General features: G+C 44.3%; 1 protein-coding gene and 1 pseudogene across 2 annotated transcripts; both read right to left on the bottom strand.

The window, feature by feature from the left end:
* Positions 1–4,060: 4,060 nt before the first annotated feature.
* On the bottom strand, positions 4,061–158,690 carry samtor (S-adenosylmethionine sensor upstream of mTORC1). 2 transcript variants are annotated; one of them, XM_072485287.1, is made up of 5 exons: positions 158,488–158,690; positions 123,720–123,861; positions 88,844–89,023; positions 30,168–30,282; positions 4,061–9,425 (listed from the first exon to the last, which is right to left on the bottom strand). In XM_072485287.1, the coding sequence occupies exons 1-5, from the start codon at positions 158,642–158,644 to the stop codon at positions 8,793–8,795; spliced, it is 1,227 nt and encodes a 408-aa protein (XP_072341388.1). In that variant the 5' UTR covers positions 158,645–158,690; the 3' UTR covers positions 4,061–8,792. The 2 variants fall into 2 exon arrangements, with proteins under 2 accessions (XP_072341388.1, XP_072341389.1); XM_072485288.1 differs by lacking the exon at positions 158,488–158,690 and adding an exon at positions 112,966–113,197.
* Positions 158,691–204,449: 45,759 nt separating this feature from the next.
* LOC140396548 (probable G protein-coupled receptor 85) lies at positions 204,450–205,655 on the bottom strand (annotated as a pseudogene).
* Positions 205,656–209,744: the final 4,089 nt, after the last annotated feature.

Genomic DNA, 209,744 nt, shown 5'->3' with positions numbered 1-209,744 from the left:
ACAGTGGAGAACCTTCCAAGCGATTTTTCAGTGCTCAGCAAAGGTTCATACCAACAAAAAGGACGGTAGAAAGAGGGAAAATCGACCGTGGATATCTAAGGAAATAAGGGAGAGTATCAAATTGAAGGAAAAAGCTCCTTCCCGAAGGCTCCTCCTATCTACCCCTCCAACCCTTCCCCAATTCTTCCCTCCTTGGTCTGTGCAAATGGCTCCCCGTGGACCCCCCCCCCCCCTGCACAGAGACAGATCTAAATCCACAGGTCGCCCTCTCCAAAAAGAAAAGCACCACAAACGGCAGGGGGCCGTTACAAACTTTTTGCCCCTTCGCGAACAATCACAATGGCAAAATCACCCCACCTCCAGCTACCACAACATCTGAATCTTCCGGTCTCTATTGTTCCAGCTCCTTCGCCTCCAATCAGCATTCAGTTCTCCCCCAGTTTATGGTCTCTAATGAAGTCATTGGCCTCCTCAAAAAGTACTCCAGGTCATCAAACGTCACCCAGTTTTGCTGGGTACAGTACCCCAAACCGGGTCTGCCTTTGATCTGGGGCTGGTTTAGCACACTGGGCTAAATCGCTGGCTTTTAAAGCAGACCAAGGCAGGCCAGCAGCACGGTTCGATTCCCGTACCAGCCTCCCCGAACAGGCGCCGGAATGTGGCGACTAGGGGCTTTTCACAGTAACTTCATTGAAGCCTACTCGTGACAATAAGCAATTTTCATTTCATTTCAGTATGGAACCACTTTGGCCTTGTTGAACGCGGCATGCCTTCTCGCCAGCTTCGCTCGAATATCCCGATAGGTTCAGGCCCTGTACCCCTCCCATTCGCAGTTCCGTTTCTCCCTGGCCCGCCGCAGGATCTTCTCTACAGACTTATGGAGCCTCACAATCACCACCCATGGCGGTTCCGCCGCTCCCGGCTTCTGCCTGAGGGACCAATGCGCCCTATCAGCTCCGGGGCATTGTCCAGCACCCCTTCCGCCACCAACCCCGCTAGGGACGTATCTCGTGGCACCCGTGCCATCCACACCCTCTGCTAAGGCAACAATATGCAGATTGTGCCTTCTGGGTCTGTTCTACTGCTCCCCCAACCTTTGACCCTAGTGACTCGCAAACGTCCCCCAGGAGCCCCACCTCCGCCTCCAACGCCACCGCCCGATTGCTGTGATTGAACATCACCTTCTCCATCGCCCGGATCTGAGACCCCTGTGCCTCCAGGCACTTCTCGGCACTGGCTTGGTGGGCCGAAGGGATATTCCTGTGCTGTACCTTTCTTTGTTCTTAAGAAGTTCAGGGACCTTAGGTATATTTTGGAACAATGGGTATGTTCTACATAAACAGTGTGTTTAGTGATTCATAGACTTAATTGTAGTCCTTTTCGTGTGAAGTTGTCTTTTCTTTAATTTAATCGTCTTTGACAATTGTTATACGATGTCTGGCTGATTATTCTTATTGGGGTTTCACGTGATTCCACACACCATTCCAAAAAAAACCCCCATAACTATACATCCCTACAAATCGGTGTTTCAAGTTGATATACCCTCGCAGACAAGGCTTTGGATATAGACGGGTTGGTTAGATGGGCAGAAGAGAGGCAAATGGAATTTAATCATGCAAAGTGTGAGGTAATACATTGTGGGAGGATTAACAAGGCACGGGAATGTACAATGAATGGTCGGACCCTTGCAGGATCAGAGACCTTGGAATGCAGCTTCACAGATCTCGGAGTACAGCAGGACAGGCAGATAAGGTGGTTAAGAAGGCTTATGAGATTCATTGCCTTTATTAACAGAGGCATCGAATATTAGAGCAGGGAGGTTATATTGGAGCTGTATATAATGCTGGTTAGGCCACAGATGGAATACTGTGTGCAGTTCCAGTCACCACAGGTAGGAAGTGATTACGCTGGAGAGGGTGCTGAGGATATCCACCAGGATGCTGCCTGGGCTGGAGCATTTCCGCTATCAAGCTGGATAGGCTGAGGTTATTTTACCCGGAGCCGAGGGGGGAACTGATTGAGGTGTATAAAATTCTGATAAAAGATAGGATGGATAGGAAGGTAGTTTCCCCTTTAGTGGGGGTGAGGGTGAATGGGCATGAGGCTCAGAGGAGATGTGAGGGGAAACCTTTTCACCCAGAGAGTGGTTGGAATTGGATCTCACCACCTGAAAGGGTGGTAGAGGTGGGAACCCTCACAACTTTTAAGAAGTATTTAGATCAGCACATTTAGAAATACCACAGTATACAAGGCGGTGGGCCAAGTGCTGGAAAATGGGATTAGAATAGTTCGGTTCTTGATGGCCGGCGCGGACGCGATGAAGGGCCTCTTTCCATGCTGTAATACTCTACAGCCATCAGTGTGGTTTGTGACAGAAGCTGCGTCAAGTGACTAGATAACGGCACTACGTTTACAAGTGAATTCATGCAAAAGAACGGTATATGCCATGTGCGCACTGCACTATTTCATCTGGGTTTAAATGATTCGTCAGGGAGAGCTGTTCAAACAAAGTTTTCAAGGTTTTCACTCCAGTGTCGTATCATGCCACAATCCACTACAGGGCTGGCTCCTGCTGAATTATTGTGAGGTAGGAGGCCAAAGTCTCACCTGGATCTGCTTCGTCCAGATCTCAGAGTGAAAGTGAGCAGGAGACAAGAGAAGTAGAAGGAGGGGCTCGACTTCCATTTCAAACCGAATGGTCAGGCCTACAACAGAAACTTTGGGCGTAATCAGAGGTGGCTAATGGGAATAATTTTAAATCCAAGTGGTCCACTGTCTTGGGTTGTGAGACGGGAGGAGCTGTTCACAGGTGCCAAGGGCCACGTTCGCTTGCGGTGTGGCCCCCGAATCAGGAAATATTTCAAAGTCAGCAACCATTACTACTGATATCATGGCAAAAGGTGATGCTGTTGTGGGCATTCAGCAGGAAGTGGTTCATGCCTTTCCAGGTTTGCTCTGCTGGGGGAGTGGAAGAGGAACGTTCATGTTCGGATTCGCAATATACCTCTTCACCTACAATTTCAGATCCACTGCTACAAGATTCGCCAGTAGTATTGAATAGGTTATAATGCAACCACAAAGCTCCGGAAAGGCTTTCATATAGTTAAGACCTTACTTATGTTGTATTTCCGACCTGGTGGGGGATTGGAATTTAAGGGGGAGCTAAAGAGTGTTCTTGTAAGCCTTCCTCCCTTCTGAGCATGTGTGGGTTCTGGAGGTGGGGCTTGTGTCCTGCAAGTCTAGACCATTGTTACTACTGTTTTGTTAAGCATTGTTATTTATTTATATAAAGAAAATCCTTCTTTTAACAACGCATCTCACTACCTTATTTGTGGACTCAAGTTACCATTGTAACAACCCCACTAATCCCATCAGGTCAGACCAATACACATCCAGCCCTATGAGACAAAATCATTTAATTGTAAAGCATCTTGCAGCATCCTGATTTTGTGAAAGGCACTACATAAATGCAATTCAGGAATGTAGAAACATTTTAGGGAAATGTATTCAATACGAAAATGACAGCATGGGAAAATGTTTTGAGGCAAGAGGTGATGGAATGTTTTCAGGACTGCCACTTCAATCATAATCTAAGGGAGAATTTTCAATAATAATGATATTTATTAGTGTCACAAGAGGTTTACATTAACACTGCAATGAAGTTACTGTGAAAAATTCCCTAGTCGCCACACTCCGGCGCCTGTTCGGGTACACAGAGGGAGAATTCAGAATGTCCAATTCAACTAACAAGCACGTCTTTCTAATTGAATAGCGATATCCATTAACTTCAAATTTAAACCAATCCTCTCAAACTATGATCGGCACATTATAAATTATTTTTGACACAAACTTATCGCATCCACTCAAAGCATGACTGAATTTTCATATTTCACTTCTGTTCCGAGTTACAACAGCTGTCACGAAAGACGGCATGTTTTGACAGACAGAAACGTCAAGTGATCAGACTACCTTAGCTCTCAGAATAGTTTGTGTATCTAGCTTGCAATATTAAACAGGAGTTCTGCATTTCAGTCAGAAAAGTGCAATCATCACAATAATGTACCTTGAAAATTTCAGTTTATTGCCTTAGCAACTACACAGCTGACACAGACAATTGTGGATATGTCACAATGCAGTTTACCATTTTTAAGTGACCAATGCCAACAAGTATAATTTCTAATTTTAAGCACTTCCAGTATGAAAATTGAAGTTTACATACAGTAGAAAAAGTCATATTCATTTTAGTAAGAGCTGATACCGATGCAATAACTAAAAAAAGGTACCGTGAGGCAACAGTTAAATTTACCATTACGCTGACCAACCTGTACAGATCCTGTAAGCAGAAATATGCAAAATCTTTAATGAAAAACTCAGGAAACAAGTTTGAATATTTGTAACATTTCAGTATCAACCGTAGCATTCAGCAAATCAATACTCGAGCATTAATTAATGCTAAGACAGGAGGGTTTCCATGGTTAGTGTTAAATTGCAAGTTATGTAGTCTGTAATTGTCTTATTAAATAGTATGCATTAGCCAATATTAGGTAGCTTGAGTTGACCTTACATTTGATCATTCAACATCAAATTCAGTTTGATCATTGGTGCAATTTTAACTTGCTAACTTTTTGGAAATCACAGCTTCATCATTGTTAGTCGTATTTTAAGCACTATTATAAGGAGGAAAACTGAAAATGCTATTACTGGTAAACAATTCAGTTGAAGATTATTACAACCTCTTATTAACCAGCCTAGCAGTAGTTCTCAGTCAACATATAAAATTCAACAGATTCCAACTGTTGCTGCTAGGCAACATCCAAGAACAATGAACATTTACAGGGCTTATTATGGTCACCCACCATTGCTTTCTAATAATGTGGCTTTCTCTTGAAACAAAAGACTTTCAGATTATTGTTTTCAAAATAAACAAAGATGCATTTGGTCTGTGCAGGCCGGAAAGGTGTTAATGGAATGTTGATACTTTTCGAATAGACGAGTTCCGAGCTAACCATACTATAATGGAACCCCAAGCAAAAAGCCATTTCAGTCCTTGAATATTCACAGCATGAACAGTTTTAACAATAAAGTAGAACAACGATATAAATCAAAATTGCAAAAACACAAACGTCTGTCGAATTCTTCACATGAATGCAAAATTTCAATTCTAGCGTATCAGAAAGTTACCAGAACAAAAACAAATTTAAACAATCAAAGACTAACTCAGAGCAGATGGGAGTATAGATGAGAGAGTATCAGCTGAAATTCAGTTCAAAACAAAATAGTTATAACCAAGGTCACAAGGTTCAAGTGCAAAACCTCATTATGAGGTAAACTTTTCACAAAATGCAACATTGAAACACAATTCCACACAGTGGCATTTTTCCAAAATGCCACTTTACCTGCTAACCTTTGGCTGGTGAACAGAATAACTTGCCATAAAAATACCGAGCAAGTAACATCCTTTTACATTTCAACAACATATTCATCTCTGCTGCACATCTATACTACAAAAATTGTTACGTAGAATTGTACTGTGGACAAATTGGAATTAAAAAGCCTGTTTCCGTTTACAATCTAAGAACATCAAATCTTCACCCAAACACTTTCCTTTGTTAACTATTTGTTTAGTGCTTTTTTAAAACCTAAAATTATATGTTTACAAGAAACGTGTACTTTTAAAAATAAGATCGATCCTTGTATTTCAGTAGAATCAAAAATAAAGCTTTGATCTGCCACCACATTTTACCCATGTACCTGCAATTATCAAAACTCCATCTGAATGCACGTGTCCATTTAAATCTGGGCTATGCGGAGTCATTGCATACTTCTGTGTCTATAACTTTGTCACTGAAACAACTGTCTGAAAAACTAAACTCAATCCTGTTCAATTTGTTCTCAACTGCCATTAATGAATTAAAATAGGAATTGAAACTGAGCATGATCTATTAAAACATATTTCAGTATCAATTAGTCATTGAATTATCTATACATTATTTGTGAACTACAGTATTTTAATTTCTTTTTATACCAGTGCATTGGTAAAAGCTGAAAGGAATGGGTTTTTGGGACTTGTTTGGCTGGCTGCACAGGCAGTAAATATCTTACTCTTGTGGGGGGGAAAAAAACAGCAAATGAAAATGCAAAAGTGTACAATGATCAGTGTTATTAAAATGGTTCACAATTGTCGAGATCAGTATATTGACACTATGCACATTCCTCAAAGTGGAAGCGTTCTGTACGACTCAATGACTATACTCGTCACAAAATACTCAGGACCAATATTTTTCAGAAAATTGCTGCTGGTGCTAAGTAAATGCTAGGGTGGATTTACGTTGTAAGTGAAGTATTGAGGGGAAAGTGGTTTTAGCTGAGCATCAATATTAAGGTTTATGTAGGACAAATTGGGACTAAGCCCCAAACCTACTCGAAGGCAAAGCAGAGTGAGATTCCGTTCTCGGGGCTGTATCACTTTGCTTAGTTTTCACGTCAGTTTAAACCACAACTTCAGGCTGAGCCCGAATTCGAGTTCTTACCGCAGTAGCGGATAACCAATGCTACAGTTGAAGCTCAAGATGCATTTTCTAAATGCTCGAGCCAGTCAAGATTTAAGAGCCAATTTAAGAGCTAGGAATTCACAAAAGTAGCTGTTTAATAATTCCACATAAAAAATATGGTGAACTGTATTCTTTATTCCCACCAGCACTGCGCTGTCGAATGCTACTCCGTTTTATATGTCATAGATAGGTGACTAAAATTTAAAATTCCAGGGATCCATAGTCCTTTTGGACAATTATCATAAGAGTCTAACCTATTTCAAAAAGTACTAGCAGTTTACTGCACCAATTACATGACCTTGGAATATCCACTGAATGAAGAGCATGATCATCAGTACTGAGCAGGTGAAATCTCTACTTGTTGGTAGGACTGAAATGCAACTGGAGAAGGACTAGAATATTGCGAAGGGAAGACTTGTCAAAAATTATTACCAAGGGAACACAACTTGGATTGCCGCAAGACTGAAGAGCATGGAATGTTTTACCATAAATGGCAAGTTTTACAAACTATACCACCGTTTAAAGCAAACTGGTCAAGTCTGTGAAAATAAAGACTACAGAAGGATTATAGAGAAAGGACTGGGGAATGAGTTTAGAACACATTACTCTGGTTGTACAAGTAGCATCCAAACAGATTCCATTTGTCATATGGCTTCCTTCTATATTGCTATGTATATAAAATAGATAAATACTGTTCTGAAGTAGGTAACCCACCATTTGGGAAGGTGTATCCACTGGGCCACGATAGATGGTATAGACAATAAACAGAAGATTACTTGCGTTTGCAGCTAAAAACATCAATGAGAATAGAAGTTTTCATGTGTCATAATTTTCCAGAAGTGGCAATGCTCGCCTTATGAACGAAGTAGGTTTAGTGAAAAAGATGAGTATCATGTCAATGAGTCTGTTAATCTGAATGTAATCTATTTTAGCAAAAATGTAATTTTGATTAAAAACAAGCCTTGCGTTCTATGCCTTTACGGGCAACTGTTAACTGAAATGTTCGATAATCCAGTCGGGGGTGGGGTTGAACAAAATCCTTTTTGCTTAATTTCTTTGACTGCATAGATGCAGATTTTGTTCAGACAAGTACCATCTGTTAATAACTGGGTAATATGCATGCATTTGACCATTCTCTTCAACGTGCTAGAAAAGGATACGAACAAGAAAAATCTACCGACTACTCACAGATGCATACAATACAATAGACACATTTTCAGCAACTGTCCTCTTTTGTGGCACGTCATTTTGCAAAGAAGCCCCCGTTTTGTTCCTCAATTTACTTCCCACAGCTCTACTACAGATGCTGACCACACACCTGGATACTGCGATTTCCTTTCCTCACAAGGTCATCAGCCAAAGATCGCAAGGGCAAGATGGCATACGCTTTTCGACAAGGCCAACGCCAGTTTGTTCAAAAACTGAACGGAGCAAATTGCTTGTCAAGAAAATTTTATGTTGAATTTTGTGAGACTAACTGCACAGTTACACACCAAAGCCGTGACAATTCTTGCCTAACTATAGGCAGCCAGCAGAAGTTTAACTTCTTAAAATAGGTTTTTCTTGCTTTTCTCCTTCCGAATTTGCCAAAGCAACAAAATTAAGGGTAAAAAACACTTGTTCCAGAATTGAGACCCCCGTATAAGTGATGTTCCTGGCAGCAAATAAGTTGGTAATGTATGGGAGTGCAACATCGTAATCGTTCAAGTAAAATTTAGAATCATCGAATGATAAAGCACAAAAAGTGCCCATCAGGATTGAAATTGTAAGTATCATAAATACATTTTTGCTTTGACAGTTTTTTCTCCTGGCTTTAGATTCTATCACCTTCATTGTTAAAGTCATAATTTTGTTGTTTCTCCTGCAGTATAATATACTGGCATTGCCACTCGTAAAACATCGGAGTTCATCAAGGTTAATAGGGTGACTTTCAATTGACAAGGCTGACAAAAGATATACTGCAGTATCAGGCATTTACTTTGCCATATCATTTAAGAAGTCAGCTTCTTTGATCGACTTACATCGATGTTGTTGCTTCCATAAGAACATTACCAGGTGTTTGTTCTGTTTCTATTACCCCTTGAACACTTTAATTTTTCTAAGAGATACAGAAAAAGGGTACTCCACTTGTAAACCGTTCAAATTTTCTATGTGCAAACTGTACTGCATGTAGTTATATAATGCAGCAGAATTATTTTGGCAACATAGCAGCTCTGGTAGCAAATAACTACAAGTCCTAGGTTAGCTTAAAAGCAAAACCGGATCGTCCATCTCATGGAATGGAATAGAGCTGGATTGGCTCTCTCCAGAGTCCGAGTCATATGGGGCGTCGGGTAACTCCAGGAAACTGTAAGCTATTTGGTCATCTTCCATTTCTGATCTATCTTGGCAACTGGTGTTCCCCGAGTATTCTTCTTCATCCACGGTATTGAAATCCTGTGGGATAAATAGCATCTCTGGGTAATTTCGGCTGACCAGGTCACTTGTCGTCTGCAGAGAGATCTTCCGAAAAGCTAAGAGATGCATATGGGAGAACTTCACATATTTGTACCTTTTGAATCCCAAAGATTCAATGGCAATTTTCCAGCTCTTAATCATATAGGCGTGACGGTTTTGGTGAGAGGAATCTGGTGTGATTATGAGGAGCAAACCATGGAGGGCAAGAAGTTCATGGGCTTTCTTACAGCAGATCCAGCGTTGGTAAGGGGCAGGAAAGTAAGACAGCAGAAGAGAAAAAACAACAACGTGAAACAGCTCTCCTGGAAGGGAGTCAATGGGATTTTTTAGCTGCTTGAGAAAGGCATCTATTGCATCTTGAGCAAGCTGGAGGGGTTGCTGCAACTGAAGGTTGAGGAAATCGCATTTGTATACACTCTGCAAAATAAAAAAGACATTCTCAAGATTATTTCATTGTGGTTTAAAAATTGTTTGTCAAATCGTGCTATGTAACAATTATGCAATGAAGCACAGTATGCCTAGAACCTCACAATGTACATTGTAAAATTATTATTCTCCAGCATGCCTTAATCAAAAATGCTGACTACCTAAGAGTTCAGTTAGCAACCAATCCTGGGTGATCTTGTGGTATACAAGACCGCAGAAAATCCATCCTTGTCGGCAGAGCAGGGAAATGGCTCTTGGCTGCTGTTGACATTGGAGCGTCTGAAACTCCAGGAGACGTACAAGATATGAACAGGACCGTCAACATTTCTGTGGAGATATTAGATTAAACCTCTCACTGTATCCGTAGGTTGATTAAACTTGTGACTCGGACGGCTGACGTTCACAGATCTGCCAACTCCCAGGAATTGATCACGAGAGAGACGTGTTCTCAGTCAAACCCAATCTCACTCGCGAGAAGGCTGTGAAATCTTGTGATTTGTCTGATCAGGTAGCTGAAATGGGACTGCTAGCACTGCCTTTCTCTCGCAGTCCAGGCATTACAGATGCCCTAGAGAATTTACTTAAATCTTCAGCCCAATTTTCAAATTCCTTCATGCTGGTTTTTAACTTCCTCCTTTATCCTGGTCTCTTTTGCCATGAATTTGCTCAAGTGTATAGGGATTGATTTTTTAAAAACCAAGAGCACTTCCATGTGCCGTATCCCTCTATACCCATCCTATCCATGTATTTGTCAACATACCTTTTGAATGTAGTTAATGTATCTGCTTCCACAACCTCCCCTGGCAGCGTGTTCCAGGCACTCACCACTCTCTGTGTAAAAAAAAAAACCTGCCTCGCACATCTCCTCTAAACTTTTCCCCAAGGACCTTAAACCTATGCTCCCTGATGACTGACCCCTCCACCCTGGGAAAGAGTACTGCCCATCTACTCTAATCATGCCTCCCATAATCTTGTAGACCTATCAGGCCACCCCTTAACTTCCGTTTTCTAATGAAAACAGTTTGAGTCTATTCATACTCTTTGCATAGCTAGCACCCTCCATACCAGGCAACATCCTGGTAAACCTCCTCTGCACCCTCTCCAAAGCCTCCATATCCTTCTGGTAGTGTGGCGACCAGAATTGTGCGCAATATTCCAAGTGCGGCCTTCCCAAGGTTCTATACAACTGCAGCATGACTTGCCAGTTACTAACATTTCAGCACAGTAATACTAAAAGGAGGAACATGGCTTCTAATAATGTATTAAAAAGTGCCAAGAAATATTAATTTGAATATATACCATTTGTAAAAGTAAGCTTATATTTCATGTGTTTTAATGAACAGCGAACATTGAAGAATCTGTCTCCTCACTGAAATGTCTTCACGGTTTTGGAGTTCTATTCTAGACCATTTAATATTTCGGCAGCCTCTGTTTAAACTGTCAGGGGTCAGCGCGTCTGAAGAAAAAAGGTCTGAAATTCTTTTGTGACAAGGAATCACATAATTGTACCACTTTTTATGATTGTTAGTGAAATGCAAATGCTTCGAGTCCATTTCTAATGGGTGGATGTATTAGACTTGCTGCGGATAGAAACATTAGTTTTCTCTTTGTTCACCTTCTGTTGCCGTCAAGAGTGTGGATAAATGATTGCAGCATTCAATGCAGTTAGTGCATGCAATACAGGATAAAGTCAGTGCATTCCCGCACAAGAACAGAACCAGGCTATATATAAACATGCGAAATGAAGCAGAGGACAATGGCAGTGCTTTGCAAACTATTTTCCAATGGCATCCAAGTTTAACTCACCACCTTCTCAAGATCAATTAGGAACGAGCAACAAAGGCTGGTCGAGCAATGATGCTCACATCCCATGTAAGTAGATATATATTTTATATAAATAAGCAACACTTGAAAATTAACATAAGCCTAGACACAACATTTTGTATGCTATTAAAGTTCACGCAGGCCAACATATAATACGTCATAAAAATGTGTTATTAATTAATTTGTAAAAATATGACTCTATGTACTCATGGGAGGTTTCAACCGTACTCTCCATATTCCATGATGACAGAAGACTCAGGGCGGAATTCTTCCATTTTGAGACCAAGACCTGTGGCACTGGTGGGAACGTGGAGTGTTTCCCCCCGCCGAGGTCGGCGGTGGGAAAACATGTCAAGTCTCCCGGCCGCGACCTCATTAATTATGTACCTGGGGGTTTCACGGCATGTTCGATGGAGGGACAGACCTGGATGATACGTAGTCCGCCATCGTGTCCAGGCGCCATATCGAGTAGACGCCCAACATCACTAACCCACCATTGAAGGTGGACCACCTGAAAATGAAGACAGACCTCTGGGAACATTCAGACTGGAAGATGGACGTCCTGAGAATGAAGATGGATCTCCAGGAACATTGAGGTTGGAAGATGGACCCTGTCGAAGACTCCAAACCTGGAAGGTCAGCTCCCCAGACCCACTGCTATGGTATTCCAGTGTTGCAGGCAGCCTCTACCCTGAATTCCAGAGGCAGCCCATTGTTCGGATGAGTCCCGCTATTTACATGCCATGTTGTACGAATGTGTTTTACACTGACGTCTTTTCTCACCGTCATCACGGAGAATCCGGAGTGGGCGGGGGGGGGCCTTCATCTGCATCCAATTACCGGAATGCAAATGAGGTTCATACCATCCTCTGGCGAGCACCAGTGGAAGAACATAAGAACTAGAAGCAGGAGTAGGTCATCTGGCCCCTCGAGCCTGCTCCACCATTCAATGAGATCATGGCTGATCTTTTGTGGACTCAGCTCCACTTTCCAGCCCGAACACCATAACCCTTAATCCCTTTATTCTTCAAAAAACTATCTATCTTTATCTTAAAAACATTTAATGAAGGAGCCTCTACTGCTTCACTGGGCAAGGAATTCCATAGATTCACAACCCTTTGGGTGAAGAAGTTCCTCCTAAACTCAGTCCTAAATCTACTTCCCCTTATTTTGAGGCTATGCCCCCTAGTTCTGCTTTCACCCGCCAGTGGAAACAACCTGCCCGCATCTATCCTATCTATTCCCTTCATAATTTTATATGTTTCTAGAAGATCCCCCCTCATCCTGCTAAATTCCAACGAGTACAGTCCGAGTCTACTCAACCTCTCCTCGTAATCCAACCCCTTCAGCTCTGGGATTAACTTAGTGAATCTCCTCTGCACACCCTCCAGTGCCAGTACGTCCTTTCTCATTAAGGAGACCAAAACTGAACACAATACTCCAGGTGTGGCCTCATTAACACCTTATACAATTGCAGCATAACCGCCCTAGTCTTAAACTCCATCCCTCTAGCAATGAAGGACAAAATTCCATTTGCCTTCTTAATCACCTGTTGCACCTGTAAACCAACTTTTTTGCGACTCATGCACTAGCACACCCAGGTCTCTTTTCACAGCAGCATGTTTTAATATTTTATCATTTAAATAATAATCCCTTTTGCGTTATTCCTACCAAAATGGATTACCTCACATTTGTCAACATTGTATTCCATCTGCCAGACCCTAGCCCATTCACTTAGCCTATCCAAATCCCTCTGCAGACTTCCAGTATCCTCTGCACTTTTTGCTTTACCACTTATCTTAGTGTCGTCTGCAAACTTGGACACATTGCCCTTGGTCCCCAACTCCAAATCACCTATGTAAATTGTGAACAGTTGTGGGCCCAACACTGATCCCTGAGGGACACCACTAGTTACTGATTGCCAACCAGAGAAATACCCATTAATCCCCACTCTTTGTTTTCTATTAATTAACCAATCCTCTATCCATGCTACTACTTTCCCCTTAATGCCATGCATCATTATCTTGTCCAGCAACCTTTTGTATGGCACCTTGTCAAAGGCTTTCTGGAAATCCAGATATACCACATCCATTGGCTCCCCCGTTATCTACCGCACTGGTAATGTCCTCAAAAAATTCCACTAAATTAGTTAGGCACGACCTGCCCTTTATGAACCCATGCTGCGTCTGCCCAATGGGATAATTTCCATCCAGATGCCTCGCTATTTCTTCCTAATTCCAGCATCTTCCCTACTACCAAAGTTAAGCTCACTGGCCTATAATTACCCACTTTCTGCCTACCTCCTTTTTTAAACAGTGGTGTCATGTTTGCTAATTTCAAGGTCCCGCTGTAAATTCAGAAAGGAATTTCTGGCCCCCCCCCACCATATTCTTCCAACGTTCCTGTCATCCAAAACACCGGCAGGGGCTTGGGAGAACTCTGTCCTCAGTGAATCCCCTCTCTCCTCCAGCCACATACACACATTGCAACCAGGTCCTCTCTCCACCATGTCACACAACTCTCTTTCCAACCCATCTCCCCGGCGCACTCATTTATGCCCTTCCACCCATCCTATTCAGCCCCCCATCCACGAATACCCTCCTCCCCACTTACTTGGTCTTTCCTACTTTCCCTACTCACCCCACTCACTCGTCCCCTCTTCTGCTCCCTGCTCCTCTCACTTGGATTCTCCACCTTGCTCGGATGTGGGGGAAGCTAAATCTTTATAACAAATTCACTGATATGGGAGAGAAGCTTCTGTCAAAACCTAGTCCCCAGATCCCAGGCCCTCAACCCATGCCCCTGATTCCGCCGGCGTCCTACCCCCATTGATCTGCAGCCACTCCAACATCGCTTCCTCACCCTCAAAAAACAGTTCCTCCAGCCACCACTCGGCCTCCTCCTCCCCTCCAAGCGTCAGTGGGAGGCCGCGTCTCCTGCTCAGCAGGTGCCACTTGGAACCACACTTCCAGGATAGGCTCTCGGGCCCTGGAGCCTCCGAACCAAGCAGACCAGGAAGCGCAGCCTATTGAATCACTGGGTGACTGGGTAGAGCTGGAGTCCTGAGCAGGTCGAGTTGGGGGCAGTACAAAGTGACTTCTACTGCCGAGGGTGGGGTGTGGTTGGCACCACGTCCTCTGGAATCTCCCGCCCTCCCGAGGCCAGAGCTTGAAGCTGAGCAATAGAATGCGGCTGGGTTAGGGCCGTGTCGCTCAGTTGGGTAATGGGGCCTTAGGTTGGAGGAGATGATCCAGCCATCCTGTGCCAGCAGCAGCGACCCCTGCAGTGGAGGGGGCACCAGGAAGAAAGTCCAGCTGAGGAAGGCAATCTACAGGCTGCTCGTGGACCAGCAGCAACCAGGGAGTGCTCCACCTCTGCATCTCCCAATCACAAAAAGCGCATCAAATTGCCAGCAGAAAGAGGAGCTGAGGAACAGCTTTCCCGGGCCAGACATGGTCAGGAGAAAAAACTAAAAAGGCGAAGACCCATGACCCACAAGTCAGAATTCCGTCAAACAGTAGAAATCTCAACCCTGCGTCGTGTAACACCGAGAAAGTTAACTTAAAAACAGAATCTTAAATGTAAGGCCATAGATTTTAAACTTAACAATCCTGTCATGTACAGCTTTATGATGGATTTGCATATATGTAAATGTAGGAATAAAATAAATCTTTGAAATTAACTACTTGTGTCATGGGAATGTCACTTGAAGAAATGTCTGCTCAAGTGGCTGCAGTGATGTCAAGAGTGTGGGTGGAGCTGAGCTCGGGCTCTGCTTTTTAGTTTCGCTTTGAGGAAAAGCTTGGGTGTGTCTGTGTTTTTTTTAGTTTTGTTTCAGTGCTGGAGCTGCAGCCAGCCAAAGGTGGCTGCCATCTCTCTGCCATCTAAAGACCATCTCCAGATCATTTGGTGAATTCAGAGTTATAAGTGCTCTCAGCAGTTTGAACCTGATGTGCTTCAGTAAAAAGGGTTTTTGTCTTATGGATGTTAAAAGGAAAGTTTAAGGATTACTTAGAGTGTTGTATTATTTGGGGGTTGTATTTGAATTGATGGTTGCTAAGATGTTCACTGTTATAAAAAGATTAACTGAGTTCATAGAATAAACATTGTTCTGCTTTAAAAAATACTTTTAGATTTCTGTTACACCACACCTGTAGAGTGGGCCGTGGGCTCCCCATACCACAATCTAGTAAAAGTCGTGGATCAGGTGATCTCCACAATATACTTTTGAGTTCCCTAAACCCTGGTCCATAACACTTGTCATATCACTAATTAAGTTTCTGAATAATTTCATTTTACTTAGGTTAGTAAGGGGAGGGAAAACATCTTGGGCGGGATTCTGCGGTAAATCGGCGGGGCGGGCAACTCCGGCGCGAAGGAGCGGCGTGAACCACTCAGACGTTGGGCCGCCCCGAAAGTGTGGAATCCTCTGCGCCTTCAGGGGCTAGGCCGACGCCGGAGTGGTTTGGGCTGCGCCGGCAGGCGCAGAAGGGGCGTGGCACCACGCCAACCGGCGCCGAAGGGCCTCTGCTGGCCAGCGCCAGCATGGGCTGGCGCCATCCCAGCGAATGCGCAGGGGGTGTTCATCTCCGCGTCGGCCATCGCAGAGGTCCACAGCAGCAGACGCGCAGGAATAGGACAGGCACAGGACCGCCCGCAGATCGGTGGGCCCCGATCGCGGGCCAGGCCACCGTGGGGGTACCTCCCGGGGCCATTTACCCCCGCGCGCCCCCCCCCCCCACCCGAGGACCCCGGAGGCCGCCCCCGCGCAGCCAGGTCCCGCCAGTAAGGACCTGTTGTAATTTACGGCAGCGGGACCGGCCTAAAACGGGCGGCTGCTTGGCCCATCGCGGGATGGAGATCGCCGGGGGGGGGGGGGGGGGCGCTGTCAGCGGCCGCTGACCGGCACGGCGCGATTCCCGCCCCCGCTAAATCCCCGGCGCCGGAGAATTCGGCAGGTTTCATGCCGTCCCTCCGGCGATTCTCTGAACCGGCGGGGAGTCTGAGAACCCCGCACCTTATTTCAGAACATTAAACAGAATAGATATCAATTCCAAGCCTAGAATCTGACCTCTGAAATGCATTACCATCCAGGAACACTATTGTACTCATTTCAAACAAAGACCTCAGAGTTCGTCACAAGGTATGGACTGTGAATCAATACTGACCAGGACGACGCTTCATTCTCCAAAATCTTCATTCAGCATTCTAAAACTATATATCTGTTGAAATTTCATCAATTTTTGAGCATTAAGACGACGTAAGCCTCTGCCGCATTCTCCGAATTCATAGCAGAACCATTCCATTAAGCCAGCTCAGCAAGCACTCGGGCTAAACTCCTACAAAACCAACTTTGACAGGCTGGGCACTGTGTCCGGATGGCCGAAAACCCACTCGCCCACCAGGTCATGTTCTCTCTACTCTCAAGTAGCCAACGTTGCAGAGGAGGACAAAAGAAAACACTTCAAAGACACTTTAAAGCTCTCCTTGAAGCGTGGAAGCATTGATATCAAAGGTTCAGAATGATGACCACTGCCCCATCATGCTTTGACTCACAACATCTTTATGAAAAAATGAAAATCGCTTATTGTCACAAGTAGGCTTCAATGAAGTTACTGTGAAAAGCCCCTAGTCGCCACATTCCGGCGCCTGTTCGGGGAGGCTGGTACGGGAATTGAACCGTGCTGCTGGCTTGCCTTGGTATGCTTTTAAAGCCAGCTCTTCAGCCCTGTGCTAAACAGCCCCTAATGACAGAGGCAGAGATGGACAGACAAGGAAGCAAATCCGACACTCTGGATCCCACTACCTGGTGGGATGCCCTGCCCCATGTGCCCAAGAAATTTTGAGTTGAGAATTGGCTTATTCAGTCACATGAAGGACCATGGCAGAAACCCAGGACCCGGAATAGACATCATCCTTGAATTGAGGTGCAGCCAATAATGACAATTAAGACTTGATGACAAATGGTAGTATATGTAAATTTTAACATATTGCAAATATTTTTCCACATGTATAACTCTTATATCATACATCAGCCAACCAGATTGAGTGTATTCTAAAATAGCTATAAAATAGATGTGTTAGTTTAAATAAGGCCAATTAATTTATTACATACAAGCATTGAACTTTTATTAATTTTGTAATGTGCTGCAAAGTTCTATCTAATCTTTTTCTGATGATCCTTGTAGCACTGGGCTAATTTAACTTTTCAAATATCCAGGGCTGTGTATGATGCTCTCACTGCTGTAGTTGCTCTAACTACTGCAGTTCCAAATTTTAGTTACTGGATGGTGCTGCAGAGCAATTCCCACGCTGACCTTCCCAATTGTAAAACCGCACTCTGTCAGCCACTTTGCTTTCCCCACTCCCAACAAAGTGCTTTTATCGACAAATCGGCAAAATGTATTACTCTTTTTAAAGTTTTAGCTTTCCTTCATTTTCCCCATTTTGGATTATCGGCCATGTAGCTCTAAATGGTTGCCAGGGGACGGGGGCTCACCTGGATGGACCGGTACAAGTCCAGGTTGTTTCGCCAATGAGGTTCATCTCCCACCACTTATTGCTTGTGTGGCCCTCTCTCTATATGCTTCCCAAAGCCCTTACTGCTTCATGGTCAGTTGTTCTCGAAACCATCACTGTGCCTCAAGTGCTCCACTCCTGCAACTCTTAATAACTCTACCTCTCTCCTTCTTTTCCTTGGATGGTTCCCACTGATGCCTCTTTATCCCCATTTTGAGCCTCTTATTGCCTCAATTCTTCCCAGCTTCCATTCTTCTGATGACCGTGGAAAAGGCTCATTTGCTAGTAGCAAGTAAGCTTTATGATGAGAAACAATACCAATCTGAAGCTATGACATTCTACTCACAATAAAATATATCCTCATGACACCACTTGCCAAGTTACATGGTACAACAATGATATTTTAAGCAATCAAACTGTACAGTCGCACAGTGGGTAGCACTGTTGCTTCACAGCACCAGGGTCCCAAGTTCGATTCTCGGCTTCGGTCACTGTCTGTACGGAGCCTGCACGTTCTCCCCTGTGTCTGCGTGGGTTTCCTCCGGGTGCTCCGGTTTCCTCCCACAAGTCCCGAAAGACATGCTGTTAGATAATTTGGACATTCTGAATTCTCCCTCAGTGTACCCAAACAGGCGCCGGAATGTGACGACTAGGGGCTTTTGACAGTAACTTCCTTGCAGCGTTAATGTAAGCCTACTTGTGATAATAAAGATTTTTTTAAATAGCAACAATTGCCAATTCATATTCTTCAATTGGGTTACACTTGTGTTGTATTCGAATCACCCCCCCAACAAACCTGGAGAAATCTCAAGAATTTCTTCATATTACCTAATGCAGACAAACATATCTCAACAGGACAACACATTTCAGTGCTGATATTACATTAACACACTTGTGCTTTTCTTGAACAAGTCAAAATGTCCCAAAAACAAGATATAACTTGACAGGTTATTTTATTGAAGTAGTTTTCAAATAGTGTGCAATTGTGATTTAAAAAATATGTTTCAGTGCTTTGCAACGCAATATGTTTTGATGTGGCTTTTGCCTTTGATAAGGTGCAAGTTCAGCCTGACATATACCAATAAGTTAGCATCACTTGAAAGATTTGCGCCCAGCCCCACTTAACTGGTGTTTACCATTCTGGCCTTATTGGCCCTGATGATAGGTCTGGAGATCCCCAGGTGGTACATCAGGGGTGGAGGAGGTCTGCTGTGAATCCCGCCCTATGACATGTCCTCTGGACTGACCGGGCAGTTGCTCGGGTGTCCCAAGTGGCGTGGTGCCACCCTGTTCTGCCTGCTGCGTGAACACTTAGTCTCTGAAATGGAGAATCCCGTCCCAATATGTTTGAACTTAACAGGAGTAAAGATCCTGTGCTTCCCTGCAATCAGCAATAAATCGGACAACACTTTGATCTGGCAGCACTTGGCAGTAATCCAGTTCAGATTGTGTGTCTTTTATTAAATTCCAAACTACAAAATAATTTCTCTGCACAAAACAGCATGAATAACAGTTACCAGATTCCATTTATATCTGATATCCAGTCCAAAGCCAATCTCAGAAACACCAAAACACCTTCAACTGACTAAAAGAAAATCGCCCTATTTATTATTTTAATGGTCAGTTTTCAGTTTTCTTGTATGTGGTATTTTGAGAAAAAACAGCAACTCGATTGTTGATTAAAACTTGCAACTGGCAGTAATCTCAACGCTCCTGATGCCTCAAGCATTGAAGCTAGAGGAGGTCAAGGCTGTCAGTCCTGTGCAGAACTCTCTTATTGTAACATTATGTACAGCTTTTCTGAAAATGCTCCTGTCATCATTGCAATGCAGCTTTCAGGGAGAATCCTGAACAAAATGTCTGCTATCCCAGCTGCCACAAGTAGCTGTTCTAGAGCAGGCTTGTCCTAAGTATGGCCCGCGAAGCCCCCTATGTGGCCCCCGGCACCAGTTTTCAAAATCCCAACGAAAGAGGCGAGTTTCACTGGAATATTCTTGGTGCTGCTCCTTCAATTGGAGGCAGTTTCTCTTCTGATTCTGCTTCTGATCGGCTCGTTAGTCAGCCCATCAGCAGCAAATTAGGGAGCGAAAATTTCTTACTAGAGGAGCCACAACACTGGTATTGTTGAGTGTGCGGAGGGCTGCTGGCGAGGGGTGCAAAGCAACAGCAAGATGGCACCGGGGAGGGCGAGGTGGCATCGGGCACCGGGGAGGGCGAGGTTTCAGTCTGGCTAATGCACTGTGGTTTGACTTGGGGAAGTCCCTGTGGAGTTAATGCGCCTTTCAGTCCCTGGAAAGTTGATTTGTTTTCCAGCTTGGGGAGATGAGATCGTTGCTGGGTGGAGTTCAGAGATTCAGAGAGATTTTTTTGAGGAAGCTTTTCAAGAGGTCTGATCTGGCTACCACAAAGTCGACAAGTAAAAGTCAGTTTTCTTTCAAAGTAAGATTGTTAAAAAAAAATGACAACATTTAAATTGTCTTGTCTGAAGACAAGGAAGAGGTTGAAACAACCCAGTTGAAGCAGCTATTTGAAGATATTCAGCCAGAGTCTGAAGAGGTTGTAACCAGGGCCAAAAATCTGATCTATACTTTATACCATGCTGGCTTTAAGCTGTGATGTGGAGATGCCGGCGTTGGACAGGGGTGAGCACAGTAAGAAGTCTTACACCACCAGGTTAAAGTCCAACAGGTTTGTTTCGAATCATTAGCTTTCGGAGCGCTGCTCCTTCCTCAAGTGAATGAACAGGTATGTTCCAGAAACATGTATATAGACAAATTCAAAGATGCCAGACAATGCTTGGAATGCGAGCATTAGCAGGTGATTAAATCTTCACATATCCAGAGATGGGGTAACCCCAGGTTAAAGAGGTGTGAATTGTGTCAAGCCAGGACAGTTGGTAGGATTTCACAGGCCAGATGGTGGGGGATGAATGTAATGCGACATGAATCCCAGGTCCCGGTTGAGGCCCTGCTCATGTGTGTGGAACTTGGCTACAAGTTTCTGCTCGGCGATTCTGCGTTGTTGCGGGTCCTGAAGGCCGCCTTGGAGAACGCTTACCCGGGGATCAGAGGCTGAATGCCTTTGACTGCTGAAGTGTTCCCCGACTGGAAGGGAACATTCCTGCCTGGTGATTGTCGCGCGATGTCCGTTCATTCGTTGTCGTAGCGTCTGCATGGTCTCGCCAATGTACCACGCTTCGGGACATCCTTTCCTGCAGGTTTTAAGCTGGATTGAGAGCTATGTTTATTTTCTTGTTGTTTAATGGGGAATTGAGTAATAATTTTAAGGGGTAATTGTAAGCTGTTCTTTTCGGTGTGAAGTTAAAGAGTTTAATATTGTATTCATAATAAAGGTTTGTTTTAAAATACCAAATCCCTATTTCTTCACAAAATCAGTCCTGGAGCGAAATATTCTTTCTGCAGTCTTACAAAATAAACTAAAATATTGGGGTTTCGGTCTAATATCCTAGCCACTGTTGGGATCTGTTCTGGGATCATAATAGTGGGTGGGAGTGAGTGCAGGAGTGTGTATGGGGATGGGTCTATGTGTGTATGCATGAAACTGAGTGGGTGTGTGGAGGTGAGTGTGTGCAAGAGACTGAGTTTTTTTGGAACGGGGCAGGCAAGGATTGAGTGAGTTTATGGGGACGATGTGTGTCGGCCTTCCGCCCAGTCTCAGGATTCCCACTTTCTCACCATACACACGCACCCACTCACACTCATCTATTCACCCACATACACTGACCCTTTCACACTGGTTATTTTTATTACATACATGCTTAACTTAACCATTTATTGCTATGACGTACCTCAAATTTTGCTCAACAATTGTTTCTTTCCTTAAAACCTCAACATTTTTTTGAACTTCAGCTCATTGTTGGACCAACCCTTTTCTTTCCAAAGTTCTCTCATCAGGACCTTGAGTGGGAATAAAATGCAAATGTGCCCCCCCCCCCCCCCACCACCACAAAGGTTGGATAAGCCTGTCCTTGAACATGAAGCACAATGCAGGAGAAATATTGCACAGAAAACTCCTTTTGTAGCATTTTAAAGAAAAAGGCAAGCATACAAATGAGCATACATATGGGCAGCACGGTAGCAACAGTGGGTAGCACTGTTGCTTCACAGCACCAGGATCCCAGGTTCGATTCCCGGCTTGGGTCACTGGGCCACACTCCAGCGCCTGTTCGGGTACACTGAGGGAGAATTCAGAATGTCCAAATTACCTAACAGCGCGTCTTTTGGGACTTGAGAGAGGAAACCGGAGCACCCGGAGGAAACCCACGCAGACACGGGGTGAATGGGCAGACTCCACACAGGCAGTGACCCAAGCCGGGCATCGAACCCGGGACCCTGGCGTTGTCAAGCCACAGTGCTAACCACTGTGCTACCGTGCCACACTATTGGAACATAAGCATGGAAGCCCCACTTCCCTACCCGAACCCACCCCACCCACTCATCCAGCAGCCCAACTTCCCAACATCCCTCCCTCAATTCACTCATGCAGGTGCCCCTCTTCGAAAAATCCCTCCCCCCACTAACACCTTTGTGAGGCACCTCCACCGAGGAGATGGCTCCGGCAGGCTGTGTCCACCCGACAGTCCGCTGTCTTGTGGGTCAAGCAGCCACCTCTCCCACTTGGACATTGTTTCGGCCAGGGGAGGTAGTGGCGTAGTGGTATTGTCACTGAACCAGTCATCCACAGACACAGAGTCAAGCTCTGGGAACCCGGGTTCGAATTCTGCCATGGATTTAAATTCAATAAAAATCTGGAAATAGAAGTCTAATGGTGACCATGAAACCATTGGCGAATGTCGTAAAAACCCATCTGGTTCACGAATGTCCTTACCTGTCCTGGCCTACAGGTGACTCCAGACCCACAGCAATGTGGTTGACACTTAAATGCTCTCAGAGATGGGCAATAAATATTGGCCCAGCCAGCGATGCTCACATGCCATGAAGGTATAAAAAAAACCCACAGGTGCTCTTGCATCATTGCTGTGCCAGTGCTCAGGTGATGTCACTCACCTTCAATCACAGGCTATTTATCTCCCATGCTTGCTGCTAATAGACACAACTGCATCTCATTACTGTGCCTATTAGCAACAAATGCAGAAGAGAATCGAGCTGCGATTGGAGGGTCAAAGAACAATACAGCACAAGAACAGGCCCTTCGGCCCTCCAAGCTGGCGCCGATCATGTGTCCTATCTAGACCAACCGCCGTACCCTTCTATACCTCGTTTGTTCATGTGCCTATCCAGATAAGTCTTAAAGGTCGCTAACGTATCTGCCTCAACCACCTCACTTGGCAGTGCATTCCAGGCCACCACCACCCTGTGTTAAAAAAAAAACTTCCCCCCGCACATCTCCACTGAACCTTTCCCCCCTCATATTGAACGGGCACCCTCTTGCAATTGTCATTTCCGCCTTGGGAAAAGGCCTCCAACTGTTCACCCTATCTATACCCCTCATAATTTTGTAAACTTCTATCAGGTCGCCTCTCAGCCTCCATCTCTCTAGGGAGAACAATCCCAGTTTATTCAATCGCTCCTCACAGCTAATACCCTCCATACCAGGCAACATCCTGGTAAACCTTTTCTGTACTCTGTCCAAAGTCTCCACGTTCTATTAGCAACACATGCCGAGGAGCAGTGGGAAGGTGAGTGGTGGTGGTGCATTGTATGAGCCACAGCACCAGAGAGACTTGTGTTTGGACACCCCTGGACTATGGAAAGGGGAGTCGGAGGTCAGAAACGTATTCTCATCCCTCACAATGCACAATTGAGAGAAAAGTATCCCCTAGAAACCTCTGCTGCACCCCCTCGGGTACCCATACCGCACTTTTAGACCCACTATTTTATACCATCCAACCCCATATGTCATCACAGGTGTATGTGGCACTTTCTGGGCATGAGGGCTCAGATCACTAATTCAGACTCTCGTGTCCCCTTCTTCTCCGCCCCTTTTCAAAATAAAAGCTGCAAAAAATATAAAATTATTCCGTTGAATCAGAAAATTAAAACAGATCAATTTGCTGTTCCCACAGTCAGCCCTTACTTTATCCTGAAAATGTAATCATGCCAGTTTCACTTCTGCTTCAACGCCGCAATCATTCGGCCTTTTTAGCTCCTCAGTTCCAGACAAGAATTCTGATCTTGCAGAGAATTAAAGTGGTTCTGCTATTTAAAATTCTAGACGACCAAGCATCAAATCGTTCTGCATTTGTCAGCTGAGATGGAGATTTTACATTTGCCTGTTTTCTCGGTGCCAGTTATTTGCAATCACACATGTGCAAATATTTAATGAAGCCTCTTGTAGTTCTCTTGTCTTACAAGATCAAAACTATCGCCAGGAAACAAAAGCAAATCTCATTAACATTTTGCCATTAAATGATTTCCATTTAGGATCAATTACGCGTTTGTGGTTAAAATGTATCGTCTTCAACTGAGAAAAAGTATAAAACAGTGTCATACTTTAATCCACAAAACAACTTTTTCACCAAGTGATTGCTTAATAATGGTCCTAACTTTCAATGCATATGTTCGAAGCACAAAAAATTGCTTAGAATTAATGTATTTAATAAAAACTCACTCTGCAACTACTATGATTAAGCTTTCAATTTAGGGTCACCCGGGTCTAAGTTGCAAACTCCAATTCAAGCAAATTATTCTCATCAGGCTGGGTGGGAAATGGGCCCAGAGGTTTCATTTCAATATTGGAATGTGGTCTGTGCTAATTTTTTCCACAATGCATCACAGGCAAAGCACGTCATGGTACTGTACCCCTAACCTGTGGGATGAACTTTTAGTCAATCCTTAGGATTTACTGCACATCTCTGGTTGCCCTTGAGAAGGTAGTGGTGTGCCTTGTTGAACTGTTGCAGCCTTGGAACGCTAATGGTTGGAGAGGGAAGGGGGGAGGGGGGGGATGTTTAAGCTTCTGCCAGAGGATGTGTGCTGATCAAGTTGATCTGGTTTTCCCAGGATACCGTTTAGCTTGTGTATTGGGACAACTGCGCCCAGCCAAGGAAATTGAGATTATTCATTAGATTCCTGCCTTGCACCTTCTCGGTAGTCACTCGCAGCAGAATATCGAACTTCTGACCTGATCTTAACCGTGGACTTTATGCGGCTGGTCCAGTTGAGTCATTGGTGAATAGCGACCCCATGGATGTTGATGGTATGGAATGAGACAACAAGAGCTACACAATAAGATTTGTCATGGAAAAATACTGGCCCTAGCCTAACCTAGGAGGAACACTGTACAAAAATATCTTGCGTTGTTCTGTTTTTAGGGTGCATTCGCTGACTACGTCTATCCAATTCCAGTTAAAAAGAAAGCAGAAATGTGGTTCCGAGATGGAGTATTTATACACAATACGGATGCGTCTCCTAATATTGTAAAATTTTATATGTGCGATGAAATTAATTTAGTCTTCAAAAATTAAATAATCCCTCATGACGAAGCCATGGCTTTATCCTTTAAACTGGAGCTCCGCCCTTCCCCACACCCCAAAAATCATCACTATGCTCTGAAGTAAGACCATGTTTCCACACCTCTGCATAGTTTTTCGTTCAGCAATGGACCTTAGCAATTTGTACCTCCACACAGCTTTCCCCATACCCCCACAACCACACCCAAAATACGGTAAATAGCAGGGTACGAGCCAAGGCTAAGAAACAAAATATCATGGGCATGATCGTCCAGCCACACTGCTCCGGAAAAGCAGCTCACCGCGGCGTGACCGGTGAAAGCCGGGTGAACCCGCTCCCGGGATCCACCCGGCTCGCAACTCCACGCAAGATTCAACGCAGTCTTGGGTGGCGTTGCACAGGGAATCCCGCCCACAATGGGCAGGATCAGTTTTTGGCAAATCTGCATATTAGAGAGAGGCAGTTAGCCTTACTCTAATGTACAGATTCCTGAGGTACTGAAGGCTTTGGGATTCAATCCCTTCGCCTGTGGGACCTCGGGCGAGCACCGTTTGGTACTGATGCCCACAAACGGGGACCAGACGGAATGCCACTCGTGGGGTCTCCAAGGGATCGGAGACCTCCATGTGCATGCCCTTTTGGCAGGTGGTGCCCTGGCACTGCTGGTTCCCCTGGCAGCGCAAGCCTGGAAACCTAGCAGTGCCACCTGGGTGCCAGCCTGGTGGTGCCCAGGTGGCACTGCCAGCTGTCAGGGGCACATCATGGGTCCCATTTTTTAAAACCCACGTGATTGAGTCAGGTTTGCCCATCGTGGTGTTGAGGGGTGCGGGGGACCCTCCCATGTTGTGTTCGGGCTGGGGAAGACCTCGGAGACCCGGTCTCTCGCTACAAGGGGAGTCAAACGGAGTTCCCCGTTGTAAAAAAACTGGACGGCGTGCGGCCTAGGCCGCGCGCTCCCAGTTTAGGCCCCTTATTCAATGTGAGTCCCGATGAATAGCCATGCGTTTCTTGGCACTGCGAGTGCTGGGAAACACGCGGCTAAGCGCGCTCGCTCGGGGACTTGGTTCCCTTTTTGGAAAACATGGTTTGGATAAACGGTGCCAATGGCAGAGAGGCCATCACAGTGAGATAAAACAGAAAATCAATTCATCTAAAAATATAAAACACACTGTAAAAATGGGGGGTTCTTCAGAAATTACTGATAATTCGCAGAGAAATAAAAATCTTGTGCCTTGGAACAACGGGGTTTTTTTCTCATGAAATTTACAGCTGCGAATCTTCATGTCCAATAATAAGATTATAATGTTCTGACAGAACTTGTTCTGTAACAAATATACAAGCGAGATGAGTGAGGAAGTGGAATATATTCAGTATTGGCTGCAACAGGATTAATAATGAAATAGTTTTATTGTGTAGAAACAGCAATGCTGGATCTAGGAATGTTCTGAATACATCAGGAGTCTAAGACTTCACTTTATATTTTCATATCTATTATATAAAATGATTTTTAAAATTGGATGAAGGCTTCAAACTGACTGAAGCCATGATAGGCTGTGACTCACATTAAAGGAAGTTTTGCTGTTCAAAACAGGAGTAACCTCGCTATCTATAAAAAGGCATGAAAGCCCCTGTGACTACAGAGATCAAATCCGCAGGACTTGTACCAAGGTCCTTTACATTTCCCAGATCATGCCCCTGACCAACGCAGACGATCACGTGCAAGGATAAAAGGACTCGTAAACTGCTTTTGAATGTACTGCCACATGACACCCCCTCAAGCTGCTGGAACCTGTAATATTGCTTTGCGGATCTGAAGAAAGGCGGACTGTCATTTTCAATCTAGTAGGCAGCAGAAAAAGGGCACAGTCGAGGTATTTTATTGATACTTGTGTCCCCACCTACACTGTTTTCTACTGGAATAACTGAACTTCCGTACCAGCACCTACAAGACTAATTCATCTCTACGTGCCTCCCCCAAGCTGTTCACCATTGGACTTTTGATTCTGGACACATGTGGAATAATAATTTATATTTTATCTGTGGTCTTTGCCCTGTACATCCTTCTTTCCTTTATGTGTCTTTTAGTGTATGAATGTATTGGGGGCTATGTAGCAACACCAATCCTCCTCAGTGTTTTGTGTGTGTGTAAAAATAAACTAACCCTTTTAGTTCACCCTTCCTCAAGTTTGCTGTGGGGTTATTAATAGAGAATCGGATCACGTCAAAACTGAGGGGTTGGGGAAAAATAGACCACTTATAAAAGGGAGAAATCAAAAAACAAAAAAATACCTTTCTGCTACTTGCAAACAGGTGGCAAGAGGAGAAATCAGGGCTGTTTCAATTAAAACCTAATCCTGTCCGTAACACGCAACACTATTGTCCAATTTTCCCCAATCATACATACTAAATTTATCCAGTAGATGGGGATGACCCAAACTTAGAACACCCAAACTATGGCCATTTTGTTTACAAATTCATTGTTGCCTGGATGAGCTGTGTATGTTGGAAATGCTTAACTAGCAATTCCATTCCAACCACCAGAAGTGTTTAAATTCACTGTTTTGGCTTTGCATCAGCACAGGGATTCTGGTCCGCAAGTTCCCACCCACCTGCACCTGCCGATTTTTGCCAAGTGTGCAATAATAAATACCACCATGTTGATATGCGTATTGGATTCTAATGACCTTGGTTCCACCAAATTGAAGGCATGCTACTGCAAACTATATATACTAATAACTTGTACCTTGAAGTTCTGTATAATGAAGGATTAGTAGGGATCTTGTGGTTAAGGATCCTCTCGGGGGTAATGACCACAATATGTGCAGCACGGTAGCACAAGTGGATAGCACTGTGGCTTCACAGCGCCAGGGTCCCAGATTCGATTCCCCGCTGGGTCACATGCGGAGTCTGCACGTACTCTCTGCACGAGAGTAGATAGAGGGGAACCTATAGATATAGTATATTTAGATTTCCAAAAGTCATTTGACAAGGTGTCACGTAGGAGGCTGGTGCATAAAGTAAAAGCCCATGGATTTGGAGGAAGTGTGTTAGCATGGATTGAAAACTGACTGTCACATGGAAAACAGAGAGTTGGATTAAATGGGTCCTTTTCAGAGTCGAAAGATATAACTAGTGGAGTACCGCAGGGATCAGTTCTTGGCCCACACGTGTTCACTATTTACATTAATAACCTGGAGGGACGAACAGAATGTCAGGTTTCCAAATTTGCTGCTGATATGAAAATAGGTGGAAGGGCATGTTGTGATGCGGATATTGTGATTCTGCAAGGGATATCGATAGATTGGGTGACTGGGCGCAAACCTGGCAAATGGAGGTTAATATGGGGAAGTGTGAGGTCATGCACGTCAGTTGGAGGAATCAAAAGGCAGATTATTAACTAAATGGAGAGACTGCAGGTGAGTGAAGTACAGAAGGATCTAGGTGTTCTATTGCATGAATTACAAAGAGCTAACAGATCCAACAAGTAGTTAAAAAGACAAATGGCATTTAATACAAAGGAGTTGGAGTTTAAAAATAGAGAGGTTTTGTTGCAATTATACTGGGTGTTCGCAAGGCCTCACCTGGAATACTGCGTACAGTTTTGGTCCCCTCACCTAAAAAAGGATATAGTAACATTGGAGGCAGTCCAAAGGAGCTCAGCAGGCTAATTGCTGCATTGAGAGGGTTGTCCTACCAAGAGAGACTAAATAGTCTGGGTCTATGTTCCTTGGAGTTTAGAAGAGTGATAGGTGACCTTATTCAAACATCTCAGATCCTGAGGGGGCTTGACAGGGTAGATGGAGAGATATTTTCACTAGTGGGAGAATCTCGAACAAGGGGACATAGCTAAAGATAAAGTGCCTTTAAAACTGAGGTGTGGTGAATCTCTGGAATTATCTGCCCCGGCAGGTGGCGGCTGGGGCGTAAGTATTTAAAGTGGAAGTGAATAAATATTTGATAGATCGAGGAATAGAGAGCTACGGGGAAATGGCACAGAAAAGGAGTTGAGGCCGGCATGGATCAGCCATGATCGCATTGAATAGCGGGGCAGGCTTGAGGGACCTGATGGCCAATCCTGCTTCTATTTCTTTGATTAAAAATGCTTATTTATAGATTGCGATAATCCCATTTTCAATTGCATTAATAAAATTGTACCAGGTTACCACTCAAACATTTCAAGGAATATTTCTAATACAAAAATGATGTTATAAAATGCTGCCCAATTCAGCTAGTTCCTGGAAGATCTTGGGTTTAGCGCTCTGCAAATGAGCTCGAGTGGAAACTTGGGCAAAAACAAAATCGCTTCAGAAAACTAGTGCAACATTTTGCACAATTTGGTTGCAATAAGCAACCTAGGCACACAGCAGAAACTCAACCAAGATAATTCTTTGAGGTACATACTTACTTTTACATCTGTTGAATTCTACTCAAATCCACTGCTTACCGACCTGTCACCTGGATTATTACACTTTAAGTACCATAACTTGCCACTGCACCCAATTTGGTCTCATCAACTAATTTAAACATCTTGCATAGTGTTATATCCTCCAAGTAATTCCTAAAATTTATAAATAACAATAACTCAATGCTAATCTCCGTGGAACTCTATTGTCAGCAGGTTTTCATGTTGAAAGTTATCCACACACCATCACGTCTATACTTTCCAACCATCCACCTAGTTTAATGCTTTACTATTATCTTCGGCACTCATGTTGTGAATTAGCTGATTAGCTAGTTATTTGGGGGCAAGGTCAAAAATCTACCTGAAATCCAGCTAATTAACATCCACTGTCTTACCCCCATCAATCAGATCTGTAGACACTTCAGAAAAATCCAGCCAGTGGTTAAACACGATTGTCTCCCTTCTGAATGTATGCTAGCGCTCTCCAATCAGGTCCTGTTCTTCCAAATGGTTGTTCCAAAACACTATGTAAATGTATAATGATACACAACATACCTCCACTGCGGGCACAATGTCAATGCCAACTGCTAGAAATTCATCAAACTTCAAAAATGGATTAAAGCAGCTTCCAACATCCAGTAGTCGGATTTTTCCTGAAAAACATATTAACCTGGAAAAGAAAGCAGAGAAGGTCAAATGATGAAAGACATTAGGTTTCCAGATCATAATTTTGTAGCATGCATCAAGTCAGACAAAAGAACAGATCAATGGGCCATCACATAGTTTAGACGTAAAATCTGTTCATAGAAATGTTCGGCCTCAGCTCTACAAGCTTCAGAAGGTCTTGGGTTTCGACAGAGGAGGTTTGGCTGTTTGTCTGCGAAGCTAGACATTGCCAACTGGCTAACTAAAATAAAACAAAAAATGCTGCGAATACTCAGAAGGTCAGGCAGAATCTGTGGAGAGTTTCAATTCCGTGACCTTCCATCAGGACTCAGGTCATTAAAAAAAAAAAAATTTAGAGTACCCAATTCATTTTTCCCAATTAAGGGGCAGTGTAGCGTGGCCAATCCACCTACCCTGCACATCTTTAGGTTGTGGGGACGGAACCCACGCCAACACGGGGAGAATGTGCAAACTCCACACGGACAGTGACCCAAAGCCGGGATCGAACCTGGGACCTCAACGCTGTGAGGCAGGAGTGCTAACCCACTGCGCCACCGTGCTGCCCCGGACTTGGGACATTGACCTGAAATGCTCACTTTGCTTCTAACTCTGCAGATGCTGCCTGAATTGCTGATTATTCCCAGCAGTTTTGGTTTTCACTTCTGATTTCCAGCATCCATCGTATTTTGCTTTTATACAATTGGTTAATTTTCTGACTGCATCACGTTGTACAAAACGGGATGTCTGGTGAGGACAATCTCAAGCAAGGGACACTGGTTATCAACCCGATATGGAACCCTAGTTTAATTTTAGCCCTTTCAAGCTAATAGGATGATAACGAAACACAGCACTTCCATCGTCACTTCAACTAACAATTTGAATTTAATTTGATTTGTCACGTGTACCGAGGTACAGTGAAAAGTTTCGCTTTGCATGCAGTCCAGACAGATCACTCCATACATGAAAAAAACATAGGACTTTCATAAATACACAATGTAAATACATAGACTCGGGCATCGGGTGAAGCATGCGGAGTGTAGTGCTACTCAGTAGAGAAGATGTGTGAAGCGATCAGTTCGGTCCTTAAGAGGATTATTCAGGAGTCTGGTAACAGCAGGGAAGAAGTGATTTTTGAACCCATTAGTGTGTGTTCTCAGGTTTTTGTATCTCCTTCCCGAAGTTGGAAGAATAAATAATCCGGGTGGGAGGGGTCTTTGATTATGCTGCCCGCTTTCCCAAGGCAGCGGGAGATGTAGACAGAATCAGTGGATGGGAAGAGGTTTTGGGTGATGGACTGGGCTGTTTCACAACTTTCTGCATTTTCTTACAGTCATAGGCCGAACAGTTGCCATACCAGGCTGTGATGCAACCAGGTAGGATGTTTCTATGGTGCATTTGTAAAAGTTGGTAAGAGTCAATGTGTACATGCCAAATTTCCCTAGTTTCCTGAGGAAGTATAGGCGCTGTTGTGCTTTCTTGGTCGTAGCGTCAACATGAATGGACCAGGACTGATTGCTGGTGACGTGCACACAGATGAATTTGAAGCTGTTAACCATCTCTCCACCTCGGCACCATTGATGCAGACAGGGGTGCCCATGATGCTTCACTTCCTGAAGTCAATGACCAGCTCCTTAGCTTTGCTGATGTTGAGGGAGAGATTGTTGTTGTTACATCACTCCACTAGGTTCTCTGTCTCCCTCCTGTATTTTGACTCATCGCTGTCGAGATCCGACCCTCTACGGTCGTGTCATCAGAAAACCTGGAGCCAAATTTTGCCACACAGTCGTGTGTATATAGGGAGTATAGTAGGGGACTACGTATGCAGCCTTTAACACAGCATAAGGCGGGGATTGACTTGGTCTGTGTAGCTCAGCATAAACATTTACAGAGTGACTGGGACAGGCAAAGATACACATAACAAAAGCTTTGCTGAAAAGCCCCCACTAGAATTTAACCAACTATTCCCTTGCATGCAACACAGAGGGGAAAATTGAATGGCATCCACCATATCAAGACCCTTCAGAATATTAAATGTTCCCTCGTCCCAGCAGTCAGTCCTGCGAATCCTTGTTGCACTCCTCGGGCAGTCGTGTCCATTCGGCAGACTGCACACTCCAGGACCTATGCAACTTCAGGTCTCCCAACAGATTTGTCAAACATTCTTTTTCCTTGATAAATCCAAGTCGACACTGCTCAATTATATTATGATTCTCTGTGTTACCACATCCCTCGTAATAGATTCCAGAATTTTCCCTACGATTGATTTCAACCTAATTGGCCTATAATACCGTTTTTTTCTCCTTTCTTCAATCGTGTTATATTTACTACCTTCCAATGCGAACTGTCCTAGAACCTAGGGAATTCTAGAAGACGAAAATCAATGCATCCACTATCTCCGTAGCTACCCCTTTTAAACCACTGGGACGTTGGCCAACAGATCTAGGGAATCCATAGAATCCCTACAGTGCAGTAGGAGGCCATTCGGCCCATCAAGTTTGCACCGACCCTCCAAAAGAGCATCCTGCCTAGGTCCACTCCCTCACCCGATCCCCATCATCTCAGCACATCTTTGGACTATGGGAGATTTGACCTGCTATTCTATTTCTTCAAAAATAATATCCTCAAGTGTTCATTTTCACTAAAGCCTTATTTCAAGTATGTTTCTGTGTCGTCCACCAGCAAGACAGGTACATTGTTTAATGGCTTGCCGTTTCTTCATTTCCCCCTATTTTTCATCTCAACCTCTAAGGGATATAAGTTTACTATCGCTAATCGCTCTCGTTTTATGCACACGTAGAAGGTTTACAACCTGTTTTTATAGCTACTGATGACATTTAAAATAAATCTTTGAAATGAGAACTGGTGTTGAAAGGAGGCTGAATTCAAGTCAACTGGAACCTATCTGTCTAAAATATGTGTTGGCAAAGTAGACAAAGAAAATAATGAAACAAAAATTTTGTGGAAAAGCTGAAGCCATCAAACCTTTGAAATGTGTTGGAAAACACCGAAAATAGAGGCAGCACGGTGGCACAGTGGCTAACACTGCTGCCTCACGGTGCCGAGGTCCCAGGTTCAATCCCGGCTCTGGGTCACTGTCCGTGTGGCGTTTGTACATTTTCCCTGTGTTTGCATGGGTTTCGCCCCCACAACCCAAAGATGTGCAGGTTAGGTGGACTGGCGACGCTAAATTGCCCCTTAATTGGAAATAATTAATTGGGCACTCTAAATTTTAAAAAACACTGAAAATTATTTTACAGCAAAAAGTAGGGATTTTTCTTTTCCTGTTTCCAAAGCCAAATTTGTTGTCATTGTCACCAGTGGGAAAAACATTAAACCACTGGTCCTAGCAGCTTTTTAATGAAAGCAAAACCCCCTTACAGAGCTCTATTTATGATTAATTATTGTAGTGAATGTAAAAATCATTCCAACCTGATCCCAAGATGTGCAAGTGCCAGTACAGTTAGAACTACCAATACTAATTATGTAAGCTCCGTCTTATTTGACAAAAAGCAATGAAATAAAGATGGTATAAATTAATTAATGTCAGTATTCAAGATTGTGAATATTAAAACCATTTTCTGAGCAACATGTAAAATAAAGTAGTAACGTCAATCTATTATGGAATTGATTAGAACGGTTTTGGCAAGTTCCACGGCGAAAATGATTGACAAAACAATTATGCTGTTTAAAGATTTTGGATAACTGGTTAAACTCTTGCTTCGAATCCAGTAAATCAAATGTTGATGCACAATCGGTGTGCTTTGGTCTTGTGCTACTTTATCCATGCAGAAGAACCTCAGGTGCATTTGTTTTCTGCAGATGAAAAACTGAAATGCTTTATTGCAGTACTTTGTGTCAAAATGGCAAGCCACCCTGTTAGTTTATGGAGTCAATTGATACTATATGTATTGTGCAGGGGGAGGAACCTTTTTCTAATCATGGGCCACTCACACAGACAAAATCAGTCGCAGCCACACGCACATAAAAAAACCAAAGTAATAAAAGAGAGAATACAGAAATGTTCAACTCACCCTCTGCTTTAATGCAATGGCTGAGTTTGTGTTGAGTAGCACAGCCTCTGTGTCTCAATCACAACACTCCTGAATTCAGCTCAACATTTTGCTTGCTTTCCTTTCCCATTTTCTCTCTCTCGCTTCCGAAACCAGCCCAGAATTAGTGACTCAACAATCCAAGGCTCTGGCCAACTCCCAGTCAGAGGTTTCACCTGGGCCTGGAGCCTAGGCCTCTTCCTCAGTTTGCAGGACTGAGCCCCTGTCCTGGGGCACCAATGGAACTTGGGGGTGATGGAGCCGGGTATACAGGTATCCTGCTCCCTTGCTCCGGGTTACCCGCTCTGCACCACCCAATTGGCAGTTAGAATCTTCCCGTCGCTGCCCTGTGCTCCGGCTTTTGGGTCTCAGGCCTCACTCTCTCCCACAGCCTGGGCCTCTGGTGACTGCAGCTGAGGCATCACGACATGCGCAGTGGCTGGCCCTGAGTGCAGCATGTGGGGGGGAGGGGGGGGGGGGGGGGAGAGGGGGACCAGATTTTAAAATCTCCCTGCAGATCAAAAAATAAAGCGCAATGGGTGGACTAGGGGTTCCCCACCCCCGAGTTGGAGTATACAAATATTACATCCGCATTCTCCTCATCGTTCATTCCATGATAAATTCTTAGATCCAATCTATAACAGAAGTGCCCTTCATCAGCTTCTTATGCTTTAACTAGGCTCTGTGCAATATCACCACCTCATTAGGATGTAATTACATTACGGGAACTTTACATTGACAGTTTCAATTAGAAATATAAAAGTAGGAATTTATTACAGGAATATAAAAAGGGTAGATTGTATGGTGCTAAAACAGAGAGCAAACTGTATTTGTGCACTTTAGTCCAATTATTCCAAGCCTTCGAACCCCGTTTCAACTGACGATGATAGATTTGTAGAATGGTTACAGCGCAGGGGGTGGCCCATCACATGTGTGCGCAAGAGCAACTGACCCAGTCCCACTCCCCTACCGCTCCACCATAGCCCTGCAAAGGTCTACTCTTCAGAAAACAATCCAATTCTCCTTGAATCTCCAGAATTGAATCCGCCTCCACCACAATCCCAGGCAGCACATTTCAAATTTGTGTCCTGTCCTTCCTGATCCTCCCACCCATATGAACGGATTCCACCCGTCCATCTAGATTATCTCTGTTAAATCTCCTTTCAACGTTCTCTTGGAGGAGGAGCCTTGGCTTGTCAAATCTATTTGCATAAATGAAATTTCCCAACCCTGGTACAATTATTTTCGATTTTTTTTCTGCACCCTTGCTAATGTCTACTCCCATCCTCAGTTAGCTACAATAACAACCAATGTAACAATCAGTCAAGCTCGGAACATAGCTCATTTATGCTTGCTAGAAGTGCCATGCATTCGTGTGCAGGGCTCGTTCTACCTTACATACAAACATACGAATTAGGATGATGATTAGGCCATTCAGCCCCTCAAACTTGCTCTGCCATTCAATAGAGGCTTTCCACAGTAACTTCATTGAAGCCTACTCAGGTCATGGCTTATCTAGCTGTCTTCAACTCCACTTATTGCCTACCCCCGGTAGTTTCTGGACTAACAAGGGAGTCAAAGGTTATCTACCTCTGACTCTGTGGGAGAGAGTTCCAAACATTACCGACCTTCAGGAGAAAACATTTCGTCTCATCCCCATCTTAAAGGTATTTTTAAACTGCGACCCCTGGTTCTATTCTCTCTCTCATCCTTTCTGCTTCCACCCTGATAAGTCCCCTCAGAATCTTATAGATTTTCAATTAGATATTAATTCTCAACATTCTAAACTCCAGCCTGCCCAACTTTTCCCTGTAAGACCAACAGCCCCCACCCACCACCATCCCAGATATCAAGGGAACTTTCTCTGAATGGTTTATTTCTTAAATAAGAAGACAAACACTGGATGCAGTATTCCATGCCTTATACAACTATAGCAAAACATCTAATTGAATGGTGGGACCACCTCCAGGGGCTGACTGCCCTACTTCATTTCCCATATTCCTCATTGTAAAAAATTGGCAAGTTCTTCTTTTACAAAAAAGTGGAAAACTGGTAAAATGTAGGTGGTATAGTAGTTTGGTGACTAAAAGAGCCAATTTATTAAAGGGCAGAAGAGCTTTAAATTAGATCTATTAACATGGAATCATTAGGAATAGCATTTACAATCAGCAGGAAAGACTCAGATTGCAAGCTCAATGAGACATATGGTTGTTAATTTTTAAAAATAAAATTGGTGTACTTTTGTAAATCAAAATTAATGACCCCTGAGAGAGACTAAGATCTCGCCCTGTATATTTTCATAAAATATATATTATCATGGCTAATTTTGAAAATTAAAAAAATGGCTGCAGCGATGTCTATGGCCTTGAACAAAAAAAGCCATCTGACAGTTTTGCAGAAATGTATGCCTCGGTTTCTCTGAAGAGACACTATCGACCCCCTGTGGGTTGCAGAGGCCAAATTCAAAGATAACTATACAAAGGCCATCGGCATTTCACAAGCCAGGCATGGCCAACTAGAGCCCACTCATCTGCTAGGACCCCACAATGTTCCTTTCAAGAATTTGTGGTTGGAACATTGAACAATCTCCTGGACCCAGACAAAAGGATGCACACCCTTTGTTGGAACACTGAACAATCTCCTGAGGGATGCACACCCTTTGTTGGAACACTGAACAATCTCCTGAGGGATGCACACCCTTTGTCAAAGCGAAAGTGGGGAGGTGGGAGTCATATGGTATAAATCTCTATCTGGTGGAACCAGTAACAATGACTTGCCGTATTACGGAGCTCATTCTGCCATTATAACATCTACACGTAGGAGCACAGGAAAGAGGTGCTGCTCAGATTGAATACACGGCCCTGTCTAAATTGTTTCCTCTGGAACCTCTGTGTCATCACCTACAAGACGATTCATCTCTGCTTGCCCATTTCCTCCTGTGATTCACTGGAAAATAGGGAGCACGGTAGCATAGTAGTTAGCACAATTGCTTCACAGCTGCAGGGTCCCAGGTTCGATTCCCGGCTTGGATCACTGTCTGTGCGGAGTCTGCACGTTCTCCCCGTGTGTGCGTGGGTTTCCTCCGGGTGCTCCTGTTTCCTCCCACAGTCCAAAGATGTGCGGGTTAGATGGATTGGCCATGTTAAATTGCCCAGTGTCCAAAATTGCCTTTAGTGTTGGGTGGGGTTACTGGGTTATGGGGATACGGTGGAGGTGTGGGCTTGGCAGTGCGCTCTTTCCAAGAGCCGGTGCAGACTTGATGGGCCGAATGGCCTCCCTTCTGCACTGTAAATTCTATGATATATCATCGGTTTTTAGACTGCTGGGCTCAGTGTAGGAATACTTCTTTGGTTTTTGAACCTGGACTTTGGACACAGGTGAAACAGTAATTCTTTTCTCGGTGGCCCTCGTCCTTTCAATCTTTCTTTCTCTTTTACTGTATGAGTGAAAAGGAGGCAACTTTGCTACCCTATTGAGTGTGTACAAATAAAGTAACCTTTTGATTTCATTCTATCTTGAGCTTGCTATGAGCTTATTACGAGAAACTGGATCGCACCAAAGCAGAGGAGTTGGGCAATGTGCCACTGTTTATAAAGGGGGGAGTAAATCAAAACACCTTTTTATTTACGGACTGGTGGTGAGAGAGGAAATCAGTGCAGTATAAGATAATCCCTCTCCTGTCCGTAACACCACTAATTCTATTGAGACACCAATAAACCGAATTAGGAGACTTGGTGGGTGTGTTAATTACCGTTAATTGCTGATCAAATACCACCAGAAAAACAGGTGAAAAACAGATGGGCAGCACGGTAGCATTGTGGATAGCACAATTGCTTCACAGCTCCATGGTCCCAGGTTTGATTCTGGCGTGGGTCTCTGTCTGTGCGGAGTCTGTACATCCTCCCCGTGTGTGCGTGGGTTTCCTCCGGGTGCTCCGGTTTCCTCCCAGTCCAAAGATGTGGTTAGGTGGATTGGCCATGATAAATTGCCCTTAGTGTCCAAAATTGCCCTTAGTGTTGGGTGGGGTTACTGGGTTGTGGGGATAGGGTGGAGGTGTTGGCCTTGGGTAGAGTGCTCTTTCCTAGAGCCGGTGCAGACTCGATGGGCCGAATGGCCTCCTTCTGCACTGTAAATTCTATGAAATAACTACTTTACTTTAAAATTGCTGAAAAAGAGAGACATGCTGTTGAAGTTTTGTCTTGCACTCATCAGAGCTGAAGCATGAATGCCAAATTCTACAAGTTGCAAGTCGGCTCTGATTGGTCAGGGCATTGCCACAGAGAATGCGTTCCCTGATGTATTTGCCACGGCAACATCTTGACCAGAGTCAGCTTGTCTACCACACTTTTCTCATTCAGTATAAATTTTCGCACTCCTTGAAATTTGGCATTCTTGCATCTGCCCTGATGAGTTTAAGATGAAAAGCTTTGACAACATGTCTCTTTTCTCAAGAATACTTAACCACCAACTGATTACCTTAAAATTTGGTATTACAGTACAATGAAGCTTATTGTATCTTAATTACTTAATTAAAGATATCAGATCCTAAGTGGACTTGATAGGGTGGATGCCAAGAGGATGTTTACTTTTGTGGGAAAGACTAGAACCAGGACGGAGAAGAGAAAAAATAATTTCACTCAGAAGCATTTAGTCTGTGACAATCTCTTCCCCACAAAGCAGTCGAAGGTGGGTCATTTAATTTATTCAAGGTGGAGTTAATGGATTTTTGACAGACAAGGGAGCCAGGCGTTATGAGGGGCAGACAGGAAAGTGAAGTTGAGACCACAGCCAGATCAATCTTTTTAAATGGCAAAATAGGCTTGAAGGACCAAATGGTCTGACCTGACATCTTTTCATCGTACCATAGAATTACTACAGTGCAGGAGGAGGCTATTCGGCCCATCGAGTCTACCCCCTAGAGTATTCTTCCCGGGGTCTACTTCCTCCACCCCCAACCCCCATTCCCATAAACCCAACCTAACCTGCACATCCCTTGAATTCAAGGGGTAATTTAGCATGGCCAATCCCCCAAATCCTTCACATCTTCTGACTGGGAGAAACCGGTGCACCTGATGGAAATCAACGCCGACACGGGGGGAAAATGCAAACTCCACACAGTCACCCAAGGTCGGAATCGAACCCGGGTCACTTGTGTTGTGAGGCAGCAGTGTTAACCACTGTGCCGTTCTCCCCGTGTCTGAGTGGGTTTCCTCTGGGTGCTCCGGTTTCCTCCCACAGTCCAGACGTGCAGGTTAGGTGGATTGGCCATGATAAATTGCCCTTAGTGACCAAAAAGGTTAGGAGTGGTTATTGGGTTACGAGGATAAGGTGGAAGTGAGTGCTTCAGTGGGTCGGTGCAGACTCGATGGGCTGAATGGCCTCCTTCTGCACTATATGTTCTATGTCCCTATGTTCCGAATCCTTTCCTTTGCACAGACATGAATTTTCCAATAGCACATATTCTTTGTTTACAATAATTCCATGTAGCTACGATTCTTTGCCACAGCTACATGCCATTCTGGGTGAAAGTACTATGCTGCTCCTGCTGTAGTTTCATTCCTTCTCTAAATGAAGTATGCATTTCTGATGCACAATGTTTAAAGCGTTTTGGAAGATAACTATGTATCAAGTTGCAAAGCTTTGAATCTTGCTTTCTTAAAGTAATAACAATCTGCTTCTAAACCAAGCAATTACATTATGGAGACGAATAAAAATTGCAGTGAAGTTAAGTCCAGTTTTATAAATTCTGAACAAACTAGTACATTTCCAAGTTGACAGCAAGAATGCACTGCGCAGTGAATGGATGGAAAATCAGCGTCAACTTTAAGCTACTCGCAACATCAATGAGCCTGAAAAACAAGATAATTACCTTCCTGCGAAATATGTTCGCAAGGGAACAAGCCGATACAAAAAAAATTGGATAATTATAGCCAGCTACAAACTACAGTATGTGACAAAGTTGTGGAAACAGCCATCACTGAAGAGCAACACTACTTATTAGTCCTTTATTTGACATGCTAGATTAATTGAATAGTACATTTCAATCTCTCATATTTCATCAGTAATTATAGCAAACAGGTGCATGTAAATTTTAATATATCACACGTGTACCACACAGCGCAACAAGCGAGAAAATTGTGTTTCAGACTAATTAACAGAATAAACGGAAGAAAGACGAGCCTCAAGGAGCAAAATTAACCTATTGCTCTCACTAGATTAATTATATTTTCCAATGACGATCTGTTTTAGTAAAGTAAATATCCCTTTGTCGGCCCAGAATCAAGCTAGTAAAGCAGTACTCCCTCTGAAGGTAATGACAGAATTGTCAACATTTTAAAAGTGCCCGAATTTTTGACAATGCTATTATTCAGATGGATATTTCAGAATGTTTTCAATTGAAACAAGCATGTAGTTTTTTTTTTGTTCTACCTCCTTTAGCAACTACAACATTTTCATTAATCATGCAATGCTGTTATTGAACACAAATGAAACACCACAGCTTAATTTTTTTTTTTTTGTGAATGTGTGCTTGGCCACTGAGCCTTTCAAGGCTATACTAAGTAACTAATATTTGTATTAACCTCGGTGAGTTGTCACAGTGCATTTTGTAGATGGTACACACAACTGCCAGTGTGTCAGTGGTGGAGAAACAAATGTTGAAAGTGGTGGATGGATGCCAATAAAGCAGGTTGCTTTGTTCTGGATAGTGCTGACTTTTGATGTATTGCTGCAACTGCATTCAGCCAGGCAAGGAGAGAGCATGCCACTTGTATTCGTGAAATGTCAAATTTCTCAGTTATGATATTTTAAAAATCCAGATTTATAATATATATTAAGTTTGCTCGTGATATTGCAGTCTCTACCTCAATTCCATTTATGTGTTCCCTTACTTGTAATCTCTAAAATTGTGAAGGACAATCAACTGGTTTTAGGTTTATTTCAAAGATTGTTGGCAATACTGTTTCAGGATGTCAGCTATCCCGTATAGCTGACATAGGAATGAAATCATCAGGAAAGATAAAATCCAAGAGGTCTTTGTGGGCGCTTCCTTCAAGATTAGTGGTTTGCACTATTACTTTGCACTGAACCACAAAATCTGGATCAATAAATAGTCTCACAGTGGTGCTTAGCTTGACATGACTTATCATTGTTAGTTTTATATACACAAACAAATGATCTTGCATGGATACAAATTTATCGTCCCAAAGCATTTCCCAGCAAATTGTCATGTTTCTGAAACGAAGTCGCACTTGTTACAGCGGCAAGTTTGACAGTGAACTTGTGCCAAGTCCCACAAACAGAAATACAGTTTAGTACAACAAAAAATATTTACATTATGCCTGTAATGGATCATTACCAAACAGAAAATGGTGCTGCACCTCATTTACCAGTCCATGCTGACCTTTTCAACGCACCTACTGCCTGATCTCATCCCCGGCAGTCCATATGGTGCAACCACACTGAGAAAGATATATACCAGCCGACATCCTTTGGATCAAGGAGTGGGAAACATGGGAAGTCATGTCGAATGGCAGGCTTTGAATTTCCACGTCGATAGTGGTCCTTGCTGAACAGGTTCCGCAGTGTCCAAGGCCCAACCTCCACCACTGGGGCCTCAGTACAAACCCTTCATGCACTTGCGGACCAACACAAACACTGCACAATACCAAGCAGTGTCCCCATTACATCTAAGCTAGCAAACGAGGAGGCCAAAGCTTGGTTCGGGGGATTAATATCACTAATACATTTTTAAAAATCAAACTAAATTCGGCCACTAGCCACATGAGGTTATAATGCGACAGGTGACCAAAAACTTGGTTAAACCGTAACTTTTAAGGTGCATCTTAAAAGGACAAAAGAGAGGTAGGGAGGTTTAGGGAGGGAATTCCAAAGCTGAGGGGATAGACACCCGAGAGCATGCCAGCCAATGGTGGAGAAAAGAACACAATTGCAGGAGCACTAAAGTCTCAGGGGACTGACTAGGTTATCTTGAACAGGTTTGTTTCGAATCACTAGCTTTCGGAGCACTGCTCCTTCCTCAGGTGAATGAAGAGGTGGGTTCCAGAAACATATATATATATATATATATATATATATATTATATATAGCGACCAAGTCAAAGATGCAAGACGATACTTTGAATGAGAGTCTTTGCAGGTAATTAAGTCTACAGGTCCAGGCGGAGCAACTGGTTCACTCCGCTCTCCAGTTGCTCCGTCTGGACCTGTAGACTTAATTACCCGCAAAGACTCGCATTCAAAGTATCGTCTTGCATCTTTGACTTTGTCTATATATACGTTTCGGGAACCCACCTCTTCATTCACCGGAGGAATGGGCAGTGCTCCGAAAGCTAGTGATTCGAAACAAACCTGTTGGACTTTAATTTGGTGTTGTAAGACTTCTTACTGTGCTCACCCCAGTCCAATGCCGGCATCTCCACATCATAGGTTATGGTGCCAAGGAGTGCGAGGAGGAACTACTTCTAAAATATGCAATTTGAATGCAATCATGTCTCACTTCTTTCCGGTGGATATTTAGTGGAGGGAAATGGAATTACTTAAAGTAATTATTCTGTCCGGGCGCCATCCAGAGTGAAATAGTTACAAACGGTCTGGCTACATTTCTTCGAAGACACAAAAATACCTCAATTGCTCTCTGCCAGGCTTGCCACAGAACTGTACTTGCTGAGTGTGCTGTTGGTGCATATTTCCAACTATCTGCTTCATGTGTGAAATGAATGAAAATCGCTTATTGTCACGAGTAGGCTTCAATGAAGTTACTGTGAAAAGCCCCTAGTCGCCACATTCCGGCTCCTGTTCGGGGAGGCTGGTACGGGAATTGAACCGTGCTGCTGGCCTGCCTTGGTCTGCTTTCAAAGCCAGCGATTTAGCCCAGTGCTGAACCAGCCCCAGTGTTCAGATTCATCGGAAAATATCAACATAAGAAAACTGGAATAGAGATCACTGAGCCCATCAGGCTTAGAGGCACAGTAGTCCTATTTCAGGTCTGCACGTTCAACTGGTTCCGGAGGCAAATATTTAAATATATCCCTGTGGGAATCCATGCAACTGTCATGCTTGGGTCATTTAGAATTCAGTAATTTCTTTCTAAATTCAAAGCACCAGGTCAATCACCAACTTTCTTTATAAACAAACAAAATTATCTGTCACAAAATATCCGTATGGAGTTTGTACATTATCCCCGTGTCTGCGTGGGTCTCAACCCCACAACCCAAAAGATGCACAGGACAGGTGGATTGGCCTCGTTAAATTGCCCCTTAATTGAAAAAAAAAAAACCAGAATAACATTTTGAGATGTGTACATTTAGTGTTTAACAGATGAAAAATTTAACAGATATTTGGTGGCGAATTGAAAAACATCTGGGGGGGGTGATTCTCCGAGCCCCACACCGGGCCGGAAAATCTCCACAACCGCGCCCCGACACCGGCGCTCAATTCTCTGAGGTGCAGAGAATCGGCGCCATTTGCGCCGGCAGGTTTGGCGCGGCGCCAGCATCGGTGGGGCCGCCGATTCTCCGGCCCGGATGGGCCGAGCAGTCGTGCCGATACGACAGGGTTCCGCCGGCGCCGCTCACCCCTGGTCGCTGCCGGCAGGAACTCTGCGCGAACGGTCGGGGAACGGTCTTGGGAGGGGGGGCTCCTTCACCGGGGGGGGGGGGGCCCTCCGATGGGGTCTGGCCCGTGATCGGGGCCCACCGATCGGCGGGCCGGCCTCTTCCCCCCCCACGGGCCTACTTTCTGCCGCAGCCGGCCCCTGAACACCTCCATGTTGAGCCGGGGCCGGCGCGCTAAAGAAGTCCACCACGCATGCGCAAATTGGCACGGCCCAACAACGCATGCGCGGGTTGGCGAGGCGGAAAGAAGGCTGGAGTGGCGTGAACCGCTCCAGCGCCGTGCTGGCCCCCTGTGGGGGGTCGTACCTGGGCCCGGTTCGCGCCGTCGTGAAACGCGATGCCGTTCACGACGGCGCGAACACTTGGACTCCATATTGGAGAATCGCCCCCCTAATATGCAATAGATCAGTGCCACTAATTTATTATGGTTGAATAGGTCAAATTGTGTTTTCATTACAGGGCATTATAAGAATGCTAGTGATCCTTTCAGTCTGATGTCGAGAACTTTGTGCATTATTTACACAGAATGTGTAAATAGTGCTATTAATGGTATTAAAGTTAGCTGAACTATGTATGTAATTTTGTCTCTTTCTTTCCTTTTGAGAAATGCAGAGTACAGAGGGAGACAGCAGGAGAAAATCAGCTGGGGGAATTACCAGTGTGCAGACATCCCCGAGCAGGACGCTGCCAGATGTGAAAAGGGGTTGTGATATTTGGAATAGGGTACCAGACTCTGATACAAGTCCCTAAGATTGAAATAACTCAACTGTGGCATTTTTGTTCTCGTTAAGGTGAGGGAGGTCAGCATGGGAATGTAGAACAGTTTTACCTTTTGCATCATTTATTTAACATCCCTACATCAGAACTCAAGTGTTCCATACCTACGCCAATCTGGCTACTTTATGACATTTGGTTTTAAAAATGGGCAAAGTTCTGACATGCCTGATTAGCCATGACTCTCATACCAGAGGAATTTCTAGCCTTCAGAAAGGCAGCAGGACCACATTATCTTTAAAGAGGTGCGAGTGCCCACTGCGACTGCCGAAAATCAAATTCCAATTAAATGCACCAACTCCCTTCACGCTTCTAAGGCAGAGCTCTGGCCAACGGATAAGCTATGTCTGTAAAGGGCAAAAGGATCGAGACTCCTCTTTTAAACCTCTTAAGGTTCTGGACCTGGAAAAAATACATCCTTTGTCCAAAGCCCAGGAGGTGGTGGGAAGCAGGTCATATGACTCCCTTCCCCCCACGCTACTGGTACCTGTGTGTGAATCTATGGAATTCGTTGCTCAGTGAAGCAGTAGAGGCTCCTGCATTAAGATGTTTTTAAGATAAAGATAGAGTTTTTTTGAAGAATAAAGGGATTAAGGGTTATGGTGTTCGGGCCAGAAAGTGGAGCTGAGTCCACAAAAGATCAGCCATGATCTCATTGAATGGTGGATAAGGCTCGAGGGGCCAGATGGCCTACTCCTGCTCCTAGTTCTTATGTAACTGAACCCAGGTCATCGACTATTTTACCACCCGATAGGTAAAAGCAGAAAGAACTCTGTCCAGATAAATGGTCTGGCCCTCATCTGCATGATGGAACATCGGAATTTCTGTATCAGTGCCTATCAGGCTAATTAATATCTACATGCCTTCTTCCACCATGGACGCCCTTGCTGCTGGGAAGATGGATCACCCTGTGACCGGTTCAGCCCGTTAACCTCAGGAGGAATACACCGTTCAACTTTTGATTCTGAACTCTTGACTCAAGTGAAACCATAACTCTTACCTTTATTGTTATCTTGCCCTGTACCCCTTTCTTTCCTTTTTCCCTTTGATTATATGAGTGCAAAAGGGCAGATGTGTTGATACCACTTCCTGCTTTTTGTGAGTGTAAAATGAACCAATCTTATTTTACCCAATCTATTTTTAAATTAAGGGGCAATTTAGCATGGCCCATCGACCTACTCTGCATATCTTTGGGTTGTGGGGGTGAGACCCACGCAGCCATGAGGAGAATGTGCAAACTCTACACGGACAGTGGCCCGGAGCCGGGATCCAACCCGGGTATGTGCAGGTGAGGGGAGGCATGGGAGAGACGAGTAAAGGCAGAAGAATCAATGGAGGGGTGGCTGGGGAAGGTTGGTGCGATTTGAGTAAGTCATGTTGGCTGGGTTTGTGTCCGGGGGGGGGGGGGGGGGCTTTGTTGGTTATATTGTTGTGTTTTTTGTTGAACTCTGATGTTGAAAATTGTTAAAATTATAAATGCCTCAATAAAATATTTTCTAAAAAAAAAATCATTATTATTTACCGAGAGGTAGAATTAAACTTGGAAATGACAGCTCACCTTAAATCAAAAGCAATAATAAACAATAATTGCATCCATCACAGTTAAAGTTTCACATGCACCACAGATAACTGAAGCAATGCCAGATGCCTGTACAAAAAAATAGATGTGTCAGTAACTCTCACATTGCTGGAAAGCTGATGCATTACATGTAGTGATTGCTTGGCACTGTCAACAAGTTTAAATAATACATTTCCTAATATAAGTCAGAGGGGAAGATATCAACATCATTTGAACATACTGAACAGGCTGAGTTGCATTCACAGAGCTCAAAACAACATACCGACTCAACAATGTATGCTTTATTTTTCTCACCTAACCGTAGCTTTTTCTCTCTCTCGCTCTCCCTCTCCTTACTTCACAGTACATTTAATTTAAAAATACATATCAGTCATAATTTATTTTGGCAATTCAGATCAAAAGCAATGAACCTAGACTTGCACACAGCCGTCAGTACAGTACACAGACCAACTTTACACCAACAGTACACGCCTCGTCCTTCAGAGCTGCACTGAATTGACTAGCTCTGGAAACCACTAATAAAATGCGAGCTGGCTACTGCAGGCTGTCCTTGCACTAATAATAATCAATTTCAGATTGGAGATTGCACTACATTGACAGTTTTTATATTTCCAGTGCACACCTTCCCAGTTAAACAACTCAGTGAATGAACATTTATAAACCAAACATCCTAAAAAAGATGATTCCACAAAGCAGCTCAATTTTATTAGCTGCGAGGCGTGCCAATGATGTAAAATGCTGGTGCTTTGTTCTCACATATAAAAGAAACAAGAAATTGCCAACATTTATTTTAGCCACTAAATTATAAAAACTATAATTTTACCACCTTGACCAAGACATCCAGAGACAAGTATCAATAGTTTTTATTAGCAACAATGAAGCTTATTTAAAGCATTTAAATATGTTTTTTTAAATTCATTTTTTGTTCTTACAGGATGTGGGCCATGCTGGTTAGGTCAGCATTTATTGCACATCCCTAGTTGCCCTTCAGAAGGTAGTGGTAAGTTGCCTTCTTGAACTGCTGCAGTCTGAGGCGTAGGTACACCTACTGTGCTGTTAGAGAGGGAGTTCCAGGATTTTGACCCAGGTGAAGGGATGGCGATATATTTCCAAGTCAGGGTGGTGGGTGACTTAGTGGGGACTTCCAGCTGGTGGGTTTCCCAGGTACATGCTGCTCTTGTCCTTGCAGGTTTGGAAAGTGCTGTCTAAGGAATCATGGCAAGTTCCACCAGTGTACGTTGTAGATGGTACTCACGGTTGCCACTGTTTGTCAGTGGTGGAGGGATTGAATATGTGTGGAAGGAGGAGCAATCAAGCGGGCTACTTTGTCCTGAATGGTGTTGAGGTTTTGGAGTGTTGTAGGAGATGCACTCATCCAGGCAAGGTGGAGTATTCCTTTACACTCCTGACTTGTGCCTTGCAGGCTTTTTTTTTGGGGGGGGGGGGGGGGGGAGAGAAAAAGAGGGTCAGGAGGAGAGTTATTTACTGTGGGGTTCCTAGCTTTTGACCCGCTCTGGTAGCCACGGTATTAATATGGCTAGTCCAGTTCAGTTTCTGATCAACGGTAATCCCCAGGATGTTGACTGTTGGGGATTCAGCAATGGTAATGCCGTTGAATGTCAAGGTGTGATGGTTAGATCCTCTCTGGTAGGAGATGGTCATTGCCTGGCACTTGTGTGGCACAAATGCCACTTATCAGCCCAAACCTGGAGATTCCAGGCCTTGCTGCATTTGGACATGAACTGATTCATTATCTGAGGAGTCGCAAATGGTGCTGAACACTGTGCAGTCATCTGTCAACATCCCTACTTCTGGCCTTTTGAACTTGACAATTGCATTCTTGGTCCAACATCAATGCCACTTTCAATGAAGCAGGAGCTTTTCTTTTCTTCAGAAAAGGCTACGAAAGCTGCATCAAAATAGTTTGCAATTCCGGGCAAGTAGTTTCACTGCAACGGCACTTTTGTATCAATAGTGCAACAGGCGATAAAATAAAAAAATTATAATCTCACAGGGATTCAAAGATTTTTGAACTGGAACATTGTCATCACTTCTAAATTTGTCTAGGCAATATAATGTGAAATTATGATAACATCCTTCATTTCTAGGTATATGGTTTGATTCCAAGGCCACAGAGGCAGTGACTGGTGACAAGGCAATGCTGTCAGGGAGTTATTAATGCTAGTCAGCTTTTCCAATCAACACATCATTATTAATAAGTCACACATTACATAAAAGACAAGGTTATTCCTCCATATTTTATTAAACTAGTTTACTGAGCATTCCATGAGCACTTAAGCGCATTGATAGTGTTTGCCTTTGAGTGCTACAGCAAACAGTGAATGGATCTGAAACAGGTTTTGATAATGCTAGTCCAGAGCTTAAAATCTGCCAATTGGTTTTTAACCTGCAACACGTTACAGAAATATTGCACCATTTCAGCTGAATATTAAAGATTTTCTTCTCCAATAATTTTGATGAAAATTTAGACCTCATTTCCACGTTGGTTGAATCAGACTATCTACGCTTCGCACTGAACTGAAAATTAAAATCTCTTTAACATGTGAGGGAAATGATGGGAAAATCAAGGTTTATTTGCCAGTGCCTCTTTTGTTAATCCGGTTCATTTGCAGCTGCAGAGTCAAATCAAAAAAAGTGAATATTCTATTGAAAGTCAGACCTGCTATACTGAATTTAAATGGCATAAATATCAAATTATATGAATAAATAGTACAATGGAAGGTTTATTTTGTCAGAAAGTACTACCGTGACAGTTATTAGTGACTGTTGTTGTGGAAGATGAGCATTGGACCGCTTCCACCTCAGGAGTGAATCGAACTGCGGGATGGCACGATGAAGGTCTGTAAGGAAATTCTCGCACCCATCTGCAGATTCAAAGATCGCAGATGTAGCATCTACCCTTCAGAAATATGCACAGGATAGGAGGTTAGGGTTCATTTGATCAAAAAACCTTTTCTCATGGCTACTAATGAAAATGCGAGTGTGACTGGATCTAGAGGGGATCTCATGGCGACATCATCTATTTGGGAATACATGGTGTCATTAAATTTAGCAGTCTAATGTGCTCCCTTTCTTCATCTAGTTGATATATACGCTAATGGGGTAGCACGGTGGCACAGTGGTTAGCACTGCTGTCTCGCGGCGCCAAGGTCCCAGGTTCTATCCCGACTCTGGGTCACTGTCCGTGTGGAGTTTGCACATTCTCCCCGTGTATGTGTGGGTTTCGCCCTCACAACCCAAAGATGTGCAGGGTAGGTGGATTGGCCACTAAATTGCCCCTTAATTGTAAAAGATGAATTGGGTACTCTAAATTTATTTTAAAAAAGAAGAAAAAAAGATATATCCGCTAATGGCTTCTCCGCTTCTATTAACCCAGACAATACACATGTTGGGATCCACGGGCTATTAGATTGACCTCATCAGCAATCTTGTAAGTGGAGCCTAGCCATTTGCTCACATTGCAAGCATGATACAGAAATAGAGCACATCAACGCAGGGCAGTGGTTATCCTGATCAGATCGTTGCTTGTTGTGCATCCTGCCAACTCACAAAGGGGGCAAAGGTCACCACTTTCAGACACGAGACGTGCCCAGTCTATCTCAAATTACTCTGGAAAAGGCAAAGTATCCCATAAAATCTGAACAGGTTAAACAAACCACTTCATGTTGCGACACAAATGGTGTATCCCACTAATAGGATGCTGTTGTCAGTCCAAAAATAAGTTATGCCTACCACACAATTGAGCAACATCATGTATGTATTTCAGTGCCAGTGCAAAGTCAGAGATGTAGGGCTTACATCTCAATGATTGGATGATTAAATCAAATATGTTCCTCCACCTGTTTTGTAATGGGTAGAGAGTACAGACCATACTCAACCAGCCCAGGCTTGTAAAACCCAAGTAAAATGTCTTGTTAAATGTGATTCCTCAAATCGGACAGCACTTGCTGAACAATCCTGGCAGCACAGTGGCTAGCACTGTTGCTTCACAGCACCAGGGACCTGGGTTCAATTCCCAGCTTGGGTCACTGTCTGTGTGGAGTCTGCACGTTCTCCCCGTGGGTTCCCTCCGGATGCTCCGGTTTCCTACCACAAGTCCCGAAAGACGCGCGGTTAGGTGAATTGGACATCCTGAATTCTCCCTCTGTGTACCCAACAGGCGCCGGAGTGTGGCGGCGAGGGGATTTTCACAGTAACTTAAGCCTACTTGTGACACTAATAAAGTTCATTATGTATTAATAGCTACACTAATGACCGATTTAAGATTATCAGTCCAGCTTGCAACATGGTTCATTTACAGTTGCGAAAAGATATGTATTCACATGCAGGGACCTGCTCTCTGTAAATAAAAGGAATATTTTAAAGCCATGCACAGTTTCAAATTACCTGGAAGAATGGGGATCCTACAGTTCTCCATTGCTTTCTCCATGGCAAAACCTTGACCAGAATTGACTTACCAACCAGTCAGCATCTCTTTTCTCCTAAATATAAATTGTGATCGTTTGAAATTTGGCATTCATAGAAACAAATAAAATAGAAACATGAGGTCGTCATTTGGCCCTTCGAGCCTGCTCTGCCATTCATTCTGATCAAGTTCAATACTCTGATCCCGCCGTCTCCCCATATCCCTTGAGCCCCAACTAATTCCTTCTTGTAATAACACATGTCGTTCCCCAACTACTGTGGTAGCGAATTCTTTAAACACACGCCTCACACACACACACACCTCACACACACACACACTCGCCTCACACACACACACGCGCCTCACACACACACACGCGCCTCACACACACACACGCGCCTCACACACACACACACGCGCCTCACACACACACACACGCGCCTCACACACACACACGCGCCTCACACACACACGCGCCTCACACACACACACACGCGCCTCACACACACACGCGCCTCACACACACACGCGCCTCACACACGCGCCTCACACACACACGCCTCACACACACACACGCGCCTCACACACACACACGCGCCTCACACACACGCCTCACACACACACACGCCTCACACACACACACGCCTCACACACACACACACGCCTCACACACACACACACGCCTCACACACACACACACGCCTCACACACACACGCCTCACACACACACACACCTCACACACGCCTCACACACACACACGCCTCACACACACACGCCTCACACACACACACGCCTCACACACACACACGCCTCACACACACACACGCCTCACACACACACACCTCACACACGCCTCACCCACGCCTCACACACACACGCCTCACACACACACACGCCTCACACACACACACGCCTCACACACACACACGCCTCACACACACACACGCCTCACACACACACGCCTCACACACACACGCCTCACACACACACGCCTCACACACACACGCCTCACACACACACGCCTCACACACACACGCCTCACACACACAGCTAGAGGACGACTTGAAAGGGAACAAAATACACCACATCAATTCACCAACGAATGCATTGCCCGAACGTTTTATGCAATCATTAAAGCATTTTATCAGATCATCGATAAGGACCAGGGGACATTATAAATAAGAGTAAACAAATTTCTAATATCTTATCTGAACACCGTGCATGCTATGTACAGTTTGATTTGTTAACGCCATCTAATACTTCAGAGATTGTCAAACGACAACAACAAACGCAAGTTGCGAGGAGGTAGAAAATCTCTAAAGAGCGGGAATCCAATCAGGGAGACAGAGTGCTAGCTAGGAGTTACACCACCAATGAGAACTTGGTACCAGACTATGATCCTAGTCAGGATGGATCCCATATGAAATCAAATTGAATAAACCACGTCATATGTAGGTTACTATCGGGACGGATGGGGGGGGGGGGGGGGGGGGGTGATTATTATGGAAGCTGCTGGATTGTTGTAAAAACCCATCTGGTTCATTGATATTCTCCAAGTCTAACTTGTATACGTCTCCAGCCCTACATTACGTGATCGATTATTGCTGTTTTCAGAGCAACTAAAGACGTGCAATAGGAACTGCCTGGTCAGTGTCACCTACATCCCACGAACAAGGTTTTTGAAAAATATTCAGTGGCAGATCTTTACTCAAAGTAGGAATCAAATCACAGGGACTTTGAACTTATTTTATTCAAGTATCATAGCTGCTGCAATTGCTATACCACACAATACTCCACAGCCACAGTGCAGTGAATTATTTTGAATTGAATGAACTCGGCTAACAATAGGTCAGGATTTTATTAAAAAGGGAAAAAAAAAAAATTGCCTCCACAGGGAGAAAAGCACTTATTTTGCTCCAAGACTGTTTAAATTAACATTTGAATTCTTGCTGAGCAGCATACACAATTGGATACCTGGTCATGTACTATCTTAAATTCCAACCCTGCTAACCCTTTTCATTAACTGTTATTATCGTCTTGGGAAAACAGTTATCCCCGGGCAAGGCAACTCAATTTTATATCTCACAGACAGGAAGATACTGAATACTGAACAGAACTGAACGCACATAATCGCTGTGCAACAACGGAGGAATTCTCTAGAATCATTAGTCTCTCATTTTTCCTCACTTGATTGTGATTTTTTTGGGGGGGGGGGGGGGGGGCAGTTATTTGTGACTGAATAGCTACTTTCACTCTAGGGAACCAGATGGTCCGGGCTGCAGACTTCTCTCAAACTGTTGTTAGTATTTCAACTAGCTTGGCTGGTGGAGACACACTGGCAGTAGTCACATCAGACGTTTCATCACAGTACTCATTTATATAACAAGCCCACCTGCAAACAACTGAACTCTCGTAATGGGCTGTAAATTGAAGCATTCATCATAATCCTGTCAAGCTACTGTGAACAGAAATTGACCATCTTAAAACACTGCCATTGCGTGACCTCCGAATCTTCCTGTTGCTTCTTGTCCGCTGCCATTTTCTCCGTCGGTGGTTAGGAAATAAATTCCTTTTTCTTATGCCATATTACATTATTATTTTTTTAAAATTTATTTATTAACCAGATCTTGGTTGGAAGTTAGAGGGATGGCAGGGAAGGGAGTGCAATGTTCCTCCTGCAGGATGTTTGAGGTGAGGGATGCCGTTAGTGTCCCTGCTGATTTTACCTGCAGGAAGTGCAGCCATCTCCAGCTCCTCCAAGACCGAGTTAGGGAACTGGAGCTGGAGTTGGATGAACTTCGGATCATTCGGGAGGCAGAGGGGGTCATAGATAGCAGCTTCAGGGAAATAGTTACACCAAAGATTAGATAGATGGGTAACTGTAAGAGGGACTGGGAAGAAGCAGTCAGTGCAGGGACCCCCTGCAGTTGTTCCCCTGAGTAACAAGTATACCGCTTTGGATACTTGTAGGGGGGGGGGGGGGGGGGACTTACCAGGGGTAAGCCATGGGGTACGGGCCTCTGGCACGGAGTCTGTCCCTGTTGCTCAGAAGGGAAGGGGGGAGAGGAGCAGAGCATTAGTAATTGGGGACTCGATAGTCAGGGGCGCAGATAGGAGATTTTTGTGGGAGCGAGAGAGACTCACGTTTGGTATGTTGCCTCCCAGGTGCAAGGGTACGTGATGTCTCGGATCGTGTTTTCCGGGTCCTTAAGGGGGAGGGGGAGCAGCTCCAAGTCGTGGTCCACATTGGCACTAACGACATAGGTAGGAAAGGGGACAAGGATGTCAGGCAGGCTTTCAGGGAGCTAGGATGGAAGCTCAGAACGAGAACAAACAGAGTTGTTATCTCTGGGTTGTTGCCCGTGCCACGTGATAATGAGATGAGGAATAGGGAGAGAGAGCAATTAAACATGAGGCTACAGGGATGGTGCAGGCGGGAGGGATTCAGATTTCTGGATAACTGGGGCTCTTTCTGGGGAAGGTGGGACCTCTACAGACAGGATGGTCTACATCTGAACCTGAGGGGCACAAATATCCTGGGGGGGATATTTGTTAGTGCTCTTTGGGGGGGGGGGGGGGGGGTTAAACTAATGCAGCAGGGGCATGGGAACCTGGATTGTAGTTTTAGGGTACGGGAGATTGAGAGTATAGAGGTCAGGAGCACAGATTTGACTTCGCAGGAGGGGGCCAGTGTTCAGGTAGGTGGTTTGATGTGTGTTTACTTCAATGCCAGGAGTATACAAAATAAGGTAGGGGAACTGGCAGCATGGGTTGGTACCTGGGACTTCGATGTTGTGGCCATTTCGGAGACATGGATAGAGCAGGGACAGGAATGGTTGTTGCAGGTTCCGGGGTTTAGGTGTTTTAGTAAGCTCAGAGAAGGAGGCAAAAGAGGGGGAGGTGTGGCGCTGCTAGTCAAGAACAGTATTACGGTGGCGGAGAGGATGCTAGAGGGGGACTCTTCTTCCGAGGTAGTATGGGCTGAGGTTAGAAACAGGAAAGGAGAGGTCACCCTGTTGGGAGTTTTCTATAGGCCTCCAAATAGTTCTAGGGATGTAGAGGAAAGGATGGCGAAGATGATTCTGGATAAGAGCGAAAGTAACAGGGTAGTTATTATGGGAGACTTTAACTTTCCAAATATTGACTGGAAAAGATATAGTTTGAGTACATTAGATGGGTTGTTTTTTGTACAATGTGTGCAAGAGGCGAGGCTACATTGGATTTGGTTTTGGGTAATGAACCAGGCCAGGTGTTAGATTTGGAGGTAGGTGAGCACTTTGGGGACAAGTGACCACAATTCGGTGACGTTTACGTTAGTGATGGAAAGGGATAAGTATACCCCGCAGGGCAAGAGTTATAGCTGGGGGAAGGGCAATTATGATACCATTAGACATGACTTGGGAGGGGTAGGTTGGAGAAGTAGGCTGCAAGTGTTGGGCACACTGGATATGTGGAGCTTGTTCAAGGAACAGCTACTGCGTGTTCTTGATAAGTACGTACCGGTCAGGCAGGGAGGAAGGCGTCGAGCGAGGGAACCGTGGTTTACCAAAGAAGTGGAATCTCTTGTTAAGAGGAAGAAGGAGGCCTATGTGAAGATGAGGTGTGAAGTTTCAGTTGGGGCGCTTTATACTTACAAGGTAGCGAGGAAGGATCTAAAGAGAGAGCTAAGACGAGCAAGGAGGGAACATGAGAAGTATTTGGCAGGTAGGATCAAGGAAAACCCAAAAGCTTTCTATAGGTATGTCAGGAATAAAAGAATGACTAGGGTAAGAGTAGGGCCAGTTAAGGACAGGGATGGGAAGTTGTGTGTGGAGTCTAAAGAGATAGGCGAGATACTAAATGAATATTTTTCGTCAGTATTCACTCAGGAAAAAGATAATGTCGTGGAGGAGAATGCTGAGACCCAGGCTATTAGAATAGATGGCATTGAGGTACGTAGGGAAGAGGTGTTGGCAATTCTGGACAGGCTGAAAATAGCTAAGTCCCCGGGGCCTGATGGGATTTATGCTAGGATTCTCTGGGAAGCCAGGGAAGAGATTGCTGAGCTTTTGGCTTTGATTTTTATGTCATCATTGGCTACAGGAATAGTGCCAGAGGACTGGAGGATAGCAAATGTAGTTTCTTTGTTCAAGAAGGGGAGTAGAGACAACCCCGGCAACTATAGACCGGTGAGCCTCACGTCTGTTGTGGGTAAAGTCTTGGAGGGGATTATAAGAGACACAATTTATAATCACCTAGATAGGAATAATATGATTAGGGATAGTCAGCATGGTTTTGTGAAGGGTAGGTCATGCCTCACAAACCTTATCGAGTTCTTTGAGAAGGTGACTGAACAGGTAGGCGAGGGTAGAGCAGTTGATGTGGTGTATATGGATTTCAGTAAAGCGTTTGATAAGGTTCCCCACGGTAGGCTATTGCAGAAAATACGGAGGCTGGGGATTGAGGGTGATTTAGAGATGTGGATCAGAAATTGGCTAGCTGAAAGAAGACAGAGGGTGGTGGTTGATGGGAAATGTTCAGAATGGAGTTCAGTTACAAGTGGCGTACCACAAGGATCTGTTCTGGGGCCGTTGCTGTTTGTCATTTTTATAAATGACCTAGAGGAGGGCGCAGAAGGGTGGGTGAGTAAATTTGCAGACAACACTCCAAGTCGGTGGTGTTGTCGACAGTGCGGAAGGATGTTGCAGGTTACAGAGGGACATAGATAAGTTGCAGAGCTGGGCTGAGAGGTGGCAAGTGGAGTTTAATGTAGAGAAGTGTGAGGTGATTTACTTTGGAAGGAATAACAGGAATGCGGAATATTTGGCTAATGGTAAAATTCTTGGAAGTGTGGATGAGCAGAGGGATCTCGGTGTCCATGTACATAGATCCCTGAAAGTTGCCACCCAGGTTGATAGGGTTGTGAAGAAGGCCTATGGAGTGTTGGCCTTTATTGGTAGAGGGATTGAGTTCCGGAGTCATGAGGTCATGTTGCAGCTGTACAAAACTCTGGTACGGCCGCATTTGGAGTATTGCGTACAGTTCTGGTCACCTCATTATAGGAAGGACGTGGAAGCTTTGGAACGGGTGCAGAGGAGATTTACCAGGATGTTGCCTGGTATGGAGGGAAAATCTTATGAGGAAAGGCTGATGGACTTGAGGTTGTTTTCGTTAGAGAGAAGAATGTTAAGAGGAGACTTAATAGAGGCATACAAAATGATCAGGGGGTTCGATAGGGTGGACAGTGAGAGCCTTCTCCCGCGGATGGAAATGGCTAGCACGAGCCTTAACATAGACTTAAACTGGAGAGGTAATAGATATAGGACAGAGGTCAGAGGTAGGTTCTTTACGCAAAGGGTGGTGAGGCCGTGGAATGCCCTACCTGCAACAGTAGTGAACTCGCCAACATTGAGGGCATTTAAAAGTTTATTGGATAAGCATATGGATGATAATGGCATAGTGTAGGTTAGATGGCTTTTGTTTTTTGACTTCCCATGTCGGTGCAACATCGTGGGCCGAAGGGCCTGTACTGCACTGTATCGTTCTATGTTCTATGTTCTAAAGGAAATACTCTACTCCGGCTGCAGTTATTGAATTGTGACGTGACACTTACAAGATGATATACAAATGTTGTCAGTTACCAGGTTACCAATGGTGGGTACAATGCTTCAAAAGCGTCAGGAATGGAGTGGTGAGGATATTTAATAGCACCGGGCTCAGTTTTCATTCATAAAATGAGTACTTTAGCACCAATATGGCAGGCAGAACATTACATTCTGGACATCGTACTCCCATATTTGGTAAAGATGTAAAAAGCATCCGCATTCTCCCCGCGTTTGCGTGGGTTTAGCCCCCACAACCCAAAGATGTGCAGTGTAGGTGGATTGGCCACGCTAAGTAGCCCGTTAATTGGAAAAAAATAATTGGGTACTCTTTAAATTTATTTTTTAAAAAGAAGCATCCGAAGCAAGTTCCTCAAACAGGCATTCTCTTCCTTTGCATTTGCAAATAAGAGGCCCAACGCACACTTGAGGCTCCCTTTGCAAACTGTGGCAGGTGCTAATACAGGATACAGGGTTTTTTTTTTAATCCATCTTGCTTTCTAAAACTATGAATTAGTATTTGATGTAGATAGTATCATTGCACTCATGCAAAACTGAAGTTATATTAAAATTATTTAATCTCTGTATAAAAGTTAAGCCTGGTAGAGTTATTTCATTTCTATTTACTTTGTTGACCTGGTAATTGGTATGGCAAGAAGGGGTATAAATCATATTAAGCAGCCTATACCCAAGGCAGAATATATAAACTCGCAGCATGAGAACCTGGCAGCCTCAGAGAAGAAAACACAATCGATCACTCAATGACAGAAGTTGGAGGGCAAGTGACCGGCATCCCAATGAGAAATCCACCCGATGGGCAGACCCAGTTTGATACCGAGGACCTGGCAAACATGACAGTATCAATTCTTGATCATAAAAACCATTTCATCATTAGAAACAACGATCGGCACTGAACAATACAGGTCTGATTCTGTTACAAATAATAGCAAGGCCAAGAATGTCTTTGGAGTCTACTTTTAAATAGAAATTACAATGATGCTAACAGCATTCACGGTTATTTATGTGTAAATTGGACAGCAACGTCTGGAAAACTAAACCAATAATGCACATGCACGCATGCACAGTGAAACATGAAAACCCAGACGTTGCCGTCTCTGCTCTTCCAAAACCCGCGATAATGGCAACATCTCACCATCTGATGCATCATTGAATGGTGCGAAGTTGCTGAATTTACCTGATATATATGGAGTAAACGCGGCAAACAAAGTTACTGCTTGCACATTCCAGTGTGAGCACTCTTTCAATTGCATGTAAAGTCTGAATTATGAGTCCTTATGTGAGAAGGAAGCGGGACGGTTAGCTCAGTTGGCTAGAGGGCTAGCATGTGGTTCAGAACAACACAGATGGGTTCAATTCCTTTTCTACCTGAGGTAAAGTCAGAATCTGCCACCTTACGTCAGCAAATGGCAAACCACCCAGTGACAAAACCTGCTAAAAGAAAAAGCTCGGGATGAAGCATCAACAAGCAATGGACACATGTACTTGCTTTCGGGCAGAGCACAAATCCTTGAGTCACTTTTTGTTTGAAAATACCATGGGATGTTTCACTACTGAAAGTGCTATATAAATGCAAGTTATCATTACTGTCATACATTCTCTCTGGCATCAAAAATAAAATTTTACAAGCAGTCTTATTGCTTCAGATCTTAATTGTTATGTTTAATTTTGTGTTTCTGTGCAAGGGTTGAAACTTTAGTTAGCTTCATGTTAAAAAAAGCACCTGCATGTTTTGTGAGTTTGGGTTTAATTTTTAATTTCAATGCAGGCACAGTTTAAGGATTTACGGCGTGAAAATAAACAAGGTTTAAAGAAAGACTAGGATGTTGCTTAGCAACCAGGGCCCCCACACTGAAAAGCATAACCACTTGCTGTTTGATTGGAACCAGGTATCCAAGAAGAAAGCAGGTCTCATAGAAACTGCCAGCAGAGAGGCAGGGTAATGGAGTAAGGGGCAGAAAGCAAGTAGCAGAAACTAAAGAACAGATAGCTCTGTGAATGAAAGGAAAGTCCGAGGGGGACTGAAGTCAAAAGGACTGGAATCTGAAGGGGCCAAGAGTGAGGCTCCCAGTTAATGACAGGGTTGAAGGTGCAGACCTGCAGAAGTGGACTAGAGAGAAGCCAGACATCTGAAGGAATCCTAAGGTTGGTGACACCTTAACACAGCCTGTGAAGCAGTCGGCTTGGCTGGGTACCCAAGAGATTGCATGGAAGCTTGAATGCACGAGGCAATCCAAGACAGAGGAATACTGAGAAATCCTGGGAGTAGATCGTTGATGAAGGCACGCGAGGGAAAGTGTTGTTTGGGAGAAGATTCCGAGGCGTGTTTTTTCAGCGAGCGGACTTTGGAAGCACTCAGGTCGGGAATTTCCCAAATTGGTGAATAAACGAAAAGTGAATAAATCTTTACAGCAGAAGGTGCCGAGGAAAGGGCGGCAGGACTAGTTTTGGATTGCAATTAGTTTGAGCTAGCGCAGACCCAATTGGGCAAATGGCTTTTTTATTTTGTACTGCAAGCGGTCCATGATTCTATATTGGTAGCTGAAACGCGCTGGCAGTGGTGTACGCCATTTGACAATCTGTAGATGCCCACATTGCAGTGCAACTCATCAGAAACAATCTTTTCCCAGAACATGAGCTAATTAAAACCAGGGAAACTGCCAATGAAAAGGGGCAATTCACCATGACCTTTCTCGGGAGAGGGAACCAGTGCAAAACTATCACAAACGTATAGCCGGAGGTCAACACCATTAAACTTTATTTGCAATATTGTGTTAAATAACAGGCAATGCCGGAAGCACAGTCTGTTAAGAACTAGATAAAATAGATGCCAGGAAAGGTTTAGATATAAAGATACTGAGATAATTAGCTAAATTCACATGCACTACATTTTCTTTGATGGCGACAGACCCCATCAGGAAAATGGAGGGTTGATTATCAGACTGCAGGCTCAGCCGTTGTGACGGCAAATTCCATTATCACTGGGCCGACTTGGGTAGTTAACATGAAATACAAATGCGAGTGAGAAAGCGCCATCAAGAATGTTGATCAATGGAAAATTTGTCAATGTCTTTCCTGCTGGGGCATTTCATTCATTCATCATATAAAATCACAACTGGCCTCAAAGTGGCAATGTGACCGAGTGCAATTCAACAGTAAGTGATGGGTGCTCACGGTGAAAGAAAATGTTCAGCAGACAGCTTCCACTTGGGACAGAAATCATACCGCAGAGCCCCTTTTGTTTTATTTTCTCCACAGTAGTCAGAGGATGTATAATGTAAGATAGACAGGCAATTATCTGATATTACGGAGAGACGGTGAAGAACAATTTGAATTAATTGTTGAACAGGCCTCTGGCAATGTGCCAAGAGAAAACGTATTTGTTCGAGCTCCCGCGTGAATTTCCACTCTGCTTTGTGACAAACGGAGATGGACTTATGAATGCACATTGTATTGATAGAGAGATTGCTCTCATTTTAATTGGGCTGGTGCAGACTCGATGGGCCATCGGCCTCCTTCTGCACTGTATGCTCTATGTATTTTCCTTCACCCCTTATTACCATTTAAAAAAAAAAAAGACCCGTGGGCCAACACATTAGAACAGCATTTTTCAAACTGCAGGTCGCGACCAGTGGGTGGGCCACGGGAGGGTGTCGGGAGGTCGTGGAACTGTTGCTGTGTTCCCCCAGCGATCCGATCACAGGAGAAGCGCCCAACGGCCACTACCGACATTTAAAATGAGGATGCCGGCCATTTTTGACTTTTAAAATGAGAACGGAGTGTGCAGTCTTCCAGCCATAAGAAGCAACAGTGAGCAGGTCTCGCGTCCTGCACATACCCTTGACTCTAAGGACACATGGAAAAGAACAAAGAACAAAGAAAATTACAGCACAGGAACAGGCCCTTCGGCCCTCCCATCCTGCGCCGATCGAGATCCTTTATCTAAACCTGTCATCTATTTTCCAAGGATCTACTTCCCTCTGTTCCCCACCCGTTCATATATCTGTCTCGATGCATCTTAAATGATGCTATCTACCAACTCCGCTGGCAAAGCGTTCCAGGCACCCACCACCCTCTGCGTAAAAAACTTTCCACGCACATCTCCCTTAAACTTTCCCCCTCTCACCTTGAAATCGTGACCCCTTGTAATTGACACCCCCACTCTTGGTAAAAACTTGTTGCTATCCACCCTGTCCATACCTCTCAATTTTGTAGACCTCAATCAGGTCCCCCCTCAACCTCCATCTTGCCAACGAAAACAATCCTAATCTACTCAACCTTTCTTCATAGCTAGCACCCTCCATACCAGGCAACATCCTGGTGAACCTCCTCTGCACCCTCTCTAAAGCATCCACACCCTTCTGGTAATGTGGCGACCAGAACTGCATGCAGTATTCCAAATGTGGCCTAACCAAAGTCCTATACAACTGTAACAACATGACCGTCCGACTTTTGTACTCAATACCCCGTCCGATGAAGGCAAGCATGCTGTATGGCTTCTTGACCACTCTATTGACCTGTGTTGCCACCTTCAGGGTACAATGGACCTGAACTCCCAGATCTCTCTGTACATCAATTTTCCCCAGGACTCTTCCATTGACCGTCTAGTCCGCTCTTGAATTAGATCTTCCAAAATGCATCACCTCGCATTTGCCTGGATTGAACTCCATCTGCCATTTCTCTGCCAAACTTTCCAATCTATTTATATTTTGCTGTATTCTCTGACAGTCCTCCTCGCTATCTGCAACTCCACCAATCTTAGTATCATCTGCAAACTTGCTAATCAGACCACCTATAGCTTAGTCCAGATCAATTATGTATATCACAAACAACAGTGGTCCGAGCATGGATCCCTGTGGAACACCACTCGTCACCTTTCTCCATTTTGAGACATTCCCTTCCACCACTACTCTCTGTCTCCTGTTGCCCAGCCAGTTCTTTATCCATCTAGCTAGCACACCCTGAACCCCATACGACTTCACTTTTTTCCATCAACCTGCCATGGGAAACTTTATCAAATGCCTTACTGAAGTCCATGTATATGACATCTACAGCCCTTCCCTCATCAATTAACGGTCACTTCCTTAAAGAATTCTATTAGGTTTGTAAGACATGAACTTCCCTGCACAAAACCATGCTGCCGATCACTGATGTCTATTTTCTTCCAAATGTGAATAGATCCTATCCCTCAGTATCTTCTCCAACAGTTTTCCTACCACTGACGCCAAGCTCACAGGTCTAGAATTCCCTGGATTATCCCTGCTAACCTTCTTAAACAAAGGGACAACATTAGCAATTCTCCAGTCCTCCGGGACCTCAAACGTGCTCACGGATGCTGCAAAGATATCTGTTCAGGCCCCAGCTATTTCTTCCCTCGCTTCCCCTCAATAACCTGGGATAGATCCCACCCGGACCTGGGGACTTGTCCACCTTAATGCATTTTGGAATACCCAAAACTTCCCCTTCCTTATGCCGACTTGACCTAGAGTATTTAAACATCCATCCTTAGCCTCAACATCCGTCATGTCCCTCTCCTTGGTGAATACCGATGCAAAGTACTCATTAAGAATCTCACCCATTTCCTCGGACTCTTTTGTCTTTGAGTGGGCCAATCCTTTCTCTAGCTACCCTCATGCTCCTTATATACGAATAAAAGGCTTTGGGATTTTCCTTAACCCTGTTAGCCAAAGATATTTCATGACCCCTTTTAGCCCTCTTTACTGCGCGTTTGAGATTTGTCCTACTTTCCTGATATTCGTCCAAAGCTTCATCAGATTTAAGTCGCCTAGATCTTATGTGTGCTTCCTTTTTCATCTTAGCTAGTCTCACAATTCCACCCGTCATCCATGGTTCCCTAATCTTGCCATTTCTATCCCTCATTTTCACAGGGACATGTCTGTCCTGCACTCTAATAAACCTTTCCTTAAAAGACTCCCACATTTCAAATGTGGATTTACCCTTAAAGAGCTGCTCCCAATCCACATTCCCTAGCTCCTGACGAATTTTGTTATACTTGGCCTTTCCCCAATTTAGCACTCTTTCTTTAGGACCACTCTCGTCTTTGTCCAAGAGTATTCTAAAACTTACTGAATTGTGATCGCTATTCCCAAAGTAATCACCGACTGAAACTTTAACCACCTGGCCGGGATCATTCCCCAATACCTGGTCCAGTATGGCCCCTTCCCGAGTTGGACTATTTACATACTGCTCTAAAAAACTCTCCTGAATGCTCCTTACAAATTCTGCTCCATCTACGCCTCCAACAATACACGAGTCCCATTCAATGTTGGGGAACTTAAAATCTCCCATCACGACCACCCTATTGCTCCTACATTTTTCTATAATCGGTCTACATATTTATACCTCTACTTCACGCTGTACACAGAACAATACTTTTCACTATACCTTGGTATACGTGACAATAAAACTAAATAAGGATGCAACACCCATGTGTTATATGCAAAGTAGGAGAAGTTTCAGATTTTTAAAGAGTTGGGGTGGGTGAAAAGTTTCTTCCGAGGTTGAGACCCGAGAGTCCGTTATTAACTTACAGCTGACTCCAAATGAAAACACTGAGCTGCTGAACCCGACCTGTGACAGCACATTGAAAACTCTCCCAGGAGTATCTCCTGCTGAGTAAAACAAGAATTTTGTTGCTATTGGCCTTCATTACGACCTACATGCGCGAGGTTGGATTTTTCATTCTCACAAAGATGAAGATGGCACAAGGAACTGGCTGAGCTCTGCTCCTGATATGCACAATGCCCTCTCCCCATGTGAACCTGATAGGAGCAAGTCTTGAGGACCAAGCAGGCCCCCCCTTTCGCATTAAAGGTAAGCAAACATGGCGCGGGTCGCAAAGGTCGGTCGACTTGGGTTGTGAGAAAAAAAAGTTGGATTTAAGCCCATGGGTCTTTTCAGTGCTCACAGTCCCAAAGTAATCTGGCAAGGCTAGAACAGACAAAAGGAGATGATCTTTAAAGCAAGTATTGATGCTTTGATTGAATGACCCCTTTGACAGAGCCAAATATATTAGCATAGTGGATTTGGCTTCTAAATATTGACACATGGTGTACATCCAAACAGCTGACTTGATTGGTACATCAATCAAACAGAAAATCATTAAAATTCAAAGTATTAACATTTGGGCAGTGCAATGTTCACATTGGCCTGAGTTTTCTGGTCAGTAGCAAAGCAACAGTGTTCACCACTAAGCATGTGGCGCACTGATTAGCACTGGGACTGCAGCGCTGAGGACGTGGGTTCGAATCCCGACATGGGTCACTGTCCGTGTGGAGTTTGCACATTCTCCACATGTCTGCATGGGTTTCACCCCCACAACCCAAAGATGTGCAGGTTAGATGGATTGGTCACTCTACATTGCCCCTTAATTGGAAAAAAAAAATAATTGGGTAGTGATGCACGATCAATGACCACTAAAGCGAGGTTGTAATCCAACTGAAGGCTTTAATAAGCTAGATGTTTCTCCCAGCAGCTCAGGTACAGAATGAAGGCTGCTGGGGCGGCACGGGCTCTTATACCTCACCCAGCAGGGCGGAGCTATCCTACAGCTTGACCAATAGGAAGCATACAATTTCTACCAATGGTGTTCCAGCATTACCAGGTACCGTAATACCTCAACTACCACATTCACCCGCTGTTAAAAAAAAAAAGAGTCTGGCGGGGATGGTGGCCTGATACTACAAACATGGCAACGTGGTAGAATTAGTTATGGAGGTACCGTTTTGTAACTATTTACAATTCTAGTAACTATTTACAATTTATGATTTAAATTTACAATTTAAAATGAAGCAATCAGTCGTCCTCTGTGATCCTCGGAGCTTCGGTGGTGACTCCGGTGGAGGCTCGGGCGTCTGTGACGCCGGGTGCATGTCCTCGATCTCTGTGGCAGCTTCGACACCCCTAGAAGGCGCTGGTGGGGAAAACGGTTGACCTGGGAAGGGAGCGTCTGCGGGGTGCGTCAGTGGGTGGGGGGGGCCTAGACGGGGCCGGCAGAAGGACTGATCCTCCCTGGTGGAGGAGAGGGTGGGACTGGTGTCTGGGGTGTGCGTGGGGCTCCTCCGGCAGGCGCCAGGTCTCGTAGGGACACCGTATCTTGCCGGCCGTCAGGGTATGCCACGTCGGCGTACTGGGGGTTAGCGTGGAGAAGATGGACCCTCTCGACCAACGGGTCCGACTTGTGCTCCCGCACGTGTTTTCGGAGCAGGACGGGTCCGGGAGCTGCCAGCCAGGTCAGGAGCGAGGTCCCAGAGGAGGACTTCCTGGGGAAGACAAGGAGACGTTCGTGAGGTGTCTGGTTGGTTGTGGTACAAAGCAGTGACCGGATGGAGTGGAGGGCATCCGGGAGGACTTCCTGCCAGCGGGAGACTGGGGGATTCCTGGACCGTAGGGCCAGTAGGACGGTCTTCCAGACCGTTCAGTTTTCCCTCTCTACCTGTCCGTTACCCCGGGGGTTGTAACTGGTCGTCCTACCCGAGGTGATGCCCTTACTAACCAGGAATTGATGCAGTTCGTCGCTCATAAAGGAGGACACCCTATCACTATGTATGTAGGAAAGGAACCCGAACAGTGCAAAGATGCTATGGAGGGCCTTGATGACGGTGGTTGCGGTCATGTCGGGGCAGGGGATGGCGAATGGGAACGGGAGTACTCGTCAATCACGTTCAGGAAGTACGTGTTGCGGTCGGTGGAGGGTAGGGGCCTTTGAAGTCCATGCTGAGGCGTTCAAAGGGATGGGAAGCCTTTATCAGGTGCGCCCTCACTGGTCGGTAGAACTGCGGTTTGCACTCCACGCAGATTTCGCAGTCCCTGGTGGCTGTCCTGACCTCCTCGATGGAGTAGGGCAGGTTGCGGGTATTGATAAAAGTGGAAAAAGCGAGTGACCCCCGGGTGGCAGAGGTCCTCGTGGAGGGCTCGGAGGCGGTCCACTTGTGCGGTGGCACATGTGCTGCGGGACAGGGCATCAGGAGGCTCGTTTAGCTTCCCGGGATGATACAAGATCTCGTAATTATAGGTGGAGAGTTCGATCCTCTACCGCAAGATCTTATCGTTTTTTTATCTTGCCCCGCTGTGCATTATCGAACATGAAAGCAACCGACCGTTGGTCAGTGAGGAGAGTGAATCTCCTGCCGGCCAGGTAATGCCTCCAATGTCGCATAGCTTCTACGATGGCCTGGGTCTCCTTTCCTACTGAGGAGTGGCGGATTTCGGAAGCATGGAGGGTACGCGACTGCGGGTCGTGGCCGCAGATGGTGACATTATCGAGATACGGGAACATTGCGCGTAAGCCGTACCGGTCAACCATTCGGTCCATCTCGCGCTGGAAGACCGAGACCCCGTTGGTGACACTGAAGGGAACCCTTAAGAAGTGATAGAGCCGCCCATCTGCCTCAAAGGCAGTGTATTTGCAGTCACTAGTGCGGATGGGGAGCTGGTGGTAGGCGGACTTAAGATCCACCGTGGAGAAGACCTTGTACTGCGCGATCCTGTTCACCAGGTCAGATATGCGGGGGAGAGGGTACGCGTCCAGCTGCGTAAACCTGTTGATGGTCTGACTGTAGTCGATGACCATCCTATGCTTCTCCTCGGTCTTTATCACCACTACTTGAGCTCTCCAGGGACTGTTGCTAGCTTCAATGACTCCTTCCCTCAGTAGCCTTTGGACCTCGGACCTAATAAAGATCCGGTCCTGGGCACTGTACCGTCTGCTCCTGGTGGCGACGGGTTTGCAATCCGGGGTGAGGTTCGCAAACAGGGAAGGCGGGTCGACCTTGAGGGTCGCGAGGCCGCAGACAGTGAGGGGGGTATAGGGCCGCCGAATTTGAAAGTTAGACTTTGGTGATGACACTGGAAGTCTAAACCTAAGAGTCTAAACCACGCAGAGGTGGGGAAGGATGTAGAGTCGGTAATTTTTAAACTCCCTTCCTTGGACTGTGAGGTTCGCTACACAAAACCCCTTTATCTCAACTGAGTGGGAACCAGGGAGATTTTTTGATTAACGGGGTGGACGAGGAAAGAACAGCGCCTTATCATGCCGGGGTGTATGAAGCTCTCCGTGCTCCCAGAGTCGATTAGGCAGGACATCTCGTGCCCGTTGATAAATACAGTCGTTGTAGCAGTTGAGAGTGTTCGAGGCCGGGACTGGTCCAGAGTCACCGAGGCTACTCGCAGCAGTTGAGTGTTCTCTTCGAGCAGTGCGTGGTCAGCCGAGCTGGGGTCCTGGGGTCCATCCAAGATGGCGGCTCCCATTGGTCGCACATGGCTGAGGGTGCACAAAATGGCGACGCCCATCCATCTAATGTGGAGTCCGCGGGACAAGATGGCGGCGCCCGCTGGCCGCACGGGGACTGTGGAGAGGTTTGTGGTGGCGTTCCGCATTCGCCGCCGGAGACCGCGGCGACCGCACGGGCCTGGCATACCACCACGAAATGGGCCTTTTGACCGCATCCCTTGCAGGTGGATGTGCGGGCCGGGCTGCGCTGGCGGGGGTGCTTGGTCTGCCTGCAAAAGTAGCAGCGGGGCCCCCCCGGGGTTGCCAGGCCGCCTTGCAGCACAAGCCTGTGGGGGGATGGGGGGTCGTCTGCGGAGGCGTTCCACGCTGCCCAGGGGGCTGCCGCGCGGTCGGGAAGGTAAGCACGGGCGTTTCTGGAGGCCACATTCAGGGAGCCTGCAAGGGCCTGTGCATCCTTGAGACCTAGAGTGTAGTGTTCCAGCAATCGCTGGCGGATTTGGGAGGACAGCATACGTGCCACGAAAGCGTCCGGACCAAGAGTTCAGTGTGTTCGCTCGCCAAAACTTGCGGGCAGCTGCAGTTTCTCCCCAACACCAGGAGTGCACGGTAGAATTCTTCTAGCGATTCCCCAGGGATTTGTCGCCTCGTCGCCATCAGATGTCGGGCGTAGACCTGGCGAATATAATGTCCTTTTAGTAGCTCTAGAGCCGCATCAAAGTCTTCTGCTTGCTCGATGAGGGTGTAAGTCTCCGGGCTCACCCATGAGTGCAGGACTTGCATTTTCTGTTCTTCCATGGGTGTGTTTTCGGCCGTACCGAGATATCCTTTAAAACACGCCAGCCAGTGCTTGAAGATTGCCGCTGAGTTTGCCGCGTGGGGGCTGACTTGCAGACATCCAGCTTGATTCGGAGCTCCATCCTTTTAAATCTAGCTTATTAAATTGATGCACGATCAATGACCACTAAAGCGAGGTTGTAGTCCAACAGAAGGCTTTAATAAGCTAGATGTTTCCCCCAACAGCTCAGGTACAGAATGAAGGCTGCTGGGGCGGCACAGGCTCTTATACCCCGCCTAGCATACAGCTTGACCAATAGGAAGCATGCAATTTCTACCAATGGTGTTCTAGCATTACCAGATACCGTAATACCTTTACTACCACAGGTAGTTTAAATTTATATTTTAAAAAAGTGTTCACCACGGATCTCAAAGGAAGCTGGCCAAAGCGACCTGTGTGGGATAAAGTTCCCTGTTTCCAATTCCAGTTTCAATCTGATGTCAAGTCAAGGGAATCTTCAAGCATCAAGCATCATAAAACAGTGTAAGCAGCCAATCATATTGAAGTATTCTCAGGCAGCGCACCAGAAAGCAAAAACCAACGAATCCCTTCACTTTTTAGTTCAAATTTTTACAGATAGCAAAATTTTAAAATTGGAAAATACATATGGGATTACGATCCAAGATTATCTTTTTTAATGTGGATCTTTGCTTATAATGGAGAAATTTGAACTCCCACCAAATTTAGAACTATTTTTTCAGGGCCATTGAGGCTATTTATAAGTAAGCTCACAGTTAAAAATCCAGTTACACCTCAGGCAAGAGGGTGGGAGTTCGTCAAGGGCCTCGGAGAAGCAAGGAAGACAGGGAGAAGTAAAGAAAAAAAAAATCAAAGTTCCCAGAAGAGAAGAAGACAGGGGTAAGAAACAGGAACCAAGTTAAGAAAAGGAGAAACAGGCTCCAATATTATATTTGACATGGAAATTGTGATGAGGCTTTCACTGGAAACTTCTCAAACCAATGCAAATTGTCCTAAAAGGCTTTTTTGTGGAGGTTTTAGAGATAAAAGGCTTTTGCGAGAGGGTAGTTCAGTTGGAGAAAACAGGAGGTGTGCCTCAAAATGTTTTATAGCAGATAGGTGTGACATGGCTTAAATAAAAGTTGGGAACCACTGCCCTAAGGAGGGGGATTTCAACATCATACCTTGTGGAAAAAGCAGAGGATCACTGGTTTATAACTTCAGGATTTCGGTGTTTAACTGTCCATGTCTGGACAGAAGTCACTTGTCAGTTTCAGAGGAATAATGATGGCTGACTGTTTCGCCATCATTACCGCCGCAAAATCTAGGCCAACATGTTCCAATTCCTTTTGAATAATTTACTGGCTGGTCAGGTTTAAAACTACTGTGGTTTACATGAACGTCATTGACATTTTTTGATAAGGATTTTTGAGTCATATTATTTGTCCCAAAATGCATTAAGCGGAACCTGAGATACGCAGTCACTGCAAGTGTATTTTCTCTACCCAAGATAATGCCAAGTGCTAAATAATTGCTCAGCCTAGTAGGATTGCACTGTAAGCATATTTCATTCATTGCTATTCATCCAAAATATGAAGCACCAAAAGGTCTTTCTGATATTGAACAGCCCATCTGTGTTCAACAGCTTATAACAAACCTTTCTGATTACATGCCAAGTTGCATGCATACGTTTCTATGTAACATATGACTCATTTTCTCATACCCAGCCAATAACTTTGCTGGCAGAGTCACAGCAATATTTTTTGCAATACTCAAGTCCACTCGAGGGATAGTGATCAAAATCTCGCAGGTAAATAATTCATAACTTTACCAGCAAAAATAGCTTTACAGCTGCCATATCCTGCTCAGCATGGTGATACACAAGAGTCTTGAGCATTAGGATGCAGTATGCTGTTTAATTTATGATAACATGGCCAATTGTTAAATTTAATTTGCCAGGAATAATGGACGTAGGAAATTAATATCTTTCTTACAAACCTAGAAGCAGCTTGCTACTCCGTAGGCAACCTCTCACCGCTGACCGCAAACCACTTTCTCCTTGATGAATGTTCTTGTATCTCTCTTTATTAAATCAGTGTTCACACGGTCAGTGCTAGTCCAGATCATCTCTCTCTCTTCCTCTGCTGCAAACGGGGCATGACATAAGCCTTCCTTTTCTCCGTACCCTCAAAACTGTGAGACGACTTACTTTTATCATTCTGATGTTAAATCGACTCTTCACTTCACTCCCAAAACCGCTCCGCAATGCAGTCCTGTCAATTGCCCAAAGGCCAAGTTGATAAAAATAAAACACCTTTAAGGGAGGTGGTGGAGTAGTGGTATTGTCACTGGACTAGTAACCAATAGACCCAGGGTATTGCTCTGGGGTCCCAGGTTCAAATCCCGTCACTGCAGATGGTGAAATTTGAATTCAATAAAAATCTGGAATTGAAAGGCTAATGATGACCATGAAACCATCGCCCATCATCGTCAAAAAAAACCCATCTGATTCACTAATGTCCTTTCGGGAAGGAAATCTGCTGTCCGACCATGGTCTGGCCTATATGTGACTCCAGATCGACAGCAATGTGGTTGATTCTTAACTGCCCCCTCAAGGACAATTGGGAATGGGTAATAAATGCTGCACACGCCTGCGACGCTCACATCCCATGAACAAATTTTTAAAAAACATGCCAAACTACACAATGAACACTTTAACAGTATAACATTCTTTATTCTGCAAACGAACATAAACAAAAAAATGTTTTTTATTTTAATCCTTATTATTGTCCCAAGTGTGCTTACATTGACACCGCAATGAGGTTACTGTGAAAATCCCCCAGTCGCCACACTCCGGCGCCTGTTTGGGTACACAGATGGAGAATTCAGAATGTCCAATTCATCTAACCAGCCCATCTTTTGGGACTTGTGGGAGGGAACTGGAGCACCCGGAGGAAACCCAAGCAGACATGGGGAGAATATGCAGACTCCGCAGACAGTGACCCAAGCGGGAATCAAATCCAGGGCCCTGGCGCTGTGAAGCAACAGTGCTGGCTATTGTGCTACTGTGCCACCCTTCCAAGTATTGAACGTGTTCTACTAATTGCAAGTATTAATGACAATTTATATATTTTTCAAATTCAAATCTAATTACTGGCAACAGGAAAGGATTGGACCACTTAAGGAGAGTGGGGGAATCAATGTGTTGAGCCAGAGGAAATGGGTGAGGTACTTTGCATCAGTGTTCACTAAAGAAAGGGACTTTGTGGAAGTTGAATCTTGGGTAGGATGTGTTGACAATCTGGATCATGTTAACATCGAAAAGGAGGAGGCATCGGGTCTTTTAAAAGATATTAAAGTAGATAAGTCTCCTGGGCCAGATGGGATTTATCCCAGAATACTATGGGAAGCAAGGGAGGAAATTGCTATGGCCTTTTTAAAAAAAGTATGTTTTATTAAAGTTTTCAAACACAGTTTTTCCACCTTACAAATCAACAAAAAAGATAACACAATAACTAATAGATAACATTATTAAATAAAATAGTGAACTAACAAAGTAACAAAAAAATAGTACCCCCCCCCCCCCCCAACCAGAACAAACAGGTTGCCCAGGTTGCCCCCCCCCCCTCCCCTGCTGCTGCTGCCGATCTATTTTCCCTTAACGTTCCGCGAGATAGTCAAGGAACGGTTGCCACCGCCTGGAGAACCCCTGAACCGATCCTCTCAACGCAAACTTCATCCGTTCCAATTTTATGAACCCTGCCGTATCGTTTGTCTAGGCCTCCACCCCGGGGGGTTTCGCTTCCTTCCACATGAGTAAGATCCTTCGCCGGGCTACCAGGGACGCAAAGGCCAGAATATCGGCCTCTTTCGCCTCCTGCACTCCCGGCTCATCCGCTACCCCAAATATAGCTAACCCCCAACCTGGCTTGACCCGGACCTTCACCACCTTTGAAATCACTCTTGCCACTCCCCTCCAGTACTCATCCAGTGCCGGAGACGACCAAAACATAAGTGTGTGGTTCGCCGGGCCTCCCAAGCACCCCCCGCACCTGTCCTCCACCCCGAACAACCTGCTCAGCCTCGCTCCCGTCATGTGTGCTCTGTGTAGAACCTTGAATTGTATCAGGCTAAGCCTTCCTCCACTGTGCCTCTGCCTTCCCTGTGGTCAGCAGGTCAAACTCCGTCTGAAGTCTTCGCCTCTCCCTATATAGTCCTTCGTCCGGGGCCTCCGCATATCTTTTATCCACACTCCAAATCTCCCCCACTAATCTCTCCCTTTCTTTGCCCTCTTTTTTCTCCTTGTAAGCCCTAATGGAGATCAACTCTCCCCTAACCACCGCCTTCAGCGCTTCCCATACTACCCCCACCTGGACCTCACCATCATCATTGGCCTCTAGGTACCTTTCAATACATCCCCGCACCCTTCCACAGACTCCCTCATCCGCCAATAGTCCCACATCCAGTTGCCAGAGTGGGCGCTGTTCCCTCTCCTCTCCTAGTTCCAGATCCACCCAGTGCGGGGCATGATCTGAAACGGCTATGGCCGAGTACTCCGTTCCTTCCAGCCTCGAAATCAGTGCCCTGCTCAAAACAAAGAAATCTATCCGGGAGTAAACCTTAGGAACATGGGAGAAAAAGGAAAACTCTTTGGCCAACGGCCTAGCAAATTTCCACGGATCCACTCCCCCCATTTGCTCCATAAACCCCCTGAGCACCTTGGCCACTGACAGCCTTCTTCCGGTCCTGGATCTAGACCGATCTAACCCTGGATCCAGCACAGTGTTGAAATCCCCCCCCCCCCCCATTACCAGGCTTCCTACCTCCAGGTCCGGGATACGTCCCAGCATCCGCTTCATAAATCCCGCATCATCCCAGTTCGGGGCATATACATTTACCAGCACGACCTCCATTCCCTGCAATCTACCACTCACCATCACATATCTGCCACCGTTGTCCACTACTATATTCCTAGCCTCGAACGACACCCGTTTCCCCACCAATATAGCCACCCCTCTATTTTTCGCGTCCAACCCTGAGTGGAACACCGTCCCACCCATCCTTTCCTTAACCTAACCTGATGCGCCACCTTCAGATGCGTCTCCTGAAGCATGACCACGTCTGCCTTCAGTCCTTTTAAGTGCGCGAACACTCGGGCCCTCTTAATCGGCCCAGTTAGGCCTCTCACATTCCACGTGATCAGCCGGATTGGGGGGCTGCCCGCTCCCCCATCCCCCACCGACTAGCCATCACCTACTCTAGGCCAGTCCCACGTCCAGGTCCCGCGCATCCACCAGTCCCCCAGGCGGCGCACTCCCGTCCCGACCACCTCTTCCCTTGCCAGCTCCCTCTCGATCCCAGCAGCAGCAACCCAGTTATCCCCCCTCTCTTCCCCCGCCCCCCCCACCCCCGCTAGATCCCCATCTAGCATGGTTACTCCCTTCATAATGCTTCCGAAAGTCAGCTGACTCCAACTGACCCCGGCTCCCCCCCCCCCCCCCCGTGTGTGGAACTCTCATCTTCCTTGCACCTATCTTCCCGCCATCATCTCCCTAGCGCGAGAAAAAACCCGCGCTTTCCTAGATCATCCCCGCCCCCTATGCAGCAGCTCCCCCTACAGCCCCGTTCCCATTCCCCATCCCCCACATATGTCCCTTTTTTTCCCACCGGCGCCCACATTTCTCAGTGTCTTAACCCCCCCCCGTCAAAGAAAAAAGGGATTTTTCTCTTCCCTTTCCCCTCCCCATCTATCGTCCCGATACGGTGAACCTCCCATTCCCCAATTTACATTTCAGTACATCACCACAGTCATCTCCCCCACAGCATCAGTCCCTCAGTTCTGGTCCAATTTCTCTTCTTGGATGAAGGTCCATGCCTCTTCCGACGTTTCAAAATAGTAGTGTCTATCTTGGTGCGTGACCCACAATCGCACCGGCTGCAGCATCCCAAACTTTACTTTCTTCTTGTGAAGCGCCGCCTTGGCCCGATTAAAACTCGCTCTCCTTCTCGCCACCTCCGCGCTCCAGTCCTGATACACTCATATCACCGCATTCTCCCACCTGCTACTCCGCATCTTCTTGGCCCAGCTCAAAACGGCCTCTCTGTCGGTGAAGCGGTGAAATCTCACCACTATCGCCCTTGGTGGTTCTCCAGCCTTGGGTCTCCTCGCAAGGACCTGGTGAGCCCCTTCCACCTCCAGGGGGCCCGAGGGGGCCTCAGCTCCCATTAGCGAATGGAGCATCGTGCTCACATAAGCCCCAACGTCAGCTCCCTCCACTCCCTCGGGGAGACCCAGAATCCGGAGATTCTTTCTCCTCGACCTGTTCTCCAGGACTTCGAGTCTTTCGATACACCTCTTGTGTAGCGCCTCGTGCGTCTCCATTTTTACCGCTAGGCCCAGAATCTCATCCTCGTTCTCAGCTGCCTTCTCCTTCACCCCAGGGAGCTCTATCGCCTGGGCCTTTTGCGTTTCTTTTAGCCCTTCGATTGCCAACAACATCGGCGCCAGCACCTCCTTCTTTAATTCCTCCACACACCGTCTAAGGAATTCCTGCTGATCCAGTCCCCATGTCGTCTGGTCTCCATCCGTCGTCATCTTGCTTCTTCCTTCTCTTCTCTGCCGCTGCTCCAGAGGATCCTTCGCAATCTGGCCACTACCACCGATCTTTTCCATACACACTAGGGGTGACTCCTTACTTTGTCACCCCACACTGGGTTTGGTCCGGAAAAAATTTCCGTTGGGGCTGCCAAAAAGAGCCCAAAAGTCCGTTAGAGCAGGAGCTGCCGAAACGTGCGGCTTAGCAGTGCATCGCCGCAACCGGAAGTCGCTATGGCCTTAACTGACGTCTTTGTATCCTCATTGGCTACAGGTGAGATCCCAGAGGACTGGAGAATGACTGATGTGGTACCGCTGTTTAAGAAAGATAGCAGGGATAATCCTGGAAACTATAGGCCGGTGAGCCTCACGTCGGTAGTAGGTAAATTATTGGAGAGAATTCTCAGGGACAGGATTTATACCTGTTTGGAAACAAATGGACTCATAAGCGATAGACAGCATGGTTTTGTGAAGGGGAGGTCGTGCCTCACTAACTTGATCGAGTTTTTAGAGGAGGTGACAAAGATGATTGATGAGGGGAGGGCGGTGGATGTTGTTTACATGGACTTCAGTAAAGCCTTTGACAAGGTGCCTCATGGCAGACTGGTACAAAAGGTGAAGTCACACGGGATCAGAGGTGAGGTGGTTAGATGGATATAGAACTGGCTCGGTCACAGAAGGCAAAGGGTAGCAGTAGAAGGGTGTTTTTTTTGAATGGAAGGTTGTGACTAGTGGTGTTCCACAGGATTCGGTGCTTGGGCCTCTGTTGTTTGTGGGGTACATAAACGGTTTGGAGGAAAATGTAGTCGGTCTGGTTAGTAAGTTGGTGGAGTGGCAGATAGTGTTGAGATTGTCAGAAGATACTGCAGAACATAGATAGGTTGGAGATTTGGGTAGAGAAATAACAAATGGAGTTTAATCCGGACAAATGTAATGCATTTTGGTAGGTCTAACAGAGGGGACATATACCGTAAATGGTAAAACTCTTAAGACTATAGAAAGTTAAAGATGTGGGCGTGCAGGTCCACAGATCTTTGAAGGTCGCAACAAATGTGGACAACGTAGTCAAGAAAGCATATGGAATGCTTGCCTTCATTGGACGGGGCATAGAGTATAAAAACTGGCAAGACATGCTACAGTTGTATAGAACCTTGGTAAGGCCGCACTTGGAATACTGCGTACAATTCTGGTCAGCACACTACCAGAAGGATGTGAAGGCTTTGGAGAGGGTGAAGAGAAGGTTTACCAGAATGTTGCCTGGTTTGAGGGTGTTACCTATGTGGAGAGGCTAAATAGACTCAAACTGTTTTCATTAGCAAGATGGAGGTTGAGGGGGTGACCTGATAGAGGTTTACAAGATTATGAGGGGCATGGATAGAGTGGATGAGCAGGCACTGTTTCCCAGGGTGGAGAGGTAAGTCACCAGGGGGCACAAGTTTAAAGTCCATTGGGCAAAGTTTATAGGAGATGTGCGAGGCAGGTTTTTTTTTTTTTTTTTTTTTTATATACACAGAAGGTGGTGAGCGCCTGGAACGCTTTGCCAGGGGAGGTTGTGGAAGCAGATACATTAACGGCGTTCAAAAGGCATCTTGATAAACTTGGATAGGATGGGTATAGAGGGCTATGGCACAAGGAAGTGCTGAGGGTTTTGGCAAAGGTTGGTATCGTGACCGGTACAGGCTTGGAGGGCTGAAGGGCCTGTTCTTGTGCTGGATTGTTCTTTGTTCTATACTACTGAAAAATGCAAACATCCTTGTATTTGCTGTGACCAGCTCTTCAGGTCAAACTATAATCGTGACATATATGCAAATGACAAAGTGCACACAGTTTTCCCAGCAAAATGTTAGTCAGTCACACTGCTACAGTTAATCAGACGCCAGCTACAATGCATTTCTGTATTTCTACATCAACTAAAATGGCAGAACAATCAGCCGGCTTTCTGTATAAAACGAAAGGAGTCACACTTTTAGGTTTACATTTTCAAGTTTCAATGTTCTGTAAAGATGTATTAACTACAAGCAGAGAACAAATAGTGCTGAAAGTAATAGTGTATTGTCAGACACCAAATGTTTTCCCTAACCCCACCTGAAAAGCACCAAGGTATGACTCTTCCAATCAAAGATCATGGTAGGTCATTCAGGCAACCAATGCCAATGCTCGATCGTCAACAAACAAGAAGTGCACATGTTGGAGAAATCCATAGAACAGTACAGCGCAGTACAGGCCCTTCAGCTCACGATGTTGTGCCGACCATTTATCCTAATCTAAGTTCAACCGAAACTACAATCCCTCAATTGACTGCTGTCCCTGTGCCTGTCAAAGAATCGCTTAAATGTCCCTAATGACTCTTACTCCACCACCTCTGCTGGCAGTGCGTTCCACACACCCACCACTCTCTGTGCAAAGAACCTACCTCCGACATCTCCCCTATACCTTCCTCCAATCACCTTAAAATTATGTCCCCTCGTGACAGCCATTTCCACCCTGGGGAAAAGTCTCTGGCTATCCACTCCATCCATGCCTCTCATCACCTTGTACACCTCTATCAAGTCACCTCTCTGCCTTCTTCGCTCCAGTGAGAAAAGCCCGAGTTTCCTCAACCTTTCTTCATAAGACATGCCCTCCAGTCCAGGCAGCATCCTGGTAAATCTCCTCTGTACCCTCTCCAAAGCATCTACATCCTTCCTATAATGAGGTGACCAGAACTGGACACAATATTCCAAGTGCGGCACTTAAACTCAATCCCCCTGTTAATGAAAGCCAACACACTATTCGCCTTCTTAACAACCCTATCAACCTGGGTGGCAACTTTGAGGGATCTATGTAAGTGGACCCCAAGCTCCCTCTGTTCCTCCACACTTCCAAGAATCCTGCCTTTAACCCTGCATTCAGCATTTAAATTCGACCTTCCAAAATGAATCACTTCACATTTATCAAGGTTAAACTCCATCTGCCACTTCTCAGCCCAGCTCTGAATCCTGTCAATGTCCTGCTGTAACCTGCAACAACTCTCAACACTATCAACAACTACTCCCCCAACCTTCGTGTCATCGGCAAACTTACTAACCCACCCTTCCAGTTCCTCATCCAAGTCATTTATAAAAACCACAACGAGCAGAGGTCCCAGAACAGATCCTTGCGGGACACCACTGGTCACCGACCTCCAGGCGGAATACTTTCCATCCACGACCACTCGCCGATCTTTCGGCCAGCCAATTCTGTATCCAGAGAACCAAATTTCCCTGTATCCCATGCCCCCTAACTTTCTGAATTAACCTACCATGGGGAACCTTATCAAATGCCTTACTGAAATCCATATACACCACATCCACTGCCCGACCTTCAATGTGTCTCGTCACATCCTCAAAGAATTCAATGAGGCTTGTGAGACATGATCTGCCCTTCACAAAGCCATGCTGACTGACTATCTTTAATCAAACTATGTTTTTCTAACTAATCATAAATCCTATCTCTCAGAATCCTTTCCAATACTTGGCTCACCACAGACGTAAGACTGATGGGTCTGTAATTCCCAGGGATTTCCCTATTCCCTTTATTGAACAGGGGAACAACATTCGCCTCCCTCCAATCATCCGGTATTACTCCAGTGGAGAGTGAGGACGCAAAGATCATCGCCAACGGCGCAGCAATCTCCTCCCTTGCTTCCCGTAGTAACCTTGGGTATATCCCGTCAGGCCCAGGGGACTCATCTATCCTGATGCTTTTCAACATTTCCAGCACATCCACCTTCTTAATATCAACCTGCTCGAGTCTATTAACCTGGTTCACACTGTTCTCATGAGCAACAAGGTCCCTCTCTCTAGTGAATACTGAAGCAGAGTATTTATTTAGGGCCTCCCCCATCTCCTCAGACTCTAGGCACAGGTTTCCTCCACTATCCCTGATCGGCCCTACTCTTACTCTGATCATCCTCTTATTTCTCACATAAGTGTAGAACGCCTTGGGGTTTTCCCTAATCTTTCCCGCCAGGGCTTTTTCATGCCCCCTTCTAGTTCTCCTCAGTCCATTTTGAGTTCCTTCCTGGCTACCTTGTAACCCTCTAGAGTCGAGTCAGATCCTTACTTCCTCAACCTTACGTAAGCTTTCTTCTTCCTCTTGACTAGAAGCTCCACTTCTCGTCATCCAAGGCTCCTTCACCTTACCATTCCTTCCTTGTCTCAGTTGGACAAAACAATTCAGCACTCGCAGCAAGTGCTCCGTAAACAATCCCCACATTACTGTTGTGCATTTCCCCAAGAACAATTGTTCCCACGTTATGCTCCTCAGCTCCTGTCTAATAGCAGTATAATTTATCCTCCCCCCAATTAAATACCTTCCCATACTGTGTGTTCCTATCCCTCTCCATGACTATGGTAAAGGTCAAGGAGTTGTGGTCACCGTCACCGAAATGCTCTCCCACCGAGACATCTGACACCTGGCCTGGTTCGTTGCCGAGCACCAAGTCCAATATGGCCTCCCCTAGTTGGCCTATCGACATATTGAGTCAGGAATCCTTCCTGTACACACCTGACAAAATCTGCTCCATCCAAACCATTTGCCCTAAGGAGGTTCCAGTCAATATTAGGGCAGTTGAAGTCACCCATGACAACAACTCTGCTACTTCTGCACTTTTCCAAGATCTGCCTCCCAATCTGTTCCTCTATTTCTCTCCTGCTGCTATTGGGGGGTTGAAAGAAAACTCCCAATAAAGTGACTGCTCCTTTCTTGTTTCTGACTTCCACCCAAACTGACTCATTAGACAAACTCTCCGCAACTACCTCCTTTTCTACAGCTGTGGTGCACTTCCTAATTAACAGTGCCACTCCCCCTCCTCTTTTACCTCCCTCCCTATTCTTCTGAAAACATCTAAACCCCGGAACATCTAACAACCATTCCTGCCCCTGTGAAATCCATGTCTCCGTAATGGCCACAACATCGTAGTTCCAAGTACTGATCCATGCTCTAAGTTCATCTCCAGTACAGCTACAAAACTGGCATCTACCCGGCGGCAATGTGGAAAGTTGCCCAGGTGCAGAGAAAATTCAACCCGGCCCATTATCGCCTCATCAGTCTGCTCACGATCATCAGCAAAGTGATGGAAGGAGTGATCAACAGCTGCAATAACCTGCTCATTGACGTTCAGTTTGGGATCCGCCAGGGTCACTCAGCCCCTGACCCCATTACAGACTTGGTTCCGAAATGGACAAAAGAGGGGAGGTGAGAGTGACCGTCATTGACATTAAGGCAACTTTTGACTGAGTGCGCCATCAAGGAGCCTGCGCAACGCTGGAGTCAATGAGAGTCAGGGGGTAAACCATTCTCTGGTTGGTACTGAGGAAGATGGTTGTGGTGGTTGGAGTTCAGTCACCTTGGCTGATCACGGGCAGCACGGTGGCGCAGTGGTAGCACTGCTGCCTCACGGCACTGAGGTCCCAGGTTCGATCCCGGCTCTGGGTCACTGTCTGTGCGGAGTCTGCATGTTCTCCCAGTGTGTGCATGGGTTTCCCCCGGGTGCTCCGGTTTCCTCCCACAGTCCAAAGATGTGCAGTTAGGTGGCTTGGCTGTGCTAAATTGCCCTTAGTGTTGGGTGGGGTTACTGGGTTATGGGGATAGGGTGGAGGTCTGAGCTTGGGGAGGGTGCTGTTTCCAAGAGCCGGTGCAGACTCGATGGGCCGAATGGCCTCCTTCTGCACTGTAACTTCTATGATTCTATGATCTCCCTTATTCCTGACACTCCTTGCATTGAAACAGACACACTTTAACCCTTTCCACGGAGTGCAACTTTGCCCCATCAACTACCTATCCTTCCTGACAGACTTGCTGCATACTATTTCTGCCTGTTCAACAGCTACCCTATTCTCTGATCCATAGCTCTGGTTCTCATCCCCTGCCAAACTAGTTTAAACCCTCCCAAAGAGCTGTAGGAAACCTCCCACCCAGGATATTGGTGCCCCTCCAGTTTAGGAGCAATCTGTCCTTCATGTACAGGTTCCACCTTCCCCAGAAGATATCCCAATGACCCACAAATCTGGTCTTCCCTCCTGCACCAGCCCTGTATTCATGTGTTCAGCTGTACTCGCTCTCTGTTCCTTGCCTCACTTACACGTGGCACCGGTAGCATCCCGAGATCACTAATTTGCTTGTCCTGCTCTTTAGCTTCCAACCTAACTCCCTAAAATCACTGTTTAGATCCTCAACCCTTTTCTTAGCTATGTCGTTGGTGCCTATGTGCACCACGACTTCTGGTTGCTCACCCGCCCCCATATGACTCTTGTAGACTCGATCCGAGACATCCCTGGCCCTGGCACCCAGGGGGCAACATACCTTCCGGGAGTCTCGCTCGTGACCACAGAATCTCCTATCCACTCCCCTACCATTGAATCTCCTATCACTATTGCTTTTCTATTCGCCCTCCTTCCCTTCTGAGCCACAGAGCCAGACTCAGTGTCAGAGACCTGGCTGCTAGGGCCTTCCCCCGGTAGGTCATCCCCCACCCCCCCCAACAGCATCCAAAGCGGTATACTTGTTTTGAAGGGGAACGGCCACGAGGGATCCCTGCACTGTCTGCCCATTCATTTTCCTTCCCCTGAATGTAACCATTCTTGTCCTGTACCTTGGGTGTGGCTACCTCCTTGTAACTCTGCTCTATCACCCTCTCTGCCTCCCGGATGATCCAAAGTTCACCCAGCTCCAGTTCTCGGAGGAGCTGGGGTTGGGTGCACTTCCCGCAGGTATAGTCAGCGGGGACACCGGTGGTATCCCTCACCACCCACATCCTACACGAGGAGCATGCAACTGCCCTAGCCTCCATCTCCTCTGATCTGAATTCATAAAGGGATTTAAAGGGGGAAAAAAAAGGAATACAGATGATCCATTCTTCCCATCTCTCTTTTTCCTTAAAATGGACTATTCCAGTTACATAGACATTTTAGCCAGCACTGTAGCAGACCACTGACAACATTCATTACAATCTCGGACAGCTTTAAGATTCTAAGTCACAACAATCTATTCATGAAGCTATCCCTCTTTAAGGCAAGGCTACTGGGCAAGTACTGCATCATAATTCTGAATGGCAACAAGTGCTGAATACTTTTCAAGTGTCTAACCAAGGACACAGGGAAACCAAATGAGTCATTCAGGATAGAAATATTCACTTAATTAATCGGCTTGAAACCTGTCCATCGTAAATTATATGCATCTATATATTAGATATATGGCACGGTAGCACAGTGGCGAGCACTGTTGCTTCACAGCAGCAGGGTCCCAGGTTCGATGCCTGGCTTGGGTTACTGTCTGAGCGGAGTCTGCACGTTCTCCCTGTGCCTGAGTGGGTTTCCTCCCACAAGTGCCAAAAGACACGCGGTTAGGTAATTTGGACATTCTGAATTCTCCCTCAAGTGTACTCGAACAGGCGCTGGAATGTGACGACTTCATTGCAGTGTTAATGTAAGCCTACTTGCGATAACAAAGATTATTATTACCGTTACATTTCAACTAAACTGACCAAAGTTTTGCATCAATGTGATTATTCGCACAGGATATTTACGCAAATGATTATCTTCAGTCTAGTTATTTTGGTTTTAAGTCACTTTACTTCTTTCGAACAGTATACTGTTCCAAAGTACATACATTATTGCACATTGGGAAACAATCAATGACTTTAAACCTTTCAATATCATAGCCCAAACTCATCACATACCAACAACTTACATTTCTGTGGCTCATCTCACTTGCAGGAAGATGCAGAGAAAATGGAACTGGGCTCAGAGACAAAGGTATTATGTATTCAAGTAATTCATCCCTGTTGGGGAAACATCACATGATCTGTCGTGACGTCAGCAGAGCATTTGCGCAGACTTTAGTTCTCCATCTTCGTTTTGTATGCGCGACATCTCGAATAAACATTGAATTGTGTTTGGAAGAAACCCAAGTGTGCGGCACCGCTACCTTTTCTTTTTGTGGCACATTGAGAATACACCATGGGCGAAGGGTTTGGAAAAGGAGGGAACTTGGCAAAGGACACCATGGGGCAAGAAACTACTGGATGAAAGCGAAGCTGCCAAGAAGATGTATGCAAGATGCACAGCAGGTGGAGAGCACCGAGACAAGCGTTTGAGGCCATGGCGGAATTTAAAAGCGAATGTGCCTGACGACTCTTGATCGGGGCACAAGAAGCCAGTGGAGTTGGAGAGGAGAGAATTGATCTGGGTGTAATCATACTTTGTATGCCAGTGGTGCAATTTTAATGAGTTGAAGATTGAGGCAGGGAGGCTAGCTGTGAGAACATTTGAGAAGTTGAGCCTCAAAATACTAAACCACCAAAATATTTCCAGTATTTCAATAGTCACTTCTTTTCAAGACAGACTTGATTATATTTGCCAAATACAATTTGCCATTAAAACGTCTCTGCACATTATCATTGAACATTCGACACAATGCCAAATTGTTTTAAGGCTGGTTTGTTATCACCATCACACCTGATATTACATAGGGCAGTGGTAGAAAAGGAGACAAAATTGAATTGTATGGGCATTCACAACCTCCTCTTGACTCTGAACAGTAGGCTTAGTCCCAAGCATTTTCCAATATTGGTCATTAAACTAACTGGTCCATAGTTTACAAATTGATTCCTTTCTGCCTTCTTGGACAGAGCTTTACACAGTTGCAATCCATCTTCAAGCACAGTTTGTATTTGAAAGGGGCCTAAAATTCTCTATTAGCCTCTCTTTGAATTACTCCAAAATCCTCGAGTTCATCTAAGCAGGGCCCAGTGACGTAACCACCTTGAATTCTGCTCACATTTTCATAACCAATTTCTTCTCTTTTGTTATGCTGTCCAAGAAAGCAAAAAAGAATAAACGGGTAAATTATAGACCAGTTAGCTTAATGCGGGACCATGCAAGGAAAATTACCTATCTTTATCCATTTTCCCATTCCCTTCTGTTTTTCATTGACATTTTCACTTCCCCATTCTTTGTAACAATTAACAGATAATATTTAATTAACATCTCCATCCTCCACAATTAAGTTTTCCACAAATTTGAATGTATGTATAAAAACCCTCAGTACGTCCCTCCATATTATTTGTTTGTTGGCTTTTTCCATATTTCTTCTGGTCCTTCTAAACTCTGGTTTCAACACACCTTCTATACTCCTCACAATTTTGTTTCACAGTGTCGGTCCTAGTTGTACAAGTAACCTCTCTTTCAAGCTTCAGTTTACATGTAATCTATTTTCCTCGGAAACTTTAACTAAATTTGTTAGTGCATTCTATCTAATGTTTGAGGATTTGGCACTGTTGATCCATCTTTCCTTCTCACTACGTTTTCTGCCCAGTTAATTTGAGTCGATCTCTTCTTTCTTACTGAACAGTCTTTTCCACTCCAGTTGTATCTTAATTATCCACATCTATTTCCAGACCTTGTCTATGTTATAGTCACTTTTTCCAGTTTATTTCTTCCACGGTGTTTCTCAGAACCAAATCAAACAATCTTCCTCTTAGACATGAACTTAATTTATTTTAAAAAAAATCTTTTTATCCAATTAAATTGGATGCAGCTAACAAAACTATTTTCTGAAGGCAGAAACAATACTCTTCAGTAAATGACACAAGATGGTTCCACAAAGCTATCACTTTTACGCTGCCCAATAAAAGGCAAATAGCTAGCTCTCAAATGCAGATAACAGCAGTGTTCATAGAACGTTACAGCCCAGAGGGTGGCTGTTGAGCCCACACGCCCCTCTTTGGTGGGGCCATCCAATCACAGAATTTACAGTGCAGAAGGAGGTCATTCAACCCATAGGGTCTGCACCGGCCCTTGAAAAGAGCACCCTACTTAAGTCCCATGCCTCCACCATCCCCTTTATCACCGTAACCCATTAACCCCACCTAACCTTTTTGGCCACTAAGGGCAATTTAGAATGGCCAAACCACCTAACCTGCACATCTTTGGACTGTGGGAGGAAGCAGAAGCACCCGGAGGAAACCCACGCACACACGAAGAGAACGTGCAGACTCCGCACAGACAGTGACCCAAGCCGGGAATTGAACCTGGGACCCTGGAGCTGTGAAGCAACTGTGCTAACCACTGTGCTATCGTGCTGCCCATTCCCTAGCTCTTTGCACATAGCTCTGAATCCCATTCCCTAGCTCTTTCAACATAGTTCTGTACGTCTTCCTTCAAGTATTTATCCAGTTCCCTTTTGAAAGGTACTTTTGAATTTTCTTCCATTGCCCTTTCATGCAGTGCATTCTAAATCATCGTAACATGCTGCGCAAAAGAAAATCCTCATGCTGTCTCCAGTTCTTTGCGAATCATATCTGTTTTCAGCTGAAAAAGAGTGCAGAATTAAATAGTGGAATTTTTCTTTGTGGCTCAGCATGTGATTAGAATCTCTTTTCTTTTATTCGTTTCTGGGACGTGGACATTGCCGGCTGTGCCAACATTTATTGCCCATCCCTAATTGCCCTTGAGGAGGCAAATAAGAGTCAACCACATTGCTGTGGGTCTGGAGTCACATGTAGGCCAGACAAGGTAAGGATGACAGATTTCCTTCCCGAAAGGACATTCGTGAACCAGATGGTTTTTTACAACAATCGCTTCATGGTCATCATTAATTAGACCTTTTTTTAAATTCCAAATTTTTATTGAATTCCAATTTCACCATCTGCAGTGGTGGGATTTGAACCTGGACCCCCAGAGCATTACTCTGGGACTCTGGTTTACTAGTCCAGCGACAATACCACGACGCCACCGCCTCCTCTGCCTGAAACTTAATTATGACTACGTTTGCAAGTTATATCATTTTGAATAAGGCCAACTTTTGGATTTTGGATTCGTCACAGAATCCTGCTTTGCAACAACAGACAATATTATATTCCTCCTGAACAAAATTAACAGTAGAAATGTGACACACCATCATATTTGTTAAATCATTGGATGCCTTGATAAATAGTATTCATATACTGGCTGCTCTGTTCAGTGTAGAGTATGCCTCATTAAAATGTCAGCTCTTTGCCTGTCAAGTTGAATCACTACTAAAGATTATGCATGGCAATGTTTAAGTGTCAACACAGTAAGCGGCATTGTAGTGAAGACTTGTTTCTGTTAGACCACATACTGTATAGTGCGGAAATATGGCACATAGTCAAAACAGCAGTGCTTGGACTTTCAATGCAAGCTGTGTACAGTAGCTGGCCATTTAGTTAGCTGTGTTCCAATTATTACTGCTTTGCTATTTTTAAAAATCTGCTTTGATTTTTCACAAAAGTAAAAGGCAAAGCTATTTTCCTCAGATTGATGGCAAATCTGTAGGCATGGGGGAACCATGCGTTCAGAGATGATTCCTAAGAAAATACTGCAAGTATAAAACAGATACTACAATATTAATTTTGTTCAGTAGAACATTTAATGGTCCAACGCCTGCTCCAGCCAATTATAATTGTTGACCTTAAATTTCAGTAAAATTAGCCGTTTGCTAGCTCGCAACAATTTTGGGTCAAGGCCACCAAAACCTCAGCTGCTTAGTTAATTATACTGGCAGTGCAAAGTCAAGAAAAAAAGTGCTTATTTTTCCATACATTTCTCTCTCTGCTTCACTTTCACTCCTTATTCTTTTCCATTTTTCATGCCCTTTTCATTTTTGTTTACCTCTTCTGTACTTCGTTTTACTTCTCCACTTTTGATTCTCTAACTCTGTCCTTCACTTCCATTTCTTGCTGTCTCCTCCATTCTCATGCCTCTGTTCCACTCTTCATTTTTACCCCACTGTTTTTCTGATTTTTGTCTCTTCAGTGGTTTTCCTTTCCTACATGGGGCAGCACTGAAGCTGCTGCACGGGAGCAGCATGAAGCAGACGAAGATGTGGGTCGTCAAAAAAAACAAACACATTAGAGCTGGAAATTGATTAAATGCAAAGGGGGTGAAAGGTAATACCACTGAATTCATTTAGCACAAAGTTCATCATAATGGGGTTACAGATGTGATCTTGTATATTGATATGAAATAAAATAAAATTACGACAATGACTACAAGTGTTGAAGATGGTTCCAGTTAGACTAAGTATATTTGGATATATTTTGTGTGCATTATGTATCAACCTGTGGCAGTAATTCTTTTCTTGTTATTTCTTCCAAAATCTCTCTCGTTAAAATCAGCTCTCTGGAAACGGATAATATTAAATGTTTAGCCCGCATTTGTGATACTATATGGATTAGCTAGCTGCAAAAATACAATCATGATAAGGGGCCATCTCAGGACTTACAATGTAAGAAAATGATAGAATGTTAGATCAGCTAAAACGCTGACGTATGACCTGCTTCCTTTTGAAAATTTACCAATAGTTGCTACATTGTCCACTCAATGAGACATAAGTTTGAAGCATTTATAACACTGGGACTAAACAAATTGTGAGCGGCACAATTAGCATGGAGATTAAATAAATCCATTAACTGATAAATAGGAGACTGAATAAATACAAGAATATTGGCTTGATCCCTTTAGTTTTCAGTCTTCCTCACAAACATAATTCAAACTCAATATACAAAGCTGCTTACCTACATACTCCTTTATTTTTTAAGATTGGTACTGTTTTTGTGAACTCAATTCAAAAATAAGACTGACCACACTGATGGTCAGCTGTTTAATACAAACCGACACAATTTCAGGGCTGAAAATTACAACTATTCCATGAAATGCCCAACCCAAACACATTTGATGCACCGCACGTATGACCTGGGGATTTTTTTTGTTTAAATAGCTTGGAATTATCGGTAATTCAAATTTATAAATGTTTAGTATTATGATACAAGTGTTTGCTATGAATTGGTTTAAACTGAAAGAAGTGCACTGGGCAGCATGATAGCAGTGGGTAGCGGTTGCTGCACAGCTCCAGGGTCCCAGGTTCGATTCCTGCCTTGGGTCACTGTCTGTGCGGAGTCTGCACGTTCTCCCAGTGTCTGCGTGGGTTTCCTCCGCGTGCTGCTTCTGTTTCCTCCCACAAATCCCGAAAGACGTGCCGTTAGGTAATTTTGGACATTCAGAATTCTCTTCGGTGTACCCGAACAGGCGCCAGAATGTGGCGACGAGGGGATTTTCACAGTAACCTCACTGCAGTGTTAATGCAAGCCTACTTATGACAATAGAAGATTACTGATGAAAGCCGCAAGATAGCATTACATTGTTGTTGTTATTATTATTATAATGCATTTATTAGTGAGAACAATTCAGTGTTTGGTATTTTGGTCATTTCTGTAACTTGCATCACTGCACCAGTCAGTGAACGACCTTAGATCCTATTATACAAATGAGTAACATTCTCTCATTTTTCTTTTTGGAACAGATAGAGATTGTAAGCAATTTGCTTTCAATCAACCATAACGCTTGATTTACAATATCTGCTTGCGTATGAATATTTTATCTGATTATGTAGATTTCTTTTTAAATATAATGGAGCCAAGGTTCCCAACTAGGAGGTCCTATTTCACATAATTTTACTTCATTTGTTAACCTTAGCAAAAATGTAGACGAATAGAATGCAAGGAACACTTCTTGGTTTTCAGTTCTACGTTGCCAGAATTAAAGGAGGAAAATGCCCACCTAATTATCACACTGTCCAAAATCAATGATTATTCTCACATTCTTCAACTACATTGTGTAGCAATTTTTAAATTTATTTTAACAAACCTCAAGTGTGAGATTACATAATTCTGACCCCCATCTGTTTCGCACCATCTTTAACACAGATTACGTGAGTGAAGGCAGTTCCAAGAGATGTTTAATACATTTTATTTCAGCAAATGACCAGAACCTTAGCAGAATACCATTGCATTTTGAATAAATGAAGTCTGCTGATGTCACCTACTTTGTAATGGAAGCATCCAAACTCATTAATATACCATTCGAGGCAGAATGATCATCGTTCTTTTCAGATGTTTGCACATTGAAGGTTGGAGTAGCCATGGCAATAGCAAGCCTGGCCCTTTTCTCATCTTTTTCAAGTACTCTCTTCATTCCACCATTCAGTAAATATTCTTGACAAACGCTATAAAAGGAAGAACAACTGGTCAGCCTCATGAAACAATATATACATGTTTATCCACAAAGCTATTTGCTTTGCATCTGCAAAAACAATTGTAATGCATGTTAGGAACTTTTACTGAGGCTTTTAACACTCCTCCATTTGCCAGTTGTCAAATAGCCGCCAGACAAATTGTAACCTCATGCCTATTTTGACTGCTGTTAATTCCAGGTAACACTATTCATTTCCTTCACTGAAGGGTGAGGGGAAAAAAACAAGAGAATGTCACCCTGGAATCCATAGTGGCAGTGAACATTCCCTATTATTCGCTGCTTATAGTATATCACTGTTATTTGATTTCTATTACCATTAGTGAGAGAAAACAAGCATATAGATATGATACTGTGAAAATTGAGAAAGAAGAGGACAAAGAGAGACAGATAAACAGAGAGAAAGAGAGAGAGATGGACAAATAGAGGCCAAAGCATTTATTTCTGTCACTCCCTGTCCCTCTCCCTGTTTTTTCAGATTTACAGACTAATTTCCAATTTGTTCCGATGTTCCAAATTTGGAACAGCTCCAAATTTTAAAATATCACCTCTTTAAAGAAGCAAAGTTGTATTCCCCCAGACACCAACTCGATTTTGTCAGTTCTCAGCATGTTTTCTGTGCCTATGCATGGTCTGTGGTCGCTCCATAACTGTCAGTGAGCTCACAAATGTTAGAACAAGAGAGGGGCATGTGCTGAACAATGCCGAACAAGAGGCAAATCTTAAAATTATAGTTAAGTGATTTAGGAGTGAAATCAGGAAGCACCCCCCCTCCCCAACCACACACCCACCCACACACACCAGGGGTAATGGAAATCTGTAACTCTTTTCCCCCCAAAGTCTGAGTGCTGCATCAAAACTCAAGCTCTCTTGTTTGAGAGTATCCTAAACATGGGCATTCAGATAATTGCAATTGTTCACAAACTATTCGGGTCAATCGGAAGGCTCCCAGCCTTGGCTTTCTTAATCTCCTTTTTAAATATGACAGAATTACATGTGAAGTGTGACAGTTAAACAGAAGACTTAAAATGCTCACGGTATGTCATGAATATGGTGATTGTACAACAATTGAGTGATATACACTGTAATGAACAACGATTAGAGCTCATAGATGTATTTCAGTACTCCGGTTGTAGTCACTCAATAACTAACAAAGAACTGATTGATTAGAATATTCACATTCTAATAACTCAGACGATATAATTGGTTTCTCAAACATGAAGCTTTTAAATACAGGTGATGTCATTAGTCAACGCTACTTACAAGTTTTCAAAATGTAATTTGTCTGCTCACTATCTCAGAAGTGAGCTTAGGAAAATTAACAGAGAAACATGTCACAATTATAATGATTTATATTTTGCTACCAGCAATGGTGCTTGCTGTTCATTATACTTACAGCTGCTCACAGACTTTTAATGGGCATGGCATCTGATGGAAATTAGAATGGCATTTCACTGAGGCATCTAAAGAATCTGGGTCTGTAGGAACAGATCAGGCAAGAGCGCAATGCGTCTCTTCAACTAGAGTGAAGAATCCTAACGGAGACATGGTATGTCGGGCCTTCCTTGGAATTCAGGATCCAACAGATGGAAATCCCACCTGTCTCCCCATTGTAGCCAGTGCCATATCAGGAGCATTGACAGTTGCTGGCAATGCACACCCCACAGGCCCCAATATTTGTCCAGGCCAAAGATAAGTGAGGGCAGCAGCGGGTTTGCAGGGTGGGGTTTGTGGCGTGGAAAGGTTGGAGGCAAGGGCGGGGGCCGGGCTTTCAACATGACCACCCCCATCCCCTTCCGAATCCGGATCCACCAATCAGGCACAGAGTAGCTGATAATCAGAAGGCGTAGGAAAGACATGTGGCCCCCCAATTAATCCCAGTGCCAAATTTGGGGCATTGGAACAAATTGGAAATTATTCTGTACTTTTGAAAAAACACGGGAGAAGTTTGGAGTGGCATAAATTAATACTTTGGCCTCTCTTTATTTGCACATCTTTTCCCAAAGGGAAGAGATAAAAAAGGGTCCAGAGGGGCAATTATTTCACACAGAGGGTGGTGAGTGTCTGGAACAAGCTGCCAGAGGCAGTAGTAGAGGCAGGTACAATTTTGTCTTTTAAAAAGCATTTAGACAGTTATATGGGAAAGCTGGGTATGGAGGGATATGAGCCAAATGCGGGCAATTGGGACTAACCTAGAGGTAAAAACTGGGCAGCTTGGAAAAGTTGGGCCGAAGGCCTGTTTTCATGCTGCAAACCTCAATGACTCTATCTCTCTCTTGAGGTGAACTGAGGGATTAGTGTCAAGTGGCTCATTAATGAATCCAATTAACATCCTGCTGTCGGCAGCGAAGAATCCAGCATCATCTCCTTGTCCTCCAACTTAATCGAGAGTTTTTGCCACTGCTGGGAGACATTGAGCTTCTCCGTACTACCCGCTGCAAGAGACTGGATTGAATTCTACCCTTCAAAGTCATAACCAGGACATTGCACACAATTAAAACTTCACTTTCACTTGATTGGATTAGCATTAACTTTTCTGGCATGTTTATTAGGTAGCACAGTGGTTAGCATTGTTGCTTCCCAGCGCCAGGGTCCCAGGTTCGATTCCCGGCTTGGGTCACTGCCTGTGCGGAGTCTGCACGTTCTCCCCGTGTCTGCGGGGGTTTCCTCCGGGTGCTCCGGTTTCCTCCCACTAGTCCTGAACGACATGCTTGTTAGGTGAATTGGACATTCTGAATTCTCCTTTTGAAACCGAACAGGCGCTGGAGTGTGGCGACTAGGGGATTTTCTCAGTAACTTAATTGCAGTGTTAATGTGAGCCTACTTGTGACAATAAAGAATATTAAAAAGATTGTTATAACAGGACTAGCCGATTGCATCATTTTGACTGTTTTTTAAAGTTGTGCAGGGTTGGAGGATTGGGAGAAATTAACACACAAGTGCAGGGGGTGCGGGAAGAGGAAGTTAACAGATGTGAGAGGTAGGGAACTGGGGGTGGTGATGGGGCCAGTACTGAAGAGGAAAGGGAAGGGGAAAGGAGAAGAGGTGATGCAGAGAGTGTATTACCACTGTAATACTGCTGTCTAGATTACCACCCCTCCTCGAGAGGGAAACTGCAGCCAGTGGGAGGGCAAGGAGCATGTTGGTCGACAACACATTAGTTGCAACGGAAAATTCAGCTAGCAAAGGGAAGGATGACAGAATTGACAATGGGCACGCAACTAATGGTGAATAAGTGTGAATTCAAGCCCGCCCGGGGGGGGGGGCACAATACCTGCTCAGCCAGTGGAAGGAGGGTCTCCATTAGGAGGGGTGTATAGATATTATGTGGGATGGTTTCTTTGTTTGTCAATTCATGGGTGTCATTTGTTGTTTTACAGCCACTTGTTCAGTGATGGAGTTGGGTTAGGGAATGGGCAGGCTTAATGAAATTATGCCCAGAGGTGGTACACAATAGGAGCATCTGTCTTTCCAAGTTACATGGTAAAGCACAGCGTACACAAGATACTTAAAATATATTCCATTGATTACTTAGCATTTTAGTAGACCTGAGCATACACAACATAACCAAAAATAAGTAATACATTTCTATCACAGGATCTTAAAACTGAATTATTCACGCAAGCCAGCCTCCCATCCATTGACTATCTATAATTCGCACTGCTTCAGTAAGGCAACCAACATAATTAAGGACCCCACGCACCTCGGACTTACTCTCTTCCACCTTCTTCCGTCAGGAAAAAGATACCAAAGTTTGAGGTCACGTACCAACCGACTCAAGAACAACTTTGAATGAACCTACCTCGTATTAAGTTGATCTTTTCTCTACACCTTACTATAACTGTAACATTATATTCTGCAGTCTCTCCTTCCTTCCCAATGTACAGTATGCATTGTTTGTACAAGAAACAATACTTTTCACTGTATACTGATACATGTGACAATAATAAATCAACTCAAATCACAACAGAACAGGTCTTGCCATTTGTCCATGAAAGACAACATTAGGTCTTAACTTGTCAAGTCCCCAGCGATGGTGGAACAGGAAAGTACAAAGAAGTCTTCAGTTTCATATCAAGCGGAGATAAATACATTTACCAGCACCAAATCACAGTTCTGTATTTCCACAAGTCTATAATACTCACCAATGCATTGCCATTTACTATGTGTATGTTTTGTAGATGTTTGTTTTGCCATATGTTATTAAGAATGTTGTTTCATAGTTACCAACTTATGATAAGCTAACACTCAAATATATAGAGAAAGATATTATTGAAGGACTGAATCTGAACATGAACATGACCTCTTGGTATTATTTAAGTTACTCGGCTGGGATGTTTATACCTCCAAGTTTTGTTGGGCACCATGAAGTGTCTGAAAGAAAACATTTATGATGCCTAAAATTTCACAAAGCTCACATCATCATCTCGAAGAACTGATCGAAGGGGTTTTTTCCAGGGTAGATGTTGAGGTTGTTTCCCTTTGTGGGACAGTATAGGAACAGAGAACAGAATCTCAGTGGAAGGGGGTCGCCCATTTAATAGCGGTAGGAGGAGGAATTTCTTCCCGCAGAGGGTAGTGAATCTTTTGAATTCTTTACCGGACGGAGAGAGCTGTAGAGGTTGGGTCGTGAAGTATGTTCAAGTCTAAGATAGACAGACTTTTAAATTAGTGAGGGAAAGTACTTAAAACAAGCGTTATAGGGATAAGGCGGGAAAGAGCAGTTGAGGATTATCACATCAGATCAGTCAAGATCTCATTGAATGGCGGAGCAGACTTAATGGACCAAATAGCCCACTTCTACTCATGTCTTATGGTGTGTCCTTGATTGTCGAGTCTGTCTTAATGAATGGGACTTCTGTAAAGACATCAAGAGACAGAGCTTAAAAAAGGTGTTGTCTTAAGGTTAAGACAATTTGCATTGGGCGACAGTGGTGAGCACTGCTGCCTCACAGCGCCATAGACCCGGGTTCAATTCCGGCTTCGGGTGATTGTGTGGAGTTTGTACATTCTCCCAGTGGCTGCGTGGGTTTCCTCTGGGTGCTCTAGTTTCCTCCCACAGTCCAAAGATGAGCAGGTTACATGGATTGGCAATGCTAAATTGCCACTAAGTGTCCAAGGTTAGGTGGGGTTACAGGGATAGGGTGGGGATTAAGCCTGTGTAGGGTGGTCTTTCAAATCGTCGGTGAGACTTCAGGGGCCGAATGGCATCCTTCTGAACTGTAGGGATTCTATGATTCTATGCACAATCAGCTTGAACAAACGGAGTTAATTTTAGCGCATTATTGACAAATTATAGACCAGTTAGTGTATATGGATATACCTTTGTGCACATCAAATGTGGAAGAACCAGTTTAGACCTTCAGAGGTAGTTGAGCATTCTATCGGCATGAAGGTCATTTGTAATAAACTTCAGGGCAGATGAGTAATTAGTCCAGCCACTAGTTCAGCATTTTTCAAGTGTAGTTGAATAAAAAGCATAATTCTTGCAGTGGATCTTTAAAGCTTGGAACGCACATCAACATGAATCAAGAATATTAAACAAGAAATTGATGTGTAATCACTTTGATTATTAAAAAGTGAATGATAAAACAAATGGTCTATCTTACACGGAGGTGTGGGTCAAGTATATTCCGTGATGATGACTTGATTAACTGCTATTTGTTCTACAAGTATCTTGAATAGTTTTTCCATTGCTGGTTCTTCATTGTTCAAAGCGTTTATTAAAACAACTAACAGAGAAAGAATTTCCAATCATTAAAATTAATAGCATTAGTTACAGAATAATATTTTAAAATGAGGTCATCAGGCTATGGCTTTTAAAAAGTGAAATTTTGCAGAACTGTATCCGTCTTCTTACAAAAAGACCTGTGGACTGACAGGGCTACATGCATGTTAAACAGTAGCAGCAGCATGCAACAGAGCGAAGTGATCCCGGAACCAATGGGTCCGATCAAAGCTGTGGAGATCTGCCACATTTGGTCATGAATGGTGGTGGACAGTTGAACAACTAACCAGAGAAGGAAACATCCCCATCCAGAATTATGGCTGAATCCAGCTGAACTGTGGGAAACAGGGTTAAGTGCTTGCAACCATCTTCAGTTTGAAGTGCCAAATGAATGATCGATCTTGACATCCTCCTGAGGCCCCAGATGCTGGTCTTCAGCCAATTCCATTCACTCCATGTGCCAGAAAAAGTTAAGCCCACTGGATACAGCAAAAACTATAGGTCCCCAAAACAGCCTGGGGATAGTGCTGAAGCCTTCAAGCTCCAGATCGTTCAATGGAATCTACCAACAAGGTGGAAAACAGCCCAGCTATATCCTGCCCACAAAAAGTAGCACAAATACAATCCAGGCAATTACCACCCCATCAATTTACTCTCAACCAATACCGACTCTTGGGATTACCACTGTACAGAATACTCCAGTCTCAAAATACTTTCATAGAATTTACAGTGCAGAAGGAGGCCATTCGGCCCATCGAGTCTGCACCGGCTCTTGGAAAGAGCACCCTACCCAAGGTCCACACCTCCACCCTATCCCCATAACCCAGTAACCTCACCCAACACTAAGGGCAATTTTGGACACTAAGGGCAATTTAGCACGGCCAATTCACCTAACCTGCACATCTTTGGACTGTGGGAGGAAACCCACGCACACACGGTGAGAACGTGCAGACTCCACACAGACAGTGACCCAAGCCGGGAATCGAACCTGGGACCCTGGAGCTGTGAAGCATTTGTGCTAACCACAACGCAACCGTGCTGCCCTTTAGTGTAGAGCCCTGAACTTTACACAATATTCTAGCTGAGGTCTAACTACCGTCTTGTGAAGTTCAGCATGGCCTCCGTGCTCTTGTATTCTGTCCCTATTAGGCTTACAAGTTAAGCTCCTGAAAATTCTAAACCGGTATGCCTTCAGTTTTCTTATGTACACTCCCTCTTTTCATCGAGCTACTCAGCACTTACCTAACAGTCCAGAGTGTTTAGGCACAGGTTGGTAGAGGCAAGACTTACGGAATGCCAACTTTATGCAGGGGCTAAACATGCTGACATTCAACAACTGAAACTATGAAGCTTTCTAATATGGATAACTGGTAAGCTTCTCGCTGCTTGCCCAGCGACGATCACTCTATCGATTAAGCCAATAGCTTGCAGAATTATCTGGAGCTTAGTAGGCAAAGTTCCAGGTCCAAACCGGTTCGGATCATCAATACATTTTCCATGCTTGTTCAGAAAGGATCACCTGCCTACCTGAGTAGGACGAATCCCAATCCCAGTGACCAGGCCATTAGTGAGGTAGACAAATCAATCAACATTACTATTGGATTGCAAAGTCTGTCACCATATTGGTTTGGAACTGCAATTGTTAGCCATGACATTTTGGACTGCCCTACGTTTGACATACAAGTAGCCTCAGCATCATCTTTTTAGCATCGGTCATGGCTGATTTGAAATTCCAAGGACAACTCATTCTGTGCTGCCCTTACAATGCAGTGGAGATTGTAGAAGGCATTAATATAATGCTCAAAATTAGTAAGTGTGATCTGGCAAAACAGTTCAATATCCTGCCGGATATACAACTCAATAGATAACAACCAAGGATAAAGCCTGAATTTTACACCACAAGAAAATTAAACTGCAAATGAAAAGGTAAAGACCCAGGTATTAAGATCATATTCTTAAACTGGTTCCCATACATTCTCTCACGTGCTGCTCTGTCGAGTGGTCCACAAAAAGTAGATAATAAAGTTTTATTTCACATCAACAGCAGCTTGGGCCACTCAACATAATACCATGTGGTAGGGCATGCTGTGTATAGTATAAGAATGCCTTCTCAACATCTAGGTCTTTACCTTTATGTCACAAAGAGTACAATAATACGGCATTCAAGATTCAGTGACAAAACAGAGACTGAAGTAAAAGCATTTGAGGTTGAAAGGATCGTGAAAAAAATGGGCTCTTTTACAGGGAGCCATTGGAAACAATACAATAACATTCAAATACAATCCTGTGGCAGAAGGTCAAAGTGAACGACAGAGCTGTTCTATGGCAGTCTGTCGAGGACATAGGATAGAGTTGCAGTTACTGGCAAATCTGAAACATTCTGATTGCTTTTGCAATCTACGAATTGAATGCAGCTGCAATATGAATGCTTGAATAACTTCAGTAGAATTTTCAGACTGATTAATGAAACCTAGTTCATAGAAAGTTCATCGAAAAATTGCTTCTTGTTTTGGGCAATTTTGTATGCAACACCACAGAGTTAAATCTTTGTAACATTAAAAACTGCTGTTTCTACTTACAAACACAATAGGCATAGGACAGACGAGATGGGATCATTCAGGAAATGCAAGTTTCAGACAATTTGAAGCAAATAGTGGAAGACATTGGTTGATGGCGATTGCCTGGTACTTTTCTAGGCATGCTATCCTACAGGTTGGCTCCTGTTACTGCACCGTAACACCACATATTATATACGGCTTTCATAATCATGGGTTTGCAGCTCAAATGGTTACCACTAGTAACTAAAACACTTTTAGAAAGGCATATTATGTTGAAAAATCCACTGACCAAAGTCTAAGAATGACATCTTTGCAACCTTTCTTTAAGCATACTGGAGTGGTAAAGGGATTATCGAAATGATTATTTTATTCCGCTAAACTTCCTGCATATTAACTAAATGTAGAATAAACCAAATCCGTTGTGTGTGCTCCTAAAAAGACCATGTACAATTTTTGAAACCATGAATATTGTCCAAACTATGCAGCTTCCCAAAAGTCTAATCAACCATAGGTCGTGTCTTCCAGCACAGAATTTTTTTTTCCTGATCTTTCAAGGTTACCAAATAATTTCAGGATTGAAAATCCAATTTTATAATTCATGCACTGACTGAACTTGAACGACTGCGAACCACAGGTGGCACATCTGCACTCCCAGTAACATAGGAACCAACAAATTCTATAACATATCTTAGTATCCATGTCCATCATTACAATTATAATCTTAATCATATGCCTTAACATTCATTCTCATAAAGGAATTCACCAAAGCAATTCATTTTGTTTGCAATAGATTCCACTGTTTTTACAAAAAAATATATATTTCAACGGCTGAGAGAGAAAAATCTCTTGCTTCACGTTGTTTAACATTGTGCTCAATTTATCCACCATCAATGAGCTACATACAGTGTTAGAAATACTTCCTGCTATACACAGAAGAATTAAAATGGACTTTTTCCAACTGCTGGTTGATCAATCAATCTGAAGCCACATTGCAGTACTTGATCAGTCTTGCTTGTTCAGTTTCAGACTAATTCAAAACCTTCACTGGATTTCCAGTAAATAACTTACATTTACATAGCACCTTTAATGTGCACTTCACAGGACCTGCAAAGACAAAAATTGACACCGAACCAAAGGAGAGAGAGGTAGGTTTTAAGGAACATCATAACAGAGAAACTAGAGTGGAGATGTTTAGGAGGGAACTCCAGAGCTTAGATCCTCGATAGCTGAAGACTGGGTGAAGGTTTGCATGATGTGCAAGAGTCCAGAGTTCTGTAGAAACACATGGCACTCTTTAGATTGAATATTATTTATTTCAACATCCCTTGGTCAAAAAGTGGCATCGGGAGGGGAAGTGGGAAAAAAACTAGAATGAGTTGAAGGTCTGAATTACCATGTGGAGCTAAAATGCTATTAGCTCTCATGGGAAAATGTGGGACATTCTTACCTCACCCCACAGCAATGGACAGTTCAAGGGAAATTAGGAGTAGGCCTTACCAGCGACACCCACATCCCATAAAAGAATAAAGATGATAATCAGGGTTCAAACCTATTCTGGGTGAAAGGGACTTGGTACCAACTAGGACAGCAAAGTGCTGGACGACCTCAAATTTATGGAAGATCGGCCAAAAGGTATTTGAATACTCACAGAACAAAGAAAAGTACAGCACAGGAACAGGCCCTTCGGCCCTCCGAGTCTGTGCCGACTATGCTGCCCGCCCAACTTAAAACCTTCCACACTTCCGGGAACCGTATCCCTCTACTCCCATTCTAGTTACGTATTCGTCAAGACGGTCCTTAAACTGTCTGGTGGTAACAAAAGCTTGAAGTATATTCAAATCCTTTCCCAACCGAATGAACAACAAATCATTGCCCAGGACAAACAATACAATGGTCTCGCAAATTAAAATATGCTTCTCATCAGTTACCAGTTTATTGATAGGATGTGCAGTTTGAGCATTTGTTTGCTGCGGCCGTAATCAAAGAATGGCCGGTATATGATCTTTGACAATCAGCTACTCGTGTACTATTTTCTGGCATCAGTTGGAGAAAAAGTTGATGCAGAGTACAGAGGGCTGTTGGGAATAAACAGGGCTGGATTTTACACTCCCTGAGCCAGGTCTATAAAGAGAGTGGTAGGAGACATTCCAATTACATGTCAATTTGATGTTAAGTATCCAATAATTGACACTGATTTGTAAAGGGGCTGCAGGTGGCACTTCTGGTGGTGATAGAGTTTTGTATGGAGTGTGTTCAAGGAAAATAAAGGTGTTTGGGAAAGGATCAGAACGGTTGACTCTTTACTCAACAGCAGCCAGAAGCGAACACCTAGCTCAGGAGGTACTCAACCAGCATCTTGTAAAACAAATAGAGCTGAAGTACAGTGGTGTGAATGCTTTATTCAGCTGTCGGGCCTCACACAAAGGGCAAAATCAGGCATTGCAAAAAAGACACTTGCCCTTCAATTTAGATTCAGCTAACTTATAGTTATTGATTCGTTATATCATCTGCTGTTAGGGCTGTAATAAAACTGACATTATCCTTAACTAGGTTAAGCACCCTAATGAAGGTAACTAAAGACTTAAGTTTCACCTTCCTGAAAAATAAAGCTGTTCTTCTGATCAACCTATCCGTAGGAAATAGGCAGTATATACTTTTAAACCCTTTTCCTTCAAGGGTTTAATCTCTAGTTATAATTCTTACTAACCACCATTAATATCCTTGTAATATCTAGAAATTGAATTACTAAATGTTCAGTATTTCAATTTGAAATTAAATTGTGATTTCTAGTTTATAATCCAGAACATTTGACGTTCTACAATCCGCTCAGTCACAGTGGCTATTTTCGGCCACATTCGCCCATATTTTCTTTTTACCTTTTCCGCATCAGGCAAAAATTGGGACAGTTGTATATTGTTACCCTGAAATTCTACACCACCCGAGAACAGATCGAACAATGAGAGGATATTCTTCAGGCCGCACTCTTCAGATTGAACAGTTTTACTTCTTGAATAAAAAATGGCATCGGGAGGGGGAAGTGGAAAACAAATCTGGAATGAGCTGAAGGTCTAAATTACCGTGTGGAGCTAAAATTCTATCGGCTCTCATGGGAAAATTAGAGACATTCTTGGAAAACCTGAAACTTTCAATATATGTCAGTTTTCAATAGAATAACTATGGTAATCGGAGTTGTTCATTAGAACACCTCAATTCACTGAAATCAAGAATGGCATTTTCTTGCTTCTAGTGTTTTGATGGAAAATGAAATCCTTTCATCAGCATCAGTCAAAACGTTTTTATAAATGACAGCTGAAACTTCCTTAACGTGATCAAACACCATTTGAAAGTGTATATGGATAGACTATGTTTTAGCTTACAATTTTGAAAGTGAGCTACTAGACAATAACTTAGTTTGTAGGCAGCCAAATTTGCAAATAATTCTTGCTCACCTAATTTCAGCTTAAACATACCAATATATTCTCCTGGATAACTATTCAGGTGGCTCGTAGGAGAACAAAAGCAGTGAAATTAGCACTAAACATCTGTGCTTGTGGCAATGTCCGCAAAAGTTTAGATAGAGTGAGTGAAGCTGGCATTGAGCTTTGAGCAACAAATATCTTCAAACGGCAATAATGAAAAGGAAAATGAAAAGTGGAGCAAGACAGAATAAGAAAAGCAAGGTGAGTCAAAGAAAGAGAATTGGAAAAACAGAAATTGGAGAGTCAAACAAGCATATACATAACCACCATTTAAATTTGCAAGAAAAATCAATAAAAAAACCAAATTAACACATTAGCAAGTTAACAGCCCCTTAAAGAGTTTTTCTTTATATGTGCTCAAGGTACTTAATTAATGCCTTTCACCCACGTATCCTTAACCTTGATAATACAATTAACAATACAAAGAACCAGGTATGCTTCACTCGAGCATTACTGGATCTGGTATTGGGGAATGAGCCCAGCCAGGTGAATTTTGGGAATAGTGATCATAATTCTGTAATTCTTTGAATAGTCATGGGTAAGGAAAAGAGCGTTACACTTAAATTAATTGCTTGCTGTATTTCCCAACATGGAGTAAGAATTTCATTTTAAAAGTAATTTCATTGGCTGTGCAGCATTGTGAGGTATCCAGAATATGGGAGAGGCACAATGCAATACAAGTTCTTCTTTTTCTTGATCTTCTACTTCAAATGACTCCCCGTGCCACGTGCTAGTGAGGCTGGAAACGGAGAGATGCTACAGTTGAGCACGTGGCTAAAGAGCTGATGTAGGGGGAAGGGCTTCAGATATGTGGATCATTGGGATGTCTTGCACAGACGTTGCGACCTGTATAAGGAAGGACGGGTTGCACCTAATCTGGAGGGGCACCAATATCATGGCCGGGAGGTTTGCGAATGTGGTTCAGAAGGGTTTAAATTAGTATGGCGGGGGGGAGGTCCGGAGTGAGTTTGCTTTAACACAAGTAGTATAACAGGTAAGTTGGATGAACTTAGATCCCTGATTAATGTGGGTTAATGTGGGGAAATTATGATATTCTTGCTATTACAGAGACATGGTTAAAGGAAGGACAGGACTGGCAGCTTAATGTTCCAGGATATTGACATTTTAGACGAAAGAGGGGGTAGCAGCAAGGGTGGGGGAGTTGCATTACTGGTGAGGGAACATATCAATCTGTGAGGAGGGGGTGGGAACATATTGGATGGATCCTGCTGTAGCCACCTGGGTTGACCACTTCCCGACTTAAAATGGAGATCCGCAAAGAATGCAGGGAAATTCAGTCAAGCCAGGAAAAAACTAGCAGGTGCAAAGTTTCCTGTGTATTAGAACTTGCAGAAACCCAGACAGCACTGAAACTAACAACCATCTGCATATTAATGAGTGATCCCTGGGAACAATGGCTAGGAATTCACAAGATTATGGTGATAGTGTGGGAAAGTGGAGCTGTGATGGAAAATTAGCCATGATCTGACTGAATGGCGTAGCAGACTCGAAGGACCAAATGACCTCCATGTGGTCCTATTCCTTTTGTTCTTGTATCAGATCAAGGCTCCACCTACCTACTTTTGTAGATATACAAGACGTCATGGAACTTTTCAAAAGATCAAGCCAGTTTTTCCAAGTGTCTTGGTCAGTAAATCCTCTCAATCAATGCCACCTAAATAGATACACTGGTCTTTAACTCACCCCAGTTTGGTGAACCATACGGAGTACAAATTGATTTGTTTGTTTTCTGACAGAACAACAGTGACTGTACTTCAAAAAGATAATTCATTGGCTGCAAAACATTGAGGCTTCCTACGGTTGTGGAAGGCGCTGGATAAAAATGTTTGGGTTCTTTATTCTTTTTTTTAAATCACTTAAACTAGACCTGCCTACCAATATAAGGAGCTGATACAATGGAGCATTTAGAATCAATCTAAAAGTCTTCCCAAAATTTAGTAGGATTCATTCCAAAAGGTATCATCCTCAGGCTTTTATCTCTAGTGCATTATTTCAAGCCAAATATTTTTGAAGCAAGAAAGCTGGACCATTTATGATGTTGTAGGAAATCTGCAACTTGGCTCCTGATCAAGCAACATCTTGATTTTAAAATTCCCATCCTTGTTTTTTAATCCCGCCACAGCATTACCCCTTCCTATCTCTGCAATAGCCTTCAAACCGACAACTCTGTGATGCCTGTGTTCTTAAACTCTGGCCTCTTATGCATTCCCAATTATAACTGCTCTAGCACTGGTGGTGGTGCCTTCAGCTGCTTGGGGCCCCAAGCTCTGGGGTTTCCTCCATACACTTCGACCTCATTTGCTCCTTTATGACACCTCTCAAAACCTACCTATTTTACAGCATCATAAAATCCCTGCCAACTTAAGAGCCTACTTAAGCACATGCTTCCACCCCATCCCCGTAACCCAGTAACCCCATCTAACCTGTTGGACACTGATTGGCAATTTAGCATGGTCAATCCACCTAACCTGCACTTCTTTGGACTGTGGGAGGAAACCGGAGCACCCGAAGGAAACCTACGCAGATACAGACAGTCACCCGAGGCCGGAATTGAACCCGGGTCCCTGGAGCTATGAGGCAGCAGTGCTAACCACTGTGCCGCCCAAGCCTTTGGTTATTTGACTAATGTCTTATGTGGCTTGGTGTCATATATTTTATAATGTTTTTGTGAAGTACCTTGGGATGTTTCATGAAGTTTTTTTAAAAATGCTATACAAATGTACGTTTTTGTTGTGTTACAGTGCCATAATACTATTGATCCTGGAGGTTTCTGGAGCTCGACCACACTCTTGAACCCTGGTAAAAATCTAAACATCAACACTGGAATTAGAGCCGAATCAGGTCTCCATGTAAGTGTCAAGACAAAGAGACAACCAGCAAGTGTTTACTTGATTCTGCTGGTAAACCCATCAAGCTTAGGAGGCCATCAGCCCAAGGAGCATAAGCAGTCACTATCCCAAATTCAATCTGCCTAAAGGACCAGGCCTAAAGGACACTGTACCTATAGTGCACAGAAACCCTGCATGTTCAAAATTATTAACTTATTAATTGTGCCCGTTAACAATTTGAACTGTTAGATAAGTATAAGTGTCTATGGTAAGTTTTAATTAATTGTGGCCCGTTAAATGTTTTTATAAGCTAGCAATAGTGCATTCCTCAAGTTCAACTACATCTTTGAGTATGCTGAAAAGCTGTAATTCATTCCTCTTGGGTTGTACAGTAATTTCATTTTGATTGGCTCATGGTGCATCTGCTTTTTAAAATAAACTTTGCACTGGACGATTTAAGAGTTTGGAGGAAAATTAAAATTGCTGAAAAGAGAGACATGCTGCCAAAGCTTTCCGCCTTGCACTCATCTGGACAGATGCAAGAATGCCAAATTTCAATTGATCACAACAACTTACTTGCCAGGAGAAAAGTTTGTGAATTAATTGGCAAGTTGGCTCTGATTGGCAGAGACAATGCAATGGGGAAAGCACCGGGGAACTACAGGCTCCCCAAGATCCCAGGTAATTCAAAAATATACATGCCATGATGGCATTCCTTTTCTTTGCATAAAACGGGACCCGACGTATGAATGCATGCTACTTCTTGCAAGTGTCATGCGAGAGTGCTGTTAAGAATTGGATGTTTAAGCAATGTACCTTTAAGAAAGCAGTGATGTCATAGAGTGGGTGGAGCTCAGCTCAGTTCAGCCATTTTAAAGTTTCAGTTTTGAAAAGTGCCTGGCTGGTTTTGCTGAGAGCAGCTTAAAAGTGCCTGGCTGTTTTGCTGTGAGCTGATTAAAAGGAGAAAGCCAGTGGAGACAGCAGCATGAGAAAGTTCTGGTTTGCTGTGAGTTGCTTGAAGGGAGAAAGCCAGTTTGAAAAAGCAGCTTGTGGGTGTGTGTCTGTGTTTCCAGAGAGCTGCAGGAAGAAAGCAAGGTGCTGAAGCCAACCAAGCATATATATCTCTGCCATAAAACAGAAAATATATATATTAACTGTGACTGGTGTGTTACTGTTTTGAAGGTTTGAAGCCTTTTGGATGTTTGAAGGAACATTTTGAGGGATTATTTAGTGGTGTATTATTTTCAGCGTTATCTTTGAAGTAAGGGGTGTTAAGAGATCCAATGTTTATTTAAGATGTTAAGTTGAGTTCATGGAATAAACAGTGTTGTGTGTTTAAAAACCCACGTGTCCATAATTGTAATCCCACACCTAGGGAAAAAGCCGTGTGCTAGGAAAAGCAACAAATCCATTAAAGGGAGAGGTTGGTTGAACTCCATGATGCATTGTGGGGTTCTGAAAACGCCTCGCCCATAACAATTGGGGGCTCGTCCGGGATAAAAGTCTATCTATTGGATTGGCTTTTGTGAACTTAAAGACAGTGAAGGATTGTTGCTTTTCCGGTGTGGTATTTTAGTTTAAGTGGGGAGAGTGTTGTGAACAATGGCTCTTTCAGAGGCTCAGAAGTTTTTGGGGGTGGAGAATGTCACACGTAGTACTTTACAGACAGAAATGAAAAGCAGACTGTTAAGATTTGGTAAGAACATTGCAGTTAACATTACCTGACAAAATGCGAAAAGATGAGGTAATTATGGTGGTGGTTAAGCATTTAAGGTTGCCTGAGATAGAGTTTGACTCATTGGAAATGGCAAAAATTCAGTTGCAAATTAAACAAATGGAACATGAAAGAATTAAAGCGGCTTGCTTTCGAGTGAGAGAGAGGAAAGAGAGAGAGGGGAAAAAGAGAGAGAGAGAGAGAGAGAGGAAAAAGAAAGAGAAAGAGAGAGAGAGGAAAAAGAAAGAGAAAGAGAAGAGAGAGGAAAAAGAAAAGGAGAGAGAAGAAAGGAGAAAAGAAAGAATAGCCCTAGCAGAACAAAAAGAAAAAGAAAGAGAGATACAGATCAGGGAAAAAGATAAAGGGAGTTTGAACTTCAGAAATTGGCCATGAAACATGACAATCAGTTAAAATTGGCAGATGTAAAGGAAAACGTACAGTTGGATGATAGTGATGAGGATAGTGAGAAAGAGCGTCATAGTCGAAGGCTTGGTGGGAATCTATTTAAATATGTCCAAGCATTGCCAAGGTTTGATGAGAAGGAAGTGGAAGCCTTTTTCATTTCATTTGAGAAGGTAGCTAAACAAATGAAATGGCCACAGGACATGTGGGTAGTACTGATTCAAACAAAGCTGGTAGGTAGAGCTAGTGAAATGTTTGCATCACTACCGGAGGAGGTATCTGGAACGTACGAGGAGGTGAAGAAATCCATCTTAAGTGCATATGAGCTAGTGCCTGAAGCTTACAGACAAAGGTTTAGAAATATAAGGAAAGAATTTGGTCAAACATGCATGGTGTTTGAAAGGCTCAAACTGAGTAATTTTGAGAGGTGGATAAGGGCTTTGAAAATAGACCCAAACGTATGAAGCTCTCAGAGAAATTATACTTTTGGAGGATTTTAAAAATTCAATTCCTGATGTAGTGAGAACTCATGTGGAAGAACAGAGGGTTAAAACTGCGAGATTAGCAGCGGAAATGGCAGATGATTATGAATTAGTTCATAAATCAAAGATTGGTTTCCGACGTCAGTTTCAGCCGGTGAGGGATAGAAACTGGGGACATGAGAAATACTCAAGTGGTAAAGGTAAAGGTGATCTGATGGGAGACAATAAAGAGAATGTACCTCAGATTAAAAAATAAATCCAGGAGGGTGGAAAAGAAATGAAAAGTTTCAAATGTTTTCACTGTAATAAACTAGGCCATGTAAAGTCACAGTGTTGGTGGTTGAAGAAAAGCACTGGGAACGTTGATGTGGTAAAACAGGATAAGACAGTGGGGTTTGTTAGAGTGGAAAAGGAAAGCCCAAGGGAAGCGAAGGAGGTGCAAACGACTGTACAGCCTGTTCAAGAAGTAATTGTTAAGAAGGTGCCAGATGTCTTTGAAGAATTTACTTGTGTGGGTAAAGTTTACTCATGTGTATCAGGAGGAGCAGGTAAAGAAGTCACAATTTTCAGAGATACAGGGGCTAGTCAATCTTTAATGGTAAGAGATGAGGAATTATGTAGTTTGGGAAGAACGTTGCCAGAAAAGGTGGTGATATGTGGAATTCAGGGTGAGAGGAGTAGCATTCCATTATATAAGGTAAGGTTGGAAAGTCCAGTGAAGAGTGGTGAAGTGGTAGTAGGAGTAACAGATAAACTATCTTGTCCAGGAATACAGTTTATCTTGGGTAATGATATAGCTGGATCGCAGGTGGTGGTTATGCCTACTGTGGTTGATAAGCCAGTGGAAAATCAGTCAACTGAAGTGTTGAAGGACGAATATCCTGGGATTTTTTTGGATTGTGTAGTAACAAGGTCGCAAAGTCACAGGTTAAGACAAGAGGAGAAATGAAAGAGTGAAGATGAAGTTGAAGTGCAATTATCAGAAACGATTTTTGATCAGATGGTTGAAAAAGAACAAGAACAGGTGGAGGATGAGGCAGATATTTTTAGTTCAGGAAAATTGGCGGAGTTACAACAGAAAGATGTAGAAATAAAATAGATATATCAGAAAGCATATACGGAAGAGGAATCGGAGAGTATACCAGAGTGTTATTACCGTAAAAATGATGTCTTGATGAGAAAATAGAGACCTGTACATATGCAGGCAGATGAAAAGTGGGCAGAAGTTCATCAAGTAATATTGCTGGTAGGGTATAGAAAGGAGGTGTTGCGAGTTGCACATGAGGTACCAGCGGGAGGTCATTTGGGAATAAGGAAAACTCAAGCTAAAATCCAGAAACATTTTTATTGACCTGGACTACATAAAGATGTAGTTAAATTTTGTCAATCATGTCACACATGTCAAGTGATAGGGAAACCTCAAGCAGTGATAAAAACCAGTGCCCTTAATACCCATTGCAGCATTTGAGGAACCTTTTACAAGGGTCCTAATCGATTGTATAGCACCGCTTCCTAAAACAAAAAGTGGGAATCAATATCTTTTGACTGTAATGGATGTGTCTACGAGGTTTCCAGAGGCCATTCCAGTACGTAATATTACAGCTAAAAGGATTGTGGCGGAGTTACTAGAATCGCAGGGAGCGTTAGAAAGGTGGCATCAGACATTAAAGACAATGTTGAGGGCATATTGTCAAGATTATCCAGAGGATTGGGATAAAGGAATCCCATTCGTATTGTTTGCAATTAGGGAAGTACCTAATGAGTCTACCAAATGTCCTTTTGAACTAATTTTTGGTCATGAGGTAAGAGGACCACTTAAATTGATTAAGGAAAAATTGGTGGGTGAGAAATTGGAAATTACACTATTGGATTAAGTGTCAAATTTTAGGGAATGATTAAATAGAGCAGGTGAATTGGCTAGACAACATTTGAAAGTTGCACAAAATGTGAGGAAACTGGTAGTGGACAAGAAATCCAAAGTTTGTAGTTTCGCCAGTGGGGGTAAAGTTTTAAGTGTTGTTACCAGTGGTAGGGGAGCCTTTAAAAGCTAGGTTTTGTGGACCGTATCAGATTGAAAGGAAATTAAGTGAGGTGAATTATGTGGTTAAAAACACCAGATAGAAGGAAGACTCACCGAGTGTGTCATGTGAATGTGCTTAAAAGGTACTTTGAAAGGGAAGGAGAGAAAAAGGAGGTTTTAATGATCCTAACTCAAAGTGACGAACCAAATCCGGATGACTGTGAATTTGACATACCTCAAATTAAATTGGAAAACGAGGATGTTCTTAAAAATTGGGCTGAATTGTTAAGTTACCTTCAAGAGGAAAAACAAACTGACCTGAAAGTTATTGATATCACATGGGCAAGTTTGTAGAGATAAATTGGGAAGTACTAAAATGGCTATACATGATGTAGATGTGGGAAATGCTGTCCTATCAAACAACACCAATGTAGACTTAATCCTTTAAAACTGGCACAGGTTAACAGAGAGATTGAGAGTATGCTGAAGAATGACATAATTGAAGTGGGTTGCAGCCAATGGAGCTCACCCATAGTGATGGTACCTAAACCAGACGGTACCCAACGGTTGTGTGTGGACTATCGAAAGGTGATGTAGTTATAAGAACGGACTCTTATCCTATTCCACGTTTGAGGGATTGCATTGAGAAATTGGGACAATCTGCTTTTATTTTCAACTTCCGGAAATGGAAAGAACATTTAAAACATTGTATGGAGTTCTTCGATCGACTTCAGGAGGCGGGTTTGGTGATGAACCTAGCCGAAAGTGAATTTGGAGAAGCCTGAATCACTTTCCTTGCGGAGGTTCCGATTCCGATATACTCAAGACGAGGGGAAATAATGCGATTTCTTAGCATGAGTGGATTTGATCGAACAGCTGTGCAACAGTTTTGTGGCGTGATTATCCCACTGATGGAATTGCTGAAGAAACGTAAAAAAGTTCAATGGACAGCAGACTTTCAACAGGCATTTGACTGCCTGAAAGCTATGGTAACCAATGTTCTTGTATTGGAGAATTGCAAGGGGCTCTGTGGTCAGATTGAACTAAATTATCTGATTCTGAAGAGAAATGCCAAGGAGTAGAGGAATGGATGGATCGTGCAGAGACTTTGTTCAAAGGGACTGTCAATCGAGAAGGATTTTGGTTGGAGGAAGAAGACCAAAGAAAAATGGACTACATTATTATGCCTGTTTGCGTGTGTTTTTTTTCGTGAAACGTAAAAGTATTTTTACTGTGTGCATTTCTTAGTGGATGGTGCAAAAGTGAAAAATGAAACCATCTTGAAGTTGATGGTTTATTTATTTTTTCTTGGGGAGAGGTGTCATGCGAGAGTGCCGTTAAGAACTGGATGTTTAAGCAATGTACCTTTAAGAAAGCAGTGATGTCATAGAGTGGGTGGAGCTCAGCTCAGTTCAGCCATTTTAAAGTTTCAGTTTTGAAAAGTGCCTGGCTGGTTTGCTGAGAGCAGCTTAAAAGTGCCTGGCTGTTTTGCTGTGAGCTGATTAAAAGGAGAAAGCCAGTGGAGACAGCAGCATGAGAAAGTTCTGGTTTGCTGTGAGTTGCTTGAAGGGAGAAAGCCAGTTTGAAAAAGCAGCTTGTGTGTGTGTGTCTGTGTTTCCAGAGAGCTGCAGGAAGAAAGCAAGGTGCTGAAGCCAACCAAGCATATATATCTCTGCCATAAAACAGAAAATATATATATTAACTGTGACTGGTGTGTTACTGTTTTGAAGGTTTGAAGCCTTTTGGATGTTTGAAGGAACATTTTGAGGGATTATTTAGTGGTGTATTATTTTCAGCGTTATCTTTGAAGTAAGGGGTGTTAAGAGATCCAATGTTTATTTAAGATGTTAAGTTGAGTTCATGGAATAAACAGTGTTTTGTGTTTAAAAACCCACGTGTCCATAATTGTAATCCCACACCTAGGGAAAAAGCCATGTGCTAGGAAAAGCAACAAATCCATTAAAGGGAGAGGTTGGTTGAACTCCATGATACATTTTGGGGTTCTGAAAACGCCTCACCCATAACACAAGTATTGCCCAAACACATTTTACATTGCTACTATGCAGTAGCTACGCGAGTGGGATTTTCCACTAGCAGGATGCTGCTTGCAGTTGAAAAAAATGTTCTTTCTACCAAATAATTGGGTATGAATGTCAGTGCCACTCCAATACCAGGTACGTCAGCCATATATCCCAAAGATTGGCTGATAAAATAAACAGCATGTTCCTCTGGCTTTCGTGATAGGCAGAGTACTCAACCAGACAATGCTTGCAAAAAATCAAAACGTCTAATATTAGATGTGATTGCTGAACAGTCCTGAGTGCACCAATAGCGATATCAATAATCCAAATTAAGATAATTAGTTGAACTCATAATATGGCTCATTTACACTTGCTATAAACATAGAAACAAGGTGCGTATTTAGCTCTTCTAGCCTGTTCCACCATTCAATTTGATCAAAGCTGATCCTCTATCTCAACGCCGCACTCTCGCTCTCTCCCCATACTCTTTAATGCCCTTAGTGTCTAGAAAGTGATTTCCTTCTTAAATATATTCAGTGACTTGGTCTCCCACCCCGCCTTCAGAGGCAGCATGGTAGCATTGTGGATAGCACAATTGCTTCACAGCTCCAGGGTCCCAGATTCCATTCCGGCTTGGGTCACTGTCTGTGCGGAGTCTGCACATCCTCCCAGTGTGTGCGTGGGTTTCCTCCGGGTGCTTCGGTTCCTCCCACAGTCCAAAGATGTGCAGGTTAGGTGGTTTGGCCATGATAAATTGCCTTTAGTGTCCAAAATTGCCCTTAGTGTTGGGTGGGGTTACCGGGTTATGAGGATAGGGTGGAGGTGTTGACCTTGGGTAGGGTGCTCTTTCCAAGAGCCGGTGCAGACTCGATGGGCCGAATGGCCTCCTTCTGCACTGTAAATTCTATGAATTCTATGAAACATCATCCCCGCATTCAATATTTTCAACCCTGTTAGAATTTTTTGTTCCAATGAGATCCTCCCTCATTCTTCTAAACTCCGGTAAATACAGGTTTGACGACCCAATCTCTCAAAACACAACAATCCTGCCAGCCCCGGAATCAGTCTAGTGAATCTTCTCTGCACTCACTCTACGGCAAGTATATCCTTTCTATAGGAAGGAGACCAAAAATACACACAATACTCCAGGCGCAGCCTCACCAAGGCCCTGTACAGCTGCAGTAAGACATCCTTGCCCCTATACTCAAACCCTCTTGCAATGAAGGCCAACATACTATTTGCTTTCTTAAGTACTTGTTGCACCTGGACACTTGTTTTCAGTGGCTGGTGTACAAGGACACCCAGGTCCCTTTGTACATCAACATTTCTCAATCTATCACTATTTAAATAACAATCTGTTAATCTGTTTTCCCGACCAAAGTAGATAACTTCACATTTATTCACATTATACAGCATCCGCTATGTTTTTGCCCACTCGCTCAACTAATCTAAATTGTCCTGAAGCTTCTTTACATCCTCCTCACCACTCACAATCCCACCTAGTTTTGTGTCATCAGCAAACTTGGAAATATTAATTTGGTTCCCGGATCGAAATCATGAATATAAATTGTGAATTGCTGCAGCCCAGACACTAATTCCTGTGGTACCCCCAACTAGTCACCGCCTGCCACTCCAAAAAAAGACCCATTTATTCCTACTCTCGGTTTCCTGTCTATTAACCAAAGCCACATACATTAAAAGGAATGTTGCGACAACAGAAATGCCAAATTTCAAACTGACTGAGTGCAAGCCAAAAACATTTGGCAACATATTTCCCTTTTCAGCAATGTTCAAGTTCTGCAATACTGAGAGAGAGGTACAACAAGGACCAAAACTAAAATAAGGCAAATTGTAAACCTCAGACCTATTCGGTAGAATTTGGTGTGCACGCGCGCTTGGGTGCGTGTTGTTTCAGGAACAGGGGCTTAGATTGAGCATTGGAAATTCTGAATATACTGCATACACAATGGATATGTTCTATGATCTACAAAAATCTTACAATATCATGGTGTCAAATCACATTTAGTTCATTCTCATTGTACACAAGTACGTATTGTACTTGTACGTATTGTTAAATTGGTAACAAAGTGAAAATATGATAATAGACTGTCATTTACAGCAATTCTGATTTTAAAACACCATTTCATGATAAAACAGTTGTATGTCAGGATTCAACTGCACCAGTACTCAGGGTGATATGGATGTAGATGATGCTAGCTGTCTTCATCGTCTGTATATTGTAAACCATAGATGTGTTCCAACAGTATTCTCCATCACTGGAGTGTGAACATCAAAGACAGACTGGTTTCATTCTAGGTTTTAATTAGAATTGATACCACGATAAACCAAACGGATGTTTGCCATGATTAAGCACAACTGCATTTTTGTCATTTTCACTTCTGATGTTTTCCAACATTATGTTTGGTTTGCACTTTTAACTTCTTGTATACTACCGGCAAACTTCCAAATAGCTCAATTTTGCCTTAGTTTTCTGTTGACATGTCATTTTCTTCCTGCGCTTGCTTATTTAAAAAACTATAATGCTTTCAAGTTTGTCAGCTTTCAACTTGTCTGGCAGTTTTAGCAGCAGGAGCACTGGACTACTAACCAGAGTGTTGGTCACAAGCTCTCAAATTCCAGTTTTGAAGGACATTCAAACTCACTTGTCCTCACCGAGAGCTTCACCAGTGAAGTGTTGTGCAGCAGTAAGGTGATCCATCGGAAGGCGAAAGGAAGAACTAGCAGCGCCAGTCCCACCCAGTAGAAGTGGCATCTCCTGCCGGCTAATCAAAAAGCAGCAATTGACAGCAGCAACAGAGACATCCAGGATCTAGACCGTCGCTCACTCCCAGCTAGAGGAGATCATGTGGTGGCAGGTGACAGTAATGGGGGAACCTAAACAGGAAAGGGGCAAAAGTTGTAATTCTATTTTCTTTTTTACAAATGTGTTTTGTGAACTCAGATTTTTAAGAAGTTGCCAACATAGGAAGTCCCATTTTATCAGAAAGGGCAGAACAAACGTATACAAACCAACCACCAAAAAGGCCTCTCAACTTTTGTAAAAATAAATTCAGTCAACAATTATTTCTAGTAAGGCCAAAAAGGATTCATTATTGCAATTCCAATACATGCAAACAAGACCGTCAACAGCTGCAATAACCAATCTTGGGGGAAATTTTACAATGAACCTGTCAATAGAGTTATCATATTAAAATGCAACATGCTGGAATTTCAAAAGGAGGAAATGGAAAAGTGACTTCTATGATTAAATTTCTCTTCTTTCCACCCTCTTCATCATATAGATTTGCTGAAGTGGTAATGCAATAGAGATTTACAGGTACTGCCTAGCAATCAAACCTAGAAAAGGTTTTTTTTTTTTTTGCTGTTATGCATCAGGACAAATGAGACAACAAAATGTAAGGGGGGGGGGGGGGGGGGGGGAGAACATCAGTTTGTTTGAGAAGAGGGGAGATTATCATTATTATTAAGTATGGAGGAAAAAAGAGTGAAGAATCGTCAGTCACAGCAATCTCAGAACGTCTGACTATGGCGCAAGACTCAGCCAACTTGTCCCTCCATTAAAAGGTAGTGTACTGTATTACTAAACTGTTTACTTTCCTCTCCAGTGACACTTTCAATCATTTGACATGACATGTGAAGCTGAATTTATCATGAATCCAAAATGCCAGCATTCTAATTCCCAAGAGCATAAAACGGTTTAAATATTTAATGAATCTTACAAATATACAGGAGTTAATTTCAAAATATTAATAAATTCAGCACTGTATTAGCACATTGTGAAATATCATATTTTTCCCCCTGGTTATTGGTGGTGCTGAATAATAGAAGACCAAATAGCTAACTGGCATTTGCCTAATGCATTAAATATTCTTCATTATCCTCCCCAACCCATACAAAGAAAATCTGTCTCAGCACCCACAAAAACTGAACTTGTGATTGTGTTATATGCAATTATAATAGGAACATTTCTCCAATGGCCCAGCTGTCAACCACTTGTATGACACAGAACTGAGTCAGCTACGGAACTATAATTGATCAAACCATCGCCAGATCAGGAAAGGAATAGAGGATTTTGTTTTTTAAACTAGCTTGTGGGAGGGGACATCCAACACATTATCTGCCTATTTTGCCCCCCTTCCTCAGGAAAGTCAAATTGTTGATGCTTTCAAAATGTTAATACTGAAAGAAGGAAAAAACAAAGTCAACTTTTAAATTTAAGCTAGTCGAAGAAGTCAGTTCAGGCCCTTGACAATTTCATTTTTACCCCCAGAAGACAGCCTCGAATAAAATCCTAAGATATCTTAACAGCAGATATCAATATGATGGAACAAAACATTCATAAACAAAACATTGAATGAGAGAAGGCCTTTGAGGCTGACTCTTCCAATTTACCAGGTACAATCAGTCTTGTCATATATATATTAATTAGTTAATTTTAAGCAGGTAGTGAATAACATTGGCTAAAACTCTCAAGAAAAGGAAGCTCTGAAATTCCAGGCTCTGAATGTGAAAACATTCACACCAAAAAACCTCAAGGGCATCAATTCTACATTATTCAATCCCAAATTGATGCATCATGGATGGCATTGTAAGAAAGGTAAAGGTTCAGTCACGATGCTCCAGTCAATCATCCATATGCTCAAATATAAAAGGAAATGAAGGTTACGGAAAATCAGTAGTTACGTGCAATGTGCCTTTTAAATTAGTTAAATGGCACGTTCATTTTTGATGCAGGTTCATTCTACATATTTGCTATTAAGTGAGAAAAATTTATATTTCTAGTTTTGCAGGAGGCTTCCATGCATGCTAATCCTGTAATTGTATGCAATGAGGTTCATTTACTTAAAATTTCAAATTATCCATACACTTCTGTATTTAAAAAAAAATAACTACTTCCAAATTTTGCTTTTCAGTGGGAACCAGCTTAATTTTATAAGAATCTCATGATTAAGTCCCAGGATCATTGTTGTCTTTGCTTTGTTAATATGCCTTTTATTATGCCTAATAATGTGTGTAAATGTTATTTAGAAAATAAGGGATTGCAGTGGTACTGCTGGTGTTTTGAACTATATCTCTTTGATCTAATAGCAGAGGTACATTCTCTCCTGTACTGGTGCAACAGTCAATCATAGAAACCCAAAGTGATCAGGTTATTTTCAAATAATTTAGATCATAAAAGATCTGACTCACTGTGTAGTGCATATTCTCATTCTGATAAGGCGTATATTCCCAAGTGTCACAATTTGTCTTCCCTTCTTACAGATGTTGCAGGGCCTGTTCTATTTTTCTAACATTTCTATTTTCATACATTTTTTTTCCTTTCCACTTTAATCAAAAGGAGAGCCTCTCTTGGAAATGACTGATTCCTTCCCCAGAATAAGTCAACACCCAGCTACATTCTGTACTCTAAAGGTGGGGGAGTGGAGAATAGCATTTATAGCTACGACAATGATGACAAGATGGCACGCTACCAATCAAAGTGCAAGTCAAAAACAGAAAGTTCACCATCTCACGGTTTACCCAGTGCTGAACAGGGAAAGATACGGTAAAGAAATAAACTAAAATAAAAATTAAGCAAAATAACCAGTTCACAATGCCATACACTACTGCACATCCAAATTCCACCCTGACGTACACAGCTTGGCTTCGTTTCACATTCAGCTTCCGCGTGTTCTACCTACAACAAATTTTGACTAACATATGACTTCATAGATACTCCCTCCAACTTCTGAACCTCCTTAACAGAACACAGTTTTTGACGTTGCAGGCAAATTAAAGGCATTTTATTTAAAAGGAAAATTTTATAAATCTCACAATGCCAGATTCCTGAGATGCGTTGTTTTATTCCAGTGTTGTTCAATATGGCTAATTTCATTTTTGATCAGTAAAAATTGAATAACAATTGAATTCAGTGGGCATGTAAACTCAGTATTCACTTGCTTGGCATGTTTGTTTGTTGGTAAAATGGCAAGACAGAAAGTAACTTTTTTTTCTAATTTAGAGTACCCAATTCTTTTTTTCCCCTCAATTAAGGGCAATTTAGTATGGCCAATCCACCTAGCCTGCACATCATTTGGATTATGGGGGTGAGACCCACCCAGACACGGGGAGAATGTGCAAACTCCACATGGACAGTGAACCGGGGCCGGAATCAAACCCAGGCCCTCAGCGCCGTGAGACAGCAGCACTAACCACTGTGCCACCGTGCCGCCCACAACAAGCCAAGAAGTAGAACGTGTATTTGTATGTGCTTTACTTCTTGCTTCAGTGCTTATTGGGCATTTGCTGTAACATTGTGCAACACCAGTGAAAATGCCAGACTTCAGTAGCATGGAAACATCAGCAATATCTTATTGAGACGGAAGATGTTTTTGTACTCAACCAATCAGAATAACTGCTCACAGTCAGCATAAAGCAAACTGTAACTAATAATGGTGAAGTTTAAGCATCGTTCAAGGTTCCTGCATCGAGGGAGGGTGAGCGTGGCACACCTGCACAATGACTCAACAATGTCAGCATTCACTCTGAAGCACGAAGTAACGATCGTAACGGCTGGACAAAAACCTAGGAACTGCACTAAACCAGCTGTTTCTGATATATTCATGTTTTATTCCTTACTATTAGATCAATGGTTCCTGTCACTGGGACCTTTGGGGCAAACCTTTCTTTCCTTTGGGAAATAAAATGTTTACTTTATGACTCAGTGACTAAAGTCATTAGAGGACTACCAGACAGCAGTTTCTTTACTAAAAGGAAAATACTGTGGCTGCTGGAATTCTGAAAGTAAGACAGAAAATGCAAGAAAATCTCAGCAGGTCTGACAGCACCTGTAGAGAGAAACAGAGTTAACATTTCAAATCCATATGACTCTTTGGAAGAGTTGTCATACAGACTCAATATTTTAACTTCGTTTCTCTCTCCACAGATGCTGTCAGACCTGCTGGGTTTTCCCAGCAATTTCTCTCTTTTTTAATAATTAGCAGTGTCTTTAGTTGCTCCCACATTAAAATGATTGAAATGATTAATTTAACTTAAAGGGGTAAGACATGGCAGGAGAGCACCAAGCCGCGGTCTGCTCTTCGTGGTCCATGTGGGAGACCAGGAAAGCCTCAATTTTCAGGACCAGCATGTGTGCAGTACGCGTCTCCAGCTGCAGCTCCTGGTTGGTTCTGTTTCGGAGCTAGAGCGGCATCTGGGGACACTGTAGAGCATCCGCGAGGCAAGAGTGTCGTGGATAGCATGTTTAGAGAGGTGGACACACTGTAAGCTCAGACTCCAAAGGCAGGAAGGGAATGGGTGACCACCAGGCAGAGGAAGGGGACTGGTCAGGCAGTGCGGGAATCTCCTGTGGCTATTCCCTGCAAAACAGATATACCATTTTGAGGAGAATGACCTCTCAGGGGATAACAGTAGCGGCCAAATTCATTGCACCATGGTTGACTCTGCTGCACAGGGGAGGAGCAGACAGCGTAGAAATGCAATAGTCATAGGGAATTCAATTGTGAGCGGATGGCATGTTGCCTTCCTGGTGCTAGGGTCAAGGATTCAGAGCGGTTGCAGGAATTTCTGAAGGGAGTGGGTGAACAGCCAATTGTCGTGGTACACATTGGTACAAATGACGTAGGTAAAAAAAAAGGATGAGGTCCTAGAAGCAGAACATAGGGAGGTAGGAAGCAAGTTGAAAAGTAGGACCTCAGATGTAGCTATCTCAGGATTACTACGAGTGCCATGTGCTACTCAGAGTAGAAACAGTGTAGAAGATTTTAGTTTAGACGGGAAGCATGGTCGGCGCAGGCTTGGAGGGCCAAAGGACCTGTTCCTGTGCTGTACTTTTCTTTGTTCTTTGATATATAGGATGAATACGTATGGCAGAGGGATGGGAACCTATGTAAGGATTCAGAGCAAGGGGAATGAAGAACAAGAGAAAAAGACAGCAAGACGAATAAGAAAGGATTAGTTGGCAATCGGGTTGTGAGAGAGCCCTTGGTGATGAGTGACCATAATATGATAGAATTTTTCAACAAGGTGGATAGTAAGGGAGTTGATTCTGAGACCAGGGTTCTGAATTTTAATTAAGGTAACTATGATGATATGAGGCAGGAGTTCACCATGATGGACTGGGAAAAATTACTCATAGGAAGGACAGTTAACAGGCAAAGGCAGGCATTAAAGGACCAAATAGGTGAACTTTAAAAGTTCCTATTTGGCGCAAGAGAAGAAAGGGTACTATGGCCAGACCATGGATTACAAGGTAAATAAATGATAGTACTGGATTCAAAGAAGCATATAAATTAGCATAAAAAGCAATAGACCCGAGGGTGTGGGAACAGTTTAAAATTCAGCAAAGGTGACCCAGGGATTGTTTAAGAAGGGGAAAATACAAATAAAAGTAGGCTAATGGGGATCATAAAAACGGACTGTAAAAGTTTGTATCGGCATGTAAAGAGAAAAAGATTGACAAAAACAATGACCTTACAGTCAGAAACTAGGGAATTCGTAACAAGGAACAAAGAAATGACTCACACAAACACGGGGAGAATGTGCAAACTCCACACGGACAGTGACCCAGAGCCGGGATTGAACCTGGGACCTCGGCGCCATGAGACAGCAGTGCTAACCACTGTGCCGCCCTGCGAGGAACTAAATTTGTACTTTGCTTCTGTCTTCACAAAGTTCTGAGAAACACAAGTTTTAGTGAGCTGATGAAAATTAGTATCAGTAGAAAAATGGTTTGAGAAATTAGTGGGATTGAAGGTGGAAAATCTCCAGGGCCTGATCATCGTCATTCCAGAATATTGCCTTAGAAATAATAGATTCATTGGTGGTAATTTTCCAAAATTCTTTGGACTCTGGAATGGTTCCTACAGATTGGAAGGTAGCTGATATAATCCCACTATTCAAAACGGGAGGTAGAGAGAAAACAGGGAACTATAGACCAGTGAGCCTAACCGGAGTCCATTATCAAGGATTTCCTAGCACAGCATTTGGAAAGCAGTGGTATAATCATACAAAGTCAGCATATATTTACAAAAGGGAAAGCATGCTTGACAAATCTATTGGAATTCTTTGAACTAGTTTTGGAGTTGACCAGGGAGAACCAGTGGATGTGGTTTATTTAGATTTCCAGAAGGCTTTCAACAAGGTCTCACAGCAGATTACTATGTAAAGCAAAAGCGCATGGGATTGCGGGTATGTCTTGAGGTGGATAAAAAGCTGGTTAGCAGATAGGAAGCAAAGAGTTGAATAAATGGGTCTTTTTCCGATTGGCAGGCACCGATTGGTACCTAGTGGGGTACCGCAGGGATCTGTGCTAGGACTCCCAACTGCTCACATTATATATTAATGATTTGGATGAGGGAACTAAATGTATTATCTCCAAATTTGTAAATGATAGAAAGTTGGGTGCGAGGGTGAGCTGTGAGGAGGATGCAGAGATGCTTCAGCGGGATATGGACAGGCTGAGTAAATGGGCATATGCATGGCAGATGCAATATAATTGCATAAACAGGAGGTTATCCACTTCGGTGGCAAAAGTAGGAAGGCAGATTATTATTTGAATGAGGTGGATACAGAGCGAGACCTTAGAACATAGAACATTACAGCGCAGTACAGGCCCTTCGGCCCTCGATGTTGCGCCGACCTGTGAAACCACTCTAAAGCCCATCTACACTATTCCCTTATCGTCCATATGTCTATCCAATGACCATTTGAATGCCCTTAGTGTTGGCGAGTTCACTACTGTTGCAGGCAGGGCATTCCACGCCCTTACTACTCTCTGAGTAAAGAACCTACCTCTGACATCTGTCCTATATCTATCTCCCCTCAATTTAAAGCTATGTCCCCTCATGCTAGACATCACCATCCGAGGAAAAAGGCTCTCACTGTCCACCCTATCCAATCCTCTGATCATCTTGTATGCCTCAATTAAGTCACCTCTTAACCCGCTTCTCTCTAACGAATAACAGCCTCAAGTCCCTCAGCCTTTCCTCACAAGATCTTCTCTCCATACCAGGCAACATTCTGGTAAATCTCCTCTGCCCCCTTTCCAATGCTTCCACATCCTTCCTATAATGCGGCGACCAGAATTGCATGCAATATTCCAAATGCGGCCGCACCAGAGTTTTGTACAGCTGCAACATGACCTCATGGTTCCGAAACTCAATCCCTCTACCAATAAAAGCTAACACACTGTACGCCTTCTTAACAACCCTCTCAACCGGAGTGGCAACTTTCAGGGATCTATGTACATGGACACCGAGATCTCTCTGCTCATCCACACTGCCAAGAATCTTACCATGAGCCCAGTACCCTGTCTTCCTGTTATTCCTTCCAAAATGAATCACCTCACACTTTTCTGCATCAAACTCCATTTGCCACCTCTCAGCCCAGCGGTGCAGCTTATATATGTCCCTCTGTAACTTGTAACATCCTTCCGCACTGTCCACAACTCCACCGACTTTAGTGTCATCTGCAAATTTACTCACCCATCCTTCTACGTCCTCCTCCAGCGACATTGCGACAGGATTGGAGTATAGGAATAGGGATGTTTTACTGCAATTGTATAGGGCATTGGTGAGGTCACATCTGGAGTAGTGTGTGCAGTTTTGGTGTCCTTATCTGACGAATGATGTCCTTGCTGTGGAGGGAGTGCAGTGAAGGTTTACCAGGCTGATTCCTGGGATGGGGGGGGTGGGTGGGGAACTATAAATAGTGACTAAATCAGTTAGGATTATATTCATTGGTGTTTAGAAAAGTGGGAAGGGATCTCGTATAAACTTATAAAATTCTAACAGGCTTAGACGGGGTTGATTCAGAAAGAATGTTCCCTCTGGTGGGGGAGTCCTGAACTAGGGGTCATAGTTTGAGGAGGGGGGGGGGGGGATTTCTTCACGCGAGAGTGGCGAATTGGTGGAATTCGCTACCACAGAAAGTAGTTGAGGTCAAAACGTTGTGTGATTTCAAGAAGGAAATTGAATAGATATAGCTCTTGGGGTTAAAGGGATCAAGGATTGGGGGGAAGGCGGGATCAGGGCATTGAATATGATCAGCCATGAGCATAATGTACAGCGGAGCAGGCTCAAATGGCCAAATGGGCTCCTCCTACTTCTACTTTCTATGTATGTTTCTATGTATCTTGAAGGAAGGCAGATAATTCATAGGGAGCATGCATTGATGTTGCAATTGTGAGCGTAGGGGTGCAGTAGTTCATATGCAGGACTATCCATTGGCTGCAGTATTCATTTCAGCAATTGACCCAGGGATAAAACAGACTAAGTCTTGGTAATTCAGCACTTCAAATATTAGTTTAAAACTACACTCCATGATGAATGTTTGGAATTCAATTCGCACAAATACGACACAGAACTCCAATAGAATAAAGTCACAATGTCTGGCAAACGTGCCACACCTTCTCATGCCCATATTGTCATCACTTAAACACATGTGAATTCCCTAGTTTCCCCAAGAGGTTAACCACCAGGAAAAAATGTTTGCACTGTGGAGCTATGACAGCAACAGAAGTACTAGCTAAGTTATATGATATTAAGTTTCAAAACAATGTGCATTATTTTTGAAAAGTACTATTTTTACTGCAGCGCGCCATTGGTGTGACACTCAACCAATCAGAATAACTGCTTGAAGTCAGAATAAAGCAAACCACAATCAATAATGGTACAGTTCAAGCATCGTCCAAAGCTCTTGATGGGAGAAGGGTGGATGTCATGCACCTACAGGATGAACAATCCGAAGATTCTTCGTTGTTGTTTTGTTAAAGATGCATTGAAAGTCCCTCTTGTTACGATAAAATGGAAATATCTCCTTCACAGATTAACTATACAGTTACCCACAGGATATCTGTGAAGGCCATTAGTGCCATCAATTATTACTCCTGCAACGCTGTTCTTAACCATTACATCACCAATTTGTTTCCAATGCCAGACCAAGATGGAGCAGCATCACTCAGTGCGATGGGGACTCTAGATTGTAGAATTGATCCTTTGGGAAATAATAGAATTTCTACAGTGCTGAAGGAGGGCATTTGGCCCACTGAGTCTGCACTGACCCTTGGAAAGAGTACCCTACCTGGCCTATACCCTGACCCTATCCCTATCACCCAACCTAACCTTTTGGACACTAAGGGGCAATTTATCATGGCCAATCCACCAAACCTGCACATCTTTGGATGTGGGAGGAAACTGGAGCACCCGGAGGAAACCCACAGACACGCGGAGAAAGTGCAATCTCCACACAGACAATTACCCGAGGCCAGAATTGAACCCAGGTCCCTGGCGCTGTGAGGCAGCAGTGCTAACCACTGTGCCGAAAGGACCAAACAAAGGCCCAAGTGCCTGCTCAGTGAAAAATGGGAAATACAATAAACAGGGAGTGATCCGAAGCTGCTTTTACAGATTTCCAAACAATTAATTAAAAGAAAAACTGGGAAAATCACCTAAACCACTACTGGTGTTGAGTCTGAGAACACAACAGAAAAAGCAGCAAACTGCCTCTCAAAATTAAAATAAAACGTTTGCTTGCAATAACTGCACTCTGAAATAGATTAGCTTTATGGAGGTGACTTTCTTCAGTTCAAATGGAATTTCTAGTTGTCAAGTGCAGGAAAGTTTTCTTGAAAAGCTGCACTCCTTCAAAAGAACCTTCTTGTTCCTTTCAAAAGGATTGCCTACCAAGTTCCCCAAAAAGCATTTCTCCAGAAGTGAAGCTACGTAAGCCCAACCTCCCCTTCGTAGGAGAGCCTTTAACCACTTTGATATCAATCTTTACATCTTCCCTCCCCAAATTATTCTAATGCCTTTCAAAACTCTTGAATTTCATCTTTTGATTTACCCTTCTTGAATGAGCCTGTTTTGATTGATTGATTGATAGATATTTATTGTCACATGTACCGAAGTACAGTGAAAAGTATTTTCCTGCGGCCAAGGGGACGTACACAGTACGTACATAGTAGACAAAAGAATAATCGACAGATTACATTGACAATGGTACATCAACAAATCGTGATTGTTTACAGTGCGAAACAATGGCCAAACAAGAGCAGCATAGGGCATTGTGAATAGTAGGATACAGGTCCTTTGAAGTCAGAGGAACTCCAGTTATTTCTCCGCTATGTATTCTTTTCTAGGATGTGGACGTCACTGGGAAGGTCAGCATTCATTGCCCATTCCTAATTGTCCTCGAGAAGGTGGTGGGGAGCCACTTTCTTGAACCGCTGCAGTCTGTATGGTGTAGGTGCACCCACAGCGCTGTTAGAAAAGGAATCCCAGGATTTTGATCCAGCGACAGTGAAGCAACAGCGATAATTTGTGAAAATACCGGCAGGGAATTTATCAAGTTTCATTAGTGTTAATAAAGTAGAGAAGTTTTCATTTTAAAGCCATACCTGCGACACCACTCAATCCGTCCTTCACCCTCACAGCTTTTGGCCCAATGATTATCTGCAAGGTTCTTCATTGCAACTGCATATTCACTCAAAGTCTCTTCATCTTCACAGTGCTCACGCCAGATCTTGTCAAAGTCTCCCACTGCGGGGTGCAAAAAAAAAAGTTATGTACCAACTGGAGATAAAAAGGTCTTCTGGGGGAGAGCAAGTAGCATTTAATGAATGCATTTTCCATAGGTCAGTACGTCCTTAGTGTCAAGACTGTAACAGTAGCATAACAGTACTTTATGCTTTTATATTTCACATTTCTGAGCTCACAATCTGAACCCTAAATTTGAGAATCTAATTCATTTCAAATGTAAGAGAACACAAATAATGCTTAGAGACACTGTAAAACTCCCTTAATTCTGTTCCAATATGTAATATGCTTCACTCCACCTCCGTACAGCATCGCCAATGTACCAGATATTCTGAGGACATTGTCAATTTAGTTATGTCTGTGGGCCAATGTCCACTAGAAATTAGGTCAGGGTTGCTCAAGATAATTATACAGAGCCCCATTGCAGCCAGCAGATATACATAGAAACATACATAGAAAATAGATGCAGGAGGAGGCCAATCAGCCCTTCGAGCCTGCTCCACCATTCATTATGACCATAAGTTCAATACCCTGATTTCCTCCCCCCCCCCCTGCCCTCATATCCCTTCAGCCCCAAGAGCTATATCTCATTCCTTCTTGAGATTACACAATGTTTTGGATCAACTACTTTCTGTGCAAACAAATTCCACAGATTCACTTCTCTGCTGAAGAAATTTCTCCTCACCTCAGTCCTAAAAGGTTTACCCCTTATCCTCAAACTATGACCGCTAGTTCTGGACTCCTCCACCATCGGGAACATTCTTTCTGAATCTACCGTGTCTAAACCTGTTAGAATTTTGCAAGTTTGTACGACATCTTCTCTTACTCTTCTCAACTCCAATGAATATAATCCAAACCGACTTTGTCCTTCCTCATATGACAGTCCTGCCATCCCTGGAATCAGTCTAGTAAACCTTTGCTGCACTCCCTCCATAGCCAGAACATCCTTCCTCAGATAAGGACACCAACACTGCACACATGACTCCAGGTGTGGCCTCACCAATGCCATTTACAATTGCAGTAAAACATTCCTATTCCTATAATCAAATCCTGTCACTATGAAGACCAACATACCATTTTTGCCTTCTTTACTGCCTGATGTACCTGTGCGCTTTCTTTCAGCGACTGATGCCAGAGGACACCAATGTCATAGATTATCATATCATAGAATTTACAGTGCAGGAGGCCATTCGGCCCTTCGAGTCTGCACCGGCTCTTGGAAAGAGCACCCTACACAAGGTGAACATCTCCATCCTATCCCCATAACCCAGTAACCCCACCTAACGCTAATGTCTCGCTGAGTATCCAACTCTTTCAATTTACATCCATTCAAATAATAATCTGCCTTCCTATTTTTGCTACTGAAGTGGATTACGTCAATTTATTCACATTATACTGCATCTGCCATGTATATGCCCATTCATTCAGCCTGTCTAAATCCCGCTGAAGCATCTCTGCATCCTCCTCGCAGCTTACCCTCCTACCCAACTTTCTATCATCTGAAAATTTGGAGATAATGTATTTAGTTCCCTTGTCCAAATTGTTAATATATAATGTGAACAGTTGGGGTCCTAGCACAGATCCCTGCGGTACCTCACTACTCACTGCCTGCCAATTGGAAAAGATCTATTTATTCCATCTCTTTGCTTCCTGTTTGCTAACCAGCTTTCTATCCATCTCAAGACACCACCCGCAATCCCATGTGCTTTAACTTTACACAGTAATCTGCTATGTGAGACCTTGTCGAAAGCCTTCGGAAAGTCTAAATAAATCCCATCCACTGGTTCTCCCTGGTCAACTCTATAGAGGAGACTCTCATTCCAACAGGGGACCACATTCAGACTCAAGATGCACAGATGGAAGGAACTAAACCTGATAAATAGAAGACCAGCATCCATTGCCCCAAGTCAGCTTTTGATGAAGAGATCTCCTCAACCGGACTTTTATTTGCTTTTAAAAAGGGTCTGAACATTGGAGAGGAATGAAGCACCACCATGACCAGAAAACAGGAAACGTCAGCACATCCTAGCAGCTGGATGATAATTTATATCGAACTTACCCATGCAGGGCAGCAGCATAAATGCAACTATGTCAACATAGGTTGAGCATCCCTTATCCAAAATTCCGAAAACCCACAAATTCCAAGATCCGCACTTTTTTTTTAAAAAAAAAAGAGCGCCGAGGTGACGTCGCGAGTGGGAAATCCCACAAGCCTCCTGGACGATGCGCAGTTCCCAATGTTCCGTACATGCAGTTCCCAACGCACCCCGCACATGGCCTTGCATTTCAAAATCCGAAAAATTCCGAAATCCGATGCACACTCGGCTCCAAGCATTTCAGGAAATGGATTTTCAACCTGTACCTAATTTGCCACCACCTAAGTAAATTTAGAACTCATGAAGCCATAGTTACTGAACTTGTTTCTGTCAGCCAAATACTCAATTTCATTATTGCAAGTCATGGATACAATTGGTTTTTTTTTTTTAAATCCTACACTTTCCTTTCTTATAGAGATAGCTATGCTTCAGTTTGCTATGGCAAAATACTATGAATCATCAATATTTAATTCAAAGCCACAGAAATGGATACAATAGTAAACTCAACTGTTTGGCTAAAACCCTCAAAAGTATAAGGAAATAAAAGACTAAGAACAAAACCCTTTCACTTTGAAACCAAAAATGTATGTGGAGAACTGGGTTGTAATAAAATTGAAATATTTTACAAGATCATTGCCTATGTGTTTATTCTTTCAGCAGTACATCCTTATTTGCTGATTGTTCACATCGGCCAGGAACCCATCAAACGAATAACTAATAATATTACCTTTGTGACTAGTAACGTTCCTCTCATTACCCCTGGAGTTATTTTAAACATTAATGGTCCACTTGTGGTGACTTGCTGATTCTGAAATCAAAAACATTCTGCAGGCTGAAAAATGATATCTCATGAAAACTTATAACTTCTCAGATTTTTGCTCTACGTAACTCACTATATAATTCAGAGCTCAAAGGAGCTGTGAAGTCAAAGGTTTACCCTTCATCCGAAGCTGAAACGTATTTTGCAGCTTTAGAAATAGGCGTTTCATGCCACAATACACAGAGCAATCTTGATTTTTTTTCTTTGCTACCTTTTCATTTTCAACCTAGCTCAGCTTATTCTTTACAGTATCTCACATGTTCTTGGTGTGGGTGGGCTATGAATGCCAGCTTTGTCATTAACGCCTACATCCCAAGCAGGAGTAAAATAAAAAACCTACTTCCCAGAGAAACATAAAATATTTTTTCATAGTTTTTTTTCCTGAGAAGAAAAACCGCACTTGTACCATTTAACAGCACGGTGGCACAGTGGTTAGTCACTAGGGAGAGACATCCTGCAGCCCAAGCGTACTTGGCGAGCAGAGGATTCCTAGGATCCAGGGAATTTGGAAAGACTGATGTACTGAAGTGGACGAACGGTTTGAGAGGAGGCACACAATAGTTCCACTTCACAAAAAGTGATTGCAAGGTTTTCACTTCAAAAAGAGTTGCTGTTCAAATGTTTGCTACAGCTGCATAAATACTTTTAACACAGGGCGAGTTCAGTGGCAGTGAGGGCAAGGAGAGCATGAGCAAGAGAGTGAGGCGGGGGAGCACTCGAGTGTCCCACGCTGTGGAAAGACGCTCTTCAAAAACAAAGTTATGTCCTTTCTCGGTTTAGAAAAATCTTTGCAAGATTTTAAAACTGTTCTCTGCTTAAAAAGGCATCTTGCACAATTCCAGGAAATTGCTTAAAACAAAAACACGACTTGAAAGTTATGTGGACAACTGGTTTAGCCATTCGCCACCAGATCTGACTGAACAACATAAACACGATCAGGTCCTGCTCTCAAATGCTAAAATGCTCATTATTCCTTGATCATTCTGGAATGCAAACCTAACCCATGGCTTCCTTAGTTTACTACAAGCCGTCTTCTTAAACCCCTCTCCCTCGGTCTCCTTCATCTTCACCTCCCCTCCGACAATAAGTGCAAGGAGCTTATGGACTTTTTTGTCACCAAGATAGAGACCATCTGATCGTCTGCCTCTGCTACTTTCCTTCCTTCCCTCAGCCTGCCAGGTAGAAGTCCTTCTGAAGATGCCCCCTGTTCCAGCCTGAACTTGCATTATTCATTCCCATCTCCCCCTTAACCTTGTCCATGAAACCCACCTCCTGCTCCCTCAACCATACTCCTACTAAATTCCTAACAACCGAACTTCCCTGGTTCCCATGTTGGCTGACACTGTAAATTATCTCTCATCATGTGCTGTCCCTCTCTCCTTTAAATCTGTCAATATCACCCCTCTAATTAAAAAAAATGCTTGTCTGATCGATCTTGCAACCTAATTCCACACCTGTAACCTCCATTTCCTGTCCAAAGTCGTTGGATGCACGGTCACCTCCCATATCTGTGGCCATCTAATAATACTAATCTTTATTCTTGTCACAAGTAGGCTTACATTAACACTGCAGAGAACTCCATGCTTGAATCCATTAAATCAGGATTCTGCCCATCACGATACGAAAATGGTTCTTATCAGAGACAAGTGACATCCTATGCGACTATGATAAAGGTAAACCACTCTTCACAATTTGTCTGGAGCCTTTGACAAAGTTGACCACACCATTCCAGCACAAAACAGCAGTTACACATAGGGTGGCTCCTGCTTGGGTATTTGGTTGTTGGCCCTTTTTGCCCATTTAACGGTGCTGTTCAGTAGTGTAGTTGGAGAGTTTGGAGTCCCCCTCCAAAGTGGGGTGCTCGGAGGCTACAGTATGAGGAATAAGTCAAGCAAGGGGTCCTCGTCTGATCCAGAAGGCCCTCATGTCACAGGGGAGGGGGAGAAAATGGCTGAGGTGTCTGCGTCGCCGTTGGCCACTTAGTGGACAACTGAGAGGTGGCGGAATCTCTGGCAGAGGAGTTCAGGAAGCAGAGGCAGGCATTCACGGATGATCTGGCAAAGGTGACTGCGCCAATTCGGGCAGTTCTGGACAGGGTGGAACAACGGTTGGAGGTACACGGCTCGACAATCCAGAAGGTGGAGTAGACTGTCACGGAGCATGATGACCGGATCGCCTTCTTGAAGGATTGTTCAATATTAAACTTAGGTTCAGATAGGGGGACTGTTTGTGGTTTTATTGAATGCATAACTTGTATTTTTGCCCAGGGGGGTCACCCTGTGAATATAGATGCTAGCTAATGGGAGCAAAGTGGAGGAGGGAGCCGCGGTTGTTTACCTTGGGGGGGGGGGGGGGGGTTGATTTATTTGTTCGTTGTAGTAATAAGCCCAGGGTGTTTGGGATCAGGGAGGGATGAGGTAGGGGTTGATGAGAAAGGGTGGGGTTGTTTGTTTGGTGTTATGGGGATAAAGGTAGGGAGTGGGGTTAGGGGGGGGTGAAGGGACAGACAGATGGTGAAGGTTTCTTTCTTGAGATACTGGTTTGAGGGAGATGGTGGTAGCCAGTTTAGTGGGACCTGGAGCCTGGGTGAGGTGGGGCCCCGTCGGACTTCCTTGCAGGTGGAAAAAGGCTGATCAGAGTGGGGAGGGGGGAGGCGAGACACCCAACCAGGATGGTTGCAGGGAACACGAGGGGGTTAAAAGAGCCAGTTAAAAGATCTTGGGTGCTTGCACATCTAAAAGGTTTGACGGCAGACGTTATTTTCTTGCAGGAGACACACCTGAGAGTTCGAGATCAGACATAGCTGAGGAAGGAGTGGGTGGGCCAGGTGCTCCATTCGAGCTATGACTCGAGGATGATGGGGTCCACGATACTGATAAATAGGAGGGTGGCTTTAACAGTGGGTAATAGTTTGGTGAATTCTGGAGGGTTGCGACAGGGGGGGGGGGGGGGGGGGGGGGGGGCGGAGAGAGAGGAGGAGGAGGAGAGAAAGAGAGAAAGACAGATATGTGATGGAGAGTGGGGTGTTGGCGGGTGCTCCGGTGGTCTTGGTGAATATATACGTGCCAAATTGGGAAGATAGGGATTTTATCAAGAGGGCATTGGCAGCCATCCCTGACCTGGACTCTCACCAGTTGATCACGGGGTGGGGACTTTAATTGTGTGCTTGATCCCAGACCAGATAGGTTGTGTCCCAAACCCCTTATGGCATCCGGGGGGGAGCAGATGGGGGAAGCGGACCCATGGAGAGTCACAGATACCCGAGGGAGAAGGAGTTTTCTTTCTTTTGGTGGCAAGAATGTGGAATTCCCCATGTCGAACTGTTGTTGAAGCTGGGTTCATAAATGCATCAAAAGGAAACCAAGCAGTTTCTTGCAGAAGAATATCGAAGAACATGGCAACTGAATGGGAATGGAATTAACTAGGCGGCTTATGGAAAACATACCGGCTTAATAAATCCGATGGACAGGTGGCCTGTTTGCATTTTAGTAGAACCTTGTAGATTCTTGTAGAAGTTTTTGTGTGCTTTTAAAATATATTCAGAATGCCTTTTGTTCCTTTACAAGTGTGACATAAATATTTGCATTAGACTGCATATGATATCTGAAGTTTGATGGTCAGGAAATACACATGCAGATTTTTTGGACTGATAAAGATTTTTTTTTTTTTTTTTTAATTAAACCTTCCTGATAAGTTCATTTGCTGAAACAATTTATACATCTCAGTTACTAGCAAAGCAAATCTTTCTCGTCTGTATTTGAAGTTTGCTGGTTAGATTTGAATGATATAATCTCAATCCCAGTCAACCAAAGACTTTATTTTGCAGTAAATGTTGCCACAGTCCCAGGGGACCATTGGCTCTGAACTTCCAACTCGGTTTGTAGTCCTGTAGGTAACAGCACCTCAAGCACAAATTTGGAGATCTTGATTAATAAGGGGATCAAGGGTTATGGGGAGAAGGCAGGAGAGTGGGGATGAGAAACATATCAGCCATGGTCGAATGGCAGAGCAGACTCAATGGGCCGAATGGCCTAATTCTGCTCCTATATATTATGGTCTTATAGCTATCGCACTTAGGTCGCCAAAAAGTTCTGGATACATTCCGTTACCAGTCGGTACGAATCAGTTTAAGCGCACAGCAACACAGAACAATTTTCCCACTTGTTACTCACATTATAGTTCACAATATTTTGACTATGTTCACCATGGATACTTAGCTATTCTTGTCAAAACGGAAAAGTGCACGGAGATGAAGAGATACACCAATCAGCAATACCCACTTAGTCCTAGAATCCCTACAGTGCAGGAGGTCGTCATTTGGCCCATCGAGTCTGCAGCAACCCTCTGCACCAACTTCACCCACCCTATCCCATTAACCCCTTAATCTAACCTAGATACCTTTATAGAGACTAAGGGGCAATTTAGCATGGCCAATTCACCTAGCCTGCACATCTTTAGACTGTGGGAGGAAACCGGAAGACCCAGAAGGAGGGAGGGAAGGAGGGAAGGAGGGCGGGCGGACGGACGGACGGACGGCCGTCCGTCCGACTGCGTTGTGATGCAGCAGTCCTAACCACTGTGCCACCATGCCACAAAGTAATCGTTGTTCTCAAGCTATGTAAACGTTGCAAAATTCAGCATTCCACAAGTACCTGTTAGCATTGGTCAACCTAAATGTCATCCACTAAACTTTGAAGCTTTGAAAAAATATATAAATACATATATAATCAATGTATTAAAGAACACTAAATAGGAAAAATATCCCAACTACTAATGTAAATCCACCTCCAGTGCATGAATGGACAAGGAAGAAAACCAAATATTCTGCTGTTACATAATGCATTTAATAGAAAAACATTGAAGTCGAAGCAGGAGAGCATGAGACAGAGATGAGGGCACAGAAGAGCACTCACTCCCACTTCATTTTGGCTCGTCCAGATTTTACTCTAGCTGGTATTCATGCCTTCAAAATGCACTATTGTTTATCAGCAGTCATGCTTGATAATTTGCTGTGCTTTGTTTTACAATTCACTGTGTCTAGCTTGATACCTTTTGTAAATTTGGACATGCTTGTGTAGCTTCCCAAATCAGATCATATACAGATATGTGAAAAAAGCTCACCTCCCACCCTCCAAACAATCCCTGAGAACATCATTTGTTGCTGCCCACAATTTATCACAGTGCTCCCAGATGATGTTCAGAAGTTTTCACCAACAAGGCTTTGGTTTCAGTTTTGCAGGTCCAAATGCAGACAAGTTACAGTCAGATGAGGATTCTGTGGCAGCAGGTTGAAAACCACATACAATTTCATTCAGGAAGAGAGAGAATGTGCGAGAACACGAGAGCAGTAGGGTCACCTTCCTTTCTCAGTTTATTCCCCCACAAAACTGACTCCGAAGCCAGCAGGTTCAAAATATAAAGGCTGGCTCTGCAATTCGATTTCCAGCAAGTCACTAGCCTTTGCTTTTAAGTGTTTTTCCCCATCAATTAAAGTGATTTTAGTTCAAACCAAACAAGAGATCTTCCTCACGTACCACGAACGTCAGGCAATTTCTTTGAAGGTGGCAGGCTTGCGCAAAGTCCAAGGTCACATTTTTAAAAAGCTCCAGGTCAGCATTCAAGTGTCCAGAAAATGCAATGTCTTCCAGCATGGCAGCACAGTGGGTAGCACTGTTGCTTCACAGATCCAGGGACCCAGGTTTGATTGGGTCACTGACTGTGCGGAGTCTGCACGTTCTCCCTGTGTCTGCGTGGGTTTCCTCCGGGTGCTCCGGTTTCCTCCCACAAGCCCCAAAAGACGTGCTGTTAGGTGAATTGGACATTCTGAATTCTCCCTCCGTGTACCCAAATGGGCGCCAGAATGTGGCGACTAGGGGATTTTCACAGTAGCTTCATTGCAGTATTGATGTAAGCCTACTTGTGACAACAAAGATTATTATTTTTTTTTTAATATATTTTTTTAAAGATTTGATTTTCCCAACCCAGTCACATGGACAAATACAGGTTGAGTATCCCCTATTTGAAATTCCGAAATTCAAAAAGCTCTAAAATCCGAACTATTCAGTGTTGGCTGTTCCTCGCACTGTGACCCGTTCCTGTGGCCAAACACACGTGTGTGTGTGTGTGTGTGTGTGTGTGTGTGTGTGTGTGTCCTTCAAATTGACGGCACGAGTTTGTTGCACAGAAAGAGTTGAGCCCGGTGCCTGATTCCCTGTTGGGAGGGACACTGCGTCCGCCACTCAGATACAGCACTGACCGGCGACACTGAGCAGCGTCCAAGGGTCTTTGCAGCTTGGTTCTCCAAAATTCAAAAAAATTCCGGAATCCCACCCACTCTTGGCCCAGAGCATTTTGAATAAGGGATCGATACTCAACCTGGATCATCAGTGGTAGGGAAGCTGCTGGAGAAGATACTGAGGGATAGGATCTATTCCCATTTGAAAGAAAATGGGCTTATCAGTGATAGTCAACATAGTTTTGTGCAGGGAAGGTCATGTCTTACCAACTTAATAGAATTCTTTGAGGAAGTGACAAAGTTGATTGATGAGGGAAGGGCTGTAGATGTCATATACATGGACTTCAGTAAGGCATTTGATAAGGTTCCCCATGGTAGGCTGATGGAGAAAGTGAAGTCTCATGGGGTCCAGGGTGTACTAGCTAGATGGATAAAGAACTGGCTGGGCAACAGGAGACAGAGAGTAGTAGTGGAAGGGAGTTTCTCAGAATGGAGAACTGTGACCAATTGTTCCACAGGGATCTGTGCTGGAACCACTATTGTTTGTGATATACATAAATGACCTGGAGGAAGGTATAGGTGGTCTGATTAGCAAGTTTGCAAATGGCACTAAGATTGGTGCAGTAGCAGATAGTGAAGGGGACTGTCAGAGAATACAGCAGAATATAGATAGATTGGAGAGTTGGGCGGAGAAATGGCAGATGGAGTTCAATCCGGGCAAATGCATTTTGGAAGATCCAATTCAAGAGCGAACAATACGGTAAATGAAAAAGCCCTGGGGAAAATTGATGTACAGAGAGATCTGGGTATTCAGGTCCATTGTACCCTGAAGGTGGCTGCGCAGATCGACAGAGTGGTCAAGAAGGCATACGGCATGCTTTCCTTCATCGGAACGGGTATTGAGTTCAAGAGTTGGCAGGTCATGTTGCAGTTGTACAAGACTTTGGTTCGGCCACATTTGGAATACTGCGTATAGTTCTGGTCGCCACATTACCAAAAGGATGTGGATGCTTTGGAGAAGGTGCAGAGGAGGTTCACCAGGATGTTGCCTGGTGTGGAGGGCGCTAGCTATGAAGAGAGGCTGACTAGATTAGGATTATTTTCATTGGAAAGACGGAGGTTGAGGGGGGACCTCATTGAGGTCTACAAAATCATGAGAGGTATCGACAGGGTGGATAGCAAAAAGCTTTTTCCCCAGAGTGGGGGACTCAATTACTAGGGGTCACGAGTTCAAGGTGAGAGGGGAAAAGTTTAAGGGAGATATGCGTGGAAAGTTCTTTATGCAGAGGGTGGTGGGTGCCTGGAACGCATTGCCGGCGGAGGTGGCAGAGGCGGGCACGATAGCATCATTTAAGTTGTATCTAGGCAGATACATGAATGGGCAGGGAGCAGAGGGATACAGATCCTTAGAAAATAGGCGACAGTTTTAGATAGAGGATCTGGATCGGCGCAGGCTTGGAGGGCCGAAGGGCTGTTCCTGTGCTGTAATTTTTCTTTGTTCTGTAATAACCTACATTAAAATAACCTACATTAAAATAACCTACATTAAAATAACCTACATTGTCTGTGAAGCAATATGGGAGGTCCTTGAGGACATCGCTGGTGCGGTTCTTTCTTTGTGTTTGCACATTATTAGGTTATAGATTTTTAGTTAGTGCTGTGTTTAGTGTTGTTGATGTTTGACAGTAATTTCATTTTGTTCTGCCCAAACATTCCTTAATTGCGTATGTTCTATGGCTTAGTAACTGTGCTTAGGGAATTATCAATGAGTAACTTTTGAATTAATATACATCATGGAAATACCAGTTTTAGGACCTTGATCAGACATTGCCCAAACATAGTTTATGCACAACACTTGTAGCCGTGCTTTGCAGCAAATTTGAACCTAGGCCCTGGAAGAAATAGGTGAACACACACTCTGGTGTACACGCACTCTAAAACTAATTTCTCCAGCACTAGTACTGTTAAATTCAAATGCACTTAATGCTTCTTTCTACTGTAGATGATCTTCAATCTTGCTCAAAGCATTCTGAAGGCATTTCATTAATCATAGCTGCTTTGCAAATGAAATCTAAAACAACATTTTCAGTGTAATAATAAAAGTGCTCTGTGTTCTTACTTCCTTAGCGAGATATATTTTCTTCAAAGTCCTCGAACATAAATATTACTTTTGGAATCACTCTTAAAAATGTGATAGCTAATCATTCCCCCAGGGACAAAACAGCCCTCTAAATCTCTCAAACCATTGTCGCTGGCTGAATAAGAACTTTCATAGCCTCAGAAAGCTATTCAACACTGACAGTATAAGCAATGGCTGCCTGCTTCCACATAGAATCATAGAATTTACAGTGCAGAAGGAGGCCATTCGGCCCATCGAGTCTGCACCGGCTCTTGGAAAGAGCACCCTACCCAAGCCCACACCTCCACCCTATTCCCATAAACCAGTAACCCCGCCCAACACAAAGGGCAATTTGGACACTAAGGGCAATTTAGCATGGCCTATCCACCTAACCTGCACATCTTTGGACTGTGGGAGGAAACCGGAGCACCATTCGTTGGCGGCGAGATTCTCTACTCTAATAATAATCTAATAATCTTTATTAGTGTCACAAGTCGGCTTACATTAACACTGCAATGAGGTTACTGTGAAAATCCCTTTGTCGCCACACTCTGGCGCCTGTTCGGGTACACGGAGGGAGAATTCAGAATGTCCAATTCCCCTAACAAGCACGTCTTTCGGGACTTGTGTAAGGAAACTGGAGCACCCAGAGGAAACCCAGCAGACACGGGGAATGACAACTTTAGGATTTTTAAAAATTAAAATATTTATTGAAAAAGAACAATTTCAGCACACAAAATTAAAGTTTTTTTTATACATAAGATTAAAGTTAAACAGTATTACAGAACAAACACCACCCTCCTCCCAAAAAAGAAACACTTGGTCAAAACACCTTCTTGACAACAGCTCCCTTACAGATTTTAACCTATAAAATTCCAGAAATATTACCCAAAGAACTGTCTTCACTTTAATAAAGGTATACCACATGGATCCTCAAACACTTCCATTCTGATGAGGAAAACCAAAAAGGTTCAGAACCAAACTGCTTTCTGAAAAACAAAGATGCGGGCAGCATAATCAAAGAGCCCTCCCACCTGGGTTATTCTCTCTAAAATAAAGAACTTGAGAAATTATGACAGAAAGGTTGAGCTCATTTAATTTAAATCCCCTGCATTTGCTGTATTTATTATGGCAAACAGACATTTTATGGTGCAATTTCTCTGATTTTGCTCCAATTACAAGAACTAAGAGGGTCTGTAACAGGAAGATACATGTTTCTCTTACCCAGTACTACAAATCAAACTGCTTTTGCTCATTTGTCTGTGCTTCACCTGATAATTTCAACCTGAAAATCCTACACGCTGACAGCTTTCTTCCCCGATATTTACAAACAAATTTGCAAAGCTGGATTCCTGAAGTACAATTATATCTACCATAGCATTTGCCGAAATAAGCATCTAAATTTCAACTCCCAATCCAATTAAAATGTACCAGTTAGTTTCTTTGATTTTGTGGCCCAGCATGAATATACACACACCTCCAAATGTTCAAAAAAAACTTGTGACTGAAAACTTCCTACAGTAACTGGTCCATTTAGCATTACATCAAAACTTCAAATACAGTCAGTCCTTAAAACTTCAATGGAGACAATAAATCAAGCCATTGCTTTGAATTCAAAAGTCCTTTCAAATTGGTTCACTGTTTTTCAGCTGGGTGAGCTACAAAATGTCACATGAAAATCAACAAGGTTAATAATTGTCTTACAATAAAAACAGATATTCAGGGAAAACTCAGCAGGTCTGGCAGCATCTGTGCAGAGAGAAACAGAGCTAATGTTGAGTTCAATATGACTTCTTTGGAACGGAGTTTCAAAATCTTTGATTTAGATTTATTGCCGTGTGTACTGAGGGACAGTGAAAAGTATTGTTCTGCATGCAATCTCGGCAGATCATTCCATACATGAAAAATATAGGACATACAATAATACACAATGTAAATACATAGACACTGGCATCAGGTGAAGCATACGGAGTGCAGTGCTACAACTGTAGAGAAGATGCTGAGATAGAGCAGTTCAGTCTATAAGAGGGTCATTCAGGAGTCTGGTAACAGCAGGGAAGAAGCTGTTTTTGAATCTGCTAGTGCGTGTTCTCAGACTTATGTATCTCCTTCCTGATGGAACAGGTTGGAAGAGAGAATAACCCAGGTGGGAGGGCTCTTTGATTATGCTGCCCGCTTTCTCAAGGCAGCAGGAGGTGTAGACAGAGTCAATGGATGGGAGGTGCGTTCACATGATGGACTGGGCTGTGTTCACTACTCTCTGTAGTTTCTTACGGTCTTGGGCCGAGCAGTTGCCATACCAAGCTGTGATGCAGCCAGATAGGATGCTTTCTATTGTGCATCTGTAAAAATTGGTAAGGGTCAATGTGGACAAGCTGAATTTCATTAATTTCCGGAGGAGGTATAGGTGCTGTTGTTTTTTCTTGGACGTAGCATCGACATGGGTGGACCAGGGCAGATTGTTGGTGATGTTTACACCTAGGAATTGAAGCTGTCAACATTCTCCACCACGGCACTATTGATGCAGACAGGAGGGTGTACGACACTTCACTTCCTGAAGCTGGTGACAAGCTCCTTAGTTTTGCTAACATTGAGGAAGAGATTGCAGTCATTGCTAGGTTCTCGATCTCCCTCTGTACTCTGAATCATCATTGTTTGAGATCCGATCCACTATGGCCGTCTCATCAGCAAAAATGAGTTAAGATAAAATTTTCTGTGACAGGAAGGGCCTGTTTTAAATGCTAGTTTACTGCATCTGCAGAGAGGGTTCTGCAAACGGATTAGAGTTGAATAGTTAGACAGGTAACATGTTGTCATGTTGGGTACTTACCCAAATGAATGCCAAATGAATTAATAATAATAAGAATAATTAATTCATCATTGTGAACAAATACACATTCCCTTGACAAATAAAAACTCCACGAGAAAAGTAGTACGACCAAAGCTAACTAGGAAAGTTAAGGATTGTAGATTAAAAGTTTTCAATTGGCAAAAATATTAGTACGGAGGACTTGTAAAGAAAATCAGTATATAATGATAAAGAAGGTGGTAAAGAGGAAAGAAAAGAAAATAAGAGCAAAGGTGGCACGGTGGCTAGCACTGCTGCCTCAAAGCGCCAGGGACCAAGGTTCAATTCCAACCTTGGGTGACTGTGTGGAGTTTGCACGTTCTCCCCATGTCTGCGTGGGTTTCCACCGGGTGCTCCGGTTTCCTCCCACAGTCCAAAGATGTGTAGGTTAGGTGGATTGGCCATGCTAAATTGTCCCTTAGTGTCCAAAGGTAGGTGGGGTTACAAGTTGCAGGTGGGGTGGGGGAGTGAGCCTAGGCAGGGTGTTCTTTCGGAGGGTCGGTGCAGACTCAGTGGGCTGAGTAGCCTCCTTCTGCACTGTAGGGATTCTGTGATAAGCAAGAAATATAAGATACCACCAGTTTTTACAATCATGTAAAAAAAAAGAGATTAGCAAAAGGGAGAAATGATAATGGCAAACAAGGAAACGGCAGTGATGTTAAACAAATATTTTGTGTCATAAAGAGCATATCAAAAATTGTGCGGAATCAACGTTCTGATGAGAGTGAGGAACTTAAAGCAATGAGAAAAGTGCTTAAGAAATTAATAGGACTAAAAGTCAGTAAACCCCCAGGTCCTGATGGCCTTCGGCCTAGGTTTTCAGAAGGATGGATGCATTCGTTTTGATCTTACACAATTTCCTAGATTCAGGAATGTTTCCTGTGGATTGGAAGGTAAGAGATAAAGCGGGGAACTATACATCAGCCTGACATGAGTAGAACAGATGCTAGAAACTATTAAAGACCTGATAACCGAGCACTTGGAAAATTACAAAGGCCAGGATTTTGCAGTCAGTGGTAAAGCAAGTGTGATTGCGCTGACCTCAAAGAAAGCAGTCCACAAAGATTTCTTCCCTGATGGCAGTTTAAATCTGACACTAAATCATGGGATGTCTTAAGTGTCTGACAGCGGTGGTGTCAGCAAGCAGGTAAGAAGCCAATTACATTGAAATATTCACACAGTAAACCAGGAAATTCAAAGCGAGGGAGATTGTCCTTCACTCTTAATTAAAATTTTCAGATAGCAAAAAAAAGACGACATAAAAGGCTATTCCTGATCAAAGTCACAGTAATGGGCTCTTTTTACCCAGATCCGGGTGGAATTTTGATGAAAAGGCGTAGGTGAATGTTAGAGGAGTAGTTTAGCCCTGGAATGGTATGTCTTCTGATCACCGTACCCGGCAGAAAACAGAGAGGTTTAGCTGGAAAGATGAAACAGTCTTGTGCTTCACAGTCTCTTCCAGCATGCAGGTGGGGGAGGGGCAAGCTGTAAGGCCCCAGATACAGGAACTGATGACTTTTATCAAAGAGGAATTCCATAAACAGAGGAAAGAAATGCATGAGGTTCGTGCAAAGGCCATTGCAGAAGCTGTGGCACCCCTGAAGAGTACTTTGGAGCGGATGGAGAGGAGGTGCAGGGGTCACAGATTCGGGAGATTGAAGGAGTGATCTTGGACCACAGCGATCGTGTGGTGGCTCTGGAGTGGGAGGTTGGGCTCCTAGGAGACCTTTGCAAAACGCTGAGAGCAAAGGTTGAGGAGCAGAATACCTCGAGAAGACAGAACCTGCGAATAGTGGGCCTGCCTGAAGGAAAGGAAGGTGTGAGTGCCACGAGGTACATCTCGAGGATGCTGGCAGGACTGGTGGCAGAAGGGGTGCTAGATAAGGCACCTGAAGTGGACCGAGCGCATAGGTCTCTGAGGCAGAAGCCTAGAGCTGGGCGATGATCGTGAGACTGCATAAATTTGTGGAGAAATAGAAACCTCTACGGTGGGCCAGGGAGAAGCGTAACTACGACTGGGAGGGAAATAACGTCCGGATTTATCAGGACATCGGTGCAGAGTTGGCAAAATGGCGGGCAGGTTTCAACATGGCCAAGGCGGTGCTGTACTGGCAGCAGATCAGGTTTGGGGTCCTCTACCTGGCGAAATTATGGGTGACGTTCGGAGGGCGGGAGTATTATTTCGAGCCCCCAGAAGCAGCCGAAGGCTTCATTAAGGAGCATAAACTGGGGGAGAACTGAGTGGACAATGCATGGGAACCGGGGTGCTGGCACTATGTAATAGTCGGGAGCATGTTTGAAGTGGGCGTAGGGATTGGGGGATTTTCGCCTTTTTTTGTGGGGGAGGGGTTTCTGCTCAATGTTGAGATTGTAAGGAGTTGTAGGGGTGAAAGGTTTATGTGGGGATGGATGTTCCCATCCCCCCTCCTGTTTTATGGGACTGTTTGTGTTTAACATCTGTTTGTTTGCTTTTGGACAAGGCTACCTGGAGTTCAGGAGAAGTCCTTGTTTGTGTGGGGGAGGGTAAGGCCAGCAGGAGGCCTTCTTCTTTGAGCTGAGGAGTGGGGGGGGGGGGGGGGGGGGAGATGTCATTAGGATGTGCCTTTGGGGAGGGGCAGCCGCGCTAGCAGGTTATGCTGGTGAACGGAAGTGAGGTGGTGGGGGAGAAGACTAAGAGGGGTGGCCGGGGGGGGGGGGGGGGGTTTCTGTGACACGGCAGGGGGTGAGAGATGTCATGGTCAAGGGCGAAGAAAGGGGCCATCTGGGATGGGCTAGGTACAAATTGGAATTAAAGGGGCAGGAGTTAAGTGGGGAAGATGACGGACGGTAGAGGGGATTGGAGGTGCAAGCCTCCGGTAAGGTTGGTAACGTGGAACGTCCGGGGACTGAATGGGCCGGTTAAAAGGTCGCGGGTGTTCACGCACCTCAGGAGCTTGAAAGCGGGGGTTGTCTTTTTGCAGGAGACACACCTCCGTGTGAAGGACCAGGTTAGGTTAAGGAAGGGGTGGGTCGGGCAGGCTTTTCACTCGGGGTTTGATTTGAAATCGAGGGGTGTGGCGATTTTAATGAGCAAACAAATGGGATTCGTGAGTACGAAGGAGGTGAGGGATCCAGGTGGGAGATATGTGATTTGTGAGTGGGGTATTGGAAGGGGCACCGGTAGCGTTGGTAAATGTGTATGCCCCAAATTGGGATGATGTGGGTTTTATGAGCGGCTTGCTGGCAGCAATCCCGTATTTGGCCACTATCAGTTGATCACGGGAGGAGATTTTAACTGTGTCCTGGAGCCGAGGGTGGATAGATCGAGCCCCAGGTCGATGGGTAGGGTACGAATGGCAAGGGAACTGGAGGGGTTTATGGAGAGGATGGGTATGGTGGATCCATGGCGCTTTCAGAACTCAGGGGGAAGGGAATATTCCTTCTTTTCACATGTCTATCAGGTGTATTCGAGGATTGATTACTTTGTAGTGAGTCTGGAGATTTTGGTTGGGGTGGAGGGGGCAGAGTATGTAGGGATAGTTATCTCGGACCACGCACCCCACTGGCTGGATATTCAGTTCAGTATGGGACGAGAGCAGAGGCCGGGGTGGAGGTTAGACTCGGGGTTGTTGGCGGATGGAGGTTTTTGTGATAAGGTGCGGTTGGTGATTAGGGATTATGTGGAGTTCAATCAGAATGGGGAGGTGTCGACGGGCATTTTTTGGGAAGTACTGAAGGCAGTGGTCCTGGGAGAAATTCTCTCATTTACGGTTCATGCGAATAAGGAAAGGAGGGCGGAACATGACCGTCTAGTGAGCGGGATCCTGGGATTATATTCATTGGAGTTTAGGAGGTTGAGGGGAGATCTAATAGAAACTTACAAGATAATGAATGGCTTAGATAGGGTGGATGTAGGGAAGTTGTTTCCATTAGCAGGGGAGACTAGGACCCAGGGGCACAGCCTTAGAATAAAAGGGAGTCAATTTAGAACAGAGATGAGGAGAAATTTCTTCAGCCAGAGAGTGGTGGATCTGTGGGTCATTGCCACAGAGGGCGGTGGAGGCCGGGACATTGAGTGTCTTTAAGACAGAAGTTGATAAATTCTTGATTTCTCAAGGAATTAAGGGCTATGGAGAGAGAGTGGGTAAATGGAGTTGAAATCAGCCATGATTGAATGGTGGAGTGGACTCGATGGGCCGAATGGCCTTACTTCCACTCCTATGTCTTATGGTCTTATGGAGATAGTGGAGGTGGACAGGGAATATTCGAGGGTGCCCACCATGGAGGGATTAGCGAGGAGGAAAAAGTTGCAGGGGCAATTTGACAGGCTGACAACGGGGAGGGAGGTAGGGCAACTGCGTAGGGCAAGATGGTGCAATACTAGTATGGGAAGAAGGCGAACCGCATGCTGGCGTACCAGGCAGGCTGCGTCCGGGGAACTATTGAAGATCAGGACTGGGGCTGGGGATGTGGTGTCAGAGCCAGGGAAGATAAATGAGGCATTTAGAGAGTATTACCAGGGACTTTATGAGGCAGACCCAGGAGGAGAGGAGGGGGACATGGGGTGGTTTCTGGACGAGCTGGAATTTCCCCAGGTGGAGGAAGCAAAGAGGCAGGCGTTGGAGGAGCCCCTGGGGCTGATGGAGGTGCTGGATAGTATCAGGGGTATGAAGTCGGGGAAGGCCCCTGGGCTGGATGGGTACCCGGCAGAATTTTATAAGGAATTTGCAGCGCACCTGACACCACATCTGTTGGTGGCGCTTAATGAAGCACTGGAGAAGGGGGAGTTGCCGGAGATGATGAAGCAGGTAGTAATCACACTAATCCCCCAAAAAGGGATGGATCCAGTGGATGTGGGCCGTATAGACCCATATCACTATTGAACACGGATGTGAAAGTATTGGCTAAGTTGTTGGCGGGGAGGATGGAGGATTGTGTCCCGGGGGTCGTTGCAGAAGATCAAACAGGCTTCGTGAAGGGAAGGCAGTTCACGAGTAATATAAGACGGCTGTTGAATGTGGTGATGAATCCATCGAGAGCTCTGGTACCGGAGGTGGTGGTGTCCATGGACGCGGAGAAAGCATTTGATCGGGTGGAATCTTGATCTTGTTCGGAGTTTTGGGAAGGTTTGGGTTTGGGCCGAGATTTGTGGCATGGGTTCGGTTGCTGTATGTGGCGCCAAGAGCGAGGGTGAGGACAAATGATATGAGCTCACGGAGCTTTGACTTACACAGGGGTACAGCGGATTTTGACTTACACAGGGCAGGGGTGCCCGCTGTCGCCGCTGCTGTTTGCGCTGGCCATAGAGCCATTGGCGATAGCTCTCAAGGGGCTGGCAGAGTGGCAGGGGATAATGAGAGGACAGAGGGAGCATCGGGTGTCGGTCTATGCCGATGACCTCTTGCTGTATGTTTTGGATCCGTTGGAGAGTATGGGAAGGATTATGGGCCTGTTGGGGAGGTTTGGAGGATTCTCGGGGTACAAGCTGAATGTAGGGAAAAGCGAGGTATTCCCAGTGAATGAGCTGGCACAGCGGGCTAATTTAGGGGGGGGATGCCATTTACAGTAGCAAGGGTTAGGTTTAGGTACTTGGGGATTCAGGTAGTGAGGGAATGGACGGGGCTCCATAAGTGGAACTTAACGAAGTTGGTGGAGGAGTCCAGGGAGGATCTTAGGTTGTGGGATACACTACACTTAACGTTGGCGGGGAGGGTCCAAGTGGTGAAAATGAATATTCTGCTGAGGTTCTTGTTTATCTTTCAGGCTCGCCCGATCTTTATACCAAAGGCCTTTTTTTGGAAAGTGGACACAATCATCTCTGACTTTGTATGGGTGGGGAAGATGCTGAGGGTGGGGAGGACCCTGCCACAGAGGCAGAGGCAGCAGTGGGGATTGGCGTTGCCAATCTTACTTCATTATTATTGGGCGGCAAATGTGGACAAGGTGTGGCGGTGGTGGGAAGGAGAAGGGGTAGAATGGGATAGGAATCTTGTAAGGGATCTAGTTTGAAGGCTATGGTGATGGCAGCATTGCCAATGGCTCTGAACACGTATTCAGGGATCCCAGTGGTGCAGTCCACGGTGAAGATATGGAATCAGCTGAGGAGGCATTTTAGGGTGGAAGGGATGTCGGTGCTAACGTCGTTGTGCGAGAATTATGGGTTTGAGCCGGGGGAGATGGATAGTGTATACTGGAGGTGGAGGGAAGTGGGGCTGGTCAAGGTGAGGGATTTGTATTTGGAGGAAGGGTTTGCCAGTCTGGAGGAGCTAAGGGAGGGGATAGAGCTGATATGGGGTATTGAGTTCAGGTATCTACAGGTTAGGGACTTTGCACGAAAGGTCTGGAATGGGTTGTCTAGATTGCCAGGTTACACCCTGCTGGAGCGACTGCTGCTTCCGGATGTGGAAGGGGAGGGAAAAATTGGGGATATATATAAGTGGCTGGGGGAGCAGGGATGTGAGCGGGTGGTGAAGATCAAGGAGAAGTGGGAAGCGGAGTTGGGAATGGAGATCAATTGGGGAGTATGGAGTGAGGCACTGCGAAGGGTAAACGGGAGCTCCTCTTGTGCAAGGATGAGCCTGATACAGTTTAAGGTGGTGCACAGGATGCATATGACTCGGGCGAGAACAAATAGGTTCTTTCAGGGGCTAGCAGATGAGTTTGAGAGGTGTGAGCGGGGGGGGCCAGCGAATCATGCGCACATGTTTTGGGGTTGTGAAAAATTGGGAAGATTCTGGGCGGGTGTGTTCGCGGTCTCAGCCAGGACAGTGGAGGAGGAGGCGGACCCGGACCCTTTGGTGGCGATATTTGGGGTTTCAGAGAAGCCGGAGCTCATGGAGAGGAGGAAGGCCGATGTCTTGGCCTTCGCCTCTCTGATTGCACGGCGATAAATTTTCCTGGCGGTCGGCATCGCCACCGGGGGTAGCAGCATGGTTGGGTGATTTGTATGACTTCCTGCGGTTAGAGAAGATAAAGTATGAGTTAAGGGGCTCAGCAGGGGAGTTTGAGAAAAGGTGGGGGATGTTTGTGACCGTGTTTGAGGAGTTGTTCGTCACGCGCGCGGGAGGTGGGGGGGGGGGGGGATTACTGTTTGGATTAATGCATAAGATAAACAAACATTTCAAAATGAAAAATGAAATGAAAATCGTTTATTGTCACAAGTAGGCTTCAATGAAGTTACTGTGAAAAGCCCCTAGTCGCCACATTCCGAGCGCCTGTTCACCTTCAAAAAAGGTTTATAAAAATATGGAGAAATTTGACATTTCACAAATATAAAATTAGCTTTCTAGGACAGCTAAGACGTTAAGCAACAAAGCTAGTTCATGAAAAGCTTGGTACACCTCATTCAACAAGGTTTTAAATTCTTGTCAATTCAACTGATTTCCACTGACTGCAGTCTGGATGGGGCTGCTTCATCAATGCACCCTCTGAAGAAGTGTAGAATCACTGACAGCAACCTCTTGCTTCTTGATTTGTGTGTTATTTTGTGCATGTGCACAGATCAAGTGGAATAATGGCACCAAATGCTGACAGTTTAGCACACATTAGAATTGCAAAATCTGTGCTAATATTATGCAGCATCAATTTGAGATCAAGGACAGTATGTTTAACAAATCTAGGAGGAGATTTTGATGGTGTCACGCGCAAAGTAGAAGGGGAAATCAGGTAGTGTACTTGGATTTTCAGAAGTTATTTGGTGTATTAATATGGATTGAAGATTGGTTTACAGAGAGAAAACAGTACAAATAAGCAAGTCATTTTCAGGATGGCAGGATGCAACTAGTAACATACTTCAAGAAACAGAGCTTGGGCCTTAGCTATTTACAATCTGTATCAATGACTTAGATGCGAGGGCCTAGAGTAATATACCACACTTACCAATGATGCTGGAAAGTAAACTGTGAGGATGCACGGAGCCTCCAAAGGGGTATAGAGTTTACACGATTGAGCAAGATAGTGGCAGATGGAGTACAATGTGAGAAAGTGTGAAATTATCCACTTTGGTGGGTAGAAATATTTTTTTTAGAAGATGACAGCAGTAACTAGACAGCTAGTATTCAGAGGGATTTGGATGGCTTTGTACACAAATCACAGCAAATTAATACGCAGGTGCAACAAATAATTAAAAAGGCAAACAATATGTTTAGCTTCACTGCAAGGGTGTTGGCGTATAAGAGTAAGGAAGTCTTGTATAATTTTGTCAGGCTTTACTGAGACTACAGAAGGGGACAGCCATTTGCGACTCAGAGGGCTGTGAATCTCGACTCCAAAGGGATGTGGAAGCTCAGTTGATAAATATGCTCACAACTGGGATCAATAAATTTATGGACACTAAAAGAATCAAAGAAAAAGAGAACAATGAAAAAATTACACTGATATAGAATTTCAATCACAATTATAATGATTGACCATGCATGCTCCTTGGGCCTTATGGCCATTCCTGCTTCTATATTTTATGTTTCAAACAATCCAGCTACCAGAATTTGCAATTAGATCATGGCTTGGTAAGATAATTTCCTAGTGTAGCATAAAAAAAGCCACATGAAAGTACAGAGGTAAAGACAGATAAATAAAGGTCAGCAGATTTGAATGGCTGAATAATTATTAACTTCAGGAAGAAAATGCTGGATGAAAGGTATCAGAAATAAGGAAATGCACTGATCTGGTTAGCTCAACTGCAGAAAGGAATATGTCTCCTGTTAGTTAGGAATTCATCTCATTCAATAAAGAATAAACAGACAGAAAACATGTTTGTTCATTAGTTAGGAGTTATTATTAACTGTGGTATCAATAAGGTTAGATTGGCTTATTGGTTTCTCTCTATATGAATTATTTTAACTTCCTTGGTGTAATGAGCAGATGTGCCATTTTCCAATGATAACACAATCTTGAAGGGTGATAAGGTCTCATCTTTCAAAGAAACTGCATGAGCTTTGAAGATTAAAACACAATTTTAACACACTAATCTTCTGAGACACATTTGTTTGTTCATAGTTCATTATATATGAAAGGTAGACCAAATCCCACTAAGTTGCAGTTTATATGCACCTACAGAGATTGGGTCTTTACAAGGATTTAATAAAAAAGACTGGTGGAACTATGAATCAACTTTTAAACCGTCATAGCAAAATCAAGTATACGTTATCGATTATGTTAGAGTAGGAATCTGAAAATGTAACTCACTGAGCACATGCCTAGACAGCCTGGCCCTTCAGGGCTGCACTTTAGCACATTAGTTAGCACTGTTGCTTCACAACGCCAGGGTCCCAGGTTCAATTCCTGGCTTGGGTCACTGTCTGTACGGAGTCTGCACATTCTCCCCGTGTCTGCGTGGGTTTCCTCCCGGTGCTCCGGTTTCCTCCCAGAAGTCCCGAAAGACGTGCTTATTGGGTGAATTGGACATTCTGAATTCTCCCTCAGTGTACCCGGAGTGCGGCGACTAGGGGATTTTCACAGTAACTTCATTGCAGTGTTAATGTAACTTGCGACACAAATAAAAATTCTTATTAGGTTCAAATAACAAACCCTAGTGGTGTTTAATATTCCATACTCAATGTTTGTACTGTTGTGGTTTTGTATGGCGGATATGAAGGAACTGTTTTTGGCGAGGAGATTTCATTAATGGATGACTCAAACAGTGTATCAAGAAATAAATGCACATGAATGGGATAATGTTTATGATAATAACAATCTTTATTAGTGTCACCAGTAGGATTACATTGACGTTGGAGGAAACCCACACAGGCTCCACACAGAACGTGCAGACTCCACACAGTGAACCTAGATTGGAATCAAACCAGGGTCCCTGGCACTGTGAAGCAACAATGCTAACCACTGTGCTACCATGCCGAAAGCTCATGGTATGCACCTCTATGAACCACAAAGATGAGCAGCTTAAGCACCTGTGCTGTACAGTATTTTGTCTATGATTTTGCTTCTGAATCAGCACAAGTGGAAATAAATTGGCCATGTTGTCTAGCTACATGAATATTTCCAGTCTTCTAAATTGACAAGACGCACAGTGGGCATGCCACGTCTTCCAGAAAGCAATTTACCAGGATAAATTGTTTGGCCTGGGTTATGCTGTTAATACATATAAAAGAGCGAGATATACAGGTTCATAAGAAACACCACCTGCTTTCAAGAAAATATACTGGAAGAACCTCAAACTGTAAATATTACCTTAAACAAATAAACGTTACTTTGGAAGATGAAGTTAAACGTTACTTTGGAAGATGAATTTACCCAGAAACTGTCTCCATACTAATGCAACATCACGTGAAAAAGTTAATTCATTCCACACTAAGTAAATTACCCCTTGGAAACAGTTAACTGCCCTTTTACAAACTGACCCATATCCAACTGTGCGTGTTCAGATTTCCAGCATTTAGTTTTTGAATTCCTTTATTTCCCGAGTATCTGAAGTAACAGCAATGAATTGAAAGATTTGAGTGGTCCCAAACAATGGGCGAAATGCTCCGGTATCGGCGCGATGTCCGCCGACCGGCGCCAAAAGCGGCGCAAATCAATTGGGCATCGCGCCGCCCCAAAGGTGCGGAATCCTCCTCATCTTGGGGGGCCGGGGGCCGAGTCCTAACCTTGAGGGGCTAGGCCCGCGCCGGACTGATTTCCGCCCTGCCAGCTGGCGGAAGTGCCCCGCCAGCTGGTGCGGAAATGACATTGCCGGGCGGCGCATGCGCGGGAGCGTTAGCGGCCGCTCACGGCATCCCCGCGCATGCGCTGTGGAGGGAGTCTCTTCCGCCTCCGCCATGGTGGAGACCGTGGCGAAGGCGGAAGGAAAAGAGTACCCCCACGGCACAGGCCCACCCGCGGATCGGTGGGCCCCGATCGTGGGCCAGGCCACCGTGGGGGCACCCCCCGGGGCCAAATCGCCCAACGCCACCCCCAAGGACCCCAGAGCCCGCCCGCCCTGGTCGGGGAAAGCAGAACTAGGGGGCATAGCCTCAAAATAAGGGGAAGTAGATTTAGGACGGAGTGTAGGAGGAACTTCTTCACCCAAAGGGTTGTGAATCTCTGGAATTCCTTGCCCAGTGAAGCAGTTGAGGCTCCTTCTTTAAACGTTTTTAAAGAAAAAGATAAGATACCTTTCTAAAGAATAAAGGGATTCGGGGATATGGTGTACGGGCCGGTGAGTGGAGCTGTGTCCACAAAGATCAGCCATGAGCTCATTAAATGGTGGAGCAGGCTCGAGGGGCCAGATGGCCTACTCGTGTTCCTAGTTCTTATGTTCTTAGGACTGATTTATAATTCTTCAAGAAACTGCAACAAGCACGGTGGGCCAAATGGCTCCTTCTGTGATGCATTATTCCTTGGCTCTAGTTTGATCCATTTTGTTTTGAAGGGAGGAAGACCTGCATTTATATAGTATCTTTTATGATTCCAGGATGATTCAGAGAAGTTTACTGCCAATTAAGTACTTTTGTGGTGCAGTCGCTGTTGTAATGTTGAAAGCATGGCAGCCAATTTCATTGGGGCACTATCTCATAAAACATCAGTCAGGATACTGGGAAGACTGCCACTCATCTTCAAAATATAGGATCTTTTACATCCATTTTAGAGGTAGCAAGTGCTTTGGGTTTACTGTTTTATCTAGAAAATGGCACCACCAACAAAGCGGCACTCTCAGCACGAGGCAGTAGTAATAACCTAGACTTTGCGTTCAGGTCTGGAGGGGGACCTGTAACTTTCTGATCAGAGAGGAGAATGCTATCACAGAGCCATAGCGGAGACTTTCTTTTACCAAAGACCTTCACTTTTGAAAGCAAACGTTAACGATATCCAGTGTGGTTCGTCCATAATGGTTTTGTCTATTTCCAGATATAAAAGGCAAGCTCATGAAGATATGATGGAGTGGACAACAAGTTATTCCTCAAAACAGTAGCTGGCCAAAGAGACTCCAGCTGTCCATTCTAAACTGCTTTCAAAACAAGACTACAGTACAATCCATGTAGTTATTATTGTTGTAATATTCCATTTGACTTGGCATCCAAGTTATCTCAAACCAATGTAATAACATGGTTCTCCTTTCAATAAAATGCAAATATATTAATTGTTTGTTCTGACCCATGTAGAATTCTTTCCATGGGAGCCAGGGGATGGTGGCATTGTGGTAATGCCACTGGATTAGTAATAGGGCAATGTAGGGAATTGCTCTCATGACGCGTGCTCAAATTCTACGACATCAAGTTGTGGAATTTAAATTCAATTTTTTTTTTATAAAACCTTAAACTGAAAGGTAGTCTCAGTAATGAGAACTATGAAAGTATCATCATTCGTCATAAAAACCCATCTGGTTCACAAATGTCCTTAAGGGAAGGAATGCCGCCATTTTAACCCGGTCCAGCCCCAATGTGATTCCAGACCCACAGCAATGTGGTTAACTTTTAACTGCTCTAGGGCAATTAGGAATGGGCAACAAATTCGAGCCTTGTCAGCAACACCCACATTTTACAAATAGATATAAACAACATGCTGTTGGACTACTGTTACGCTGCCCTCCTGATTTTCCCCCATCCCCCTCTCATCAATTTAGACAATGTTGAGATTGTGTAATAATAATAATCTTTTTATTGTCACAAGTAGGCTTACATTAACACTGCAATGAAGTTACTGTGAAAAGCCCTTGTCGCCACATTCCAGAGCCTGTTCGGGTACACGGAGGGAGAATTCAGAATTCTCAGCCACACTGAACCCGGAATTGAACCCGTGCTGCTGGCCTTGTTCTGCATTACAAACCAGCTGTCTAACCCACTGAGCTAAACCAGCCCCATTCGACTATTAGGAATTTTAAAATTGAAAGTGATCTCTAATAGGATTACCAAGTGTGTAAAATGCTTCAGAGAGCAAATGGAAGACTTCACATGCTCAAAGATACAAAACAGACTACGAGAAAGCTCAATCCGTTCCATTATAAAACTCATAAACAGTAAGCAAGTGATTGAGAATTTAATGAACTCAACCTGACAACATATGATCTATGGACCATATGCAGAGTGCAGTGGACCAGTCATTTTTTAATTTTGTAAATTAAGGAGACTTGCATTTTGCAATGTATTATAATTCTTTTTACACTGAAATTATTATAATTGTCCAATCCTCTTATTATGTTATACTTTTATTTTAACGATTGTCTTTTACTATGTTTTGACTTACTTGTTTTATGTGTATTTCATTACAATGTAATAATCTTTAATAATCTTTATTGTCTCAAGTAGGCTTACATTAACACTGCAATGAAGTTACAGTAAAAATCCCCATGTCACCACATTCTGGAACCTGTTCGGGTACACAGAAGGAGAATTCAGAATGTCCAAATTACCGAACAGCACGTCTTTCGGGATTTGTGGAAGGAAACCGAAGCACCCGGAGGAAACCCACGCAGACACGGGGAGAACATGCAGACTCCACAGACAATGACCGAGCCGGGAATCGAACCTGTACCCTAGAGCTGTGAAGCAACAGTGCTAACCACTGTGCTGCCCCTTCCACCATGCTAATCTGCAATAAACCAATATCTATCGACTAAGGGCAATGTTGCTGAAATATTGAGCTACACTGAGGATGTAACAAGCAGGGTGGATAAAGGAGAACAATTAGATATGATGTATTTGGATTCCAAAAGGCATTTGATACAGTGCAACAAAGAAGGTTACTACATAAGATTTTCTTTTATTTTGAATAAATTTACAGTATCCAATATTTTTTGCCCAAGGGGCAATTTAGCGTGGCCATCCACCTACCCTACACATAAAGAATACAGCACAGGAACAGGCCCTTCAGCCCTCGAAACCTGTACTGGTCATACCAACCCATGCCAAAACCCTCAGCATTTCCTTGTGCCGTATTCCTCTATACCCATCCTATCCATGTGTTTGTCAAGCTGCCTTTTGAACGCCAAAGAAGAACAAAGAACATCTTTGGGTTGTGGGAGTGAAACCCATGCAGACACAGGGAGAATGTGCAAACTCCACACAGACAGTGACCCGGGGCCGGGATCAAACCCAGGTCCTCAGCGCCGTAGGCAGCAGTGCTAACCACGGCGCCACTGTGCCTCCCACGACAGAAGATAAGAGCTCCTGGACCAGCACCTCTGTGGTTACACTGACAGGGGTGCTGGCGCAAGACTTTGAAATGCAATTCGAGACAGTTTGATAAACAAGGAAAGGTGGTGGAAATCCTGAAAAAGTCAACTGAGGCACTTGGCTCGAATCTGGAGAACCTGCGAAAAACCTTGGGGGACTGTGAAAGAACATGGAGAGATGCTGAAGGATGTAGCCTTGTCACTGCATAGTGACCAAATACCTTGTTGGAAGCTGAGATCCAGATAGTGGAGGAGAGAAACAAGAACCTGGAGGAAAGGGTGAATGACCTGGAGAACAGGGCGAGACGACAGAACCTCAGAATCGCGGAGTTGCCGGAGGGCTCGAAGCCGACTGAGTATTTTTATACCAGGATGTTGGAACGGAGTTGGCGAAGAGGCACGGGCCTTTAATAAGGCCAAGTCAGCATTATACAAGAACGGAGTGAGGTTTGGAGGGGTGTACTCAGCGAGTGTGAGAGTTACTTTTGGGTCAAAAGACTGTTTTTCAATACATTGGAAGAGACGGAGGCTTTTGACAAGGAGCAAGGGCTGGGATTTAATTAAATGAGTTTAATGGGGGCAGAGGGGAAGGGTTTATTTGGGATGTTTCATATTTTGTACATGCTGTATGATGGGGGATGAGGGGGCCAATGCTGTTGGGGGATATTGGTTAAGGTAATGACCCTCGGTGGGAAGTTAAGCATTGCAAGGGCGTTGGATTTTGTTATCGATTTGCAATGGGGGCAGACTAGGGAGCTTTCTTTTTCTTTGTTCTTTGATGTACACCCTGGCCGGTATTATCTCACTGGCAATAAAACTTTAGCTCGTGAACGGGCGTAAGGTGGTGAGGGGGGGGTTGCAGCTTGACGGACCCATTTAGATGGGGTTAAATGGGCCTGGCATGTTTGTTGAGAGGGGGCTCGGGGGGTTGGCGAGGAGGGAGTATTTTTCTCTGGTTGGCAATTTGCAGGTTTATTGGGGGGGGGGGGGAGAGAAATAGAGATCTGACGGTGGCCAAAGGTTTTTCTATGTCTCACCTTGAGGGCGAGGTTAGTGGCCACTTTAGTTGGACCTTGGGCCCAGGTATTTGGCGTTAAGGACTGGATACTCCTACTTAAAGTAAGGGAACACGTAGGAGGCAGTGATCATAATATGGTAGAATTCAGTCTGCAATTTGAAAGAAAGAAGGTAGAATAAGATGTAAAGGTGTTACAGTTAAATAAAGGTAACTACAGGGGCAGGAGGGAGGAACTGACGAAAATCGACTGGGAGCAGAGCCTGGTGGGAAAGACAGTAGAACAGCAATGGCAGGAGTTTCTGGGAGTAATTGAGGACACAGTAGAGGTTCATCCCAAAGAAAAGTAAGGGGGGATTAGGCAGCCATGGCTGAAAAAGGAAGTCAGGGAATGCATCAAAGCAAAAGAGAAAGCCTATAATGTGGCAGAGTAGTGGGAAGTCTGAAGATTGGGAAGGCTACAAAAACAAACAGAGGATAACAAAGAGAGAAATAAGGAAAGAGAGGATCAAATATGAAGGTAGGCTAGCCAGTAACATTAGGAATGATAGTAAAATTTTCTTTAAATACATTAAAAACAAACGGGAGTCAAAAGTAGACATTGGGCCGCTCCAAAATGACGCTGGCAATCTAGTGATGGGAGACAAGGAAATAGCTGAGGAACTAAATAAGTACTTTGCGTCAGTCTTCACAGTAGAAGACATGAGTAATATCCCAACAATTCAGGAGAGTCAGGGGGCAGAGTTGAATATGGTAGCCATCACAAAGGAGAAAGTGCTAGAGAAACTAAGAGGTCTAAAAATTGATAAATCTGCAGGCCCAGGTGGGCTACATCCTAGAGTTCTAAAGGAGATAGCTGAAGAAATAGTGGAGGCGTTAGTTATGATCTTTCAAAAGTCACTAGAGTCAGGGAAAGTCCCAGAGGATTGGAAAATCGCTGTTGTAACCCCCCTGTTCAAGAAGGGAACAAGAAAAAAGATGGAAAATTATAGGCCAATTAGCCTAACCTAATTCTAGAATCCATCGTTAAGGATGAGATTTCTAAATTCTTGGAAGTGCAGGGTCGGATTAGGACAAGTCAGCATGGATTTAGTATGGGGAGGTTGTGCCTGACAAATCTGTTAGAGTTCTTTGAAGAGATAACAAATAGGTTAGACCAAGGAGAGCCAATGGATGTTATCTATCTTGACTTCCAAAAGGCCTTTGATAAGGTGCCTCACGGGAGACTGCTGAGTAAAATAAGGGCCCATGGTATTCGAGGCAAGGTACTAACATGGATTGACGATTGGCTGTCAGGCAGAAGGCAGAGAGTTGGGATAAAAGGTTCTTTTTCGTAATGGCAACCGGTGACGAGTGGTGTCCCGCAGGGGGTTCAGTGTTGGGGCCACAGCTGTTCTCTTTATATATTAACGATCTAGATGACGGGACTAGGGGCATTCTGGCTAAGTTTGCCGATGATACAAAGATAGGTGGAGGGGCAGGTAGTATGGAGGAGGTGGGGAGGCTGCAGAAAGATTTAGACAGTTTAGGAGAGTGGTCCAAGAAATGGCTGATGAAATTCAACGTGGGCAAGTGCGAGGTCTTGCACTTTGGAAAAAAAAAAATAGAGGCATGGACTATTTTCTAAACGGTGACAAAATTCATAATGCTGAAGTGCAAAGGGACTTGGGAGTCCTAGTCCAGGATTCTCTAAAGTTAAACTTGCAGGTTGAGTCCGTAATTAAGAAAGCAAATGCAATGTTGTCACTTATCTCAAGAGGCTTGGAATATAAAAGCAGGGATGTACTTTTGAAGCTTTGTAAAGCACTAGTTAGGCCCCATTTAGAATACTGTGAGCAATTTTGGGCCCCACACCTCAGGAAGGACATACTGGCACTGGAGCGGGTCCAGCGGAGATTCACACGGATGATCCCAGGAATGGCAGGCCTAACATACGATGAACGTCTGAGGATCCTGGGATTATATTCATTGGAGTTTAGGAGGTTGAGGGGAGATCTAATAGAAACTTACAAGATAATGAATGGCTTAGATAGGGTGGACGTAGGGAAGTTGTTTCCATTAGCAGGGGAGACTAGGACCCGGGGGCACAGCCTTAGAATAAAAGTCACTTTAGAACAGAGATGAGGAGAAATTTCTTCAGCCAGAGAGTGGTGGGTCTGTGGAATTCATTGCCACAGAGGGCGGTGGAGGCCGGGACGTTGAGTGTCTTTAAGACAGAAGTTGATAAATTCTTGATTTCTCGAGGAATTAAGGGCTATGGAGAGAGAGCAGGTAAATGGAGTTGAAATCAGCCATGATTGAATGGTGGAATGGACTCGAAGGGCCGAATGGCTTTACTTCCGCTCCTATGTCTTATGGTCTTATGGTGCAAATGCCTGACTCTGGTTTGGAGTGAGAGGCCCCCAATTAGACTTGTCACCTGGATGCAAGGGGTTTAGGGAGTGGAGTGAAAAGGTTGAGGATTTTTTGCACCTGAAGAATTTAAGAGCTGACGTAGTGCTTTTGCAGGAGACCCACTTGCGGGTGAGGAACCAGATCAGGCTGGAGGGGGTGGGTGAGCCAGGCATTTATTCAGGCTTTGACGGTCGGGCCCAGGAGATGACAATTTTAATTAATGGGTCCGTTTTGTGGCAGACAAGGTTGTGGCGGATCAGGGTGGTAGGTACGTGATGGTCACTGGCAGGCAAGTTAATGATGCTGGTAAATGTATATGCCCCGAATTGGGGTGATGTTGCAGGCGGTGATTAGAGGTGAGATATCATAAAAGTAGATCAGAGTCTATAGAAAAGCGTCAGAAGCTAGTGGACGATATTATGGAGATGGTCCATAGGTACTCGAAGGACCCAACCCCATAGCTCCTGGCAAGCAGGAAGAAACAGCAGTCGCAGTTTGATCTGTTGTCTATAGGAAAGGTGGTGCACCAGCTATGGCGTTCAAAGGTGGTTATTTACGAATACGGGGAGAAAGCCAGCCGTCTTTTAGCTCACCAACTGAAGCGGCAGGCGGCCTCTCGGGAGAACGTTCAGATTAGGGACTCGAGGAGTGACTGGTGTCCACCTAGGAGAAAGTTAACAGACCATTTAAAACTTTTGAAAACTTCTGATAGGAAGCTTCACAGGGAAGGTCGATAAGATGATATCATCCTTTATATGGGCGAGCAATAATCCAAGGACTCATAGGGTAGTCCTTCAAAGAGACGGGGGAGGGGGGGTGGGGACGCTTCTAACGCTGAGAAGCTGTTAGGTTGGTGTAGCGACCCAGGGTCTACTTTGGCGCAGATAGAGGCGAGATCGTGCAGGGGATCTGGTTTGGGGCATTGGTGACAGCTTCGCTCCCGCTCTCGCCAACAAAATACTCTTCAAGTCCAGTGGTTGATTCCACGGCAGAGGCAATTCAGACTACAGTTCAAACTTTGGTCATTGTCGAAGCTGGCCCCCATCTGTGATAACCATCGGATTGAGACGACGAGATTGGACGCCACGTTTGGGGTGCTGAAGAAGGAGACCCAAAAGCTTACAAGCTTGAGACAAGACCAGAACATGTGTGTGTGGTTGGCCGGACCCCAAAACAGTGAGGGGAGGGAGGGGACTGGAGAGATTAGGAGACCTGTTTCAGGAGGGGCGGTTTGCCAGTCTAGAGGAATTGACTGTGAAGTTTAGGCTCACAGGCTCGGACTTATTCAGATATCCATGTTTGGAATTTTATACGATGTACCTTCCTGGCATTCCCGGCGCCAGAAAGGGTCCTTTTGCTCGCAGGGTCAGAGGAGGAGGGTAGCACATCCAGCATTCATGGGTGGATTCTGGCAGAAGATTCGGCTTCAGGGGAAGGGGTAAAGGCTGGGTGGGAGGAGGAGCTGATGGTGAGCTGTTGAATGAGGCCCATTGCAGGGTGAACTCCACGTGCAAGGCTGTTTTGATCAGCTTAAAGTGGTGTTTAGGGCGCACCTGAACAAGTCTAGGAGGAGTCCTTTCTTTTCAGAGGTAAATGACATGTTCCGGGGGTCCGGCCAACCACGCGCACATGTCCTAGTCTTGTCCCAAGCCTGTGAGCTTTTGGGTCTCCTTCTTTAGCACCATGTCAGCGATTGTGAACTGGAGACCTGCCCGTGCTGGACTCGCCAGGGCTGCAGACAGGTGCGGGAGAAGATGTTCTTGCCTTCGCTTCGTTGATTGCCCGGAGATATGTTCTGCTGGGGTGGAGGTCTGCATCTCCACCAGAGCACCTCAGTATGGTTGGGAGACGTGATGGAGTTGTGTACCTACTGAAGGTCAAGTACACCGTGAAGGTTTTGGTCAAGGGATTCTACCGGAGATGACCTTTTATAGTTTACTTTAAAGAACTGATCACTTTAGTTACCAACCTCAAAGATTCAGCCAAGTTACCAGTTGCACTTCCAAATCCTTCTCACAAGCTCAACCCGGGAGCCACAGAGGCTTCCCATTTGGAGGTTTGCAGAACTGTTCCAATGTCCACCAGTACTCCGATCTCAGAGATTAGAGACAAATGTTGCTCATAGACCAAAATGTTTTTTTGCTCCTGGCACGGAGAACAAGCATTCTGTTTATTACACCACAATCAATCCAGATTTCACAACTAAAAGTACATTTGTGGTATTTTCCCAATCCGACAGTCGATGAGTAAGCAACAAGGGTGTTTCATGGGCCCCTTTGTCACTGACAACGGCAGAACCAACTCCTTTGACCTTCAGGTGTGTACCTTTCTCCTGCTGCCCTGGGGTAGGTTTAAAATTTCAAGCATTTGGGGGAATCGACCCGCATCGCTGCTCGCGACCTTAATATCATGAGTCAGAAAAATCACACAGCAATTGACACTGGTTCAGCCAATTGGGCAAAAACCCCCAAACAGTTCAACCTCCTGGAGCAAGCCACCCATTTCACCACACACACACACACACACAGGACTAGGAGCAATCAGGAGGAGGAAAACTACTTGACAGTACAACTGGGAAACGCTCATAAATTGACTCACTTTGAAGCAAAACATTACACCCTTTCAAATGGGTGGACAAAAACCTGCTGGGAAAGGAAAGCTGAAGGGGGAGGGTCTGGAAGATCACAGAGATAGTGAACAAAGGCTGGGGTATTTGTGCAAAAAGTAAGGTGCCCGGCGGTGCTGTTGTTTATATCACAGCAACGGGAGCGTTAACAGGCTGAAAGATAACTGATTCGCAGCCAGCGAGTAAACAAGATTAGAAATCACTGATCTGCACGGGGCCGGCCCCAAAGGGGCTCAGCGAGCAGGGGGTCCGGCTAAGTTGCTCACCAAGTCCATCCCCTGGCTGTGTCTGCGCCTGAGGCTGGCTGGCTGGGCCGTGGCGGGCCTCCCTCACTCGTCCCTCCTCACTCCTACCCTCCCTCACTCCCCCCATCTCTTCACATATATATTTTTTTACCTTCTCGATATTTCTTGCGCAGTTTCCGATGGACATTCTTCACCACCCCGGAGAGTTTCTCCTGCTCCCTCTTCCTGTCCCCTTCGGAGGCGAGCGCCGGCTCTGCGGCCGCCCGCTGGGCCAGCCGGACACCGTTCCATCCGCCGCCCTCCTCCATGCTGGCTGGCGAGCGCTCGGCCCTCCCCGGCGTCCTCAGGCTCCGGCTCGGCGGCGTTCGGCAATGTCCGGCGGTGCTCGGCTCCGGCGGCCCCGCCCAGCCCAGCCCATTGGCTGGTGCGCGGGAGGCGAGTCGGCCGAGTTCCGGAGGTCAAGTTGGGAGGCTCGCCGCGCGCGTGCGCACTGCCATTGGGCCTGCTCCCGGGGGGGAGGCGCGGCTGGGCCTAGCTGGGTGTCCGCCGCCGGTGGGCCTGAGGAAGGCCGCTGGCCGCCGAAAGGCGGTTCTGGAACAGGCAACGGCAGCTAGTGATATTGTCCTTGATAAAGTTTTCAAATGCTGTGGATTTTAGAATGCACCGCTGCCTCACATCGCTAGCGACTCCCGCCTCGGCTCGCTGTCTGTGCGGAGTCTGCACGTTCTCCCCGTGTGTGCGTGTGGGTTTCCTCCAGGTGCTCCGGTTTCCTCCTACAGTCCAAAGATGTGCAGGTTAGGTGGACTGGCCACGCTAAATTGCCCCTTAGTGTCCTAACATGTGTAGTTAAGAGGTTATTGGGAGTGGGCTTGGGTGGTGTGCTCTTTCAGACGGTCGGTGCAGACTCGAAGGGCCGAATGTAGGGATTCTATGATTCTCCTATGACTCAGCTACGAGTAGCTCCTTCCTTAATTTCCCAAAGCCTTTTCGTCACCAGGGAATCAGGACCATTGTCTTCCCTGAAGGGCAATAGTCAAATTGAGTTTCTACAAAAATCCAACGAGTTTCATTGTCAATTTGTCTAATGCCAGCTCACAAGCAACCATTTTTATTGAATTTAATTTAATAAAAGCTGTTGTGTGCTGTACCAGTACCCAAACCCAGGGTTCAAAAGACATGGGGCCAACCAGCTAATTTGCCCTCAAAGACCTGGAATATTCAATCATGGGGGTGACCATGAAAGAAAAGTCTGTGAGGAGCCGCTTCTCCAATCACACATTCTGCCTCTGCCATGCTCCTATGCCAACTCCTCCAATCACAGATTCCTTGTCTCCTGATCTTGCTCCTGCTCTGGACACAAAATTTGTAATTGGGGAAGCAGCAAGGGCTTGAGACCAAGGGCAATTTTTCTTTTTCCATTGAGCTCGCCCATTGAGTATTTATTTAAGACAAAAGAATTGCATTCCCACTCTTGTGTCTTGAGCAAGGGGATTAACAGTGAGAGTGATTGCAACAGCTTTGCAAAAGGACCCAAGCAACACAGGGCCAGTAGCGTTGTATGCCTACAACAACTTTACACCCCAGCAAAACCTCCACTGTCATTAAGTGTAGCTAACATCATCATCTTTAACAATGGTTGGAAGCTGAAGTGAGCCACTTTTAAAATAATTCCCCATTCTTTTACTGGTGCATTTCAATGAGGAAAAATACGCAGGAACAAAGCACGAGACTACACATGAAGCTGATTATTTTATTCTTCGTTATTATACTCAAATTATACAGCAGGCCACCGCCCTTTTGATATCTCAGATTAAGCTTTGTAATGGTGGCACCTTCTAACCTAGATAAAAGTTAAAATGGCAGAAGTCAAGAAGGGCGCTCTCACAATTGGGAGATAGGAATGGAAAAGTTACTGAGCGAAGTGTTCCTTAAATTTATGCCGGAACCTCCTGGACTAAATTTTAGAGCTAGCGAACTAAGTTTAAACATAGCGGAGCGGAGGAGTGAGAAGGTCACAGACCTTAGATGAGCACCAAAGCCAGATTATAGAAGTGAGAAAATGAAGTCCAATTCAACAACTTAAATTTATACAGTCCCTTGAATGTAAGGCACTTCACAGGAGCATTATAAAACAGAGTATGACATCGAGCCACATAAGGAGATAGTAGATCAATTAACAAAAACCTGATTAAAGACGTAGGTTTTAATAAGTGTCTTAATGGAGGGAAGTGACATTACAAAGCAGAGCGGTGTAAGGAGGGTATTCCAAAACGTAACAGAAGGCATGGACAGCAGTGATTAAAATTGGAGATGCAAGGGGCAGAACTAAATATCTTGGAGGGTCGTGGAGCTGAAGGAGATTTCGGACATAGGAAGGGGTGAGACCATGGATGAGAATTTTAAAATCAAAACAATGTTTGATTGGGAGACAATGTAGGTCAGCGAGCATAGGGTGACAGGGGACCAGAATTTATACACAGATTTTTCACTTGGGTTGGGAGCACAGAAATAAGACTTTTCCTGGCTGTGCCAAACTGACCGGGTATAAGAGGCCCAGAAGTTGGAATTGTGTTCCAGGGAGGCCTGATGTTTGGCCTGTCATCACTGGGATGAGTGAAGTGGCAGTGAGTGTGGGGACAGGCTGGGAAGAACGCCAGGCCTCTGTGCTCCGGCACTTTGTCGAATTTGTTTCAAAATGAAGGAAACAAAAAAAATCCCTCTAATCGTCATTGCTCTCCCCACCTCAACCCTCCCACACACTCCCCATGCCTCATCCATGTCAACCCATGCCATCTCATGCCCTCTCACCCACCCCATGACATTGTATATATAATACCTCTGATACCACCTTATGGTCCTCTACCCACTCCTATGGCCCCTCATACTCCCTATGCCACCTTATGACTTTCTACCAAGCCCTATGGACCCTTGCCAACCCAGGCCTTCAATTCATCCCCCTTTGGACCTTTTTAGCTCCCAATCCAACAGTGCCAGCTCATGCCAACCTAACATCCTTTGCCCTAAACCCCTCTATGCAAACTTACCTAGTATTCACCTCAGGCAAAGGTCAGGAGCCAAGGTAACTTAAAATAATGTCCCCATTTATGATGTTGCTATTGTAAAAAAATCAAGTTGATAATAAACAATTCAACACATTGAAATTCCTTCAACTCACCTCTTATGAAAACAAACATTTCTAGTCCATAACCACTTGAATTTGTTAATCAAACTGCTCACTTAACAGGCACCCCACTGTGATAATGTTAAGTTGTAAAATCGGTCATGCATTTCATATCCGATAATGATGACCCCCAGGTTTATGTCAACAGACAAAGTGAAATATAAAGAATTGATTTTTTTTAACTCCTCACTTTTTAAAAAAAATAAAGCTCAGCAGAGTTAAACCCCTTGCCAGCTTTGACAGTTTCAAATAGCTCTGACAGTTCTTTAGCAGCTTCACCATTCTCTGACAGCTATAACAGTTCTGTGACAGTTTTGACAGCTTGGACAGTTCCAATGGGTTTATGCACTTTTTACACACAATCATGTCTACGTTTAATAATCCAAAGGGCAACTGACCTGTCCTAAAGGATGCTTTACCTCCTTATCTCTCCCAAAGGTGTCCTGGAATTGGGACCATATTCAAAGGGTTACCTTACCTCTCCAAAATGCACGCTGGCTATCCAAACAGATCCACAAGGTTCTGAGCTGGTCCTACCAGGTCCCATCTAAAAACTTAGGGTTTCAGACACCTACCTCACCAAAATCATACATGAATGGAGGCCGCTGCTGATTTACATGGCAGTTGTCTCCGTGAACCGGCAATGTGCAATTTCGAACCCACCCCCGTTCCACACCCCTAAGAATATAGCCATGTTCAGGGGGTGAGCCTTCTGGATATAGGCTTCTTCCAGCAGTTTCACACAGATGGAAAACCTCTGTACAATCTTCAGCCAGACGTGGCTCGTTAATGATCCATCTCAACCTCTTCTGGAGGTCCCCAGCATCACAGATGCCAGTCTCAGCCAATACGATTCACTCCACATAGTATCAAGAAACGGCTGAAGGCAATGGATACTGCAAAAGCTAAGGGCCCTGACAATATTCCAGCAATAGTACTGAAAACATGTGCTCCAGAACTTGCTGCACCCCTAGTCATGGGGGTGGGCCTAGGTAGGGTGCTCTTTCAGAGGATTGGTGCAGACTCTTTGGGCCAAATGGTCTCCTTCTACACTGGAGGGATTGTATGATCCTTTCTCTTTCTAATTAAGAGGGGCGTGAGCAATCCACCTACCCTGAACATCTTTGGGTTGTGGGGGTGAGACCCACGCAGACACGGGGAGAATGCAAACTCCACACGGATAGTGATCCTGAATCCTCGGCCATGAGGAAGGAGATTCTAAGATTCTAGGAACACTGAAATCTATCCTACAATGTGAAATATACCGGGGCTGTTGGAGGGGAAGGGGACCGATGTTGTGGTCTTCGCCTCTCTAATTGTCCGGTGAAGGATACTGCTAAATTGGACGTCGGATACACAGCTGCGGCTGGCGGCCTGGCTGGGAGACTTGTACGACTTTCCCAGTTTGAGAGGTTAAGTTTGAGTTGAGGGTGTCAGTGGAGTGTTTCGAGATGCAGTGATGGTTGTTCATGACGACGTTTGAGGAACCGTTTGTCGCGGGGGGGGAGGGTAAAAAGGGGGGAAATTGTACAAAATGTGGACTGCGATTTTGTGGAGTATGTATTTTATATGTTGCTGTTTTTTACACATTTGGAATAAAGTACATTTAAAAAAACTAATGTGAAACATAGCCCAGGTATGTCCTCTGCATTAAAAACTAGGACAGATCCAACCTGAGCAATTGTAGCCTCATTAGTCTGCTATCGATCAACAGTAAAATGATTGGAGAGATCGCTATTAGGTGGCACTTGCTTTTCAATAACCTACTCACTGACACTCAGTTTGGGTTCCACTATGGCCACTCAACTCCTGACTTCATTCCAGCCTTGGTTCAAACATGGAGTTGAAATCAGCCATGATTGAATGGTGGAGTGGACTCGATGGGCCGAATGGCCTTACTTCCGCTCCTATGTCTTATGGTCTAAAAAGCTGAACTCCAGTGGTGAGGTGAGAAAGACTATCCTTGACCTTGAGGCCGCATTTGACTCCATGTGGATCAAGAAGCCCGAGCAAAACTGGGTCAATGAGAATAAGGAGGAAAACTCCACTGATTGGAGTCATATTTAGCACACAGGAAGATGACTGTGTTTGTTGGAGCTCAGCTCCAGGGCATCACTGCAGGGGTACAGTGTGAGGCCCAACCATTTTCAGCTACTTCATCAATGACCTTCCGTCCATCATAATGATGATTATACAATGTTCAGCACCATTCGTGACTCCTTGGATACTGAAGCAGTCCATGTCCAAATGCAGCATTGTGCTGACAAGTGGCAAGGAACGTTCGTGCCACACAGGTGCCAGGCAATGACCATCTCCAACAAGAGAGGATCTAACCATCACCCTTTGACATTCAATGGCATTATCATTGCTGAATCCCTCCACTATCAACATTCTGGGTGTTACCCATTGACGAAAGCTAAACTGGATTAGCCATATAGATACTGTGGCTAAAAGAGCAGGTCAAAGGCTAGAAATCCCCTGGTGAGTAACTCACCTCCTGACTCCCCAAAGTCTGTCTATAATCTACAAGGCACATGTCAGGGGTCTGATGGAATACTTTCCCCTTAACTGGATGAGCGCAGCTCCAACAAAGAACAAAGAAATGTTATACAGCACAGGAACAGGCCCTCCAAGCCCGTGCCGACCATGCTGCCCGACTAAACTACAATCTTCTACACTTCCTGGGTCCGTATCCTTCTATTCCCATCCTATTCATGTATTTGTCAAGATGCCCCTTAAATGTCACTATCGTCCCTGCTTCCACCACCTCCTCCGGTAGCGAGTTCCAGGCAACCACTACCCTCTGCGTAAAAAACTTGCCTCGTACATCTACTCTAAACCTTGCCCCTCTCACCTTAAACCTATGCCCCCTAGTAATTGGCCCCTCTACCCTGGGGAAAAGCCTCTGACTATCCACTCTGTCTATGCCCCTCATAATTTTGTATACCTCTATCAGGTCTCCCCTCAACCTCCTTCGTTCCAGTGAGAACAAACTGAGTTTATTCAACCGCTCCTCATAGCTAATGCCCTCCATACCAGGCAACATTCTGGTAAATCTCTTCTGCACCCTCTCTAAAGCCTCCACATCCTTCTGGTAGTGTGGCGACCAGAATTGAACACTATACTCCAAGTGTGGCCTAACTAAGGTTCTATACAGCTGCAACATGACTTGCCAATTCTTATACTCAATGCCCCGGCCAATGAAGGCAAGCATGCCGTATGCCTTCTTGACTACCTTCTCCACCTGTGTTGCCCCTTTCAATGACCTGTGGACCTGTACTCCTAGATCTCTTTGACTTTCAATACTCTTGAGGGTTCTACCATTCACTGTATATTCCCTACCTGCATTAGACCTTCCAAAATGCATTACCTCACATTTGTCCGGATTAAACTCCATCTGCCATCTCTCCGCCCAAGTCTCCAAACAATCTAAATCCTGCTGTATCCTCCGACAGTCCTCATCGCCATCCGCAATTCCACCAACCTTTGTGTCGTCTGCAAACTTACTAATCAGACCAGTTACATTTTCCTCCAAATCATTTATATATACTACAAAGAGCAAAGGTCCCAGCACTGATCCCTGTGGAACACCACTGGTCACAGCCCTCCAATGAGAAAAGCATCCTTCCATTGCTACTCTCTGCCTTCTATGGCCTAGCCAGTTCTGTATCCACCCTGCCAGCTCACCCCTGATCCCGTGTGACTTCACCTTTTGTACTAGTCTACCATGAGGGACCTTGTCAAAGGCCTTACTGAAGTCCATATAGACAACATCCACTGCCCTACCTGCATCAATCATCTTAGTGACCTCCTCGAAAAACTCTATCAAGTTAGTGAGACACGACCTCCCCTTCACAAAACCGTGCTGCCTCTCACTAATACGTCCATTTGCTTCCAAATGGGAGTAGATCCTGTCTCGAAGAATTCTCTCCAGTAATTTCTCTACCACTGAAGTAAGGCTCACCGGCCTGTAGTTCCCGGGATTATCCTTGCTACCCTTCTTAAACAGAGGAACAACATTGGCTATTCTCCAGTCCTCCGGGACATCCCCTGAAGACAGCGAGGATCCAAAGATTTCTGTCAAGGCCTCAGCAATTTCCTCTCCAGCCTCCTTCAGTATTCTGGGGTAGATCCCATCAGGCCCTGGGGACTTATCTACCTTAATATTTTTTTAAGACACCCAACACCCCGTCTTTTTGGATCACAATGTGACCCAGGCTATCTACACCCCCTTCTCCAGACTCAACATCTACCAATTCCTTCTCTTTGGTGAATACTGATGCAAAGTATTCATTTAGTACCTCGCCCATTTCCTCTGGCTCCACACATAGATTCCCTTGCCTATCCTTCAGTGGGCCAACCCTTTCCCTGGCTACCCTCTTGCTTTTTATGTACGTGTAAAAAGCCTTGGGATTTTCCTTAACCCTATTTGCCAAAGACTTTTCGTGACCCCTTCTAGCCCTCCTGACTCCTTGCTTAAGTTCCTTCCTACTTTCCTTATATTCCACGCAGGCTTCGTCTGTTCCCAGCCTTTTAGCCCTGACAAATGCCTCCTTTTTCTTTTTGACGAGGCCTACAATATCACTCGTCATCCAAGATTCCCGGAAATTGCCGTATTTATCCTTCTTCCTCACAGGAACATGCCGGTCCTGTATTCCTTTCAACTGCCACTTGAAAGCCTCCCACATGTCAGATGTTGATTTGCCCTCAAACATCCGCCCCCAGTCTATGTTCTTCAGTTCCCGCCGAATATTGTTATAATTAGCCTTCCCCCAATTTAGCACCTTCATCCTAGGACCACTCTTATCCTTGTCCACCAGTACTTTAAAACTTACTGAATTGTGGTCACTGTTACCGAAATGCTCCCCTACTGACACATCTACCACCTGGCCGGGCTCATTCCCCAATACCAGGTCCAGTAACGCCCCTTCCCTAGTTGGACTGTCTACATATTGTTTTAAGAAGCCCTCCTGGATGCTCCTTACAAACTCCGCCCCGCCTAAGCCCCTGGCACTAAGTGAGTCCCAGTCAATATTGGGGAAGTTGAAGTCTCCCATCACCACAACCCTGTTGTTTTTACTCCTTTCCAAAATCTGGCTACCTATCTGCTCCTCTATCTCCTGCTGGCTGTTGGGAGGCCTGTAGTATACCCCCAACATTGTGACTGCACCCTTCTTATTCCTGATCTCTGCCACACTCAAGAAGTTCAATGCTATCCAAGATAAAGCAGCCAACTAGATTGGCACCTTAAGCACCATCTTCCAAACCCACAACCACGAGCATCTAGAAGGACAAGGGCAGCAGATACATGGGAACACCATCGCCTGCAAGTTCTCCATACCCCTCACCACCCTGACTTGGGAGTATATCATTGTTCCTTCGCTGTTGCTGGGTCAAAATCCTGGAACTCCCTCCATATCAGCACGATAGGTGTACCTGCTGCACAGGGACTGCAGCGCTTCAAGAAAGCAGTTCACCATCACCTCATAGGGAATTAGTGATGGCCAATAAATGCTAGCTTAGCCAGCTAGGCCCGCATCCTGTGAATAAATAAATGTAATCCTTCCGTGATCTTGTCCCTACCCATCTCTAAATTACTCCAGCCTCTGATATCTCTGTGTTCCTTCAATTCTACCTTCTTCAACATCCCCTATTTCTCCAATTTCCCCATTGCCAGCTGTACCTTCAGCTTTGGCTGCAGAATTGCCTCCCAAAATCGCTAGCTCTCTCTCCTCTTTCAAGATGCTCCTTCAAGCCTACCTCTTTGGCCAAGCTTTTATTCACCTCTCCTTTTGTGGCTTGATTTCAAAGCTTGTCTGATAATCACGACTGTAAAATGCCCTGCAACATTTTACTGCGTTATTATAAATGCAAATTGTTTTTGTCGGGAGCAAATCATAAATTCTGTCTGGCTGTGCTCAGTCTCACCAGTTCTGGTAGCACGGGGTGCGAATGAACAGCTAATGCTGTTTGACTTCAATCAGGAAGCTCAGGCCAAGAATTTAAAATTAGTGACACAGCCTGACTCTGCCCTTGGTGCCTGGTGCTGTACATTTACATGATGCCCTGCCACATAAATAAGACAGGCAATGTTAAAGTATGCTGATAAAATACTCATCTAATGTCTCGATAGAACACCACACAGCACAGTGTCAGGTGATTCGGTGAATACATAGTTTAAGTCTGATACTTAACACGGAGCTGCTTGTGATATGTTGAGTTTCTGTTCATATAAAAAAAATGAATTTAATTTCAGTTGGGAAAAAGGTCACTCAAGCCATTTTCGTGATTGAAATACTACTGGATATAATTACTGATGGTACAAGTAGAGGAACACGGGGTCCTTTAACAGTCATCACCTGCTAAGCAGAATGGAAGTTCTATTTCGAAGTACAGACAAAGCGAAGTTCAAGATTATGTTTATGAATCGGGCTAGTGAAGCTAATTTACAATTGTTAATGACCTGCCTCTGAGGCAATATGATTGGGCAGCCCCAAGGAAAGAGTGTCGTGGGTTAATTCTGCTCCAACAATTTGTGAATTGGGATATAGCGTGGGATAAATTGGAATGTGCAGGTAAATAGAGGCCCCAAATGCATCGGGTATTTGCAACATGGTTGCCTGCGGTACCAGAAATACATATTCCCATAATATAGAAGAATCCCTATGGTATCACATTTAATGGTTCCAGGAACACTTCCAGACACTCAGACTTTGGGAATGTTCTTGTTGTATAATGATTAAGACAGAGAGGTTTATGAAGTGCTCCTTGTGCACTTGAACATACACTTGGCAGGAGAAAGGTGTATAGTACCCACAATTTACAAATAGATTCCCTGTTTCAATGTATATTACATTATGTAAAAACAAATTATTGGCCCAGATCTTCCTGACAGCGGTGGCTCATGCCAGATATTAAATTCCTTTTTTGTAGGTTCAGCAGGAACTTGCTCTCCCAGCTGCAGTATAGGTTCATGGGTGAGGTGAGCCAAGCAGCCTAGTTGCAAGGCACAATCCCAGTGAAGCCAGTGAAGTCTGTCTTCAGTTCAATGGTACTGAAGTGATTTTAATCATTTACAAGGTTTCCTTCATTCAACTTTTAATTTGAGCTCCTATCCCAGCATTCTTTGCTCCCCCTGTCCGCTGACCAGTTCTGCCCGACCCCCCCCTACCCCCCCTCCACCACACCTATCCTCCACAAACAGTTCTATTCACTACCCCCACTAGTCATTCACAGCATCGCTCACCCCCGCCAGTCAAACACGACTCTGCTCACCGCTCCACCCCAGCCTTTCTCTGACATCGGCTGGAATGAAGAGCTCAGGGGTGCGGAGGTGCTGAGTTCAGCTGAGAATACTTGCAAGGGAAAGCTGAATCGAGACTGCCGGGAGAGTGACTGGGTAGGAAAGCGGACCAAGGATGATCAGGCAGAACGGTGGAGTGGGGAGTGGTGAAGGAGGGCGAGCAGAGCCAGGGGAGTGGGATGGGGAGAGTGTTGTGAGCAGAGACTGGTGTGCTGGTTTGGGGGGAGGTGGGTATAAGTGAATGATACAGCGGGTGCTGTGACTGCCAAGAATGCCAAAGTGTTTTGAAACTCCTCCTGATTTAAAGGCCCATGTTTCTTGCAAGCTTTAAGCCTATTCGGAGCAGCCCAAAGTAAAACACTTTAAATAACAGGGCAGTAAGTTTAGGTATAGCTCAAATTTACATGCTGATAGCAATGGTTCCATCAATGTGGGCTCTCACAAAGTCAGGTGCGATGAACCTCAAGATCTAAGTTCCAGAGTAAATTGGCTCCCCAGAACGTGTGGTGCTGTTCTGGTCCTCCATAGCACCAAATTCCTGGGATGGCAGGATTGTTGTATGAGGAGAGATTGGGTTGACTGTGCGTGTGTTCATTGGAATTTAAAAGAATGAGAGGAGATCTGATTGGCACATCAGGGGGGCACGGTGGTTAGCACTGCTGCCTCAAAGTACCAGACCTTGGGTGACTCTCTGTGTGGAGTTTGCACATTCTCCCCGTGTCTGTGTGCATTTCCTCCGGGTGCTCCAGTTCCCTCCCAAAGTCACAGACATGTGAAGGTTAGGTGGCCGTGATCAATGTGCGGGGTTACAAGGGTAAGGTGGGGAGTGGGCCTAGATAGGGTGCTCTTTTGCAGGGTCGATGGAAACTCAATGAACCAAATGGCTTCCTTCTGCCCTGTAGGAATTCTATGTTAGCATATAAGATTCTGACAGGGCTGGACCGAATGGATGCAGGAATGCTGTTTCCTCTGGATGGAGAGTCTAGAACAAGAGTCACTGTCTCAGGATACAGGGTAGGCCATTTAGGATTGAGATGAGGAAAAAGATCGTCACTCAAAAGGTGGGGAACCTGTGGAATTCTCCACCACAAAAGGCCGTGGAGGCCAAGTCACTGAATATATTTAAGATGGAAATAGATAAATTTCTAGACTCCAAAGATGTCAAGAGGTATGGAGAGAGGGCGGGAGTGTAGCATCGTATTAAATGGTGGAGCAGGCTCATAGGACCACTCTCCTACCCCTGCTCCTATTTTCTATGTTTCAAACACACAGCGTTTGCCAGTACTGGGATTGTAAGATCTGCCCAATGCACTTCTTTATCCTGACTTGAGGGTAACATGCTCGATAACAACCACTTACATCTATGCAGTGCTTTTTACATCGTAAAATATCCCAAGGTTTCAAAGCCACCTAAGGAGATATTAGGATAGGGCTAGAAGATTGGTCCAAGACATTGGTTTAAATGAGTATCTTAAAGGAGGAGAGTAGTGTAGAAAGATTTAGGAAGGGAGTGGCTACAATTTGTTGTGGCAATGCATCAGGGTCTCCCGTTAAATAGTCTTGCCTTGTGAATTTAGATTGTTAAATTGTTTGTTGGCAAGTTGTTGCAAGTGTGAGCTGATAATTTTGCCTTGAGATAAATAAGGCATTGGGATTGAAGCAAACAGGGCAAGAAAGTCAACCCCGCTGACTCCAACAGACCCACTGTCATTTCGCGCTCAGTAGAGCATTGATTGGCAGCAAGTGGGACTGCGGCCTGCCCTTGGGTGGAAGTCCCGCCTTGGAGAACTTTTGGCCAATGAGATTGACCGACAGCTCGCCAACCCCTCCAGGCACAGTGTTGCAGTGGCAGGCAGAGGTTCGAGGTGCTGGAGCCACGCCTGAGCCTAAGTCCTGTTACTGCATTTCAGGTAAGAGGTATGGTGGGAAAAGGCCTTAATAAGAGCCTTAATATGGTCATGGGCAGGCTTTCTGACTGAAGCCTTGCCCACCCTACGATGAAATTACGTCTGGGTGGTGGTGGGTGAGATACGGGAGGGAATCCCATCCATCTAATTTTACACCCCCCCCCCCCCAGGTCTCAGAACCCACCTGAGGGGAGCAAAAAAATTTGACCTGCTGTTTACATTGTAAAATCTCCGGCAACAATTAAAACTTGAAAGAATGAGACTCCATATAGTTATAATTTAGTGGCAGAGAGGTTGACTGGTTAGTGATTAGCTGCTTTTCTAATTGTTGAAAGGGTACTTAAACTGGAATGAACCAGGCTTAACCTTCTGTGGATGAGCTCAACTCATATCTGTCAGGAATTCCACAGCTCAAATAATTTAAACAGTAAAGCAACAGCAAGATGCCATTTTGACGAAGCGAATGGTGGAGTAGCACGGCCTAGGATAGGAATTTTGTATTTCCATATTCAACCACACATCCACCCATCATCTGAAGTTATACCATTTGCACATAAATAATGGTGAGTGCCGTTAAATTCACTGTTATTTTAACGACATCTGATGGCTCAGCATTTTTGTAACGTGGCACATAGTACACACTGACTTTAAGTACAGTATAGTACCACTGCAGTATCTTTGGTGGGTATATGTGTACTTAATTCTGTGGCTGGCCCATTTCTGTCAGCCACTTCATCTTGATTTAAAGCAGTTTTGCTGTCTTGTGACAATAGGCTGAATCTACGGAGTAATTTATTCACTGTGCACGTAAACATAGGCAATGCTGCTCTTATAGACTGGATGCATATTCATTGTGTTCTCTAATACATTAATTATAAAATATAAGTGTAATGCGCACAGCACTGCAGTACTATGTTTGAATTTGTCCTGAAGGTTGCCATAGTAATATGCATAGTGCTGCTGTTTTTACGCTTGCACAGTTTACTGACTTTTATGCTAAAGAGTTTGTTGCTTTTATGTCATTCTTGCTGTGGTTTTTCATTTTAATGCTGAAAAATGAGCAGTGTGTATGATAACAAAAGGACTCTGCTGCATATGCTGGAAATCCAAAGTAAAAACAGAAATTGCTGGAAAAACGCAGCAGCTCAGAAAGCAGCAGTGGGGAACAAAATAGAGGTAACATTTCAGAACTGGAAAGACGTTTGATATTTTCAGAAAATTCAGAGTCTGGATAAAGATGTTGGTGAGGGTTGGGTGGTGGCAGTGGCCGGTTGGGAGGATGGGTCACTTCTGCCCATGGGCTTCCCGGCAGTGTGGAGTTTCTTCAATGGGAAATCCCATTGACAAGCGGTGGGAGTAGAGTGGGCGGCAAGATAGCACTGTTGCTTCACCCGGCTTCAATTCCCGGGTTGGGTCACTGTCTGTGCGGAGTCTGCATGTTCTCCCCGTGGGTTTCCTCCGGGTGCTCCGGTTTCCTCCCACAAGTCCCGAAAGACGTGCTTGTTAGATGAATTGCACATTCTGAATTCTCCCTCAGTGTACTCGAACGGGCGCCGGAGTGTGGCGACTGGGGGATTTTAACAGTAACTTCATGCAGTGTTAACGTAAGCCTACTTGTGACGATAATAAAGATTATTACATTATTATTAGAGTAGAGAATCTCGCTTCCAGCAAATGGCACATCAACGAGAAACACAGAGAGTCAAGCCCAATACCGTCTCTTCAAACTGGATTGAATTGAACGTTATTCTGGTGATGTGAGAACGTGTGGAGGAAGGCATTGATCCTTTGCTGCAAATACTTTATAACCTTTCATCTTAATGCTCCAAGAGATCCAGTAAACTAAGGGAATGGTAGCATAGCAGCTATGTTACAGGACTAATGATCCAGCGGTTTAGGCTCAAATCTGACCATGATATACGGGGAATTTAAATTTAGTTGATGAAATTAATCAGGAACGCAAAAACTAGTACCAGTTATACTGCTCAACCATTTCTAGATTTATCTTTTCTTTCTACACTTGTCCCAACATTAATGCCGTTGGCCATGCATGATCATCCTCTTGACATCTAACTACGAGATTGTTTAACTAGATTAAACCCATCCAATCTATGAATGTCCTTTCGGGAAGGAAGCAGAGTCTTTACCCAGTCTGGCCTATATGTGACACGACCCACAGAAATACCCAACTACCACAACAAAGTGTAATCAGAATAAAATTGGATGAAGCATCCAGTATTGATCTAAGAATTTGATTTTGACACAGCAAAGGCACACCCAGCCCAGTCAACCCCACAACTAACTAACATCTGGGGTTCTATTCAATCAGATGAGAAAAGCTGTGTGAAACTCGTTGACTTCACAGCCGTCTTTTCTCGCTGATTTAGCGATACTCTGCAATTTCAGAGTGCTGGCGAGGATTGCACAGCCTGCTGGAGGGCGGGGTCTAAAGGCCTGAAGTTAAATTTAAGGCCCTCCCCCTCCCCCGCCCCAACAGACATTATGACTGCACCACCATTGGCCACTGCCATTGCCCCAGCTGTGCCCTCTGGCATTGCCCCCTGGTAGTACAGCCAAGGCACCAGGGGGCAATGCCCAAGCATGTTCCTTAGCACCCGGAGTCTACAAGCACCTCTGCACCCCCGGCGTGGCCATCCTGACTGTTTCCCCTTCTTGAAAACCAGTAATGATCCGTGCTGGCATGACGTCGGAGGTGGGAGGAAGATACGCCGTTGGCATATGTTACAGCTTCAAGCCCGGTAATTACATGATAATTTATCAAAATATATGGAAATCTGGGCGTGAGCCTGATTACATCACTGGCTGTGTCGGGAAAGATTACACACTGAGATCGCGCCAGTGCAAATCCCGTTTTTGGCCGTTTGAGAGATTTAGTGGCCATTGTCGGGATTTGCTCCTGCGGCTAACACGGCCACTAGATCTCAATCCTGGGTCCTTGTGCCAAAATGATAAAATTGGGAGAGTTCTCTTACAGACTAGTCAAGCAACAGCCTGACACAGTCATACTGCCACCTGTCAGCCAACATCCCAGATCCCTTCACTGCCAACCCTGGTAATGGAGGTTCTGGGACAAAGCAAACACATTGTGCATGGTGGCACAGTGGTGTAAAGCTAGAAGGGAGTGACCATGGGAGTCCTCAACATTGACTCTGGACCCATGAACCATTACATTACCTAAGATACCATTACATTAGATGAGCTCCAGCTACTGTGACTCAGTACAAGAGTGTCATTTTCCATCATGAATTTGATCACTTCCCTCACTTGGGTTAATATTTCTGGATTTAGTCTTTAAGAATGTTGCTTTATGGGTGGTACATCCCCTACATAACGTCATGAATGACCAAAGATTGTTTCCTAGGTCTGGTCACACAAATCGATTCATGAGTTTGTAATAGGTTTTGTAAGTCACCTCAACAGTTTTCTAGAAAATAGTTTAATATTACGTCTACTTTTTAAGCACCTCCGTATTATCTAATCTGATTACTGGAGGGTCAACTTGAAAAAGAAAATGAAAATCGCTTATTGGCACAAATAGGCTTCAATGAAGTTACTGTGAAAAGCCTGTTCGAGGAGGCTGGTACAGGAATTGAACCCATGTTGGCCTTGTTGTGCTTTACAAGCCAGCTGTTTAGCTAACTGTGCTAAACCAGCCCCTTTAGAATTTTCGACTTCCGATTCATTCTCAGAGTTTTCTGATATTTTTATTTCACTCCTTAACTCTTTTGCCACTGCGGATAGATTCCTATCCTGACTATCTTGCCTGTCGTAATAATGCTTTAACATATAACTTGCCACACTTGCTGACCTGATAAGCTTCTGGTTAATCAATTAAAAAATATTTAGTCTTGTTTACAAATCCCTTCATGACTTTTCCCCCTCCCTTTCTCTGTTATCTTCTGCCCTGCAACCAGACAAGATTACAATATCCATCTAATTCCAGACCCCGATCTTAATTGGTCCACCATTAGTGGCTGTGACTTCAGTTGCCTGGACCCTAGGCCCCTCCCCGCAAACATTTCTGTCTCTCGGCATCTCCATCTCCATTCAAAATGTTTTGATCAAGGCTTTGTGTCATCCGCCCTAATATTTATTTTTGTCTCATTTTTATTTCTAATACACCTATGAAGGGCCTTGGATATTTTATTACGATAAAGGTACTTTATAGGTCACAGCTGTTGCTGTTGTAAATGAGATAAATCCCCAACAGATGTGGAAGTTCAGAACTGGATATCTGTGAGGCACAGTGGGCCATCGGCAGCAGGTCTGTATTTCACTGGAATCTTTATCGTTATGATCTTTTTGGCTCAATTATTTTGTGGGATGCGTCCCCCACTGGCCAGCATGTTTGCTCATCCATAATTGCCTTTGAGAAGGTAGTGGGGAACGCCTTTGTCCGCCTGGTGTAATTACACCTGTTAAGAAGGAAGTTCCAAATGGCAATGAAAGAACAGTGATATAGTTCCAAGTTAGGTTGGTTTGAAGCTTGGAGGGGAACTTGCAGGTGGTGCTGTTCCCATGTGTCTGCTGCCTTTGTCCTTATAGATAGTAGAGGTCGTAGATTTGGAAGATGCAGTCAAAGGAGTCTTGATGAGCTGCTGCAGTGAATGATGTATATGTACTCTGCTGCCACTGTTTGTTGGCGCACAAGTGAGTGAATGTTTAAGGTGATGGATGGGGTGCCAATCAAGCTGCTTTGTCCTGGATGAAGTTGAACTTCTTCAGCGTTGTTGAAGCTGTACTCATCCAGGCAAGTGGGGAGTATTCCATCACACTCCTGACTTGTGCCATGTCGACAGGTGGAAAGACTTTGGGGAGTCAAGAGGTAAATTACTTGCATCAGAATTCCAAGTTCTGATCTGCTCTTGTAGCCACAGTAGGGGCTGGTTTAGCACAGTGGGCTAAACAGCTGGCATGTAATGCAGCACAAGGCCAGCAGCACGGGTTCAATTCCCCTACTGGCCTCCCCGAACAGGCGCCGGAATGTGGCGACGAGGGGCTTTTCACAGTAACTTCATTGAAGCCAACATGTGACAATAATTATTATTTATATGGCAGCTTCTTATAAGTATTTGGTCAATGATAACCCTCAGATTGTTGATGATAGGGGATTCAGTGAAGGTAACGCCATTGAATGTCAAAGGGAGATGGTTAGATTTTTCTCTTGCAGGAAGAGTGTGTTGCACATGTTACTTGCTAATTAGTAGCATAAGCCTGAATGTTGGCCACGTCTCCTGCATAAGGACACGGACTGCTTCAATATCTGAGGAGTTGTTAATGATACTGAACACTGCAATCATCAGTGAGCTGACCTTATTAAGGAGGAAAGGTCATTGATGAATCAGCTGAAGAATGTTTGGCCTAAGGTAGTATCCTCAGAAACTCCTGCAACAATATCCTGGGGCTTTGAACAACCACAGCCATTTTCCTTTGTTTTTGATCTGACTCCAACCAGTGGGGAGTTTTCCTCTGCTTAATTAGTCTACGTTTTCGCTTCCACCACCAAATCTGGAAGTTCATTTTTATTCTGAAGGATAATGTTCCGCAGTGTTCCATTTTGGCAGAAGGGTAAACACAGATTTAATGACTCAGTTCATAAGCATAGGCACAGAGAGTGGAACCCCAGGGTTCATATGCATAGCTCTATGAAAGTAACAAGGTATGTTGAGAAAATGATTGGAAAAGAAGTTAGGATATTGGACTTCATAAATAATGGTATTGAATACAAAAACAAGGATGTTACACTGAAACTGTTAAAGCCCTGATCAAACCACAATTATTATGTCCAGTTCTGGTGACCATACCTTAGAAAGGATGTGGTGGTTCTTGAGAGAGTGGCGGGCAGATTTACCAGAATGGACCCACGGATGTGGAACTTTAGCTGCAAAGTTAGGCTGGAGAATGGGGTTTTAGGAGCAAAGGGGATTGAGGGGAAGTTTGATAGAGGTATACAAGATTATGGCAGGTTTGGATAGGGTCAAAAAAGTTAAGCTGTTTCCCTTAGCTGATCGTACAAGGAAAGGGAGACACAGATTTAGGGTTTGAGGCAAGAGATACAAGGGGGAATCTGAGAAATAACTTTCTGTCTCTGAGGATGGTGATGGCAGAGATGATGAATGATTTCAAAATGTGATCGGATGGGCACTTGAGGGAAATAAACTTGTGGGGCTATGGGATAGAGTGAGGGAATGGGATAGATTGGATTGCTGTGCAGAGAGTCAGCATGGACTTAGTGGGCCCAATGACTGTGTGACTCCTTTTCTTCATCAGTTTAAACATATGCTGCCTTGTTTTCGTACTGTCACACCTCAAAGTTGTGCTTTGGAACATTGCCTATACCTGGTGATGGACTCAAATTTCCTGCGTTGCATTGAGGTGGACATTGTACCAAATGTTATGCCAGTTTCTCCACCAATCATTCCAGGTGGAGAATGGCACGGAATCTTTCTTTGAAACTGGCATAAATGTTGGCATTATTTCTGCGGGTAAATACAATGCAGAACATTCACGGATATTGCTTTAATTTTAATTAATCGATCAATGGTTTAATTAAACTTCTGTAACAGTTTTGTCTCATGCCTTATTTAAGCAGCCTTCATCCAGGATTTATTCAGTCAAAAGTGACCTCTATGATCTGCTCGACAATAATTTATTCATCCTGCCACTGATGTCAGCATTCTGGTCACTAGAGACAGTGGGAAGCCATAACATTGTCTGTTCGGCTGACATCACAAAGGACACATGTAACAGGGAAAGATCTGCTCCAGCCCGCTGACAAGATTTTGACGGGAAGTATATTTTACACACTGTTTTCGAACTTCTCATTTGCATTCTTATTCTGTTCAATTCTGTGAAGCACATACCGTATTTCATGGCATATAAATTGAACCCGTATATAATTTGACTCCCCTTCTCAGCCATGACATACTATGCTCGCAATACTAATTAGCCTCAATTTTTCGCATGTTTTACTTACAGGTGCCCGGTAACTGGATGCAAGGGATCAAGAAGGCGATGTGGACTGTGTTGCAAAGATGCACAGGTGTTTAAGTCACACCCACTCTGTGCGGATGCTGACGACATTTCAAAATAGCGACCACCCACACCCACCGACCGGCGCTCCATTTTTTACTCGGAATATAAGTTGACCCCTGTATTTGGAGGGATTCTTTTGAGGCTTCTCAGGTCAACTTGTACACCAACATCTATGGTAGCCATAACAGAATTAGGGTGCGAACACCAATACTTCTTTTTGTAATTTGTTTTTCATTAAATTGTTTAAAAGCATCATTTTATGTACAAATGAAAATATAATGGTAGCATTAATTTCTTTTAAACGTTGAAAAAGTGATAGTGTGCTGCCTGCCCCGCTGAGGACCCAGCTTCGATCCCAGCCCAGGGTCACTATCCGTGTGGAGTTTGCACATTCTCCCTGTGTCTGCGTGGGTTTCACCCCCACAACCCAAAGATGTGCAGGTCAGGTGGACTGACAATGCTGAATTGCCCCTTAATTGTAAAAAAAATAATTGGGCACTCTAAATTTTCAAAAAAAAAGAAAACATGATATAGTGAAATATTTTGCAATTGTGATAACAAAGTATTCCATTGGATCAGGATTTATCAGAGCAAATGTTTACTGCTTTTCTTAGAAACTCAAGATTTCTTCAAGTTGGTGTTATCAGAATGACTTTGACACTTCAAACATTTCAAATCTCCTTACATTAAAATAAAGAATCGATGGAAAACATTACAAAAGGAATCTGCTTCAATTTCAAGTTACAGAATTGTTGAATGATTTTGCTATTCTTTGCCAGGTCCAGTGTTGGTTTGAAGTGAATTGTAACTTAGACCAGCTTGAACTGACTCCAAACTGAAAGATGGCTTGCAGGGTTGGAGAAGTCCTTAAATCGGAATGCAAAATGGGAGCTTCTCATGTTGTTAGCTGGGGTGTCAAAATGGCAGTCATTTGCGAATGGGACAGTGTCCATCTGGGAACGTTTTGGACCCTCCTGGAAATAACTGTTACTTACCCCACCGCCCCAGCGGCATCTTTTTCAAAACAAAAGGGTTACATTTAAAAATTGCAATTTAAAATTCTTACAATTCTTTTCAGGGGAAGGGGTTTTAGTCAGACCACAGTCACTGTTTGGATATCAGCTTGTTATATTACCATTCGTGGTAATGTGTTGTATTCTTTGGCTTTTCTTCCAGAATGAGCTGATGTGTTGTTGACAAGGAATCCACCAATCAAAAGATTGAAACAAAACTAATTTATTATAATGCTATTAATTAAATGACGTTCGCACACTCTACTGAGCTACAGATAATAATTAAGTAATATTGAATCTGTCTAGCAGTACTCAATAATCTAAATAGTTACTAACTACACTATGATCTCACCTTGTGTTAACTCTGTCTAATCTGATCTTCTTATGCTGTCACCACGCTTTCTCCTTATGCTATTCCCAGAATTCCCTCAGGGTCTGACTTAAATACAGAGAAGTGGTAGCACCCTCTAGTGTTTGATTTACACAGAGATGTAATAATTAACCCTTCACTAACCTGACTACATACATATCAATACACAGTTGAGGTTCATTTCCATCATTTGGTGATCCTTTTGAAAACCGAGGATGTTAGAACCCACTGTGCTGTCAGCCACTTTTTAACATGCTGGCCCTTGCCATGGGTGGGCATTCACCACCACTTGTAAAGGGCATTGGAATTGTGACGTTAGGCTCGGAAACATGTATCCAGGTCACTGATCCGACTGATGCACTCCTGCTGAATTTTTGAATAGTTGCATGCCGAAAGGGATGTGAACTTTCAGTCATGAGATTATTAGCTTTGAACATACAATTGTTCAGAACCAATTTTATTTTTTGAATAGGAAAGTAGGTCATATCACTGAAAGAGATGGAGTAGCACAGTGATTAGCACTGTTGCTTCACAGCACCAGGGTCCCGGGTTTGATTCCCGTCTTGGGTCACTGTCTGTGCGGAGTCTGCACGTTCTCCCCGTGTCTGCGTGGGTTTCCTCCGGGTGCTCCGGTTTCCTCCCACAAGTCCCGAAAGACGTGCTTGTTAGCTGAATTGGACATTCTGAATTCTCCCTCTGTGTACTCGAACAGGCACCGGAATGTGGCGACTAGGGGCTTTTCACAGTAGCTTCATTGCAGTGTTAATATAAGCCTACTTGTGACTATAATAAAGATTATTATTATTGCATTCTTTTTCTGTCCATGGACACAATTTTGGTAGAGCGAAAATGCGATCATGAAAGGTTTTCTTTTGTTATAATAAAGTCAGTTTAGACAGTTAAACTTAGAGGATATTCCAGGCAGAGAGGTTTAAAATAAAAAGTCATTGCAGAGACACCGAAAGATTATTTTGTGAGCCGAAGAACATTCCCGAGAAAGACCTTTTCTTGAGCATTTTCTCGCACACACCCATTAGTGAACTGATTATCAGCCCATGGAACCATAGTATCAACATTCCTTCTGTGACCAACACGTCCTGACGTTGGACTTGAATCTGGAATTTCTAAGTCCAGTGGTAGGGATGTTACCACTGTGCCACAAGACCAGAAAGACCGTTGATGTGGAAAGTTAGAGAGTGTAAAACAAGTTAGGCAGTCAGCACAGATCTAAGTCATCAGGAACAACCAAATCAGTGTTGGATGATAACTATATATTCAGTTATGCTATGGAACACGCAAATTGTCATGTATTAGTTGTGAAAAAGGTTACAAAATATAGTTGTAAGAGGCACAAAACACGGCTCTGCAGCATCGCTGTTACCAGTGCGACAGAAGCCCGAGGCAAGATAATGCGGCCTGTGTTTCGATCACTTGTGTATAACCCACATGGTGCCCCATAATGGGAGGTTTGACACAGGACATGATACCAAACAGCCATTCTTGCTTATTTGACATTAATTTCATGAACGTCGTCTGCACCTGTCCAAACGATCATCCCCAGGTAGTCTGCAGCAGTGTTTAAAGGGCTGTCTGTGGTTTCAGTGTCTCTTGGTCCGAAAGGTGACTGCAGTGAGGAGAAGCTCTGCAGAGGGAAGAGAAGGATGACAGCTCCCTTCAGAAGGCTCTATCCACCAAGCACTTCTGTTACCTCCACCTGACCCAAGAGCAGTGCCTGAGATGACTCAGTTTCAACAAGGAGCTGGTCACTGAATTGTCTCACTTCCTACAACCTGAGCTGGACCCTGACACCTGTGAAGACCCTCGAGGTCCATGGCTGCCTGAGCGCTCACCTCCCATATCCCCTTCGGAGGTGAGGCTGCCGGGTTCACATTTATGTAGACCTGTTGTAAATGTCGCCAGCATGATGTCACACCGGTGCCCGGTGAATAATCCGTGAGGAGGACAGTTCTGGAGAGAGCACTTGCTAATTACATGCTAATGTATTAAAATGAGGTTCCCGGGCTTCCGTGGCGAGGTGGGGGGTTGAAAATTCCGTAACCCAATCATGCCGGAGAGAATCCCGATATTCGATTCTTTACAGATTTTGAGCTGTGCCATGTTCCTCACGGGCGGAGAGTACAGGAACAAAGTCACCCCCTGAGTCTCCTGAAAGGAAGTAGTCATTTTCCCCCTTCACTGAACCTGTAGACTGTTTCCCAATGTGGCCACCTTAACCTGGTGGTGGTAATTATTTGCTGGATTTAGCTCATAGAGGTACTTAAAATTGGGCATTGTTTTGGAGAAGAGGTGTCTCACAGTTCAGGTAAACGTAGGTAGTTGGGTACCAAGAGATAGGTTCATGTAAAATTATGTGTGTACCGTCATCAGTATCCTCACGTGTCATTGTTTTTTAAAATAAATTTAGAGTACCCAATTCATTTTTCCCAATTAAGGGGTAATTTGGTGTGGCCAATCCACCTACCCTGCACATCTTTGGATGGTGGGGGCAAAACCCACGCAGACACGGGGATGATGGTGAGAAAGCAGTTGAGAAGGGGAATAAGGCAGTAGCCTACCATCACCCTGAATCGTCTTGATTGCTCCAGGTGCAATCGGCTCTATTGCAGCTGACCCCATGGTATGAAGCACTATTTCCTCCCTCCGGCTAAGTCAATGAAGGCATGTTAGTGCCCCTCATCAGTTCCCTGCTTCTCCATCATGTCATGGGTGGCCTTGTCTTGCATGAGAGGGGACAGAATGTCAATGGTTGCATTGCATAGTGTTTGGGTAATGTGCCTACTATAGCTGAATATCTGGAGGTATGTGGAAGCAACAAGGCTTAAGTTTGAGGCTGGTATCATTGGAAGTTGTTTGTATGTGATGTGGAATATATTGTCATGGTAGTGTCCCTTTAAGAAAGGTTTTTGGCTTATCACTTGGCTTCAGTGATGTAATTTTGTGGGTGGAGCTGAGCTGTGGCTGTGAGGTTCGTTTTACTTCTGCTTTCAGTTTTGGCTGCTGTGGACTCAGCCAGAGAAAAGAAGTGTTCTGGACTGTCTCTCTCTATTTTCATTTTAAATATCTGTTCCGATAAAAAAAAATCATTGATTATAGCTACTGCTTTGGTAACTTAAAATATATAGTTTGCTTTCCAGAAGGCTTTAAATCTGCTGGTGAGGCAGGGTCAGAATCTCAAGAAAAGCCAGTCTTATTCAAGTGAGAATACAGAGTGCTGGGTCATGGGGGATTTTGTTTTTGAATTGGAACAGTTAAGGGGGAATTCATTAAGTGCTATACATAGATTACTGTAGCTGTGTGATTGATAACAAATTATTGCTGTTTGTTTATATATGTGTGTGTTAACTAAGTTTTAGAATAAAGCTTGTTTTGATTAAAGTGTCTGGGAAGACTGTTGAATCACACCTGTAGGGAAGGCTCTTGTGCTCATCCTCGCCAAATTCAAATAAAGATTGTAGGTCCTGTGGGTGTCATAATATACTTTGAAGTTTCTAAGCCCTGGCCCATAACAAATGAATACTAGGCATGAGTTCTCAGTGTTAGGGACAAATGCTGGGTGAGTGATGAGGGTGTGGTGTATTGAGCAGTGTGAATGGTTGTTGGCTTGCTGGCTATAAGGCATCTTGGGAAGATGCATTTACTAACTGTGATTATGTGTGTGAGGTTATTCAATGTCTTTTGGCACTGCCGTCAAGTTCTTGGGGGCCAGACTCTAGGCACTGAGCTCCATTTGCACCTACTCCCACTCCCTTTGGTGGATCTGTTTCGAGGGCCTCCTGGCTCCCTTTAAGCATTGCCACTGTCCTTCTGTCCATGTCCATCACCAAGGTGTCCAGAGTTGCACTGGTGAACCCGAGAGCCATCTCTCTGCCCAGGTCTTCCATTTCTCTTGTTCAAACCTGCAGCCACAGAATTCAATCATAGCCTCCTGTGATCCAGTGCAGCTTCCCTTTAAGAGGGACAGGCTGTCTTTAAGAGCCGGAGAGCAGCCAGAACACCTGCTAGCCTCGCAAACTATTAAGCCCCTTGTTGAGTGTCCACCTAGTCAGTAGGTCATGCCGGGCTACATGTTGAAATAATTCTAAAGAGGGGGACACATGAAATTTTCACGCTGCCTGTCTCCACAACAACAGGTCATGATATGCAACCCCCATCCCCCAAAATGAGTGCAGACTAATTTCTAGCTCACTGACTTTGGAATTCAATGTTTTGATCAACTAGGTACACTGAGGTCAGAATGGTAACATCTCGAATGTCCCAATTAAAAGTTCAATGGTTTGTCTTAATAGCTGCTATTACATGTAAATGTATTTATTGTTGCTCACAGTACGCTGTTATGGGTCAGGGTTTAGAGAATCCCAAAGTGTATCATGGAGTTCACCTGACCCACAACTTTTAATAGATTGTGGTATGGGGAGCACACGGCTTCACTCTACAGGTGTGGTACAGCAGACATGGATCAGTGTTTTTTAAAGGTACATTTCTTAAACAACCATTTCTTAAAGGGTACTCTCACATGACACCTCCCCCGCAAGAAAAAAAAACCCATCAACTTCAAGATGGTTTCATTTTTCACCTTTTCACCATTGTCATGTGAGAGTACCCTTTAAGAAATGGGTGTTTAAGAAATGTACCTTTAAGAAATGGAGCTTCTCGTGTTACTGGAGTGATGTCAGAGTGTGGGTGGAGCTGAGCTCTACTTCTGCTTTTTTAGTTTCAGTTTAAGAAAGCTTGGGTGTGCCTGCGAGCTGCACTGCTCAGGAAAAAGAGAATGTTGTGGAGGAGAATGCTGAGACCCAGGCTATTAGAATAGATGGCATTGAGGTAAGTAGGGAAGAGGTGTTGGCAATTCTGGACAGGCTGAAAATAGATAAGTCCCCGGGGCCTGATGGGATTTATCCTAGGATTCTCTGGGAAGCCAGGGAAGAGATTGCTGAGCCTTTGGCTTTGATTTTTATGTCATCATTGGCTACAGGAATAGTGCCAGAGGACTGGAGGATAGCAAATGTGGTCCCTTTGTTCAAGAAGGGGAGTAGAGACAACCCGGGCAACTATAGACCGGTGAGCCTCACGTCTGTTGTGGGTAAAGTCTTGGAGGGGATTATAAGAGACAAGATGTATAATGATCTAGATAGGAATAATATGATTGGGATAGTCAGCATGGCTTTGTGAAGGGGAGGTCATGCCTCACAAACCTTATCGAGTTCTTTGAGAAGGTGACTGAACAGGTAGACGAGGGTAGAGCAGTTGATGTGGTGTATATGGATTTCAGTAAAGCGTTTGATAAGGTTCCCCACGGTAGGCTATTGCAGAAAATACGGAGGCTGGGGATTGAGGGTGATTTAGAGATGTGGATCAGAAATTGGCTAGCTGAAAGAAGACAGAGGGTGGTGGTTGATGGGAAATGTTCAGAATGGAGTTCAGTTACAAGTGGCGTACCACAAGGATCTGTTCTGGGGCCGTTGCTGTTTGTCATTTTTATAAATAACCTAGAGGAGGGCGCAGAAGGGTGGGTGAGTAAATTTGCAGACGACACTAAAGTCGGTTGTGTTGTCGACAGTGCGGAAGGATGTTGCAGGTTACAGAGGGACATAGATAAGCTGCAGAGCTGGGCTGAGAGGTGGCAAATGGAGTTTAATGTAGAGAAGTGTGAGGTGATTCACTTTGGAAGGAATAACAGGAATGCGGAATATTTGGCTAATGGTAAAATTCTTGGTAGTGTGGATGAGCAAAGGGATCTCGGTGTCCATGTACATAGATCCCTGAAAGTTGCCACCCAGGTTGATAGGGTTGTGAAGAAGGCCTATGGTGTGTTGGCCTTTATTGGTAGAGCAATTGAGTTCCGGAGTCATGAGGTCATGTTGCAGCTGTACAAAACTCTGGTACGGCCGCATTTGGAGTATTGCGTACAGTTCTGGTCACCTCATTATAGGAAGGATGTGGAAGCTTTGGAACGGGTGCAGAGGAGATTTACCAGGATGTTGCCTGGTATGGAGGGAAAATCTTATGAGGAAAGGCTGATGGACTTGAGGTTGTTTTCGTTAGAGAGAAGAAGGTTAAGAGGAGACTTAATAGAGGCATACAAAATGATCAGAGGGTTAGATAGGGTGGACAGTGAGAGCCTTCTCCCGCGGGTGGAAATGGCTAGCACGAGGGGACATAGCCTTAAACTGAGGGGTAATAGATATAGGACAGAGGTCAGAGGTAGGTTCTTTACGCAAAGAGTGGTGAGGCTGTGGAATGCCCTACCTGCAATAGTAGTGAACTCGCCAACATTGAGGGCATTTAAAAGTTTATTGGATAAGCATATGGATGATAATGGCATAGTGTAGGTTAGATGGCTTTTATTTTTTGACTTCCCATGTCGGTGCAACATCGTGGGTCGAAGGGCCTATACTGCGCTGTATCGTTCTATGTTCTATGCTGTTGATCTCTGCCATGAAGGACGATCTCCTAATCATTTGGTGAATTCAGAAGAATTATAAATGTTTTCAGTCTTGAATGTGAACCCTAATGTGCTCCTGTTTGGATGTTTGTTAAGTCTTTTGGATGTTAAAAGAACAGCATACTGATTACTTAGTGTTGTATTCTTTGGGGGGTGTATTTGATTTAATGGTTGCTAAGATGTTCACTGTTTGTTTTGGAAAGGTTAACTTGAGTTCATAGAATAAACATTGTTTTGTTTTAAAATCCACTTGTCCATTTTCTGCTATACCATACCTGTAGAGTGAGCCGTGTGCTCCCCATACCACAATCTAAAAGTTGTGGGTCAGGTGAACTCCATGATACACTTTGGGATTCTCTAAACCCTGACCCATAACAACATTCTTTAAGAAATGCACACAGTAAATGTACTTTATCGTTTCAAAAGACAACACACGCAAACAGGTATAATAATAAAGTCAATTTTTCCCGTTCTTCTTCCTCCACCTGAAATCCTTCATGATTGACAGTGTCATTGAACAGGAAAGTCTCTGCACGATCCGTCCAATTCTCTACGCCTCAGCATTTCTCTTTAAAATCAGATACATTAGTTCAATTTAATCACAGAGTCCCTTGTAATTCTCCAACACAGGAGCATTGGTTATAACAGCTTTCAGGCAGTCAAATGCCTGTTGAAACTCCGCTGCCCATTGAAATTTTCGATGTTTCTTCAGCAAATCCATCAGTGGAGCAATCACACTACTAAACCTTTGCACACATGTTCGATCAAATCCACTCATGCCAGGAAATCGCATTATTTCCCTTTGTCTCGAGGGTATCGAAAACTCCTCAAGGAAAGTGATTCGGGCTTTTCCAAATTTATTTTTGGCTAGGTTTATCACCAAACCCGCCTCCAGAAGTCGATCGAATAACTCCATCAGATGTTTCAAATGTTCTGTCCATGTCTGGCTGAAAATTACCAGATCGTCGATGTATACCGCACCATTGGGTAATCCTGAAACAACTTTGTTAACCGTTGAAATGTGACTGGGCCAAATGCCATAACTTTGAATTGGTATATACCATCTGGAGTCACAAAAGCTGAAATCTCCTTCACACTTTCGGATAAAGGTACCTGCCAGTAACCTTTAAGTAAATCCAGTTTGGAAATAAAAGCGGACTGTCCCACTTTCTCAATGCAATCCTCCAAACATGGGATAGGATAAGAATCCGTTCTTGTAACTGCATTAACCTTTCTATAGTCCACACACAATCGTTGGGTACCATCTGGTTTAGACACCATCACTATAGGTGAGCTCCATTGACTGCAACCCACTTCAATTATGCCATTTTTAAGCATGCTTTCAATCTCTTTGTTAACCTGTGCCAATTTTAAAGGGTTAAGTCTGTATGGATGTTGTTTGATTGGAACAGCATTTCCCACATCTACATCCCGTACCAGCCTCCCCGAACAGGCGCCGGAATGTGGCGACTAGGGGCTTTTCACAGTAACTTCATTTGAAGCCTACTTGTGGCAATAAGCGATTTTCATTTCATTTCATTTCATGTGTAGCCATTTTAGTACTTCCCAATTTATCTCCACAAACTTGCTCATGTGATATCAATAACTCTTTCAGGTCAGTTTGTTTTTCCTCTGGAAGGTAACTCACCAATTTATCCCAATTTTTAAGAACATCCTCATTTTCCAATTTAATTTGAGGTATGTCAAATTCACAGTCATCTGGATTTGGTTCGTCACTTTGAGTTGGAATCATTAAAACCTCCAATTTTTCTCTCCTTCCCTTTCAAAGTACCCTTTAAGCATATTCATATGACACACTCGATGAGTCTTCCTTCTATCTGATGTTTTTACCACATAATTCATCTCACTTAATTTGCTTTCAATCTGATAAGGTCCACAAAACCTAGCTTTTAAAGGCTCACCTACCACTGGTAACAATACTAAAACTTTATCTCCACTGGCAAAACTACAAACTTTGGATTTCTTGTTTGTGACCCGTTTCATCACATTTTGTGCAACTTTCAAATGTTGTCTAGCCAATTCACCTGCTCTATTTAATCGTTCCCTAAAATTTGACACGTAATCCAATAATGTGTAATTTCCGATTTCTCACTCACCAATTTTCCCTTAATCAATTGAAGTGGTCCTCTTACCTCATGCCCAAAAATTAGTTTAAAAGAACTAAATTTGGTTGACTCATTTGGAGCATCCCTAATTGCAAACAGTACGAATGGAATTCCTTTATCCCAATCCTCTGGATAATCATGACAATAAGCCCTCAACATTGTCGTTAATGTCTGATGCCATCTTTCTAACGCTCCCTGCGATTCTGGATGGTACGCAGTTGATTTAAATTGTTCTATTCCTAAGCTATCCATAACCTCTTTGAATAACTTTGAGATAAAATTTGATCCTTGATGCAATTGTATTTCTGTGGGTAGTCCATATCTCATCAAGAATTTAAGTAACTCCCCCACAATCTTTTTAACTGTAATATTACGTACTGGAATGGCCTCTGGAAACCTAGTAGACACATCCATTAAAGTCAAAAGATATTGATTCCCACTTTTTGTTTTAGGAAGCGGTCCTACGCAATCAATTAGGGCCCTTGTAAAAGGTTCCTCAAATGCTGGAATGGGTATTAAGGGCGCTGGTTTGATCACTGCTTGAGGTTTCCCTATCACTTGACATGTGTGACATGATTGACAAATTTTAACTACATCTTTATGTAGTCCAGGCCAATAAAAATGTTTTTGGATTTTAGCTTGAGTTTTCCTTATTCCCAAATGACCTCCACTGGTACCTCATGTGCAACTTGCAACACCTCCTTTCTATACCCTACCGGCAATACTACATATAGAACATAGAACAATACAGCGCAGTACAGGCCCTTTGGCCCACGATGTTGCACCGAAACAAAAGCCATCTAACCTACACTATACCATTATCATCCATATGTTTATCCAATAAACTTTTAAATGCCCTCAATGTTGGCGAGTTCACTACTGTAGCAGGTAGGGCATTCCACGGCCTCACTACTCTTTGCGTAAAGAACCTACCTCTGACCTCTGTCCTATATCTATTACCCCTCAGTTTAAAGTTATGTCCCCTCGTGCCAGCCATTTCCATCCGCGGGAGAAGGTTCTCACTGTCCACCCTCTCCAACCCCCTGATCATTTTGTATGCCTCTATTAAGTCTCCTCTTAACCTTCTTCTCTCCAACGAAAACAACCTCAAGTCCATCAGCCTTTCCTCATAAGATTTTCCCTCCATACCAGGCAACATCCTGGTAAATCTCCTCTGCACCCGCTCCAAAGCCTCCACGTCCTTCCTATAATGCGGTGACCAGAACTGTACGCAATACTCCAAATGCGGCCGTACCAGAGTTCTGTACAGCTGCAACATGACCTCTTGACTCCGGAACTCAATTCCTCTACCAATAAAGGCCAACACTCCATAGGCCTTCTTCACCACCCTATCAACCTGGGTGGCAACTTTCAGGGATCTATGTACATGGAGACCTAGATCCCTCTGCTCATCCACACTTTCAAGAACTTTTCCATTAGCCAAATATTCCACATTCCTGTTATTCCTTCCAAAGTGAATCACCTCACACTTCTCTACATTAAACTCCATTTGCCACCTCTCAGTCCAGCTCTGCAGCTTATCTATATCCCTCTGTAACCTGCTACTTCCTTCCACACTATCGACAACACCACCGACTTTAGTATCGTCTGCAAATTTACTCACCCACCCTTCTGCGCCTTCCTCTAGGTCATTAATAAAAATGACAAACAGCAACGGCCCCAGAACAGATCCTTGTGGTACTCCACTTGTGACTGAACTCCATTCTGAACATTTCCCATCAACCACCACCCTCTGTCTTCTTTCAGCTAGCCAATTTCTGATCCACATCTCTAAATCCCCAAAGTGCTCACCTACCTCCAAATCTAACACCTGGCCTGGTTCATTACCCAAAACCAAATCCAATGTGGCCTCGCCTCTTGTTGGCCTGTCAACAAACTGTGTCAGGAAACCCTCCTGCACACACTGTACAAAAAACGACCCATCTAATGTACTCGAACTATATCTTTTCCAGTCAATATTTGGAAAGTTAAAGTCTCCCATAATAACTACCCTGTTACTTTCGCTCTTATCCAGAATCATCTTCGCCATCCTTTCCTCTACATCCCTAGAACTATTTGGAGGCCTATAGAAGACTCCCAACAGTGTGACCTCTCCTTTCTTGTTTCTAACCTCAGCCCATGCTACCTCGGAAGATGAGTCCCCATCTAGCATCCTCTCCGCCACCGTAATACTGCTCTTGACTAGCAGCGCCACACCTCCCCCTCTTTTGTATACTCCTGGCATTGAAGTAGACACACTTCAAACCACCTACCTGAACACTGGCCCCCTCCTGCGATGTCAAATCTGAGCTCCTGACCTCTAAACTCTCATTCTCCCTTACCCTAAAACTACAATCCAGGTTCCCATGCCCCTGCTGCATTAGTTTAAACCCCCCCAAAGAGCACTAACAAATCTCCCCCCCAGGATATTTGTGCCCCGCAGGTTCAGATGTAGACCATCCTGTCTGTAGAGGTCCCACCTTCCCCAGAAAGAGCCCCAGTTATCCAGAAATCTGAATCCCTCCCGCCTGCACCATCCCTGTAGCCACGTGTTTAATTGCTCTCTCTCCCTATTCCTCATCTCACTATCACGTAGCACGGGCAACAACCCAGAGATAACAACTCTGTTTGTTCTAGTTCTGAGCTTCCATCCTAGCTCCCTGAAAGCCTGCCTGACATCCTTATCCCCTTTCCTACCTATGTCGTTAGTGCCAATGTGGACCACGACTTGGGGCTGCTCCCCCTCTCCCTTAAGGACCCGGAAAACACGATCTGAGACATCACGTACCCTTGCACCTGGGAGGCAACATACTGATTAACTTACTTACCTTGCAGGTCAGCTGTTTAGTTCGGGAGTGCGAGCCGGGACCTTAGAAACAGCGCGGGAATTTGAAAAAGCGCGGGAGCTGCGAGGCAGAGGGGACCGTTTAAAAGGTCGTTGCCTGGGTGAGGTAAGTACTGATTAACTTACTTACCTTGCAGGTCAGCTGTTTAGTTCGGGAGTGAGAGTCGGGACCTTAGAAACAGCGCGGGAATTTGAAAAAGCGCGGGAGCTGCGAGGCAGAGGGGACCGTTTACAAGGTCGCTGCCTGGGTGAGGTAAGTACTGATTAACTTACTTACCTTGCAGGTCAGCTGTTTAGTTCGCGAGTGAGAGCCGGGACCTTAGAAACAGCGCGGGAATTTGAAAAAGCGCGGGAGCTGCGAGGCAGAGGGGACCGTTTACAAGGTCGCTGCCTGGGTGAGGTAAGTACTGATTAACAACTTACTTACCTTGCAGGTCAGCTGTTTAGTTCGGGAGTGAGAGCCGGGACCTTAGAAACAGCGCGGGAATTTGAAAAAGCGCGGGAGCTGCGAGGCAGAGGGGACCGTTTAAAAGGTCGCTGCCTGGGTGAGGTAAGTACTGATTAACAACTTACTTACCTTACAGGCCAAGTCGATTTCAGCAGGAGCAGAGCAGGCTAGTCCATTTCAGCGGGGGCAGTGCGGGAGTGATTTCTGGGAGGTAAGTCTCTCCTTTAAATTTTTTTTTTTTAATTTTAGTGTTTAAGGTGGGAACAGGAAGTCGACCCGCGGACTTCTGGGAAGACCCTCACCAATAAATTCTGGTGGAGAGGAAACCCATTGGTGTGAGGTAAGTACCATATTTTACTATTGTTATTAATACTTTTTTTTAATATAAAAAATTTAATTTAGTTGTTAGCCAGATCTTGGTAGAAAGTTAGAGGGATGGCAGGGAAGGGAGTGCAATGTTCCTCCTGCAGGATGTTTGAGGTGAGGGATGCAGTTAGTGTCCCTGCTGATTTTACCTGCAGGAAGTGCTGCCATCTCCAGCTCCTCCAAGACCGAGTTAGGGAACTGGAGCTGGAGTTGGAAGAACTTTGGATCATTCGGGAGGCAGAGGGGGTCATAGATAGCAGCTTCAGGGAATTAGTTACACCAAAGATTGGAGATAGATGGGTAACTGTAAGAGGGACTGGGAAAAAGCAGTCAGTGCAGGGATCCCCTGCAGGGACTACTTGATGAACTTCTGCTTAACTTACCAATGGGTGAATATATATATTTAAATAAGTAAAATGATTGCTTGCCTAAAGCTGCTATAATGTAGGGGCGCAATCTAATTGAGACCCATGCACAAGTTTACGTGGAAGAGGTTTCTTGAAGCAATAGAGCTGAAACAAGAGCTTATGATACTGAACTGTGAGAGATGTTTTCAGTGTAACACTACACTCGCTATCCTTGCTGAATGTTAGCAACATCTTCATTTCCTTCCTTCGCTGTTTGGTGCCCATCTTCTAGAATATTAACAAAAGAAGGAGCCAGATACGCTCACAATCATCAACAATAGGCGAACCAGGCCCTGTGCCCCATTGACATCCAGGAATAGCTCTCAATCCAGTGATATATATCAGCTGAATTTTTCACGGCAGCCTATTGCAAAACAGTTCTTGCAACATCGTTCGTGAATTAGATTCACAGAAATTAATTGTAAAACCTGAACTCGGAGCCGTTCTGAATGAATGAGCAACACTTCAGTAGTATTTGTGGAATGACAATTTCTCAACTATGATATAAAAAAACTACAGGTTTTTAAGATAATAACAAAAAAAAAATTGCAAATGAACTTTCAGCTTCTTCTTGATCCTATATGTATAGGCTACCTTTATAGCCCTCTGTAAAATGATTTGAAAGTGAATGATGACCGGTGCCTCCTCATCACAAACGCAAAATAGGGCAGATGGTGGAAATGTGAAATGTAACAGAAAGTGCTCAAAATACTCATTAGATCCAGTGGTGTCAGTGAAGAGAGGAACCCCGTTTACATTTCAGGTCAATGATCTTCACAGTTCGTGTGGATGATTGGCTTGGGAAATATTTGAACTTCAAACTAAACAGAAGCAACGGTGAAACTCAAAACGAGACGCTGTAAAGCATTTGAACCATCGTCCCATGAACATCGGTGGAAGGAAGGTCAAGGACAGTAAATAGTCAGCTGCTAATTCACTTACAAACTCTCTCTGCGCTGATGATATGGATCAAGTCCCCCCGACGTCCAACCCCATTCCTCGGATCTTTGTGAGCACCTTTCCCCTGATGTGCAAAATCTGGGCCACATTATTATCGCCCTCAGCTACATTTCAGCGCAAGTGCAGAACACTCCGAATTTTAAATGCATCTTCTTGCTGGAAGAGCAATCCTGAATCCTCCTCCTTTATTTCATTATATTACAGTCTATTTGCCTTTTAAAGATGCAGTTTATTACTGCTGTGGTCTTGGAATTCTGCAATATGACATCATTGTCGTACGTACTGTGTGTAGGCAGGGATGTGCGAGCAACTGAAATAAAACATGATCACATTTCATTCAGGGGTACTTGAATAACAGCAGCATGATTGAAATTGATGCTATGAATATATTGGTAAGCACCAAGTATTCAATGATGATAACTGTAGGGTGCCATGCAGTTTCGTACTTGATGTGCAACATGTCACTGTGTAGCAGTTTTCTCTTCCAATATTTCAGTGAGTCCCATGTAATTTTTGATTAGCTTTTAAAAAATATACCTAAGTTAAAACAGAATAATAAAATAAACTATTATTCATCTATGTTATGTTTTCAGGAACTTAGTTTGTTCAAATAACATTTTGTCCTCTTGTAAAATGTTGTGTCTATTTAATTAGTTGTCATGCTCTTCAAACAAGGGGACCAATAAACCCTTTATTCTCAGAACTCTGTCTCCAGTTGAAAATGAAAATCGCTTATTGTCACAAGTAGGCTTCAAATGAAGTTACTGTGAAAAGCCCCTAGTCAGCACATTCCAGCGCCTGTTCGGGGAGGCTGGTACGGGAATTGAACCGTGCTGCTGGCCTGACTTGGTCTGCTTTAAAAGCCAGCTCTTTAGCCCTGTGCTAAACCAGCCCCTGTAGATATGCCAAGTAGATGAGCATTTGATCAGTTTACTCATCATCTATAGCTCCATATTTTCCCCAGGAAATCATCTTATCATATAGTCCCAGCTCTGATTAATGATGGAATGTGTGGTGAATCCTGAGAGGATTTTGCATCATATCATCTGTAGGGCACTTTCATGGAATACAACATGTCATATTCACGCCCAACTTTGGCTTGAATTTGATTTTTGTAAAAAAATATATTTAGAGTATCCAATTTTTTTTTCCAATTAAGGGGCAATTTAGCCTGGCCAATCCACCTACCTTTGGGTTGTGGGGGTGAAACCCATGCAGACACGAGGAGAATGTGCAAACTCCACATGGACAGTGACCCAGGGCTGGGACTCTAACCCAGGTCCTCAGCACCGTAGGCAGCAATGCTAACCACTGTGCCAAGTACTGCCCGCTTGTATTTGATTTTAAAGGTTTCTTCACTAACCTGAGGGAGCCAGCAGTAGTGGAACAAGGATTTATTGAGCTATGTACAATACTCTTCCTTGGGACAACCAACAACTGCGGGCCCAGTTTGGGCCGGCGTTTCTGTGTAATCTTTAACGATCTCCAGCTGGATGGCCTCCGCCCCCCTACCTGGGAAGCTCGTACCCCACGCGCCCCATGGGGAGATCAACATTGGTTGTCCCGTGGTCCTGATTGGGTTTGTTATAGTTTCTAAACAAACAAAATCAATGTGTGAACCAATAATGAAAGTTAGAGTGCGGAAACATGACTGTGTGTCAGAACAAAAACTGCATTTCTTGGTTATAACGCTGATCAGTTTTAACCAAGCTACTTCTGGTAAATTTGTGAAGTGTACAGTAATGTACAAGATGATTATGAAACGTGAGATATTTGGTGCAGTTTCTAGCGGAGGAAGGAAACTTAATGTTGTGATAATGTAATAATCTGATTTCATCATATCATCATAGAATTTACAGTGCAGAAGGAGGCCATTCGGCCCATCGAGTCTGCACCAGCTCTTGGAAAGAGCACCCCACCCAAGGTCAACACCTCCACCCTATCCCCATAACCCAGTAACCCCACCCAACACTAAGGGCAATTTTGGACACTATGGGCAATTTAGCATGGCCAATCCACCTAACCCGCACATCTTTGGACTGTGGGAGGAAACCGGAGCACCCGGAGGAAACCCACGCACACACAGGGAGGATGTGCAGACTCCGCACAGACAGTGACCCAAGCCGGAATCGAACCTGGGACTCTGGAGCTGTGAAGCATTTGTGCTATCCACAATGCTACCGTGCTGCCCATTTACAATATGCAATTCAATTAGCCACACTCCTGAGCAAAATTAAAACTATTCTCTAATCTTATAGAGTGATTTCACTAATGCCAGGTAGCATGCTCAGGAATCTTACCATTTTGTTATGGTGTGTTGTTAATTTAGTATTTAAAATTTGGCATTGATTCTGAATTCTTCGAAGCAGATGCTCACATTGGCATTGACTCAAAGTCTTATCCCAAGCTATTTCAATTCAAAATAACATTAGAAATAAGTGTGGCACTTGAAAAATAAGGGTTGGTATGAGGTTTTGATATGGTCATGAAAACACACTGCTACGTAAAGGATTCTTTTTAATGTGTTAATTCGGCTCAGAAGTAGCACTTTTGCCAGAGTCAGGCTCTTGAAAGGTTCAAGCTCCACTTGAGGTTCTGAGCATGCAATCTCGGCCTGACACCTTGGTGCAATTCCTCAGTACCGAGGGAGTGCTGTCTTTCAGATCAAACATAAAACCAGGAAGGTATCGTTTGAAGAAGAACATAAGAGTTCTCCTGGTGTCGTGGCCAATGTTACGGGGGAGGTTTTTCACCCAGAGGGTGGTGGTGGCCTGGAATGCACTGCCAAGTGAGGTGGTTGAGGCAGATACATTAGCGGCCTTCGAGACTTATGGATAGACACATGAACAGACTGGGTACAGAAGGATACGGGTGGTTGGTCTAGATAGGACACATGATCAGCGCAGGCTTGGAGGGCCGAAGGGCCTGTTCTTTGTTGTTCTTCAACCAACATTATCAAGAACAGACTAACTGGTCATTTAACTCATTTGTTGTTTGTGGGGCCTTGCTGTACGGCAAACAACGGTTGCAGCTGCCAGTTCCTGATCTTCTGAGAAAGTGAAAGGTTTTATAAGGGCAAGTATTTACATTGCTTACAAACTATTTTAGACTTGATCGGTGGATAGAAAGAAAGAAAATGCTTAACTTCCCAATATTGACATTCTTTACCTTAATAAAGGCAAAAGCCATCATCCTGTATATACCTTTGAGTGAGAGTCCTCATTTCTTTTCTCTCAATTATTTTCTCCCTTTCGCGTTTGGACCTCCAAATTGTATGTTGCAGCTCTGAGAGGACTGGTGAGTGACCCACTTTGGAGCGCTCTTTGTTCTGCCACTCAGACGTTTGTGAGTAGCTTTGGCACTCAATAGGGACAAAATGGGGGGGGGGGGGGGCAATCCCATACTCAGTTATTCTGTAGTGTGGGATATTAACGTTTAAATATGTTGCCTCATTGTGGCCGCATTTATCGAACGAAACACCAACCTTTTAATTTATGCTCAGAATATTGCAACTTAAATACAGTTCTTGAAGTTTGAAAAATGTTTTCAATGTACGTTATAACATTTAATAATAAACATTTATAAAAATATTGTTTTACAGAAGTTGTACGAAAGTGGATTTTTAAAAAGATGATCAATTAGTAAACTTAAAAAAATAAAAGTCTGCAAACACATACCAATATTTTGTTACTGAAAATACATTTTTGATTGGATTAGGATCTGAGGGATTCTCCGTCCAGCCTGTCCCTTTTTCCGGCGTTGCGCACCCCCGCCGGCAGTGGGATTCTCTGTTCCCGCAGCCGGCCAATGGGGTTTCCCATTGTGGGCCACCCCACAGCATCGGGAAATGCCTGGGCATGGGTGCGCTGCCAGAGAAGCGGTGGATCCTGCCAACGGAGAATCCCGCAGCCAATCTATACATCAATATTCATATTGGTCATACCAGGTGGATTCTTAAGATAATTATGCATATATGATTATTTAATTTTCTGTTGATCAAGATTTAAATTAATTAAATATATTCCATTATCCATTTCATTAGCAACAATTGATAGATTTCTCTATCCGAGCTCAAATCATGCATGACTCAATGCACCACAATAGTCTGCTTAGTTATATGGTACCTATTTCATAAGTTACTAAGTGACTTTGGCTTAAGGTTTCCAGTCACTTTAATTTCTTGGTTACTGTTATTTTAGCTGAAGTAATTTGATCGCTTAGGGAGGTGGGTTGAAAGTGTCACTACTGACCTGAATGAAGACCAATTATCTGCATTTAAATAAATATGTAATGAATATTTGGTCCATCAAGTTGCAATTTATTTCAGTTTATTAATATTGGTTGCAATCAACAAAAACACAAGCTAGGGCATGTAATTATTAACAGAACAACCCTAATAAAACTACTAAGTGAACTGATGGCGATAGTTAAACTCTCCTGTTCACATAGTGATCACAGATCCAAAATCATCATATCACCCAATTTCTGAAATAAATGGACACTTTCTCTATATTGCCGCAAGTCAAGTGCACTGTTGGATATAATGAAGCTATACCAGAAGATACGAGGTTAAGGAAGTGTAGTGAATTGTGAAGAAAGCAGAAAATTGAAAAAGTATGTAAGTAAATTAACCGGAAGGCAGCACCTAGACAGATGCAGTATAACATAATACATAAGGCAGAACATTCTGGACATAAGAGTAAAATGCACATTGTGAACCAATGTGATAGCTCAACAAAAAAAGTTTTCAAAGTATAGAAGTCATTAAAATCTTGTTTGCCGGTACCAAATGGATGCAGGAATTGATCACACAGTGGAATATGCAAATGCTACCATTATTGTATGAAATTTGTCACATCTCAGTGCGAATATTGTGTTCATTTTTGACTGCCCCACTTTAGGGCTTTGGATCAAGTCGAGCTATGAATCATTAAGATTGTATCTGCAATTAAGGGATTGAACTGTGATGAAAGGCCAGGGAAACTTGGCTTACTTCTCTCGAGATAAGGTAGCATGGGAACATAGGAACAAAAGTAGGTAATTCAGCCCTTGAGCTTGTTCCACCATTCAATTAGATCATGGCTGATCTGTACCAAATTTCATTTCACATTTGCCTAAAATGTATAGGTATTTAAGACAACAGAATTTGCATTTGTATAATGCCTTTAATGTTTAATAGACTCAAGGAATTTGACGTAAGAGTACAGACTGCTGGAGTGAAAGTTGGACAATTATGATGGCTGGCCCTAAATGTGATTGAAAAGAATGGTTTGAGGAGGCATTTAAAGATGGAGAATGAAATTGCAAGGCAAAGAGGTTGGGAAATAGAATTCCAGAGTGTTGGACCTCAATAATTGAGGCTTGGGGTGGGGGATTCGTAGGGTGGATGTAGGGGCAGAGGAGGGAATTGTGCGCAGTAGGCTGAATTCGGAAGAGCATAGGTTGTGACTGGTTGTACGACTAGGGGAGTTGCATGGATGTGGCATGATATAAAGTTACAGAATCATAGTTATAATGGCACAGGAGGCCATCTGGCCTATCGGCCCATGTTGGCTCTCTGTCGAGTAACTCAATTTTATTTCCCTACTCTGTTCCCCAGGCCCTCCCAATTTTTCTTCAAATGCCCATCCAATTTCCTTTTGAAATCATCGGTTGTCTTTGCTTTACTGCTAAGTACAAAGTTGTTCCTCACAACCCCCCTGCATCTCTTGGCCAAATCGATAAATCTGTGTCCGCTCGTCTTTGTATCAACTAATGGGAATAGCTTATCCTTGTGAAAAATGAAATGAAATGAAAATGAAAATCGCTTATTGTCACAAGGAGGCTTCAAATGAAGTTACTGTGAAAAGCCCCTAGTCGCCATATTCCGGCGCCTGTTCGAGGAGGCTGGTATGGGAATCAAACCGTGCTGTTGGCCTGGTTTAAAAGCCAACGATTAACCCAGTGTGCTAAACCAGCCCCTTCTGGTCTTTCTTTTCCAAATCTGTCAAAATCTTGTACACCTCTATTGAATCTCCCCTCAACCTCTTGTGCTCCAAGGAGAACAAACAACTTCTCATAACCTCATTGTTGAAATCCCTCACTCCAGAACCTGTCTGGTAAATCTCCTCTGCACCCTCTGAAGGACCTTCAAATCCTTCCTGAAGTGTGGTGATCAGAATTGAATTTGAGTTAAGAGGAAGAGTTGGGAGGGGAGTTGGAAGTCGGACTATGGGAAAAGGCCTCGAGGAGAGTTAATCCATCCTCATCGTGTGCCAGGCTTAGCCAGATCCAGTTCAAGGTGGTTCTTAGGGCTCATATGACTGTGGCCCGGGTGAGTAGGTTTTTTGAGGAAATGGAGGACACGTGTGGAAGTTGTGGGACATGCCCGGCGAATCATGTACATATGTCCTGGGCATGTCCAAAGTCAAGGGGATTCTGGCAGGGATTTGCGGACGTCATGTCAGAGGTCCTGGAAGGGAGGGTTACTCCGAGTCCGGAAATGGCAATATTTGGGGTATCGGAAGATCCGGGGGCCCGGCCGATAACCTGGCCTTCTCCTCCCTGGTGGCCCGGAGACGGATTTTACTGGGATGGAGGGACTCGGAGCCTCCAAAGTCAGGCGTATGGGTTAGCGACATGGCAGGGTTTCTCAGTCTGGAAAAAGTTAAGTTCGCCTTGAGAGGTTCAACCCAGGGGTTTGCCCGGAGGTAGCAGCCGTTCATCAACTTCTTTATGGAAAATTGAACGTCAGCAGTAAGGGGTGGGGCGGTAGGAAAATGGGAGGCATGGTAGTGTAAGAAAAGGACAAGGAACTTAATATACGGGTAATTAGCAGATAGGGCGTGGGCGGGGGTGGGGGGGGGCGGGTGGTAGGGGATGTTATTTTAATGTTGTTGCGTTTGTCTGCCCGCTCGGTTGTTTAAGAAATGTTAAATTGTTAAAACTGAAAATTACAAATACTTCAATAAAATGTTTTTTTTAAAAAGAATTGTGGCCAACTATGCCACCATGGAAAGATTTTGAATTTTCTCTTTTTGAAAGGAGTCAATGGACGTTAAGAAGAAAAAAGAAAGTAAGTGTTATGTATCAGGGAACACATCGCTGCTGGGGAAGCATCGCCTGATGTGTAGTGACGTCAGCAGAGTGTTTGCAGAGGGTTTCGGCAGTTCGCCATCTTAGATTGTATGAGCAGCATCTCTTAATAAAATTTCTCATCGTGTTTGAAAGAATCCAGAGTGTGGGCTTCTCCACTCCTTTTCTCTTTGCGGCGAACAAAGAAATATAACACGAAGAAGGAAAGCAACAAATTGCCATTACATAGCAACTTTCACATCCTCAAAATATTCCCCAGCATCTCACATAAATTGAACTCTTATTGAAGTGATATTTAAACGTACTCACTGGGTGACAGGCACATGGGACCTATCAAAGGACAAGATGCAAGCAGTTGGATTTTGAACAGGGTTAATTTAGCGCAATGACTTCTGTAGACGTCAATAAGGGGAGCTTTCAAGAAATCAAGTCATAAAAGTAACAGAAGCAAGAAAAAGGTTTTCAGCAGCGGCAGGGACAAGGTTGGGCAAGTGCATGTATGCGGTGTTGGGACAAATTGGGTATGGTTTGACGCTCAGTTCTTGATTGGACAACACTCAGGTTTACATCCACCCACTTAATCTGGGCAAGCAGCTTGGCTGGGCGTGAATGTGGATGAAAAGGGTTTGAGTTTTCTGTGGGAGCTGAATAAGATCGCATGGGAAAACTGATGGTTAATTTACTCTGCCAGCTGAAAGAGAATGAAAGGAAAATGTTGAAGAGTAATCTACTGTCATTTAAAATTATATATATATATATATATATAAAATTTAGCTGTCTATAGTGATGGATAAACTCTGCTTCTTATTGGAGCTGCTTTTGCATATAATACCCTAAATATTATCATGTGACTCAAGTGGTTCACCAAGAAAGTTGCATAGACTTAATTTTTACAAAATTAAAAAATGCCTCCAATCCCATGAAGAGAACATTTCCTTGGGGAAAGTGTCTATTACTGGAGTAAACAAAGATGTCAAAATGCCCAACCATTTTTACAGCTCTTGTGTAGCATATATATCAGTGGTGCCACATTATTATGAACAAAAGATTTCAACAAATATTCACATGCTCTTTGTCGAGCAGTCTTTACAGTATAGCAAGGTTGCATTGTTTAATCAGTAATTCGCAAATATAGATAATTGCCTGATGGCACTGGTGTACAACAGATGATCTAACAGCAGCAGTTTTCAGTGCAATGTCTTGTGGTGAAAGAAAAGTGCATTCTCCTGTTAAACAGCCAAAAATGAAATAATGCAATTTGTTAAAAGTATGATGATTGAAATGTATCAAACAGCAAATTACAGTGATGAAATGCTGTCACAAAGGAATAGTGCAAACCATGTTGGTAAGTAATTGAAATCACAACATAACATAAAACCTGTAAAACTTATACGTCAATCACAATAGAAATATTAAAAAGAATGTGCAGTTAGCCTCCGTACAGCTTCTTGTGATATTTTATCGACTTATCAGTGAAATTTCAAAGTCTGCTTTGTGTGATGCACAGTAGTAGTTGTTGGGGTAATCAAACACCAATATTGATCCGTATCAAGCAAGTTATCCACTTAACTATAACAGAATGAGGAACTACTAAGGCTGTGATTTCAGACACGCGAGTGATTCAGATTGCAAACGAGTGAAACCAGAAACAAAAAGGCAAATGAACACATTTTGTTGCGTTACAACTTTAGATTTTAACTCTCTCAAAACCCGTTCACTTCTACAGAACTAAAATCGGGCTCTCAATGTGGGTTAAGTTAACAATGGAGCTATTTTACGCTAGGCATTCGGAGCAAGATATGAAATCAATAAAATATGTATCAAAGAAAGATAAAACTGCTTTCTTCAACTTTATTTTGTTACTCCATCATACTTTTGTAATGCTATCTATTTACCGACACTCATATATCTAACTTAACCAAATTACACAGAGATCACTGATTTGGCTGGATACTTAAATTATGAAAATGATACTAAAAGTAAAATCAAACCTAATTCAGAGCCTTTGACCCTCAAGTGAATGTTTCTAACACAAGAGGAGGAAATTATCAAGAGGTCTTCGCTACGTATCCTCTACACCAGTGCTGCTTCCTGAGAGTTAAATCTTCATGAGTGTGACTTATTTTTAGCCTTTACAATTAGTTTTGACCACTAACAGAAATAATGGCAGTGCATGGGGTGTTGTCATTCCTGTTAGCTTTTGCTTCTTTGCTGCTCTGATGGCCTACCTGAGATAAGCAACTCACAACGCAGCCGAAACTGGGACTTCCAATTCCACTCTTCCATTAGATCATCTTAATCATGCTAATGATTACTGCATGACTTCACCTAGATCATTCTGTTATATTTATAGAAAGGAAGTTAAAGAATTGCTGTAAAGGCAACAGTTTAAATTACAGCCTGTAAAGCACTGTTAATTTTGAGTGACTTTCTTGTTATTGATCGGTGACTTTAGTCACTGTGAAAGATTGCTGTTTTCTGAAAACTAATCTCATAAACGATATTAAAAATGAAGGTACTTGGCGCCTCACTTTCATTGTATAGGTGCTACAGAAAAGTCTTGAAAATATCCCAGTGAAGGCCAACAGTGATAATAGGAAACGGAAATATGAAATTAAAAATAGTGCGGAGGAAAGCAAACAAGTTTGAACTGGAAAATACAACAAAGAAGGAACATAAAATGGGTGAGGGAAGAATTTGCATAAGGAATAAGAGACAAAAAAAGAAGAATTATAAAAAGGGAAGAGTAAAATAAGAAAACAAAAAACACAGTGACATGAAGAAATAAAGAATGTAAGATCGGGAATGGAGGTTGACTATTTTGCGTTTGTGTGAAAGGATTGATCGAAAAGAAAAATGAAAATCTGAAAAGCACAGGAAAGACAAATGGGAAACTGAATTAAGATTGAAAGAAACAGAAAATATTTGAGGTGGAGGAACAAAGGAGGAAAACCAACTTAAGACGGAAACAGAATTCTTAAAAATTCTCCTTTAAAGGGTCAAAGGTCATGAATTATATAGCTCTGTAATTAATACATTTTAGGTTCAATTAGTTTCACTATTATGTCATCACACACACAATACCCACAAGCAACTTTACATTTTTTTGTCTCCGATTTTGCAATGATCAAATTATTTTATATTAACACACAGGACACATACAAAGAATGTTACTTAATTTGAACATTAATGACGATAAAGTACACAGGGGTTCTTTGGTATTATGCCTTCAATTAATCTTAAGGTTCCCATCAATCATTCATTTATTCCGTCAGATTTTAGCTCTTTTAGACTAAGGACAAATAATCATAATGTTGAATTTTTGTGCATACTAATAAACTTTTAAAAAGTATTATTTTCAATTTCAAGAAAGAGCAGTTAGGTTAATTTCAATTGGTAATTGTATATATGATATACATTTTACTTCCAAAATGTTGATGAGATCCCGCACAATTATTTTGCCAGATGTAGTTGCATTTCATGTGGCACACCCCCCCCCCCCCCCCCCCCAACGTCCGAGCAAGAAGGAAATCGCTGAAGTAATTTCACCTTTTCAGAAACCGGAGAAAATGGTTACATAATCAAGAAACTCACAGCCGGGACATGAAAGACAGAATTAAACAAAAATCTTGTCAACTATATGCATCCATAGAATAAATATTTCACAGATTTGTGCAAGGTTTGATGCTAACTTGTTCTGTTCTGGAATTGACAGCTGTCTAATAGTGTGGGAGCAGGCAGCCATTGTGTGTAGCTCTGCAGGAATGTGACTGGGCAGCAGAAATAAATACTTATTCGGGATGAAAACAAAATACTGCACATAGACCAAGTTTGAATGAACCAGGATCCAGTGTGAGAGTTAAAAGGGAAAGTTGAGAGGACTAATCAGTACATGTTCAAACATTAACTCCTTCATGCCATTCCCCATCATTCAATTGATATCTGCATTCTGCCACTTTCCATCAACTCAAAACAAAAATACGTAAACATGTTTTGCCAGGTGTGTGGATCAATGGATTCAAAAGATTTTTTGTTTTAAAAGTACAAAAAGAGTCTAATGCTCTCGATATATATATATTGTAAGGTCACGCTCCACGATTTCTGCACGGGTTAGTTCAAAACCAGAGGCAAAGTGTGGAATAATGTGCAGATGTTGTGGCGAGAGTTGTTATCTTAAGGTAAACTGTATTGAGAATAGCTCCAACGTTAAAACGAGAGAGCAGCGGAAATAAATAAGTAATTGTAGTGGAGGTTGTTCCATCCCTTCTTGATGAAGTAGTGGATTAGGAAAGGAGGGGGGTGGGGTGGAGGGGCTCCCCGTCCTGCAGACCAAGTTGCTGCTGCTTCGCCCCCACGACGTGGAGACGCCGGCGTTGGGCCGGGGGCACGATTAAGAAGTCTCGCAGCACAGCAGGTTGAAGTCCAACGGGTCCGTTTGCGAATCACTAGCTTTGGGAGCGCAGCTCCTTCTTCGGGTCGGTCGCCCCCGGGTCGGACATCGGGGCAAACAAATTATCCCCGCCTCCTCACTCCCCCAAAAAACAGACAGCAAGACCCCCCCCCACCACAACAATCTGAGACCCCCCCCCCACACACACACACACAACACTGTGAGACCCCCCCAAAAAAGCCAGCAGCAGTGGTCAGATCACACAGTAGGGTTCCCTGGGCAGCCTGGACTTGCGGCAGTTAGAGGATGTTGGTGCTGAAGCAGCGCCGGAGCTCCCGGTGGAGAAAGATGCAGAGGAAGGGGTTGACCCCGGCCTGGGCGAAAGTCATCCAGACGGCCGCCGTCAGGTAGCCCCGCGGCACGGCGGCGGCTGGGCCCCGCGCACGAAGACGCGCCAGTAGCAGGCCACCAGGTAGGGGCACCACAGGGCCACGAAGCAGAAGGTGATCAGGTAGAACATGCGGCCGATCCGCTTCTCCGCCTTGAACTCGTCCATGACCAGCAGGCGCCGCCTGGCGAGGCCGGGGCCCGGCCCGGGGCCCGGCGGGTTCTGCCGGATGCCCAGCAGGGTGGGGCGGCGTGGGCCCGCGGCCGAAGCCGGCGATCCAGTTGGCGGCCGCCTGGCCGGTGGCGCCCGGGCCGTGGAAGGTCCAGTTCTGGCTGACGGCCGGCACCGGCTGCACCGGCCGCATCTTGCGGCGGCCGTAGACGAAGCAGAGGAGGCGCAGGTAGAGCAGCTGCGTGGCCAGCACCATGACGGCGAACATCAGCATGAAGCCCAGCGAGTCGTTGACCCGCAGCTGGCGGTGCTCGAAGGCGCACTGCTCCTCGCCGCGCACGAAGGTGTAGGTGCCCACGTCGAGGACGGGCGGGAAGGCCATGGCCACCGACAGCGTCCACACCATGCACACGACGGCCAGGCAGCTCCACAGGCTCAGCCGCTTGGCGTAGAAGCGGTGGTGGGCACGGCCAGGTAGCGGGTCACCCCCACGCAGAAGAGCAGGAAGACGGCGTGGAAGCAGGACAGCACCCCCACGAAGGCCACCACCTTGCAGCCCAGCGGCCCGTACGGCCAGGCCGAGCCGTTCTTCACCGACAGGAAGACGAAGGGGAAGCAGACGGCCGAGCGCAGCACGTCCGAGCAGCACAGGTCGAGCAGGAAGTAGTAGGGCGCCCGGTGCAGGCTCTTGTCCTTGACCAGCAGGAAGGCATCAGCAGGTGCCCAGCACCCCCAGGCCGATGATGAAGCCCAGCGAGGTCAGCTTGAAGAAGGTGGCCAGCGGCGAGACCGTCTGCAGCAGGTGGTCGCCGCTGCCCGGGGCCGCCTGGCTGTAGTTCGCCATGGAGATGGTGTCAGGGGGGGGAGGGGGGGGGAGGAGGGAAAAGAGAGGGGAGGGAGGGAAAAGGGAGGAGGGGGAGGGAGGAAAAGGGAGGAGGGGGGAGGGAGGGAAAAGGGAGGAGGGGAGGGAGGGAAGAGGGGGAGGGAGGGAAGAGGGGAGGGAGGGAAGAGGGGGGGGAAGAGGGGGGGGGAAGAGGGGGGAGGGAAGGGGGGAAGAAGAGGGGGAGGAAGAGGGGAGGGGGGGAGAGGGAGGGAAGGGGAAGAGGGAAGTGGGGGGAAGGGATGTGGTGGGGAGGGGGGGAAGGGATGTGGTGGGGAGGGGGGGAAGGGATGTGGTGGGGAGGGGGGGGGAAGGGATGTGGTGGGGAGGGGGGGGGAAGGGATGTGGTGGGGAGGGGGGGGGAAGGGATGTGGTGGGGAGGGGGGGGGAAGGGATGTGGTGGGGAGGGGGGGGAAGGGATGTGGTGGGGAGGGGGGGGAAGGGATGTGGTGGGGAGGGGGGGGGAAGGGATGTGGTGGGGAGGGGGGGAAGGGATGTGGTGGGGAGGGGGGGGAAGGGATGTGGTGGGGAGGGGGGGGGGAAGGGATGTGGTGGGGAGGGGGGGAAGGGATGTGGTGGGGAGGGGGGGAAGGGATGTGGGGGGGGGGGGAAGGGATGTAGTGGGGGGGAAGGGATGTGGTGGGGAGGAGGAGGGAGGGAGGAAGAGGGTGGGAGGGAGGTAAAGGAGAGAAGGGGGAGGGACCAGTCTCAGCCCAGGCAGTCAGGGACCAGGGTGGGAGTTAGAACTGAACCATTGGATCCAACCCCCCCCCAGCCTGGCTCCTGGATGGAGATGGAGGGGTAGGATGAGGATGAGAGGGGGATGGAGGGAGAGGATGAGGAGGAGGGTGGTGGAGGGGAGGTGGTGGAGGGGGGGATAACACATCCAGCGGCAGTATGTTTGGCCCTACCCGGGCACCATCCTCATCCTAGACACCCATCCGGCATTTCCAAGCCATCGTCTGGAAGCGTTTGCAGCGAGCCAGGAGTCTGGAAAATGAATCATCAGATATTTCAAACATACTGTGTGAGCGCACACAGCACACGGGCAATTACCGCGGGGGGGGGGGGGGGGGTTAGTAATCCATCCACTTTGTGTGCAACAAAATTGGGAAATAATGCAGGCATTGCCAGGGAAGCGAGGGGGGAGACACGTACCTGTGTTTCTCTCTCTGCTCTCTGCCTCCTCTCTGTGTGTGTGTGGGGGGCTGCTGCTTGTAACAAGCACTTGCTGCTGCCGGCACTCAGTGGATTGGCCCAGTGGCTGGAGCCGAGACTGCGCACCCAGCCTATTTGTAATCCTCGCCTCGTCTCCCCCTGTCGCATCTCCTCTCCCTCTCTACTTCGCTCTCTCCCTTTCCCTCTCCCCTTCTCTTCCTCTCCCCCTTTACCTCCTCTCTCTTTCCCTCCTTTTTTCTTTCCCATTCCCTCTCCCCCTCCCCTCTTTCCCTTTCTCCCTCTCTTCCTTTCCCTCCCTCTCTCCCTTTTCCTCCCTCTCTCCCTTTTCCTCTCTCTCTTTCCCCTCCCCCACCCCTCTCCGTTTCCCTCCCTCCTCCACACACACACAGCAAAGGGGCGCTTACATGCAACACGTCCACTTCAATCGGGGGACACGATTCACGCTTATTTATGTGACTTCAGCCCAGCCAGGCACCGAGGAGCTCCGCAGACGGCTGGCTGGGCTGGGCTCGCCTACCCCGCCACCCCCCCCCCCCCCCCGTGCTTGTCGAATATTTTCACTTCATCACTTCTTCCTTGACAATTTGTTGCTACACATCCTATTGTGTGTGGGGGGGGGGGGGGGGGGGGGGCCGGACGGCGACATGGCCATTTAACAAATTAAGCATGTATTTTCTGTGGGTGTATTAGTATGCAAAATGTGTGTGGATGCATAATGATCACATGCATCTTCACACACCCAGTTATTATCATTGCTCATACCCTAACCCGGACACACCATGAGCAACTGTGCGGGCTAAAGTGGTCAGTTTGACTCTGGATTAATCCACTGGCTGTTTCAAAAGAAAGTTATTTTATTCCCGTCTCCCCCCCACCTCCACTTTAATATTTCTGAAATTCTTCAGTATAGTTTTTAATGAGTTATATCGCCTCGCAGCAAAATATGTTAACTGTCACATTCGGCACTATTGCTCAACAATTAGGCTTCAATAACTATTTTGAGGGTGTCAAACGCTTTGGGAGGATCCACATTTATTAAAGATGTCATATCAATACAGCTTTACCTGAACAGGCGGCGGAATGTGGCGACTAGGGGCTTTTCACAGTAACTTCATACTTGTGACAATAAAATATTATTATAATAATAAATGTCTTTACTTGGCGGGTAGCGATCACCAACATGGATTTTTTTTCAAGGATTTGATCATGTAACAGGTGCACAAGGGTACGTTGGCTCCTCTAGAAAGGGTGCAATTAGACTCCCTTCATTGAACATCCTGATGGTTACCATTGACCAAAATCTTAACTGCACCGGCTGCATAATTATTGTGACTACAAGAGCGGGTCAGAGGCTGGGAATCCTGAGGTGAGTAACTCATCTCCTGACTCCCCAAATTCTGTCCACCATCCACAGGGCACAAGTCAGGAGTCTGATGAAATACTCTCCACTTTGTCTGAATGGGTGCACCTGCAACAACACTCAAGAAGCTCCACACCATCCAGGACGAAGCAGCCCACTTGATTGACACAGCATTTACTGCAATAAACATCCGCTCTCTCCACCACTGATGCACAATGACAACATTTTGTACCATCTACAAGATGCATTGCAGCAACTCACTGAGGCCCCTTCTGCAGCATTTTCCAAACCCGTGAGCTCTACAACCCAGAAGGATAAAAGCAGCAAGCACACGGGAACAATAACATCTGCAAATCCCGCCCCTACCCCCAAAGCCACAGACCATCTTTATTAGAATATGTGTCGCAGTTCCTCCACTCTGGAACTCCATCCCTAATGGTGGCCGTATATACACCACACAGACTGCAGTGGTTCAAGAAGGCAATCAACATCACCTTCTCAAAGGCAATTAGGGATGGGTAATAATTGCTGGCCTTGCCAGCAATGCCCACATCCCATGAATGAATTAGAAAAATTCTCCAACTCCCCCCTCATCCCACAGTCTACCAGCACAAGAGGTTCTCCCAATTGGGAAACACTGCAGTTATTTTCCACTCCCTTTTCCAAGTTTGCTTCTTCATACACATGTGCAGATCAGGGTATACCTCCACTTTCAACTCCCAATACCTGCCCAACCCTGTTGCTCAGCATAGCATTACCAATAATGGTCATAGTCATCGTCATAGAATTTACTGTGCAGAAGGAGACCATTCGGCCCATCAAGTCGGCACCGGCCCTTGGAAAGAGCACCCCACTTTCGCCCCCACCTCCACCCTATCCTCGTAACCCCCTCCTAACCTTTTTGGACACTAAAGGCAATTTATCATGACCAATCCATTGGACATCTTTGGGCTGTGGGAGGAAACCAGAGCTCCCGGAGGAAACCCACGCAGACACGGGGAGAACGTGCAGACTCCGTACAGACAGTGACTCAAGCCGGAATCAAACCTGGGACCAGAGAGCTGTGAAGCAACTGTGCTAACCACTGTGCTAACATGCTACCGGCCCTGGCCGCTATATCAACGGACTATGTTACAAACCTACAAATTTGAAAAGGATTCAACATCCAGTGGGAATTTGGACAGCAAACCTGAGGCAATCATCAATGATTTATGGTCTACAAGCTCATGACATAGCAGATCGCTGATACATTTTGAAGAATTCATCTCTGATTTGGGCATTGTTGTTAAGGGTGGTATTTATTGCTCATTCTTAGTTGTTCGTGAGATTGTAATTACAGACCTTCTCTTGAGTCACTACAGTCTGTATAATGACAGTGCTTCCAAAATGCTACTCGTTGATAATGAAGAGATTCCAATATATCCATTGAATCTCTACAGTGCAGAATGAGGCCATTCGGCTCATCAAATCTGCACCGACCTTCTGAAAAAGGCACCCTCCCCCGCCTTGCCCTGCAACGGC

The sequence above is a fragment of the Scyliorhinus torazame genome, chromosome 19 (genome assembly GCF_047496885.1).
Source record: "Scyliorhinus torazame isolate Kashiwa2021f chromosome 19, sScyTor2.1, whole genome shotgun sequence".
NCBI lineage: Eukaryota > Metazoa > Chordata > Chondrichthyes > Carcharhiniformes > Scyliorhinidae > Scyliorhinus > Scyliorhinus torazame.
The sequence above is the reverse complement of the archived record's forward strand: the minus strand, read 5'-3'. Positions and strand labels throughout refer to the sequence as shown.

What these genes read in the sequence shown, in the direction of transcription:
- samtor (XM_072485287.1), bottom strand. Translation starts at nt 158,644, where the DNA reads ATGGAGGAGGGCGGCGGATGGAACGGTGTCCGGCTGGCCCAGCGGGCG. An exon ending in CGGATTGAGTGGTGTCGCAG is followed by an intron (nt 89,024 to 123,719) that starts GTATGGCTTTAA and finishes TTCCTTTTATAG; the next exon opens with CGTTTGTCAAGAATATTTAC. An exon ending in ACATTGTGCCCGCAGTGGAG is followed by an intron (nt 9,426 to 30,167) that starts GTATGTTGTGTA and finishes TTTATTTTGCAG; the next exon opens with AGTGTATACAAATGCGATTT.